This window comes from Hemiscyllium ocellatum, chromosome 4 (genome assembly GCF_020745735.1).
Source record: "Hemiscyllium ocellatum isolate sHemOce1 chromosome 4, sHemOce1.pat.X.cur, whole genome shotgun sequence".
NCBI lineage: Eukaryota > Metazoa > Chordata > Chondrichthyes > Orectolobiformes > Hemiscylliidae > Hemiscyllium > Hemiscyllium ocellatum.
In genome coordinates, this window is record NC_083404.1 from 55,569,828 (window position 1) to 55,813,620 (window position 243,793).

The 243,793-nt window shown below is 39.8% G+C and overlaps 1 protein-coding gene and 1 long non-coding RNA gene across 9 annotated transcripts; one reads left to right on the forward strand and one right to left on the reverse strand.

The window, feature by feature from the left end:
- Nucleotides 1-27,078: 27,078 nt before the first annotated feature.
- On the reverse strand, nt 27,079-215,587 carry LOC132813608 (CYFIP-related Rac1 interactor B). 7 transcript variants are annotated; one of them, XM_060823227.1, is made up of 13 exons: nt 215,566-215,587; nt 88,917-88,952; nt 70,144-70,256; nt 66,559-66,641; nt 56,320-56,441; nt 50,444-50,549; nt 39,044-39,180; nt 37,560-37,637; nt 34,882-34,998; nt 34,623-34,702; nt 32,875-33,001; nt 32,524-32,594; nt 27,079-27,835 (listed from the first exon to the last, which is right to left on the reverse strand). In XM_060823227.1, the coding sequence occupies exons 4-13, from the start codon at nt 66,629-66,631 to the stop codon at nt 27,772-27,774; spliced, it is 975 nt and encodes a 324-aa protein (XP_060679210.1). In that variant the 5' UTR covers nt 66,632-66,641; nt 70,144-70,256; nt 88,917-88,952; nt 215,566-215,587; the 3' UTR covers nt 27,079-27,771. The 7 variants fall into 7 exon arrangements, with proteins under 7 accessions (XP_060679210.1, XP_060679202.1, XP_060679197.1 ...); XM_060823219.1 differs by lacking the exons at nt 66,559-66,641; nt 215,566-215,587 and adding exons at nt 67,204-67,286; nt 215,354-215,427; XM_060823214.1 differs by lacking the exon at nt 215,566-215,587 and adding an exon at nt 215,354-215,420.
- On the forward strand, nt 215,496-236,497 carry LOC132813670 (uncharacterized). Of its 2 annotated transcripts, XR_009644135.1 has the most exons (4): nt 215,496-215,633; nt 222,470-222,571; nt 231,097-231,279; nt 233,091-236,497. It is a non-coding gene; the product is annotated as an uncharacterized LOC132813670 (long non-coding RNA). The 2 variants fall into 2 exon arrangements; XR_009644134.1 differs by lacking the exon at nt 233,091-236,497 and having other exon boundaries at nt 231,097-231,933.
- The last annotated feature ends 7,296 nt before the right edge of the window (nt 236,498-243,793 follow it).

The window sequence follows — 243,793 nt, forward strand, 5'->3', positions numbered from 1 at the left end:
AATATTCACTCCTTCCACCATGGATACATAGGAGTGTAGCGTTACAAGAGGGCAGCAGTATATACCATGTACAAAATGCACTGAGTAACTCACTGAGGGTCCTTCAACAGCACCTTCCTCACCCATGACATCCACCAGCTAGAAGATGAAGGGCAGTATATGGGTCAAAATCCTGGAACTCACTTCTGCACAGCCCTGTGGCTGCTCCTATCTGGTATGAACTACAATGGTTCCAGATGCAGTTCAACCATCACCTTTTCCAGGTATGGTAAGTAGAGATAGGTAATAAATGCTGCTCCAGCCAGTGACGCCTGCATTTCGTGAACAATATTTTGAAAGGCTATTGAGCTACAAGGCCATTCTTGAGTAGCACCAAGTGTAACCTCTAGATGTTCAGCTTTCCATTCTACACAAGTCATTGAGAGAATAATTGAAATAATTCTTAGATTGCTGATGTCACTGGTAAGGTTAATGCTTTGCCCAAGCAAGTTGTCTTTGAGAAGGTGTTGGTGAAGACCATACTTGAACCTCTGCGTTATGAGTGAGGAAGGCCCCCATAATATTTCTAGGCTATGGAGGTCCAGGATCTTGACCTAATGACTTAAGGAGGTGGTGGAATTTCCATGCACTTGCAACCGTTATGCTAGATGTTGCTAAAGAAGCCTTGATATATTGCTGGAGAAAGTAGAGACTGCAGATGCTGGAGATCAGAGCTGAAAATGTGCTGCTGGAAAAGCGCAGCAGGTCAGGCAGCATCCAAGGAGCAGGAGAATTGACGTTTCAGGCATGAGCCCTTCTTCAGGAATATTACTGCCAATAATAGTTTTGTTTATACAGGATACTAATCTTGGAAATATAATGAATTTTGAAAAGAGCAGAAAATTATAAACAGACATGGATTCATGGATAGAACATTAGCAGATATGGTGAACAGAAGATAATATGCACCTGTACCTGATCTATGGAATAAGGTCAGAGTTAAACATAGGGAATTAGGAATTGACAAATCAGTAAAAGTGACAAGTACAAAATGCAATCAGAAAGGCTAATGACATGCATGGTTTCATCAGAAAAGTTTGGAATATGAAATTAAGGAAGTATGATAATGCTTACAGAGAGTGATACCAGGCTCCATTTGGAATATGAAGACAAATCTTTCCAGGCTACGAACATGGTGGGCTACTGCAAGAAATCTGGGAGCATCACTGAAGAATGAATGAGTCAGAAACAGGAAGCTGTATTTTCCAACTAAATTCCAGACATTTTCGCTGGCCTGAGGCTGATTAACAGGATTATTGCTTATTTTCTCCTTATTATGTAATCACACCTCATTGATACATACATTCCTATTCTCCCACACACCAGTTAGAAACCAAACACCAAGAATTCCCAACATGACGGGCAGAGTGGGTACCTGGTGATTCCAGCTCATTTTCAACTCCAGACTGACAGTGCTTGACTGGTGCACAATGGCCTCCTAAAGATGGCACCAATGCCAAAATATCCAGGGAGATCCAGCAGAAATAAATATGTCAGACTATGGTGAGTGAGAAAATTGGGATAATATCAAATGATGTACCACGTGTAGGAGTTAATGAAGCGAATTTGAAATGGTGTACACAAAAAAACTCATTCAGCCTCGCAGAAAAAACCTTTCCAGTGACCTGTTCTCAAAGAGTCAGCCCATGGTGTTTAGTTTTGTGTGGCCCACATTTGAAAAAATACTGTAGCTCTGGAGAGAGTCCAGTGATTACTTACTAAAGTAATACCCAATAAGAAGGAAACAAGTTGTCAGAAAAAAACCTGAACAGACAAAGTTATATTCCCTAGAGGTGATGAGGTCAGGAGGTGATGTGATCAAGATATTTAAATAATGAAGGGGTTTGCATAACTATTTCCTTTAGTTCAGGAATTCAGAACACAGGTATATATCATTTAACTGAATTGGCGTTTAAATTAACCTCAGAATCTGATTCTTTGCACATGGATTTATGCAAATTTGTAACACAAGGCCACAGACACAAACTTAATCGAGGTGTTTTAAGGAGAGGTTGTTGCTTGCTTTTTTGGGAATGAAGAGAAAATAAGAAATGGAATGAAAAACATAACATTGCCATGCCTAACAAATTGCTAGAGCAAGCAATGAGCAAATTAGCCTATGCCCAGTATTAATTTGCTGCAAATGTGAAATACCAATATTCAAAATATGGCATCATTTGGTCCACTGAATATTTCCAAAATTAACAGGCTTTCCTGCGTGGCCGTAAAGAGTAAGGTCAAATCTTATTTATAAAGTATAATGAATTTCACAGCCAGCACTGTTTATGACTGTCTTCGCTTCCACCAGAGACAATTAAACAGTAGGGATATTACCAGAATCTTCTCCTTATACAGGAGGGGAATATATAACCTTCACACATCCATGTTCACCTTATGGACAGAATTTAATTTTTTACAATAGAAATATTGCTTTGTGCTTGATTTTAAGCAGTTTTGATTTTTTTTAATTCACAAGCCATGGATTTTTATTCAATAGTTAAGGAAATAGGTTGACATTTGGAATTTCAGAAACCAACCAGTTACATTGTTAAATCAGTCACCCACATCTAACCGCCCTCCAACCCCCAGTTCACAAAGTCAGGCTAACCCTCAAGGCCCTGTGGACAGACACAATGGGTGGAATTTAATGCCCCATCAGGAGCAAGCTAGGAGGCAGAAGGGACCACCATTAAATCCAGTGGGAAAATGTGCGTGAAGAGTCCTCTGGCCCCATCTTTTGCTGACTGGGTTCCACCTGAGGCACTTGTTGCTACTTTTCCCATCAGGCCTTCTGCAATTCTGCCAGTGACCACTGTTCCCAGTAGTGCTGCTGGTACTGAAAAGTTCCTGGCCTCAGCAGCATTTGGAGGAGGGGCATTCGTTTTGAAAACTCCAGGAAAGCCTGACGGCAGGCAGCAGGCTCCAGGGCTGCCAGAAACAGTAACTGTGAGATTGCTAGCAGTTTGTCAGCCAGTAGGTAGGCTCACCAACACAGCCATAAAACCCAACCCAATGAACCCAATTGACTCACTATTTTTTTACAGTCCCACTTGCAAAGGAATTCAGCATAGCATTCCTTTCCCTCTCACTAAAGTAACTAAATTGTTATTCACTTAATCCCCCAGTTCTTGTACACTTTACAACACCCCATCCCATGAAAATTGATGGCCATGGTTTTCCCTACACCACCCTACAACAAAATTTAACTTAATTTTCTCTACATCCCTTGTCTTTCTCTGTCTCCTTTCTGTAGCTCTGCGGCCTACTCTTGGCCTCTCCAATTCTACCAATTTCAATCTCTTGCATTCAGTTCCCCTTCTCTCTTATTCAATTGGCATCCATCTCCCATCTCTCAGTCTGACTGGTAACCAAATTCTCTGGGTTATTGCTGGAATTAATTCCAGTCATTGTCAGGTCTCTGTGTACTGTAGAGAGAAACTCTTGATCTCATGCCAATTTGTGCTTACATTGAAGGTCTCATTGCCAAATTCTAGCCTAACACTAGCAGAGACACAGAGTTTTGAAAAAGAGCTGGCTAGAGAGGATTGCAGGCAGGTTCAGTTGGAGGTGTCACTTGCAGTGGGGGTAAGCAGGCCCAATTTGCAATGACTTTAAGTTTAAACAAATTCAGATATTTGAAATACATACGTATAACTCAGAACAAAAGGAGGCTCAGGAAGAGAAATAATGGGGGTGAAATCATCTGACATGTAAAAGAAGCTTACAGGTTTTGAACAAATTGCCAAAATGTGCAAATGCTATGGCCCAGAGTGACTTCATACCCATGACATTTGCAGAATTTCAGCACTGGATACATTTACATTAGTCATCTAATTGCTTGGCTGATGGGGAGAAAGAGTAGAATTAGAATAATTGGTAAACACCTTGAGTGCTTTCCTCACTGGCCTCCTCTCATTCCTAGCCCTTCCACTTAATGTGGGAGCCTAGGGGCTGCCTTTTCTCTCAAAAGATCCCCAGCCATCCCGTCTTCACCAACCTCAAGTGATCTCTGCTCCCGCTGTCTCTCACCTGGCCTCCCAACCTCACCCACCTTCTTTCAGTGAGCCTGTCCAGGTAGTTTCCTCAGTCAGATCCATTAATTCTACTCCATCTGCCTTACTCCTTTATTCTCCCCCTAAAACATTTCACCTTGTCATTCTCTCTTTCTCCCTTCAAGTGTCATTTAAAAAATCATCTTTTCAATGGTGCATTCCCCAACTGATGTGGGATTTTGGTAGCCTTGGAATGTGATACCTGATATATGCAAATGATACCTGACCAGAACAGGTCTGATCCTTATGTTTTAATAACCAAGTTATCCCTTTGGACAGAATAGAATCCACTTTGGATCGGAAGCCAGGACACCGTTGAGGGAGAAAGCGTGATCTTTGGAGGAAGTCAGTTGTCATTTGAGATTACTAAAATTAGGTACAAATATAAATAAAAAGTGCAGAAACACATTATTATGAAACTCATCAGAGTGACAATGGACCTGTTAAAATCAACCATCAAAGAGGATCTTTCAAACAAGCTGTCAAGCTGTTGGAAACTTTCAAATTAAATGTCCATGCTTTAGATCTTTGACAAAAGTGTCTGCAGTAATGAAAAAAATGATTGTTTGCTATTTCACTCTGACTGCTGATTTCACAACCAGTACAGTGTCTCGCATTTGATATTTTGATTGACAGCTACAAGTGGTTATAGATTCTTTGATGTAAGACTATAAATGAATTCCAATGGCGAATTTGTAAAGCATTGTGCACTTGAATGAAACGTGTATTCTTGGCAAATGGATTATATAGCTGAAGGCTGCAATTGTAGTTAATGATGATATCAATTTAGTCTACAATAGACACTTAGAAATTTAGTTAATGGCATTTATTTTATCTCGTCTCTGCATAAGTCCTAAAAGTGTACCTGTGTTTGGTACTATGTTAACTAAATCGTATGTATAAGGTCAAAAGTGGTGTTTGGGAGACATGGGTTGAAATGAAATTGATTTGGAGACTGTAAAGGCCCATTGGAGGTAGGTAGAGGGACATAGGGTGGCATTGAGGGAATAAAGTGGAATGGGTTAGAATGGATGGGGCAGGCCTGTGGAGTATGTAAAGCATGAGGGCACTTGAGAGATGAGGGTTTTTTTTGTTTTTTTAAATTAACCTTCAATGCAGTGCTGGTACACCGAGAGCTCCCTGTCTCTGCACCCAATACCCTCTACTCAGATTGTGGTCACCTAATCCAATTCCATGGGAACCTTGTCACCCCAAATGAAAATTCAGTCTTCAGGTCATTTTTTTTTCCAAATCATATTTTCAAAATCATGTATTATCCTGATTCTATGCTCTCAAACTAGTGTGTCTCTCCAACTTGTAAAGTATTGTATGACATCTTCTTATATGTAGCTGTCTTTTACAATACAAGTAGTTCACAAAATCGTAATGAATTAGATAGCCTCAATGCTATATTCCGTGCTTTTACCACATCTGACTGTCACTGACCAGAGGGAATATTCATTCAACCTCAGTCAACTTCCTGGATGAAATGTAATGTTGAGTGAAGGGACAGGTGGATGAAAGAAAGGAAAACTTGTCAAAAATACTTATTCATTTCATCAGAGACCTTTCCCAACTCATCAGCCATGCTGATTTCTCTTCCAGATGAACCCTATCCAGTCTCACAAAAAGTGTTTAACTTGTTGATCAATACCAAGACCTTCTTACAAAGTCCACAATTAAGGCCAAAGCAGGTATGGTTTAAAGGGAGCAATACCTTTTAGTCAGTTCTACCTTCATAACCCATCAGCCTCAAGACCAGGATTTTGGTGAACCATGGAATTTTCCGGACCACAGGAGGTCCTTTGGTATAGTCAATATGTGTGTTTTGAAACACATTATGCTCTTCAACATAAAATGAGACAAAAAGCATTTATTTTACAGAATCTTGATGTCTTTACCTGTCTGCACCATTCCGGGAAAACAGAATCATTGCATGTTCTTCAGAAAGTCAGGGTTCTCACTGGCAGAATATTTTGGACCACACAGGTTGCCAGATCAGAAACTTCCAAATTAGGGAGTTCAAACCAGTCCAGACTTTGCAGACCGTGCCTTTGCATACACCATATATTCACAAATATGATAAACCTTTATGAAAAGTCTACCCTGGTTTATGGTGCTATTTCAGTAAACTATAAACTATAATATACTAATAATTGTGAAGTGTTCTACTGCCACCCACAGTTACAAAGCATAAACATCATCTGTCAAAATGACTGGTTACAACAATGTCATTACAATAATAGCATTAGGAGCTTGGCTCCTGTTAATTGTGAGAATGCGTTATGAATTCTTTTCATGTTCAATGACCATTAATTAATTTTTATTTGATTCAAAATTACATCTATTGCCAAGTATAAAAAGGTCAATCCAAGTAAACTCATAATTATTCATTATAATCCAATAGTCAGGGTGTCAGCCAGACTGAACAAAACCAAATCTAAAGTTACAAAGTAGCCAGTCCAGGAGAAACTGGATAAAGGGATTGACCGACATGATTTTCTCTATTATTTTTGACTTTTGTTTTGCTTTCTGATTTTCCCTTCTTGGACACTAACCCTTTGCTTTTCAGGAATCCGGAAAGTAGAGCTGCCAAGAGCTAAGGATTTTTACGCTGGAGCTTACAGGAGTGGGAGTGAAGCCATTACATCTCAGGAAAGCATGACTGACCCCTGACTATCAGGACACCAGCTCACTCTGGAATGGTGCATTGGCAGTGATCCATTTTGGACACAACAGCCAGCACTATGCTAGCGATTTGACAAACTATATCATATGTAATCGTATCAAAAAGATACAGGCCTCAATATTTTTATGATTTGGATGCCGGTGTTGGACTGGGGTGTACAAAATTAAAAATCACACAACACCAGTTATAGTCCAATAGGTTTAATTAGAAGCACACTAGCTTTCGGAGCGACGCTCCTTCATCAGTGGAGGGCTCAATCGTAACAGAATTTATAGCAAAAATTTACAGTATGATGTAACTGAAATTATACATTGAAAAAAAGATTGTCTGTTAAGCCTTTCATCTGTTAGAATACTTTCACTTCTTTCATGTGTAAATCACAAAACCTTTTTTTTAAAATTGCATTCTCGGGTTAGCTGTTAACAATGGTGATAGCTAAACAATGTGTTGAAGGTGTTGCCCCCCCCCCCCCCGCGTGTTCTCTGTCTATGCCATGATGTTTAGATTGATTCTAATCTAAAAAGTGAGATAACAGAGTTTTATATAAATTCATGCAGTTTTTGAGCTCAGAGTTCTACATGAATGTACACAGTTTTTGAGCAAAGTACAATGTAACTCTGCAAGTACAAATTCACCCCACAAAATATATGTGTGCATGTGGGTCTTTGTCTGTCTGTGTGTGTGTGTCTGTCTGTCTGAGGTGGGGGTTGTGAGTATGAGAAAGTTTGTGTGTGTGTGTGTAGTGAGTGCAGAGTGTCTGAAGTTGTGAGGGGGTGCATGTGAGAGTGTGGGAGTGTGTGTGTACATAAGGGAGTGTGTAGGTGTCTGTGTGCACGTCTGTGTGTACCTGTGTCCATGTGTATGTGAGAGTGTGTGTGTGTAATGCAATGGTGATCACCTGTAATGCGACATGAACCCAAGGTCCCAGTTGAGGCCCTCCTTATGGGTATCGAATTAGCTATCAGCCTCTGCCCGGCCACTTTTCTCTACTGCCTGTCCTGAAGTCCACCTTGGAGGATGGTCACCCGAAGGTCCGAGGCTGAATGTCCTGGACAACTGAAGTGTTCCCAACTGGGAGGGAACCCTCCTGTCTGTTGATTGTTGTGCGGTGCCCATTCATCCGTTGTCGTAGCCTTTGCTCGGTTTCCCCAATGTACCATGCCTCCAGGCATCCTTGCCTGCAACATATAAGGTAGACAACGTTGGCTGAGTCACATGCCATGTACAAAGTGGGAGGTGTTCCCACGCGTAATAATGGTATCTATGTCCACAATCTGACACGTCTTTCAGCGTCCACTGTGACAGGGTTGCATGGAGTTGTCCTGAGAGCCAGGCAGTTTGCTATGAACAATGATCTGTTTGAGGTTTGGCAGTTGTTTAAAGGCAAGTACTGGAGGTGTGGGGAAGGTCTTGGTGAGGTGCTCATCCTCATTGATAAGTGTTTTAGGTCATGAAGAACATGGCATAATTTTTCAGCTCCTGGGAAGTACTGAACAACGAAGGGTACCCTGTCAGTTGCAGCACATGTCTGTCTCCTGAGGAGGTCATTACGGTTCCTTGCTGTGGCATGTCAGAACTGGGGGTCGATGAATTGAGCATCGTACCCCGTTCTTGTCAGGGCATCCTTGAGTACTTCCAGTTGTCTGTCATGTTCCTGCTCATCTGAGCAGATTCGATGTATGCATAGGGCTTGTCCATAAGGAATGGCTGTTTTAATATGCTTTGGGTGGAAGCTGGAGAAGTGTAGCATTGTGAAGTTGTCTGTGGGTTTGCGGTAGAGTGTCGTGCTGAGGTGTCCATCCTTGATGGAGAAGCATGTGTCCAAGAATGAGACAGATAGTCGAGAGTAGTCCATGGCGAGTTTGATGGTGGGATGAAACTTGTTGATGTCACTGTGTAGTTTTATCAGTGACTCCTTATCAGTGTATCCTTATCAGTTTTATCACTGTACTGCCTTCCAAAGGTACACAAAGCCAACACACCGGGACATCCCATCGTGTCAGGCAATGGGACCCTATGTGAGAATCTCTCCGGCTATGTGGAAGGCATCTTGAAATCTACTGTACAGGGGATCTCCAGCTTCTGTTGTGACACTACGGATTTCATAGAGTAACTCAGCACCCACGGACCAGTTGAACCGGGAACATTCCTCATCACAATGGACGTTTCCGCAATCTACACCAGCGTCCCCCACAATGATGGCATCGCGGCAACAGCTCAGTACTCAACGCCAACAACTGCCAGTCTCCAAACACCATCCTACAACTCATCTGCTTTATCCTCAATCACAACGTCTTCACCTTTGACAACCAGTTCTTCATCCAGACACACGGAACAGCCATGGAGACCAAATTTGTACCCCAATACGCAAACATTTTTATGCACAGGTTCAAACAAGACTTCTTCTCTATGCAGGATCTCCAACCAACATTGTACACCATGTACATTGACGAATTTTCTTCCTCTGGGCACATGGTGAGGAGTCACTGATAAAACTATACAGTGACATCAACAAGTTTCATCCCACCATCAAACTCACCATGGATTACTTTCGACTATCTGTCTCATTCTTGGACACATGCGTCTCCATCAAGGATGGACACCTCAGCACCACACGCTACCGCAAACCACAGACAACCTCACAATGCTACACTTCTCCAGCTTCCACCCAAAACATATTAAAACAGCCATTCCCTATGGACATGACATATGCATACACTGGATCTGCTCAGATGAGGACGAACGTGACAGACACCTGGAAGTACTCAAGAATGCCCTCACAAGAACAGGGTATAATGCTCAACTCATCGATCACCAGTGCCGACGTGCCACAGCAAGGAACTGTAATGACCTTCTCAGGAGACAGCCATGTGTTGCAACTGACAGGGTACCCTTCATTGTTCAGTACTTCTCAGGAGCTGAAAATTACGCCATGTTCTTCGTGACCTGCACCACACTAACAATGATGATGAGCACCTCACTAAGACCTTCCCTACACCTCCACTACTTGCCTTTAAACAACCGCCAAACCTCAAACAGATCATTGTTCGTAGCAAACTGCCTGGCTCTCAGGACAACTCCATACAATCCTGTCACGATGGACGCTGAAAGACGTGTCAGAGTGTGGACATAGACACCATTATTATGCGTGGGAACACCTCCCACCTTGTACATGGCAGGTACTCATGTGACTCAGCCAACGTTGTCTATCTTATACGTTGCAAGCAAGGATGCCTGGAGGCATGGTACATTTGGGAAACCGAGCAAAGGCTATGACAAAGGATGAATGGGCACTGCACAACAATCAATAGACAGGAGGGTTCCCTCCCAGTTGGGGAACACTTCAGTTGTCCAGGACATTCAGCCTCGGACCTTCAGGTGATCATCCTCCAAGGTGGACTTCAGGACAGGCAGCAAAGAAATGTGGCCGAGCAGAGGCTGATAGCTAAGTTCGGTACCCATAGGGAGGGCCTCAACTGGGACCTTGGGTTCATGTCACATTACAGGTGATCACCATTGCACTACACACACACACACACACACAGATATTCCTACACACACACACTCTCACATACACATGGACACAGGTACACACAGACGTGCACACAGACACCCACACACTCCCTTATAGACACACACACTCCCACACTCACACATGCACCCCCTCACAGACTTAAGACACTCTGCACTCACTTCATACACACACAAACTTTCTCACATTCACAACCCCCACCTCAGACAGACACACACACACACAGACAGACAAAGACCCACATGCACACATTTATTTTGTGGGGTGAATTTGTACTTGCAGAGTTACATTGTACTTTGCTCAAAAACTGTGTACATTCATGTAGAACTCTGAGCTCAAAAACTGCATGAATTTATATAAAACTCTGTTATCTCACTTTTTAGATTAGAATCAATCTAAACATCATAGCATAGACAGAGAACACGGGGGCCAACACCTTCAACATATTGTCTAGCTATCGCCATTGTTAACAGCTAACCCGAGAATGCAACTTTAAAAAAAAGGTTTTGTGATTTACACATGAAAGAAGTGAAAGTATTCTAACAAATGAAAGGCTTAACAGACAATCAATTTCTCAATGTATAATTTCAGTTACATCACACTAAATTTTTGCTATAAATTCTGTGTTACGATCGAGCCCTCCACTATTACCTGATTAAAGAGCGTCGCTCCGAAAGCTAGTGTGCTTCCAATTAAACCTGTTGGACTATAACCTGGTGTTGTGTGATTTTTAACTTAACATTTTTATGCAGCTGCATTTTCCACAGATTACAACATTATTTTTCACTGCCCAAAATTACATTTAACATGAAGAGAGTTTGTGTTTCTGTAGGGCACAGGACTGAATGTCGTTTGCTGGTCTCAAAACAATTGTCTTGAGACCCCACCCCCACCAAATGCTTAACAACTAAGGGCACAGTTCCAGTTCATCTGACACTGAGTGATGAGATTAAGAGACCTGTGGGCTATGGTGTTAGCTGCCTAATTGGATAACAATTTCAAGGTGGGAAGAGGAGACAGTCAACTCTGTTGCTCCCAACCAGTGTCTGGTGACCCCTGCTGGAAGTTTAGCATCTGTGCCTGTCAGGTGTGGAAATAATTAGGGTGGCAGTGATGCCTGCTTGCTTGGTCAAACTGCATCTTAAACCTCCAGAGTAGAGGCAGACATTTGCGGACAGGTCCAGGGTGAGTAGGATTTGTGTCGGACAATATCATGGTTGTTTAACATTAAAGGAATTTCATTGCAATTCCTGCACTGAAATCAGTATAAAAGTACCAAAATATTTCATAAATAGTGATTATGTATTGCAGAAAATGTAACTTGCAGAAGATTCTGGAAAACAAATCAAAATCGTACCTTCAGTTTCAATGTTGCTGAAATAAGAGACATGTTATCAAAGTTTTCCACCTGCAGTCATCAGGACAAACAAAGGAATGCCAACAATTTATTCTGCAGAAGAAAAGGCAGCTGATTGGTTGGCAAGTTGACTGACATTAGTCGAGCATTGGCATGGAGACGAAACAGGGCTTCCAAGCTTCCAGGTAATTCAAAAATGAAGCCAAGCTGTGAATATATTCCTTTTCTTTTGCAGAGAGTATGATATTGCTTTGAATGTATTTGATTTCCAGCAAATTTAAAGAATCATGTTACAGCAAGATTGATTATCTTAGCACACTCATGGTGTGTCCAGCAAGTGCTTCCCAATCACAGAATCACATCTGAGAATAAACATTCAGTTTTAGGTTTTGTAAGTGTGGGCTAGTTGAGCATGGTCTGTACACTACATAGTATGAACAACCAAAGAACGTTTATTTGATTTAATCAGCCAATCATTGGCATATACATTCTAGCTGCCACTGCATGGCACTGCAAAAAAAAGGATTACCTACACGTTTTCAGAATTACTTAGAGCCTTTTGTTCCCAGTTGCTTTTTCTACGGAAATGCCTCAACCAATCAATCAATTTTCCAACCAAATAATATCCTGTTCTCCTGGCATATAATTTGTTGATCTTCTGAAATTTGGCATTCTTGTGTTTGTTCTGATGAGTGCAAACTGAAAAGCTTCGGCAGCATGTCTCCCTACTTCGCAATTTTCATGTTCGGTACTGCCAAGAACATATTTTCATTTAGATTGTTTTTAAATTGTTTGGGGTAATGATTTGAAAGAGCTTTGGAAAGGTGCTAAATCTTAGTGATAAACAGACAAATCTGCTAATGCTGGAAATCTATAATTAAAAGAGAAACTGACTGAAATATGTTGCTGAATATCAAGTTTTGATAGTTATATAATGGAGCTAATATTGTGTAAATATAACTGATTTCCCTAAGCCCAAAATAGAACTGGTTTGGAAACAGGAAAGGAGTATTAATTGTTTATCTGTGATTATGACCAAAAATCTAAAAATGTTGACAAGAGGAGACATCGATCAGAGTGCTCTTCCCTGTATTGCTGCAGGTAGCATCATAAAGGTCTTCTTTTTTAGGCTCAGCAACCTGTCCTGTTCCAACTGTCAAAGTGGGGAGGTGTGGCTCCTGGGCTTATCAAAAAGTGGTCATTAACAGGTCCAGACAATAGGCCTTGGAAGGCTTCATTGCGCCTGACTGTCGTGCTTAATTCTGCACCTTGGAGCCCACTGATGGAGGATATGCAGTGTTCACTGGCACAACAGTGGTCTTTAGAGACCAGTGGGCACCATAGGGGCTGAGGTAAAACACATGGACAATGTTACTTGGGTTTAATAAGGTCCCACTCATTTTTTTATGTGTCCATTTGTTACTTTCTTTTACATTGTGCCATCAAAGGCTGTCGAACCATTTCTTAATTTGACACATAAGAGAGTAAAATGCTCAGAATCACGAGTAGTCCACGTCTTTAATTTTATGACTGCTTCATCTTACACAATATTGAAACTTCTCAAAAAGTGTTCAGGTCTCCAAATGTTTAATTATTCAGTGGTTTTATTCTAAACAAAAAGTAGTCTTTTTCTTATTGTATTTGTCCCTAATAAACCTGAAATAAACTTGTGTTCTTTTAATCTATCGTAATATCTTCTGTGTTGGCTGGAATCTACAATGTATGTTAACTATGTCTATTAATATTGAAAGTGGATGAAAAGGAAAATTTAGTTCATGAGAAAAAAAAACATATTGTTTCATTTACTCCTTCTTTTCTTGACACCATGATTTAAGTATCTGATAATACCAAATTTCAGTAGGTCTGGATTTAGCAGCATACCTTTTCGGTGACTGAAATGGAGGAATGTGCAAAGCATTAGGTGAAAGTGCAAGGAAAAAGGCCAACTGTTCAGAATACTGAGGGAATCTGCAGTTTTTCTTTACGTATCATCAGCTGATCTCAGCAAGCCAGTCAGTAACGGGCAGTGGGCCATATTCTATCTCCCCAGTGTAAACGCTGAGGTCAAGGGATTAGACAGATGAAAGGAATGCCAGCCATCTTCCTGCCAGCTGTTTCAGTTAGTCAGCACAGACAGACAGAACAGCAGTGAGGAAATGAGAAAGACTGGAAAGAAAGGGAATTAATTGTTCTCAGGCTGAGAAAGGAAGTCTTTCACTGAGGTAATCGCAGGATATGGAAGGGAAAAAATGTAGAAAATCGAATCGGGATGAAATATACAGTCATGAGAATCAAAGTGGAACCACTTGGACATTAAAGGCCAGCATGTGTTGGAGTACAGAAGCATTTTTCCAACATAGTTTCTGGCCTCCCACCTCAGTATATTGTATTATGCTGAAAATTGGAATAGAACTATAATAGCATTAAACACAACACTTTTAAAGAATTGGATTTTGGGCTCCAGGGATTCTCATCCACTGTTGGCAACTGTAAATAATCAGCATTATTTTAGAAAGGAGAATCTTTAGATGCATTTGATATAGTGCTGAAAATAATAATTCCCTCCAAAAAAATCATAATACAGGTACAAACACTGAATAAAACTAAAAGGATACTGAATTAATCTCATCATGCATCGAAAGACTCAAAACTGACTCAAAACTCAAAATTTAGAATGTTTGTGGGATGCCATAATAGAAAAGTTGGAGCAGCACAAAAGCTAATACAAAAGTGTTAAAAGATCCTATCAACTTGTATTCACAGCTACAAATTTTAACATGCTAAAGCTAGAAAGGGTAATTTATTAAAAGTACAAAACATTGAATTGACTAGTTAAAGCTGCTATATCCCAATGCAATTGTACTTATACTTTCCCTAGAGAAGACTGTCACATGCAAAGCAACTCTCCCCTCCCTGCAATATATGTGATTCTCTGAGTCCACGCGTTATTTTAATCACTGGAGCCTAAATGAAGTTTTTTAAAGATATTATTATGTCATAGTTGATGTTGTGCAATTAGATTCCCTCAGATTTGACATCAGAATAAGTTATTGCAATGACTGGGGTAAGACATTAACTTTCGCCAACTGTATTTGTAGATAAAACTGATGCTATTTACATGAAAATCATGAGACATGGTCAAACAATTATATAAGTATCTCATTCATTTATATAATTTTGACAAGGATAGAGAAAAGCAAAGACTTAAAAGAAAGCAAAGATTTTTTGTTCTCTGCAACATAAGAATGTTCGAAAGATTGTGCACAAAATTCCTGGTGCTCAAGAATAAATGCAGAATTAAAACATATACTTTTCAGTTATTTATCAGTTTCATTCATTTATTTATTGCATTTTTATTGTGTTCAGGAGAATTAAAACATAATGTCAACAACAACAAAAATCTTTATATTCTAAACCAAGGCCACATTTCAAATATTGTGTTCAATTCTGGTCTCCATGCTATAGGAAGGACATTGTGAAACTTGAAAGGGTTCAGAAAAGCTTTACAAAGATGTTGGCAGATTTGGAAGGTTTGAGCTGTAGGGAGAGGCTGAATAGACTGGGGCTGTTTTCTCTGGGACGTCAGAGGTTGAGGGGTGACCTTATAGAGGTTTAGAAAATCATGAGGGGCATGAGGGGGAGTGGGAGGAGGAAGCCAGTGCAGGGACCCCCTGCGGTCATTCCCCTCAAGAACAAGTATACCGTTTTGGATACTTGTGGGGGGGATGACTTACCAGGGGCAAGCAACGAGGTTCAGGCCTCTGGCACGGAGCCTGGCCCCGTTGCTCAGAAGGGAAGGGTGGAGAAAGGTAGAGCGATAGTTCTTGGGGACTCGATAGTGAGGGGTACAGACAGACGGTTTTGTGGGGGCGACAGTAACTCATGTTTGGTATGTTGCCTCCCAGGTGCAAGGGTACGTGATGTCGCTGATCGTGTTTTCCGGGTCCTTAAGGGGGAGGGGGAGCAGCCCCAGATCGTGGTCCACGTTGGCACCAACGATATAGGTAGGAAGAGGGGTGAGGATGTCAGACAGGCTTTCAGGGAGCTAGGTTGGAAGCTCAGAGTTAGAACAAACAGAGTTGTAGTCTCTGGTTTGTTACCCGTGCCACGTGATAGAGAGTCGAGGAATAGGGAGAGAGAGCAGTTAAATGCGTGGCTACAGGGATGGTGCAGGAGGGAGGGATTCCGGTTTCTGGACAACTGGGGTTCTTTCTGGGGAAAGTGGGACCTCTATAAAAAGGATGGTCTACACCTGAACCTGAGGGGCACCAGTATCCTTGGGGGGAGGTTTGCTAGTGCTCTTTGGGAGGGTTTAAACTAACTCCGTCGGGGCATGGGAACCTGGACTGTAGCTTTAGGGTACAGGACCTTGAGTGTAGGGAGGTTATGAATAATGCAGCGACCTCGAAGGAGGGTGCCTGTAAACAGAAGGGTGGATTGAAGTGTGTATACTTCAATGCCAGAAGTATAAGAAATAAGGTAGGTGAACTTGCAGCGTGGGTTGGTACCTGGGACTTCGATGTTGTGGCCATTACAGAGACGTGGGTAGAACAGGGACAAGAATGGCTGTTGCAGGTTCCAGGGTTTAAATGTTTTAGTAGGATCAGACATGGGGGTAAAAAAGGGGGAGGTGTGGCATTACTTGTCAAAGATAGTATTACAGCAGTGGAATGGACGATGGAAGAGGACTTGCCATCTGAGGTAGTTTGGGCTGAGGTTAGAAATAGGAAAGGTGAGGTCACCCTGTTAGGTGTTTTCTACAGGCCTCCTAATAGTCCTAGAGAAGTAAAGGATAATATTGCGAGGATGATTCAGGAAAAGAGTGAAGGTAGCAGGGTGGTTGTTATGGGGGACTTTAACTTCCCAGATATTGACTGGGAGAGCTATAGCTCGAGTTCATTAGATGGGTCGGTGTTTATCCAATGTGTGCAGGAGGGTTTCCTGACACAATATGTAGACAGGCCAACAAGAGGTGAGGCTATACTGGATTTGGTTCTAGGTAATGAACCAGGCCAGGTGTTAGACTTGGAGGTAGGTGAGCACTTCGGGGACAGTGACCACAACTCGGTGACTTTTACTTTAGTGATGGAGAGGGATAAGTGTGCGCCGCAGGGGAAGAGTTATAGCTGGGGGCAGGGAAATTATGATGCAGTGAGGCATGACTTAGGATGTGTGGATTGGAAAAACAGGCTTCAAGCGAAGAACACTAATGAGATGTGGGGATTATTCAAGGAGCAGCTACTACTTGTCCTCGATAAGTATGTACCAGTCAGGCATGGTGCAAAGGGCCTTGTGAGACAGCCGTGGTTTAGTAAGGAATTGGAATCCCTTGTGAAAGGGAAGAAGGCGGCATATGTAAAGATGAGGCGTGAAGGTTCAGTTGGGGCGATAGAGAGTTATAAGGTAGCCAGGAAGGATCTAAAGAGAGAGCTAAGAGAAGCGAGAAGGGGACATGAAAAGTCTTTAGCTGGTAGGATTAGGGAAAACCCAAAGGCTCTCTATAGGTATGTCAGGAATAAAAGGATGACTAGGGTAGGTATCGGTCCAGTCAAGGATAGTAGTGGGAAGTTGTGTGTGGAGGCGGAGGAGATTGGAGATACACTAAATCAATACTTTTCATCAGTATTCACTCAGGAACAGGACACTGTTGCTGATGTGAATATGGAGTCACAAATGATTAGAATGGATGGCCTGGAAATATGCAGGGAAGAGGTTCTGGGAATATTGGAAAGGATGAAAACAGATAAGTCTCCTGGGCCTGATGGCATTTACCCTAGGATCCTATGGGAAGCTAGGGAGGAGATAGCAGAGCCATTGGCCTGGATTTTTATGTTGTCATTGTCAACGGGAATAGTACCAGAAGACTGGAGGATAGCGAATGTGGTCCCCTTGTTCAAGAAAGGGAGTAGGGATAGCCCTAGTAACTATAGGCCAGTGAGTCTGACTTCAGTGGTGGGCAAAGTCTTAGAGAGAATGGTAAGGGATAAGATTTATGAACATCTGGATAGGAATAACGTGATCAAGGATAGCCAGCATGGTTTTGTGAAGGCCAGGTCGTGCCTCACAAACCTTATTGAGTTCTTTGAGAAGGTGACTAAGGAAGTGGACGAGGGTAAAGCAGTAGATGTTGTGTATATGGATTTTAGTAAGGCGTTCGATAAGGTTCCCCATGGTAGGCTAATGCTAAAACTACGGAGGTATGGCATTGAGGATACATTAGAGGTTAGGATTAGGAATTGGCTGGCTGGAAGGAGACAGAGGGTAGTAGTTGATGGACTATGTTCATCTTGGAGTGCAGTTACTAGCGGTGTACCACAAGGATCTGTTTTGGGACCATTGCTTTTTGTTATCTTTATAAATGATCTAGAGGAAGGGCTTGAAAGCTGGGTAAGCAAGTTTGCGGATGACACAAAAGTCGGTGGAGTTGTGGATAGTGAGGAAGGAAGTGGTAGGTTACAGCGGGATATACATAAGTTGCAGAGCTGGGCAGAAATGTGGCAAATGGAATTCAATGTAGCTAAGTGTGAAGTCATTCACTTTGGTAGGAGTAACAAGAAGATGGATTACTGGGCTAATGGTAGGCTACTTGGTAGTGTGGATGAGCAGAGGGATCTTGGTGTCCATGTACACAGATCTCTGAAAGTTGCCACCCAGGTAAATAGTGCTGTGAGGAAGGCATATGGTGTACTGGGCTTTATTGGTAGAGGAATTGAGTTCCGGAGTCCTGAGGTCATGTTGCAACTGTATAAGACTCTGGTGTGGCCTCATCTGGAGTATTGTGTACAGTTTTGGTCGCCATACTATAGGAAGGATGTGGAGGCATTGGAACGAGTGCAGAGGAGGTTTACCAGGATGTTGCCTGGAATGGTAGGAAAATCTTATGAGGAAAGGCTGAGGCACTTGGGGCTGTTCTCATTGGAGAAGAGAAGGTTTAGGGGAGATTTGATAGAGGTGTATAAGATGATTAGGGGTTTAGATAGGGTCGACACTGAGAACCTTTTACCGCTAATGGAGTCAGGTGTTACTAGGGGACACAGCTTTAAATTAAGGGGTGGTAGGTATAGGACAGATGTTAGGGGTAGATTCTTTACACAGTGGGTTGTGAGTTCATGGAATGCCCTGCCAGTAGCAGTGGTGAACTCTCCTTCTTTATGGTCATTTAAGCGGGCATTGGATAGGCATTTGGAAGTTATTGGGCTAGTGTAGGTTAGGTAGGATTCGGTCGGCGCAACATCGAGGGCCGAAGGGCCTGTACTGCGCTGTATCTTTCTATGTTCTATGTTCTATGAGTAGGGTAAATAGACAAAGTCGTTTCCCTAGAGTAGCAGAGTCCAAAATTAGAAGACATAGGTTTAAGGTGAGCGGGAAATATTTAAAAGGGACCCAAGAAGCAAATTATTCACACAGAGGGTGTATGGAATGAACTCCCAGAGGAAATGGTGTAGGCTGGTACAATTACAACATTTAAAAGGCATATGGATGGTACATGAATATGAAGGGTTTAGAGGGATATGAGCCATATGCTGGCAAATGAGACTAGATTATTTTAGGATATCTGTTCAGCATGGATGAGTTGGATCGAAGGGTCTGTTTCCATGCTGTACATCTCTATGACCCTGTGACTCGATAAGATGAATCAACAAAAAGTCACATCATTTATAGGTAATGAATGCATTTTAGTGGTTGTTTGGAACTAAGTTTAAATAGATTAACAAATGGATACAGTTAAATTGATGTGTGTTCTGTTTATACTTATTTTCATGCAGCCCTGAAGTTGTTAGTTAGGAGAGATCAGAGTGAAAAATCACTTTTTTGGGAAAGTTTAAACTGCAATTAGCCCCTGATTCATCATGTCCCAGAGGTTTTGTTCTGTGAAATATTGCCTATCCCCAGATTAACAGAACTAGAGCAGTTCACAGTAGAAAACTGCCACCTGCTGGATTAAAGTAGCAGTCCAATGAATATTCTCTTCAGAGAGAATATGATCAACAAATTAATCAATTTTAATATATTTATCCATACATTTTAACATAATCTGTCAATAATAGTTAAGTTACTCTTCAGAATATCATCTTATGGGTCTATCTAACTGACTTGCCCACTCAAACCTAACTTTTGACCTGAATTAATCAAATGTCTTACTGACTACTAAATAGACCTGGTACAAAAACTCATAATTTCCTTGAACACAAAAATAAATTTTGTGTTTTTTTTTCAAAACTCATTAAGAATATCATTCATTACATTTATTGAAATCAATGTAGCCAGCAACTTACACTGGCAGCAATGAGATAAGGGGAAATAGAACAAGACCACATTTCACCAGCTTCCTCTTGGTCTTGCATTGCATTGGAGTTTCCTGCCTGTCTTTTCATTACCAATTTTGTCCTCTAATCTTACAGTTCTTACATCACCAAATGTAACATGATGCATCCTTGTCTCAATACCTACCTATGTATTCTTCTCTGCATGTATTTAGCTCAAATAAAATGTCTATTGAAGGCCAGAAATAATTCCTTAAAGCTGAACTACTAAAAGTTTTATTGCTGCATCCAAAGTCATAAAACTGGATCTAATAATTGATGATGTGATTGAGGTGTTCACAATCGTCAAGGTTGTAGTCAGCTTAGATCGAAAGACACCCTTCAGAAGAAAGACTGAGATCTCAAAGATACAGGTTTAAGATGACTGGCAGAAAAACTAACAGCAGAATCAGGAAAGAATTTTTTTTATGCAGCAAGTGGTTGGAATCTGAAATGCTCTACATTAGAATATGCTGGAGTGATAATCAACCGCTGTTCATAAAAGAAAATTGGTTAAGAACCTTAAGAATAAATGTTTGCAGATTTACACAAAGGACAGGAAAATGGGATAAGCTGGACTGAATTTTTATCCCAAAGTGAGGCAGATTTGGAGGCAAGTTCATTGACATTTTAATTACCAGCTTTTAATCGCCAGCACATGCCCATTCCAACCCATTTCACTTTTCAGGGAGACAGGCTCTGGACTGGGGCTAAGGGCTGATGATGACTACTGAGGTGAGCAATTAAAGTTCCAATTGAAAGTGCTCTTCAGATGCTGTCTGGAATTTCCAGATGGTGGTAGGTTTTTCCCATCTTCCCATATCCCATCACAATGTAACTGGAGCCTATAGATTGGGATTGTTTGTGACAGTCCAGTGGCAAGACCTGGAGGGGTTGCTGGAGGAACGTTTTTGCAAAACAATCCAGGGAGATGCTGAGCTACAAGGGACAGAGCATCTTGTGAAGGGGGAACCACCTCTGCATTGATTACATGGCAGCTGTGCACACAGGCATAATTATAAGTTGAAAGGCAGGAGGTTTAGAGGAGACTTCAGGAAAACTTGTTTATCTTGAAGGTTGAGGTTCTGAACTGCACTGCGTAATTGAGGCAAATAAGCCTCATAACTTTTAAAATGTACTTGGATGAACACTTGAAATGTCTGAGTATTGAAGGCTATGGGTTTAGTGCAGGGAAGTGGGACTAATGTCACCAACTAGCCACGAAACGACACGACCAGCTATCCTTAGTAGCCACACACGCAGATGACAAGCAACATGAATTCGACTGGGACAACACTACTATTATAGGACAAGCCAAACAGAGAACAGCCAGGGAATTCCTAGAGGCATGGCACTCATCCACAGATTCAATCAATAAGCACATCGACCCGGACCCAATATATCGACCACTGCAGCAGACAGCTGGAACTGACAACCAGAAGCAGCAGATTCAAACCACTACAATGGCCGGAGGAAAGATCACAGAAATGCTTCAAAGGAGGTTCCCAAGCACTGAGGATGTCACCTAGACAGGGGACAAAACGTCTGCAACACAAATTCCCAGCTCGGCAAACAGAACCACAACATTTCCCCCTCTGTTGACTTGACCTAGTCTGCATTCTCACCTTTTATAAAGACAGATGCGAAGTATTCACTTAACACCTCTGTCATTGGCCCCACCTCCATTTTAGGTCCCAAATCACCCATAATCCTCCTTTAAACACACTTTGCCAATAGAAGACTTTAGGATTCTCCTTTACATTAGCTGCTCACCTTTTCCCATAATTCATCTTTGCTTCTTTTATTTGTTCTTTGACTTCCCTCTTGGTATTTCTCCTGGTTTTCCATTGGATTTTCTGCCTTAAAGCTGTATAAGCAAACATTTTTACATGAGATCAATTTCTACTTCTTATGTCATTCGGGGAACTCTGGATTTGTTTGTCCTACTTTCCCATTTGAAGATAGCCCATTATTCAGTTACTGTTTGTTACTACAACCTTTTGTTCCAGTCAATCCTGCCCAGTTCTGTTCTTGCCCCATTTAAGTTAGATTTCTTCCATTGATTTTTCTCACTCTGGATGTCATTCTCTACAATCACCCTGAACATTTTAGAACAATCAAGTGATACTTGATCCATTTGGCCTAGCTTATTTCCATGGATTAGGTCCAACAATGCACCCTTTTTTATTGGACTGGACATATAATGTTAAGGGAAAGTCTCCCAAACACTTCCTGGGAACATCATTCTCACTGTTAGGAGCAATAAAAACATTAAGTCGTGTTTAAATCAGGAATAACTAAGTTTTAAAAAATGCTGTACATAGCTATACTTACCACGCCGCAAACGCTGTGGCCCTGGAAACCTAATTTTACAAGTATGCAATATCACTTCCACTGGGATAGTGCAGAAGATTGGTGATTCTAAACTTAAGTGAAAATATATTTATTGTTAATTTAATTGAAGATAAATAGAAGAAGAAATTGTTTCAACTAAATGGAACAAAACATTCAATGAGCCAAATGGCTTCTTTCTGCACCGTTGGGATTCGTTGATTCAGTTCTGGTGCCTCGTCAACTTTATATACCAGTCTATTCAAGAGGCAACTTCTTTATAACTAAAAATTCAACTAAACGTGGAAAATATAGAATGTAGGGAAATAGATGGTGACATCTTGAAAAATGTCCATATTACAGAGGAGGAAGTACTGGATGTCTTGAAACACAAAGGTATATAAATCCCCAGGACCTAATCAGGTATACCTTGAACTCTGAGGGAAGGTAGGGAACTATAGACCAATGAGCCTGATGTCAGTGGTGGGCAAGTTGTTGGAGAGAATCCTGAGGCACAGAATGTACATGTATTTGGAAAGGCACAGACTAATTAAAGATAGTCAACATGGCTTTGTGCATGGGAAATCATGTCTAATAAACTTGATTGAGTTTTTTGAAGAAGTAACAAAGAAGATTGATGAGGGCAGAATGGTGGACGTGATCTATACGTAAGGCATTCAGATTCCCCTTGGAAGACTGGTTAGCAAGGTTAGATCTCATGGAATACAGGGAGAACTAGCCATTTGGATACAGAACTGGCTCAAAGGTAGAAGACAGAGGGGGGTTAGTGGAGGGCTTTTCTTCAGACTGGAGGCCTGTGACCAATACTGGGTCCACTACATTTCATCATTTACATAAATGATTTGGATGTGAGAGTAAGAGGTACAGTTTGTAAGTTTGTAGATGACACCAAAATTGGAGGTGTAGTGGACAGTGAAGAAGGTTACCTCAGATTACAACAGGATCTTGATCAGATGGGCCAATGGGCTGAGAAGTGGCAGATGGAGTTTAATTTAGATAAATGCGAGGTGCTGCATTTTGGGAAAGCAAATCTTAGCAGGACTTAGACACTTAATGGTAAGGTCCTAAGCAATGTTGCTGAACAAAGAGACCTTGGATTGCAGGTTCATAGCTCATTGAAAGCAGAGTCGCAGGTAGATAGAATAGTGAAGAAAGTGTTTAGTATGTTTTCCTTTATTGGTCAGAACACTGAGTATTGGAGTCGGGAAGTCATGTTGCAGTTGTACAGGACATTGGTTTGGCCACTTTTGGAATATTGCGTGCAATTCTGGCCTCCTTCCTATCAGATGGATGTTGTGAAACTTGAAAGGGTTCAAAAAAGATTTACAAGGATGTTGCTAGGGTTAGAGGATTTGAGCTATAGGGAGAAGTTGAATAGGCTGGGACTATTTTCCCTGGAGTGTTAGAGGCTGAGGGGTGATCTCAAAGGTTAATAAAATCATGAGGGACATGGATAGGGTAAATATACAAAGTCTCTTCTTTGGGGCGGGGGAGTCCAAAACTAGACAGCATAGATTTAGGGTGAGAGAGGAAAGATGTAAAAGACATCTAAGGGGCAACTTTTTCACGCAGAGGGTGGTGTGTGTGTGGAATGAGCTGCATGAGAAAGTGGTGGATACTAGTAAAATTGCAGCATTTAAAAGGCATCTGGATGGGTATACGAATAGGAACGGTTTGGAGGAATACGAGTTGGGTGCTGGCAGGTGGGACTAGATTAGGTTGGGTTGGTCAGCATGGACGAGTTGGACTGACGGGTCTTTATCCATGCTGTACATCTCTATGACTCTAAAATAGGTTATGGAGGATCAGGAAATCTCATTATCTTGCGTGGCTATGAACAATTTAGATAGTAAGAATTTTATTTTATCGCTAGAGCGTAGTGGAAATGGGAAACAGATTGCTGCTTCCTACAGAAAATAGTGATTATTTTTTCTATTCCTTCAAGTGAACCTCTTTCTAACTCAGAAGGCAATCATTTCTTAAAAGGGGATAACTATATGCCATTAATCAGGACCAGTGTGGCTTTCTGAATTAGTTCCCCTAAGGCCCTAAAAAGATCAGAGAATCAGAGAAACTTGCCAAATCTTTTGGACTCTAATTGCACAGGATTTACCTGATTTTTCATGTCTTCCAAATGATTACATAACTTTCAGGCGTAAGTTGGGGAACAGCAAATTTACTGTATCATGTCTGTGCTGACAAAAAAAAGTCAGTCCAGTCTGCTTTACAATTCTTAGTCCAGAATCTAATAGTTTACAGCATTGCATATCCAAATATCTTCCTTAAATTATCATGAGGGCTTCTGCTTCTTTTTCAGATGGTTGATTTTCAGATAACCAAAAAGCCATGGGTGAAAATAACTCTCCTACCCTTATTTTTACCCTTGTCAATTACTTATACTCTACAGCCCTGATTATTAACAACTTCATTACGGTATATCACTCCATCCTATTCACACTATTCCGGTCCATTAATTTTACACATCTCCATTAAATTTTCCCACATCTTCCTTTGTTCCTAATCCCAACCTATTCAAACATTCTACATGGCTCAAAATCTCTATTCACGGCAACCTCCCCATCAATCTTCTTTGTACTTTCCCTAGTGTGGAAATAGAAGGAATTGCATCATTATTTTAGCTATTCAGATCTAAAGATCTTTGCAAATTAGGCAAAAACGCAAATCATGCCACCATCTTTTGTTGCCTGCTTACTACATGAAAATCACACCTTTGAATTACACTTCATAATTAAGCCATGTATATAAATTCTTATAACACATTTGTATTAGTCCAAACACTATAATTAAGACTCTGAGTGAACCTTTGTAGCCCTGGCTTATAAACTTGCTTCTAACTGCATGAAACTATATTAGACTATTCAGATCTATTATATATTGGTAAGGCATTAGGATGTTGAGAACTCTCTTCCTTAAGAACAAGAAAGATTTAAAGCCAACACAGTTGCCAATAGTTTGTAAAAGAGGGGACGACTTAACTGTTAGGGTACGAAAAAGGTGGTCACAACCCTGTTTGCAGTAGCAGTGAGAAAAGAGATCAAAAAGAAGGAATTGCCTCGTCAGGATCCAAAGAAGCCTGAATATGCTTTTGAGGTCCAAAGAGGCAAGTGCTTAAGATAAAGTCAGAATAGGAAGACCTGTTATGCTGTTAATTACTGCCTAGCTTACTTTATGCTTAATAAATATTTGCACTTTGCTACATTCGGAATTAAGTGCCGCCTAGTTAGCTATCCTGTGACAAATAAAATATATTCCTTATAATTGATATTGCCCACAGCAGGCTGAATGAATGGAGTCCTTAACACAAATTCAATATGACCATTGCAGGAATGGACTTAGTGAATTTCCCTTATTCCATATTATGTGTCTGTTGGTTCTTTATCTATCATAGAGTTATCAGGTCAGAACAATGGATCAACATGTATGACAATAGTATACAATCCAGTTATACACTAAAACTACTCTGCTAGAATTTTGTACCATTTGTTTTTAACTAAGCAGTAAACTCTGAAATTAATTGAATTGCCAGGTTGCCCATGGTCGGCGACAGTCAAGTAAACTAATTTTCGTTATCCGATTGTAGACTTTGCTAAATATATTACAACATATTGCTATGGGTCTGGTATCACATGTAGGCCAGACAATTGCAGATTTCACTGAATATGTTACAACACATTTTTATAAGGATCTTGTTATAAGCAAATACAGTGACAAAAATTGCTTTCAGATTTTTTGTTTTAAAATGGAAAATACACGGTGACTCAGTGGTTAGCATAGCTGCCTCACAGCACCAGGGTCCCAGGTTCAATTCCAGCCTCGGGCGACTGTCTGTGTGGAGTTTGCACATTCTCCCCGTGTCTGCATGGATTTCCCCCTGGTACTCCGGTTTCCTCCCACAGTCCAAAGATGTGTAGGTTAGGTGAATTAGCCATGCTAAGTTGCCCATAGTGTTAGGTGCATTAGTCAGAGGGAAATGGGTCTGGGTGGGCTACTCTTCAGAGGGTTGGTGTGGACTGGTTGGGCCTGTTTCCACACTGTAGGGAATCTAGTCTAAATGAATGATTTTTTAATAACTTTTGTTGAATGACGTAATATTTGTGATGGCTGTTTTTTTATTCATTCACAGAACATTGCTGTCACTGGCTACAAGGATTAGGTTTATTGTCACATGTATTCACGTGAGTACAGTGAAAACCTTACAAGTTGCCATCTTAGTACCAAGGTACCTCGGTACAAACACTTAAGTACAAATTCTTCAAGAAAAAAAATCAGAAAAATAAAGAAATAAAAAGCCCAACAATAAATTAGAAAAACAGAAAAATAAGAGTTCAGAATAATTTGCCCATCCCTAGCTACGTGAATGAGTCAACTACATTGTTGGGGGTTTGGTGTCACATGTAGGCCACACTGGATAAGAGTGGCAGATTTCCTTTCCTAAAAGACTTTACTGAATCAGATGGGTTTTTTTCACAACGGTTTTGTGGTTATCATTAGACTTTTAATTCTAGACTTGTCTTTTTATTGAATTCAAAATTCACCTTCTGCCTTGGTAGGATTCAACGCTGGGTCCCGGAATATTACCTGGGTCTTTGGATTAATAGTCTAATGATAATACCATTAGGCCGTATATAGGACAGGTATTGAATTCAAAAGAGTAGATCTACAGTCATTTAGTGAACAAAATACACAGTGATGGTCAGAAATAAACATAAATATTCTAAATCTCAAAAGGCCTGTTTTAGAAAAACAAAAGCTCATTTTATTTGATAATAGCTGTCCATTTTACATGTACATGCATCCGCATCTGTTATGCACACATCACAGTTTAAAGTTAGTTTAATGAATGTTAAACTTACATACACTCGTACAAAATGAGTCAATGCAAACTTAAGTATTAACAAAACAGACTTGTACTATAATTCGTAGTCTGCTGTGCTAGGTACCTTTTTGTACAATAAAACATATATAGTTAATTTAACATCTCTTCCATTTTTAATGGCTGCACATAATGAAGCTGCGATAGAAAATGACCATTCTTGATGTTTTACATAGCATGAAAAGACCTTGTCATGCAGAAGCTGTATTAAATATTAATCAGTAGAAACAGAACAGAGATTTTCTTTGTCATTTTGGCCAAGTTACTGAATTTCCTTACACATACAAAGACACCCAACTTGGAATAGTAGCTGCCAATGTGCTCCATGACCACCCATTCAATCAAACGCAAAACAAAGTAAACACTTCTTGCACTGTTTATGTCTTTTTAGAGAATTTGGCACAGAAAATAACTTTAGCAATTTTTAAAGAGCAGGAACACATTTTAAAAAACAAAGAGAAAAAGCAGTTGCATTCTTTAAACATTAAAAACATATCTGTGCATCTCAATCATTGCAGAATACTGTTCTCTGTAGCCAGTTTGTTGCTAAGCTTTACTGCAACATTGTCTTAATTTGCTTGGAGGTAGTCTCATCATTCAAATGTTTGGTGGTGTACCTGGAAAGGAGAACATCATACCTTTTAAAGAATGCATCAGATTATTAAATGAATTAATTTCAGTCATAAGAATATATTATTTGATACGCAACTATTACAACAATCCAAATGGACAAAATAAACATTGTTTAATAAAATCCTATCATTTTCACTTCATGCAATGGATCAGTGCTCTTTGAAAAAAATGTTAAATTAAGTACAGATTGGATAGGGTAGACATTGAAAAACTGAACTTCCTCAGCGAGTAAAAGCAAACTAGGTGCCAGAAATGTAATAAATCCAAGAATTTAGAAGGAACTTCTTTGCCAAAAGACTAATTTGAAGTGGAACTTATGATAACAATGCAGAATTGAGATGAATGATAAGTCGCCTTTAAGGGAAAGCATGTGAGAAAGGAATAAGAAAATATGTAGATAGGGTTAGATAAAGTAAGATGGGAGGTGGCAAGTTGGGAATATAAACACTAGAACAGAACAATTGGGCAAATAGCCTGTTTCTGCAAATTTTATGTTGTTACACCAAATCACTTCTCAGGACCAAATCAGAAAAGTTAGAAGACTTGATCAAAGTATTGCCATCATGCCATAAAACAAAATCCTGCCTGGCATTTTGGAGATGGCAAACTACCACTCTATCTCCAGCCTCTCTTCAAGAACTTCCAAAAGTTCTCCCACAGCTGTGCTCATCTACATATTTAAACCTGTCCAATCATGATTCAACTCCTGCCTCTCTGTAGAGATGGTGTATTAGTTGCTTCAGTCACTTCTCTAATAATCAGCTCACTTAGCCTGCTCTTGTTTGGTTATATGCTTGGTGATCAAATTGTAGCTATAGCATTGCCAGTAATAACCTTTCTTCCAACCTGTCCACTATTACTCCAAAGTCTCCCAAGGATTTACGTTTGACCTCACTGACATTCAACTCCATCAGTCCACCATGTTTCTTGATCATTCTACTTCTTGTGGGCTGCCACGCATCCACCTTCAGCAAGAAGTACTGAGTGAATGATCCAGCTAGGTCTCCTCCGGAGGTCTCCAGAATCACAGATGCCAGTCTTTATTCAATTCAATTCACTCCACTTGATGTCAAGAAATAGGTGAAGGCACGGGGCAGGGTTTGGGGGTGGAGTGGGGGCAGATAGGGTGGGGTGGACAGGGTTTGGGGATGGGGTGGAGGTGGACACGCATGGGGTTGGGGACGGGGTAGGGGTGGACAGGGTTTGGGGACAGGCTCGGAGCGGAGTGTGGTCGGATGGGGTTGGAGGCAGTGTGGAGGCGGATGGGGTTTGGGGGGTGGGATTTGGGAGGCAGACTGGTTGGGGGTGGGCAGGTTCGGGGCCGAGCGTGAAGTTGGGGCTGGACAGAGTTTGTGTGTGTGTGTCTCTGTGTGTGTGTATGGTGGCGAGGTGAGGTGGGGCTGGACATGGTTGGGGGGCGAGGTGGGACAGGGGCACGCATGTAGGGTGCTGCTGCCTAGTCTCCTGAATGGGGAGCAGACTTCACAGAGAACTCCATGCCCCAGAGGAAGTCAATTAATCAAATGATCAATTATCTGAACGAAAGAGTGTTCGCCCATCTCGTTCGGACAATCGAGGTTCCTCTGTACTGTGGCGATAAAAACAGGTTATAGGCTAGGAATGCTGTGACAAATAAGTCCAATCCATGTCCAACATATACAAGGTTCAGGTCAGACGTGTGACAGAATACTCTTCACTTATTGAATGAAACAGCTCCAACAACAGTCAAGAAGTTCTCATTACCCTTGGAAAAAGCAGTCTAATTGATTGGTATCATATCCACCATCTTTAACATTCACTCCCTTCACCAAAGACATGCAGTGATGGCAGCATGTACAGTCTACAGGATGCACCATAACAACTTACTGAGGTTTCTCCAACAGCACCTTCTAAAATCCATGTCCTCTGCCACCTAAAAGGACAAGGGCAGCAAATGGATAGGCAAACCACAACCGCAAGGTCCCTTGAAGCGACACACCATTCCAACTTGGAAACATTTTGCTATTCCTTCATTGTTGCTAGTTCAGAATGTTGGTACTGCCTTTCAAACATAATGTGGATGTCCCCACATCCTAAGGACTGAAGCCAGTGATGTCTACGTCTCATGAATGAACAGTTTAACAAAAACAACTGAGCCGATAGCGACTTGGATGACTACAACTTGCTGAGGTTAAATACTGGCAGGACCAAAGCCATCACCTTTGCACTTGCAATTGATTTCATCTTACTATCCAGCAAGAGTCTGAGGCTAAACCAGACTATTCACACCCTACTGCATTACAAGTTGATCTCTTAAGATCATATTCTTTCCATCACAAAGATCACCATAACATCACCTGATTCCATCATTATCGCAGCCAATCAGCTGTGGAAACCCAAGTCACCAACAAATCTCTGACATGGATCTCTTACAGGAAATGTGAGCTGGAAAGATTTAGTTAATTAATTCAGATTTCAGCATCTAGACAATTGAAGGTACAATTGTCAATGGTGGGTAGAATCAAGTTGTGACGCACAAGGCCAGATCTGAAAGGATTTGAACACGGATGTCATTTATAAATTTAAGGTGTTGGTAAAGCAGAGATCATTGTCAGTCAATGGACACAAGTTAACAGGAGAATGAGACTTACCACTAGTTTGGATATATCAGAATATTGGAAGCGCTCAAGTTTATGAGAGTGCAGAATGGGAGGTTAGCAGGAAAGCATCAATGTAGTTAAGTTTGGAGGGAACAAAGATATGAGAAGGGTTTAAGGAATGAAGATGGACAACTTTTAAATTAAAGTAAATGAGCTGAGGTAACAGAGAAGACATGATTAGATTAGATTACTTAGTGTGAAAACAGGCCCTTCAGCCCAACAAGTCCACCCAGACCCATTCCCCTGTAGTTACCTCTTCACCTAACACTACAGGCAATTTAGCATGGCCAATTCACCTAACCTGCACATCTTTGGACTGGAGGAAACCCACACAGACACGAGGAGAATGTGCAAATTCCACACAGACTGTTGCCTGAAGCGGAAATTGAACCTGGGTCTCTGGCGCTGTGACACAGCAGTGCTAACCACTGTGCCACCGTGCTTGCCCACGGTGGCACACATCCAGATCAGAAATTCAGCTTGAAGTCAATTAAAATGCCAGCAACCTAGGTCAAAGGGAGGCAGTGGCCAGGGTAGGAGTAAAATAAAGATTCCAAAAACTGAGTTAGGCTGAGTCATTCAATAATGGCAATAGAAGGATTTTGATTGTGGGCGGATAGGAGATTTGACTGGATGCAAATTGCTGAAAGACCAGTGTGGGGGGAAAATGGGTTTCGGTTTCAATTAAGCATTGGCACCAGTACGGGGAAAAGTGGGATCTGTATAGATGAGATGGCCTCTCCTGAATTGTGCTTAAGCTCTTACCAACCGCATTAACAGGGAAGTAGAGAAGGTTTGAATCTGGATAGTGGGGTAATGTGATCAAATTTAGGAAGGTGTGGTATATCAAATGCTGATTCAAGGCCAAACACAGAGGTATTAATACAAAAAAATGATAAATAGACCAAAAAAAGTAGAGAATATGAATCTAAGAGTTAACAAACACATCGAACTGGAATTTATATAAAAAAAAGTAAAGGAATAAACTAAAGGATCTGTACCCAAATGAACACAATAATCAAAACAAAACAGATAAACAGAGTGCAAATGGAAATGAATAGGTGCAATCTGATAATCATTATTGAGACATGGCTGCAGGATGGTATGGACTGGGACCTGCATCTTGAAGCATATAGGACATCTAGAAATAACAGGAAAGTAACAAACGTAGAAGAGTGAATTCATCAGTTAATAACTGTATTAGTGCAGTGCAGAAGGGTGACCCAAGTTTAGGAAATCAAATGTGGTAATAGATGAGTCAAAACGAAAAATGACAAAAGGTAGTAACTCACTTGTGGGAGTAGTGTACAAGCCCCCTAACTGCAGCCACACAATCGGGTGAGTATAAAGGAAGAAATAACGAAAGCTTATTAGAAAAGCATAGCAACAATATGGGAGATATCAACTGGAAAATACAGACAAAAAAGCCTAGATGAAGAGTTCGTAGAACATTTTAAGGACAATTTCTTAACCACCTCCACTGTATTTACATCCTGAAGTGTCTTGACAGGGTGAATGTGAAGAGGGTGTTTCCTAGAATGGGAGAATCTAGTACTTGGGGTCAGTTTTTATAAATCAGAAGCCACCCATTTAAAAAAAATTGGGTGAAAATATTTTCCGGGTTCATAAACAAAAACAAGGAGCTGCGAGAGGGGATATGGTTGAAGAATGACAAAGTGATTAGAGATGGCCTTATTGTGTGAGATTGATATGATGTGAGTAATGTGGCTGACATGAATATGAAATGTAAGATGTTTAAGCACTTGTAAAACTGTTCTAAACTGTAAATGATCAGTTTTCCTCTGCAATTATACATGCACACTTTCTTAATACATAATATTATCTGTAAACATCATTAGTACCAAAAATATATTCTATATTATCTTCCAACATGGGTATATTGTACGTGATTGCCAAAGTATCATTTTAATTAGTAGATGGTCAAACCTTTTAATAAGTGAGTCAGTCTGCAGTTGACATCTTTCATTTACAAACATGAAAGTTTCAACAGGTGTCACAATTGTTTTAGTTACCTGAGAGCATTCAGAAGGCCTTCTACACTATTTGGAGGCTGATCTTTTAGGACTTTTATGCATCCTTTCATCTATAGGAACAATGGAATTTAGTACACTATTATTTCCATAGATGCACAATTATATAAATGCAGCTTTATATAAATTTACACACATGTACTTCCACATATTTAAGTTGCAAGTTCTTTGGAATGTATCGTTTATTAGTGGAAAATATGAATAGCAAGAAATAATTTGCATGCAAATTTATCATTCACATCACAGATAATACAAATACTTTATTATTGCTTGAAAACAACAGCTTCAAAATATGATAGCAGCACAGTTAGATTCAATGAAGAATAAACTCACGTCAATTTTAGATGTTTTGGCAAATGCCCCAACTGGATGCACGTGGTCATAAAGAATGATGACACCCACCATCACCCTCAGACAAAATGATACTGTTTCTTCACTTGCAAATCTGCTTCTGTATTCCCTGTACATGAAAAATAAATAAATTGGATATTAATTACACTTTTCAAAAAATTTGTTTTTTGTTTAAACAGTTAGTAGAGTAACCAAAAATCAATTTATCAGAAATTCTGGAAATGATTTCACTTGATTAACTTACATAACAATTTATCTCATCTCAAAGATTTGGGCTAACCAGAGATGCTTCAGGCTGGCCAGTGTACAAAATCAAACACCAATAGGTATTTCAGAATTGAAGCAGTCAAATTTTTATTATGTAAATGTTGAGTAAAGTTGAATTGCAATAAAATTTTGCTTAAATTTATTCACTAAATGTTCTAAGCATACCAAAAGGGGTGCTCAAAGGTAAAATGGTTGAAAAAAAAAGTTTAAAAAAATTAAACAGTTTAATTTGCTGATCAGAAATTAAATCACTGTTAGAAATTAAAACTGGTAAGGGAATCAATTTTCTAGCTACAGGCCTTTTGGATTCATCACTGATGAACATGCTTCTATCAAAGTTCCTCTCCATTCCAAATAACAACTTTAATATTTAAAGGATTTCTGCAATCATATTGTGGTATGGTGCTTACCCAAAATGAGAAATAATGTCAGCAGAGCGACAAGCAACCCACCAGTGAATTAATACCTGGATATTAAAACCCCCTTAACTAAGAAAAAAATCTTCATGTACTCTAGCCCTGCATACCTTGATGTCATGCCTTCTATGTTATATTTTTAAGTTTGGATCTCCACATGCATGAAATTAGTCTCCAAAAATTTATGTGCGCTATATTTGCATAGGTGTATTTCAGACTTCTGGAAGTCCAAAACACTTTAAAGCTAATTAAGTACATTTGATGTGTAATGCATGGATACCTCACACCATTGTAGTTTCCTCGATTTAGATTCAGGATCCTTGGCTCAGAATCAACTATGTCACTTTCTATTTTGATAAGCAAATCTATCATATTATAGTCACTCAGCTCCAAAAGGTCCAGCATGACTAGATTGCCAATTATTCCTTTCTCATTACACAATATCCAGTCCAGGATGGCCTGTTCTCTAGTTGGCTCCGCCATGTATTGATCCAGAGACTGTCCGGAATATATTCCAGGATGTCCTCCTCTATGGCACTGTTACTAATTTGATCTGTACAATCAATATGCAGATTAAATTCACCCATGATTACAGACGTTCCATTACTGCACGTGTCTCTAATTTCCTGTTTATTCCCAACATTGCCCCTATTATTTGGGGCTTTTATACATCCCCGCTATTGTTTTATATCCTCCTCTCTAGTGTTTCTCAGCTCTCTCCGTACAGATTCCATATCAGAGCTAATATCCTTTCTCACTATTATATTAATTCCTCTTTCAATCAGGATTGGAACTCCACACCTTTTCTTTTCGGTCTATCCTGGAATGTTCAATTCCTTGCTCACCCTGCAGTCATGTCTCCTTAATTCTGATTATGTCACGTGTGTTTTCATCTTATCATCACGATTGAAACTTTTAAAGCACATTGGAGGGGAATGGTGCGGGAAACATCTCGCAGCTGCCCTACTCCAGCAAAATTTATCCATATTATCTTCAAATCATTACTCCACTGAAACCACTGCCATTAAGTCATTTTGCCCTACTCACGGTGTCTCCAGCATAACTCTGCATACACTCGCCATAGTGCTTAAGCAGTCAGTGGTGTTCTCTATGGGTAGAGACTTGTTCTACAAAAGAAATAAAGATAGGAGTGGCATTAGAGGTCATCTGAATCAATACTTTACTATATTAAATAAGTCTCATATTCATTAATGAGTTACAGTCTTTTAGCCAGTGAACTAAATATGGAACTGAAAGTTTTAATCTCGACTTGGACTATGACCAAATCAGGGTATGTTATACTTACATCCGAAACAAACTTAGTTGTGGCATCACTCAAGGTTTTCAGCATTGGAGTTGCTTCAGCATAAAACAGGGACATTCTATTGGCCAATTCATTATTTACTTCATTTTCTCCTTCTGCCTAATTAAAAAGAACAAGAATCAAATATCAACATGTTAGCAATATTAATTTTAAGCTCATTACCCTGTAGACTGAGCTTTGTGATAAAGTACCAATGAAACTATTACTTGCAAAGTTTTGTTCTAAAAAACAATAATGACAAAACTAGTTACAACATTTATTATTCTTCAAACCACCTCCATTTATAGAATTTATACAATGTTTTGTACCTGACTCCAAACTGATGAGGTCAGTCTTTAAGGCAATGTTCTTTGGGGTTACTTGAATAATTCAACTTAGAAATAAATTCTGAAATGTGGTTTTAAATGGCACATCTCTTTAAAAATGCTAAGACTAATCAATTCAAAAAGATTATATCAAAAAAATTAAATATACCCATTTTCCAAATCAAACGTGTTCTAAAATTGTTACCAAGGGCAATGTAATGAAAATAAGGCAGCATTGTCAGTCAACCATTAAGCAAATGGAATTTTTCTTTCCAAGTGTTAGCTGCTCTTTTATTCAAAACTTTGATATGTAATCACTTATTTGAAATGTTTCAACATTGTTCCAGCTAGATGTTTACAAAAGAATGGGGTTATAGATTGGTGCCTGTGCGAGGGATAAAAACAGCAGTGTGTCAAGTTTAACAAATAATTTAGAGCAAATTGGTACTTGAACTGTACTGATCATAACCACAATTCTGATTTTTCACTGCTTGCTTCCAAACTTCATTTCATTTGTTAGCATACATGGAGACATTATATTCTATTCAGAGTTATCACAGCATTCACCATAAATGCGAAATAAAAAAACACTTTTCCTAAATGTAGTTTCTATAGCTGTGTTTTCTAAGTAGTCAGAAGCTGCAACCCAACAACACATACACCTCTGCTATAACATATGACAGTTGCAACCCTGGCTCTTCCTTCCTCTGAACAAGACAACATGCTACCCACAAAGCTGTGGTAATTCTACAGGCACATTGACTATCTTCTCTTGAAAAAGTCCATCTTTATCCAGATGCGTAATAGCATTTCCAACTAGATTTCAAAAATATGTAACATGGGAGATGGTGCTGCATAGATAATATCACTGAACTAACAACTCAGAGGTCCAGACTAGTGGCTGTATGGACACTGGATCAACTTCCCAAACAGCTGCTGGTGACACTTAAACTCAATTCATAAAACTGGAAATCTAGTCTTGAAATAGTTTCATTAGATTAGATTTGTGGGCGGCACGGTGGCACAGTGGTTAGCACTGCTGCCTCACAGCGCCAGAGACCCAGGTTCAATTCCCTCCTCAGGCGACTGACTGTGTGGAGTTTGCACATTCTCCCCGTGTATGCGTGAGTTTCCTCTGAGAGCTCCGGTTTCCTCCCACAGTCCAAAAATGTGCAGGTTAGGTGAATTGGCCATGCTAAATTGAAGGGGTAAATATAGGGGAATGGTTGTGCTTCAGCGGGTCGGTGTGGACTTGTTGGGCCAAAGGGCCTATTTCCACACTGTAAATATTCTAATCTAATCTAATTACTATGAAACTAGCACCAATCATCATAAAACCCAATATGGTTCACAACTAAGGCTATTCAACCCATTAAGTCTGCACTGACCCACCAAAAGTCATCACACTCAGGCCCACCCCATCAACCCCCATACACCTAATTTAGCCTAGCCAATCCACCTAATCTACACATCTTCGGTCTATGGGAGGAAACCCAGACTGACAAAGGGAGAATGTGCAAACTCCATACAGACAGTCACTCAATGCTGAAAGTGAACCCAGGACCCTTGCACTGTGAAGCAGCAGTGCTAAACACTGAGCCATCATGCCAACTATACCTGACTCCAGGCTTTCAGTAATGAGATTGACTCTTAACTGCCGTCTGAAGTCATGGAGCAAGTCAGTCAATTCAAGGGCAGTTAGGCGTAAATAATAAATGCTAACCTTGCCAGGGATGCCCACATTCCATGAAAGAATTAAAAGAACTTAAAATGCTTTTCCATTTTGGTTGAATTTGTATATGCCTTTGAAGTGCTTAACAAGTCTTAGAAAAATTAACAAAAAATATCATGAACAATGTACAGAGATATTAGAACATATGACAAAAAGATTGCTCAAAAACATAGTCTTCAAATAGCATCCTGAAAAGACCGAGAATAAGAGATTTAAGAGAATTATAGATTGTAGGAGCTAAACTCCTTGAAGAACATTTATCAGTGGAGATGTATTTCAAGTTGCCATGTTAGCATGACTTTTAAAACACAAGTTGCAATCTGATTTTTAAACAAAGTGACTAATTTAATTGTATATCAACTAATTTTAATTGTATATCAGTGAAAATAATGTCATGATTTTCAGGACTATCAAAGAATGCATACTTATGCCATAAAATAACACCTAGCCTTGCTGACACGCTAATGATGCTGTACAGTAAATTATAACTTGATAGTAAAAAGCAGAGTTCAATTATATATATAATATATATAAAAACCATACATAACTGTAGTATTCAAAATTAAATATTTTAAACAATTATGAAAAGCAGATCTTCAAAAGAAACAAAAAAACTGACTTACTGGGACATTATTAATCCTCATACGACTTAAAGTTCTCCTATAATAGCTGAAGTCATTCTGTATAGCAGGATTTGTCATCTGGAGAACAAACACATTGAGCTAAATAATTTTCTAATCAAATAAGGTTCAGATGTAACATAAGAGACTACACTGAATATCTCCAATGAAATGTGACCACTTCCATTAAGCTTAAGTAATGAATGGTCAAAGTTCTGATGCAAGGTTATCAACTTGAAATATTAATACTAATTCTGTCTTCACAGATATCAAGATCTGGTGAGTGTTCCCAGCAATTCGGTTTTAAATCTCGGACTCACAGGAGCTGCAGTATTGTTTACATTTTCAAAAAAAATTAGAAAATCTTGGTTGACATCACTAATGCTTCATAAAATACTGAGAAATTACGAAAGATAAATGCATTTTAAACTCAATTGTCCTATGAAATTGCATGAACTGAGTAACACTCAAAACACCTCTTGCTTTTTGACCCTCCCTTCATGTGGTTATGCTCCTCCAGCTTTGATGGAATGATATATACATGGAAACAGAGAGGATGACAAAAGAAAAAGTTGAATTCAACACTTTCTGGTTTGCACTGGACCTTGCTGCTCCATACAATTGCAAATAGAACACAGTAGTTGACCCTGAGTGTACTCAGCTGAATAGACTTCTGCAACCCACCAGAAAACATTTCAAAATAGTATCAACAAAAGTTGGGTTGCATAAATTTGGATTATTCAAAGAAAATACAATAAGATTATTTCTGATCCTTTAGTAGGAAATAATTAGCTTTCATATAGTAAGCAAACTAATTTTTAGACTGATGAAGCAGAGTCAAAGCAGACGTCAAAATTTAATGCTAATTTATGATGCTATGAAGTTGAGGAGTTTCACTCTTCAATTAAGGGCATGTACTTTGCTTTCCTTCACCAAATGCATTTTAGATTTTGTTGGTGGTGTCCTACACAGCAGTTGGGGAATTGATGTTTCCATGGCAACACACCCTCTTGCTTGCATAATGAAGTCTGGAGCTATGGATACTGACGGTGGAGACTTCAATGTTCTGTCTATCACATGACTGACAAGGCATTTCCCACAATCTTGTGGGCCATTGGACTGTGTTGGAAGGTTTTGCAGGTAACACTCATTTCTGCTTGGTTGTGTCATGAACACACTTCCTTTGTCACCAAACCTGAGGTGGGACTCAAATGCAGAGGTTTTGACTCAGAGCCGGGTGTTTCAAATATCTGTCAACAAGAGCCAAGTGTTTCCACTTACTTTGAGTGATTGCTTAGAGGTGATGGAAACTTGCTGCTTTCTCCATCTGCTCTGAATGGAGACACTGCAGCTTCTGTATAGTTACTGAGAATTATATAAACATGAGAACTGTAAATAGAAATTAAACATACACCCTCACACTTCATGGTTTGCTATTACTTCAGCATGTGATGCCAGCCCACCACTGCAAAAACACTTCTGCTTACCTTAAGTTCATCAAATCGTAGAGTGAAATGAAGGATCTCAGCAAACTGCTTGGCAAGAGCCTGCTCTCGCTCAAGGTGTTGTGTGGGACTATATGGCGTGCTCGTCAGTGCTCCCAACAAGCCATGCAAAGCTGCTTCTATTATGAAGAAAGTTTGGGTTATTTTCTGTGAATACAAGGATTACTTAAATTACATACATAACAAATGACATTCTAAAGGAGCAGAAGTTAATATAATGAACAAATGTCGACAGTTGAATTATAGTAGCAATTTTTAAACTAATTAAAGTACTCAAGTTAAGATTTCATTCTTTGATTGACACATTTGCTATTTAGTATTTTGTCCCATTATAATAGGATGTATGTATACTAAATTTATGTATTGAGTTTCAAATCCAAATTGGTATAACTTACAATTGAAAATCATGTTAAGTTTTGTTGCAGATAAAGAACAATGTCTTACTTTATTGTCACTGTGCAGCTTGGTTACAAGGATTTCCCAATATTTATAATGTGAAGAATCACCAAAACCATATCTGCTGTACTAATAAAGATCTAAGGGCATACTGTCTCTAACAAGGATTTTGTCAGCCATCTGGAGTGGGCGATTCTAGAGGATGTGTGTCAGGAATTTTCCTGATGTGGACAACAGAGTAACAGCTGCTTGAAGTTTTCATATTTCTAAAGGTGGGGGATGGGAGATTTCTTTCTTCCCAATCAATATATAAGTGCATGGAATCTTGATGCGAGCTAAAACCGATCAGCTTTCAAGACTTCAGCTGGAATACTAGCAGGTCCATACATTTTATTGTATTTCAAGCATTTGATTACTTGTTGCAGCTCGCCCATCAATGGTCTCCCATCTATGGATTCTACTGAGGGCACTGGTGTATAGACTGGAAAGCATCATAACTCCAGCAGGAATTCTTCACAGAGATTTATCAATTTATCCAAAGCTCTGTATTATTTGCAATCTACCTGATGTTGGTTATTCATTTAAAGATCAACTGCCCTCTGGTGAGAGTATTAAAAACCACCTAGATGGAAAACCCTTTAATCTCAGTTGGCCCTGTGCCAAAACTAAACTAACTACCACAGACATACATGATCTGCAGTACGTAGATGACGGCAGTGTCATTGCTAACTCTGCCCCAGATATGCAAGCTACTCTTGATTTCTTTAATTTTGTAAACAAGAGACCCAGGGTCGAGAGTGTGGTGCTGGAGGGCTTATGCCCGAAACACCTGCTCCTCAGATGCTGCCTGACCTGCTATGCTTTTCAAGCGTCACACTCTCGACTCTGATTGCCAGCATCTGCAGTCCTCACTTTTTCCTACACAAAAGACTCAATCTGACCTTCCATGCAAAATTTACGTATCAATCAAGACACGGTCATTCAAATATATCCACCACCTTTATATGATCTCCATCAATTCCTGGAATATATTAGCCCAATCTCACACCTTGGCAGCCACCTCTTCCAAATGGCCACCATTCACAAGAACACCCAATACTGGATCCGATGTGCAAGGTCAACGTTCTACAAACTATGACAGCAAGCATTTGGTAATAAAGACCTCTAAGTTAACAAAAATCCTAATTAACATAGCAGCTGTTACCACCACACTTTATATTATGTTGAGCTCCTGAAAAATTGACCACGATGAACTATATCAAGATGAGTGAAAAGCATCTCCCATTCCAGGTCCTGTTACCTCAACTCTTGAAAGATCAGCATTCCATGGGAACACAAAGATTGTGATAAAAACACTCAGAAACTCTCCTTACAACATCGCAGCGTTGACATTAATGACTGGGAGAAGCTTGTTCACAAGTAGGAACAACTTGTTGCATCATGATTTGAGTCCAAAAATGTTAACGTCAGGCAGAATGGTAGCACAAAGGAAGCAAATTCTGCACCATTGGACCTCACTACTTCACGAGATGCCTGATGCTCCCTGGGTTTACAGGTTAAAAATCAATCTGTTCAGTCACATAAGACACATGGCAGGAGGTACATGCTTGAAATGAGGGTTTCCCCTCTTTAAACCCACTATTGCCCCTCTCCTCAAAACAAAAACAAAAATCAAGTCAGCATTTTTACAAACATATTGTCTCAATTACCTTTCCTCGCCACTAAATCCAAGCTCATTTTTCCTGGGATTTACATGTACCTCCAAACAGGTTTTTTCCTCCACTACAGTACTCAAGTGGTTCTCATTAATTGCAAATGATACACATAGCCTATGTGACTGTGACAAAGGTAAACTGTCCCTCATATTCTTTCTAACCTGCTTGCAGCTTTTGATACAGTTCAACACATCAGGTGGGCAGTATCGCATTTGCCTGGCTCCATTCCTGTCCAATATAGCCAGGCTACAATTTGCAATGATTTCTCTTCCATACAGTTAGCCGTAGTGTTCCCAAAGAGTTAACCTAGGGACCCTATATCTCATCTAATGTTAGTGACATCTGCATTAATTGCTAAATACATACGACAATACCCAGCTCTACCTCACCATCACCCTTTGATTCCTTGCTATTACTAAATTATCAAAGTCTATATCCGTCACCAACTGCTGGATAATCAGAAATTTCCATCATCTTCTATTCCCTGCCCAAACTCTGCTCACCAGCTACAACTCCATTTCTTCCCCAGCAACTGTCTGAAGAATGTGTGAAACCTTGAACTGACATATAACACTCAGATGAGTTCCAACCATATACCCATGCCACCACTGAGTAGTATCTCATTCCAGCTAGGCTCTTGCTGAAATCTCATTCATGTTTTTATTAACTTAAGACTTCATTACTCCAATGCACATCTGGTTGCCTATGTCCTTACTTGCACTAAGTCCCATTCATCTTGCACCATATTTGCTGGTCAACATCAGCTTTCTAACAAGTAACACCTGGATTTAAAAACCTACATTCCTAAACACTTCCCTCCCTAAATTTACTACGAGTAACGAGTGATGTGGATAAAATGCAGCCTGTGAAATATTGTACTTGGATTTCTAGGACTTTGTGGATAGAACACCATATCAGTTACTGCAGAAAATAAAACACTCATGGTATCGAATATAACATATTTGCATGGGAAGAAAACTGGTAGATTAGCAGAAAGCAGAACGTACACATCGGCCTTTGCCTGAATGGCAAGACGTGGCAAAGTGCATCCAGCAGAGGTCTCAACATTTTACAATTTACATCGATTACATTGATGAGGATAGCGAAGGGTTAATAGCCAAGCTTGCAGACAAGACAAAAACAGATAGGAAATAATGCTTATAAGAAAGAAATAAGGAGGTTATGCAAAAGCAAAGTACCACGGATACTGGAAATCTGAAATAAACATAGAAAAATCTGGAGAAATTCAGTAGGTCTGACAGCATCAGTAATGACAGAAACTTTGAGTAGCATTCCCTCTAATTTCTTTTCCATCGAGGTTTGTGCGAAACAATAACTTCTGGAACCAGAAGTCAATGCATGATCGGTGTTGGCAGACCAATTGCAGAACCTTTGTGTGGCTGCGTCCTAACACAGATTAGAAGCAGTGGTTGAGTCTGTTATGACTTCTTCAGAACTGAAATTTGTCACAATCAGTTTTGAAGAGTCATATCGGATTTGAGATGGAAACTTTGTTTTTCTCTCTCTACAGATACTTCCAGACATGCTGCACTTGTCCAGCATTTTCTGTTTTTGCATAAGGAGGTTACACACTGATATGTACAAATTGATTCAGTGGGTAAGATATGGCAGATTGATTACAAAGTGTGATAACTGTGTAGCTGTCCACTCTGGGGGGAGGAATGAAAAAGTAGAATACTAATTAAACAGTGAATGACTGCAGAATGCCAAGATGCAGAGAGATCCAGATGTTCTGGTGGAAGAGTCAAAAAGTTAGCATGCAGGTGGAGCAGGTAATCAAGGTGACTCATGGGATCCTATCCTTTGTCATGAGACTGATTGAACACCAACATAAGGATATTATGATTCAAGTCATTGAGGCATTGGTGAGACAACAGCACAAATATCATGCAGTTTTATAATCCTTATTTAAGGAAATATGTAAATTCATTGGAGACAGTTTGGAGGTTTACTATACAGATCCCTGGAATGAGGGTGACCTAATAAGAGTAGGATAGACAGGCTGGCCTTGTTTCCATTGGAGTTTATGAGATTGAGGTGATGCTTGATTGAAATGGGTAAGATCCTGAATATCTTGACAAGGTGGATGTGGAAGGTAGATTTCATCTTGTGGACATGTCCAGAGAAAGGCAGCACTGTTTTAAAGCTAAGGATCACTCTGAGGAAATGAGAACTGTTTTCTCCCAATGGGTTGAAAGAGTTTGGGACACTCTGCCTCATAAGGCATTAAGCATTTTTAAGGCAAAGGTAAATAGATTCTTGTTAGGTAGGGTCATCAAATATTTTTATGGTGAAGGTGGACCAATTTAAAATGGGGGCAGATGGAAATGTGGAATTCGAAACACAAACAGATCAGCCATGATCTTATCGAACGGCAGACCAAGCTCAAGAGGCTGAATAGTTTACTTCGGCTCATAATTTGCATGTTCTTCTCCACCATCACAACCCTTAAACATCTGTGGCCAGCAGAGAAAAAGCAGAATGGTGTGTTGTTTCTCTGGTGCCAGGATCAAGGATGTCTCAGAGAGGTGCAGAATGTTCTCACGGGGGAAAAGGGCCAGCAGGATGTCATTGTCCCCATTGGAACCAACGACACTGGAAGGGAAAATGTTGAGACTCTGAAGGGAGATTACAGAGAGTTAGGTAGAAATTTAAAAAGGAGGTCCTCAAGGGTAGTAATATCTGGATTATTCCCAGTGCTACGAGCTAGTGAGGGCAGGAATAGGAGGACAGAGCAGATGAATGCATGGCTAAGGAGCTGGTGTATGGGAGAAGGATTCACATTTTTGGATCATTGGAATCTCTTTTGGGGTAGAAGTGACTTGTACAAGAAGGACAGATTGCAAGGGGACTAATATACTGGCAGGGAAATTTGCTAGAACTGCTTGGGAGGATTTAAACTAGTAAGGTGGGGGGGTGGGACCCAGGGAGATAGTGAGGAAGGAGATCAATCTGAGACGGGTACAGCTGAGAACAGACGTGAGTCAAACAGTCAAGGGAGGCAGGGACAAGGTAGGACTAATAAATTAAACTGCATTTATTTCAATGCAAGGGGCCTAACAGGGCACGCAGATGAACTCAGGGCATGGTTAGGAACATGGGACTGGGATATCATAGCAATTACGGAAACATAACTCAGGGATGGGCAGGGCTGGCAGCTGAATGTTCCAGAATACAAATGCCACAGGAAGGATAGAAAGGGAGGCAAAAGAGGAGGGGGAGTGGCATTTTTGATAAGGGATAGTGTTACAGCTGTGCTGAGGGAAGATATTCCCGGAAATACATCCAGGGAAGTTATTTGGGTGGAATTGAGAATAAGAAAGGGATGATCACCTTATTGGGATTGTATTATAGACCCCCCCCAATAGCCAGAGGGAAATTGAGAAACAAACTTGTAAGGAGATCTCAGCTATCTGTAAGAATAATAAGGGTGGTTATGGTAGGGGATTATAACTTTCCAAACATTGACTGGGACTGCCATAGTGTTAAAGGTTTAGATGGAGAGGAATTTCTTAAGTGTGTACAAGACAATTTTCTGATTCAGTATGTGGATGTACCTACTAGAGAAGGTGCAAAACTTGACCTACTCTTGGGAAATAAGGCAGGGCAGGTGACTGAGGTGTTGTGGGGGAGCACTTTGGGGCCAACGACCATAATTCTATTCGTTTTAAAATAGAGATGGAAAAGGATAGACCAGATCTAAAAGTTGAAGTTCTAAATTGGACAAAGGCCAATTTTGACAGTATTAGGCAAGAACTTTCAAAAGATGATTGGAGGCAGATGTTTGCAGGTAAAGGGACGGCTGGAAAATGGGAAGCCTTCAGAAATGAGATAGCAAGAATCCAGAGAAAGTATATTCCTGTCAGGGTGAAAAGGAAGGCTGGTAGGTATAGGGAATGCTGGATGACTAAAGAAATTGAGGGATTGGTTAAGAAAAAGAAGGAAGCAGATGTCAGGTACAGACAGGATAGATCGAGTGAATCCTTAGAAGAGTATAAAGAAAGTAGGAATATACTTGAGAGGGAAATCAGGAGGGCAAAACGAGGACATGAGATAGCTTTGGCAAATAGAATTAAGGAAAATCCAAAGGGTTTTTACAAATATATTAAGGACAAAAGGGTAACGAGGGAGAGAAAAGGGCCCCTCAAAGATCAGCAAGGTGGCTTTTGTGTGGAGCCACAGAAAATGAGGGAGATATTAAATGAATATTTTGCATCAGTATTTACTGTGGAAAGGGATATGGAAGATATAGACTGTAGGGAAATAGATGGTGACATCTTGCAAAATGTCCAGATTACAGAGGAGGAAGTGCTGGATGTCTTGAAACAGTTAAAGGTGGATGAATGCCCAGGACCTGATCAGGTGTACCCGAGAACTCTGTGGGAAGCAAGAGAAGTGATTGCTGGGCCTCTTGCTGAGATATTTGTATCATCGATAGTCACAGGTGAGGTGCCAGAAGACTGGAGGTTGGCCAACGTGGTGCCACTGTTTAAGAAGGGTGGTAAGGACAATCCAGGGAACTATAGACCAGTGAGCCTGACCTCAGTGGTGGGCAAGTTGTTGGAGGGAATCCTGAGGGACAGGAGCAAGGTTAGATCTCATGGAATACAGGGAGAACTAGCCACTTGGATACAGAACTGGCTCAAAGGTAGAAGACAGAGGTTGGTGGTGGAGGGTTGTTTTTCAGACTGGAGGCCTGTGACCAGTGGAGTGCCACAAGGATTGGTCTGGATCCTCTACTTTTTGTCATTTACATAAATGATTTGGATGCGAGCATAATAAGTACAGTTAGTAAGTTTGCAGATGTCACCAAATTTGGAGGTGTAGTGGACAGCGAAGAGGGTTACCTCAGATTACAACAGGATCTGGACCAGATGGGCCAATGGGCTGAGAAGTGGCAAATGGAGTTTAATTCAGATAAATGCGAGGTGCTGCATTTTGGGAAAGCAAATCTTAGCAAGACGTATACACTTAATGGTAAGGTCCTAGGGAGTGTTACTGAACAAAGAGACCTTGGAGTGCAGGTTCATAGCTCCTTGAAAGTGGAGTCGCAGGTAGATAGGATAGTGAAGAAGGCGTTTGGTATGCTTTCCTTTATTGGTCAAAGTACTGAGTACAGGAGTTGGGAGGTCATGTTGCGGCTGTACAGGATATTGGTTAGGCCACTGTTGGAATATTGCGTGCAATTCTGGTGTCCTTCCTATCAGAAAGGTGTTGTGAAACTTGAAAGGGTTCAGAAAAGATGTACAAGGATGTTGCCAGGGTTGGAGGATCTGAGCTACAGGGAGAGGCTGAACAGGCTGGGGCTGTTTTCCCTGGAGCTTCGAGGCTGAGGGGTGACCTTATAGAGGTTTACAAAATTATGAGGGGCATGGATACGATTAAATAGGCAAAGTCTTTTCCCTGGGGTTGGGGAGTCCAGAACTAGAGGGCATAGGTTTAGGATGAGAGGGGAAAGATATAAAAGAGACCTAAGGGGTAACTTTTTCACGCAGAGGGTGGTACGTGTATGGAATGACCTGCCAGAGCATGTGGTGGAGGCTGGTACAATTGCAACATTTAAGAGGCATTTGGATGGGTATATGAAAAGGAAGGGTTTGGAGGGATATGGGCCGGGTGCTGGCAGGTGGGACTAGATTGGGTTGGGATATCTGGTCAGCATGGACGGGTTGGACTGAAGGGTCTGTTTCCATGCTGTACATCTCTATGACTATATATCTGTGCAATCAAAGTTTGGCCTCCTCAGCTTCCTGTATTTTAGTTACTCCGTTATTAATGATCGAGCATTCAGCTGCATAGGCCATAAGCTGTAGAATTCCCTTTACAATCTCCAATTCTTCTTTCCGCCTTTAACCCCCTATCCTTGAGCATGCTTAGGCCATATATCCTAATCTTGGCTTATGTAGCTCAATGTCCAATAATGGTAACATCCCCTTGCAGCAGCTTAGGAGCACCAATGGAGCTATATAGATATAAGTTGTAGTTATTGTGCAACACTTATATTCAATTAGATCGATATAACATAATTTTATTTTTATAATTTGACAAGTCAAAATTTATTCTTTGAGATTGTTTAATTAGAGAGAGAAATTTAATAACACATCTTGCTTTCTTTCGAAAAGCTATGATCATAACAGATTCTTTACAGCGCTATAAAAAGCTGAAAACACATTGCAATTCCAATAAAAAAAACTCGATAAAAGCAAATTACTGCTGATGCTGGAATCTGAAAACAAAAGAGAAAATGCTGGAAAATCTCAGCAGGTCTGGGAGCATCTGTAAGGAGAGACATGAGCTGACGTTTCGATCTAACTGACCTTTTGTCAGAGCTAAAAAAAGGGAGAAATAGGGAGGTATTTATACTAGGCTGAGAGAAGGTTTCAGAAGCAAAGGTAGCTTTGACAACAGGTCAGTTAGACTCGAAACGTCAGCTCTTTTCTCTCCTTACAGGTGCTGCCAGACCTGCTGAGATTTTCCAGCATTTTCTCTTTTGGTTGCAATTCCTATAGTTCCATGCTCTAGAAGGTTGATTTCTTCAGCAACCTCATTAATTGGAACCAAGCCACTTACTCATGTGTAAGCTTGATGCTGAAGTAGGCCGTATCAAAGCCCTTCTGCATGATAATGGCTACCGTGATCAGGCCATTTCTTGTTATATATTATACAAACTCATGAAAGGCCCCCAAAGGCAATCATTTTTTTCATTAAAAAGTGCCCAATCTACCTTAGATTAACCTGGGAGGATAAGTTATCTCAAAAATTTGAGCAACTGGCAAAGCCGTTTCATGCTGCTGTTACGTACAAGCAAAATGAATAGTGCTCACCGTTAACAGGACGCTCCTATAAACTAAAGACATTGGGCTTATCATGCAAATGAATAATGTAATATATAAATTTCAGTGCTGTGTGTTGTCCGGTAAATAAACCATTGTTTCCCAAGACTGGCAAATCATATCAAAAGCTAATTCCTTTAGCTGTACATAACAAGCACGCCAACTAGCCCTCACTTGCCAAAAATGCAACACAGAATTAGATTAGATTACTTACAGTATGGAAACAGGCCCTTCGGCCCAACAAGTCCACACCGACCCGCTGAAGCGCAACCCACCCATACCCCTACATTTACCCCTTACTACGGGCAATTTAGCATGGCCAATTCACCTGACCTGCACATCTTTGTGACTGTGGGAGGAAACCGGAGCACCCGGAGGAAACCCACGCAGACACGGGGAGAACGTGCAAACTCCACACAGTCAGTCGCCTGAGTCGGGAATTGAACCCGGGTCTCAGGCGCTGTGAGGCAGCAGTGCTAACCACTGTGCCACCGTGCCGCCCACTAATCCAACATTCAATGTGATTCTGCAATTTGACGACATTTATAGATGACCTTAAGTATGCAAAGAATTATGTTGATAACCAAATTAGGACGGGAGAAACTGAGGACTGCAGATGCTGGAGATCAGAGTCGAGAGTGTGTTGTTGGAAAAGTACAGCAGGTCAGGCAGCATCCAAGGAGCAGGAGAATCGACGTTTCAGGCATAAGCCCTACATCAGAAATGAGGCTTGTGGGCCAAGGCTGAGAGATAAATGGGAGGGGGTGAGGTTTGGGTGGGAGGGGTAGCTGAGAAAGCAAAAGGTGAGGGAGAAGGTAATAGGTCAGAGGAGGGAGTGACAGACAGGTCCGGAGGGTGGTGCCGAGTTGGAGGCTTGGGACTGAGATAATGTTGGGGGAGGGAAAATGTGGAAGCTGTTGAAATTCACATTAGGATGTCAATTAGACTCTCAATTAAATTTTTCTATTGACTTTACTACATTAAATACAGAGGCAACTGAATTTGAAAAATAAACAAATTGATTAATTAATTTCTTTACGGTAATGCAAAAATCACATAATTGTCCTTTATGCTACATTTATTGCTCATTCTTATAGTCTCAAAGGCAATGCTGAATCCTGAACTTGAAGCTTAAAGAGTTATGTGAACACAGTTTCATAGCTTGTTTGGTAGTAATTAGTAAACCAGATTCAGTTTTTAATCATGGAATGATGCAACAGATTAGGATACCACTGCAGCGCCATAATTAAAATGTATCTATGTCAAGACATATAAGTTAAGTCATTTCTTTCAAAGCTTCTTGAGTTTAGAATGCAGGAAACACTGACAAGCATCAGACTACCAAATCTGACTCTCTTACTTTTGCAGCAGAATCATTTTGCCGCTTAGATATGGGAGCTCAATTTAGCAATGTAAACTGAAGATGCTGGCTAGTGAGGGACAGTCTCTCAGAATCAGACCTAAACTTAAACTAAAACTTATTCAGAGGTTTGAAAATTCTCAAACAAACAAGAAAACTTCTAAATCACAGGCTTATTCAACAGGAGGCATAGTAGGTAAGTTACAAATCATTTTTGCATTCAGAAATTACAGTACAATTAATGCGACAAAATCAAAAAAATACAGAAGGTTGAGCAAAATAAAAATTACTACAACATGTTGGCATGGGATTGAAAATGGATATAAGCAAGCAATTAAATCATTGACAAATTGAGGATCACTCAATTAACAGTTGATTCATTCAAGTTCTTCTAACAAAGGCCTAAACCATTTTTTTTAGTATAATGATCATTTTCTGAAAACTGTTTAATAAGCTCAATTGCAATATTTCTCCACCAACAGACCATCACCACATGTTGAAATCCTAAACCACCACCAATTTTATTCAGTTGTAACGATTGATGAATAATAAATGTGTAACGATTGGCATATTGTGATGCACAAATTTTTACATTTCTTAACAAATAAGAATAAAAATTCTATGTCTTATACTTGAGAAAAATTAGGTTTAACTGATTACACCAATGCAATCAATTTTGAGATCCATTATTTTTCAACACATCTGCATGGTCTGGATAAATCTCAAAGTAGAGTAAATCTTTTTTTAAGATCAAAATGTGTAAAACGTTCCTAGTCAAAGAGTTCAATGCAATTTCTTTGCATGAGAAAAAAGTACCAAACTCATGCAATGGCTTAAAACCTAAATACTTTCGGCAAACTTAATAAATAATATTGCCTACACATCAACTTTGTACATCAACAATACCAGCTTTTGGTTCATAACATTGATTTCTAACTATTATCTTTAATGAATTACAATTAACTTCCATTTGATAAGAAAGAAATTTAAACATTGAAAGAAAAACAACCAGAAGTCACAGTATATATCATTTAAGACCAAAAGGAAAAATATGTACCTAATCTCTGGGAGAACTCATAGAACTTCTTTAGTTTTCCTACTAGTGGACACACTGCACTCCATGCTTTTTCTTGTAAATTTTCATCACTTGGATGTTGTATTGCCTTAAAAATAAAAAAGTCATTAATTTTAGACTCAAGAAACATCACGTCACCTCAAATCAGCACACAACCATTTAAGTGAGACAGATACAGGTGAAAGCAAATCCAAATATATGGGCCATTTTAAAAAGAGATTTATTCTTGAACCTCCATACTTCTGAAAAATGACCTTGTTACATTGGATTTTATGAAGGCATCGTGCTCGAACAGAGTTTCCAGACTGAAAATTCTATCTCCTTGTTCTTCTGCCAGATGGCAGCAAATTAAATAATGTTTGGAATGTTTAGCTTGTTTGCCAATGCACTTTATCAATGGTAATTTGTATTTACAAATTGTGTAAATGTTGTAAAAATACTCAATCTAAGATTCATATTGACATTAATTTTTAACTGGACCGGATTGACTCCCAAGCTACGTGTGTGATATTGGTTCACATTTGGAGACAGCCTCTGGGAATTCTTCCAGGATTGCTATGAATGCTTGGTAATCGAATCTCATTATTTAATATAAAAGAGAATGTTTTTGGGTGACTACTGTGCTGGCATGCAGACTGCAAGGAAAGCTAAAGGCTCAAACATTACATTTATTATATTTATGCTTGCTGGAACTCTTCAGAGGATAGGTAGTGTCTGTACTTCACCAGAAAATTGGCCCAAGTAAAGTTCCAATCCCGGGGAAGCATCAATGTCCAAATATCATGACACTGAATTTACTGAGAACACTTATCAGATTAAATATGGTATATGCAAAGCCATAACTTTACCACATACAATTCTTAGTTCTCACTAACCAACCATCAGCTTTAGGATACATGCGAGAACTGGGAACTGTAGATCTCTACCATTGAATCACATCAGATAAACTATTCTCAAAGTCAAGACACGGGAAAAAGATTTCACTCTCCAAAGTACCAAGCTTTTGCTACAAACAACCATGAGAGGTTCACACTCATATGCAGAAATATATTTTTAAATGCTTTAAATGTCAGCACCTCCAAAAATATTCAGTTATACTTCTGAATCTGACATTAGTACACAGAAATACTCTAAAGCTTATGTATTCATCAATGAACATCAACTATCTTTTACCAACAGCACCAAAAAGGTCATTCATTTCATTGCTATTGGTGGGATCTTGCTTTTCAAAGTGTCACACTTTCCTATAAAACAATGGCTAGACTCAAAACTTATTCATTGTGTATGGAGTTCCTTGTGATTTTCAGAAGATATGAATTATACAATGTAAATGTATGTTCTTTCAAAATGAATGCATTAGCTGGTGAATAAGTTGTACAAGTATACCATGGATTACTTGCCCATGGCCTTTTTCTCCCTTTATATGTTGTTACGATCCCAGTTGACATAATTACTGAAGAGGTCAGATCCCAGCCTGAAATCAAGCTTGATAGATCATTCTTTTCTAGTTTTAATGAAATAGTGTCACACTGAAACATTAGTACACAATAATGCAGATTTAGTTTTAGCAATAAAACAAACCAAACCACTTCTCTAACACAGTTTAAAGATTTTGAAAGACAGTGAAAATATAAAAAACATTAATTCTAAAAGTACCGCTTTACAGTATTTACACTAGAGAGAATTCATTTCTCCTCACCTCTTTGGAGCTTAATTTAATTTAACTGTAGCTTGAACTCCTAATCTCAAGAGTCAGATTGCCTCTTCCTGGAACAGTCATTCAACTAAACTTACTTCATCATCTTGAAACAGCCCCTTCAGACTTTTAACTAAACACGTCTCATCTGGAACGTTTTTTTATTAACTTCTAACATGGAGGTTTTTTTTAAACAATTCTAACTAACTCCCTTTCTCAGGAGCACATCCAGCTTCAGCCAAAGTACTAAGGAACTGTCCAAACTGAAATTTAAAAATATGCTTTTCCAAACTACGAATGTTCCCCATCATCAGAAGAAATAAAACAATCCTTGACCTTCTAAATTGGAACCTAATTACACCTGCTTACTCTGTCTGCTGGTAAAATTCTTCCAATGGAAACAAAAGCACATTTATTCTCCAGAAAGTAATTTTCTCATGATGTGTTTTAAAAGAAATTCCTACAATTACAGCAATACTTAAGTGAAAAAAAATCTATGGATGCTAGAAATCAAAAAAAATAGAAATTACTGGGTAAACTCAGCAGGTCTGGTAACATCTGTGGAGAGAAAGCAGAGTTAACATTTCAGGTCTAATTCTGAAAAAGGGTCACTGGACCCAAAACATCAACTCTGCTTTCTCTCCACAGATGCTGCTGAGCCTCCTGAGTTTTCCCAATAGTTTCTGCTTTTGGTTCTAAATACTTAAGTATTTAACTTAATAGTAGGTTAACAATTAAAATGTCATACACATGCAGAAAATATATATGCCACTAGCTTAAATTCAAACATCCAGACACAAAAATAAATAATATCAAAATATATAAGACACACACCTTACATCATATCACCACCCAAAAGATACATTTTCATTCTTTTTAAGAGGTATTTCATTACTCAAAAATCTTGCTTTGACGTCACATAAACAGTAGTAACGTGTTGACATTAAACATAGAGAGGTATATACCAACAATATTTTACACAAGTTCATGGGCGTCACATCAATACACTTCAAATGTTCTCTTAATAAAGCATCTGCTATGAAATTTTATTTTCCAGGTACATGAATGGGTTTCATATTGTAAAGTTAGAGAACTAAGCTCCATTTAAATAATCACAAGTTCTTGTCTCAAACCTTTTGAAGAAAATCAATGAATCATGGTCCATTTAAATACTTTTCTTCCACATTGTTGATGCTGATGTTCATCTAAAGATTATGTAGAACCAACAAGACTTGATATCTCTTACTCCACTGTGGAATATTCTTGTTGATATACGTCCAATTTCTTTGAAAAATAACTGACAGACCATTTGATCCGCATTTTTATCTTACAGTAAAATAAAACCACGTTGATGTCACTGGCATCTCAGCAAGTTTGAATAGCCTCTGCTAAATAGGTGCAGCTAAGATCCATGCAGCTTTTGTGCTTTGACACTCCTGCATCCATTCAAATTTCTGCCTTTTTTCAACAAGTCAGTTAAAAATGCAAAGGCAGTGCTGAGAATTGAAACAGTGTTGAGGTTTGGAACAAATTTGTGATCAAAAATCCATTCATGCTAATATATTGCAAAATTTCACATTTCATCCTGGGCATGGGAAAATCCAAAGTAGTACATATTGTCACCTCTCTAGGTGCTACTTGATTTTGTCCCAAAATATGACCCAAATAAGTTACCTTTACCTTGACAAATTCACTCTTAACCAACTTTATAACCAAATTAGCTCTTTATTGCTGATCAATTGACATAGTTACTTAGTCCTTCATTACTCTATTAATTGATCATTCAAATGTTGCTGATTCATTTTTCATTCCAATGACATGATTTTGCATTGAAGGCATCCATATGGTTTTAGACAAGTCAATATTTCTTTAGCTCCATCAGTGAATGGAATTTGCCAATATCCGCTTAGCAAGGTGATTTTCACGTCAAATCATTGGTGTCTAATTTGTCCATTAGAATCCTTCAGTCCCAGAATAGAATACCAGTCCACTTCACTAATATATTGACTTTACAATGATAAATATAGAAGCTTTTTGATCCATCTGGTGTTGAGTCACGATAGGGGAGTTCCAGCAAATTTGACATTTTCCAGAGCCATCTCTCCCTTCATAATACATTCCAAGAAAACATGTTCTTCCTGTACTACTGCTACAGTTTTAAGTGCCAACTTGATTTTCTGATGCACTCTTTTCTGAAGATTCCTTAGATATTCCTACAATCAGTCTCACAACTAACTTGAAACAATTTAATAACATTCAGTGTTATTGCACTGGAAGCATATTAACTTCTTCAAATCAAATTTGGTTCCAGCCTTTCTTCTTTACTACTTTGGTATCTTCCTCATCTCTAAAACTCTACATTCAGCAGATTTCTATTCCTCCAATTTCTGTTTCATATTTTATCTCGTAATTTGCTGAACTTAATGCCCCTTTCCTTCTGTTTTTTTTTCTCACTCAAGTATTTTCATTTCTAATTGAAATTATATATCAATTTCAGCTGTGACATGCCAATTTCAGGTTTTCTTGCTTCAATCGAAATGTTGGACAATCTCATCCTTTTGGATCCTACTTTTACTTCTATGTTCAATTTACAGGGGGCCCCTGATTTACAAACACCTGATATATGAACATTCATTCTTACAAATGCGATTCCATACAAGGCTGCATTTATATTAATTTTAAGAGATCCAACACATGAACGCATCCTTGTCCTTGTGGTTGGCAATTTTATATTGTTCTGCACTGCATTCTGATTTGCATACAATTCAACTTGCATACTGACTCAAGAATGGAACTTGCTCACAACCCAGGAACTGCCTGCATACACTAACTCTCTCAGTTCAGCTTTAAAAAATTATTTTAAATAATCCACAGTTGAAGCTTCCATTTCCAGAAAAATGTAAGCAATATTCAAAGTGATCTTCAAATACTGTGCAATAAACTTCACTCCTAGCAGCTGCTTTATTTCCAGAACCACGACATATCTATTACTTTGAAATGAAAGATTCAGGTCCCTCTTAAATTCAGTGAATCCAAAGTCCCAGTAAGCTCTCATTTGCCATGATGTCAGCTAAAGATATTACTGGATATGTCAGATCATAGACTGAAATATGGCTTGATCAATCATATTTCGTTTTCTTTTTAGATTTAAAAAGGTGGACTTTCAATGGAAGCATACTCATGTAATGTCGCATATTTAGTTTTAACAACAAAACTGAAGTCTATTACACAAAAGAAATGATGATAAAATTGAACAAACCAAATTGTTTACATATAAAATGTTCAATACCTTGAAATACACTGCAAAAGTATAATTACATTAAAATCCTAAAAGTACAGTGCTTATACTGGTGAAAATTTCCTTCACTATCACCTCTTAATTTAAGAGCTTAATTGAACTGTGGCTTCAGTTCCCAATTTTGAGAAACTTATTGCCTCTTTCTGGAGTCTTCATACAACTTAGCTTACTTCCTCAGCTTCAAATAACCTCTTCAGGGCTTTAATCAAATATTTCTGCTCTGAAACTTTTATTAAATGCCTTACACTGAGGTAATCTATTTACCTAATATCAGGAACAACTGTTTTATACATCCATTTCTAACAAAACCTTGCGAAACTTTTCAAATGGAAACCAAAAAGAAAATTATTTTTCTTTCCCCAAGTTATGGATATTGCCTCTAACCAAAAAGTGGAAAGAAAAATCAATCCCTGACCTTCCAACTGGACTCTAATGAAGAACTATTTACCTTGTTTCATAGAATTTTACATGCAATGTAAACACTAACCCATTATCTATTAGGAACTTTTCTCACAAATGTGCTTTAAAAGAAACCATGTTTGCCGAAATATTATGTTAATCATTAGTTAAGTACTTCAAACACATAGCAAGCCCATATGCCGCTAGTTCAAATTCAAAATTAAATATGAAAACATATATAAATCACATGTCAAATATCAATAATATGGAAATGCCTGCCCTCTGGCTCAGCTTGTTACCCAAATGGCCTTCTGAGAAGGGAAGCATTATCACCCATTCATAATTAGAACATTTTTCTCCACAGATTTTGTTTAATAGATCCTTTATGTTCCTCCACAAAAACTAATTGCTTTTATTCCATAATTCATTATTAAAAAGATTAATTTAAAATATTAAAAACTATACCTCTCTTATTTCATGTCCTGCCCCTCTGTACGATTGTAGATCATTCAGGATTCCTTCTGCATCCTTTAACACTACATTCACCTGATTAAATATTTCTCTTTCAGCTTCTGTGGGCTGTGCATCTGAACAGTAGTGCAGAAATATTCAGTTCAAACAAAATCAACATAGTAATTTAATAAACAAAGCTAATTAAAAAACTATAGACAGGCATGCATAATTTGTTAATGTAGAAACTAAGGTCACATAAAAAATTTTGCATTTCACTTTTGAGCTCTGTAAGGTTTTCTTTCTCAGCTGGAAGTTTGTTAAATTTCAAAACTAGCACTTTTAAAAAAAAATTGCAAAATCTAGTCCTATGACCACAAACATTTAGGGGTTTGATTTTCTATGGTATTTTAAAACCTTAATTCTAGTTCAGCTTATCAAGAAATTATCCCACATTGTTCTCCATTTCATAGGTTTAACTTTAAATAAAAATGAGTGAGTTTTGAGAAGATTTGTAGCTCAGGTTGAGGCTCTGGATGTAGATTTGCTCGCTGAACTGGAAGGTTTACTTTCAGACGTGAAACAAAACATATAAATAAAAAGCAGATCAGACCACTAGCGCTTCATCTGGAGGCTCACTGATGATGTTCAGATGATGACAAAATGTCTGAAAACGAAACTTCCAGCTCAGCGAGCAAACCTACATTTAATTAAGAATTACAGACATAGCATTATATGAAAATTGTCAGCAGAAAACAACAAGATAGAAAAGGTTAATTTACACCATTTCGAACTATATTTTTGCTTATAATCGTAAAAACGTAATTAAATAGAACATTTAACATAGAAAAACACACACTGCACACACATGAACATGACACAAACAAAATTTGACACTGAGCAACAGAAGAGGATATTAAAGCTATCAACCAAAATCACGGTCAAAAAGGTATATTTTAAGGAATGCTTTAAAGGAGGAAAGCGAGGTGGAAAGGTGGAAAGGCAGAAAGGTCTAGCAAACTGAAGGCTAAGTTGCCCATGGTGCAATGATTACAATCAGGGGTGCACAAAGTCCAGAACTGGAGTAACATTGATCTCAAAGAGTTGATGAACTGAAGTAACACAGATAGGGACAGATTTGAAAACGGGAATAAAAATTGCTTAACCAGGCGTCAATGTTTGTCAGCAAATAACACTAGAATAATCAACTCTAGAGGTGATAACAATATAAATAAAAATATCAGCAATAGCCGAGTTAAGTCAGGCAGTGTTATGGTATTAGAACAGGGATCTTAATGATGGAGTAGATATATGGTTGGAAGTTTACCTTGAGGTCAAATTCCAAACAAATTTTGCAGTCTGATTTAGATTCAGTTGCCAGGAATACTAATGGACTCAATGCCCAGGAACAGCTTTTCTCACAAGAATCTAAGACAATGACTTCAATCTTCCTCATTTTCTTTGGAGGAAATTTGTAGTGATCACTCACTGAATCTCAGTGAATTTATCAAAAAGGGGGATGGTGATGAGGTAAAGATGATTCAATGTACCTGTGAAAATGGTGACACTGTTTTCATGTGATGAGTGATGATACTGCTTGGCAACACATGGAATAACACATGGAGGGAACCAAGGATAAATCCTTGGGGGAGCATTTGCGTTAATAGTGTGCGAGTGAAAAGGACACCCAGGTGGTTCTCCAGCTACAATTGAACAAATAAGAATGTAACCGAGTGAGTGGGGGGCAATGTAGCTGGCTGACAGTGGAGATGATGGATTAACTATGTCAAAGGCTGCAAATAGATGATGACGTGCAAGGAGTAATTGTTTCAAAACGTCACACTAGATGTCATTTGTCACAAGAGCTGTTTTAGTATTGTGGCACTTAATTGATTGGATTTAAATATGGACACCTAGGTAAGATGAGAAGAGATTTGGAAGGCAAAAGCATATTCAAAGACTTTGTAGCAGAAGGAAAATTTGGATACAGGGATATAGGTTGCAAGGCAGAGAGAAGCACATGTTTATATTAGTTTGAGAAGTGAGATAATGACAGGTTTGAAGGAGAGAGAGGACAGTACCAGATTGGAGAGAGAACTATCACCAGAATGAACTAATATGGGAGCCAGTAAGGAAAAGTTAAGTTGTCAGTGTTTCAGTGGGATCTGTGCCTCATAGACAATAAATCACAGCATAAATTACAGGATTACTTAAAGTAAATTTAGTCAGCAAACATAAAAAATGCTATCTTCATCTTCCTCAACTTGTGTGCAAGCATGTTCAATTTGATCCAAGGTAAATGAAAATGAAAATATCTTTGTGTCAGCAAAGATTGCAAAAGGGCAGTTTGTGTAACAGATTCACATTGGATTTTTTAGCCTTCAAGGCGTATTTAAACCCAGTTCAAACAGATACAGAGACTCAGATGAAATATACATGGGCAGCCTCTATCTAACTTCTCAGGATGGAACACAAATCTACTCATAATAAAATAAGATGAGCAGCTTCATTCACAAAGGAAAGCCTGAGAGTGAAAATGGAACAGAAGGATAAGGTTTTGAGACAAAATCGCCTTTGTAAACAGGGCAAACAGATGTGCTTAATCAGAGTTGGAAGAATCTGATACCAGCAATGATTGCACCATCAGGAAGTGTTCTGTTTCCAAGCTCTGACTTCACACACAAAAATTAAGGCTCAGAAACAGTGGGCTAGAATTTCTACCCTCTGTGCTGAGCAAATCCACATCAGCAGCCCAAACCGGAGGTATGGGAGCCTGTAAATTTGCAGTTACCAGGCCATTCATGATAAACATCAGTTTTTCCAGGACGCAGAAGGATTGCAAGTCATGATCCAATGCTCACAAGAAGCCACACTGGGATCACTATTTAAAGCCTGTTGCAAATGGAAAATTTCCATGTCACTGGTATTTTCATCAAGATGGGTCAGTTCCTAATAGCATTGCGAACCTTGCCAGGGAAATCAATTCACAAATCTTACCTTGCCTGCTAAAAAGTGGGAAGTCTACTTTGTGGATAAACTGCTGTTATACATTTAACAGTATTAAGACCCCGATTTAACTTTAAGCTTTACATCTTTTAAAAAACTGGATAGATTCCAGGGAAAGGAGATGGGATGAGGATCAGGGAATTGTACAATTGTGATAGATGTTGTAGCAGACAGGTGCATGCTTTGTAACCTGCTAGCCTTGCCATTTGCCTCCCAATGTGTTTACCTCAGCCCTGTTTCTGGAGGTGGTAGCCACAACTGCAGCTTGCCCAATTCTGGAAACTGAAAATTCCATGGGAACAGGCTGATTTCCAGGAGTCAGGAATATAATGTCAGGAAGTGGCAGGACTTAGACTTTCCTATTAGAAATGGAGAATCTGACCTATATTTCAAAATTTCCATAGTTTTTAATCTATTAGATACTATTTTACTTGAAGAAACAATGATTCAAACAGCTGCTGAAATAAGCTATAGTGGTAATTTAAGGACAAGGAGCAAAGCCAAGTTGAAAGTAGCTTCTGTCAGACACTTTTAGAAATACTAGGAAATTGCTACATTTCATTTCCTTATTAATTACTGAGAACTAAATTAAAAACAAATGATTGGTTGCATGTACATTAATTTTGTTATCCCACTTTGGTATTATCTGTGATATGCCCTAGGTAAAACAAGTTGAAAGGTGAGGAATTATATTTTAGTCATTTATGGCCAAATATCTAGAAAACTGAAACCAGACAACTCGCTATGTGGAAGAAAGACACACACAGAAGGATTGAGAGAAACAATAGTGTCTTGAATCCAAGACAAGAAGCATGGCACTTAAGTTCACAATAAGTTCACAATATGCCCTGTTTGGCAATGGGAGCTGAGATCTTGAAAGTTTAACATGGGCTGAGAGAGTACATTTGATGCCTTAAAATGTTCAAGTGATAACAAAGGAATGATGGGTTAAAGCAAAATCCAAATATTTTACTGTAAAGGTATAATAAGGGACTCCACCAACACAGTGATTTGTAGATGTTTTACATATTGCACTGACAAATGTAGCCATATCTGGGTCACACCAGCGAGAATTTATATGGCAATTGTGTCTATCTCGAAAGTAATTGTAATGTTGTTGCACTTTGATGCTACTGCTCAGACATTAGCTTCTGTCAAGTTTTATTTATACCCTGAATAGAATTTAACCACTGTCACTAATAAGGGCTATTGCTTCAAAAAGGGGATAAACAATTAATTGATAGCCTGAATTCCAAGGCAGGTAGGGAAGGTACTACATTTGAGGAAAATAAAGTATCACTACATGCATAGAAGCATTTATTGCAAAAGCATTCTATTTTCCATTTTCATTAAGACCTAACAAGCTCCAAGGTCAAAACATAAAATGCTCACACTAACCACAATGTCCAGTAGTTAACTTGCTAATGGTTCAAAAAGTTTATTATTCTTAACAAAAGTCTTAATTAACAAAAAAGGCCGGTTTAAAAAAAAGTTGTTTATATACAAATCTTGTTTTATAATTGCATCAGTTGCAGTAATTTTTATGTAACTTTAAAATTATTGTACTAGATCATACATGTCTGATACATCTGGAACTTATTAGGTTTCACAAATTGATTATCTTTCTCTATCCTAAAGTAGATTTAATAAACAAAGAGAAATGTTTTAAATCAGAAGAAATGCTTGATTTTTTAAAAAATTCATTCCTCCCAAAATCTGATCCTTTTTTTGTTTCCTGTTGCACTAGATGGTCCAATAGGAATGCTACAGGGTTCACATCACTTGAGCTGCCAAACTACAAAATTGTTTTGCACTGAGCAAGTTTCTTTTTCTTTCTGGGGGAGGTAGAAAGGAAAATTAACATTTGTTGCCTCATTTTAAAGTAGAAAGACAGTTGACTAATGCAATGCGCAAATGTGTTGCCACAAGAATTTCTGTATTGTCAATGGAAAGAACCATTTTTAGGAGTTAGAAAAGTGCACACACCTGAAGAGCTGTAACCTGCAAGGCTACGAGCCAGGTGCTTGAAAGTTGGATTATAACGGATGTCAGTTTAGTCAGTGCAGACACAATGGGCTGAATTGCCTCTATTCCATTAACTGTATGTGGGTTCTTTGATTTTTGGAGGTGGTTTTGTTTTATCCTGATTCCCAGCCTACAATACAATTGAAAATTTATTCAAACTCTGAGCAATTCTTCAGCATAAGAGGATCACACACAAGTGGGTCCTATTTTGTAGAATCTTTCCAGTAATTGATTATCTCCAGGAGAATTGTTTGTTTATAGCATGCACATAAAATGTCTCCTCATGACAACTCTGTTGGTAAGTAAAATTCCTAGTAGCCTTCTCCTGTATTTCTGTATCCTAAATCTCTCGGACCTATACCATAGCAGTTCATTTTCTTCAAATTCACAATGGATAATCGTTTTAGATTTTTCACATTTTTTTCCCAACAATCCCAAATAATCAGCTTTTGGGAATCAAGATTCAGCAATTTGCTTCTATTAGTGTCACAGAGTCATAGAGATGTACAGCATGGAAACAGACCCTTCGGTCCAACCCATCCATGCCGACCAGATATCCCAACCCAATCTAGTCCCACCTGCCAGTACCCGGCCCATATCCTCCAAACCCTTACTATTCATATACCCAGCCAAATGCCTCTTAAATGTTGCAATTGTACCAGCCTCCACCACTTACTCTGGCAGCTCATTCATTACACGTACCACCCTCTGCGTGAAAAAGTTACCCCTTAAGTCTTTTTTATATCTTTCACCTCTCACCCTAAACCTATGTCCTCTAGTTCTGGGCTCCCCGACCGCAGGGAAAAGACTTTGTCTATTTATCCTATCCATGCCCCTCATAATTTTGTAAACCTCTATAAGGTCACCCCTCAGCCTCCGAAGCTCCTAATATGATAAATCTGCCAATTTTAGCTAGCAAATATTGTGAGACAAAACTATATCAATTATCTTATTTTCTAGGTTTCCATGTTCCTACCAATCTAGCTGAAGTAAAATAACCAGTACATCTAAAATTAAACCTGCTGTTTATTTCAATACCATCACTTTTCCTCTTACAAACTGTTTAAAAAAAACTTTTCACAATATAAAATTAAGTTTTTAAAATATGTTTCTAGACAAATGAAGGTGTTGTTGGACCGAGTGAACTTAATAAGTTATTAACTGTAAATATTTTTTAATTAAATTTGGCGAGGTATGAAAACAAACCTCTTAGATACTACCTACGAAATCAGTCTTACTTTCAAGAATTCTACTGGACCATTAGTAGCTAATATCAACTTAAAGTAAAAAGTGAGGTCAGCAGATGCTGGAGATCAGAGCTGAAAATGTGTTGCTGGTTAAAGCGCAGCAGGTCAGGCAGCATCCAAGATTCCTGATGAAGGGCTTATGCCCGAAACGTCGAATTTCCTGTTCCTTGGATGCTGCCTGACCTGCTGCGCTTTAACCAGCAACACAATATCAACTTAAATACCAATCTATCAAAGCAAATTATTTTTTCTCCTTCAGAGAGAACCTATATTATCACTGACAGTGCTACAAAACAAATATCCTTGAGGTATTCCAATCACTTATGTAAAACCACCTCCAAAATCAAACATTTATTAGAGATCAATAATATATTCTTGTAAGTAGTTTATACATATTGCAAACATTCTGAACAAATGTAGAAAACAAATGGATTAAGGATCAGTTAAAATCCACAGTTAATGAGAGATGCAAGTACATTCACATTTAATTGAAAAAAGGTTGCAGACGGAAAAGAACACAAGTAACATGAATGACAAAACATGGACACTCAAAGGCTGTTGGTCAAGATTAGAAACAAGTAGCCTAGCAATTTGGGGAAAACGTTAGCTTCACTGGAACAGTAGGCTTCATGTTTTTCAGTGCTCTGAAAACGTATGCTAAAATGTTTTGGCTTTGTGAACCCAAAGTACACATGCATAATCAACAGTCTTAGGCATTAATTGAAAATGTCTGATACTGCAGAAGACTGTAGAATAGATGCACACAGAACACTGTATAGCAGTAAATAATAACCCATATAATTTTGACAAAAACAGAGCAACCATGTAAACTGTTTGGATTTATTGCATAAAATGTAGATATGAATGGTTTTGGATTGTTGCAAGCCAGAACAAACATTGCAAAAAGCATCTAAAACATACATTTAGCATGCAAAAGGTCTATAAGCACTTGCAACTGCAATAACAGTGAAGCTTCAAAGTGCAAAGTAACTAGAACTCTTCATCTCCATTGAACAAGGGTATAAAAGGTCAGATTACTGAATGTCACCTAATCTTCCTTATTCACTGGTAGACATGGAATAACTTATTTAAACAAAGTAAATTTTGATAGATTAATAAGTCAGTCCTCTCAATTGAAGAGCAACAAATAGCAAAGCAAACAAAAAAAATTGAAAGCATTTGTTTACACATACCAAAAGCAAATGTATACCCACATACATACACATTACAAATGTGTACATATGTATTATATAATGCATCTTAGGGATGAGATTAATCTCCAAAACTGCAATTTCAAGTAGTGCTTAATCTTACATCAACTACATTTTTCTATTTTTGATATATAGACAGAATTGATTACTCATTATAAAGTCAGAATTTTAAATAAGTATTAATGGGAATAAACAAATAATTAGTTTTCAAACCAGTTCATGTACAAGTAATAATTTTGTCTCCCAGAGCTGTATTTCATCTCTCACATGCATCAAGTTAACGTTTTAAAGTGGTCCAGGTAAATCTCAAATTGATAGCATCATTGACATCACATAATCTAAGAAGTCAGTTGCTGCTTAACCTGCCAATAACAGTTAAGCGCTTCATCTTTCAGCATACGAGCTGACAGTCTTTCCATAGCAGCACTGCTTTAAGACAAGCAAGAGCAAGCACTTCTTTGCATCATGGTGAAGCAATTTGGACACTGCCCTGGCAGTATTATCTGCACATTTTCTGGCCAAAGGCATCCAGAGCAGCCTGTCCACAGAAGACATCACTGCAATTTTCAAAATGCAGGCTTTTATGAAACTTCTCCAGCCACTATGGGCTATCTGAAGTATAGACTTTAGAAACATTAGTTAAGAATTGTATTTATGAACAATTAGACACTGATTATTTCTATTATGACCATATAATCTGCCCTATAGGATAGTGGAGTGGATTTCACAGTGTTTCATTGCCTCTATCTGAAGTTTTTATGTAATATAAAAACAATATATAAATTTTACTTGTTATCATCAAGATGGTCAGGGAAGGAGGAAGAGACCAATGATAACACAGAAGAGGTAAACCTGACTAGCTTTATAACAGCCACATTATAAACTTTATATTATGGCAGGTGTCCTTATAACATATTCAGTTAGAGACTGTTCCTCAGTTAACATCAGCTGCATGTCTCAATGGAAATTAATTGCAAATATGATTCTGAGGGAAGGAGATGGAAAGAAGTGAATGAAGTGTCACTAATTCTTCTGGATTTCCACACAATGCACTAAGTAGCTAGTGAAGCAATATAAGTTCCTCTGACAAATAATGCTTGGTAGGTGTTGACGAGAGGAACAAACCAGAGAACATGAATTTCTTTTTGTTTTAGATGGGAAGAGTAAAAACACAGCTCAATATGATGCCAATTAGTACACAATTATTTTCATAACTTTTAAGCACTGATAAACTTAATTTTCTTTCATCCCAATCCTAAACACAGCAACAAATAAAGATGATATATACAAATCCAAAGGCATGCAATATTTTGGTCACAATTCACCAGGTTACTGTATAACCTTTAGAAAATCACAGAGGCTAAAATAAAATGAAGCACAAGCACCATGTAGTGAAAGATTTGGGTAATAGTGTCCCATGTTGGTCTTTTGCAAATTACTATTTTTCATCACTAATTAAAGAGCAAAATGGTACATCATTTTAGCTGATGCTTAAAAACAAACTTCACCTACACACATACTGGATGTTAAAATGTTCCAAAAATATGTTATTCCAGTGCTTCAGTTATTATATATATTCTGGAAAATAACCTGAAAATAATCCTCGCCACAAATGTTTTATTTGGCCACATGTATAAACTGCAGGAACAGATGTACATACCAGCTAAATTGACAATCTAGACTTTAAGGTGTTTAAGTACACCTACAACATTAAACTTGATTCCCCAGCATGAGCATTGGCACTGAATGTTTTTTACGTAACTTCAGCTCTTAGCACAGGTAGTTTTTACAGAAGCTGCTCATTGACAGATTTGGGAATGTGGAAGAATTGTTGAGTGAAGTCAAAGTGCACTTAGAACTAACTGTATAAAGTGTGCTACATGGTGCTTGTACTGAAGTGATGCACTGCAATAGATTTAATAGCGATAATCCAGCCTAGCTGCAAACAGCATGCAGATATAGTCACAAATTTACATTCTATGCTCAAAATTCATATTCAGAAACAGCAGCATCCAGCAGGAAGAGGAAGTTCGAAGTTCCAAAGCTACTTTTTAAATTGTTATATTTCATAAGTATGTACAACATGCTTTGTACATTTCTGCAAGCCAAGCAACTGCAGTAATAAAAAATGGCAGCCGAACAAATTCAAATTGAAATGAACAGATAAGACTGACTGGATAATACGTTAAAAATATTCCTAAATACCCCAAAAACAATTCCCAATTCCCACATGGACACTGAACATATAAAGGAGTACATACAAAAGATTTCCACATTCCTTCACGAAGCAGAAATCTAGCATTTAACTGTCTACAAAATACCCAAATATTGAAAGTGCTTCACAATATTAGTGCCAAATAATAAATTTAACACATTAAATATTTTAAAAAGTTAAGTAAAATAAATGTAAACAACAAATCTTCAAGAATAAAATACTTCCAGATACAATACTTTGGTGGAATGGAATGTTAACTGCGTACAGATGCATACAGAACAAAACTTCTTTAAAACTGAAGAAAAAATTTTACCATTCTATATTTACCAGTCAGTCACATCTAAGTTCACACCTATTTTCCAATGTATTTCAGTATTCACTAGAATTTAGTGATCAAGTCAGATTAGAAATAAAAAATGAAAAACAGTGCTGAACACTCCAGCTTTACCATGCAAAGCAATTTAAAACATGCAACAAACATAAGTGCAATGTAAAAAGGACGCAGTCTACTGCAGGCAGAAAAGGAATATAAAATGAAGAGCATTCTCACTTTCAAAGTCAAGGAAAAAATTTGGCCCCTGCTCAAGATCTGTGCATGTCAAAACTTTAAGAAGATTCCCCATGTTAAGGTACCTGCCAAGACAAGAAGGAAGAAAAAAGTTTTTTTTTCCCCTTAAATGTAGAATAGCCAAAAGTGAGGAGTAACTCAAAAAAAACTTTTAAAAGACAAGGCATGTGATAGAAATTCACTATTAGCTCATATGACTTCTATCATCTACAGGTAAAGCATTTTACCAGCTGTGCCAACTGCTTAAACTAGAAATGCTGCGTGGTTTTCTTGGTTACACTGTAAGCAGCGACATGTGCCAGATGTCACTAACGTTTATCCCCATCCCCAGAGACAGAGGTGCTGAAGTAGATAAAGCTGCTTGCAGGCATAACGGCCATCTTGACAAAAAGGACCTGAGAATCAGTGAATGAAAATTAAAAAGCTTTTTAAAATAAATTTTTTAAAAAGTATTAAACAGACAATTAAATTATGGGATGAACTTTGCAGCCACAATGGAGAGGTCATGCAACCATTGTTAAGTGATAGCATCCTGCTGTTGCGTGCATTTCTAATACCTGTACTGGCCTTCACTCTGGTGAAACAGAACAAATTTTGTGTACACCAGCTGTGAAGGATCAAACTTACTTTCAAAATCCAAGAAAAAATGTGAAGCATTGTGGTCTATGTCCCTGGTTAGCACCTTAATCAGATTACCCATGTCAGCAAACCTAAAAATAAAATGGTAAATCATTTAGTTCCAACAATTTCCAATAGGGTCCTGGGTTGCAAACGCTGGCCTCTTTGGGGTTCCGCCCATTGCATGTGGTTTGGCAGAGATGTGCTGTAGTTGAGGTACAGTTCCGAGAAACAAAGTCTCAGTTTAATCTCTATTCTTTGTAAAATGTTGCTGTTGAGCATCACTGGAGAGATGAAAAGCATGTTTTTCTGAAGCTCCATTAAACAAATTACTGATATAGAATTGACTTTAGCTATTATACAACTGCATAGCACAGGTTTACTAACCAGATTCAAGGAAAAGGGTTTTAACAGTTTCACATCAAATAGAATGCAGCTGTTGCTGAAATGTAACTTCTACCATAGCAGTTCAGAGGAATTTTCTCCAACCAAATTCAGGATTGTTTACTTGTCACATTTTTAAATGAATATGAGCAATGAATCGGTTGACAGTATTTTAATTAAATTAGTTTTAAAAACACACAAATGTGTAACATTATCCAAATGGTCTTCCAACGTAATGTTAGGGTCCTCTTGTGGTGCAGTGGTAGTATACCAGCCCCTGAATCAAGAGACCCAGGTTCAAGTACCACTTGCTCCAGAAGTGTGTAATAACATCACTAAATGGATTGATTAGGAAAATAGTCCAACATAATGGTCCAGAGAGTTAACATGCACACTTTCATGCTATTTGCCACTTGGCAATTTCTCAATGGCAAGCTTTAGCTCATCCACAAAGAGAAGGATTAAATGCACAAACATGAAAACATTTAACTATTCTTGAAAGTCTTTGATATTTTGTTTTTAAAAAAGCAGTTTTGGCGAAGATTGAAGAATTGCTCACCTTCTCTTCTCAGTTTAAGAATTACTTTTCCATTTCAGGAATGACAAAACATGCTTTAAAAAAAAAAGTCAACTACATATATCCAAATTAAATTATTCTGTGAAAATGTGCAGCATTTAAAATGTGGAAGTTAATTTATACTAAATATGCATTTTAATGTAGTCAATGCTGAAAATAGAAATACAACTATAATACAAAAATAAATTGAACAAATATCAATAAGAACACATTCCCAAAGCTAATTTCCAATTTAAATAATATATCAGTATGTTCCCATACCACTCTAACATTGAAGTATCATGATAGTCAGGACTTTGGATAGTCCATGTTCCACACAAAATAAAACTGCTCAGGAGGGTTTAAGTTGTTTACATTTATACAGTCGGTGTTTTAAACATCTTAAATAAATCATCCACATAGTTTACAAATTCTGGCGCATAAAACAAATCAGAATTTTAAATGCTTAAACATTAGAAAACATACCAGAAATTTTGTATTCCCCTGTTTCTTCCCCTACACCCTTTGCCCCAGTTTTGTTCTTTCAAGGATAAAATTCACTCTGGAATACAATTCCACAAACACTAAGTGTTATAAGCCTTCATTCAGACTTCAGTCAAATCATGAATGTTGACTTTTATCCCTTATTAGGCCAATGACACTGAAACTAACTGTGGTTCCTAATAATACTAAGTTGCAATTACCAATTAAGGCCTGTACTTGGAGCAGTTCTTATTCATGTCATGTGATACCAACCTGCGCTTGCATTTAAGATTTTTAAAAAAATATCCAATTTAATTTTGATAATTCCCCTAATATCTCATCATTATTTAAGAATAATGCATATAAATTGCATATTTAAAAGCACATGAATTTGAAAATAATGCCTAATTGCCTTTTAAATGATCTCATGTGCACATAGACTCTGGCTGCACAGATAACAAACAACTGACTTTAAAATAGTCTTAGCATGCATTTTTAAACCTTCACACTGATTTTAAATTAACCTAGTGGCAAATAAAATCTACAAGAAGAACTGTTAAGTTGGACACAAAATACATAGTGAAGATTCAAGAGCATTGGTATTTGGTTACAAGCACCTGAATGTATACCTTCCCATGAGCAGCTATCGATTGCCATGTGGAATGATGATTACCCATGTTAAAGGCATTTTTTATTGAGACAGTTCAGAAAAGGTTCACTAAGATGATCCTTGGTATGAAGGGATTGTCTTACAGTCAAAGGTTGAACAATGTTGCAGCTATACAGGACATTAGTTAGGCCACTTTTGGAATAACATTATCTAGAACTACTGATAGCACATACTCGCAACTCCAGAAGCAGCGTAGCTTACCATAAAGGCAAGACTACATTGTCAAATTCCTCCTGACTACAGCATGCACTAATTATCATAATGAATAGCTGTTAGTTGAAGATACAAAGCTTCCATAACATCAATAAAGTGTAGATCCTCATAACTCATTTCATATAAACTTTTCATAACTACAGAAAGAACTATAATGAGTTATTCCAACAGGCCAGCTATCTTGAAGTAATCTTATTAAAAATACCAAATGCAATGCCATGCAATGAATTAACTGCAACCAACGGCACAATTCAAATCTTCCCAACAAATAAAGAGGCATATCTAGCATGAAGAAAGAAAACAAGAATTCAAAGTGTCCCAAAGAAAAGTAAGGCAGGGCATTGGGGGTGGTGATGGTGAGGGAGAGTACAGCTGTATAACATACCCTGCATTCATGCAGCAGGACTGTTGACAGTACAATGATTATAAATTGTTGTGACAACCAAATTTAGGCAAGCAGTGCAAAATAATTCAAGACAATAGCCTCATGATACTCATGTTCCACAGTTTGTGACATAATTGCAAATCAAAGTAGTAGAAAAATACTTCAGCAATTAAACTTCATAAGAGTACTTCCAAAACACCTGAATAGCACAACAGATAGCTTATATACTAGTAACTCAATATTTCATAATTTTCTTACCAAGAGGGAAGAGTACAGTTATGAGTGGGTTGCAAATAATGTCAACTGCATCCAGTCACAACTTGCCTACTTCAGCAAGGTACCAGAACGCTGCCCCAAGTATGAACTGCCATCTAAGATAATGAAGAAGAGAAACATTAGAAAAACTGGGGCAATAGAAAGAATATTTTCACAGATAATGTCAATATATGTAACCCAATATGATTAACCCTTCCATCTTCAAGTTGTTTAAAGAGCTAACAGTTTCTTTTTGTTCATTTCTATGATGTGGAGGTGCCGGTATTGGTCAGCTGTGAACAGAGTTAAAAACCACACAATACCAGGTTATACTCAAACCTGTTGGACTATAACCTGGTGTTGAATGATTTTTAACTTTATTCAATTCTAGTTCTTTCATTTTACTTTTATGCTGAAGGGTGAGATTCATATTGAGGTATGTTGCCAGTGGGTCTCAACATCATGAAAAATTTATCTGGTGCCATTTTACTGGTCTTCATAGTAACACACTGTCGACAATTTGACTCCAGGATGAATCAGTCAAGCAAGACACAAGACTTTAAGTCAAAAATCCAAACTTATAGTCACATAAACTTTTAGGAGTGGAAACAATGGGTGATTTTCTTTCCTCTCCTCAGTTGTATGGAACAAAGTCAACCCGGCACAAAACAAGGAACTTTGCTAGCCCAGATAACTCCACTTACTCACTGATTCATGAGGAAAACTCATTGTATTTCTGTGCTGTATACAATAAGTATAAATGCAATCCAATGTTTAAATATCAAAATTGCGCATCAACATTTTGAGACCACTAGAAAAATATGATTAGAAAGCAGCCTATTACAAATGGGTTACATTGTCAAGTGCATTCATATGTCAATTTGTACACAAGTTGGAACACCATACCAATATAAAATAGCTATTTGTAAAATGAGGAAACATTTGCATGTCAGATCTTTAAAATTAATGTCAATACACCATTGGATAGTACCTCGTTTGTATGTCAGATGTTCACACATTGATCACTGCCTATATTCATCTTACTCAGATACTACATTGCAAAACAACATCATCTGTACTAATTTCTAAGATTGGATTTTTACTGTGTTGTTGCTGTAATTTTTAAAATGAGTTCCTAGGAAAGACCAGTGATAGAACAGGTCAAAAGGAAGCCAGAGTCATGGCTGTGCAATGGGATCAGCTCAGTAATCTCACCTGTGGATGTGTGATGATGCGACGAATTGAGAGATAGCTGCAATAAGTAATAATGTGTCATACATATATGCAGCCCTCAAGTAAAAGAGAAGATGACAGAAAAAGAATAATAGCCAAGTAATGCCATATCTGTTTGACCATTTGGCTAGAATTTTGTTCATACTTGCCTGAACTCACATTTGCTAAATTTGCAACGGATTCGCTCAACATTCTTACATCATTCCAATATTAGCTCACTCCTTAATGTGTTCTTCTATCATGTTAGGAAGATATTGACAATTTGATCCACGCAAAACTTCACTACGCCATTAGATTCACATACCATAATTTTTTCTTCAGCCACAACATTGTACAAAGCCTCTCCAACTTTCAAGTCATTTAATATTTTGACCTTGATTGCAAACGTTGTACCTATTCTGCTTCTTAAACTGTTGGTGTGTTTCCTCCTTTGACTCCTAGCTCTGCTGCCCTGAATTTTACACCCCCTGCCCAATGATGTTCATCACATCTGATTCCAGTTCCAGTTTACCACACATCATTTCTGAAACAATTCGCCGCTCAGCAAATATCTGCCAAAAGATTCTGTGGTGTACTCTGTCGTGCACACAGTCATTCTGAAGTTGCCCCTGCTTGGTTAAGGACATTTCCAGAAAATGTCAGAAGAGCAAAAGAAGGTACTACAATTTCCCAACAGGGACCTGAAGGCTTAGTCAAGGGGGTGGTGCAGGAGTGAATCCTTCTAGAGTAATGGCAGAGGAGGCTATGCCACAAGGCCCTAGCAGCATAGTCAGAATCTAGCTGCAGAACCAGGGAGTACAAAAAGGCATACTGGGAGAGGAAGAAACTTTTTAAAAAACACATATTCAAAACAGTTTGGTGGCACAGTTGACAATGCCCTGTATGTTATCTGACACATCTTTTTAATAAATATTGTCCTTGCATTTGGTTGCTTGTATGTCTGAGTAGCCCCAAATGTACCTGCTCCAGCAGACAGCAAAACACCATGGTTACACAGGATGTACCATGGATTAACATCTGTGGCAAGAGCTTGTTGCAGCATCTGGAGGCAGGAGGAACAAAGCACATCGAGATCCTGCTGACATCTTTATCCTTCCCCGCTCTGTGCCCAAAAGTGTTGCTGCAGAGGAGTTGGTCAACGATGTTGCAAGGAAGTGCACAGCAACTGAAGAGCAAGGCATTAGGATGACTTGGGATTAGGGACCCTGCAGGCCCACTTCCTGTACAGTGCGTACAGTGTTAGTGTAATGTTCCTCCCTTTAAAAGCTCTCACATTGGTGGATTTTGTAGCTCCTTCCCTGACAAGTTGAGGCACTTAAACTTGCCTACTCCTGGGACCATTGTTTTTTTCTTGCCAATGTTCACTGATATACCAGAGAAACCTACAATTCCTGCCATAATCTCCAATTCATACCTATTCAACCTGTATTTCTGACAACTGAGGTTTAACAATCTTGTTCATAACCTTGGTGTCATCTGTTGCCAAGACTGTTTATCTTATAACTTTACTCAACTGTACCTTTTCCTCCACTCACTGCTGCAGACGATTTTCTAACTACTCCTCGCCAGCATCCGATATACTAGGTTCCCCAAACTTGGTCACCCAGGACACTACTGCCCATGTCCTTATGCATATTAAGCGCCTTTCAATCATCGAGCTTGTATTTGCTAATCTACATTGTCTTCTGGTCTAACAATTCTAATCTTGCAATTCTAATCCATGTTTTCAAACCCCTCCATGGCCTCTATCTTCTCCATATCTTTAATCTCCATGAGCCCATTAATGGACTCCACTAATGTGGGCTTACTGAGCATCCTGATATCCTCATCATTGTTAGTGACTCTGCCTTTAGCTGCCTGGGCCCTAAACTCTGGAATTCTCTCTCTTATTCCTCACAGCTTTCTACAAACCTCTGGTTCTTTCTACATGCAAATCAAAACTTTTCACTATATCTAGGTACATGTGACAATAATAATCAAATTCTTTGAGATGCTCCTTAAAATCTACTACTTTGACTAAGCTTTTGGCCATCTGACCCAATATTTCTCTACAAAGTGAGCACTTCGGGGACAGTGACCACAACTCGGTGACTTTTACTTTAGTGATGGAGAGGGATAATCGTGTGCCGCAGGGCAAGAGCTATAGCTGGGGGCAGGGAAATTATGATGCAGTGAGGCATGACTTAGGATGTGTGGATTGGAAAAACAGGCTTCAAGAGAAGAACACTAATGAGATGTGGGGAGTGTTCAAGGAGCAGCTACTGCGTGTCCTCGATAGGTATGTACCAGTCAGGCATGGTGTAAAGGGCCTTGTGAGGCAGCCGTGGTTTAGTAAGGAATTGGAGTCCCTTGTGAAAGGGAAGAAGGCGGCATATGTAAAGATGAGGCGTGAAGGTTCAGTAGAGGCGATTGAGAGTTATAAGGTAGCCAGGAAGGAGCTAAAGAGGGAGCTAAGAGAAGCGAGAAGGGGACATGAAAAGTCTTTAGCTGGTAGGATTAGGGAAAACCCAAAGGCTTTCTATAGGTATGTCAAGAATAAAAGGATGACTAGGGTAGGTATCGGTCCAGTCAAGGATAGTAGTGGGAAGTTGTGTGTGGAGGCGGAGGAGATTGGAGAGACATTAAATCAGTACTTTTCATCAGTATTCACTCAGGAACAGGACACTGTTGCTGATGTGAATATGGAAATAATAGCTTTAAATTAAGGGGTGGTAGGTATAGGACCGATGTTAGGGGTAGATTCTTCACACAGCGGGTTGTGAGTTCATGGAATGCCCTGCCCGTATCAGTGGTGAACTCTCCTTCTTTATGGTCATTTAAGCGGGCATTGGATAGGCATTTGGAAGTTATTGGGCTAGTATAGGTTAGGTAGGATTCGGTCGGCGCAACATCGAGGGCCGAAGGGCCTGTACTGCGCTGTATCCTTCTATGTTCTATGTTCTAAAGTGTAATGTCAAATTTTGCTTGAAATTTTAAAATGTACTTGTTCATCACATTTTCAAGTCTTCCTTTTTTCAGAACCTCAACATTATGTACTATTTAATTCTCCCCTCTGGAGTAGAGGCTTTTAAACCTCTAGCTTGGATACCACCTAATTTTCCTTGTTACTTCACTCACATTTTTCAACCTTGGTGCCTTCTACAAGCAATATCTCCACGCTAGATTTTCCCAAAAAAAAAGTCATTTAATTAGGTAAATTTGCAACTAATTCTCTCAGTGTTCTTACATCATTCCAATATTAGCTCACTTCTTAATGTGTTATTCATGCATGTTAGGAAGATATTGACAATTAGGTAAATTTTCCCCATGCATAAATGGTGAAATTTGCTTTGCCTATTATTGTAGATCTCGATTAGACACTTGGACATGAGCGCCAACCACAAAAATCATCAGCACTGTTCATAATTGCTAACAATCCAGCAGAGAAAACTTTGTTTGAATTTGAATAAAATTAAAATAAATCATGGAATACTGGTGCTTTGCAGCATTTATCAACAACATTGCCTGGCTTTGCTAAACTCTGGTCAGTATTATTCAGGGCAGTAATTATTTCAAAAATATGTTTTAAATATACCTAGAACAGTTAGAAATAAACATGCAACTAAATCTTTAAACAGTATTTTGGTACGAACGTTAAAAATAATTAGACCTAACACAAGTCAGGAAACTGAGATTTAGCGCCACCCTGTGACAATGTATGAAAAAACACAAATATTGGTTCGAATTATAAAGGAGTAAATATTTTTAGCTGAAAATGTGTTGCTGGTTAAAGCACAGCAGGTTAGGCAGCATCCAAGGAACAGGAAATTCGATCCGAAACGTCGAATTTCCTGTTCCTTGGACCCGAAACGTCAAATTTCCTGTCCTTGGATGCTGCCTAACCTGCTGTGCTTTAACCAGCAACACATTTTCAGCTCTGATCTCCAGCATCTGCAGACCTCACTTTTTACTCAGTAAATATTTTTACCCTACTTTTCTAATTAATCTGTTCAGAAATGTTAATACACCTCCAGAGTTACTGAGAGTTGAATCTGGGCCCCCTGGTCCAGGGGTAGGGACAATACCATTATGCTAAAGAGAATATATGACTGACTTGGCTAGATTCATATAAAATTGCACCACTCCTATAGTACTCCATATGACATGCATTAGCAAGGCAACCTCCAAGAAAATTTTAATTACATCAACATTTCAGATATTAGAAATAGCATTATAAAATCATTGAAACTTTATTTAAAAGCAATGTGCTCCATGAATATTAACCTTGAAACATCTGGATAATTGCAAATTGTACAAACAGAAAATATATTATCCAAAAGTAAGTTCCAATAGTATAAAACTTAAATGTCTAATACAAGTTTTGAGGCAAATAAAATTCTAAAGTGAGATTTAAGAGGGGTTACTAGATACTGCACTGACAGTCACACCAAAAACATGTACGAATATTTGAGACTGATTCCTCATTTGTTTTCACGAGCCCACTCAGCAATCCACTCACTTATACACCAATCCGCCCACACCCACTCACACACACCAATCCACCCACATCCACTCACCCCCACCAATACATTCACACCCGCCAACTCAAACCCACCAATCCGCTCACACCTGCTCACTCAAACCCACCAATCTGCTCACTTACACCCACTCACTCCCACCAATCTGCTGACATCTGCTCACTCGAACCCACCAATCCGCTCACATCTGCTACTCAAACCCACCAGTCTGCTCACACCCACTCACTCACACACACTGATCCACTCACTCACACACACTGATCCCACCCACACTCAACTTGCTCACGCTCAGCAATCCACCCACACCTGCTCACACTCACACACAATCAACTCATACCAATCCGGCCACACCCACTCACTCAAACATCAATCTGCTCTTACTCACTCAACTAACTCACACAAATCCACCCATTACCTGCTCCCGCACTCGCACCATCCGCCCACACCTCCTTGCTCATTCACACATCAATCCGCTCACATCTGCTTGTTCACACAGGCCAATCCTACATATGCTCACTTACTCTCACATATCATTCCGCCCACGCCTACTCTCTCTCACATACCATCCCATCCACACCTACTCTCCCTTTCACATACCATCCCATCCACACCCACTCTCTCTCACACATACCATCCCGTCCACACCCATTCTCTCTCACTTACCATCCCGTCCACACCCACTCTCCCTCTACCATCCTGTCCACACCCAATCTCTCTCACAGAACAACCCGTTCACACCCACTCTCCCTCTCAGATACCATCCCGTCCACATCCACTCTCCCTCTCACATACCATCCCGTCCACACCCACTCTCCCTCTCACGTCCCATCCCGTCCACACACACTCACTCAGAAACCACTCTGTCAACACCCACTCTCACATATACATTCCCTCCATATCCACTCTCCTTCTCACATACCATCCCATCCACACCTGCTCTCTCTCTCACAAACCATCCCGCCCACACCCACTCTCTCTCTCATACCATCCTGCCCACCTTTGGGCGGCACGGTGGCAGTGGTTAGCACTGCTGCCTCGCAGCGCCAGAGACCCGGGTTCAATTCCCGCCTCAGGCGACTCTCTATGTGGAGTTTGCGCGTTCTCCCTGTGTCTGCGTGGGTTTCCTCCGGGTGCTCCGGTTTCCTCCCACAATCCAAAAATGTGCAGGTCAGGTGAATTGGCCATGCTAAATTGCCCGTAGTGTTAGGTGAAGGGGTAAAATGTAGGAGTATGGGTCTGAGTGGTATATGCTTCGGTGGGTCGGTGTGGACTTGTTGGGCCGAAGGGCCTGTTTCCACACTAAGTAATCTAATCTAAACACCCACTCTCTCACATACCATCCCATCCACACTCCCTCTCTCTCACCTACCATCCCGCCCACACCGCTCTCTTACATACCATCCCGCCCACACCTGCTCTCACTCACATACTATCGCGCCCACACTCGTTCTTTCTCACATGCCATCCCGCCCACACCACGCTCTCAGAAACCATCCCACCCACACCCTCTCCCTCACACAACATCCCATCCCCACCCGCTCTCCCTCTCCATACAACATCCCTTCCACACCTGCTCACGCTCTCTCATATACCATCCTATCCACATCTGCTCTGTTACATAACATCTTGTCCACACCCACTCTCTCACATACCATCGCGCCCATACCTGCTCTCTCACATGCCATCCCATCCACACCCGCTCTCTCTCACATGCCATCCCACCTACACCTGCTTTCTCACATACCACCCTGTCCACACTGCTCTCCCTCGCACACAACATCCCGCCCACACCCGCTCTCTCACATACCATCCTGTTCACACCCACTCTCTCTCACACATACCATCCCGCCCAAACCCGCACTCTCTCTCACATACCATCCCGTCCACACTCACCCTCTCTCAATACCATCTCGCCCACACCCGCTCTCCCTCCCACACACCATCCCGTTCATACCTGTGCTCCCTCTCACACACCGGTGGATGCAGACTTTTAAAATATTTTTAAGTCAGAAGTATACAGATTCTTGGTTAATAAGTGGATAAAAGGTGATCAGGTATATGCAGCAGGAAGCTACAGTTGGGGTTAAAATCAAATCAGTCATTAGCTACCAATTGGTGAAGCAGAATCGTAGGGTCAAGTAGCCTATTCTTGTTCATTAGAGTAGCACGGGATGATTGTGAAGGTTCCAACACACATGATCTAAAACATTACTTGTGTTAGCCTGTGCTGTTGCTGTAAGCATTTCTCCTTATGATCTCCTTTCTTTATCTCTCAAAGCCCCAACTCTCATTTCCCTTCCTCTGGCTCCAGTCTCATGCTCCTGCCTATCAATCTGCCAGCCAGACAGTGGCGCAACTCTAATCTCCATCCACCGGTTGCTGACAAGCCTTTCATTCCTTTTCACCAAGCTTCCTATCTGTATCTTCCTATTACCCTCCCAATCCCAATAATGCAAATTCACCACTGAGACTCCAAGCCTCAGATTCAGTGAAAACAAGTTAAACTTGAATCATCTTCTCAATTCCAGTGAATATAAACCTAGTTTGTGTGATCTCTCCTCATAATGTTAAGCCTTGAAGTTGAGGTATCACTCTGATGAATCTATCCTGCATTCTCTCCCCAGCCTACTTTATCATTTCTAAGGTTTTTTTTTCAGAATTGCATACAATATTTATTGCATTTGGAAATGACAAACCTCAAACAAAATTGAATTCACAATCAAATTCCCCAAATTTAACTTTGCGCGTTTAAAATAGCTGTACTGTTCGTTGTCTCTTGGCGGCACTCCTGAGCTTCTAATCAAATATTCTAAGCAGAATTAATATTTACTCACTGTTTTTGTAACCATATTCCTATTCCAAAGCACTTCTATCTAATTTTATAGCCTCTCTCTCTTCAACAAAGCACAACAACTATGTCTACATTATGGAAATGAGACGGAGTTGGAATAAGAGAGGTCAATACCACAGTGGTTTTACCACAGCAGAGGGCAGCGGTGATCCAAATAAATGGGGGAAGGCAGTGGCATTGAGGTAATTTCACTGAATTTGTAATCCAGAGGCCCAGGCTAATGCTGTGGGGACAAGGGAACAAATCCCACTTAAACTTGCTTAAATTAAATCTGCTTAATAAATCAGGAACAAAAAAGCTAGCCTCAATAACACATTGACTATTGTAAAAACCCACCTGATTCAGTTATGTCCTTTAGGGGCATTCACTTGGTCTGGCTTAGATGCAACTTCGGACCTACGGCAATGTATTTAACTGAAGTGGCCCAGTATTTCAATTAAGGATGAGCAACAAAAACCAATGATGCCCACATCCCATGAAAGAAGAAGAAAAATTCAATCCATTAAGTAAATTGTCTCATTGTCAGTATAGAGAATCTGTGACCAAAGGATTTCTAATCAGAAAGGAATGCTGATTACAAATCCACTTGAATCAAACTTGCACCATAGCAAAGCATTGGAGCTGCTGGAAATTTGAAATCAAATTGTAAAGTGCAGGAGAAACTCCACATCTGACATCTGTGGAGAGAGGAACAGTTAATACTTTTAGGACCAATATGACTCTTCTTTGGAACTGTAGTAGGGTGGAAAAGTGAACGGTGACAGTTTTATATTGTAGTAAAAGGAGTGTAGAAGAACATGGAACAGAAGGGAAGTTCAGGGAAAGGCTAGAGGGCAAGAGAGATTAGAGATCACAGATGTTGCAGATCAAAAGGCGAAGGGAGTGGTCATGGTGGGACAGGAGGGAGATAGGTTCAGAGCAGAGTGTTAATAGCAGGCATCAATGGCAGAGTATGGCTCAGCTCTGCTTCCAACAAGTTCCATTCTTAATATTTCAGATTCACCCAGGATTACAGCTATCTCCAAGAAAGCAAGTCTGTTCAGACTATTGTTCTCACCACACTTTTTTATTCATTCACAACATTAGGACACCAGCATCATTAATTGTTCAGAGGATAGTTAATTGCCTTGGATCTAAAATCACATGTAGGCCAGACCAGGTAAGGATGGTAATTTCCTTCACATTGAAGAACATTAGTGATTCAGGTGGGTTTTTCAGAGAGTCTACAATGGTTTCACGGTCATCATTAGACTTTAAATCCAGATTTTGAATTTAAATTTCATCAGCTGCCATGGCACGATTTGAACCCAGGGCCCCAGAATATTACAGGGGTCTATGGATTAACAGTCCAGCCATCACTTCCCTAATCCTGATTTCCACAACACCGCCATGTATTGCTACATGTACACATGAAAACTCCCTCTCCATCAGCACTAACTCACTCTATTACAAAGTTATTTCGGTCTGTTGCTCCATTTTATTCTTCATCTCAACGAAAGCCTTAATAAGAAACCTTTCCTCTTCCAGGTTTAATGGAAAGAAAGTTCCGACAAAATATGGGTATATACAACCTTCTGGATCCTTCCTGTCTTGCCACACTCTCTGGCCCCATCTCTGCTTAGAATTCCACCTCTTCTTATGCATCCTTCATACTGCATAATCTTCCTTCACCATCATTGAACAATCTATGCTCAGCCATAGGCTCAGGTTTCATAGAATTATAGAATCCCTCTAGTGTGGGAGCAGGCCATTCGGCCCATCGAGTCCACAATCACCCTCCAAAGAGCATCACACCCAGGCCCACCCTAAACCTGTTCCTGCAACCCAACATTTCCCACTGCTAATCCATCTAGCTTGCACATCCCTGGACACTATAAGCAATTTAGCATGGCCAAGTCACCTAACCTGCACATCTTTGGACTGGAGGAAACCTACACAAACATGGGGAGAATGTGCAAACTCCACAGAGACAGCCACCCGAAGTTTTATCCCCTTATGCCAATAAATTTATGGTGCAGTGCAACATTGAATTCTTCTGTCATAGCCTTCATTTCTTTGCCCACTTCTTTAGGCAACAGGCCCTTTCACACATCTCCAGCATTCTCATGCCTCCCCTCCCTCTGGTCTCTTATGCTTGATCTTTTAAGAACCGTGTGATATTGGCCACATTAACTTCTCTGTTCCCCTCACCCACTTTGACCTGTCTTTATCTGAACTAGCTGTACTTATTCTATCTGGTCTAACCTTAACTTTGTTATCAAAACTGCCACAAGAATTGTGCTGTTATTATCTGGCATACTGACCTCTACATTTTTGGGGACTGAGCACCAACTACTGGACACATTTTTCCTCCTGGATTATCATCTCACCGCTGACTGTCCACTGTTGTTTCCAAGACTGTCACTGATCTCATCTCCTCTGGAGATTTTCCTTGCAGTTTCCTGTTCCCAAATCCCATCCTTTTGTACTTTCTTTTTAAAACCCAACAAAAGGACTGTCATGACACGCATCATTTCAGCCTGTTACTGCCCTAAACTTTATTTCTTCCTATCTTGACTATTTTTTTCTCCACTTGTCCAGCATTTTTTCACATCATTTGTGATTCTTCTGATGCCCTACAATACTTCAATTTTCAGTTTCCCGTCCCTAGCTGCCACCTCTTCATTATGGAAGTCCAGGTTGCTCTGAGAACTCTCACATCTTCCTTTAGAGGCCCAAACACTCACCTTCCACCTGACTGAACATGCTCTCTCACAGAACATTTTTTCCTTTAAACATGTCTCACTTTCTCCAAAAGGTGTAGCCATGAGTAACTGCAGGTCATAGACATGCCTGACCTTTTGTGAGGTTTGTGGAAAATTCGTCTTCAGTCCCACTCAGACCCATACCCATATCCTCAACTCTTTTTCCAAAACGATGATGCCTGTATCCATAACCTCCCATTCTCCATTTCTCATTACTGGCTATCTGCTAATATTTATCACAGACTCAACAACTCCCACAGTTACACTTTCTAATCTCCTCTTCCTGTAAGAACTCCATTCCATTTTCCCAGCTTCTCAGTCTCTGTCACATCTGTCCAAAGATACTAGCTTCCATAAAGGTGCTTCCAAAATGCCTTCCTTTTCACTCAACTGAGGATCACAGCAGACCTCTCAACTGTGGCCAAGCCATTTCCTGCAATTCTGCCCTTACCCCTTCCCCATCCTTGAAATTTGGCAATAGGGTTCTCCTTGTCCTCACTTTACATCCTAACCACCTCAGTATTCAAAACATCATCTTTTGCCATTTCTTCCCTTGCAGTATGATGCCACCACCCAAACACACATTTCCCCTTTCCTCTCATCAGCATTCCGAAAGGGATGTTCCATCATGACATGCTGGTCCATTCCTCTATCACCCCCAACACTTCATATCCGCCAATCCCCCACCCCCAACCTCCCTCCGCCCCCCCCCCCCCCCCCCCCCCCCCGCCGCTTCCTGGCACCTTCTCATCTAGTTACAGGAAATGGAACAATTGCTCTGCTACACTCAGAAGCTTAGTTCTTAACCCATGCTCTAGCTGGCAACACTCTGACTTGCGGTTTCTCTTGCTCCATGAGACCAAGACTCTTCCAGATGAAGAAACATTTTATACGTACATCCTTCAAACCAGTCGACTGGATGCGCTGTTTACCATGCAGGTTCCTTCTACATTCAGGAGATTGGGTCAACACATTGCAGGATTGCTCTGCTCAATCCACAAGCATGACCCTGACCAACCGCTTGCCAGTTTAATATACCATCTTGCTCTCATTCTCAGATTTTGGCCCTTGGTTTATACAGTGTTCCAGTGAACCCCAACTTAAGCAAAAGGAACAGAACCTAATTTTCCACTTAGGCACTTCAGTCTTCTGGAATCAATAATGAGTTAAAAAATAACTTCACACCATGAACTCTGTCCTTTGTCCTCAAACTACCCTGTCCCACCAGTGTGCGTTTTTCTTAGCTTTGCTTTTGGTAGAGCTAACCTACTACTTGCTCAAAATTATGACTCAAGATATATCTCAAATTGTTTTTTTTAAAAGCAAGCGTTAACAAGCCTTTTATTTGATGATATTTGTGATCTCTAATCTCCCTCAACCTCTAACAGTCCTGACTTTCACTTCTGTTCGACACACACATCCCACCTCCTCCTCTCGCCCTTTCCCCTACAATATAAAACCCAGCACTTCTCCACCTCTCCCCTCAGTTCAAAGGAGTAGTCATATTGGGCTCAAAACATTCTCCCCAAATGCTCTTAGATCTGCTGAGTTTCTCCAGCATTTTGTTTTTAATTTATGTTGTTACTCAAGAGAACATTGCCACCTGCAAATCATTATCGCTTGCCTCTCACCTTTAGGGACTTGCTTACAGCCAGGGTTCAGGACAGAGAAGTGATTGGTAAGAAAATTTGAGACCAGATGATTTGACAAGAGGGTGAATCAGGGAATGAGACAGACAGTAAGTCCAATGTTGCCAGCAAGAAGGTGACTTAAAAATCTGGAAAGCCCTAAAGTTAAAAGGTCAACCACAAAAGGAAGGCTCAGAGTGAGTGAGCTACAAATCAGAGGTAGGGCAGTAATAAATTTGGTTAGGCAAAGGAAGAGGCCCACAAATTGGAGGCCCACCATCAAAAGGGACCACAAATCAGGGAGCACTAGCGATAGGATGGTTTGGGAGCAGCAGAGACCTCAAGTCAGAGGGTCAACAGCAGGAAGAGTGTGAAGCAATCTGGGATCTAATGTTTTCTTAAAAATGATATGTGATGATCACAATCAGTGGTGAGCAGGAAGTACTGATGAGTGAAGTTCTACAAAACTTTTACATGGTTTTACTGGGAAACAGAGTTCACAAACTTGTTTCATTTAAAAATGTGATCTTCAGGAACACTACCACAACTTTAAGAAAACATGTCGATGCTGAAGATCTGAAAAACAAAAATGGAGATTGCTTGAGGAAGTCAGTGGGTCCTGCAGCGTCTATTGAGAATAACTGGAGCTAACATTTTCAGTTTAGTGATCCTTCTTCGGGGTTCCTCTCCATCTCTCTGATCAATTCTTTACCCTCCCACCCCACGTCATCAGCATAAATACGACCTTTTCTAGAACTGGGGGAGGGGGTTATAGGCTGAGAATTGGGACCAGACCATTCAGGAGAAATGGAAGAAGCACTTCTACACACAAACAGCAGTCACTGCAGAATCAGTTGCTCGTTTTAAATCGGAGATAGATACATTTTGTTAAAAGATATGGGCCAAATGCAAGCATATGGAGTTCAGCCATAGATCAACCATGATCTCATTGAATAGTGAAACAATTCTGAAGGGCTGCATGGCCTAATCCTGTTCTTATGTCCTTATGTTTTCCTAGCTACTATCAGTTATGAAAGATCACTGGACTCATAACATTAACTCTGCCTTCACTGTACAGATGCTGCCAGACCTGCTGAGCTTCCCTATTTCTGCTTTTGTCCATAGCACAACTTTGAGTGTGAGCTTACTGCACAAACCAAACTAATTTTAATATCCATGAAGCTTATTGCAGTAATGGTCCCAATCCTCATCTTTAACATGTGAAAGATCTGAAGCTGGGATCCTCAGGTGGAGGTGAGCTCCAGGCTTTGGGAACAAAGCAAAAACAGGGGGAAACCCAGCTTAGGTTGACTGGACTGCAGGTTACTGAAGATGGATGGTGCTGCCCGCCCCGACTCCCCCCCCGACCTCCCCACCCCACACACACAAAGAAAGACTGGAAAGAGATGAACAAAAAGAGTTGTTCCTACTGAAATCAAATACATAGAATTTATGAGCATGGTCTTTGAAAGTGAACAGTCTGTCTCCATTAAAACCAGTAAAGTCTCATTTCAAAGTTGGAAACTAGAGGGCCTGGTACTACAACTCCTTACAGCTAGGAAAACTCAAAGATCAACTGATTTTAGGGCTACTGCTAACCCTAGTGGAATCTTTAACAGTTGATTCTGCAGGTAACAGAAGAATTTTGTCTGAGAATTCGGGAGCTTCAGAAATTCAGTTTAATAAAAAGCACATTTCTGCCAATAAAAAAGGAATCTACTTTCAAGAAGTTATTAACTGCTGTGTCAGGACATCGAAATGCATCTTTAAAAGTTCCCAAACTCTGGGGAGCTACCCTTTAGCTACCACTGGGAGCTTATCTCAATACATCTGCTCCACTACTAACTGAGAACCTCATTCTCTCCAAGTGCTTCGCACTTCTATTGTTGCTACTGAACACAAAAACTTTCATATTTCAATAAGTCAGTTAATCTCTATACATTTACTCCCTCAAGAACAAATCTTGAAAACCATTTGATACACCAAAGTTTGAAGAAAAATCAAGACTACACTGGATTTTTAAAAATTGTAATGCTACTCTTCAGTATTTTTAAAATCCAACTGCAGATGTACCATTGTGCTTATTTTTATATGTCAGCAAATTTGAAACAAATGCATGGAAAAAGTTAAACTGCACTAGCCCATTTACAACAAATGCATCTTGAACAGCCATGAAATGTTATGCTACCTAGAATGATTTTCAACTCTAACTATTCCAAGACAAAATGAAGAGAATAGCCAAACCATATAGAGCAGAAAAGGAATAGTTGATCTCAGCTACAACCAGGGATAGAAAGTCTCCCTGTGGACATTAGGGGAAGAGAAGGTCGGCAATGAGTATGCTACTAACTTACACAGTCTAGAATTATAGACACGTAGAGACGTACATCACAGAAACAAACCCTTCGGTCTAACTCATCCATGCTGGCCAGATATCCCAACCCAATCTAGTCCCACCTGCCAGTATCCGGCCCATGTCCCTCCAAACCCTTCCTATTCATATACCCATTCAGATGCCTTTTAAATGTTGCAATTGTACCAGCTTCCACCACTTGCTCTGGCAGCTCATTCCATACACACACCACCTTGCATGAAAAGTTGCCCCTTACGTCTTTTTTACATCTTTCTCTTCTCACCTTAAACCTATGCCCTCTAGTTCTGGATTCCCCCACCCCACCCTCCTATCCATGCTCCTCATCATTTTATAAACCTCAATAAGGTCACCCCTCAGCCTCTGAAGCTCTAGGGAAAACACCCCTATCCTATTCAACTTCTCCTTTTAGCTCAAATCCTCCAATCCTGGCAACATCCTTGTAAATCTTTTCTGAACCCTTTCAAGTTTCACAACATCTTTCCGATGAAGGGCTTTTGCTCGAAACGTCGATTTCCCTGCTCCTCGGATGCTGCCTGACCTGCCGTGCTTTTCCAGCACCACTCTGATCTAAACTCTGGTTTCCAGCATCTGCATTCCTCACTTTTGAATATCATTGGATACCCAAATACTCTGCTAGTTACATTCTGAAAGAACTTGAATAAATTTGTCAAAAATGGGTCCTCTTCTACAAAATTATGTTGGCTCTGCCTGAATGTATGATGATTTTCTAAATATCCTGCCACTACCTCCTTTATAATGGATTCTATCATTTCCTAATGACAGATAGTAGACAAACCTGTTTCGCTTATTTCCCATCTTCTAGTCCCTTTTCAGAATCCAGGTCATTTTGGAAGATAACAACCAACACATGCGCTATCTCTGTAGCTATTTCCTTTAGGAACTTAGGATACAGGCCTTCCATGAAAGAGACTTGATAATGTTTAATCCAATTTGATTTCCCAGTATCCTTTTATCTAATGATTGCAAACATTTTAATTTCTTCTCTGACGTTTAGCTTTCTGTCTTTCTACTATTGCTGGGGGTTTTTTGTGTCTTTTACAATGAAGACATGTACAAAATATTGTTCAAAGTATCCATGTGCCTCAATTCCCACCCCAAAGGTCCAGTGTTAATGTTAGCAAATTAATGACTGAATGGTTCTGTAGATAAATGGGTGTGCAAATGAAGAGGTTGGTAACTGAGATGGATGGTGGTTGGGAGGGGAGTCAGTTCAGGTCAGGAGGAGTAATCAGGTCACTGAGATCGGTATAATCATTATGTCAGTGGTCTGGGATTGGGGGTTAGTGTAACACCTGGGTAACTACACAACTAAGTTTTAATTTGTAACATTTGCTCAGTAACAACTGTGGAACTGTCTGAAATCAGCCATATCTTTGCTTCCAATTATTACTTCCCCAGTCTCATCTTCTAAGGGACCAATTTGACTATTGCTATTTCTTTCCTTATTAAATACTTTAAGAAGTTTTCACGACAGCTTTTTAGAATTCTTGCCAGATTCTTCTTACAATTCAATTTCTCGCTATTTTTGTTTATCCTTGGCTGTTTTCTCAAAAATGTCCTGACCTTTTAGCCTCTGACTAAACTTTGCAGCATGGATTTTCTTTTTCCCAATTTGGTACCATCCTTAAGATGGTGGGGTTTGAAAGCCCACAAACAGTTTGGTACTACTGAGTAATATTAAAGTTTGATATACAATCCAAGGGCAGCACTAGCTTCTTAAAGCTGGCTGTCAGCAAAAAGTTGGATTTATCTCCATAAATTCCAAGATTTCAGGGGAGTATCATCCCACTCATTGAGACAATCATTGAAGGAGTGGTTCTTGAGGGAGTTCTGAAGTTATGTCTTTGAAACAGAAGAAATTGGAATACCTGGAAAAGTTTTAATGAGATTTGATGACCCTCAGTTTCACTGACATTTGGAGTGCAGATAATGAGTATGTAAGACCTGCCTTGACTGCAGTTGCTATCTGATGATCTCGGTGTGGTGTTTGAGCACAGCTTGTCTTTTACTCATTTATTTCAGGTTAATTCTGGATGTAGGAACAAAAGTTGCATTTATGCATGTATATATCAAACCAAAGTTAGAACTGCAATGTTATCTTGCTGTTTGGTGAAACATACAGCTTCATTCTCTTACAAAGTTCTTGGATCATACTTAATTGACATTAAAAATAAAAAGTTAATGGTTCCTGGTCAGGTTGTAATATAAATTTGGCACCCTGGTCCAAGATCTCAATAAATTACTATAAAAAAGCAGAGAGATCAGCCTATTTTCATGAATTACTGGAAAGCCAGTGAAGTTTTCCAATGGTTCACATCCATAGTCTTTTGATTGTACAAGTGTGGAACTCTGTTAAATAAGTCATCTCACTATTTAAACTTCAGACAGGAGTAATTCAAAAGTGGTACCCTCAAGACAATTATAATGACATTCTCAATTTTACTGAGTTCACTTTATTATTTCTCACGAATTTGGGCTACTCAAGAAATGCCATTTTTATTTTCCCTCCCCAGTTGTCAAAAGATGGTGAAATGTCTTTTTGAACAATGCACACATTGTGGTGATAGTCCATAAATTGTCTTGTTAAGAATTCCATGATTTTGAACCAGTCAGGGAGTGCATGACTCTAATGGTTATTCATAATTATACTGGGTGAGACTGAACACAGGCTTTTTAAAAAATTAACAACATCATTTGCTCAATTTTTAATTTCATTCACTATTTCAAATTTCAGAAATATAGTTTTGAGGTTCCAAAAAGTTTTTTCAATAACACCGAAAACAAGTTATCTGGTATATTTTTATGTTTGATAATCATAAAAGCTTTCTTAATAAATAGAAATGAAATTTGATCCCTTTTTGCAAGGCATTATCAAATTGAATAATTTGTTAGTCTGAACGTTCCATTTTTTCTCTCACTACATGCAACCCAAAGTCACCAACATTTTTGGTGTTGCAATTAGCTTTCGAAGGACAATTGCCAAATTTAGTTGTTCTTAAATTGGAAATCGGGAGGGGTCAAGAAAGGAAAGAGACAAATAGCCCTTCCAATCAAGATTTTAGAGAATTGTTGATTCAAAGGCAAGAATTAAACAAATTTAAATTCCGAGATTCAAACATGAAAAGATGCATCATAATCCTGTAACGTTCCACTTCCAGGTTGGCACTGATGTTTTTAAACCAGTCTGGTTACAAATACTCTTGTTTACTTGAAAAGGTATTTTCCATTTCTTTAGTAAAGTCTAAGAATTACACTTTATATGATGACAAATGGTTTGCATGAACTTTAAGGACAGATTATAATTACTATATATACAGTTTTACATTAGTAAGATAAGCAGCTTCAGCCTTTAATTTAGTACGGATTATATACAATTTACAGTTTTTGAAATAAAACACCAGCACTTACCTACAACCTTTGCTTCTTTATTTGTTGACTCCAAGTCTGGAATAATGAAAAAAAATTCTTTAGTCTGCATTTCTATGTCTGCAATTTTGCAAGTCAAATAATTTATGTTTTTCACAATTCAAATATTTGCTGGTCCAAAATTAAAAATCACAATGTTTTTTTAATTTGGGTTAGGAGCATGTTAAATCAGTGTTTGCGTATTTCTGTCCACTCTTCAATTCAAATGACCTTTTATTCTTTGAAAAGTGTTATCTCACACCATACGCCTCTGATTCTGACATGTCACATGTTCTTCATCTCTTTCCTTTGCCTCAACACAAACGCTGATACCTTCAGCCATCAAGATCCCATGCTCTGGAATTCCATCCTTAAAGGCTCATTTTTTAAAACAAAACTATTTAACCAAGCCTTCCAATGCTTCTCTTAACATGTAATTTATGCCCTGTGTCTTTGTAGTACATTTTGCTTATTTGTCTGCATTGAAGAAGCAATTGTTGAACCTCAATGGAGTACAACTTATGCACTAATTCCCTTTTCCATTACATTTCATCCTGATTACCTATGTATATTTAATCTTGTGTTAGTTTTAGACTTCTAATCTTTGGCGTCTTTTTGTATGGCATTCTGTGGTCAAGTTATGAAGTGTAGCAATTTAATTAAAGCTTTAGATTTGCCTATCATACATGCACACTATATTAATTGCATTTCAGATATCCTGCAATTTAAAGTTTAGTAATGTTCTGCAGAACAGAATCTCAGAACAGCTGAAGGCTCCATTCAGTTAAATTGGTTACCCTCCAATTACTTTGCTGTTAGGTGCATTTCCTCTGCCTACCATTACCATGAACAACATCATATTACCAAATTAGCTTCCAGGAAGAAATATCCTTGGTCATTCTGAGAATGCGCCTGCTGTACTCTTGTGTTCTCTGTATCTCTGTATCAGTCTAAATATCCCCACACTCACCCTACATCTTAATTATTCCCAGTTCCACTCCCTCATCACTACCCCCACTCCCTCTTGCAAAACAGCACTTTAAAGTTAACATGAAACAGGGGAATGGAGCAAAAAGTAATCAGCACCTATTGAAAGAAGTAGGACAGACTTGCTCAGAAATTCTTTCAGTGACACAGGCGCAAATTACGGAGACATAATAGATTAAAGAGTATGCTTTCTTGAAAGACAAATCTATGTTAGCAATATACCATATTGACTATCTAGAGTTATATCTGTCCCTTTATCTAACTTCAGTCTCAGCTTGAGTACAGCTGTCCTTCACTACTCTTCACAATTGTGTATGTGAACGTTTCAGAATCAAATGAGTGTAGTAGGCTTCAATCATAAAATAGCCTTCTAATTACTGAGAGCTGATAAGATCTGACTGAACTGGTCCTCACCCTGAAACTGACTGAACTGGTCCTCACCCTGAACAACTTCTCTTTCCAATCCTCCCACTTCCTCCAAACTAAAGGAGTTGCCATGGGCACCCGCATGGGCCCCAGCTATGCCTGTCTCTTCATAGGATATGTGAAACAGTCCATCTTCCGCAACTACACTGGCACCACCCCCCACCTTTTCCTCCGCTACATCGATGACTGTATCGGCGCTGCCTCGTGCTCCAACGAGGAGGTTGAACAGTTCATCAACTTTACCAACACCTTCCATCCCGACCTCAAATTCACCTGGACTGTCTCAGACTCCTCCCTCCCCTTCCTAGACCTTTCCATTTCTATCTCAGGCGACCGAATCAACACAGACATCTACTATAAACCGACTGACTCCCACAGCTACCTGGACTACACCTCCTCCCACCCTGCCCCCTGTAAAAACGCCATCCCATATTCCCAATTCCTTCGTCTCCGCCGCATCTGCTCCCAGGAGGACCAGTTCCAATACCGTACAGCCCAGATGGCCTCCTTCTTCATAGACCGCAGATTCCCCCCAGACGTGATCGACGATGCCCTCCACCGCATCTCCTCCACTTCCCGCTCCTCCGCCCTTGAGCCCCGCCCCTCCAACCTCCACCAGGACAGAACCCCACTGGTTCTCACCTACCACCCCACCAACCTCCGTATACAGCGTATCATCCGCCGTCATTTCCGCCAACTCCAAACGGACCCCACCACCAGGGATATATTTCCCTCCCCTCCCCTATCAGCGTTCCGGTCCACACCCCCCACCAACCCAACCTCCACTCCCGACACCTTCCCCTGCAACCGCAGGAAATGCAAAACTTGCGCCCACACCTCCTCCCTTACCTCTCTCCAAGGCCCCAAGGGATCCTTCCATATCCGCCACAAATTCACATGCACCCCCACACACATCATCTATTGCATCCGCTGCACCCGATGTGGCCTCCTCTATATTGGGGAGACGGGCCGCCTACTTGCGGAACGCTTCAGGGAACACCTCTGGGACACCCAGACCAATCAACCCAACCACCCCGTGGCTCAACACTTTAACTTTCCCTCCCACTCCACCAAGGACATGCAGGTCCTTGGACTCCTCCATCGCCAGAACATAACAACACGACGGTTGGAGGAAGAGCGCCTCATCTTCCGCCTGGGAACCCTCCAACCACAAGGGATTAACTCAGATTTCTCCAGTTTCCTCATTTCCCCTCTCCCTACCTTGTCTCAGTCGATTCCCTCGAACTCAGCACCTCCCTCCTAACCTGCAATTTTCTTCCTGACCTCTCCGCCCCCACCCCACTCTGGCCTATCACTCTCACCTTGACCTCCTTCCACCTATCACATCTCCATCGCCCCTCCCCCAAGTCCCTCCTCCCTACCTTTTATCTTAGCCTGCTGGACACACTTTCCTCATTCCTGATGAAGGGCTTGTGCCCGAAACGTCAAATTTCCTTGGATGCTGCCTGACCTGCTGCGCTTTAACCAGCAACACATTTTCAGCTGATAAGATCAAGCAATCAACTGCAAGCTAAATCAAGAAATGCATGGGACAATAGAAAGTGAAAAATATCACAAACCCAATGAAGGTGTCAGACTCCAAAGCTAAATAGGTTAAGCAAGCTGGATTTCAGTATTCAGAAGAATTGGATGGATGGCTGGCAGATGAAATGTAATGCAGAGAAATTTAAAATGTTTCATGAGAACATAACAAGGTAAGGAATATGAGCAGAAGTAGACCATCTGGCCCATCAAGTCTATCCCACCATTCAATAAAACCAGGCTGATCTTTTTTGTGGACTCAGTTCCACTTACCCACCTAAACACTGTAACCCCTAATTCCTTAATTGTTCAAAGACCTACCTTTGCTTTAAAAATATTCAACAAAATAGCCTCAACTGCTTCACTGTGCAGGCCAATTCCACAGATTCACAACCCTTTGGATGAAGAGGTTCCTCCTTAATTCAGTTGTAAATCTACTCCCACTTATTTGGAAGCTACGCCCCCTAGTTCTAGTTTCATCTGCCAGTGGAAACAATGTTCTTACTTCTATCTTACCTATTCCCTTCATTATTTTATATGTTTCTATAAGATGCCCCCCCCTCTAATTCTTCTAAATTCCAAAGAGTATAGCCCCAATCTACTTAATCTCTCCTCATAAACCAAGCTTCTCCTGAATCAATCTAGTGAACCTCTTCTCTACCCTCTCCAGTGCCAGTATATTCTCTCTCAAGGAGACTAAAACTGTATACAGTACTCCAGATGTGACCTCACCAGCACCCTATACATCTGCAGCATAACCTTCTGGTTTTAAATTCCATTCCTCTAGCAATGAAGGACAATATTCTATTTCCCTTCTTAATTACTTGCTGCACCTTTCATGTGGGGGCTTAATTAAAATAACTAGGAAGGGGATAAAATTTAAATAGAGAAAAAAATTATATGGAAAATGTTGCACATGTCACATATGGGTCAGGTGAAAGTGCCCTCAATGCAGAATCAGAAAGTTTCTAAAGATGTGAGCCCATTGTCTAAGATGAGATCCTTGTAATCGACTTATGGAATGTCAAACTATTATGTTGTTAATTTACTGATGAGGTATTAAATAAAGACTCCATTTGCCCCCTTAAGTGAATCGACAAGATCCAAAATACTATTCAAAGAGCAAATCAATATTTAATCCTAAACCACTATCTCAGAGAACTTGCTTGGTCTTTGTTGTATTGTTACAAGTGGAGACCTCTTGTAAGACACTTGACTTCCACATTTCCCACATTACAATATTTACATATTTGTCTGTGAAATAGCTACTTATTTGGCTTCAGGACACCTGGAGGTTGAGAAAGGTGCAATTTTTATGCAAGTCTTTTTCCTTTCAATAACCTGAAGCAGTGTGCCAACTATTAATGAGCAAAGCAAGCCAGACATTAAAACCTAAATACCGAACTAAAGCTGTGAGATCATCCAGTTACTTTACAAATCGTTGGAATGGTTGCATGTAAAATACCACATGCACTGCTGATTGCTCCAGGCCAAAAAGGATATTGCTGCTATTCAATGCATACAGAACAAGGCAACTAAGAGTATTGGGGGGTGAGAAGGATTAATCATGAGGAATGATTATGTCATTTGGACATAGACTCTCTCAACCTGCTCTGTTCCAGTGAAGATATATTATTCAGCATTCTGAAAGGGAATAGATAATGAAGACCATGACTCTGTGCAAAAAATCAGAGGGCACAGTCTGCATGAAAGATAAAATGCAATCTGTGGAAGCAATGGTACGAGCAAGACTTCAGTCCTCTTGTGGTGCAGTGGTAGGCCCAAATTTGAGTCCATCTTTCTCCAGAGGTGTGTAATAGCATCTCTGAACAAGTTGATGAGAGAAACAGGCTAACATTTTTCAAAAATATCAACCTTTGCAACAGGCTGTTGAGAGAGGAGCTAGAAGCAATAGAAATTATTCAAATATATTGGGCATATTTTTAAAAAAAGTTGTTGCAATACAGTACGAGTATTTCAAGAGAGGACATGGAGCACGTATAGATAACCTGGAAAGAAGAAGTGACTTTGAATCTCTGGTCCACTGCAATTTATTTACGCTACATTTGTCTCTCATATAGACTAACAGACCTAGATTGCAATCGGTTATTCAACAGTTCCAATGTCATTATATAATACAGCTGTTAGAATGGTAGAAGACAAACTGGAAGGACAATCCATCAATTTCTTTGCAAAAACATTTTTTTCCTCAAATTGATTTTCAGGGTTCAAACGCAGGCTACACAAGAACATACAATATATCCCAACTAGAAGAAACTGTTATATTAAACCATGTTTTAACACGAATGTTTAAACTAATTCATATCTCAGTAACTTACAATGACAATATGAAAGTGATTCTCCCCAGTTCCATTGTTTTGCGATTTCAATTTGAGCAGATATTATTTTTTAAATTAAGATTTCAGGGAGAAACAGTCATATAATGCTCCAAGTCATTGTGTCATAGAGATGTACAGCACAGAAACAGACCCTTCTGTCCAATTCATCCATGCCAACCAGAAATCCTAACTTAATCCAGTCCCATTTGCCAGCACTTGGCCCATATCCCTCTAAACCCTTCCTATTCATATACCCATCCAGATGCCTTAGTCAACTTTACTTCTCACATAGCCTTCATATTCTACAGTGCAATATAAGCAAACTCATGAGCCCACTGCACTAATGATCAAAACAGAAAATGCTAATTCTTTTAGCATTAGCATTTGTCACAAGGCAAAATCATGATCTGAGCAATAGTCAGCCAATACCTCAAAGGCATAGCATAACAAAGTGAAGGGAATCCTCAGTACAGTGCATGCCTTCACAACTCAAGTGCCAAACCATGTTACATTTCTCCTGGAATATCACTAAACTCAACTGTATGCAGTCTTTGGCCTCAGTAGGCAGCACATTACCTCTGAGTCAGAAGCTCTAAGTTCAAATCCCCTTCAATAACTTGTTTGCCACAGGAGTATTTGTTTTTTTCTGGTTCAATCAGGTTGATAAACAGCCTGCTAATCCTTCCAACATTTCCACTACTCCTGAAGGCTGTGATTCATATAAATGCCATCTGTAAGTGGCACAAAGAGTGTGCAGCTGAAAATGTGTTGCTGGAAAAGCGCAGCAGGTCAGGCAGCATCCAAGGAACAGGAGATTCGACGTTTCGGGCATAAGAAACGTCGAATCTCCTGTTCCTTGGATGCTGCCTGACCTGCTGCGCCTTTCCAGCAACACATTTTCAGCTCTGATCTCCAGCATCTGCAGACCTCACTTTCTCCAGAAAGAGTGTGCATGCATAATGTGAATGCCAACATCATTGATAAGTGAGGGAAAACAACAGTCAGTCTCAAAAATGGCCCTGCAGAAAGAGAAGTTCTTCAGATATTTGGATTTTTTTTGATCTTAAAAAAACACACAAAATGCACAAACAACAGCTGGCTCCCTATCTCTCCCGCTCCTGTGCGACCTCACCCGCCTTCAATCCTGGTGCAGACATGCATCCCTGCTCTGACTGGGGCCCCAGCCTCCAACTCACCTGTGTGTTTTCCTGGTCAGTGACGTGTGCGCTGGTAATAGAATCACAGAATTCCTACAGAAGTCATTCAGTTCAGTATCTGCACAGACCCTCTGAAGAACATCCAACCCAGATCCGGCCCTCAACCCTATCACTGCAACCGCACATTTTACCACAGCTAATCCACCTAGCCTGCACATCTCTGGATGTGACAGACAATTTAATAAGTCCAATTCATTTAACGTGCACATTTTTGGACTGAGGGAGTCAATGGCGCACCCAGTGTAAATCCATGCTGACTCAGGGAGATCATGCAAACTCTAAACAGTCACCTAAAGTTAGAATTGAACGTGGGTCTCTGGCACTGTGAGGTACCAGTGCTAACCACTGAGCCACCCAAGGAACACAGAGACATCACACATACATGCGTAGATGCTTGCTGTCGCCTGTTCTCTCACAGGCTGCATCTACACATGAGTTATAGGGAGAGGCTGAATAGGCTCGGGCTATTTTCCCTGGAGCAACGGAGGCGGAGGGGTGACCTTATAGAGGTTTATAAAATCATGAGGAGCATGGATTGGGTAAATAGATAAGATCGTTTCCCGGAGTTGGGGGAAACCAGAACTAGAAAGCATCGGTTTAGGGTGAGGGGGAAAAGATATAAAAGGAACCTAAGGACAACTTTCTCATGCAGAGGGTGGAACGTGTATGAAATGAGCTGCCGGAGGAAGTTGTGGAGGCTGGTACAACATTTAAAAGGCTTCTGGATAGATTTGGAGGGATATGGGCCAAGTGCTGGCAAATGGGACTTGATTACTTTAGGATATCTGGTCGGCATAGACAGGTTGGATCGAAGGGTCTACTTCCGTGCTGTACATCTCCACAACTCTATGTAGAGTGGCTATTTGGCATTATGGATAATTACTCTAAATCCCTGAAGCAAAAAAAAAGTACGTGAAAATTCAAAATAAACAAAACAGAACTCAAACAGATGCAGAAGATTCCAAAGCACTATGGGGAGAAAGGGGATTTTCTTTTGGTGTTGTGTCAACATTTTTCCTTTAACTAGCTCCAAAAACAAATTACCCAGACACACTATCAGCTGTTTGTTTGTTGCCTGTGAGCCTGTATGGAAATTGGGCACTTCTTCTGCTACATAACAATTACTATTTAATGGCTTTAAAATATTTCTAACATTCTGAAGATGCCATCAAGTCCTGTGCAAATGCAATCTTTATTTTGGATTAAATACAAACATTCAAAAAAAATTTAAATGAAATTGACTTAATATATGCACTACCAAAAAATACTTGGTCTAACGTTAAATCTTACACAAAAATTCTTTAAAGTTAAACTTCTACAATCATCATTAGCATCATAACATCATTTATAATTCTGCTTTTCAGTAGTGAAAAAATGCTCTCCAATGTTTTTCTTTTCCTTATGGTAAATTTCAATAAGCAACAATTTATTTTTAAACTACACCTCATGTCAACTGTGTAAGTCAGCAATTTACGTAATGAAACTTGTATAAAATACTTAATTTTTTGAATAAGTAGATCAAGGACCCCTGGATGTATCCTCAAGTTGTGTGGGTTTGAGGGTATGCCCTTAGGCTGTTACAATGGAGTTATAATACCAGCATCCACCTAACAATGTTGAAGTTGCCCACATATAACTTGTCTGTAAAAAGCAGAACAAATCCAACCCAGCCAATTACTGCCCAATCAGTCTACGGTGGATCATCACCAAAATGATGGAAAGATCACTGACAGAGCTAACAAATGGCACTTGCAAAGAAATAACCTACCCATTGATGCTGAGTTTAGTTTCCTTCAGCTCCTGATCTCAGGCCAGTCATTGATGATTGCACAAAGTTTAGCACTTCTCAGATACTGAAGTAGTATATTTGGATATGCACAGAACTGGGAACTTAATATTTTTGGTGTATGATTTTGTACAGTACTAAGTATTAACAAGAGATTCTAAGTTATCACTAGCATTGAAACAATTTTTTGTTTGCATTACAGCAATAAAAAAACCTTATGTGGACAAAAGTTTCAAATAATAAGGATGGTGCAATTCATTACAGGCTAGCACACAGTGAGAAACAGGAAGCAATTCACAGACAGTTGAAGGAAATACAAAAGAAAACAATGGGTCAAATATTCCAGTCTCCAGATCACTAAAGACTGGATGTGTGACAGAAAACGTAAATCAAAACCCTGTTAAAGACCTGACATGAGGCCCAAGTGCTTAAATATCGCAACTCAGTGAAAATCCAGACCAATAAATAATACAAGATCAGCAAAGTTATTAGCAAGTCATGACCAAAATACTGTCCAAAGTTTAATATGACAACTAGGAGAAAGTGAGGACAGCAGAAGATGGAGACCAGAGCTGAAAAATGTGGTGCTGGAAAAACACAGCAGGCCAGGCAGCATCCGAGGAGCAGGAGAATCGACGTTTTGGGCATAAGCTCTTCATTCCTGAAGAAGGGCTTATGTCCGAAATGTTGATTCTCCTGCTCCTCGGAACCTTTAATATGACAACACCAACTACCAAAACAAGAGCCACTTCAAGGTTAAATGAAGTGTCAAAGATACTGATGTTGGACCAAAATATGGCAAAATTTATTAAGGCAAGTTGGAAGTACCAAGCTAACTAGGCAGAAAACTTATCAAACACGACAACTATTTATCAGACTGATTCATCAAATAGGAAATGTAAAAGGAAAAAAGGAGTACAATACCACACTTGTGTAACATGATGATGCCCAAATTTTAAAATGACATTTAATTACCAGGTCATGCTAAAATATAAGCAATTGATCTAAAGATAAAAATAATACAATGATTCAAAATCAGAAGGATAAAGTCAGCTTAAAACAATGTATTAAACCACAAACTGCATTTCTTGATATTGCTCTGATTGTGGACAGCACAGTGGCACAGTGGTTAGCACTGCTGCCTCACAGCGCCAGAGACCCAGGTTCAATTCCCACTCAGGCAACTGTCTGTGTGGAGTTTGCACGTTCTCCCCATGTCTGCGTGGGTTTCCTCCGGGTGCTCCGGTTTCCTCCCACAGTCCAAAAATGTGCAGGTTAGGTGAATTGGCCATACTAAATTGCCCATAGTGTTAGGTGAAGGGGTAAATGTAGGGTAATGGGTCTGGGTAGGTTCTCTTCGGAGGATCGGTGTGGACTTGTTGGGCTGAAGGTCCTGTTTCCACACTGTAGGGAATCTAATCTAATTTAAAAACTTCTGTTCCACTGTGTAAACACAGACAAAATTTGCTGTTGAGAAAAGCAATGTCTGACATTTGTTATCTCCTGCACCAAGACCATTTTTACTGGAATGGTTCCAGCACCAGCTCTTGCACAAACATACATTCCTAGGCTTTCAAATGAAAACTTTTAGTAAGTTTAGCCAAGTCAGCAGGAAGATGGAATTTATAACAATGCAAGGTGGCAGTTAAGTCATTCTGAAAGAGTAAAAGATGCTTAACCACACATTCTGCTTCTAATTTATATTCTAAAGTGAAGGAATAAGCTCTGAACAAAGAAAAATAGTCAAGAATCTTTGACCCATTTTTGCAAGTGCAACAGTAAAATTATAACAGTCTTCTCACAAAACTTCAAGAATTTTTTTTTCTATGTATTTCTCTATGTGATACATCTTTCTATGTAAGAGAAAAACTGCAGAATCTCCCAGACCTTCAAACATTCCACTCCATGGAGCTCATTTACAGCACAAAGGAAAATTATAGGCCCTCATTCCTCCAAAACGAATTGACCAATCAATTAGGTTTTGCCCTGGTACAGCTACAAAACTGGCATCTACTAATAATGTAGAAAACTGCCCAGCTGTGTCCTGTAGACAAAAATGCAGGATAATTCCAACCTGGCCTACTATCAGCCCATCAGCCTACTCTTCATCATCAGAAAAGTAATGGGAGGTATTATCACTATTAGAGTAGCCTTTGCTTAGCAAGAATCTGCTCACTAATGCAGAGTTTAAGTGTCACAAGTGTCACTCAGCTCCTGATACCCATTAGTTCAAACATGAAACAAACAGCTGAATTCTAGAGGTGAGGTGAGAGTGACTGCCTTTGACATCAAAGCTGCATTATATCAAGTGTTGCATCAAGGAGCTCTGGCAAACTCAACTCAAAGGGTTTAAGGTGAAAACTCTCTGCTTGTTGGAATCACACCTAGCACACAGGAAAATGATTGTTAGAGGTCAGACATCTCTGCAGGAATAGAGTTAGAACTCTACCTGCAGAGATGTCCTCGAGCTGAGAAGATTGACCTCCAAAAACCATCTTCCTCTGAGCTAAGTTTGATTCAGTTGTGTCCTTCATCCACTATTCTTCAGCTTCAATGACCTGCCCTCCATTGTAAGGTCAGAAGTGAGGATGTTTGCTGGTTACTGCAAAATCATCAGTGCCATTCATGACTCCTCAGATAGAGAAATAGCCCATATCCAAATGCAACAAGACCTCAACAAGATCCGAGCTTGGACTGAAAGTTCCAAGTCATGATCATCTGGGCCGAGTCCCAGAGTGGGCAGCAGAGCCAGCACAGGCCAAGTCCTGGAGCAGGAAGCAGAGGCAGCGTGGGTTGAGTCCTGTAGCAGGGAGCAGAGACTGCACAGCCAAGTCCTGGAGCAGGGAGCAGAGCCAGCACGGGTTGACTCCTGGAGTGGGGAGCAGAGCCAGCGTGGTCTGGCTGGGGTGGACCAAGTCCTGGAGGTGAGTTCAGGACAGAGGGGAGGTCTCGTGTTCTGAAACCTGGGTGGCATGGACTCAGTACAAAAGGACCATAACTTGAGTACTTTAAAAGACACTTTTTATTCTCATTCTGGACTTTTAAACTCTGTTTTCCCTTGCCAGTCTATTTTTAATCTACAATTTCAATTCTGTGACAACACGAAGTATTTGTACAGAGGGATCCTGTACCTAAGGTGACACCGAGTGGTGACATTACAAACTTTTCACTGCAATCATTTGAGTGCATGTGTCAAAAAAGTGTATTCCGTTCTGTTCTGTTCTGAAATTCGACTCCATCCAAGACAAAGCAGCTGACTTGAATTGGCACCACATCTACAATCGTTTATTCCCGCCACCAACCTTCAGTAGCAGCAGTGCCCATCATCTACAGGATGCACAATAGAAACTCACTTAAGAAAGGCTCCTTCAAAACCACAGCCACTACCATCTGGATGGACACGGGCAGCAGATATATGGGAACCTGTAAGCTCCCCTCCAAGCCACTCACCACCCTAATTTGGAAATTTTCAAAAATGGCTCTAGAATTGCCTTCTTAACAGCAATGTAGGTCTTCCTACAGCAAACAAACGATTCAAGAAGCAGCTCACCACCATCTTTGCAATAAATGCTGGCTCAAACAGCACTGCCGACAACCTACGAATAAGAATAAAAAGATTGCTCTCTACTATAGTTCCATTTAGTTATCTTTTAAGTTCCATTTATTGCCTTTAGTCCACATGTATTAAACATTTACATAAAAAAGAAATTTATGTATTTCACTCTTGAAAATCACAACTGATCCAGCATCTACTAGCTATTGTGGCAAAAACTAAGTTCTAGGTTCTCTGTGAAAAATTGCTTTCCAATTTCACTACAAAATTACCTGGTTTTAATTTTTGTGGATTCATTAGTGTGGATTCCCCAAATAGGAAATAGTTTCTCACTATCCACCATATCATTTTCTTTATTATTCACTCATGGGACGTGAGTGCCACTGGTTGGGATAGTATTTACGGCCCATCCCTAGTTACCCTTGAGAAGGCCAGCTGCCCCCACTGCAGCCCACATGCAAAGTATTTTCCTTCCTTCCCTGTTGAGGTATCATATTCTCTCCAATTCACACATTTATATAGTTTCTGTGATTATAGTAAAGCATTTAAGGTAATCCACATGAACATGATCTGATCAAATTTACTTAAGAGCCGCAAAGACCAAAAGCTTTCTCAAAGGAGAGGTTTTCAGGACAGTCTTCAAGGAGGACAGCACAGAGGATGGGCTTAGGTAATTAAAGGACAACCATCAATTGTGGAATAATAAAAATTGGAGGTGCATAGGATGTCTGCATTGGAGAAATATAGAAGATTCTAAGTTTGGAGGACGTTACAGAAACAAGGAAGGCCAATGTCATGGAGTGATTTGAAGTCAAGGATATGAACATTTTAGATAAAAGGATATTGCTGGAGTGAAAGTGAGAGTCTGAGAGTAGCGAAAGCATGAATGAATGAAAGTTTCAGTAGCAAAGAGATGGAGACAAAGATGGGTGACAATATCACAGAGGGTGAATTTGGCAAGATAGGTGATAGTGAGGATATATGTAAGCAGCTCAACTCTAGAAAGACAATATAGTTGCAAAATACTGTACCAGGTTCAGCTCCAGGTACTAATCAGGAAAGAGAACAGAATCTGTGGCTAGGCAAGTTAGTGTGTAGCAGTAGCTACAAGTGACAGAAGAGGTGGGCCACCAATGGTGGAACACTTACAGAGAGTAAAAGATGGGAGGTTGGCCAGGAAAATATAAACAATATTGTTGGTTATTCCAAAGGTATGACAGTTTCAACAGGTCGAGTTGAGACAAGGGTAGAGATGGTTGGAAATTGGCCATCTCTGACACTTGTCCTAATACTTCAGAAGGCCTGCTGCAAAGTTTTGATTAATAATGCTCCTATAACACACCTTGCCATGCTTCGATAGAATCATTGAAACCCTATAAGCATTGAAGCAAGCCATTCAGTCCATCAAGATCATGCTGACCCCCCAAAGAGCATCCCTCGCAGACCCAACCCCTGTAACTGTGTATTTCCCATGGCCAATCCTAGCTTGCACATCTTTGCATTGTGGGAGGAAACCCAGAGGGAACTCACGCAATACAGGGAGAATGTGCAAACTCCTGACAGACAGTCACCCGAGGGTGGAATAGAACCTGGCACTATGAGGCAGCAATGCTAACCACTGAGCCACCATACAAGCCCTTGTAATGTTGTAATAGCTCTATAAACACATATTGATCAGGATTCACTGGTAGGTCGAGGCACAGCACACCTTAAAAGGAGTATGGATTTTCTTCCATTACAAGTGTGTAGAGGTTTTCATTAGTGCAATCATTGCAATACCAGTGTCTTTTATTTTTTCTCTGTTGAGGGCCTTTCAAAAAGATTTCATTGTGCTCTGGTATCTGATCAATCTCAGACTTGTCACAAGCTCTGAAAAATTAGGATCTGTGCACTGCTTACAAATAGTCCACAGCTGAGACTCTGTCTTAACTCCCCTCTTGGCTGTACTACTTTATTTAATTTTAATGTATTAGGTTTGAATAAATCGTGATCTGTTTACTTCCTGTCTTTTGAAGCTTCCATTCTCAGATTTTCTCTATTTCAGATATTTCTACCTCAACATGATTGGCCTGTGGAGAACAACCTTCTGTGCAGTATTATACTGGGCTCACTATATATTCTATTTATCACCAATGTGATCCCGTGGCTCAGAAGAAAATCAGAGCACAAGAGCAGGTAAGCTGTCTGTAGTGAGGTCATCAAGTATCCTTAAAGTTCAGGAGTTCAAGTGACCCATTGGGGTCATGCCACGTCTCTGTAGAGCAATTCAGTCAGTCATATTTCCCTGCTCCATGACCAAATATTCCGCAAGTTTATCTCCGTTAAGCACCTAACCAAGTCTCCTGTGAAATCATTGAATTTCTCGGTTTCCTCAGTAACAGTGAATTCCAGGTGATTACCACTCACTGCATTAAAACGTTTGCCCCCATATGTCTGTTTCCATTAAATCTGTGTCCTTTAGTCTTGCTACCATCAATTCACGGCAATAATTTTCCTGTGTCCAACTCATTAAACATTCATATTTACCTCTAACAGATCTCCATTCATTCTCCAACTTTACTCCAAACAAAACAATCTCCCTCCTCCAATTTTACCCTGTAGCTAAATTCCCCCAACTCTGGGAGAATTCTGGTAGATCTCCTCTCACTTCTCAAATACTTTAAAATCTTTCCTCAAGTATGGAGACCAGAATTGGACATATTCCTCCTCTACATGCAGTCTGACCTGAGTTATATTAAAAGGTTCAAAATAATGCTTTATGTTTTTCAATTCAATTCCTCTGTATATGAAGCTCATGCTTTAATTAATACTGTTTCAACATATCCTGCCACTAGTAAAAATGAATATACATAAACACCTCAGATCCTGCTATATCCTCTGTTTAAAATTGTACCTCTAAGTATACATTTCCCCTTGTCATCCTTTCTGACAAGACGCTTCACCTCACCCTTCTCGATAATTACGGACAAAAATAAAAGAACAGCAGGCAAACATGTTTCAAATAACTCATCCCCTATCCCCAAAGTCTATCCACCATCTACAAGACATGAGTCAACAGTGTGGTAGAGTTCTCCACTTTTACCTGAATGAGCGCAGCTCCAACAACACTCAAGAAGCTTGACACTATCCAGGACAAACAGCCCTCTTGAATGTTTGTGGGTGTGGTGACATTCACTTCCTCCGCTACTGACACTCATGGCAGCAGTCTCTGGCATTTATCAACACTCCTCAGACAGTACGTTCCAAATCCATGGGTAATATAAACTTGAAGGACAAATACAGCAGATACATGGAGACTCCACTTGCAAGTCTCTCTTCATCGCTGAAAACTCAACCTCTTGTGCCTCCCTCTAATGCAATGACATCCTTCCTATAGTTTAGTAATCAGAAAGACACACATTACTCCAGCTATGGCCCAACCAAAATTTTGTACAGCTCTAACATGACCCCCTTACTCTTATAAACTTTGCCACAACTGAAACAAGAAAGCATCTCAACTGCCTTCTTAAACTGCTTTATTAACCTGTCTTGCCATCTTCAGGGATCTGTGGACAAGTACCCCAAGGTTTCTGCTCCTCTGAGCTTCCTAGTATCCTACCATTCAATGAACACTCCCTTGCTTTATTTCTCCTTCCAAAGTGCATCACCTCACATCCATCCCTGATACCCTAACATAGGATTAAATTCCATCTGCCAACTGATCTGGCCATATGACCAATCTATTTATTTTCTTCTATAACGTTGCATCTTTTCTCCTCTTCACCAACCACCTGGCCAATTTTTGTGTTACTGTAGACTTATATAGCATCCCCACAACATTCTCATCTACGTTTTGAAGTTCCATTATTTGTAGTATCTAGTCTCGTTTATATTTCTATCAAACCCGGTTATAGTGCTAATACTTTAATTGTGCCTTCTTAGCTCTGACAGAAAATTCCACTTCCAACTTACTTGCTAATTCAATTAATCTCGCAAGTTCAATGAAGACATCTCTTCCACCTGTAGAAAGTTTTTAGCAACTTCTAGTGCCATCTTATTTTTTAAAGCAAAAAAAAAGGCTGCTGTCTTTTTATACTTTATTCCATACACTAACTCCAGATCCAATCTTACACTGTCCTTGTTCCAAAAGAACCCCAACAAGCTGCAAAACTTTGTCACACAAAAATGGAGTAGTGTGCTAGAAATCAAGCCCCACCATTCCAGCAGTGTCAGAAATGTGCAGATTTGATGAAACAATCAATATTCCACACTTGCCTCTGATTTACAGTTCTTTGGGATAAAAACAAGAGATACCTGGCTCCTGCAATAACAATAAAAAATAACCATATATTATAACATTCTTAACTTTAACAAGAACAGGAAAGCAACACAATTTCTAATTTATCTATCTTCAACATTATCCCTTTTAAAACTCTCCAACATACAGGCACACAAAGAAATCAACAAACTGAATGCATATTATGAATGGAGGGGAAAATTAAACAGAAGGCCACAGTTCTGTATTATCGGTCAACTGGATGAGTTAATTTCACAATCTTTTAATTCTTCAATAATACCTCAATGTTATCTGCAACTGACGATCAGGCTATAATTTCTTGGTTGGGCGTAGGGTCTTTCGGATTGTCTTTAGGTTTAGAATTATTTTTCAGCATCTCTGAATATAATTTTCTGCTTTTTCAACAGACAGTTAGACACAGCAACTTTATAAAGAAAAAGGAGGGGGAAATATCATTGCAGTTCACTTCTGGGAGACTGCTTGCTTCTCTCGGTTTCACTCACTGCAGAAACTAAGCTCTAACATGATCAGAGGCTTGTTGCTATGTTGTTCTGAAATTTCCTGAACCAGAACAGGATTTTATGTCCCCAAATAGGAATATTGTCACATCAGTTAGTTTCTCTTGACATTTTAAAGTTGTAAATAACTCCTTATATACATTCTGCCTATTTAAAGCAGAGTCTATATATCACATTTTTCATCCAAAGCCCAAAAAGGAAAAAGTGGTCTCTTACAATTCTGAGACTCCTAGACAACCTTCTCAATAAATCCTACTTTGAATTTAACCCATGCCACTGCTTTTGTTGATATTTTGGCAGCACCTCCTCAGTAAACACCCATACAATGTACACAAAGTAACTTAACTCTGTCCTGTGCCTCTAACATCATATCATCCTCTTTGTTCCTAATAAGCTCGAAGCCACGCCTAACTACCCACTTACTATTTAAATGCCAATGCAAGGTCCTTGAATTCTCTCTTATAACAGCAATTCTATTGTCATATTGTCTCTGCCACTCTTACTTTCATCCCAAACTTATTGTATTTGACCTGATTCATACTTGAAGAATTCACCTTCAAACATCTTATACTCTTTGTTTTGTTTGATGATCTTCCCTACTTCTCATGTCATCAAAACAGATCCTGGCTTTGATTCCTCTACCTTTTGCCCTTGTTGGAATGTACTTTGTTGGATTCTCTCTCACCTATATGTGAAACATCTCTTCTACAAGGCTAAACATTGTTCCATGACAGTTTTTCACGTCACAACATAATTCCCTGTAATCCTGGCTAGACTCCTTCTCATCCTATTGAAGTTAGCCCTCTTCCAATTGGGTCAGGTCCAGTTATTCCCTATCTATCATTCTGTGTAGTTGGCAGAAAGGGGTTGAGGAAAAAATGGAGCTTTTTGTTGGTGAAAGGAAACAAACTGGCCAGTTGAGAATTTTAGTGGTTATTCCTCTTGTGCCTGTTCTGCCCTAGTTGCGTATCAATTGCATCCAGGGTTCTCAGCTGTACCTGCCATGAGGCACTATGTACATGGAAATCAGGGTCCAAAATCATCCACTACTCAGTGGAGAGTGTACCAAGCACACTCTTCCCATTTAACCCATGGCTTTACTAGCCCTTTAAGATATTGCAGGAGGAAAAACATACTCACTATGGATCAGTTAGCCTATTCCTGTTGTTATTATCCCAGATATGGTACTACAGGACAGGTCACATCTCAGAAAGAAAGTTGGCTTGATAGAACTATTTTTAATTTCACTTGAAGTTGTGTCAAACACTGACAAGTCAGATGTGGAGGTAGAGTTTCTTTAAAGACAGAAGAAAAGTCCAAATTATACTATTTAAACAAATTTGAAAGTTCCTAAAGTACACAGTAAAATGAACTCCCATCTGATTTACTGACATTATCTATTGCAGAGACGTAAATCTGGATAAATTTGCCCAATAAATCAAACCTTCAGGTCAACTTAATTGATTCTCTCCAGTTCTGTCCTATGAACTGTGAAGTTTTCTTACAGGAATACTCTCAAAACTCACAGTTTATACTTTCTCAGTCTCTGCAGATTTACAACCAAACACATCTGGTCTGAACTTTAATACTGTCCTATGTTCCTTTCTCGGAGAGAATCCATACTTTTTTCATCTTCATTCTGTCCCTTCCAAACTACCTGAATGCAATCAGTCTCCAAGTTTTCAAAGCTAAAACTGAACTTTAATTATTCTAAGCGAAGGTGGGTACTGCAGATGCTGGAGTTTAGAGTCAAGAGTGTGGTGCTGGAAAAGCACAGCACATCAGGCAGCATCGAAGAGCAGGAAAATCAATGTTTCGGGCAAAAGTCCTTCATCAGAAATGATTCCTGATGAAGGGCTTTTTGCCCGAAACATTGATTTTCCTGCTCTTCCGTTGCTGCCTGACCTGCTATGCTTTTCCAGCACCACATCTGAGCCAAAAGTAATCAATTGGCCTTCAATGTTTATTCTCCCTGACATACAGTCATAGAATCATACAGATGTACAGTATAGAAACAGACCATTCAGTCCAACCTGTCCATGCCAACCAGATATCCCAACCCAATCTATTCCTCCTGCCAGCACCTGCCCATATCCCTCCAAACCCTTCCTATTCATATACCCATCCAAATGTCTCTTACATGCTACAATTGTACTAGCCTCCAACACTGCCTCTGGCAGCTCATTCCATACATGTACCACACTGTGTGAAAAGGTTGCCCCTTAGGTCTCTTTTATATCTTTCCCCTCTCACCCTAAACCTATGCCCTCTAGCTCTGAACTCTCCCACCCAGGGAAAAGACTGTACCCTATCCATGCCCCTCATGATTTTATAAACCCCCTCAGCCTCTGATGCTCCAGGGAAAACAGCCCCAGCCTATTCAATCTCTCTCTCTAACTCAAATCCTCCAATTCTGGCAGCATCCTTGTAAATCTTTTCTGAACTCTTTCAAGTTTCACAACATCTTTCTGATAGGAAGGAGACCGGAATTGCACACAATATTCCAAAAGTGGCCGAACCAACATCCTATACAGCTGCAACATGACCTCCCAATTCCTATACTCAATACTCTGACCAATAACGGAAAGCATACCAAACACCTTCTTCACTATCTTATCTACCTGCGATTCCACTGTCAAGGAGCAATGAACCTGTACTCCAAGGTCTCTTTGTTTAGCAACACTCCCTAGGGCTTTACCATTAAGTGCATAAGTCCTGCTAAGATTTGCTTTCCCAAAATGCATCACCTCACATTTATCTGAATTAAACTCCACCTGCCACTCCTCAGCCCACTGACCCATCTGATCAAGATCCCACTGTAGTCTGAGGTAATCTTCTTCACTGTCCACTACACCTCCAATTTTGGTGTCACTTGCAAACTTACTAACTATAGCCCCGTGTTCACGTCCAAATCCTTTACATAAAAAACAAAAAGTAGTGGACCCAGCATCAACCCTTGTGGCACTCCAGTCTGAAAAATAACTCTCCACCACCACCCTCTGTCTTCTACCTCTGAGCGAGACCTGTATCCAAATTGCTAGTTCTCCCTGTATTCCATGAGATCTAACCTTGCTAACCAGTCTCCCATGGGGAACCTTGTCGAACAACTTACTGAAGTATGTATCATAACATGTCTGAATAGGCTGATTAAAGATAATTAAGGCAAGACCAAGAGAAACTAGTTTCAGTCTGACAAATTAGATTAGATTAGATTATTTACAGTGTGGAAACAGACCCTTCGGCCCAACAAGTCCACACCGACCCACCGAAGCACAACCCACCCATGCCCCTATATTTACCCCTTACCTAACACTAAGGGCAAATTAGCATGGCCAATTCACCTGACCCACACATCTTTGGACTGTGGGAGGAAACCTGAGCACCCAGAGGAAACCCACGCAGACACGGGGAGAACGTGCAAACTCCACACAGTCAGTCGCCTGAGGCGGGAACTGAACCCGGGTCTCTGGCGCTGTGAGGCAGCAGTGCTAACCACTGTGCCACTGTGCCGCCCGTAAATATAGTTTATTATCTAAAAGACAGAACAAAGTTTAAAGAATGGAAAGGACTGGGCAAGGCTTTGGCAAAGATTGGAAAATAATAATCATAAACTAACACTAGGAAGAATAAAAATAACTAATACTAGTGAGAATAAACATTGAAGGCCAATAGTTTCCTTCTGACTGAGAATAATTAGTGTTTTTGTTTTAGCTTTGAAAACTCAGAGACTGATTGCATTCAGGCGATTAAAAGCAACATATAGGTACACAATCCTTTAATCAAAATGGTTTTCATGGAGTGTGGAGCATCATTTTGGCGTGCAAACAGGTGACCCAACTCTACACCCACTTGAACAATGTCACTCAGATGTGATGTGGCGATGTGGCCCAGCATTGACAGGCGTCAATTGTGTCTCAGCACTCCTATTATTCACACATGCATCTGCTGTTAGGTAATATTTGTTTCATTTGTTGGATAAAGGATTGTGTACCTCTACAAGGTCTTGCTTCCATTAGATATATAATGAGAACAGTTAACAAACATTTAGAATCACAGAACCTTACTACAGGGAAGAGGCCATTGGTCCATCAAGTTGCTCTAATAAAAATCACTCTAAATCAACTCTATCTACTCTAGTCACACTTCGCAGCACTTGGCCCATATCCTTGAAGGTTATAGTACTTTTTAAAAAGGTTGTGAGATTTTCCACCTCTGCTATCCTCCCAGGCAGGGCATTCCAGATGCCCAGATGCTCTGGGTAAAAATGTTCTTTCCACAAATCCCCACTAACCCTCCTTCCTTCCACCTTAAAATTATGCCCTCTTGTTATTGACCCTTCAACTAGAGGGAATAGCTGCTTTGTGTCCACCAGGCTCCTCAATCTTACACATGTCAAGTAGGTCCCATCACAGTCTTTTTATTCCAAAGAAAACAACTAGCCTCTCTTCATAGCCAACTTACACAAGCCCAGGCAACATCCTGGTGAATCTCCTTTTCATTCCCTCCAGCTTATTCACATCCTTTCTCTTGTGTGGTGACCAGAACTGCACACAGTATTGCAGCTGTGGCCTAACCAAAGTTCTGTACATCTGCAACATAACCTCTTTGCTCTTGTTATCTTTGCCACAACTGATAAAGACAAGTGCCCCAAATGCTCTACACTGAGTACCCCCTTGTCTTATTGCTTCTTACAAAGGGAATCACCTCACTTTGGTGTGTTAAATTCCATCTGCCACTGATCTGCAATTCTGACCAATCCATCTATGTCCTCTTTAATCCAAAACCTTCTTCCTTGCTATTAACTACCCAGCCAACATTCATATCTTTCGTAAACCTACTTTTCATATCCCCTACATTCTCATCTATATCATTTATACAGACCATGAACAATGAGGAACCCAGCATTGATCCCGGTGATATGCCACTGGACATCAGCCTCCAGTCACACAAACAGATTTTTACCACCACCCTCTGTCTCCTACCACTGAACTAATTTTGGATCCAACTTGTCAGGAGTTGGATCCCATGTGTTTTTATCTTCTTTATCAATTTCTCCCATTTGGGGCCTTGTGGAAGGCTTTGCTGAAATCCATATAAACCACAGCAACTGTACTAACTTCATATACATATCTGGTCACCAACTTAAAAAATTCAATCAAACTTGTTAGGCATGACCTCCATCTGACAAAGCCATGCTGACGATCTTTGGTTAAACCTTGTCTCTCTAAATGGAGATCAATTCTCTCTATTAAATTTTGGGTCAGAGCCCCTGAAATTTCCTCCTTTGTCTTCCACAGCACACGTGTGTATTTATCTACACTTAAGCCCACAAAGACCTCTAATACCTCCTCACTCCCGAGGTCAAACTGTTCAAGAACCTCATAGTTTCTCTTCCTGAATTCTGAACCTACAGATATTTTCTAATCCACCTATTCAGAGATGTCTTTCTACACATTTGGGGCAAGACAACCTAGAAGCCAGGTTTTCTGGTTCAGGAACAGGGAGACCACTATTGTACCTACATACAGTAGTCCCTCCATACCCACGGGGGATACATTCCAGGATCTCCCGCAAAAGGCCGAGACCGTGGATAGCAGTGAACCCATTCATTTAAATGAGAAACATATCTCCACGGCAGCCTTCAGGTCCCTGGTTCCCTTTTATATGTTTGGGCCATGGGAAACCAGAGGGAACTGAACCCACAGAAAATGATTCTGTGGATAAAGGGGTCACCCTGTACTCTTTTTCCAAAGTGAAGACACTTAAATACATGTATAACACCTCTGGTTTTAGGCACAGATTGCCTCTTTCTCTGGTTTTCCTCTTCTCCTTGATATACTTACAGAATATCTTGCAATTGTTCCTCATCTTACCCACCACTTTTCTTTCTCGTGCTCTCCTAATTGCTTTCTAAAGTTCCCTCCTGCACTTTCTATCCTCGACTAATGCCTCCTTTGATTTGGTCCCTTTGTAAATGTTAAATGACGCTCTCTTCTTTCTTGTCCAGTCAGTGTTCTTACAGGTCACCATAAAGGGATACTGGGCCAGTACTCTCATCAATTCCATTTTGATTGCTCCCCCAATATTACAGATTTACCTAGAATTAGCTGCTTCCAATCTACTTTGGTCAGATCCTGCCTTATTTTAATAAAATCTGCCTTCCCAATCCAAAAATGTTTTTTTTTGCAGATCATCCTTTTCCTTTTCCATTACAAATTTAAAACATACATTATTGTGATCACTATCACTAAAAATGGCCTCCCACTGCCACCGTGAACACTATCTAGCTTCATTCCTCAGAACTGGGTCCAGTACTGCACTGTCCCTTGTTGGAGCTTCTACATGTTCATACAAAAAGCTCTCCTGAATACATTAAGAAATCAGCCCCCCCTGAACACTTTAGATCATGACTTTCCCAATTAGTGTCCCAGAAGCTGAAATCCCCTGACATAATTACCCTATTATTGTTTATACACACCTCAGTGAATTGTCTATACAGCTGCTCCTCTATTGTCAACTGCCCGTTTGGGGATCAATAATACACTCGCAGCAGTGTAACTCCCCCCCTTGTTTTTCTAAGCTCAACTCACAAAGCCTCATTTGAAGACATTATCCAAGATATTATATCCCACTTAGTGCAATAATTGATTCCTTAATAAGGCAACATGACCTAATTTCTTTTTACACCATGTCCATGTTACTGAAGTTTCTGCAGTTGGGAATACTTGCTACACTAGTGGTCATTTGGAACACCAGTAGGACCCATGACTTTCCACATATGACAAGTCACACATTCCATTTGCCATAACTTAGTCTTACTTTCTAACTTTTCTAATCAACAAGTCCTGAAGGTACTTAGTTTAAGTTTAATCTCCTTCCCTTGTTTTTTGACTTTTACTTAGCCCTGGTGTTCCACAGTTAATCCCTTAATAATCTCCTGGACATTGGTCTGTTCTTGCTCCCACTGACCTGTGATAGTTGTTCAGAAAACAAGACAGCAGATAAAATAAAATCTCTCTCCCTCCCCACTTCACCTAACCCCAACACTTACCAAACTACCACACTCCACTCTCTGCAGGATGCACTTTGAACATAAATTATTCATAACAAAGGAGAACCGGAAATAAAAATTGCCACAGTGACAGACAAAATTATGGGCAATTTATTAGCATATACCTTCTTTGGTAGTGTACAGATGGGGCAAAGAAAGCATTGCGTTAAAAACAGTAAGCAAAGGCCAACGAGTGTATTTCTTAACATTTTAGCAAACAAACTAATAAAGCCAGTGCAATGGGTGCAGTAAAGTCTGTAATGCTCTGTGCTGGTTTGCACTTTGTCAGTTTTCTGACACTTAGATCAGTTGTGCAAATGTGGTTCATTATAAAGAGTGACCAAAGAAAAACGTACAGGAAGCAGGAAAATAACCAAAGACCACTTGCACAGCTAACAGAAGCTTTTCTGCTGAAGCAATATAAATAGTTACACAGCACAAACGATCCAGAAATGATCTTCAATCAACTGAAAAAAAAAGATTTTAAGCACTTATATATTGACTCAGTTCCAAATATGGAGCACATGATTTAATGGAATCCCTATAGCATGGAAGCAGGCCATTGGGCCCATCACATTCACACCAACCCTCCGAACAGCATCCCACCCAGAACCAATCCCCTACCCTATTCCCTGTAACTTTGCATTTCCCATAATTAATCCACCTAGCCTGCATATCCCTGGAAACTATGGGACAATTTAGCACAGCCAATTCACCTAACCTGCATATCTTTGGACTGTGGGAGGAAACCGGAATGCCTGGAAGAAACCCACGCAGACACAGGGAGAATGTGCAAACTCCACAGACAGTTGCCCAAGACTGGAAGTGAACCCAGATCCCTGGCGCGTGAAGCAGCAGTGCTGATCACTGCTCATGTTCCCTACCTACTTTTCCCTGGAATGTAGATTGAGGGCAAATAAGAAAGCTGATGGTAGCTTGAAGATAAATGCAAAATAATTTTTCCTCATTCTTCATTGTACAATATGACTTCACAGCTCCTCAGCTGACTTTTAAAGTTTACATCATAGAATTATAGAGATGGACAGCACGGAAACAGACCCTTCAGTCCAACTCGTCCATGCCAATCAGATATCCTGAATTAATATAGTCCCATTTGGCAGCACTTAGCACAAATCCCTCTAAACCTTTCCTATTCATATACTCATCCAGATGCCTCTTAAATCTTTTAATTGTACCAGCCTTTACCATGTCCTCTGGCAGCTCATCCTATACACGCACCTCCCTCTGCATGTAAAAGTTGCCTCTTAAGTCCTTTTTTAAATCTATCCCCTCTCACTCTAAACCTATGCCCTTTAGTTCTGGACTCTCCCACCCGAGGGAAAAGACCTTGTCTATTTACCCAATCCATGCCTCTCATGATTTTACTAACCTCCACATGGTCATACCTCAGTCTCTGACACTCCAGGGAAAACCGCCCCAGCCTATTCAGCCTCTCCCTAATAGCTCAAACCCTCCAACCCTGGCAACATCCTTAAAAATCTTTTCTGAACCTTTTCAAGTTTCATAACATCCTTCCGATAGGAGAGAGACCAGAATTGAACACAATATTCCAAAAGTGGCCTAACCAATGTCTTGTACGACCAACTCTTATACTTAATGGTACAACCAATAAAGAAAATGTCTTCTTCACTATCCTATCTACCTGTGACTCCACTTTCAAGGAACTACGAACCTGCACTCCAAGGTCTCTTTGTTCAGCAACACTCCCCCCGGACCTCACCATTAAGAGTATATGTCATGAATATAGATGTCAAATTAAATTAACACACGGATTTCCACTTTCTTTAAACCTTTGGAGCACGATTTGAATCCTGCTCAGCTTCTCAGTGGGTCAGCTGGAAAACCTTAATGAGGAAAGCATAGTTAATCACAGTCTAATTTCTCCACATTGGAAAATTTAGTGATCTTACGGTTAAATGGTAGTCATGTGATAAAACGAAGGGTTAATAAGTTGTAAGAAAAATGTCCTGGATGACATCACCCTACGCCACTGAAAGTCTTAAATGTACAGAATTATTATTATTCTTTTAACATTGGGAGGGCACCTCTAAGTTCTGCTCAGAATTAAACATCACGTTTGAGATAGAAATAACATTTAACATCAAATTAAGTTCTAAAGTAGTATGAAATGAGAAACTGTGTACAACAACAGCAGCACCTAGAAATATGTTTAATATTCATTCTACTCACATATTTGATGAAAATGTTAAATAAAACAGGGAAGAACTTAATACATATTTAAAGGTTTACTTTTGATCTACAGTCAATAACGTTAGTAAATCTTCAATTTTAGATTTTTTGCAACAAAAAGTGTTCGTATTCAAAATTCATTACTGAATTAAGGAATTTATCTTGAACTTCATTGTCATTTTTCCTACTTTATAATATTAAACAACAGAATTTGATTCAATCCATTAATGCTGAAAGGCTGTAGTTACATACACGCACTAAGAGCTCAAAAAGAAAGGCACCAACATGGCAGCAATGCTCTGAATGGAATACTGCATAGATCAGGTGAGATGCTGTTGTCCACAAGAGATCACTCTAGAAAATTGAAATGTTATGAGCATGCAAATTTGGGCAAAGAGGCACTTAATAATGACATGCCACACCTGCTTAAGTTAGCTTCAACTCTGCGTTTCAGGGCCTTTTTTTTAAGCTAGAGCCTAGAAGCCCAACATTCTTGTCATCTGGATCACTCAAATAGAAACAATATGAAGAAACAAAATCGGCAACTATTATGCAAACACAAGTCAAAGAAGAAGAGATATTGTTACGATTGCCATATGAAAACTCCATTTCGGAAAACCACAATAATGGAGACTAAAGTGATTTAAGGCTAAATCAACATTAAAACATTTTAAATACAAAATAAATCAGTAATCCAAATCATGGTATCTTTTTACTCTCCACAAACTGCAGCCTTTAAAATCAAGAAGTTGCCATGAAAGTTACATTAATTTGAAGCAGGAAGTAACAGACAGAACAGGATGTGGTAAGCTGTGGAAATGAAAACATAATTTGTTTCACTTGTTTCAGATTCTAAATGCCTTATTTCAATAATTTAAGTACTTAAATCTTTATAGATTTAAGATCTATTGTATTACACTCAGGTTTATCCACTACTGTACAAAACAGTTATATTTTCAGCACTAGAACTGCTGTCCACCATATGCTTATAAAATTCACAATACTAAGTTTATTATTCAAGTAAGACATAATGATCAACATTGAGCCAAAGTCCAATTTATACATTGGGGTTATTCTGTACATAGCAATTCAAATGTCAGACTAAGTACATTCTTAAGATGCTAGAAATCTCATCATGAGGAAATCTTATTTATTAAGCAAGAGGCTGTGCAAATTAGAAGCTATTTAAAGGTAAAGATGCTTATGTCGTACTGACAAAAACCTAATCTTGACAAATTGAGAGGATATTCCTCATATTCATAGTCTACCATACCGCTAACTTTGGTTATTAACTTCTGAATGAAAAATTTAGTCTAGACAATTCATTCCTTAGCTTTTACATAAAAAATGGAGCATACACTTTCAAATACTTACAACCGCTGTATCCATTAGCATTAAAAGACGAACATTGACTTTCAAATGAAACGCAACTGATCTTGTACTCCGAGCTACCATCTATGTCCTTATTTGGACAGGTCTATCAACAAAGCTTCAGTGCCCAAAGAATCGCGCCACACTTCCTCCCAAAGTGTTGTGTCATGCACCACCACGCCTGCGTGCGGGTGATATTTCCGGATGGTTTGTTCAAGTTCTCCTTGCTAGTCTAATTATTAAATGTGAATGGAAACTGATTTTAAATAGCAACTTAGTTATATTCTGATGGTGAGTATTTTTACATTAGCATTGTTCAACTTAGAAGCAAAATGTAGAAATAAGCTTAATCTTGCATCACCATGAAATCTAAGCCTTGTTGGACCACAAAGTTTTTACTTAAATCTACAGCAGATCCAACTGTCAGTACTTATAAAATGCAAACAAACTTTCAACCCATTTGTAATCAAGCCACTTTTTTCTTCCTTCCCTGCTTACTGAATCCCTTTCTCACTTTACTATTATATATGTTAAACTTTCATTATTTCCCAGTCATTATGAAAATCTTCCTCAACAGTTTCAATTTTCTCAACATTCTATCAGAAATGGTTTTTGAAAGAGTTCAGAAAAGGTTCACAAGGCTGTTGTCAGAATTGAAGGGTCTGAGCTATAGGCTGAATCAGCTAGGGCTCTTTTCCTCGAGTGTCAGAAGATGAGGGGTGACCTTATAGAAGTTTACGAAAGCATGAGGGGCATGGATAGGGTGAATAGCAGGTTAGGGGACTCCAAAACTAGACAGCATAGATTTAAATTGAGAGGGGTAAGATTTAAAACAGACCTAAGGGGCAATGTTTTCACACAGAAGGTGATGCATGTATGGAATCAGCTCCTCGAGGAGTGGTGGAGGCTGGTACAATTATAACATTTAAAAGGTATCTGGATGGGTATGTGAGTAGGAAGGGTTTAGTGTCTCTATAACCCTACGGAATGGTCTCCAATCTCAATCTAGCAGAAACTGAGGACAACAGGTGCTGGAGGTCAGAGTCAAAAAATGTGGTACTGGAAAAGCACAGCAGGTCAGGCAGCATCCAAGGTGCATAAGAATCGCTGTTTTGGGCATTAGTCCTTCATCAGTAATATGGGCAGTGGGGGGGGTGAAAGATAAATCAGAGCGAGGAGAAGGTAGCTGGGAAAGTGATAGGTAGATGCAGGGGAGTAATGATGTTTGAAGATCGAAGCAGAGGGTGGACAAGACAGGTATGCCATTTGCCACGCCAACTCACAAATGGAACTCTCAGCCTGCCTGTATCTCTATGAGCAGAGATAGGTGGATCTGAGCAAGCGAGCCACCTTCACCCCCAAAGCCAAATCTTATCAAAGAAGCAGATCCAACAGCAAAAGATGAGAGAATTATGGCTGATAGATGGTATGGACTCCGGGGAGCAAAGGAAAACTCCCCTCACTGTTTGTGTGCATGCCCTCTGACTCAAGAGGCTTGTAAAGCCAGGGTGAGGTAGCAATGGGATTTGGGAAAGAAACTCCTTTTTAAAATCAAATAGGGAGTTCTTTATCACCATCTGTAGTAGCCAAGAAGTTCCTCTCCCTCTGAGATACAGCAATGAGAGTAAGCAATCTGACAAACTAAGTGATCTTTCTGTAGCCATGCAACGTTGGGTACAGACTTTACCATTCCACAAAAGCAGTTCATTCCATAAAATGTGCTGAGCTCACAAGAAATGACAAGCCCAAGAGAATTTAGAAGCAGAAACAAATGAGCTGCATGGGGTGTGTCAGGGATTCCAAATAGGCAAAAATTGCAGAAACAGCAGCTTCAGAAACAGGCTGCACCCCATGTTTAAAATTGCAAAAAGTCTTCCAGAATTGGCTGACCACAATTCCCAAGTTCAGAGTGCCCACTGTATTCGATTTTCCCCGATGTGGGGCACAGACGGCAAAGCAGCATTTGTTACCAACTCTTAAGTGGCCTCCAGAAGGTGATAGTGAGCCACATGTTTCAACAGCTGCAGTTCAACTGATGCCGGCACTTTCACAATCCTTCCAGAGTCAGAGAGTCATAGATTTATACAGTGTGGAAAGAGATCCTTCGGTCCAGCTCGTCCATGCCAACCAGATACCCAATATTAATCTAGTCCCATTTAACAGCATTTGGCCCATATCCCTCCAAACCCTTACTATTCAAATACCCATCCAGATGCTATTTAAATGTTGTAATTGTACCAGTCTCCACCACTTCCTCTAGCAGCTCATTCCATACACGCACCACCCTCTGCATGAAAATGTTGCCTCTTAGATCTCTTTTAAATCTTTCCCCTCTCACCTTAAACCTATGCCTTCCAGTTTTGGACTCTCCCACCTCAGGAAAAAAAAACCTTGTCTATTTACCCTATCCATGCCCCTCATGATTTTATGGACTTCTACAAGATCACCCTCAGCCTCCAAAGCTCCAGGGAAAATAGCCCCAGTCTAACTAGCCTCTCCCTCACACCCTGGCAACATCTTTCTAAGTCTTTTCTGAACCCTTTCAAGCTTCACAACATCCTTCCAATAGGAAAGGGACCAGAATTGCACGCAATATTCCTTAACCCTATTTGCCAAAGCTATCTCATGTCCCCTTTTACCCTCCTGATTTCCATCTTAAGTATACACCTACTGCCTTTATACTCTAAAGATTCACTCAATCTCTCTTGCCTATACCTAACATATGCTTCCTTTTTTTGCTTAACCAAACCCACAATTTCTCTAGTCATCCAGCATCCCCAACACCAACTAGCCTTTCCTTTCAACCAAACAGGAACACAGTATACTGTCTCTGGACTCTTTTTATCTCATTTCTGAAGGCGTCTCATTTTCCAACCATCCCTTTTCCTGCAAACATCTGCCCCCAATCAGTTTTTGAAAGTTCTTGCGTAATACCGTCAAAATTAGCCTCCCTCCAATTTAGAACTTCAATTGTTGGATCTGGTCCATCCCTTTCCATCACTATTTCAAAACTAATAGAATTATGGCCCTAAAGTGCTCCCACACTGACACCTAAGTCACCTCCCTAACTTATTTCCCAAGAGGAGGTCAAGTTTTGCACCTTCTCTGGTAGGTATAGCCACATACTGAATCAGAAAATTTTCTTGAACACACTTAACAAATTCCTCCCCATCTAAACCTTTAACACTATGGCAGTGCCAGTCTATGTTTGGAAAGTTAAAATCCCCTACCATAACCACCCTGTAATTCTTACAGATAACTGAAATCTCCTTAGAGATTTGTTTCTCAATTTCCCTCTGACTATTAGGTGGTCTATAATACAATCCCAATAAAGTGATCATCCCTTTCTTATTTCTCAGCTCCACCCAAATAACTTCCCTGGAGGTATTTCCGAGAATATCCTAAGGGATAGCATTACAGCTGTACTTATCAAAAATGCCAATCCACCTCCTCACTTGTCTCCATTTCTATCCTTCCAATAGCATTTGTATCCTGGAAGATTAAGCTGCCAGTCCTGTCCATCCCTGAGCCACGTTTATGTAATTTTCATAGCACTGGTAGTAATCCAGATATTACTACCCTCGAAGACCTCCTTTTTAAATTCCTGCCTAACTTCCTATATTCTCCCTTCAGAATCTCATCCTTTTCGCTTCCTATGTCTTGGTACCAAGGTATACAATGACCTTCTGCTGGTCTCTTTCCCCTTTGAGAACATTTTGCACCCTCTCGGAGGCATTTTTTAATCCTGGCACTAGGGAAGCAATACACGATTCTGATTTTTCACTGCTGGCCACAGAAATGCCTATCTGTACCTCTGACTAGGCAAGCCCCAAACACAATTAATTGCTTGGAACGCAGTGTACCCCTCATTACATTAGAGCCAATCTTGATACCAGAAACTTGGCTGTCCGTGCTGCGTTCCCATCAAAGTACACCACCCCCTACATATTCCAAAATAGCACACTTATTTGAAATGGGGATAGCCAAAGAAGACTCCTGAACTACCCGGCTACTTCTCCTACCTTTCTTGGAGTTAACCCATCTACCTGACTGTATCTGCAGTTTTTCTCCCTTCCTATAAGTGCCATCCATACACCTTAGCTCTTGGAAATTCCTCACTGCCTCTATCTGTCGCTCCGACCGATCCATTCGATTTGACAGGATTTGCAACCAATGACATTTATTGTAGATAGAATCCTTAGTAACCCAGAAACTCTCCTAAAACTCCCACATCTGACAAAGAGCATATCACTCTACTAAAGGGCATTTTCCTCCTTCCAATCTACACACCCAGAAAATAGTACCATCTTATTGCTCTACAAAACCCTGTACCAAGCTAACTTATGGCTAATATTTTTAAAATTTAATCGAGAGACAGATCCCAATAAAAACATATAATCAAGAAACCTACTCTGCTTACTATTGTAGATTTACAGCAAGGCTATACTTAAAACTATTTACTTACCCATTTCTGTGCTGTGACCTCTCCCAAACGAATTCCTCCAAGATCAGTTGTGAATTTTGCTGTTTGTTAAGCTTTCCTAGACACACTCCTATGTTCAGCGATACATGAATTCAAACAGCACAGACAGTAATTGCGCATAATCACTGCTGTGTCAGTTAGCAGTGTGGGTTTCTTTCTCTCTCCTCCCTTACAGATTATGTTCTCCGTTTATTCCATGTAACCTCACCTTGCTAACCAGTCTACCAGGAGGAACCTTGTCAAATGCCTCACTGAAGTTCATATAGATCACGTCCACTGCTCTGCCCTAATCAATCCTCTTTGTTACTTCTACTAAAAACTCAATCAAGTTCATGAGATATGATTTCCCATGCACAAAACCATGTTGACTATCCCAAATCAGTCCTTGCTTTTCCAAATACATGCAAGTCCGGTCCCACAGGATTCCTTCCAACAACTTGCCCACCACCGACGTCAGGCTCAGCACTACATAGTTCCCTGGCTGTTCCTTACCACCTTTCTTAAATAGTGGCACCATGTTAGCCAACCTCCAGTCTTCCGGCACTTTGCCTGTGACTATCAATGATACACATTTCTCAGTAAGGGGTCCAGCAATCACTTCTCTAGCATCCCACAGAGTTCTAGGGTACACCTGATCAGGTCCTGGGAATTTATCCATCTTTGTGCTTTTTAAGACATCGAGCACCTCCGTAATATGGACATTTTGCAAGATGTCGCTTTTATTTCCCCACATTCTCTACTTTCCATATCCTTCTCTACAGTAAATACTGATGCAAAATACTCACTTAGTATCTCCCCCGTCTCCTGCGGTTCCGTACACAGGTTGCCTTGTTGATCTTTCAGGGGCCCTATTCTCTCCCCAGTTACCCTTTTATCCTTAATACATTTGTAGAATCCCTTTGTATTCTCCTTAACCCTATTTGCCAAACCTATCTCATGTCCCCGTTTTACCCTCCTGATTTCCCTCTTAAGTATACTTCTGCTGCTTTTATATTCTTCGAAAGATTCACTCGATCTCTGATGTCTATACCTGCCATATGCTTCCTTCTTTTTCTTGACCAAAACTTCAATTTCTCTAGTCATCCAGCATTCCCTACACCCACCAGCCTTGCCCTTCATCCTAACTGGAACATAATGTCTCTGGATTCTCATTATCTCATTTTTGAAGGCTTTCCATTTCCAGCCATCCTTTTACCTGCGAACATCCACCCCCAATCAACTTTTGAAAGTTTTTGCCTAATACATCAAACTGGCCTTCCTCCAATTTAGAACTTTAACTGTTAGATCTGGTCTATCCTTTTCCATCATTATTTTAAAACTAATACAATTATGATCTCAAATTGCTCCCCAACTGACACCTCAGTCACCTGCCCTGCCTTATTTTCCAAGAGTAGGTCAAGTTTTGCACGTTCTCTGGTAGGTACATCCACATACTGAATCAGAAAATCTTCTTGTACACACTTAACAAATTCCTCTCCATCCAAGTCCTTAACACTATGGCAGTCCCAGCCTATGTTTGGAAAGTTAACATCCACTACCACAACTAACCTATTATTCTTACAGATAACTGTGATCTCCTTACAAGTTTGTTTCTCAATTTCCCACTGAATATTGGCATAATAAGGTGATTAACTCCTTCCTATTTCTGAGTTCCACTCAGATAACATTGCTGAACCCTAGAACTCTGTGGGATGCTAGGGTGATATCCTTCCTATTTAGTGCCGGCATGTTTTTCCTAATCAAAAAGACCACTCTTCCTCCTCTCTTGCCCTCCTTCAGTATCTATACCCTCGAACATTAAGAAACTGCAGGGTTTTGATTAAACCACGTGAAGAGCGACCAACAAAGTTTCACATCAGGATGATGTAGAGCTTGAGGGGAACTTTCAGGTGGTGGCCTTCCCACAGATTAGCTGCCCTTGTCCTTCTAGGTGGCAAAAGTCATAGGTTTGGACAGTCCTGTGAAAGGAGCTTTGGTTAATTTGTGCAGTGCACCCTTGTTGATAAATGGTATACTGCTGCCACTGTGCATCAGTGCTGAGAGTACTTTTAAAATGGCAGATAGGGTGCTGATCAAGCAGACTGCCTCGTGAGAATACCTATTGTATGATTCATCATTCAGATTATTTCAGTTGCTTTTCACCTGTGTCCAGATTTTGGTCATGCCTGTTTATAAAGGTTTCACTGTTGTACATTCTGGAATGGAGATGATTTTACAAACTTTATCAAAATTGCCACAGGAGGCAGCATGAAGAAATCCACACTCCAGCTGGAAATGCACAAGGAGCTCCATTAATTTAAAAAATAACCTTGGAAGAAACCACATCTTTGACTAGTGCACTAACATGATATTGCAGAAAAATAAAACTAAATGCATGGAGGTACAATCTCATTTCTACTTCCAGTTCCAAAGAGGAGTCATACTGGACTCAAAACATTAACTCTACTTCTGTCTCCACAGATGCAGCCAAACTTGCTTCTTCAACATTTTTGTTTTTATTTCTAATCTTCACACTTGCTCAAACTATTTCTGATTAATTACTTAGCAATTTCAATTCCACAAAAAGTTGCTTTAATTTAACTACATGATTCAAACTAATTTTCAGTCCCAAAATTACTGATTTAACTGCAAACTTGTTCATAAAGTAACTAAATTCATTTGAAATAGAGTTGAAACATTCTGGTAATGAGGTGACCAAGTCACATTATTCTAAAAATATTAACAAAATTAAAAAAACAACTAAGAACAAAGAAAAAGAGAAATACCTGAGTTAACTCAAATACTAAGTCGGAAATCAAATTCTCAAAGCAGCTAGAAAAATTACCAATAAGAGTAATTAAAAATATTTAAGAAATAGGTGCATGTAAATACTGGAATCACAAGAATTATACATAAAAATAACATAAGCCAATCTGTCTTCTGATCCCTTCAGACAAGAGAAAAAACCCAATTAGTTGAATGAAGGCAATACTGAAGCTGGACTGAAACTACACTGTCAAAGCTAATAAAATATTTGATTTTAAAGCACATATAAAAAGCAAATAAATTAACAATGGCATTTAAGAAAGTTAAAAGAAATTAATTATCTGCCATTAAGTGGATGCTATTGGGAGTGTTACTTTGAGAAATTTTCAAACATTTTGAAGTATTTAAATGCAAGTACACAAGTCAGACTGACAGTATGCAATAATGACAATTTTTGACTATCATCTGACTGTATTACCTAGGACTTTCATGGACTGAAAGGATTGCAAAACAGAAAAACATTGACTCAAAAATGGTTACAGTACAGCCACCATGGTCATTGGTTGAGCCAAACTTTGTGAAACGATCAATTAGCAAAAGCAGATGTGAACTTAAACGTCAAATTAAATTGAAACCAGTCAATTAGAACTGTACCTCCTGTTTGATTTACACCTTTGTGAGAAGTTCATATGCTGAAGTTAGAAGACATCAATTATCCAGCTGAAAACAAAAAACTGAGATATTGCAAAATGCAGACAAAAAGGAACTCGGTCTCTCCCAACCCCACAAATGACAAAACACCTTGACGAACTGGTGAAAATCATTCAAACACAGAAGATGCAAAGTTATCTGCAATCTTCACAGCTGCCATTGATCCAGGGCATCCTTAACCAACTAGGATCACAGCTTAAAGCCAAACATCAAGATCAATGCCTGGACTTCAAACTCCACATTCTTTCATCTCCCTTTTTGTACTGGACATTATCCCTTCTTAACCTTGTATGTGTGTGTATTTTGATGCTAGGCCTGCAGTATTTTTCTCAGGGCTATTAAGAAATGGGTTATTTTGCCTTTCACTCAACAAAACCTTGTAATAGGCTCCTTATTTGTTTCTGGAGAACCTAATTAACTACATTTTAAATCAGCATGAGGTATTGTTGCATGCTAAGAATATTAAATCTTTGTTGCAGTCAACTGAAGAGATTGAAAAGAAGGAAGCCAATTCATCCCTCCTCATTGAATCATAACAGTATTTGCAGCACTTCTTGCAAATTTGGCCAGTCAATTAGAAGGACCCTGAAGCCACAGAAACATTCGACAATGAGTCACTTCAATTATAACAGGATAGGCAGTAATACAGTGATGAAGGAAGACTTGAAAATTTAGGATTATTTGCCACTACCATGAAATGATCAAAATTATGAAATGATTTGAAAGAGAGTAAAAGTTATCTTTCCATTGGTAGGTGAACTGAAGATAAGTTCCTAAAAATCTTAGCAACACAAAGATGAATGAAGACTTCCACATGAACAGTTGGTAAAAACATTATCATAAATTATATCTGAACCCATTATAACCACTTACTGTCAAAAATAGCTCAAGTTAAATAAGGACTTGAAGAAAATTACAGGTGGCTTTAAGAAAATCGCAGAAAAATCATAAATACAGCAGAAAGCTCTGATGAAAGCTCGCACTGACACAGGAAGCTAAAATGGTGTACTAACACTATTAAACTTAAATGATTTCACCATTTGTATTGCTAAAGAGTGTAATGCTCAACATATTAATAGACAAGGCAAAGGTGAGGACTGTAAATGTTGGAAGATTAGAGTCGGAGGATCCGAGAAGGAGAATCAACATTTCAGGCAAAAGACCTTCATCAGAAATGGTAAATGATGAAGGGCTTTTGCCCAAAATGTCAAATCTCTTGCTCTTGGATGCTGCCTGACATGCTGTACTTTTCCAGCACCACACTCTTGACATTAATAGACAAGTTGTAAGTACTGTGTCTGGATGCTTAGCACACTAAATCACTTAATTGCTAACTTTTTTAATTTCAAAAATACACTTTATTTGTAAAATAATCATAAAATAATTTGATGGACTATACATTAGTTAATGCCATACATATGTCAACATTTACATACACAGCTCAGAATTATCATTATTATATACAGGTCTGTGCATTTCTCGCTCATATGCCCATATATTTAGCTGAGGCATCAGCAGAGCCCAAATGACTACATGGGCCCCCTGTTCTTCTTTAGACAGGCAGTTGTTAAACAGTGGTCTTTCCCGACCGCGCCTTGGCGGCAGCTGCCCCAAGCTTCAGTGCGTCCCTCAACACGTAGTCCTGGACCTTGAAATGTGCCAGTCTGCAACACTCAGTTGGGGTCAGCTCCTTCAGCTGGAAGATCAACAGGTTTCGGACCACCCAGAGAGCGTCTTTCATCGAGTTGATGATCCTCCAGGCACAGTTGATGTTCGTCTCGGTGTGCGTCCCCGGGAACAGGCCGTAGAGTACGGAGTCCCGCGTCACGGCGCTGCTCAGGACGAACCTCGACAAATACCACTGCATTCCTCTCCAGACTTCCTCTGCATAGGCACATTCCAGAAGGTGGTGTGTGACAGTCTCGTCCCCCCCGCAGCCGCTTCGAGGGCAGCGTGCAGTGCGGCTGAGAGCCCGGGCGTGCATAAAGGATCTCACAGGCAGAGCCCTTCTCACCACCAGCCAAGCCATGTCTTGGTGCTTGTTGGACAGTTCTGGCGATGAGGCATTCTGCCAAATGGCTTTGACAGTCTGCTCAGGGAACCACTCAACAGGATTCGCCCTCTCCTTTTCCCGAAGGGTCTCAAGGACGCTACGTGCTGACCACTTCCTGATGGACTTGTGGTCAAAGGTGTTTTTCTTCAAAGATTTCTCCACGAAGGACAGGTGGTACGGAACAGTCCAACTACTCGGAGCGTTCCACGGCAGTGAGGCCAGGCCCATCCTTCGCAACACCGGGGACAGGTAGAACCTCAGTACGTAGTGACACTTGGTGTTTGCGTACCAGGGATCCACGCACAGCTTGATGCGGCCACACACAAAAGGTGGCCATCAAGGTGAGGGTGGTATTGGGTGTATTTTTCCCCCCGTTGCCCAGATCTTTGTATAGCGAGTCCCTTCGGACCCGGTCCATCTTTGAACTCCATATAAACTGGAAGATGCCTGGGTGACTGCAGCGGCGCAGGTTCTGGGAATAGGCCAGACCTGTGCCATGTACAACAGCAATGACAGTGCCTCACACCTGATGACCAGGTTTTTTCCCGTAATGGAGAGCGACCGTAGCTTCCATCTGCCCAGTTTCTGTCTCACTTTACTGATACGCTCCTCCCAAGACTTGGCGCACGCCCCAGCTCCCCCCGAACCAAATACCCAGCACCTTCAGGTGGTCGGTCCTGACGGTGAAGGGGATCGAGGATTGGTCGGCCCAGTTCCCGAAGAGCATGGCCTCGCTCTTGCCTCGGTTTACCTTGGCCCCCGAGGCCCGTTCGAACTGGTCACAAATGCACATGAGTCTGCGCACAGACAGCGGATCCGAGCAGAAAACGGCGACGTCATCCATGTACAGGGAGGCCTAAACCTGCAGGCCCCCGCTGCTAGGAATAGTCACCCCTCTCAGGCTCGCATCCTTCCTGATAGACTCGGCAAATGGCTCTATGCAGCACACAAACAAGGCAGGAGAAAGAGGGCAGCCCTGCCTGACTCCAGATCTGACTGGGAAGCTATCTGATTCCCACCCATTGATTGAGACTGCACTGACGATGTTGGTGTAGAGCAGTCTGATCCAATTGCAGATTCCCTCCCCAAAGCCCATTTTGGAGAGAACATCTCTCATATACCTGTGTGATATCCTGTCAAAGGCTTTCTCCTGGTCCAGGCTGATCAGGCAGGCGTCCAACCCTCTGTCCTGCACGTAGGGGATCGTATCCCTGAGGAGTGCGAGACTCTCAGCGATCTTCCTGCCCGGCACAGCACAGGTTTGGTCAGGGTGAATCACCGACCCCAGAGCAGACCTGACCTGGTTGGCGATTACCTTTGACAGGATTTTGTAATCTGCATTCAACAGTGTGATTGGTCTCCAATTTTTGAGTTCCTCCCTCTCCCCCTTCCGCTTGTAGATGAGGGTGATGATGCCTTTCCTCATGGATTCGCTCATGGTACCTACCCGAAGCATACTGACATACACCTCCAGCAGGTCCTGGCCAATCAAGTCCCACAGAGCGGAATAGAGCTCGACCGGTAAGCCGTCGCTTCCGGGAGTTTTATTCTTTTCGAAGGACTCGAGGGCCTTGGTCAGCTCGTACAGAGATAGCGGCTGGTCCAGCCTCTCACGTATTCTGTCGTCTAAGACCTCCGTGATAGACGACAGGAACGACTGGGAGGCCGCGCTGTCGATCGGCTTTGCGTCATACAGACTGGCATAGAAGGATTTACTGATCCTCATGACGTCAGCCTGAGATGACGTTATCGAGCTGTCTTCATCCTTCAGGCTGCTGAGCACAGAGCTCTCTTTGTGCACCTTCTGGAAGAAGGAACGCGAGCACGTCTCGTCCTGCTCCACCGAGCGGACCCTGGACCGGAAGATTATCTTGGAAGCCTCCGAGGAAAAGAGCGAGGCTTGCTGGCCCTTCACCTCCTTGAGGTCCTCCGTGACATCGACCCCCATCGTCTGCAGCAGAAGCAGGTTCTGCATACTTTCCTGGAGATGGGACAGTTTTCCCCGCCTCTCTCTCGCTTCCTGAACACCTTTGAGGATGAAAAACCTCTTGATGTTCCCTCTTACTGTTTCCCACAAGTCCGCTGGAGACTCAAAGAGGGGCTTCACGGTTCTCCAACCTGCGTAGTCCCTCTTGAGCTCGTCAACGTTTCCTGGGGTCAACAGTTTAGTGTTCAGCTTCCATGTTCCCTTACCTGCCCGCTGCTCGTCCTGTAGGTGACAGTCGGCCAGCAGGAGGCAGTGGTCAGAGAAGAACACTGGCTTGACGTCAGTGGATCTGACCGAGAGCGTTCGGGACACAAACAGGTAATCTATCCTTGAGCAGATAGACCCGTCTGCCCGTGACCAGGTGTATCTATGCTGCGCTCCGTCTGCAGGGGTGCTGAAGACGTCGTGCAGCTTGGCGTCTTTTACCATGTCCATCAGGGCTCTGGACGTGGCGTCCAGTTTACTGTCCCCTCTGCCGGATCATATATCTGCATCAATGATACAGTTGAAGTCTCCGGCCAGAATGACCGGCCTGGACGTAGCCAGCAACAGTGGAAGCTGCTGCAGGACGGCCAACCGTTCACTCTTACCCACTGGGGGGTGCACATTAATCAGTCTCAAGGGAGCATTCTTGTACATAACATCGGCGACGAGGAGGCGCCCGCCCATCACCTCCTTAACCTCGGAGATGGTGAAGTTGCTTCCTCGCAACAGGATACCCAGGCCGGAGGCGCGGCTATCGTTGCCCCCCGACCAAACTGACTGCCCATGGGCCCACAAGCTCGACCATCTCCTGTAGCTGCTGAGGTGCGCTATCCCACACTCCTGCAGAAACAGGAGGTCGGCTTTAACGCTGGCCAGGAAGGCCATCGTTGAAAAACATCGTGTAGCCGATTTGATGCTACGCACATTGATGCTGGCAATTTTAAACCCCATTTTAACAGTTTACAAGGTTAACAGTGTCCATTTGTTGCGGGAATTGCTCCTCTGGGGTAGCTGTGTGCATCCCCGTGGTGACAGCAAACTGCTGGACCATCCCAGGGCTGAGGTAGCTGTCCGGCTCCACGCTGGAGCCATTTCCCCACTCTGGTGTCTTTGTGTTGAGTTCTCCATCTGACAGCGGGGCTGTCACAGGACCGCTGCTCCCAGTTACCTGGAGCTGTGGGCTGGTTGGTAACTCTTGGTTCACACCGGGTAGGGGGAGGCCTTTACCCATCCCCTCAGAGGGATCGTCTTTCCCTTCCTGGGTGGTGCTGCCCTCCTTTCTCACCATGGCGCTCTGTCTCTTCCTCTGATGACAACCCTTCTTGCACCCATCCTCACCATCGGAAGAGCTGCCTGCATCTTCGATTTGTAGGTGTCGCTTCCCCCTTTGCTGGGTGGCTTTGGGGCCTCCGAGAGGTTTCCTCTTCCTGTTTTTGACTGTGATCCAATCCTCTGCCTCCTTTGATTCCTCCTCTTCCATTTCCTCCATCTGCCTTGAAGGAACTTGGATCGGCTGCTGCACCTCCCTGCTGTCTGCCGTCTGCTCCACTACCACCTGCTCTTCCTTCTGGGTGCCTCCAGGCACCGTTTCCGTGCTATTTTGTGGTGCCTTGCTGGTCTTTGTTGGTCCACGGCTCGTGTTGCCACCTCCGGCCATCTGTGCGTAGGTGGCGGCTCCTCGTCTTGGGCAGGCCTTGTACATGTCTGCTAACACCCTGCTCTCTATAAAGATCACACAACACCAGGTTATAGTCCAACAGCTTTATTTGGAAGCACTAGCTTTCAGAGTGCCGCTTCTTTATCAGATGGTTGAGGAGGTTAACATCATACTCACAGAATTTATACCAAAGGAGTCTGGTGTCATGGAGATGTGATACAGTCAACAATCTTAGATTAAAACACTCATCTTTTACAATGGAATATGCTGGTTTCTGTTCTTTGATATGTAAATTCCAGAACTTCTTTTAAATTACATTCTCAAGATAGCTCAGCTTTTTAAACAATAGGTGTGAAGTCTGTATCCCAATGCTATGTCAGTAAATGCTATAAATAAAATGTAATTACATTTATGTCTATGGACGTAATTACATTTTACTTTGCTCAAAAACTGCATGAATCCATGTAAAACCAGATAGAGGGTTTGTCAGTCTGACATAGCCTTGTAGACATTAAGGATGTGAAAGGAGCTGTAAGACTGAGTAGTTAATAAACTCTAAAAGAAAAGATGCCACCAAATGGCTTGGATCCAAATTGACACCAGTTAGCTGAGTATTTCTTGATTGATGGGTATAAACTGCACTCTCTCTCCCCTGCAGTCTCCTTCTTCCCCTCAGCCCCTTCTTGCAGCTTCTCGCTCCCTTCATCCCCTTCTTGAATGTTCCTTCAGTGCCACTTCCTGAATCTCAATACAGTTTCCATCAATAGGGACAATGGACATGATTTACAGTGTGCAACAAATCCAAGGAACGTGCAGGGAACATCACCAGCTTATGTATATGACCTTCTTTGATGTCTCTTACTTTGCCTTCAATTCTGTCAACTGTGAGGGATTGTGGAATATCTTCACAAATTCACTCTCAGGGGAGTAGATCTCTGGGTGCTTGGACCATATTGGGCAAAGGAAGTATAGAATGTTGCAAAAACGAAGTTATGAGCATGAAAATTGGGAGGATCCCAGAACACTAAAGCAAGTGGCATGAGAAGTAGTGGGTGCATTGGTGGTCTACAGACTCTGGAACAGTTCTTGTGGATTGGAGAGTAGCTAATGTAACTCTACTATTTTAAAAAGGGAGGGAGGAAAAAAAAAGGGAATTATAAGCCAGTTAAGCCAGACATCAGCAGCGGTGAAATGTCTGGAGTCCATAATAAAAGGTTGAATAGCAGAACACTTGGTAAACAGTGACAGGATAAGACAGTCAGCACATATTTACAAAAGGGAACTCATAATTGAAAAATCCACTGGAATTTTTAGGATGTAACTGGTAGAGTTGATAAGGGGGAGCTAGAGAATGAGGTTGACTTGGTGATTGAGATGGCATTCAATAAGATTCCACAAAGATAAGCTAGTAACATTAAAGGGATTTGAGGTGGTATAATGACAACGTATAGAGAGCTGTCTGGCAGACAGGAAACAGTTTCAGTCTGTGAGAAGTTTGCACATTCTCCCCGTGTCTGCATGGGTTTCCTCTAGGTGCTCCAGTTTCCCCCCACAGTCCAAAAATGTGCAGGATAGGTGAATTGGCCATGCTAAATTGCCCGTAGTGTTAGGTGATGGGGTAAATATAGAGGAATGGGTCTGGATGGGTTGTTCTACGGAGGGTCGGTGTGGACTTGTTTGGCAAAAGGGCCTGTTTCCTCACTGTAAGTAATCTAATGAGGAATTAATGGGTCTTTTCTGATTGGCAGGCATTGACCAGTGGGGTACCGTAGGAATCAGTGCTTAGACCCCAGATATTCACAGCTGAAAATGTGTTGCTGGAAAAGCACAACAGGTCAGGCAACATCTAAGGAGCAGGAAACGTCGATCTTCCTGCTCTTCGGATGCTGCCTGACCTGCTGAGCTTTTCCAGGATCACTCTAATCTTGACTCTAATCTCCAACATCTGCACTACCCACTTCCACCTCAAAACAAAGCTACCTAAATCTCTGAATACAAATCAGAAGAATGGCTGGAATATTAATATATATCTTGTAACATACTTTTGGGAAATCATGCATAAATATTACACACATACACGCGGAAAACACAACACGTTTGATATATGTGTAAAAGAATTTGACAGTTTTGACTAGTTTACAAAGCAACTGCTTCTATGGCAGAAAACTGAAATTACATTAAGCATATTCCACGGACTAGTTTCTGCTGACTGATTAACACGGTAATACTTGTATTGAAACCATCAGCACTCTCACAAAGAAATTTAATCAATGGATTTTTAAAGCAGACCCCTGAACATACCAGGAATATACCACCTGACCTTAATCCAAATACTGGACCAGAAACTCTCCTTCACACCTTTTCAAATTTCAAACTTCTTAGAGTGAACACACACACACACACACACACACACACACAGTCAGACTATCAAGAACACTCCATTAAACAAAGTTAAAAATCACACAACACCAAGTTATAGTCCAACAGGTTTAATTGGAAGCGCACTAGCTTTCGGAGCGACGCTCCTTCATCAGGTGATAGTGGAGGGCTCAATCGTAACACAGAATTTATAGCAAAAATTTGCAATGTGATGTAACTGAAATTATACATTGAAAAATTGATTATCTGTTAAGTCTTTCATCTGTTAGAATACAGTGATAGTTTCACTTCTTTCATGTGTAAATCACAAAACCTTTTTTTAACAGTTGCATTCTCAGGTTAGCTGTTAACAATGGTGATAGCTAGACAATATATTGAAGATGTTAGATTCTGGATTTGTGGTGCTGGAAGAGCACAGCAGTTCAGACAGCATCCAAAGTGCAGCGAAATCGACGTTTTGGGCAAAAGCCCTTCATCATGTTCTCTGTCTATGACCTGATGTTTAGATTGATTCTAACCTAAAAAGTGAGATAACAGAGCATTACATAAATTCATGCAGTTTTTGAGCTCAGAGTTCTACATGAATGTATGCAGTTTTTGAGCAAAACTCCGTTATCTCACTTTTTAGATTAGAATCAATCTAAACATCAGGTTATAGACAGAGAACACAGGGGGCTAACACCTTCAACATATTGTCTAGCTATCACCATTGTTAACAGCTAACCTAAGAACGCAACTTTTTAAAAAAAAGGTTTTGTGATTTACACATGAAAGAAGTAAAACTATCACTGTATTCTAACAGATGAAAGGCTTAACAGATAATCAATTTTTCAATGTATAATTTCAGTTACATCACACTGCAAATTTTTGCTATAAATTCTCTGTTACGATCGAGCCCTCCACTATCACCTGATGAAGGAGCGTCGCTCCGAAAGCTAGTGTGCTTCCAATTAAACCTGTTGGACTATAACCTGGTGTTGTGTGATTTTTAACTTTGTACACCCCAGTCCAACACCAGCATCTCCAAAACGTGTCCATTAAACAAGGCAGTTCAAGTTCAAGCAAGAAAAGACCTAAGCAATGTAAACATGGTCTTGCTTGACTGAAGCTCAAACTATAGCTACCAGTGTTTTAGCTACAGTTTAAATGCACCCCAAGGAAAATACTTTGAATAGATTGCATTATAAATCATCAACAGCAGAGAATGAATTCTATGACCGAGACTTACACATTGACTAAACCACAGAGGCAATATTGTGAACACATTGAAAGAGCCTACTTTGATAAATTTAAAACAAATGAGTCATTCCTGTATATCTGGCCCCTCAGGGGTTCAATTAAGAAGATTTAAGAGACTGCAGAGATCATAGATGGTATAGTATTACCTGATCAATTCAGGGAATTTGATCAGCTTGATATTGGCCTGGCAGAGTGAAATGTGAACCACGGAACTGAAAAAGCGGAAGAAAAACACAACACTGGCTGTACACGGTTATAAAGACACTCTAAAGAAAAGCAGAGTGAAGTACGCAGAGCAATACCAGGTCGCCAGTATGAATGTTAAAAGGAATTACGTACAAATGTTGCTTTGCTGAAACTGGATACATTGTCCAGCAGAATATAAAAGAGCTTTCAGTCTGTACTTACAGATGCTACTTACGGGGTGAGGAGCCAAATGTAAACCCAGCTGCTATCAGGAAAAAGAAAGAGGATCTTTCCCATAGGCCACCTTCACCACACTGGCGTGCAGTGTCAGCTCTCTAGACAATTCAAATTTTAAACCCCCCCCAAAGAAATGAACAGCTGAAAATGCTCATGTTCACACTATAGAGACTATGGAAAACAGCACTTTCTACACTAAGTTTGATCATAAACTATGAATAAAAAATGCATAATTTTCAATGAGAAAAACGTAAAAATTGTAGGAGGGAAGAAGGCATTTTTAAAATTACAGGTGTTCTCATGAAAGGACCAAGAATAGTATATAGTAATTAAAAGTTAATAACTTCCATTCCCACAGAATGTCTGAGTCAGTTAAAATAAACTTTACACAAGAACCTAGCTATACTTGCCAGAGTAATAACTTGATGCAGGCTGTGGCTTTCACTCAAGATGATAAAACATTGAAGGGAGAAAGCCTAAAGTAATGGAGAATATTTCAATATAAATAAATAATTTAAATATTATTCCCTCTTTTCTTTTTCTCTCCAGGAGAGATCATTAGAATCCAACTCCGCAATAATTTGGATGCCCTTTATACAGCATAAAGATCATTTTTCTTTCTTTATTCAACGGTAGTGGATAAGACCAGCTATGCCATTCTTTACCCATCCTCAACTGCTTTCGAGAAAGTGATGGCGTGCCTCCTTCTTAAACTGCTTCTGTCCTTGCAGTGTCGTGCAAGCACAGTTGCTTGAGATAGGGAGGTCCAGGATTTTAGACCAAACGACGCTGAAGGAATATGACATAGCTCCAAGTCAAGATGGCCTGGAAGAAACCTTAGAGGTGGTATGCCCATATATCTTCCCTCAACCTTGTAGGTGGTTACTGAAGTGCATCTTGTTGATGGTACCCATTGGTGAAGGGAGTGAATGATGGCAATGGTGGTGGTGGTTAGGATGTCACCCAAGCTGGATGCTCTGCCCCATCGAGCTTCAAGCTGTACTTTTCCAGGCAAATGGAACATTATCTCACACAATTCGGACTTGTGCTTTGTAGATGTTGGACAAGCACTGGACAAATAGGAGGCAAGTTTCTCACCTCAGAATTCCCATCTTTGACTTGCTATTGACATGGTTGATCCAGTTCAGTTTTGGATTAATGAAAATCCCAAGATGTTGATAATTGGGGAATCAGCAACAGTAATGCCAGACTGTCAAGGAGAAATAATCAGACACTCTTTTGTTGGACATAGTCCATTGCCTGTCATATGTGTAACACAAATCTTACTTACCACTCATCAGCCCAAACCTGGATGTTGTCAGGTCCTTCTGCATATGGACATGAGCTATTTAAAATATCAAAGAGGTCATGGATGGTGCTGACCCTTCAGCAATTATCAGCAAACATGTTTTATCATTTTGCTCCATACAGGAGGCATGCAATAGAAGGACCAGGTATAACCAAGAATGAAATATCAATCTGGTGAAGCTATCAAATAGAAATACTTGCATGTCAAACATCGTAAGTAGCAAGTGATAATCAAAGCTAAGCGATCGCACAACTAACTGTTCAGATCCTGCCACATCCAGTTGTGAATATTGGTGGACAATTAAACTCACTGGAAGAGAAGGCTCCACAAACATCTCCATTCTCAATGAAAGAAGAGCCCAGATCATCAGTACAAACATAAGACTGAAGTGTACACAGTAATCTTCAGCCAGAAGTGCCAAAGGGATGATCCATTGCGGCCTTATCTGGTGTTCCCCAGCATCACAGATACCAATCATCAGCCAGATCAATTCACTCAATGCAAAATCAAGAAATGGTTGGAGGCACTAGATATTACAAGGGCTATGGGCCCTGATGACATTTTGGCAGAAGTACTGAAGACTTGTGCTCCAGAATTTGCCACTCCCCTAGCCAAGATCTTTCAATAAATTACAACATTACAAGACCTAGTGCTCATCAGCAGGGAAAGCATCCAACAGACCATCTGGAGGGCACTGGTGAGAAGCAACCAAGGAGGATTCTGAGAGAAGTTGGCTCAGTCACAATGACTAAGAAGGGGATCGCAAACATAAGCTTGGTTGCTCAGGAACCAGGTTTGAAGACTGAGTGAGCAGTGCATGGAAAGAGACAAGATGTTTATTTTTTGAAAGTTCCAACAAGCACCAAGACATCACTTGGCTGGTGGTGAGAAGGGCACTTACCTGTGAGAAAATTCACGTATCCCTGACACACTGCACCACTGCACATCGCCTTCAAAGTGGCAGCGGGGTGGGGTAGAGACTGTCACATGTCACATGGAATGTGCCCTTGCAAAGCAAGTCTGGAGAATGATGCAGTGATTTTTGTCAACTTTTGTCCCGAGCAGCTTCACGACTCAGGGACACAGGTAAAACAGACTGCTCTACAGTCTGTTTTCCAGATGCATATCGAGACCATATATCTGTGGAATTCTTTACTGCAGACAGCAGTTGAGGCTGAGTTATTAAGCATATTCATGGCTGAGAGGCAGAGTTTTAATCAGTAACGGAATCAAGAGTGATGGAGGAAAGATAAAAAAGTGGAGTTCAGGATTATCAGATCAATCATGATCTCATTGAATGGCAGAGCAGACTCAGTAGGCCAAATTCTGGATCAGTGGTGCTGGAAGAGCACAGTAGTTCAGGCAGCATCCAAAGAGCAGCGAAATCGATGTTTCGGGCAAAAGCCCTTCATCAGGAATAAAGGCAGTGAGCCTGAAGCGTGGAGAGATAAGCTAGGGAGGGTGGGGGTGGGGAGAGAGTAGCATAGAGTACAATGGGTGTTGTTTCATGACATGGTTGAAGAGCTTCAGGGCAGAGGAAATGACCTGGGAGTTGCAGTGGGAGAGGGACTCCCTGAGATTCTTGTAGAGAGAGGAGGAAAACTTCTTCAAGGCAGGCAACCTTGCAAGAGGATTCGCAGTAGGGTTAAAATCAACGAGGTAAAAACAATGACTGCAGATGCTGGAAACCAGATTCTGGATCAGTGGTGCTGGAAGTTTTCCTCCTCTCTCTACAAGAATCTCAGGGAGTCCCTCTCCCACTGCAACTCCCAGGTCATTTCCTCTGCCCTGAAGCTCTTCAACCATGTCGTGAAACAACACCCATTGTACTCTATGCTACTCTCTCCCCACCCCCACCCTCTCCTAGCTTATCTCTCCACGCTTCAGGCTCACTGCCTTTATTCCTGATGAAGGGCTTTTGCCCGAAACATCGATTTCGCTGCTCGTTGGATGCTGCCTGAACTGCTGTGCTCTTCCAGCACCACTGATCCAGAATCTGGTTTCCAGCATCTGCAGTCATTGTTTTTACCTCAGTAGACCAAATGGCTTACTTCTGCTCCAACGTTTTTTGATCTTATATCTCTTCCTTTTGCTTAATGCTGATCTTTCCCTGATGTCTCTTAACCTATTTCAACCGTCAACTTATATAAAATGAAAGTGGCTGTTGCTGTTGAAAGCCCTGCTACAACTAGTGCTAAGCAATTCCAGATCCAGATGAATTATTAAAAGTGAATACATTTGAACATATCTGCAAATTCTCTTTTGCCAAATATTTTATATCAAATGTGTTCTTCTGAATCAGCATTGACTTTTCAATGAAATTAATTTTCACATTCCTTCTTTATTCGAGCACTGACTTTTCAATGTCAGTGCTAGAATAAAGAAGGAATATGAAAATTAATTTCAAAAGACACTTCAATAATTTGTACTGAGGACAGAAAACTGGTCTGAATTCATGGAAAGAAACTCTTACTTTAATACTTCTCTACCTTTCCAAGTCCAGTTCATGAGTCACAAGCTCATTCACATTTACTAGAAATGATACTATATAATATATCAGCAGAAGTCACAACACATGTAAAGCAGATCAGCAGATAAGTGCACTCTATGATTACAAGTCAGCACAACAATCAGCTGGCTTTACTCTGCAACTACAATCTTTTTATTTTTAATTATTACGTAATATATTTTTGAATATTACCTCAGACATATTCATCAAAGAAATTTTATAAAAGCAATATTTTCAAGTATTTTTATTACCATTATGTTTACTATAAAGGGAAGGACATTCAACAGAAGCTCCAAACTCGAACCGATTATGTGGCATCAGGGTTAGTCAAAGTAACATGCAGAATGACACTTACATGTAGGGAAAAAATTTTTAAAAACTGACAACGCATGGACTTGAGCCTGGGTAGGTAAGATTCTTGTGTCATTGATGTAGGCACCTTGTTGGGGCGACTTATAAAACTTCACTGTATTTTTCATGTAAAAATACACGTAAATTTCTATTCTATTCCAACTGGTCAAAACAACATGGCACATTAAGACTCATAGGCGTATATCTAAGGCCAAAGCTAACTTCAAGCTGACTTTCAACAGATTCAGAGTAATGCCCTATCTGTATGAGTCAAATGCATTATAATGCATTAAGAGGATGGATAGCATGTCAACAGTAGATCAGTTAATTACTCAGCACTCCTCATGTTTCTTTTTCATTTTAAACACAGGAGCAACACAACACTCATGAAATTAGCTGCTCCTCAAGACTGAAAGCAGAGAGTAATTTAACTGTTTTGTTTTGTGTTTGCTGCCAACAGACTGGTGAACTCAATTGACTGGATAGACAGCCTGCACTAGTTCAATTCCTACACTAGCTGAGGTTACCGTGAAGTATTCTCATTCTCAACCTCTCCCCTCAGGTTAAGACACCACTGATCATTTCTCTCTAATGCAAGAGCAGCCCTCTGGTCTGGTAAGTCTATGGTGAATATTTATCTTTGTGTGGCTGAGTGGTTTCAGTGATGGACTTGAAATCTATTGGGGTCATCGTGCATAGATTTGAATCCAGACAAGGACTTTTCTTGGGGATCGGACAGTCCAGTTGGCAGGATACCTAGTTGCAATGCAAAATAATGCCAACAGCATGGGTTCAATTCTTGCACTGGCTAAGGTTACCATGAAGGACTCTCCTTCTCAACCTCTCCCCTCACCTGACCCTCAGGTTAAACCACCACCAGTCATCTCTTTCTTATGCAAACAGCAGTCCTGTGATCTAGTATGCAACTTTACCTTTATAGCACTTGTTCACGACAAATCGAGACAGGAGGAAAGCAAAGTGATCAAAAAAATAGTTTTTTCTTTTAGAGGCATGCCTAACCACAAAACACAGATCTAAATGTTTACTGAAACGTGAAATAGTGTTAAAATATTATAAAGCCGTAATAAAAATATTTTAACTTATCCGAACACTATCTTGTGCATTTCCACTCCCAAAGTAACATCCAATAGTGGTAAGTTCACAAGTTTCATGAGTCTGTTCAAACAATTTCCAAAGAACTGGAAATTTCCAAACAATAATTCTCCAGTGTGGAGAGATTATAGTGTATTAACAGATGCTGATGACCCAATATATGCTATTTGTCAGTATGTAACTGACTGCAGTCAGCTAAAAATAACCAAGTTGAAGTCTTCTATATCATCCAGCTTGGTACTTCTTTAGGTTATGTTTTCAGAATCATTCTAAAAAAATAACATAATAGCATAGTGAGCCAGAAGGCCTGGATTCAAGTCCCACCTGCACCAGAGGTGTGTAATAACACCTCAGAACAGGCTAGTTAGAAAACATAGAGTCATAGAGTTATACAGCATGGAAAAAGACCCCTCGGTTCAATTAGTCTATGCCGACCATGTTCCCAAACCAAATTAGTCTCATTTGCCTGCGTTTGGCCCATATCTCTCCAAACCTTTCCTATTCATGTACTTATCTAAAAGGTCTGTTAAATGTTCTAAGTGTACCTCTATCCACTACTTCCTCTGAAAGTTCATTCCACACACTAAACACTATGTAATAAAAAAGGTTACTCCTCATGTCCTTTTTAGACTTTTTTTCCTGTCACCTTAAAAACACATCCCTAGTTTTGAACCCCTACCTCCAAACCCAGGGAAAAGACCCTTGTTATTCACCTTATCCATGCCCCTGATGATTTTATAAACCTCTATAACGTCACCCATCAAACCTCTGCGCTCCAATGAAAGAAGTCCTAGCCTATCCTTATAACTCAAATCTTCTATTCCTGGCAACATCCTGGTAAATATCTACAGAAATAAAGTTTTAAAAAGTCTGTAATGCTGTACACTTTTTTTATATATACACGCAAAAGACACCTTTCCTGGCATTCTCCAGAAGCAGCAATCACTGCATCCTGACAAAACCAGAAACCCAGGTGCCTTATCCTCCTCTCTCAATCTCCTCTAACAGTGTGCCTGAAGGAGGATATCATCAAACATCTATCCTTGCTCCACCCAAGTAACTTCTTGGACTTGGCCAGTGGATCAAAAGCAGGTCCTTTTTCAACTCATTCCGAAGTGTTGATTTCCTAGCAAATACAATCCTTGTCGTCTATTAGGTTACTGTGGATGACTGTTCAACCAGTTTTTGATTAAACCCTTACCAAGTTTTCCACCTGGTCATACTATCCAAAATACACACATATCCTAAGAGGGTTTTCATCAATAAACTAAATTAGTCTCTTCCCTGCTCTGGCAACTTTTCAGGACCTAATCTTGTTCAAACCTTCAAAAAAAATTTCCCTATGCCACACCCCAGTTTTCTCACCCACATACATGACTTTGAAAACACAAAGCCTTGATTCCTCTCTGTCCTTGCAAGTTCAGCCTATCTTGAAACCTGTTTTTTTTCCCGCAAAGTCCTTGAACGTGTCACTTTAAAAACATCTCCTGTCTAAATTTTTCCAATCAGTTTCCTCTTATTCTACAGATCAAGAGACTGTATACTTCCTCTTTCAAAGCACCATCTGACACCAATGTTGTCTCGGGCCATCCGCTACTAAAATCCACAGTCATACTTTGCTACTTTCAGACTAGAATACACTCTTCACTACCCTTCAAGAGGCCACACTCCATAAACATTAGCTCATCCAAAGCACCGCCGCCCATGGTCACCACCTACAAAGTTCTGTTCATCCATCATTTGCATCCCTACTGGTCTACACTAAGGTTTTGCCATGTCAGGAAAACAAAGTTTAAAATTGTCAGTCATGTGTTTAAAAACCTTCACCACCTTTTTTCTTCCAAATAGTTATAACCTTGTTCAACTTTATTTATTCTCCACAATACCTGTTCTTCTGACACCCTGAACCCTTATTGGGCTTATGCTCTCCACTCCATAAGCAGTGCCCTCCCTAAACTTATCCAGCTCCTTAAAATCAAGCCATTTCATCAAGATTTTGACACCACAAATATTTCTTTCATTGGCATCCATTTTCATTTATTGGGCCAAAGAAGTCAGCCTGAGGATATTTTTAAGATGTTATTTATGCTTTTTAAATGCAAGTTATTGTTGAAAATATGCAGAGTTCACTTTCAGCAAACCATTTCACTTATTTACCCACTGGGACACAAAGCAGGAAAAAAACTATTAAAATGTTATTATATTTACTGTTTTTAGGAATCCATATACGTAAAACATGATTTGCCTAGCATTTACCACCATGCATATGATCCCAATTATTATCCATTAGTACAATGTGGATTTTGTCAACAAGTACAGCACAAAAGCAAATTTAAATTAACATTTCCTCTCACTTACATTAACGTTTAAAAGCTGGAATATGGTTTCAGCTATCCTTACGTGTTGTATTGAAGTAATACATTACGTATATAAGATCTTAAAAAAAATTTCAGCCAATTGAATCATGGTGGGGAACAAAGTAATAGCAGAAAATTTGTCATCACATGGTAGCCCACCCCTGCTCTCTTAAGCATCGACATGCATAACATATCACTGAGATATTTCTGATCCTAACCGAGCAACTCAGTGGATAAAGACTTTCAAATATTTAAGAAAGTGTCTTTTCATAACTGATATTAGAAACTTTCAGGAGAGATAGTCAACTGTTCTTTTAAAAATTCCATCAAACATAGTTCAGAAAAGGAAGCAAAGTTTTGCGCATACTTGCAACTGAAGCTAGTGCTGACACGCAGTATGATTTCACAGATCAGTAATGAAAAACTGCCCCCAGCTTCAAAATTAAATGGAACAGAATTTTGCACAGTTATTATATAAATGCACTGAGAGGCCAATATTCAACCTTGACAAAAACATCTTAGGAATTTTAATACAATTGAACACAGGCATTTAACGATACTGGACACAGATGTCTGTGATATTTTATCATGAAGCATACATTATTAGCCTTATCATCATTTCTCCAATTGTTAAAAAAAGGAAGAAATGTTTAAGACATATGAAATAAGCCAGTTCTTACTGTTTATTCAAATGTTCAGCAAACGGCACACTCTTTGTGACATCCCCTTGGAGGGCTATAAGTTACTTGTAGTAAATGACTTGATGCAAACAATGTAGCACCAAATGTCTACTTTTACTAATGCATGTAAGAAATCAGATGCCATTGAAAAGCAAAGTCTAAGAGTGGCATGAATCGCAATAAATCATTTTTGATTACCACTACCTTTCTATGTTAGTTTTAATATTAAGTTTCCATACAGAAATGTAATTAACAGTTCCCAAAGTATTAGAGTATAATCAACAAATACTGCCCAAATGACTTTAAAGAAATTTAACGTAGCTAATGACGAGACAGTAATTCTCACTGACATTATATCAGAATATTTGTAACATTTATTACTGACCTTCCAAGATAGATGACAGAAATTCAGTGCTTGCAAAACGTTTAAATTATCAGTTATTCTTTTAACTAAAATCATAAAGACACAATTCTGATGTGTTCTTAGTGTGGGCTAGATACTGCCTTGTAACTCTCCTCAACTTCCTTATTTCAGTAAAAATGACCTCATTACAAGCCTGTCTCACACAAAAAAGGAAGCTTACCAAGTGTCAGAAGAGGAAGCAAGAAAAACCCAAAAGAAAATGCAGCACTTCTATTTTAGATATGCAGTGCTAAAAACAAAAGCTGGTTAATCCAGCAGCTTGTCTTTGTTAAAGAACTTTGTACCTTCAATTACAGATATATGAACTGACATACGTTCATGTTCAAATTTTTATGTCTCAGTAGGCTATCAAAAATACCTATAACCTCTAACAAACGAGATATGAGGTACAGAGATAGGAAGTAGATACAAATGTCATACATTGTTGAACTGTAATAGAAACGGAGCAAAGTTTGTGTAACCAGTTGGGAATTTGCCTTCTGAGGGCTACTACTTAAGGGAAGCCATAATTTAGCTCTCAGGAATTTGAAGTCCAGAACAACAATTTGAATGAGTCGGTGGCATTGCAATGAAGCATGCCATGGCATTGTTTCACAAATGGCTCAATCATTCAGGTTTCAGAGTCACCAATACTTCTGAAGGAAAGTATTGAGCCAAATCCAGCTCTTTTTCCAAAGGAAAGTGGGCGAAAGAATAAAAGTTTCTTCTCAAAGGTGACCACCTAACAATCAGCATTCAGCAAAAATAGTGGAAGTTTGGAGAGTTACCCACACAGCTGCTGGGAAAAAAAAGAGAAATAGGCAATTAAATTTAGGAACTTTCAATACTGTGCACAGGAGCATGTCCAAACGGTCAAGTCCAAAGATCATCATCAAACTGGCGCTGCCAAAGCCTCCATTCTAGCCCTGACTCACAAGCAAGTAGATTAGGAACTTTAAGGTGTTAAGTAGGCATGGTGAGGGTTGAAAGTTTGGAAAGAGATCAGAGGTCAAGCACAGGAATATCAAATTGTACCATGTACTTTTTTTTTTAAGGACTTGAACAATGTATTGCTTTGGGAAATTCAGTGTTACTGACAATAGGCCCCTTGTTTGCATATGAAAATGATTCATGCCTGCTTCAACACCCCTAGTCTTTTACCAATATGGAGGGCATTGCTGGTCTAATCCAACTCTCATCAAGTTTCATTTTTGCAAAAAAAGGAATCCCAAAAACACGAGTTTAAATTGTGAAATTAACAAATGTATCAATAAAAACATTACCTCTTAACAATGTACTTATTTATTTAAAAAGTCATCTTTTTAATGAGCAACAGTAGTCGCATCTATTCATATATCATGCTCATTTATATATTTTCAGTCGAATCTAAAATTATTTCAGAGTTAATCAGATTCAGAGGTATACAACATCAAAAAATAGACTCTTCAGCCAATCGCACATGTACTGGTCAAAAACAACCACAAGTATTCTAATCCCATTTTCTTGGTATATACCCTTGTATGCCTTGGCATCTCAAATCCTACTGAAAGAAATCTATTTGTTTTGGATACACACTGTAAGTAAAGTTAAATTATTGGGCCATAAGTTCACTTGCAAATAAAACATATTAAGAGTCTACAGGCTTTTATGGGATATGTTCATTTTCACTTACCCAGTATAAGACAAACTTGGAATCATACAAGAGTCATGATTGTTGGAGGCTATGGGAGAAAATAGTGAAGGAGAAAATTTAGACTGTCAAGGTTTGATCACGGATAGTCAGCATGACTTTTCCAAAGGAAGGTCATGCCTAACAAATAGGTGGAATTTTGCAAGGAGGCAAGTAAGTGTTCAGATGAGGGTGGAACAGTTAACGTCAGTCATATGGATTTCAGCAATACCTCTAACAAGTCCAACATGAGAAACTGATAAAGAAGTTACAAGCACATGAGACCCAGGGTAACTTGACAAGTTGGTTTCAAAATTGGTTTAGTGACAGGAGACAGGGAGTGGTGGTAGAAGGCTGTTTATGTGACTGGAGCCCAGTGTGTAGGATCCTTTATTATTTGTGATATTCATAAATAATGTTGATAGCAATGTGGGAAGGATTATTAACAAGTTTACAGATGATACAAAGATTTTCTGGATGGTTGACAGTAAGGTGAAAGATGTTAGATGTTTTCGAAAGATATAAACAGATTGGTCAGATGGGGCAGATCAGTGGCAGATAGTATTTAACTCCGATCAATTTGAGAGGGTGCATTTTGGAAGATGTAACAAGACAATGAGGTATTCAAGAAATGGCAAGATACTAAGTAGTTCAGAGGGGCAGAGGGGTCCTGACATGCTTGTCCACAGATTCTCAAAGGTGGCCAAAAAGATTAGTAGGGTAGTTAAGATCACATACGGATGCTTGCATTAATCAGTTGTGACATAGATTATAAGAGCAGGAGGTCTTGTTGGAGCTGTACAAAACACTGGTTAGGCCACAACTGGAATACTATGTGCAGTTCTGGTCACCACACTAGTAGAAAGGATGTAACTGTACTGGAGAGAGTGCAAGGGAGATTCACCAAGATGTTGCCTGGAATGGAGCATTTCAGCTATGAAAAGAGGCTGGATAAACTCCAGTTGTTTTCTTTAGAGCAAAGAAGGTTGAGGGTGACCTGGCAGAGGAGTTTAAGATTATGAGGGGCATGGACAGAGCTGCTATTCCCCTTAAAAGGTCAATAACAAGGGGACATAACTTTGAAGTGAAGGGCAGGAGGTTTAGACAGAACTTGAGGAAAAGTATTTGCACGCATTGAAGGTCTGGAATGGTAGTTGAAGCAGGAAATCTCACAATCTTTAAAAAAATACTTGGATGAGCACTTGACATGTCATAACATTCAAGGCTATGGGCCTAGTGCAGGGAAGTGGGACTAGTGTAAGTAGAAAAGTCTATTTTTGGTTGGACAGACTTAGAGTCATAGAGATATATAGCATGGAAACAGACCCTTCGGTCCAACTCGAACAGGCTGATCAGCTATCCTAAATTAATCTAGTCCCATTTACCAGCATTTGACCCATATATCCCTCTAAACCCTTCCTGCTCATATACCCATCCAGATGTCTTTTAAATATTGTAATTTGATAGCTTACCGAAGAGGCTCTTGAATCTATGATTCAATGACTGTTATAGATTAAAACTATTCAAACCATCTTCAAAATAGTCATCCTTTTCAGCATTCAAATTCTCCTTGAAATATTACAAAGTTCCTACTTCATGAAACTCTGTTCCATGTGTTTCTCACTTTGCAAAGAAGAATTTCCTGATTACAGTCTTCAAGTCCAAAGAAGTGTCAAACTGGACTTGAAATGTTAGGCCTTTCTTCTCCACTGACGCACTCACAGATCCATTCAGTTTCTCAACACAGAATTTTTATTTCAAATTTGTCTTACAATTATCTACCTTTCTATCGTTACTACTTTTCACATTTGCATGTTGTGAAAACTCATGCCATAATCTCGGAGCTGTCCCTCCTTGCAATAAGTTCTCACTTAAAATTGTAGCTGTGTTCCCAAAAATTGCAACTAATATTGAACATATTGGAATAGATAACTAAAAATCTTGATTAAACAATGTAGAAATTATTTTTAATGTTGCATTTCAAAAGCAGGAAAGCAAAGTAGTGAAGTTAGAGAAGTGTGGGGAGGGAAGTTCATAGCTTTGCGATCTTTGAATCCGAAGGCACCATCATCATCAGTGATAGAACATAGAACAGTACAGCACAGAACAGGCCCTTCAGCCCACAATGTTGTGCCGACCACTGATCCTCATGTATGCACCCTCAAATTTCTGTGACAATTAATGTTGAGGATACTCAAGAAATAAGAATTGGAGGACTGCAGATATCTGAGAAAAAGTGGGGCTGAAGATGATTACAGAGTTAGAGATGGCAGGGCCATGGACGAAATGAAAATAAGGAAGAAGTTTTTTTTAAAATTGATACTTTACTGAACCGACAGCAGTAAGGTCAGCAAGCACAGGGGAAATGGTGAAAGGGACTTAGTGCAAGGAAGGAAATAGGTTGCAGAGTTTTCAGTGACCTAGAATTTGTGCAGAGTAGAACATGGAGATCAGCAAAGAGCATATTGGAATAGTCAGTTCTGGAGGCAACCAAGGCACTGATAAACAGTTTCAGCAGATGAGCTGATGCAGGTGGCGGCATCAGGCATCATCAAAAAAATTGGAGAAGGCAAAAAGTGCTGGAAGCTCATCTCAGGGGCAAATACAAGGCAATACCTGCTGACACCCATAATACATGTTAACAAAAAGAACAATAAAGCAAAAATGAAATAAAACATATATTGGTAAATGTAGAATGTGTCAAGCAAAGTAGATTTTAAAAAGAAATGTTGGGACATCATGTTACAGCTGCACAAGACATTGGTAAGGCCACATTTGAAGTATTGCATACAATTCTGGTCACCCTGCTATAGGAAGGATGTTATTAAACTGGAAGGGGTACAAAAATGATGAACAAGGCTGTTAACAAGATTGGAGGGTTTGAGTTTTAAGGAGAGGTTAGATAGGACAAGACATTTTCATTGAAATGTAGGAGGCTGAGGGGTGACTTTTATAGAGGTTTATAAAATCATGAGGCACATAGATAAGTGAATAACCAAGGTCTTTTCCCCAGGTTAGGGGAGTACAAAACTAGAGGGCATAAGTTTAAGGTTAGACAGGGAAGATGTAAAAGACTTAAAAGATTCCCGGAGAAGCAACCTTCTCACGCAGAGGATGATGCGTATATGGAACGAGCTGCTTGAGGGAGTGGTGGAGGTGGGTACGACATTTAAATTATACTTGGACAGGTACGTGGATAGGAAAGATGGATTTGGGCCAAACACAGGAAAACAGAACTAGTTCAGTTTAGGCAACCTGGTTGACATGGACGAGTTGGGCCAAAGGACCTGTTTCTGTGCTGCATGACTCTATGACTCTAACTGTGGTTGCTAAAAATCGAAGACAAACAGAAATTGCTGGAGAAACTCAGCAAATCTGGCAGCATCTGTGAATAGAGAGCAGAATGTTTCAGGTCCAGTAACCGTTCTTTTGATTTTCAAACTATTTCTTATTAGATTAGATTATATTCCCTACAGTGTGGAAACAGGCCCTTTAGCCCAACAAGTCCACTCTTACCCTCTGAAGAGTAACCTACCTGGATTCATTTCCCTCTGACTAATGCACCTAACACTATGGGCAATTTAGCATGACCAATTCACCTGACCTGCACATCTTTGGACTGTGGGAGAAAACCGCAGCACCTGGAGGAAACCCACGGGATTTGTCTTTTTTTAAACATTGTGTATGCACAGAATAATAAAAATCAGAGATGAGCATGTGCAGTGGGTGATTATCTGAGGATTTCTGGTGTCATCTCACCACACAAATATAACAAAAAATTTGCAGTGTGATTCAATGTCAGACCGGTGTTAGTTGCAACATAATAAAGGACATATGATCAGGTGGAGGGTGTGAGATGGTGGGAGGGAGAGAGAGAGAGACAGAGAGAGATAGAGAAAGAGGTGGGTGAAGGAGGAGGAGGAAGAGGAGGAGGAGAAGGAGAGGTTTGCCTCAAGGATCAGTGCTGGATGCGCTGCTTTTTGTCATTTATACAAATGTTTTGGATGTGCACATAGGAGGCATAGTTGGTAAGTTTGCGGAGGACACCAAAATTGGAGGTGCAGTGGACAGTGAAGAAGGCTACCTCAGAGTACAACAGGATCTTGATCAGATAGACAAAAGAGCAAAGAAATGGCAGGTGAAGTTTAATTTAGATAAATGTGAGATGTTGCATTTTGGAGGCCAGACTTACACACTTAATGGCAAGGTCCTGGGGAGTGCTGCCAAACAAAAAGACCTTGGGGTGCAGGTTCATAGTTCTTGAAAGTGAAATCGCAAGTGGTCAGTGCTTTGAGTATGGGACTTGGGAGGTCATGTTGTGGTTGTACAGAACACTGGTTATGCCACTTTTGGAATAATATGTGCAATTGTAATTTCCCTCCTATAGGAAGGATATTGTGAAACCTGAAAGGGTTCAGAAAAGATTGACAAGGATATTGCCAGGGTTGAAGGATTTGAACTACAGGAAGAGGCTGAATAGGCTAGGACTATTTTCCCTGGAGCCTCAGAGGATGAGGTTTATAGAAGTTTATAAAATCATGAGACGCATGGATAAGGTGAATAGTCAAGGCCTTTTCCACAGGATAGGGGAATCTAAACAAAAGGTCATAGGTTTAAAGTTGAGAGTGGAAAGATTTAAAAGGGATCTGAGGGGCAACTTTTTCATACAGAGGGTGGTGTGTGTATGGAATAAACTGCCAGAGGACGTGGTGGAGGCTAGTAAAATTACAACATGTAAAAGGCATCTGGGTAGGTATACAAATAGGAAAGGCTGAGAGGTATATGGGGCCAAATGCTGGCAAATGGAACTAAATTAATTTAGAATATCTGGTCGTCATGGACGAGTTGCATTGAAGGGTCTGTTTCCATGCTGTACCTCTAATGACTTTATAAGAGAGAGACGATAAGTTTAGCCTTTCCAAGACTTGAATGGAGAAAATATAAGCTTCTCTAATGCTGGATCGCAGATGGGCAATCTCAAAACTTGGAGCCATAGGAGGAATCAAGAGGGATTGTGGTGAAGAAGGGCTGGATACCATCGACATGCATGTGGAAAACGATGCTATATTTTTTGATGATGTTAGAAATAGGAAGAGCCAAAAGGATGGATGGACAACAGGAAGATAAGCCATCGTATATGATTGGCTAAACTATTGGAAAAATAAGATATGATACCAGTTGAAAGCAGTCAATCACTTCAGATTTTAAAACTTTTAACAGTCAAATAATAAACACAGCACAAATAATAAACACTTGAAAAGTTTCCTTAAATTGCACAAATCTAAGGCTTTAAACATCAATTGCAGCTAGCAAAGTTAGCCAATATAGTAAATCTTGCTTGCAGGTAAAACTACCTTTACTGTCTGGAAAATATTTATAGGTATCAGATTTTATAATGACATTATTAGTAACAAGAACACTCTCAATATTTAATATGGAAAAAGGAACTAATTAGCATAGAAAAAAAGGAAATACTTGGTTAAAACAGGGAAATAGTCAAAGCTGGAAGAGAGAAACTGAAAAAAAGTTCTGCAGTACCATAAGTCCACAGCCTTATTTACTTCAGCATCTGCAACTTCTCCATTTCAGACCGAATACGCTAACAAGATGTTCCTTTGACATTTTGTTTTAAATCCCTGCTTAGCATAACATTTCAAATGCTTACATGACAGATGTAACAAAACATGAATTAACAGCACTTCAAATTTCTCACAGGAAAAAGGCATCCAAATTACAGGTCATTTTTGAGGTGAACTTGGCTTTGCAATGCCTGGGCATCATTAATATCATATGCTTATTAAAAACTAAAGTTGAAAGCTCAAATCTCTTACCTGGAATACGTACTACTTTAAATGTCAATGTGATTCAAGCATGGCCAGCATGAAATGAATCAGTCAATCTGATTTAAAAGTATAAAAGGTACCAATGCAGATTAATGTGATTTTGTCAATGACATTTTGGAATATTTATTCAATTAACTTGCCTAATTACTGTCATAACCATTATATGGTTTATAAAGAAGAATGCAATGGTGTGTTGAGAATACAACAATATGTTCTGTCAGCGCAAAAGGTCTCTAGTTAATGCAACATTAAAATTCATATTAATTTTACAAAAGCAATACCTATGAAGGACAACATTCCCAATTTTTAATTAAATTTTATTCAATAATTAAGATGTGTTTATTATAAAAGTGGCCCTTCTATACGAGCTTCATCAAATCCCATTTACCCAACATTGCTATATTTACAATCCACTCCAGCACCTGATTCAGTAACTGCGCATTTTAACAAGCTCCCTTCCTTGTTTTTAAATTCCTCCATCGCAAGAATCCAAAATCTTTATTTGTTTTACTGTTTTATATTCTTTTTAAACATCTTATTCTCAGTTTTGCTTTCTCTGAATGCCTTGGTGTACAAAAACCAATCAAGTAAAATTGGCACATACATTGGCTTGACAGTTTTCAGAAGAGCCAAAAAAAAAGGTAACCGTCAAATCTGAGCATATTGACCTACACAGCTTAAAAATGTGTTGCTGGAAAAGCGCAGCAGGTCAGGCAGCATCAAAGGAGCAGGAGAATCGACATTTCGGCATAAGCCCTTCTTCAGGATTGTTTCTTGAAGGGCTTATGCCCAAAACGTCGATTCTCCTGCTCCTTTGATGTTGCCTGATCTGTTGCGCTTTTCCAGCAGCACATTTTTAAGCTCTGATCTCCAGCATCTGCATTCCTCGCTTTCTCCATGTTGACCTACACAGTAAGGTACTGGCACTGAATGTTTTGACTGCTAATGGAAACAAACTTCCAAGTAGTCTTAAGTGTTACAAAAATGCTCAAGCTAGAACAGAGAAAAAAGTATTGCCCCAATGTGACAAATGCCTCTTCCAAGATCTTTTTAGGTAGCAAGAATCTTGATATACTTTGAAAAAAATGACAATTCACTTGTGAACAAGTTCCAACGAAGTTGAATAGAATCACTTTAATAGGGAAACCACACAAATCATGTGAAGTAGCAAGCAAACCTTCATTTTTTTAGGGTTTTTTCCCCATTTGTCTACCTATTCCATTTGAGGTGAACATCAGCATCAATATTCGTCTCTCTAGTATAGCTCCAATATGGTATTATTTCTTCATAGGCACCTCTTGATCTCATCAGTTACATGGAATGTGAACAGGTCCCACACTATTAAGTTGCTTTCTTTAACCCCTGTATCACATATTCCACACATTATTGATCTGTAACTTCACTCCAACCTCAAGAATCTGACTACAGTCATGGACAGGCACAAGCATCTAGTGAACTTCATGTTCAGCATAGTTTTAAGTTTGAAAATTCTTGTTGAAATAAAACAAAAGCCACTCAGTCATGCAGGCTGTGCAACTATGAATCTTATCTTCTCATATCCTGTCATTTTGACTAAAAAAACATTTGAACTTTGGTACACCACAGTTAAGCTACTGGGTATATCAAATTAAGTAGGTATATCATTCGTGTTGTTGATATGACTTGATGGGTAGCTTTTTGCTACTGTTGTAGTGAGAAACTGTTGAAAATCAGTAAATTTCTGCAGTAAAAATCAAGGGAAAACAATGGCCTAGGTGATATTATAGCTGGACTGTTAATCCAGAGACCCAGGTAATGTTCTGGGAACCTGGGCTCAAGTTCTTGCCATAGCAGGTAGTGAAATTTGAATTCAACAAGAAAATCTGGAATTAAGAGATGATGATTATGAAGTGATTGTGAAGAAAAATGTCATCTAGTTCGGGAGGGAAACTGCCATCCATTTCTGGTCTGGCCTACATGTAACTCAAGACCTACAGCAGTGTAATTGACTCTTTACTGCCTTATGAGCAGTTAGGGTTGCGTAACAAATGCTCATGAATGATTGTTTTTAAATTGCCACCAACATCTTTTGGCAGACTAAGTAATCTTAGTCATTGCAACAAGGAGAAAGTGAGGACTGCAGATGCTGGAGATCAGAATCGAAACACACAGCAGGTCAGGCAGCATCGGAGTAGCAGGAGAATCGATGTTTCGGGCATAAGCCTTTCATCAGGATGAAGGCTTGTGGGTTAGGGCTGAGAGATAAATGGGAGGGGGTGAGGTTTGGGGAAAAGTAGCCGAGAAAGCGATAGCTGGATGAAGGTGAGGAAGAAGGTGATAGGTCAGAGGGGCTCCGGACAGCGATGCTGAGTTGGAGGCTTGGGATCGGGATAATATGGGGGGGGGGGGGGGGGGGGGGGGGGGGAGGGAAAAAATGAGGAAGCTGTTGAAATCCACATTTATCCCGTGTGGTTGCAGGGTCCCAACGTGGAATATGAGGCGTTCCTCCTCCAGCTGTCAGGTGGTAACGATTTGGCAGTGGAGAAGGCCCAGGATCTGCATGTCCTTGATGGAGGGGGAGGGGGAGTTCAAGTGTTCAGCAGGTAAATATCTTACTGATGTGGAAATATCCCTTGGGGCCTTGGACGGAAGTGAGGGGAGTGGTGTGGGCACCGGTTTTGCACTTCCTGCAGTGGCAGGGAAAAGGTGTCAGGAGTGGGGTGTGGGCTGGTTTTGGTGGGGGGGGGGTCAATATATTTCCCTCCCCACACCTGTCAGCGTTCTGAAAAGACCATTCCTTCTGCGACTCCCACGTCGGGTTCACACCCCCACCAGCCCACATCCCAATCCTGGCACCTTTCCCTGCCACCACAGGCAGTGCAAACCTGCGTGCGCACCAATCCCCCACCTCCATCCAAGGCCCCGAGGGATCCTTCCACATCCATCAGAAATCTACCTACACTTCTATCAATGTCATCTACTGCATCCGTTGTATGCAGTGCAGTCTCCTCTATATCAGCGACGCCATCTTGCGGATTGTTTCAGAGAACATCTCTGGTACACCAGCACCCACCAACCCCACCACTCCGTGGTTGAACACTTCAACTCCCCCTCCCACTCCACCAAGGACATGCAGGTCCTGGGCCTCCTCCACTGCCAAACCATTACCATCTGACGCCTGGAGGAGGAATGCCTCATATTCCGCCTTGGGACCCTGCAACCACACGGGATAAATGTGGATTTCAACAGCTTCCTCATTTTCCCTCCCCCTACATTATCCCAGGCCAAGCCTCCAACTTGAAACCCCGCCGGACCTATCACCTTCTCCCTCACCTTCATCCACCTATCGCTTTCTCAGTTACTTTTCCCCAAACCCCACCTCATCCCATTTATCTCTCAGCCCTGACCCACAAGCATCATTCTGATGAAGGGCTTATGCCCGAAACGTCCCCTCTCCTGCTCCTTGGATGCTGCCTGACCTGCTGCGCTTTTCCAGCATTACACTCTCGACATTGTAACAACGTGTTTTGTTCTAGAAAGCGGTTACAGAAACTAGCTACTATTCTGTGACTTTTCCTAGACACGAGCTTTTCATTTGGCTCAATTTAGTTTTTAGATACACAAGGCATTTTCTCAGTGACAATGTAATCATTCCAACAATTTTCAAAAGTCTATTCCACTATGTGGTTCAAGATCGGACCAGTGGCAGATCCACGTTCAGATTACACGTTTGATCTTGGGCACCTTCTTCCATTCTCATCCCAATTTTTCAATAACAGCAAATGCCCATGTAATGGTAGTTATTTTACATGGAGAAAGTGAGGACTGCAGATGCTAGAGATCAGAGTTGAAAAAGTGCGGTACTGGAAAAGCACAGCCAGTCAGTCAGGCATATCCAAGGAGCAGGAGAATCGACATTTAGAGCATAAGCCCTTCATCAGGAATGAAGCTTGTGGACCAAGCGGGGTAAGAGATAAATGGGAGGGAGGATGGGGCTGGGTAGGTAGACGAAGGTGGGGGTGAAATTGATAGGTCAGTGAGGGGGGAACCAATAGGTGGGAACAAAGATGGATAGGTAGGACAGGTCAAGGATTGGTGTTGAGTTGGAAAGTTGGTACTGTGATAAGATGGGGGGAAAAGGGAAATGAGGAAACTTGTGAAATCCACACTGATCCTATGCGATTTGAGGGTCCCAAGGTGGAAGATGAGATGTTCTTCCTCCAGGCATCAGGTGGCGAGGGTTTGGCGGTGGAGAAGGCACAGGACCTGCATGTCCTTGGCCGAGTGGGAGGGGGAGTTAAAGTATTCCGCCACTGGGCAGTGGGGTTGGTTAATGCAGGTGCCCCAGAGATGTCCTTTGAGATGATCCGCAGATTGGCGCCCTGTCTCCCCAGTGTAGAGGAGACCACATCGGGTGCAGTGGATAGAGTAGATGACATGTTTGGAAGTACAGATAAATTTTCTGTTGGATGTGGAAGGGTCCTTTGGGCAGAGGTGAGGGGGGAAGTGTGGATGCAGGTTTTGTGCTTCTTACAGTGGCTGGGGAAGGTGCCAGGAGTGGAGGGTGGGTTGGTGGACGTCGTAGACCTGACAATGGAGTCGCAGAGGGAATGGTCTCTTCGAAACACAAATGGGGTGGGGAGGCAAATACCTCTCTGGTGTTTGGGTCTGTTTGTAGGTGGCAGAAATAGCAGAGGATGATGTGTTGTATTCAGAGGTTGGAGGGGTGGAAGGTAAGGACCGGGGGATTCTGTCGTGGAAATAGAAGTGATGGGGCTAAAGGGGAGAGGTGCGGGATGCACTGGAGGGCATCGTCAACCACGTTTGAGAGGAAACTATGGTCTTTAAAGGAGGAGGCCATCTGGGATGTTCTGTGGTGGAACTGGTCCTCCTGAGAGTAGGTGCGGCAGAGCCGGAGGAATTGGGAGTAGGGGATGCAGTTCAGGTAGCTGTTGGAGGCAATGGGTTTGTAGATGATATCCGTGTTGAGTCGGTCACCAGAGAACTCAGGAAGGGGAGGGAGGAGTCCCAGATGGTCCAGGTGGAAGGTGTTAGTGAAGCTGATGAACAGTTCAACCTCCTTGTGGGAGCACAAAGTGGCACCGATAAAGTAATCAATGTAGCGGAGGAAAAGGTGGGAAATGGTGCCAGTGGACAGTTCTATGTATATGAAAGAGGCAGGCGTTGCTGGGGCCCATGCGGGCGCCCACAGCTACTCCTTTGGTCTGGAGGAAGTGTGAGGATTCAAAGGAGAATTTATTTAACAGTTAGCAAACTTTAGAAATTTTAAGTTTGAAAGTAGCTTCATACTTCATGCATTTTACAGGAGGGATCATTTCTGTTCATCGCTAACTTGTAGTCTGCTCTGTGCAGGTGTCTCTTAAACTCCCACAAATCATTTTCAAAATACAACCTGTATCACTTGCCTGATCCCATGTTCCTCACAATCTAATGTCAGTGACACATGCCACTTCTAGGATGAAAAATTGAGTCCAAGTATGAATCAGACTATAGCAAACCTGATTTACAAATCAGGTTTATGCAAAGATATTATTTCTGCCTCCTCATAAATGGAGTTGTCTTATGTACCAGGTTGGATTATGTGTCATAATCAACCTATCAGAAATACTGAAAGACAGATACAGTTAAATCATTTTTTAAAAAATATACCCTATTTTTCTAATCAACCTGTTAAGAGATACTATTACACACTCTGAAGCAGGTGGGTCTTGAACACAGGACTCCTGGTCCAGGAGCAGGGATACTACCATTGCATCACAAGAGGCCTTATGGAGTATCTGTTAATTCTATTTTTTTTACACCCATTTTTCCCCCCAAAATCATCCGCAGTTAATTTCTTATTAATGTTATTGCGAGATAGAAAATGAAGACAGCTTTGTGAATAGAGTTTAAAATCTATATTTTTTTCCACCATCAGGAAAACACCCTTGTGGCCAATTTAATATTTGCAAGCCTGTTAAGGACAATGCTAACATCTCAGAGTGAGTTGTGGTTAGGTAGAAAGGGAGGTGCGTAAACTGTTTTATTATCAGTGTAATCAATGTACCCTTTAACAAACAAATCAAAGAGGATGCTAACTTAAATTACTTGATTAAATATTAATGACTGATCACATTTTCATGTTTTTACTGACATTATCGCTTGACAAAACTTGAAGAATAGCAAATGTGAAATGAGTAAAACAACAGAACTGAATTCAAATCCTCCAAAATAAATAATTGGGGATCAAACTTGGGAAGATGTGATAAATCGAAGAGTAAATCAGCAGATAAGACAAGAGTTTACAAAAATGACAGAAAGGCCAAAAAAAACTGAAGGCTCTGTGTGACGACATGCAGCATTCAGAACAAAACAAATGAACTCAGAGTGCAAGTAGAGATGAATAACAACAATCTGATAGCCATAACTCTATGTAATGGCTATAGGATGACATAAATTAGGACCCAAATCCTGAATGATACAGAAAACGCCTAGGAAGGTCAGGGTAGGCAGCTCTGGTAATAATGACATTAGCATGATTGGGTGAGTTGATAAGTTCAGGAAAACTAAATATATATATATAGAAATGATTTGGGTAGAGATGCTAATGGTAAGTAGTAGTGTACAGGCCCCCTAACAGCAACAGAACTGTCAATATCAAAAAATGTAATGGAAAATAAATATATGAAATAGAAAAATTAAAAAGAATGGAACCTGTAGGAAAGGCATGGTGATTATCATTTTATTGTTGTCACATTTACCTAAGTACAGTGTAAAGTTTTGTTTTGCGTGCAGTACAGACAGATAACATACAAGGACAAATCAATAATAGGACGTTCAGACAGAGTGAGGTATACAAGGTTACAGCTGCAAAGAAAGTGCACAAAAGCAAGAACAATATTAGATCTGAAATTAGAGATGCCCATTCAGCAGTGTAATAACAGCGGGAAAGAAGCGGTTCTTGAACCTGTTGATACTTGTGTTTAAGCTTCTGTATCTTCTACCTGACAGAAGTGGTTGGAAGACTATAACCAGGGTGGGAAGAGTCTTTGGTGATGTAGGCTGCCTTTCCATGGAAATCAGAAGTGTAGACGGAGTCCATGAACAGGAGATTGGCTTGTATGATTCTACGGGCTGTGTTCACAACTTTCTGTAATTTCTTACGGTCCTGGGCAGAGCAGTTGCCATACCAAGCCGTGATGCACCCAGATGGAATGCTTTCTATGGTGTGTATCTGTAGAAGTTGGTGAGGGCCGTTATGGACATGCCGAAATTCCTGAGTCTCCTGAGGAAGAAGAGGCATTGTTTTGCCTTCTTGACCATTGCATCTATGTGGGAGGACCAGGACAAATTGCTAGTTATCGTCATTCCTAGGAACTGGATACTCTCAACACTCTCGACCTTAGCTTCATTGGTGTAGAGAGGATTGTGTTCTCCTCCTTTCTTCCTGAGGTTGATTATTAATTCTTTAGTTTTGTTGACATTGAGAAAGAGATTATCTTTGCACCACAAAACTAAGCATTCTACCTCTTTCCTGTATTCTGACTAATCATTATTTGATATCCGGTCTACCACAGTGGTGTCATTTTAATCTACAATTAAGCTAGAAAAATCAATGGGATCAAAGATAACCAAGGAGTTCACAGCATGTTTTTGAGCTAGCTTCTTCAAACATAAAGTAGGTTCTATTAGACACAGTGTCACACAATGAGAAAAGATTAATTGATGATCCCAGTGAAAGTACCCACCTAGCAGTAACTATATAATGAATGAATTTTACATTCAGATTGAAAGAGAGACAGCAAGAGAGAGGAATGGGTCCAAGACTAGTAATTTAAACGAAAAGAAGAACAACTGTGGCATGAAAGCAGAGCCAGTTAAAGAGAACTGGCAAATTAGTTTAAGAGACAAGTGATAGACACTTAAGAGGGTACTTCAGAGTTCACAGAATAAATAAATTACAATGAGAAAAAAAATCTAGAGAACGACCCACCATCGATGGTTAATGAAAAAAAAATTAAAGATAGCATCAAACTTAAAGAAAGAGCAATTAATTGCACAAATATGGGTCACATGTCAGGGGACTGGACATAATACAGAAACAAAAATTAATTGACAAAAGATGGGAAAATTAAAGTCCAGATAAAGCTAGATAGAAATATTTTTTAAAAAGTTACATATTCTTTATATTCCCAATTTAAATATCAAAAGTGAATGATGATTCTACAGAAAAGTGAGTATGGGAAACTAATACTGGAAAATAAGATGGCAGATGATCTGAATGGCTATTTTGCATTTATTTTCATGATGAACAGAAGTAGCATCTCAGAAATAGCTACGAATCAGGGAATCAAAGAGAGGGAGAATGCAGCAAAATTACAATCAGGGAAATGGTACTAAGCAACTTATTGGAGTTGCAAGCTAAAGTTGCAGAGCTTTGAATGAGCATCACTTTCCACTGTTGTAAATAACCACCGAAATTGCAGTAAAAGCAGGAAATATTGGCCTGTTAGCTCAATATCTGGGGAAATACTAGAAGTTATTAAAGATGTATAGCAGGGCACTTTAAATTTCAAGATATTAAGTCAGAATCAACATGAGAAAGAGCAAATATATTTACCCAATTTACCTTAGGTCTTTGGAGATATATCAAGTGCTGTAGATAAAAAGGAACCAGTGGATATACTGTACTAACATTTCCATAAGGTATTCAATAAGATTCTATATCAAAAAGAGCAGAAGATTGGAGCTCATGGTGTAGGGGTAAAATATTAGCTGAATAGAAGATTGGCAAATAGCTTGGCAAAAAACTTCGAGTCAGTAAACATCTTCCTCCACAGCTATAGCTGCAATATTTCTCCGACTATTACAACTAAGATGTGCTAGTATTGGACTGGGGTGAACAAAGTTAAAAATCACACAACACCAGGTTATAGTCCAACAGTTGTATATGGAAGTAATAAGCTTTCGGTGCACTACTCCTTCATCAGGGATCTGATGAAAGAGCAGCACTCTGAAAGCTTGTACTTCCAAATACAGAACAACTTCAATTATCTGAATATCAATTATCCAAACTTCAGATTATCTGAAGAAAATCTCAAGGTCCCGTTAGAAACATTACATCAAAGAGGTGTTTCAACGCGATTGCGTCTTTTGTTTACAATAATTAAAAGTGAATTCATCTCCTGAAATGCTGCTGAGAATAGTCCTGGACATCAATGGGAGCCCAGGCACCGTCTCCAAATGACTGACTGCCCATGCCCTCTCTCTCTCTCCCCACATTTTCCCTGGAGTTCTACACAGGGATGTACCCTAAACCCCCCTTCCCAAGACAATCTCTCCAACATTGTCCTGTATAGGCCATAGGTGGGACCTGTCAAAACATTACAGTAAAAAGGTGTGCATGCTATTTTGAGACTCACCCCCCTCAAAAGGCAGCAACAGTCTTACTGTTGGCATCAAGTCTGGCTGCCCTGGAGTTGGGGGTGGACGGGAGGGGGGACGCAATGTTGGATGGGGGAGCAGGGTGGGGGCTCATGTGCAGACTGCTGCAGCCTAGTATCCTGAAAGGGGAGCAGACTTAGCAAGTGGTTGGTGTGTCAATCCCATTGAACTGATTTGGTGGGGGGGGGGGGGGGGGGTGGACCGGAGCTTCAGCAATACTGCAGGTCCCTTACACACAAATGTTGACTGCTCAGAAACAAACCCTGAGACAGAGAAAGGGAGCAAGGCAGGCAGTGCGAGGAAAAAGGAAACTTCAGAAAACTCCAAGCCTGAGAGGAGAGTCATTGAATCAATTAACCGAATAATCAATTATCCGAATGAAATACTGCCCGCCCATCTTGTTAAGATAATCAAGGTTCCTCTGTAAACCTGTTGGACTATAACTTGACGTTGTACTGCAACTAAAGTACGTCACTTATTCCAAATTCGAGAAAGGACTGAAGATTGAAATAAATGTCAGGTTGCCTTGAACAAAGCTTACAGGGCCTAATTGCTCGTTTCAAAATCCTTTGTGAAAAAGAAATCTCTCAAGAAAATCACTAGACAATAGTTAACATCCGGATGCATAGATTATATGCTAGAAAGTTCTGTTGTATACGGTCAGACCAGACAGAGGGGTTTTAAAGTTCTCTCAATGGAGCTTTTAAGGAAGACCAAACTTGCAGGACAATGATGAGCTTGCCCGCAGTCACGTAGGAAATGGGTCTGAGCGAGTAGAAGTCAAGATTGATGTGGAATGGAAGTTACCAAGTAGCAATAAGCCTAAAAATGTTCAGATAGGCTACCAAAAAGGGCAAGATCTGGTAGTCACAAAGGAAAAGACAAATTCCATAGTTAGACGTAGAAAGGTAATAGGGCAAATGGTAAAGATGCATACAGTTTGATATGTTTTCAAGTTAACTGAAGCATTGATTTTTGGGTCATACATGGCTCATAGACACGAAAACATTAGCATCAACACTCTTGGGTAAGAATTCACTAAATAGCCAATGTAGAACTGCTTGGTATTTTTAAAACATTAAATTGAAATTATTCAAAAGTAATATCAAATCAAAACTGAAGCAAAATAGAATTGAGAGTAAGTTGTACATTTCATTGGTATACAGGAAATTCAACAACTTTGTAAATGGAGTGACTTAAAAGCCACATTTTGTTCAGTGTAAACCATATTTCACCAATAAGCAAATGGTAACATTATACCAGCAGACCAGTACAGCTTTTGGACTATTACAAAGAGTGTATTACAATCATGTACCTTTGTTCTGGATGCTGCCAGAGGAAATAGCTTGTACCATATAAAATCTTTTACGATATTCAACATCTCAAATGGATTATTTTTCAATCCCCTAAACTTCAGATAATAGACAAAATCAATTATGCTAAATTTATAGTAGAATGAAGCTATTTGGTTCAACTGATCCATGATGTGTACTGTTCCATACAAGTCTTCTCCCATCCAAATTTCTCTCATACAAAATTCAGACCCCTCAATAAATTTTCCCAAGACTAGTACCCAAAACTGATTACTTTAGGTCTTGTCTAACTAAGCTCTGTAGAACTGCAGCATAACTTCCTAAATGATGAGTTCCAAAACTTTTTTAAAAGGCCTTATTGTTTACATTTTATACCTATTTAGTAACTTTGTGATTATTGGCAAATATATCTAAATCCCTTTGTTTTCACTATGAAGATGTTCATGTTTGTCTCTTTTTAATTCAACATAGAAAATAATATCACACCACCCTACACTGAACTCTATCAACCAGTTTTTCTAATCTTCCATTCCACACAACCTTCTCTGTCATTTGCGGCACAGCAAATGGATAGGTATGCAATTATTTCACTGAAGTGATTACCACATTTGGACTGACAAGTGGGAGGATTTAAAAAGTATGATAATAAGAGTTCAGAGGCATTATGTGTCTGTCCCGGAATGGCGGGACTATCTTACGTTGAAAGATTGGAGCAACTGGGCTTGTATACCCTTGAGTTTAGAAGGCTGAGAGGGGATCTGATTGAGACGTACAAGATTATTAAAGGATTGGACACTCTGGAGGCAGGAAGCATGTTTCCGCTGATGGGTGAGTCCCAAACCAGAGGACACAGTTTAAAAATAAGGGGTTGGCCATTCACCAGAGAGTGGTGGGTGTGTGGAATGCTCTGATCCAGAAGTCTGTGGAGGCCAAGTCTCTGGATACTTTCAAGAAAGTCTTGGATAGAGCCCTTAAGAATAGTGAAATCAAGGAGTATGGGGATAAAGCAGGAACAGGATACTGATTGAGAACGATCAGCCATGATCATAATGAATGGTGGTGCTGCCTTGAAGGACAGAATGGCCTACTCCTGCACCTATTGTCTATTGTTAGAGTGAAAAGTACAGCTGGTAAGACTAGGGAACACTGGATGAATAAAGATATTGAGGTTCTAGTCAAGAATAAAAAAGATTCATGTATTAGGTATCAACAACTGGGATCAAATTAATCTCCTGATGAGTATAGAGTATAGAGGCATTCTTAAGGTTATCAGGAAGGCAAAGTGGAGATGTGAGATAACCTTGGTAAATAAAGTTAAGGATAATCCAATTTGTGTTGAACCTCCAGAGATGGGAAAGATATTAAGTGAATATTTCATGTCAGTTTTTACAGTGGAGAAAGAAATGGAGGCTAGAGAACTCAGGGAAATAAATATTGATATTTGGAAACAATTCACATTACAAAAGTAATGGTGCTGGAGGTTTTTTTTAGAAAACAGAAAAGTGGATAAATCACCAGGACCTGATCAAGTATGTCCCAGAACATTGTGGGAAGTTAGGGAGGAAATAGCAGGAGCCCTAGCAAAAATATTTGTATCATCTTTAACCTAGGGTGAGATGCCGGAGGAGGACAGGATGGCTAATGTCGTGCCTTCACTTTAAAAAGGCTGTAAAGAGAAGCCTGGAAAGTACAGACCAGTGAGACTGACATCAGTGGTGGGTAAGTTGTTGGAGGTGATTCTGAAAGATAGGATTTATATACATTTGGAAAGACAAGGAATGATTCGGGATAGTCAGCATGGTTTTGTGTGAGGGAAGTCGTGTCTCACAAACTTGGTTGAGTTTTTTGAGGAAGTAAATCAAAAAGATTGATGAGGGCAGAACCGTAGACATTATTTGATAAAGTTCTGCATGGTAGACTAATTAGTTAAGTTAGACCACATGGGAATCAAGGTGAGCTTGCCAATTGGATACAAAATTGGTTTTATGGTAGGAGACACAGCGTGATAGTGGAGGATTGTTTTTCGGACTGGAGGCCTGTGACCCAGTGGTGTTCCACAGGGAATTGTTATCGGTCCACTTTTGTTTATTATTTATAAAAATACTTAGATGAGAATATAAGAGAGGTGGATAGTAAACTTTCAGATGACACCAAAATTGGTAACACTGTGGACAGTGAAAAATATTATTTAAGATTACAAAGAGATCATGATCAATTGGGTCAATGGGATGACGAATGGCAGATTTAATTTGAATAAATGGGAGGCGTTACATTTTGGTAAAACAAACAAGGGCAGGACTTGTACATTTAATCATTAAGCCCTAAGTAGCATTGTAGAATAGAGAGACCTAGGGGTTCAGAAACATAATTCTTTGAAATTTGCATCACAGATAGACAGGGTGATTAAGACAGCATTTAACCCACTCACCTTCATTGCTCAGACTTCTGAGTTAGGAGTTGGGATAGCATGTTGAGGTTATACAAGACCTTGGTGAAGCCTCTTCTGGAGTACTGTGTGCAATTCTGGTAATTAAACTGGAGAAGATTCAGAAACCGTTTACCAGGTTGTTTCCAGAAATGGAGGGGTTGAGCTATAAAAATAGGCTGGATAGGCTAGGACCTTTTTCCACTGGAGTATCGAGATTGAGGGGTTATCGTATAGAGATTTATAAAATCATGAGGGGCATAGATATGGTGAACAGCAAAGATCTATTTCATAAGGTGGGAGAGTTCAACCCTAGGTGCATATTTTTTAAGGTGAGTGGAGAAAGATTTAAGAAGGAAAATGTTGGCAACTTTTTTTTTACACAAAGTGGTTAGTGTTTTGAATGAACTGCCAAAGGAATTGGTGGATGAAGGTATAGTTTAAAAGTCATTACGTTAAGTACATGAATAAGCAAAGTTTGGAGGAATATTGGACAAATGCAAGTAGATTGGCCTAGTTTAGCTTGGGAACATGGTCTGCGTGGAATAAAGATCTAATTCCATATTGTATGACTCTATGGTATCAAGGTGAAGCCCCAGTATAAATCGCTTGGAAGCACAGTGCATCACATCCCATCAATTAGAAAACTTTCACAAATCTTTTTTCTCTTTCTCACTCCATTTTACTTCCCTACCAATTACCAACTCATATTTCAGGCCAACTGCAATCTGATGTACGTTTTTTTAAAAAAAAACAATATTTACAACTTAGAACATACATTCTAGAAGGTCAGAAAGACAACATCCATAGGCATTTCCATAACATCAAAAACCTTCACCAGATTAATTATACATTACTTTCAAAAACCCAAGCGAACTCATTTTGAAATCGCTTTTTCCTGTCCTAACACTTAGCTACTCTGATCCCTCATAAGTGCCATTAACCTGAAGAGGTCGATACTTAACCATTTTCTCTTTTCACCTCTGGAAGTAGCAAAGTGACTTTATCAATTATCTAATCCAAACAGTGCAATTCCCAATTTAGAATGCTTTGGAAAATTATGACTGGCTCAGGTGTACAATTCTTTTAATTCCATGATGGATACCATCAAGGATGCGGATTTGTCCATCTTAAGTGCTATCATTTTCTTTATTATATCTTTTTTAAAAAATGTTAAAACACTACCAGCTCCTCCCATTGACCCATCTCTAGTGTACTAGTATCAGTAATATTTTGTCCCCCTTCTACAGTGCAAAATTAGAAAACAAAACTACATAGTAAACAAGACCAATATTTCTTCATTATATCAGTTTTAGTCTCACTTGTATTTGTCTTATGGACCCACATCTCCTCTCACCTCAAAAACCTTCTGCTGTTTCTCACAGCTGTTCCAACTTGGTTGATCTCCACTGTTTTTTTTCCCCCCGTGTTTGAGCCTTTTATTTAATAAAGTATTGCATCAAATTTATTCACCATGGTTGTTTAATGACAAGTGGATATTATGGCTTCAGGGCATATACTGGTCTCCACATCAAGTATTTGTGTGAAATACTTGCTTAGATTTCGTAGTTGTAATGACAGCATATTCAGAGTTTATTTCCATTACCTTGTGAAACCAACATATAAACATTGGAAATAGGAACAGCTATCGGCCATTTGGTCCTTCGAACCTATGCCACCATTTGATATGATCACAGCTGATCGTTCAACTCTGTATCTTGTTCCCACTTTCTCACCATACCCTTTGACCCAAGGAATATATTTAACTAATTCTTTAAAACATTCAATATTTTGTCCTCAACCACTTTCTATGGCAGAAAATTCTACAGGGTCATTACTCTCTAGGTGAAAAAATTTATCCTCACCCCCGTCCTAAATGGCCTATGCTGTATCCTTGAATTGCAACCTCTGGTTCTGGACTCCTGGTCAGTCATCGGACAAATCCTTCATGCATTTACCCTATCCAGTTCTCTTAGACTGCTGTCAGCAACTCCAGGCATCCAGCCATGTACGATGCATGCAGTAACCCAGAAATTGCTATTGGTGATTCTCCGTTCCTCTACAGCATGCATTGAACTCCTTGCATAGGGAATCAATTAAAAGTTACTAAATTCACATGAAGTTTCATTTGTATGCCATTATTATTGCTGTAAAAACCCTTGAATAAGTTAATGCTTTTAGATTAGCTGTCTTCTTGGATAAGTCACAGCATCAAGGATGACTTGATTTCACTTCAATTTGATAGGTTCTCACAAGTCCAATGCACACCCTGCAGACTCTGCTTTACTCAGGGAAAACTGTACTTGAAAGAATTAGTAGATGGTTTGCTTTAAAGTTTGGTCACTCCCTATAATGCCTAAACATTGCCTGTTCACATTAACAAAATCACTCCTTTTTTTAATCCCCCCTTTATTCTTTCACGAGTTTGTGGAAATCACAAGGCTAGTTTTTATTGCCAATTCCTAACTACTCCTGAACAAAGTAGCTTGTTCAGCAGTATCAGCAAGCAGAGTTCATCACATTGGTGCAGATTTGAAGTCATGAATAGGCCACAGCAGTTTAAGAATGACAGATTTCCTTCCTTATAAAGGACATTGTGAATCAGATTTTTTTTCTAGAAATCAATGATAGTTTCATGGTCAACATTAGGGACTAGCTTTCAAGACAAGACTTTATTAATTGAATTTAAATTCCACTAGTTGTGGTGGGATTTGAATCCATGTTCCCACACAAATACCCTGGCCTGTTGGTTACTAGCCCTGTGACATTACAACTGCACTACCACTTTCAGCTGTTCAGTGCCTTCCCAAATGAGCCTTCTCCATTTTGGTCAGTCAAAAGTTCCCATTAGTCACCAGATATATTTGACATCAGAGATACTTTGAATATCAGTGTTTCCGCTGTCCCTCTGGGAGTCTCCTGCTGCGGCTGAGCTCAGAGTTGAGCAGATGCTTAGAGAGACTGATCATCAAGTAAGTCAATGATATATCCCACCCTAAAATAAAATGGAAATACCAAGATAGAGGAAACGGAAAGAAAAAAATAGAAAATTCCTCAGGGCAGTGTCCTAAGTCCAATCATTTTCAATTGCTTCAATAATTTTCCCACCATAAGGTCAGAAGTGGGGCTGTTTGCTGAATATTTAGCATCATTTGCAACTCCTTTGACTAAAGCAGTTCATATCCATATCCATCAGAACATCAAGACTTGGATTGATCAATGGCAAGTAACATAGACACCACACAAACGTGAGGCAATGACCATCTCCAAAAAGAGAGAATCTAATCATTGCCCCTTCAACATCGTTAATATCACTGAAGTCCCATTATCAAATCCTGGGTTTACAATCAACCTGAACTGAACCAGCCATAAATACTAAGGTTACAATAGCAGATCAGAAGCTAGAAATTATATGGGAAGTAGCTTACCTCCTGTTTCCCTAATCCACTTACTACAAACCACAAGTCAGAGAGAGGTGTGATAGAATACTTTCCATTTACCAGGATGGGAGCAGCTCTAACAGCACTCAAGAAGCTTGATACCATTCAGGACAAAATACCCTGCTTGTTTGGCACAACATCCACATACATTCATTCCCTCCATTACCAAAGCACAGTAGCAGCGGTGTACTGTCTCCAAATGTATCGCAGAAATCCGCTAAGGTTCCTTAACCAGCACCTTCCAAACCCACAAAGTTTACCACCGAGAAGGGTAAGGACAGCATATCCAGCTGCAAGATCCCCTCCAAGCAACACATCATCGTGACTTGGAACTATGTCCTGATTCCTTCACTATCAGAGTCAAAATCCTGAAACTGTGGATGCCCCTGCACTCTAATGGTTGTTGCAGTTCAAGAAGATGGCTCCTTTCTACAAAGCAATGAAGGACTGGCAATAAATGCTGGCCTAGCCATATTCCACGAACAAAACAAAAATAGGAAAAACATCATATTGGACTTGAAATGATTTTTTAGCATTTTGTTTTTATATTACACTCTCACCAACTGAACCCTAGGGTCAAGAAGGCTCTCTTACTCCTGATAGAGCTTATGCTCAAAACATATAGACGTCTTTGCTCCCGGATGCTGTGCTTTTCCAGCACCACTTTTTGTCTCTTATTACACCAATCCTCTTCTCAACTTTCCTAATAGCAATACAGCACCTCACCATCAGAAAATTATTTATCAGTGAGTAATCTACAGACACTGGAGAACTGTTCAAGCTACACTGCCTTCAAACCAAAAATGTTCCAACCTCCATCATAGAATTTCAACATGCAGATGACACAAATGTGGCCCATTTTCCATATCTCGGCAGCCTCTTCTTGATTAGGTCAGTGAGAGATGATGAAATTCATCATTACTTTCCAACTTGACTTGAGACGGATTGATTTATCGCTATCACATGCATCAAAGTACAGTGAAGAATGTTGTTTTGCATACTATACAGGTAGATTGTACCACACAAAAATGTATCAGGGTAGCAGAACAGAGTGCAGAATACAGTATTACAGCCACAGAGGAGAGATGGAGAGGGGGAGAGGGGAATTAGAATTAACATTTCAGAGGACCATTCAAAAGTCTGATAACAGTGGGGAAGAAGCTCTTCTTGAATCTATTTGTTCATGTACTGACACTTTATATCTTCTGTCTGGCAGAAGAGGGTGAGACTATAACCAGGGTGGAAGGATCTTTGCTTATGTATTCCTGAGGCAGCACAAGAGGCAGCAAAGACGAAAGCTGGAAAGCTGGTTTGCATAATGGATTGGGCGATGTTCACAACTCTCTGTAGTTTTTTGCAGTCTTAGGAATAGTAGTTGTCAAACCACACTGTGATGCATCGAGATAGGATGCTTTCTGTGGTGCATCTGTAAAAATTGGTAAGAGTCCTTGTGGACTTGCCAAATTTCATTAGCCTCCTGAGGAAGCAGAGACTTTGTTGTGCTTTCTTGACAATCAGGTCAATGTGGGTGGATCAGGCCAGATTGCTGGTGATCACTCCCAGGAACGTAATGTTCTCGACCATGTCCACCTCAGCACCATTGTGGAGAATAGGGATGTGCCCTCCACTCCACTTCCTGAAATCAAAGACCAGCTCCTTCATTTTGCTGACATTGCTGGAGAGATTGCTGCCTGCAAACCATTCTGCTAAGCACTGAATTTGCACCCAAGAACTCAACTGATTTGAGGAAAACAAGTATTTCAGAATCAAGATCACAAACCTAAGCTTTAGTTTACTGGACAGCAATGATCGCCACATGTCAATGCACTTTGGACACCTGGATACCCTACAGCAAGCACCTAAAGTAGTATCAGTGATATATTTCTAAGATTTTATTGGCTAATTAAGCCATTTATTGCTGAACATCATCTTTAGTCATAAAAAAACAATTTTATATTTATGGAAAGTCTAATAAATTCATGTATTTCACAATATTAAAAAAATTTCAAATAATTTTTAACTTATGATATTGTGGTTCTGCTCGCCGAGCTGGAAGTTTTTGCTGCAAACGTTTCGTTCCCTGGCTAGGGAACATCATCAGTGCTGTTGGAGCCTCGTGTGAAGCGCTGCTTTGATGTTTCTTCCGGTATTTATATTGGTTTGTTCTTGCCGCTTCCGGGTGTCAGTTTCAGCTGCAGTGATTTGTATGTGGGGTCCAGGTCGATGTGTCTGTTGAGGGATGTCCTTGCCGTTTCCGGGTGTCAGTTTCAGCTGTAGTGGTTTGTATATGGTGTCCAGGTCAATGTGTCTGTTGATGGAGTTTGGGGATGAATGCCATGCTTCTAGGAATTCTCTGGCTGTTCTCTGTCTGGCTTGTCCTATGATAGTGGTGTTTTCCCAGTCAAATTCATGTTGCTGGTTGTCTGAGTGTATGGCTACTAGAGATAGCTGGTCGTGTTGTTTTGTGGCTAGCTGATGTTCATGAATGCGGATTGTTAGCTGTCTTCCTGTTTGTCCTATATAGTGTTTTGTGCAGTCCTTGCATGGTATTTTGTAAACTACGTTAGTTTGGCTCATGCTGGGTATTGGGTCCTTTGTTCTAGTGAGTTGTTGTCTGAGCGTGGATGTTGGCTTGTGTGCTGTTATGAGTCCTAAGGGTCGCAGTAGTCTGCCTGTCAGTTCTGAGACGCTCCTGATGTATGGTAGAGTGGCTAGTCCTTTTGGTTGTGGCATGTCCTCGTTCCTCGGTCTATCTCTTAGGCATCTGGTGATAAAGTTGCGTGGGTATCCGTTTTTGGCGAATATCTTGTATAGATGTTCCTCTTCCTCTTTTCGCAGTTCTGGTGTACTGCAGTGTGTTGTGGCCCTTTTGAATAGTGACCTGATGCAGCTTCGTCAGGACACTATTCAAAAGGGCCACAACACACTGCAGTACACCAGAACTGCGAAAAGAGGAAGAGGAACATCCATACAAGGTATTCGCCAAAAACGGATACCCACACAACTTTATCACCAGATGCCTAAGAGATAGACCGAGGAACGAGGACATGCCACAACCAAAAGGACTAGCCACTCTACCATACATCAGGAGCGTCTCAGAACTGACAGCCAGACTACTGCGACCCTTAGGACTCATAACAGCACACAAGCCAACATCCACGCTCAGACAACAACTCACTAGAACAAAGGACCCAATACCCAGCATGAGCCAAACTAACGTAGTTTACAAAATACCATGCAAGGACTGCACAAAACACTATATAGGACAAACAGGAAGACAGCTAACAATCCGCATCCATGAACATCAGCTAGCCACAAAACAACACGACCAGCTATCTCTAGTAGCCATACACTCAGACAACCAGCAACATGAATTTGACTGGGAAAACACCACTATCATAGGACAAGCCAGACAGAGAACAGCCAGAGAATTCCTAGAAGCATGGCATTCATCCCCAAACTCCATCAACAGACACATTGACCTGGACACCATATACAAACCACTACAGCTGAAACTGACACCCGGAAACGGCAAGGACATCCCTCAACAGACACATCGACCTGGACCCCACATACAAATCACTGCAGCTGAAACTGACACCCGGAAGCGGCAAGAACAAACCAATATAAATACCGGAAGAAACATCAAAGCAGCGCTTCACACGAGGCTCCAACAGCACTGATAATGTTCCCTAGCCAGGGAACGAAACGTTTGCAGCAAAAACTTCCAGCTCGGCGAGCAGAACCACAACAACGGATACCCGAGCTACAAATCTTCAATCAGATTTTAAACTTATGATATTTCAGTTTCTATCTTAATTCCCTACATATACTTCTCTTCCAGTTTTTTTTAAAATCAATAGTAAAACCTACTTCTTACTGCCTGTGAGAAGTTTTCAACGTGCCTGCCTGCTTTGTATGCTGGACTACAACGTTTGCCAAAAACTAGAGATCTCCTGTAGCTGGTTCCAGAATATAGTTAGCATTAGGAAGAATGAAATCCATCCAAGAGAGTTTGCCAGATTTTTACAGGCAACTCTCTTTGAGATCAGTGACAAGCATGATCACTTCTTTTCGGATGGTAAAATGTAGATACTTATTCTGGAAAAATTATCTTAATCATTCTAAACATTTATTGAATCAACTTCTTCCGGTTATTTAGATTCTGCAAGATAATACAGTCTGAAATGTTAAGCTTGGAATATTTAGTCCCCTGTCTTTTCTAGACTGAAGCCAAGTGTCCATAATACTATCTATACTATACTTGCTATTAAATTGCTATTCCTTTTTTTTTGCACTGTGTGCATTTGAATTCAGAACCTGTCAACATATCATCTAGGTCTTTTTCTCACTTTTTGGTTCAACTGCAGGTATTACACAGTCCAAATTAAAAAGAAGGCCTCATGCCCGAAACGTCAATTCTCCTGCTGCCTGACCTGCTGCGCTTTTCCAACAACACATTTTCAGCAAATTAAAAAGAACCCCAGCTTCACGACAAATACAAATTGAAGAAAAGTAGAACTGGATTCCCAAAAATCAAGTACTAAATTTAAAGAGAAATGCAATTACATTACATACATACTCAATCCAACACTTTAATGTGGCTTAGTAAGTCTCTGAATATTTAAGACAGTTAATCATCAAGTATTCATAGAGTAGGGGAAAATGGATACACCTAGAATGCAACAGAATGAAAATTTTAAATTCTTCCTGTACATGGAAGCTGTCTGACCAGAGTAATTCCAGTACTTCCTGCTTTTATTTCAGATGTCCAACATTTGCAATACTTTGCTTTCCCATCCATATGCAAAAATTCATGCGCAAGAATTTTTGTAAAATCCTTATGAGCAATAGGTAAATAGATATCTGAAAAGAGATCAACACTTTTTACTAGACTATATTCAAGAGGCTTCTAGGTAAGGCAATGAGCTATACATATTGTGAGTAACAGAAGAACTCAAGTTTAAACGCACTGAGCAGTGAATATGCAACTCATGAGGACAAAAGTACTTGCCCTAAAACCAAGTTTTATTTAAATAAATTGCCAGTAAAGCATGTACAAACAAACATTAAGTAAATTAGCCCAGCCCTTCTCATTGCTAAAGGCAATGGTTTCAGTGTCTATACTTCAAGTCCGATTGATATTTTGCCCAGACATAAAGAGCCGTAACTGTTAGAAGTTAATAATGTGGTAGCCCTGAAGCTACATACCCCACAAAAAAAACTGTTTTCTCTGGAAATTCCAAAGACAATGCCTGCTCCAAAGACAAAGTAAACAAGTTAAAACTTACAACGGAAATATACAATTAAATGTATTGGTGATCAATTTACATAAACTGTGCATTATAGTCTGTACATATAGCCTCAACAATTGGATTGATGCAGCAATATTGGAGCAGAGACCAAACTTGGGGAGAGCAGAGTTTTCAAAGAGCTGGATGTATGTTTGCTCACTGAGCAAGAAGGTTCATTTTCAGATGTTTCATCATCACATGAGGTATCATTAGTGAGCCTCAGGATGAAGCACTAGTAGCACAGCCCACCTTGTGTGGAGGTTTCCTTGGGTTTGTGACATCATTTCCTGTTCTTTTTCTCAGGGGGTGGTAAATGGGATCCAAGTCAATGCGTCTGTTGATAGGGTTCTGGTTGGAATGCCATGCGTCTAGGAATTCTCGTGTGTGTCTCGGTTTGGCTTGTCCTAGGATGGATGTGTTGTCCCAGTCGAAGTGGTATCCTTCCTCATCTTTATTTAAAGATACTAGTGAGAGTGGGTCATGTCATTTTGTGACTAGTGATGTCCATGCATCCTGGTGGCTAGTTTTCTGCCTGTTTGTCCAATGTAGTGCTTGTTATAGTTCTTGCAAGGTATTTTGTAATGACATTAGTTTTGCTTATTGGACAATAAGCAGACAAAACACATCCAGAAACCCTAGCCACTTCCCCCTAGTCAAAGACACCTCGGAAATGACTGCCAGACTACTGAGACCTCTTGGCATCATGGTAGCCCACAAACCCACCAACACACCAAAACAGCAGCTAACGAACTTGAAAGATCCTATACAGACAACAAGCTAAACTTGTCATTTACAAAATATCTTGCAAGGACTGTAACAAACACTACATTGGACAAACAGGCAGAAGACTAGCCACCAAGATACATGAACATCAACTAGCCACAAAAAGACATCACCCATTCTCACCAGTATCCATATGTACAGATGAGGAAGGACACCACTTCGACTGGGTCAACACATCCGTCCTAGGACAAGCCAAACAGAGACACGCACGAGAATTGCTAGAAGCATGACATTCCAACCAGAATTCTATCAACAAACACTGTGACTTGGATCCCATTTATCACTCCCTAAGAAAAAGAACAGGAAATGACAAACACCGGAAATGACATCACCAACCCAAAGAAATCTAAACACACAAACAGAAAGCAGGCCATGCCACCAGTACTTCATCCGGAGGTTCACTGATCATATTACCTAGTCTGGTGGTGAAACATCTGAAAACAAGCCTTCCAGCACAGCAAGCAAACCTATATCCAGAACCTCAAACTGAGCCAGAAATCTTTTCAAAACTCACTTCTCAAAGAGCTTTAGGGCTGGAGAAGATTGCAGACAGAAAAGTAGAAGGCCACAGCAGATTTGTTAGCAAAAATGAAAATTTTATAACTAATATATTGTCACAATGTAACATATACACTGTTACGGATGAACAGGACAAGTTACAAGATGGAAGCAATGAGGAATTGAAACAAGCTCAACAGTCAACATACAGAGGAGGTCTACAAGGGGAGCCTAAAATTGATTCATGTCAGAACTTCAGAGTTCTTGGTTTTCAAGCACGAAGAGAAGCCAATGCCAGAGATTGGAAATTGGTGAAGGGAGTCCAACCTGGCTAGATAACTGAATGGTTGGAATAAGATAACGTGTCCAACTGTGTCAAAGGCTGCAAACTAGTTAAGAAGGATGAGGAATTATAGTCACACTCACACAGGATATCACTATGATCGAAAGAGTTCGAACACAAGTTGCGAGAAAGATAGGTGCAGACTTAGCAGGCAGCAACATATTCAAGATGTAGATAATGCTTGAGTTAAACTGTCAAGAAGAATCAAAGTTGGATTTTTGGAATATGAAAATGGCGACACATTTCATGTAAGCAACTTTAGTCCTTAAGCAGAAAGCATTGATATCATGAGCTAACAGAGGAACCAGGTGAGAATAGGGTCCAAAGAAGTGGACAAGATAAACTCAAAGGGGAAATTGGAAACAAATGGAGAAAAGTCAAGATATAGTTGCCACAGTCTTACTAGACCATAGGGTTGCTATCTCACTAGAGACAGATGACTGGTGGTGATTTAACCAGAGGGTCATCATGCAAGGGAAAAGATTGAGAAGGAGAATACTTTGTGGTAACCTCAGCTGGTGCTGAACCTAATTTGATATCTCTCTGTGTTGCAAACCAGCCATCCTGACAACTGAAGAGGATTGATGAGGGCAGAGCAGGAGATGTGAGCTATATGGACTTCAGTAAGGCATTCGACAAGATTCCCCATGGGAGATTGGTTAGCAACATTAGATCTCATGGAATACAGGGAGATCTCGCCATTTGGATACAGAACTGGCTCAAAGGTAGAAGACAGAGGGTGGTGATGGAGGGTGGTTTTTTCAGACCAAAAGCCTGTGACCAGTGGAGTGCCACAAGGATCGGTGCTGGGTCCTCTACTTTTTGTCAGTTATATAAATGATTTGGATGTGAGCATAAGAGGTATAGTTAGTAAGTTTGCAGGATGACACCAAAATTGGAGGTGTAATGGACAGCTAAGAAGGTTACCTTAGATTACAACAGGATCTTGATCAGATGGGCCAACGGGCTGAGGAGTGGCAGATGGAGTTTAATTCAGATAAATGCGAGAGGCTGCATTTTGGGAAAGCAAATCTTAGCTGGACTTATACACTTAATGGTAAGGTCTAGAGAGTGTTGCTGAACAAAGAGACCTTGGCGTGCAAGTTCATAGCTCTTGAAAGTGGAGTCACAGGTAGATAGGATAGTGAAGGCGGCGTTTGGTATGCTTTCCTTTATTGGTCAGAGTATTGAGTACAGGGTTGGGAGGTCATCTTGCAGCTGTACAGAACATTGGTGAGGCCACTATTGGAATATTGCGTGCAATTCTGGTCTTCTTCCTATCATAAAGATGTTGTGAAATTTGAAAGGGTTCAGAAAAGATTTACAAGGATGTTGCCAGGGTTGGAGAATTTGAGCTATGGGGAGAGGCTGAACAGCCGGGGGCTGTTTTCCTTGGAGCGTTGGAGGCGGAGGAGTGACCTTAGAGGTTTACAAAATTATGAGGAGCATGGATAAGTTAAATAGACAAAGTCTTTTCCTTGGGGTCGGGGAGTCCAGAACTAGAGGGCATAGGTTTAGGGTGAGAGGGGAAAGATATAAAAGAGACCTAAGGGGCAACTTTTTCATGCAGAGGGTGTTAAGTGTATGGAATGAGCTGTCAGAGGATGTGGTGGAGGCTGGTACAATTGCAACATTTAAAAGGCATTTGGATGGGTATATGAATAGGAAGGATTTGGAAGGGTGTGGGCCATGTGCTGGCAGGTGAGACTAGATTGTGTTGGGATATCTTGTCGGCATGGGCAGGTTGGACCGAAGGATCTGTTTCCATGCTGTACTTCTCTATGACCCCTTGGAAAAATGATATCATTGCTAAGACAAGGACGACGCATCAGAAGAAATTTGGCTCGGTATGCTAACAGAAACAGTAAATGTGGCTGAACACTCATGGTTTCAAGGAAGTCAAAACCATTAGAGCGGAGGGTGGAAGGTCCAAAAGGTTTGTCATGGAGAAGGCAGGAGGTTATTTTTGCATTCCAAAATCATTCTATAGTGAACAGATTTGTATGGTCCAGTTTGATGGTGAACAGCTAAATCCCTACCTATCAATTATTCCTTACCCTCTCCTTCATCTTATCTTCTGCATATAAACCAACATTCTCCTAGCTACCAATTCTGAGGAAGGGTCGCCAGACCAGAAATGTTAATTTTGATTTCTCTTCACAGATGCTGCCAAACCTGCTTAGATTTTCCATCAACCTCTGTTTTTGTTTCGGATTCTGATTCTGCACCCGCAGTTCTTTCGGTTTTTAAATCACATTCAAACCCGAGTTCTTAGAATTCAACAATGTGTAAGAGGAGAACTGTACCAGTTGAAACAAATGGTGGAAGGGGTTTACTGAAGAGAACATAAAAGTTGAAGCATGGTTTGTTTAAAGTTGCAGAGGTATCATGATGAATGAAGAACAAAATTGTGATTTTGTGGGTGGGAATAACCACAAATGCAGTAGATGGAAAAGGTATTTCTCTTTGTCTTGCCAAACACAACTTTACCACTGGTAATTATTTCTCTATCACACCACTGTCTAGGCCCATTTCTCTCTGTTCCTTAAAGGACAGAATCCCCCACTTCACTCCCTTCACAATGGATAAGTTTGCCCTATCCCCATAACATCTCTCTCTTGCCCTATGTCTCTTCCCAAGAACAACCAGGTCTTTGTTTTCCACTGACCCACCCTTTCACATACACTGGGCAGGTTCCTCACTTAAACTCCACCACAAACATCAACCCGTATTCTTCTCAATCTCCACAGAAAGGGTCCCCCTCTCCCCACATCCCTCCTCTCCTTTGCATTCGCAAAATCTACGTCTGCTATTTTTCATCCCCTGTCGCAGTTTGTTCCTCTTTCTTCTCTACTGCCCTTCCAAAAGCATGATGCTTCCTTTTCAACTATGAGCAATCCAGGTGTCCCCTCTACACCCCACGACAAATGAATACAAGTTTCACTTCCCTTTATCCCACACCACTCATATCTCCTCTCCCTGCTGGGTAGGTTTTTTTTTAGCTCTCCCCTAACCTTTCCTCCTACACCATTCTTTGGGCACTCTTGCCTTTCTTGACATCCTTGAGGCAAGAACTCTTAACTTTTCCCTACCCCTTCCACTAGGGCAGATCCTTAACACTCCTTAAACCCATTTCCTCCCCATACCAGGAGAGGCTTCCAATCTCTTCTCCAATCCATCCCATGGCCATACCCATTTGCCGCCAGGAAGGGTTCCTCTTCCTTCCACACACTGGCCCTCCTTTAGCGCAAAGCAAGGCGAAATACATCCCTCCTGAAACATCCCTATTTGCCACCAGACCAAAAACCTCTTTCCTTTCTCTCCCTTATCTCTGCCTCCTTCTCCACAGCTCCCCAGAGCCCCTCCCTTTAATCTTGCCCATTGCCAGGGACTCTCACCCCGAGACAGGGTCCCTCTCTTTCCCACAAACGGCACAGTGCCCTCGCACTCCGCCTATCTTCTCCCTACGCTTCTTCCAGTCCGACTCTTCTCCAGCTTCCTCCCTCGGCCCCGCACACAAACCCCCTGCCAAGGAATGAGCGGATAGAAAAAACATAGCTACCGCTGCTGCGGCCGTCGCTGCCCCGGGTGTGGGGGTGCCGATAAGCACAGGAAGTGTTTCACCATTGCAGCCGATTGGTGTTTGCGAGTCACCTTGCGTCCGACATCCCCGGCGGGCAGTGACAGACAGGGACAAAAACAGAGATTGCAGGCGAAACTAAGCAGGTCTGGCTTAACGTTTCGAGTTTCGGGGACTCATCGTCAGAACAGGGAGAGAGCGTGGCCATGTGTTGCTTAAGCCCGCCAACGTGAGGCCGGGCCTCTGTCCGGTCGGTTGGACCCTGCACCCGCCCGCGCCCCCCGCAAGCGCCTCGTCCGCTCGTGAGCAACCCGGCGCCCGGGCGCACCAACGGTCCCAGCTCGAGCGGATGGGCCGTTTAAAAAGCACCCTCGCCTTGCCTCGCGCTCCGAACCAACGGCTTTCTCTGCACGCCCCCGCGGGGTATGGCCGCACCCTTCAGGTACAGCGCTCGACCGTGCCGACATTCTCCCCGTCAACCAGAAGCCCACTTGCCTATCGCTCGCCGTGCCGAAGTGTTGTTTGGGGGGTGGGAGAGTCCTTCAGCTCGCTTGCGCCGATTACCTACGGGAGATGAGTCGGACGTGGGTACCTCACCTGCCATCTGCCTGCTGCACACTGTCCTAGCGCCAGGTCCGCCTGACTGCTCCTCTTTGCCTGTTCTCAGTTGTTGCTGTTCGCACTTGACCCACCTCTCGATCCTGCTGTACTCACTACCTACGCCTCACGCCATTTCACAACCGATGGGCAGCAGCTACCGTCGCCACACAACCAACTTAAACATTTCACTTCAATTATGCACAATCTCTTAACTTTGTGCTTTATAGAAGAATTTCAGGAACACAAGATTTACAGCACATGGCATAGAGCTTCGATCCAACTGATCAATGGAAGCTTCACAGGGTGCGCTTTGCCCACACACCTTTATCTAACCCCATCAACACCATCATACCATTCCTTTATCCCTCATATGTCTAGCTTACTTTCACATCCATCTCTATGATTTACCTCCGCGTTGTAACTACTATCTGTGGAATAACTTATTCATATATTGCCTCAAAATAACCATATCATTTTATTAGTACAATGAAAGTTCCGTGAAATCACAATCACACTTTTGCCCCATGTCCTTTTATATTTATGATAACCAAGGCTATTATTCTGATATTTGAAGTTAGCAATTGACTGAGCAACAACTGTCATTCACAGAACAGTGTTCCAAAACTACACCGCTCCTTGCAAGTAGTCATAGAGATGTACAGCATAAAACCCAATCTAGCCCCACCTGCCAGCAGCTAGCCCATATCCCTCCAAAACCTTCCTATTCATATACCCATCCAAATGCCTCCACCACATCTTCTGGCAGCCCATTCCATACACACGCCACCCTCTGCGTGAAAAAGTTGCCCCTTAGGTCTTTTTTATATCTTTTCCCTCTCACCCTAAACCTATGCCCTCTAGTTCTGGACTCCCCAATCACAGGGAAAAGACTGTCTCTTTATCGTATCTATGCCCCTCATAATTTTGTAAACCTCTATAAGGTCACCCCTCAGCCTCCGATGCTCGAGGGAAAACAGCACCAGCCTGTTCACTTTTTCTCTTGAAAGGACTGTCATTAAATTGTAGGCCATGTCCTCCCATCCTGAATTTTTCAATCAGCCGCAGTAGTTCCTACGGCCAGAATTTCCTCTACTTTTTCTTACTGTAGGACAAGCATGTTATACGGGTGGGAGATGAGCATGGGTGAATTTCTCACCCTCACAGCTAGTGACACAAGTCACTTAGATACTGCCATTTAAAAATAGCAACTTTTGGGTCAAAAAGTATGCCTGAAGTGACCTACTTTTCTGAAGATCTAGCAGTGAGAAGTTTTTTTTTCTCCTCACAGGGTCTGGTCGCAGAGAGGTGGGGTCTCAAGGCTTAGAAGCAAAGGCAAATGTTGGATTTCAGAGACCATCCCCTTGACTATTGTTACCCCAAAATTGCTTTCCCAGTTGGGAAACTTTGTAATGTACTGGGGAGGCAGGTAATTGGGGAAATGGTGAGGTTAGGCCCATATGTGGCCACTAATTGAGGGCAGAGTTTTAAGGCAAAAGGGGAAAGGTTTAAAAAGGATCTGAGGGGCAACATTTTCCACACAGACTATGTTGAGTATATGGAACAAGCTGCCAGAGGAATTGGTAGAGACTGGTACAGTTACAACATTTAAAACACATTTGGACAGATAAGTGGATAGGGAAAGTTTAGAGGCCAAATGCAGACAAATGGGACTGGTTCATTTTAAGAAACTTGGTCATCATGGACAAGTTGGGCCAAAGGGCCTGTTTCTGCACTGTATACCTCTGTGACTTAAGGGCCTTAAAATGCTGATGAGTAGAGAAAATCATCCATGGATCTTCTTGCCTTGACTCCACTTGCTGAGGTGGTGCAGAAAGTTTTCTTCTCACCACCATTCTATCCACCTCCATAAAAGGAGATAATGATTTCCCCCTAATATTGTAAATTTCAGGGAATACAGCCTGTTTGTGTAATCATTTTTCACATATAATCCTTGGGAGTCCAGGTATCAGATTATTCGAGTCCAATCTATCTAACTTAATATGGGAACCAGATCACCTCGTGTTTGGAATATTCAATTTTTTTTTCTCACTTAATTAACTTCCTTGATCTGTGTGTGTTCTTATGAAAAACATTTGCTGACTAGGTCCAACATTTACCCTCACCTGTTCTGGTAAAATTATGCTGCTCGCAGACCCCTACTCCTCATGCCACACAGGGAACTTCCAGTGGTCCTGGATCTTGTCACATTCCACAGATCTCCCATTTGGCAAAACATTCCCTACATTCTCAGCTGCCATGACCTCTCCCATAGCTCCACACTCGGTGCTGCCATAACCTAGTACTACCTAGCTCATCCTGACAGACTAATAGTGCATTGCATGATAAAAGGGACAACATCTTAAAGCATCTGTTTGAAAGCATTGACAGGAATGATCAGCAACTCAACAAAAACAAGAAAATCTAAGCAGCAGCTAAAGCAGCAACAGGAAAAAGTGACAGAGACTTGGTAAAGAAGAAGTACATCAAGAAATTCAAGATAAGTGCTTAATTTGTCATTTAACAAAAGAATAATATCCTTCGAGTAAACAAATACATCTGTCATGGCCAGTGAAGGCATATCCTATTCACAACTTTGAACATGAACATTGACATATATCCTTTTCAGAACTTTTTTTAAACTAAATCAACTGACATTAAGAGATGGGAGAAATGGTGTGGATTGTGTGTGCAAGCAGGACTCTTTTTACCCAATATTTAAGTCTAATAAGAATCATTACAGAATATATTCACGGAAAGTGAGCTAGACTAAATCAGTGATAATCAATCACAGGGTAACATCCAAGTATTAGCGATCGTAATACAATATGTTTTAAGATAATGAATGTCTTACTTATGCCTTCCTCAAAAGACCAAAAAAAAAGACTTGGTAAAACTTTTCTTGTGGTGAGAATGGGGTGAGGGAACATAAACGAAAATATACTGGCATGGTGCTAATGAGGGTGGGGAGAAAAGGATAGAACAGTAGTGGGAATTCATTTTTTTTAAACAGCGCATTATTTTAGGAGAAAAAAAAATCCGTGAAACAAGAACTTTCCAATAATTAAGGACTAAGAATCAATAAGCCTACCACTGCCATACTGTGTAAACTGTACTAAAATCACAGAGCTCTTCATTGAATTTTTTCCATCTGATTGATGTCTTATAACTACAAAAATTTGAAAAAATAAATCTTTATAAAGAGTTTACATTTTAGTCAGGAGGCTTCAGGCAAATCCACATTTAACAACTTGTTCCGAGAACATTATTCACATTGTCAGCTGCGACAAATTCCACAACAATTGAGATAATCCAGAACATTCTAAAACAATAAATCAACAATACTCAAAAGAAGTCAACTTGTCTCTCCATGTGGACAAAACGAAAGAGGTGGTTGTTGACTTCAAGACGGCATGGAGCAACCACTCCGCTGGACATCGACGGTCCCCCCATGGAGATCGTGAAGAGCACCATATTTCTTGGCATCCACCTGGCGGAGAATCTCACCTGTTCCCTCAACACCAACTCCATAGCCAAGAAAGCCCAGCAGCAGCTCTACTTTCTGCATAGACTGAGGAAAGCCCACTTTCCATCTTCCATCCTCCATCCTCACCATATTTTACAGAGGGTTCATTGAGAGTACCCTGAGCTGCTGCATCACTGCTTGGTTCAGGAATTGCACCATCTCTGATCGGAAGACCCTACAACAGATAGGGAGGTCAGCTGAGAAGATGATCGGGGTCTATGACTCCCTCCTCTCCATTATAGACATTTACACCATACTCTGCATCCAAAAGGCTAACAGCATTGTGGAAGACCCCACACACCTCTCATTCAAACTCGTCTCCCTCCTGCCATCTGGCAGAAGATAACGGAGCATTCGGTGTCTCACGGCCAGACTGTGCAACTGTCCAAGCCATCAGGCACCTTAACACAATGGTCAGACTCTTTTACATCTGAAATTCTTTGCACAACTTCAAATTGCTGTTAGAACAATGCCTATTAATTATCATTCTTTCATTATGCTATAATTTGCATGTTTTGCACATCCATGCACTTTATGCTGCTCTTTGTATGATCGTGTAGTTTGTGCTGTTCATGTAGCACCTTGGTCCTGGAGGAACGTGGTCTTGTTTACTCAGTTGTATATGGTAGAAATGACAAATAAAAATCTACTCTATCTCCCATTGTTAATGGATTTTTAAAAAAGCTACAGGTTCACACTCCCAAAAACTAATATTCTTTCTTGGACTATTTGAACCAGCTTTTTTGTTTGAAGTCTATTTCTTAGTTCTGAGATATATTGTTTACACACAGCATAAGAAGGTTTTTTTTAGATCTCATGAAATACAGGGAGAACTAGCCATTTGGATACAGAACTGGCTCAAAGGTAGTTGGTGGTGTGGAGGGTTGTTTTTCAGACTGGAGGCCTGTGACGAGTGGAGTGCGACAAGGATTGGTATTGGGTCCACTACTTTTAGTCATTTATATAAATGATTTGGATGTGAACATAAGAGGTGTAGTTAGTAAGTTTGCAGATGACACTAAAATTGGAGGTGTAGTGGACAGCAAAGAAGGTTACCTCAGATTGCAACAGATCTTGATCAGATAGGCCAATGGGCTGAGGAGTGGCAGATGGAATTTAATTCAGATAAATGCGAGGTGTCGCATTGTGGGAAAGCAAATTTTATCAGGACTTAAACACTTAATGGTAAGGTCCGAGGGAGTGTTGCTGAACAAAGAGAGCTTGGAGTGCAAGTTCATAGCTCTTTGTAAGTAGAGTCACAGGTAGATAGGACAGTGAAGTGGTATTTGGTATGTTTCCTTTATTGATTAGAGCATTGAGTATTAGAGTTGGGAGGTCATGTTGCAGCTGTACAGGATGTTGGTTAGACCACTTTTGGAATACCATGTGCAATTCTGGTCTCCTTCCTTTCGGGAGGATGCTGTAAAACTTGAAAGGGTTCAGAAAAGATTTACAAGGATGTTGCCACGGTTGGTGGATTTGAGCTTAAGGGAGAGGTTGAAAGAGCTAGGGCTGTTTTCCCTGGAGTGTTGGAGGCTGAGGGGGTGACCTTATAGAGGTTTATAATATAATGAAGGGTATGGATAAGGTAAATAGACAGGATCTTTTCCCGGGGTGAGGTAGTCCAGAACTGGACAGCATAGATTTAGGATGAGGAGGAAAGATATAAGACACCTAAAGGACAACGTTTTCATGCATATGATGATGCATATATGGAATGAGCTGCCAGAGGAAGTGGTGGAGGCTGGTACAATTGCAACATTTAAAAGGCATCTGGATGGGTATATGAACAGGATGAGTTTGTAGAGATATGGGCCGGTGCTGGCAAGTGGGACTAGATTAGGTTGGGGTATCTGATCGGCATGAACGAGTTGGACTGAAGGGTCTGTTTCTGTGCTGTACATCCCTATGACTCTAAGAAGCAGAGCTGAAGGCACTACCTTCCTTCAGTGTCACTAGCAGAGACAGTAAGGGCAAAACTGAAAATCAGGAAAAGTCATACACTAACTATTTTGACTGAAAAGAGCATGATGAGGGAATAAAGGGTTCGGAAAGAAGAAGTCAAAAGTAGACACCCAATCAAATTATCAGGACACATAAGGAGAAATGAAATGTAAAGTCACCTGAAAACCAAAACAATTCAAGACTGAGAAAGGTGACAAGAGATATACTGTATGTAAAAATTCAAGTGATAACAGTGAAATAGCACAAATATTGAATAATTAATTTATTGATACAGTTGATGTAAATCAGAAGATTTTTAAAAAATACATTTACTATAGAAAGAAGTGATCAGGGCTCTTCTGGCACACTGGTAGTGTCCCTCCCTCTGGGTGAGAGGACCCAGGTTCAAGTCCCATAAGATTGAGGTGTGTCATAACACATGTGACAGATTAACTGAAAATCTGCAGAAAGAAGTCATATAAGTTAGAACTTGCTCAAATGTAGAGAGAATGACAATCCTGATCATTCACACAATGAAAGCAGCTACAGCAGAAAACATAGACCCAAATCATTTGGTCCCTGGAAATTGAGCTAGGATAGACGGGGGAAGAGGCAATCCTGAGGTGTGGACATACGTTGGAATTATCCAGTAAGTTTAAGCTTTTGATGAGTAATTCCTGGCAATCCTGAACCCTGCACAAAGGTCTCCAACCCTGAATTCAAAGATTTGGGCTAGAGAAGCACACCTTTGATGGTTAGCTAAGAAATGTTAAAGAATTTAAAACCTTGTTCATAATATCTGGGTAACTCCACAGCTGAAGTGTAATCACCCCTCCAACCACTTTGCTAGTTACAAGTAAGGTTGGCCAATTTAGTAGATGAAATATACTTGAATTTTCAAAAGCCTTTGATGAAAGGACAAGTAGTAAAATGGATTGAAAACTGGCTTCAAACTAGACAGTAGGTTTTAAAAGTAAGCGGGCAAAAATGAGGACTGCAAATGCTGGAGATTAGAGATCGGAGTGTGGTGCTGGAAAAGCACAGCAGGTCAGGCAGCATCTGAGGAGCAGGAAAATAATGTTTCGGGCAAAAGCCCTTCATCAGGATTCCTGGGTGTACAGCTTTTGCCCAAAATGATGACTCTCCTGCTCTTGGATACTGCTTGACCTGCTGTACTTTTCCAACACCACACTCTAGACTTTAAAGGTAAGTGGTCAGACTGGTGGAAGATGAATAGAAGCATTAAATGATGCAGCACAAGAAGAAGCCATTCTGCTCAATGCGCTGATATTGATCTTTTAAACAGCTATTAATCCATTCTCCTACCCTTTTTCCATAGGCTTGTAAATTTATAAGACCATAAGACATAGGAGCAGAAATTAGGCCATTCAGCCCATTAGTCTGTTCCACCATTCAACTATGGCTAATAGATTTCTCAACACCATTTTCCCCGTAACCCTTAATCCACTTGACAATCAAGAACCTATCTCCATCTTAATATACTCAATGACCTGGCAGTAAATTCCATAGATTCAGCAATCTCTGGCTAAAGAAGTTTCTCCTTACCTCAGTTCTAAAAGGTCTTCCCTTTTCTCTGAGGCTGTGCCCTCAGGTCCTAGTCTCCTACCAATGGAAGCATCTGGGTCCACTGCTGTTTGTCATTTTTATAAATGACCTGGATGAGGGTATAGAAGGATGGGTTAGTAAATTTGCAGATGATACTAAGGTCAGTAGAGTTTTGGATTGTGACGATGGATGGTTTAAATTACAGAGGGACATAGATAAACTGCAGAGTTGGGCTGAGAAGTGGCAAATGGTGTTTAATGCAGAAAAATGTGAGGTGATTCTCTTTGGAAGAAGTAACAGGAATGCAGAGTACTGGGTTAATGGTAAGATTTGTGGTAATGTAGATGAGCAGAGATCTCGGTGTCCACATACATAGATCTCTGAAAGCTGCCACCCAGGTTGGTAGAATAATAAGAAGGCATATGGTGTGTTAGCTTATACTGGTAGACTGATTGAGTTTCGGAAGCACAAGGTCATGCTGCAGCTGTACAAACTCTGGTGCGCTCCCACTTTGAGTATTGCATACAGTTCTGGTCACCACATTATAGAAAGGATGTGGAAGCTTTGGAAAGGGTTCAGAGGAGATTTACTAGGATGTTGCCTGGTATGGAGGGAAGGCTGAAGGACTTGAGGCTGTTTTCATTAGAGAGAAGGTTGACAGTTGACTTAATTGAGACATAAAATAATCAGAGGGTTAGATAGGTTGCACAGTGAGAGACGTTTTCCTCGGATGGAGATGGCTAGCATGAAGAGATATAACTTTAAATTGAGTGGTGACAGATATAGGACAGATGTCAGAGGTAGTTTCTTTACTCAGTAGTAGGGGCATGGAACGCACTGCCTGCAACAGTAGACAGTAGTGGACTCGCCAACTTTAAAGGCATTTAAATGGTTATTGCATAGGCATATGATCAAGAATAGAATAGTGTAGGTTAGATGGGCTTCAGATTGGTTTCACAGGCCGGCGCAATATCAAGAGCTGAAGGGCCTCTACTGCACTATAACATTCTACGTTCTATCCACTCTGTCCAGGCCTTGCACTATTCGCTAAGTTTCAATTAGATCCCCACTCATCCTTCTAAACTCCATCGAATAAAGACCTAGAGTCCTCAGACATTCCTCATATATTAAGCTTTTCATTTCTGGACCATTCCCGTGAACCTCCTCTGAACAAGCTCCAGGGCCAGTACATCCTTCATGAGATATGGGGTCCAAAACTCCATACAGTACTCCAAATATGGTCTGACCTCCAATCCCCCTTTGAAACTTCTTTTTGAATTTGCTTCCATCAATCAGTGGTGTTCCATGGAGATTACTGCTTGGGCCACCATTGTTCACTTATTACAGAAACATTGTGGACTTGAGAATTGGAAGTGTAATTTCAAAGTTGGTAGAAGTCACCAACTTGGAGTAGACTGCAAAGAAATACAGGAAAACTTTAATAAATTGGCAGAATAGAAGTACAACTGGCAAATTAAGTGTGATGGTATATTTTGGTGGAAAAAATAATAATCTAAATAGAATAGAAAAACAAAAGGGACTTAGTGCAATTTTTCAAATCATTTACAGTAGCAACACTAGTGAACAAGCCCATAAAATTGTCTGGGTTACATTTCTGGAAACTAGGCAGAGAAGTAGTCTGATAATCTTGAATAGAACTTTGTTTAAAACATGATGAGAGTATTGTGCACAGTTCTTATATACGCATCACAAAAAAAAGAGGTACTGGAAAAGGTGAAATAAATATTTATCAGTATCTTTTGAGATTTAAGAAGTTATAACCATCAGGAAAGATTCAGAAGACTGGACTCTCTTCTGTAAAGAAGGCTGAATAGTAGTCTTATAGAAGGTTTTAAAATGATGAAAGGGTACAGTGGTTACTATGTAAAGGTAAAATGGAAAGACATTTCTGATCACAGAGGTGGTGAGCTTTGAAGCATGCTTAAATAGGCAGGGTGACAGTATAACTAAATCTTCCACCTTCCTCTTTCCACCAGTATGAAATTCTGGGTGGAAAGCCCCATAGTTGACCTTCCTGCAGTTCTGCCAATTAAGAACCATTTAAAGGCATCATCCCATCATTGCTGGGAATAACACTGCTGAGCCCAATACTGTGCAGCATACTTGACAGGTCAAACTTCAGGATGTTGACACCTTGGGTTGGGTCGAGTGGGAAATTGTCCCTGATCAAGGCAATCAGAGGCTTCAGGAAAAAGAGTACCCTCTGAAAGCCAACCTCTTGCCCTTGCTTCCAAATCCCTTTTCCACTCATCCCAACCCAGGATACTCCCTTCCCTACATCATGCATATTGGTCCTTGGTCCTGCTGTTGATGGAATTTCAGGAGTGCTTTCCCAGCAACAACCCTGGCCTACCTTCAGTGCCCTGCTGAACACAAGAAATACCAGCTTCTGATTGGCCAGCAGCTCTTGCTAAATGAACTTTGCCTTTGAGGTTTTTACTATAGGTGAAGACTCATTGATGGGCTCCCCATTGCCTGATTGGTATGTGGTTAATTGGGTCTTTCTTGGAAACAATACAACTCTCTTACCAGTTGTCCAGCTGGTTGCTGAGACTCCTGATGCCTGAATAAGATTCTGCACAATGTTACCGCTACTGGAAAGGGAGAGGGGAGGAGTCTAAAACCGGGATACCTAAATAAGAGCTGTCATTAATGAATCCAAGTAATGAATTCAAAATTTCATGACACAAATAATCTTTAGAATATGAAATCTGCCATGACGTTCGGCAAATAGCGTATAAGCACATAAGAGAAATCTAGGTATCTATGTGATTAGTAACAGAACAGAAAAACATGCTGATAATATTAAAGTAGGATGGGAGGAAACTTCTATGGAGAATAATTGCTTTTTTTTAACCCTTGTGCTTATATTGGATGTAAAATGTCTTCTGATTTTTCCATACCATCATTATCGCCAAAAGATGAAATAACATTCTCAATATGACATGGAGAATACATTTTAACATGCATTATAATTGTTTATGTAAATATCACCTTAGTCAAATTCTTAAAACAGAAACATTTAAAATGTGGTCAACATAAATTGTCAAGGAAGCAATATTTTTTTAAAAATTAACGATGAAATTACTAAAAGAACATTGATCCTTTTGACTGAAATAATTGGAAGCCTTAAATGATGGGAAATGACAAATATGCCACTTATTAAGAACAAATCAAAGTCATTCAAAATGGCTTGTCATACATCTTACACTTGCTATTTTTCTTCTCAGACTGAAAAGATTTATTGTAAAATAAAAATGTTTTGAGAATACAATTTAGCATATCTATAAAATAGTATTCGAATACCTAACATTTTTCCTTGGAGGACCTAATCTCTCTCAAAAGCCTAATTTGCATTAAATATTTTCTCAGAGTTACCTGCCAGCTGAAGGGCATATGCAAGTACCACATATATTACAATTCTCACAACATAATTCCCAGCATAAGCAACACAGGATTTCAGAATTCTAAGTTATTAATTAATTAATTTTCAGTTGCGAGAAATCCTGCCTCAGAACAAAAGGGTATGACTATATTATGCAGCATCTTCATTAACACCATATTGAACATAATGGTTAATTTACAAAAGAGGAAGTGCAAGTGACCTTCTGATAGCATCTATGTTTGCTTGATCGTAAAAGTCATTTGAAACAATCCGAACAGAAGAATTCAAGAAGCCTTTTCGATTAATAGGTTCTGATGAAAATGATCAATGTCTTTAAGATATTGAGACACAGGAGAGAACTAAAATATTTGTGATTTGTTTATACTGGGAAATTAAAGTTAGGTTTTCTACAGACAAAAAGAGATAACTGAGCTTAATTATATATTGTGACGGCTGTGTACAATAGATTACTATTTCTGGAATTTGAATTTTATTAAAAAAGGGAAACAGATTTGGTTTAGTTTTGTGATTTCTTTTTAGAAAAAGGTCAAAAAGTCATTCTGGAATAGTTACTTAAATGAGCCGGTTCTAAGGCTTGAGGTTACCCTTGGTGTGTTAAATGAGTAAGATGTTGATACTTTTGAGTTTATGACAGGCAATGTAAACCACAATAAGTCATTAGTTTTGTTTTCTGTTCAGAAAACACAAGTGTGTTAGTTGAGAAGAATCAAGGGTTGACTTCAGAAGGAAGTTTTTCATTTCTCTCCTCACAGGTTTTAGTTCACAGGAAACCAGTCATTGTGCAGCAATATTTATCTGCCTAGATTTGTAAAGTTTCCAAGCCAGGGGTATTTGGGACAGAAAACTTCAGGTTGATAGAATTGAAAAGGTTCAGTAATTAGATTGAGAGGAATCATAAAATTATGTCTAAAGGTCATGAGAGAGAAACTGGAAGGAGTTTTTAGTATACAATTAAAGAATTGAGATAGGAGGAGTATAATTTCTCTGGACTCGAGTCTGTGTAGTGTACAGTGTTGGGAAACAAGTTAAAACTTTGTTTAATGTGTGTTAAGATGTTTCAAACTGGAATATATTTCTTGGTTTGCTTTTTTGGGTAAGTAACATGTACAGGACATCTTCAGCTTGCCGTTTCAGTGACTAACTACCATGATAACGAACTGTACGAGAAAAGCTGTCAATCCAGGTTTCATTCTGTTTCTGGAATCTCTTCATTCTGGTACTTGGCTTGTCCAATACCATCAGTTATTAGACTGCAGTGGATGGAGGAAACATATTCAAGAACTAATTAAAAAAAAGTGGTTCATTATCACTAAACTGAAGTCTTGGAAACCTTTTTCAGCTTTCACTGAAGTTGTACACTGTGCATGCACTTACACTTCATATCCCATAATACTGTTCTAATAGTTTACTCACTGCAAGGTCCACATTTATGAATAATTGGTTAAAGTAACAGATACGATCTGGCCATCATAATTCTGTTATTTGTATCTTTCTCAGAAATATTCAAAATCTTTTTCTTGTACAATTTACAAAATGCTTCACTCATTAAAATTTCTTTCATGCATTTCCAACAGAATGTAACTGATTCATATTTACATTTATTAATTTGCATGGAGCCGCAAGCCACCAGGACAGAACAACAGCAATGAGAATCAAGATTACTAATAAACTTTCTCTTGTAATGTTTGGAGAACTGCAATTATGTCTTTAGTGTACCAGCTGACTTGCCACACTCATTTGACCTCTACCTTTTCTGCAAATACTTTTGGGTGCAGAATATAAGAAGCATGAAAACTTCATGTTTTGAAATATGAGGTGAGTGGTGCAGCTGGAAATGTGTAGAATATCAAAGCTATAAGACAACCAGCCACTAAATGAATCATAAAGAAATTTTAAAAAGACAACAGTCTGCATCTGTGAATTATTGTATAAAATGGGTCCATATCAGGGCAGCATAATGGCTCAGCAGTTAACACTGCTGCCTCACAGCGCCAGTGACCTGGGTTCAATTCCCCCCTCAGGCAATGTCTGTGTGGAGTTTGCACATTCTCCCTGTGTTTGTGTGGGTTTCCTTTGGGTGCCCTGGTTTCCTCCCACAATCTAAAGGTGTGCAGGTCAAGTAAATTGGTCATGCGAAATTGCCCATACTGTTAGGTGCATTAGTCGGGGTAAGTATAGAGTAGGGGAATGGGTCTAGGTGTGTTACTCTTCGGAGAGTCAGTGTGGACTTGAGGCCAAATGACCTGTTTCCATACTGTAGGGAATCTAATCTAATCTAATCACATTTTCTACTAAATAGCAACAGAATTAGTTCAAAACCCTGAGCAAATAAGATTTGTAACCTTACTACAAATGCTGGGGAGAGTGCTACAAGTCGTAGATCTCATGAAGGAGTTCATGCAGGCTTTGTATTTGTGCACTTTGAACCCAATATTAATATTACTTCTGAATTTATTCAACAGAATTCAAGGGAAGAATGAGATGATTAATCAGTATGTGACACACTGACACATCTAACTGGATTCTGACAGTCTGGACAAATGAAGGATAATGACATCACATCAACGGTCTTTGGTGTAACAGCACATTTGCTGACAAGAGTAACGTACGCATAAAAATGCTACCAATGTGTGCAGAAGCTCCCAGCACATCAACTGTTACAATAGTGGTAAAGATGAATGTTCAAATTTTGATTTCCCTCATTGATTGTCATACCCGAGTTCTTTCATAGACTAAAACGGTTTCAAAACAAATGAAGAAATTCAGAAAAAAAATACAGCTATAGAAGGCATGAAAAGTTGTCTACTCCAAAGACTCGTGTCACACTGCAGCCAAGCTACTCTTCCAATAGCAAAATTACAACTGAAGCCAAAAATAATTATAAATGTGTGAGTGACAAAATCAAAGTAAAATGACAGAATACCCATAACTACGAAGTCATTGCCAAAATGTAGTAATTGAAATCAGTCTGAATTCAAAACACTCAACAAAAGTCTTCCAAATGGCAACTTGAAACCTGTATTGTCCAGCATGCTGAACATGAATGACCAGGTATATTATCACAACTGCAAATATCTATGTTCAACAAGAGAAATTGCACCTTCAATGCAGACAATGGTCAAGACAAAACGATCTCACGATCTGCACAGAGTACAGAACAACAATCAATCAATCAGTCTCATGGGTCAACTGTTCCCCGACATCAGAAATGGAACGGCAACAGTTACTATGACAATGACATTTGCAACAGGAATGATACTTGCCAAAGGAGAGAGACCACTCTGGAAACAAAAGATACCAGAGGAACAGCCAATGGTAACATGCATACATACCATTAGGAGACCTACATGATTTAAAGACTCTATATACAATGCATCTGCAAAGACTGATGAACGTGGAATGGACTAAAGTTGTTGTACTGTTTGTTACTAGATGATACATTTCTTTATGATCATTTACATTGGATAATTTGGATAATCTTTAATTTTTTTTGTGTACACAGGGATACTTGAAATCATTGTGTTATCATTTGACCTGTACCTCTGCTGTAAGAGTCTTTGTTGTGATCTATAGGAGATGTTAAAACACATAATTTGAAACACTACCATAGTTCATTCCTCAGTTAAAGCCAAAGCTGTTCATGAATAGATGGTCATTTACTTAAGATGTCAAACATGCTAGATCTTTGCTAGGTCCTATTCCTGCTCTGATTGCCACATTTGCCAATGTTTTAAATATTTACCCACTTTCATCATTGCATCTTTTTAAGGTCAATGACTCAACCAGCTGTATCAAGGTACTCCATGTTCAAATAATTTTTGTAGAAAATATTTTCCATGCTCACTCTCAGCAATGATCACAAATTTATGAGCCTTCATCAATGACTCTAATCAAATAAAATAATCTTTGCTCATTCATTCAGTTAAGGATATTTATAATGTTAGGCAAAAGTGAGGATTGCAGATACTGGGGATGAGAGTCAAAAGTGTGGTGCTGGAAAAGCACAGCAGATCAGGCAGAATCAGAGGAGCAGGTGAATCAGCGCTTTGGGCAAAAGCCCTTCATCAGGAATGACGAATAATGTTGACAACTTTGATTAAATCTCCTCTGCCCCAGTAAAAATGATTCCAATAGATCAAGCCCTTCCTTATAAAACAGTTTCTTCTCCCTGGAATCATCTCTGTGAATAGGTTTAGTTTTCTTCTGTAATGGAGACTTCCAAACAATGGACAATTCTAACCTGACCAAATTTTTGTTAAAAATTTATTTGCTCTTCTTCTCCTTGATTCTTGTATTTATAAACTGATAACTCTTTTTGTGTCTTTATTCATTTGCACTTCCAAGGGATTATGGATTTGAACACCTAAATTGTTCCATTCACAGCCATCAGTGTCTACTGATATATATTCCTTTCTTTTACTCTCAGAATATGTTCCTTCATGCTGTTAAGCATTAATTTGCATGTGCTACCCATCCACCCATTTCATTTTATGTACACTGCTAATTTCATTACGTAGTATGCTCTCTGTGCCCAAGGCAAAACTCATAAATATCACTTTCAGCTTTGAAGAACACCCTTGCCTAAATTCTATTTTTATCTTTCATATATAACTTTATTTTCAAGATACTTTACTTGTATATTTGTGTATGTGTACTTTATTATTTACTTGCCACCTCAACCCTTTTCATTCAATTCTGAAGTCCTGATTCTGTTCACTGTCAGACTTGGCTTTTGGGGATGACATTTACACATTATCTTTTCATTCCAAAAGGCTCAACTCATTTCTAAGTTACACCCCTGCTAACTTCCACTTGCTGTTACTGACTCCTCACACGTAAGTCAGACACCTCTAAATTTCATCCCTAACACTTCACTCCTCTTCCACAACCTGACTTCCAACTTGACTGCAACCCCAACAAGTACACTTCTTTGCTGCTTTCACTACAAGACCCATTATCTACCTATTTTACAGACCATCAACTATTTCCACTATCATAGCTCACATCCTAATCTCCAAGTAACCTGACTAAAGAAATATCACCATCTTTATTTCCACCCTTCACTTCAGTCTCAGCGCAGCACATCTGCAGATTCCAGCATAACACCCATTACCAAATATGAAATAGATGACCGGGAATTTGTTTTCAGTATTGTTAGTTGACAAATGAATATTGACGACAATACCATAAGAACTCTTCTATCCTTCTTTGAGTAATGCAATGGAATCTATTACATCCACTTTAAAGAATAGAGGTTTGATCTGATTTTTTATTTGAAAGACAGCACTCCAATGTTATGCTGAAATGTCAGCCAGGATTATGTGCTCGATCATAGAGTCATACAGCACTGAAATAGACCCTTTGGTCCAATCTGTCCATGCCGCCCAAGTTTCCCAAAGTAAACTAGCCCCACTTGCTTGCATTTGGCCCATATGCCTCTTAGCCTTTCCTATTCATGCACCTGTCCAAGTGTCTTTTAAATGTTGTAACTGTACTTTCATCTACAACTTTCTCAAGCAGTTCATTCCACATATAAACTATTCTATGTACTCTTTAAATCTTTCTCCTCTCACCTTAAAAATAAGCCCCCTAATTTTGGACTCCTGACTCTAGGGAAAAGACCTTTGCTATTCACCTTATCTCTGCCCTCATGATTTCATAAACTTCTGAAGTCACCCCTCAACCTCCTATGCTCCATTGTAAAAAGTCCCAGCCTATCCAGTTTCACCTTGTAATTCAAATCCTCCAAGCCCAGCAACATTCTAGTATTTTTTTTTCTGAACCTTCTCCACTTTAATATTCTTCAAAAAGCAGGGCAACCAGAACTGTACACTGTACAGGTCATTCTTCTATAATACGATGGTTACGTTCTTGTGCAACCCCGCATTATAGAAATATCCCGTTTTAGAAACAGCGCTTAAAAGGGTTGGCAATGTAATCTTGTTACAGCCAACACATGTTTTAAAAGTTTGCACTTTAGAAACAGTGTCACCAATTCCTCAATCATTTTACAGCACATTCACATTAACGAAACTCATGTTATAGCAGTACTCCAACAGTGGCCCCACCAACATCTTGTACAACCTCAAGATGACATCTCAACTCCTATACTCAATGCTGTGAGCAATGAAGGCAAGTGTGCTAAATGCCTTCTTACCCACCCTATTTACTTGTGATGAAATTTCCAAAGAACAAGGTACCTGAACCTCTAGCTCTCTGCTTGACAACAGTACCCAAGGCTCTGCCAATATCTGTACAAGTCCTGCCCTTGTTCATTTTACCAAACAGCAATACCTCGCATTTAACCAAATTAAATTCCAACTACCACTCCTCAACTCATTGGTCCAATTGATCAAGATCCCTTTGTAATCTTAGATAACATTCTTCACTGTCTGCTATACACCAATTTTGGTGTCAAATGGAAAAATTACCAACCACACCTCTTAAACTCTCATAAAATTGTTTATCTAAATGACAAACAACTGTGGACAGTCCTAACCCCACAATACACCACAGGGATTCTGGAGAGTAAATTAAAACCGCAGATTTTGATTTAAAAAGAGAACAGTGGTACCACTTCACCAAGAATGTAACAATCTAGACAGTCCTACACAGGATTTAGTTCAGCAATTGCCTTGAAGAGATGGGCTTTTAATGAAGATAGCTCACCACCACCACCTCAAGGAAAACTAGGGACAGGCAATAACATGCTGATCAACCAGTGACACCTACATCCCATGAATGAATAAGAAAAAATCGTAATCAAATCAGATATCAGCATCAGCAATTAAATGAGAATTGTGTTCTGGAATCCCAACTTACATGAATAAGTGGTAATTTACTAATCTGGTAGCACTATCAAGAGATATAAGAGTTTACTAAAATCATCACTAAAATCTATTGTCACCAATGCAACCATACAATCATGTGAATTATCATTTTCCAAAAGTACAAGGAGCAAGTTAGAGAAAAAAAAATCAGTGGCTCATATATTCTCCATTTGGCAATGGGAGCTTTCTCACTTTGTCAGCCATGATTCAGCAATATTATTTTCATCTCAGATTGAGAAGGTTGGTATTTCAAGTTGGGCTCAAGCACATTATCCATACTTATGCACCCAGCAGTGTCAATGTTTTTAGATGAAACATAAAATGGAGGTCTCCTCTTCCTCCTCAAGCAGAACCAATGGCACCATCCAAAGAAGAACATACGCTTTCTCCAAGTGTGCTGGCCAACATTTTGTCCCTCAAACAACCAATATCACTACAACAGTGTAATTATCACTTATCTCATTATACATTGTGATAAGATGCTACGCATAAATTAGATCCCTAACTCTCTATGATACAACAATAATAGGATTTCAAAATTAGCAGTGAAGCCCTGAGGCTATGAAAGGTACAACATGCATGCAAGTTTTATTTTCTGGTATGAGATAGTTAAATAAAGATTTCTCAGCAAATCTCCAAACCATCTGCCAGTCCAAAAGGGCTATGCTACAAAGAAAATTCAAACAAAAGAAAAAATAAGGTTAATCCCTATCTGTTTGGAATGGCAAGATTTAACTATATTCAAAACTAACATCATCAAATAAATGTTTATTTTCTAAAACCACATAAGCTATATCCGAAATTCTGAATGAGGCAGATATTTGGTTTACACCGCTCAACTCTAAACTTTAAGTGCTGCCTCTGCCTCACATTTAAAAATAAATTCATCATCCATATTTGATTCACATCTACAAGTTGCTATGCAACAAATATACTTGTCACATGAAATGCAAGTTTAAGGAACTTAGTATTTGAATCTTGTGTCTCACATCATCAGATGCAAACCTGAGATGTCAGGAGACTTGAGAATTTTTTTTTCTCAGCTAGTTATTTTTGTAATCAACTTTCAGTATACAAATAAAAAAGCCCGAAAATGAGAATTAGTGTCAACATCATTAATTACAAATCATTACTGTACTTACTTAATATGTTCATAAGACATACCTTGCCATTATTATTTTATAATAGGTGAAATTAGTAACACCAGTAGTTGTCAATGTCAGTCTCCACCTGCACAGGTGACTTCTCAGATCCTGCTCAAACCACCACAAACAATTCCTATATCTCAAAATTCTAACTGTAAACCAAAACCAAACAAACTACTACCTCCTGCCAGGCCTTCAAAACCACAGCTCAAGCCTCACGGTCAATAGTGCAACGCAGGATGACTGCTGAATTGGTCTTCACCGCACCTTGTTAAATTTTTATCTAAATTCATTATCTTAGTGTTCTGAATTAAACATTTTTGAAATTTAAAAAAAAATCCACTATGTGGTCAACCAGCCCATTAGCCAGCTTCCAATAAATCAACTTTCATTCTACTTGAAAAATCCCTGGATATTAAACTAACCTAACCTGCCCTTAGTTTTCACTTCCATTAACATGAGGTTAATCCTGCACCCACAGAAGAAAGGATTTCCAGAAAAATCTTCAACTGTTCCAGATTCTGGCAGTGTCACCAACAACTGATTTGTAAAGCAAGCAAACAAACACATTGCTAATAATCCTGTACCTGCAGATCTATTGGAACTCAATAGCTGTTATGCAGCCTTCATAGCTTAGGCTGGGCCAAGAACCCCAGCAGCCTTCAGAGTCCAGTGGCTGCCCACCTTTCAGTCTGCAATCTACTTAGTATGAGAACGTCCCAAATTACATTTCACAGCTTACAGGCCATGTTGTGTAAAAGCCTTCTGTTAGAATACAATTTACATTATATGTACCTAACATGGCCTGAAGAATACTTGAGATCCAATGGAATGACAACACAGGTGATGGCAGTTTAATTAAGGGTTACTTGGCTGAACAAATATGAGAAACAGGTAATCAGTGGATGTGAACTTAATGGAATGTGACTAACTGAAATTAAGCTCTCACTGGAAGTGTGGACTTAAACTCTGTTTAGTTAACTTCTGGTGTTTAACATTGGCAGCAGACATTGGCAGAGTTGAAATGTAAAGCTTTGGGGTATATGTATATACTTAAAATGTACTTTACAATCAATGAAAGAATAAAGTTACAATGTGGACCTGGGTTATCTCTTTACCAAAGAGGAAACAAAGTACAGCCTCAGTACATTTATTGTCATACAGAAACTGGGATAAGAAGCAAAGCTCCTTCAGAATTAGAGTCTGGTGATTTGAACTCGGATGAAGGTTTGAACAAATTATTGACTTTCATGGATTAAGGTTACCAAAAGGATAATTTATTGACTTCTTATGAGATATAGTCGGATGTTGACAAATATGGAGGAACGTGTCATGGAAAAGTACATAACAGAATTCAATAGGTTGCAAGACAACAGAAATTTCATTTGAAAATTCCCAAATCTCTGCTGGCATTTAGGTTCTCGGACTGTATTAAAGTACCAGGTATAGACGTACTTGTAGTTTTGACAGGATTAAATGTGTGGATAAACTACACTGGTAGAACAAATGTTGGAAGTACTAAAACAAATTCAGAGGAAAGCATTTCTTTCCTGCAGTATTCATCATACAAAGGTTGCAATTGGTGATCCAACAGAAAATGGAGGACACAATTTTAACAAATTGGCAATACTATCTAGAGACAGGTCATAGGTTACAGTATGAAAGGAAACAAATAGAAATGACAAATACTAATCAATAATTTTAAGCAAAGAGAATTTGGAATTTATAGTAAGATAATGAACTGCAGAAATGCTCAGGACATAGTTAATCAATGTTTCAGGTGCAATGCAAAGTACCAATATACTATGACTATTGTGAATTGTACAATAGAGTATTCAAAACTAATCAAAGTAGAAAATTCTGAGAAAGAAGATGGAAATATGGATCAAAGTGAGGGCATTGTACTGGTCACCATGAATGTCACCCCGACATGAATGTTTTGGTGGCGGAGTCTTTCACTTGATCATTTAGACAGGAAATGCAGATCTGCAATGTGAACAGATTGGCTAAAATGCTTGCTACACTGTCTTAGTAATAAAGATCAGAACAAGAGGAAGAAATTTAAGATTTCCATAAGATTCAGGGATTCTTTGAAAAGGTGACAAATTCCGTTTCAAATGCTGTATCATATTGTATAATTTTATTAGCACAAATGCAGTGATTAGTGAAATGCAATTGTCATTAAGTAGTCCATTGATGAAGAAAGCACAAATTAAGCTCAATATGAAAAACAATAAAACTATTATCTTTGGAAAATTGAATATTTTGCAATTTACACATTTAGAACTCTTTCATGAAACATAACCTCGACTAAAGAAGTGTTATTAACATCATCTGGTAAAAATGTGGAAGACAAAATGGCAGTTGTTAAATTTGCATAGGTAATTTGCTCAATTAAAATGTTAAAAATTTTGTAAAGGGTGCAGTAATAAGGGATGGGAGTACAACGGACTTAAATGATAGATGTGAGATTAAAGAGAAACATAGAAGGACACCATTATGGCCTATAATAAGTATGCCCTTAGCAAGAGATTTCAGTGAGCAGAGGCTATGGATTTACAGGTAAAGGATAGAAGAAAAACAATTTTTCATTTGATATTTTTCCATTTGAAAACCAGATTTTGTCAGCCAACCATAACACATAGTAAAAATTCGAGAATAATTGTGGATAAGGTATTGAAAAGTATACAGAAAATGGACTTGAACCACAAAACTTCTCACTGATAATGGGGGGACATTTGCTAATGATAAATTTAGAAATAGGTGTACAAATATGAATGTAATAATTATGAATATGGCAGCAGAAATCCTTTTTAGCAAAGAGTCTGTGAAAGGAACCATTCAGTAACATTCAAAATGGTTCACTAAATTTTGGGCAGATTAGTCAAACCCTAAGTTTGTGTACTAGTGTGGGCTGTCTATGCTTAGAATTAACTGCAGATGGTTGGAGGATATAATCATTATCAGTTTTTGGCAGGAATCTTAAAGTTTCATCAGTAATACAAAAACAATTTCTAGCCATGGAAGGTGACACAACTAACTTACCTTTTTCATTAGGAAAGCCTGCATGTAAGTAGAAAGGTTTTCTTCAGAGCCAAAGTCTCAAAGAATTCCATGAGCCTTCAGATAGAAAGTAAGGCCTTCAGAAACCAATTTCAATCAGGGAGATATGGTTTATTAGGCTAGGGAAGGACTTTAAAGTTGGGAAAGGCTTCTCCCTCTCACAATAAATCAATAAGGATTAATTGAATATGTATTGGTTGCATTTATACAAGGAGCAAATAATCAGTGAAGTAGGACTGTGGCAAACTGAGATAAGCTCTTGGACTCTTAAAAATGCATTATGCTTTATGTATCCAATACTGCACAATGCTAAGGGATTGTCAGTTTATAGAAGATACCATTTTCCAAATGAGATCTTAAAGAAAATACTGTCTCCTCATTTCAATGTATGTAAAAGATCAATGACCCAATTCCAATAGTGAAAGAGTTCTATTATTTCATTTTTTTTTCTTTTTATTGCATTATTCTGGAAGGATTGGTATTCTGAACTTTTTTCTAATTTATTACAATATTTTATACTTTTGGAGGTCTGTAATGCTGGACATTTTATTTTGCTTTTTCTCATTTGTTTGCCGAAGAATTTGTACTCAAGAATCTGTACCTCACTATCTTTCTACGTTTATTTTGTGAAATTTCTTGACATCTTTCCTGGAGTGATGTTCCATGGTCTCTCTTGAGACTAATTTATATCCACACAGAAATTTTCCAGAAATACACTGAGTTACATTTCTAGCCATCTTGGCTTATATGTTATTTGTTTAAAGGAAAAGACCTGTTTTAGTTAAAAGTTCAATGTGTCCATAAGTAATTTTGGGTAGCATGGTGGTTCAGTGGTTAGCACTGCTGCCTCACAATACCAGGGACCTGAGTTTCATTCCAGCCTTGGGCGACTATCTGTGTCTGCGTGGGTTTCCTGCAGGTGCCCCGGTTTCCTCAATCATGCAGGTTATGTGAATTGGCCATGCTAAATTGCCCATAGTGTTCAGAGATCTGTAGGTTAGGTGCCTTAGTCAGGGGTAAATATAGGGGAGGGTAATGGTTTGGTTGGGTTGCTGTTCAAAGGGTCGTTGTAGACTTGTTAGGCCAAATGGCCTGTTTCCACACTGTAGGGATTCGATGATTGGTTGTCATAGCAACTGCTAGGGCAGCTTTCTATCTAATACTTCAAAAGTTCTTTGCCTCATATCATTTGCAACAACATGTAGCCCAGCCAAAGAAAGGTGTATTAATTTCATAAGCACTCACTAACAAATGCAATTATGAATGATGACAATAAAACCAATGAAGACTTGGCAGCTCCAAAAGGTCACCATATCAGCTCAACCCCTCTTGAACATTTCCTGGTCAATTATTGCGCCAGTGTAAAGGCCCCACCAGATCTCCCATGTGTCATAATGACATGGTCCTCAGCATATTCCGATCAGCTCATTCGTTAATAACAACATCAGTCATTCAAAATCATGTCCAAGTTGATGGAAAAAAAATCCAAGCATTGCCCTCATCACATACACCATGTCACGAAAATCACTATTTACCAATTCAAAATGCAATTTCACAGCTAAGAGCAGAAAAGAAAAGCATCATGTAATCTGCACTGTATACCAATATGATTTAAATATTAGCCACAGATGAAAAAAAGTCAATCAGCACACCTTATCAGAAACTCACAAATTCAGCACTTAATGCATTTACTTAATCAATGAGGTCCCTGTTTAAATTGCCCTTGTTACTTCAAAAGGTTAGACTAACAAATTGATGTCTATTATGGTATGAGACAATACCAGTTTTATAGAAGTACGAATTACAGAGTAAAATTTGATTTTAAAATATCTACAGCAACTCCTCTATGACAACAAGTGGCATACAGAAAAACAAAGAAAAAGCATTGAGTGAAAACATTCAAATGCCACTTTATGTCCTAGAGCATTTAAATCACAATAAACTATCCGTTTTCGTCTTTGGCAACAGATGCCTCAAACAGGGTGTTTCCTCTTGATTTTGAGACATTCCAATTTTAAGAAGGTGATCAAGCATTTACTGTTGCATTTCTGTGGTAATAATCCACAATCCTCAGAAGTAATTAGAGTCGTAGAGTCATAGAGATGTACAGCATGGAAATAGACCCTTCAGTCCAATTTATCCATGCTGACAAGATATCCCAACACAAGCTACTCCCACCTGCCAGCACCCGGCCCATATCCCTCCAAACCCTTCCTATTCATAAACCAATCCAAATGCCTGTTAAATGTTGCAATTGTATCAGCCTCCACCACCTCCTCTGGCAGCTCATTCCATATACACACCACCCTCTGTGAAGACGTTGTCCTTTACATGTCTTTTATATCTTCCACTCTCACCCTAAACTTATGCCCGCTAGTTATGGACTCCCCCACCCCAAGGAAAAGACTTCGTCTTTTATCCTATCCATGCCCCTCATGATTATAAGGTCACTTCTCAGCCTCCGACGCTCCAGGGAAAACAGTCCAAGCCTATTCATCCTCTCCCTATAGCTCAAATCCTCCAAACCTGGCAACATCCTTGTAAACCTTTTCTGAACCCTTTCAAATTTCTTGTCACAATTCAATTGCAGCAGAAATAATTATCCATGCACAATGCCTTCGAGAAATGGTCCATCCTTTCAACAGACAATGTTATTTTAATTACAGAAATTACAACTGTGTTTACTAAAAACTAAAAGGCAAAGAAACTATTTGCAGCTGTTTTGCTCATTATTTTCCACAATATGACATACACATCAAACACTTAGATATTGATGCAGAAACCATAATTCTGAAGATATATGCTCACTTTAGCATTTCTACAAACAGTTAAGGAAGTTCTGTAAGTCTGCTGAAGGAATATAATTTATTGAAGCATATTGTTACAAAGTTTTTTTTTCTACTGTCAGCTATCAACAAATGGCTGAAATGTTGGAAACCTGTGACAAGTAACTTTCAGGAGTATAACTCAGGAGGTTTATCCCAAAATACAATAGAAATGCTTCATGGAACTGCCAATAAAGTGGCTGAACTACAATTTTTTAGCAATGGTCAAACTCTGCAGGAATTGCATTGAAGCTTTAGAGGCCAAGTCATTCTGTGTTCTCTTAGTGTATGCTCTGATGAGTGACAGGAATTGGAACTTGGAGAGAAGATTTGGGGCAAGTTTTTAAGAGATTACAATGAATGGCAGGTTCAGGCAATTAACACTAGACATTTCAGGAAAATATGCAAGAAACTTGAAACTTGCTACCAAAGAGTCAATACAATTTTGTGTTACAAACTGTGATTTGTCTGAAAACTGATCCAAATCAGCCCTTACAATTGATCTGTGCTTTGAAAAATCTTATGAAGGCATTCAAATATGCAGTCTTACAGCGAATGACAAGAGTGCACTATATGAAAAATCAACACTTTGTTTCGTTTGAAGAGAGGAGATAACTCTTTCCATTGCCAGGCCAATGTGCAATGTTCTTATTTCAGCAAAAGTTCAGGAAAACAAATTAATGAGCATGAAAAGAATCAGTTTCAGTTTCAATAATTCTCTTTACTATGCAGCAAAACTCAGAGAATGAGTTTTCTTCATTGCTATACTTCTTACAGGGATTAATAATTTATAAAAGAATTTTGTACTTCCTATGAGAATGACTGCACAATCATTTTTTATTATTAAGGAATTAAAAGCAAGATTCGCGAAATACTGTCTGCAAATAAATTATACTTTAAACTAAAGAAAAAATGTTAATTTAAATTTATACATGTGACTATCTCACAGTTCGACTGTATTTTACACAGTCTCTTAATTGGACACTTGATTCCCAAGGACCCAATCCAACCTACTGCCACTTAGCTCCTGAGGGCCTATTTCCTTTCCCCCCCCCTTCCAATTGAATACATTTTATCACTAAACTGACTTTCACTGTGAGGATAAGTCTGGAGATTCGCATGCCCAATAATGTCTGGCTGCATCTATCTCTCTGTTCTGTGTTACATTCTTGCAGACTGAACATGTGACTGATGTACAAGGTGTAGTTTAGGAAAATCTTCAATGCAATCTTACAATGTCTTGCTATGGTGTGTCGCTTATCGAAGCTCATATTTGTGGCAACATGAACCACATGTGCTGTGTATCCAAGTGGAAATATTTATATAAAGTTTTTGTTTCTGCATACTCAAACTTGGAATTAACTAGACAATTTAAAGTATGACATTCGTTTAACCACGCACAAACCTTGCTATTCCTACACCTCCCTGAGAGACCTGGAGTCTAACAGATGCCCTTACCATAGTTTCAGGTGTGAATATTTTGTATATTGTCCCACTGTAACAATCTGGGCCCTCTGTTTTACTTTCAACAACCAAACCAGCTGTCACACAGGTTAAAGAACAGGATACATCACTCCATTTATTCCTCCATTTTACCCTAAATTACAGAAACTGTCTTAAAATATTCCCTTATAAACTTGATATTTGTAACTCCATGATGACCATTATTTGGAGAAATGAGAGGAACAGGCTGAAAGTGAGCAATGAAAAAGTAGGCATCCAGATCTATATCAATTTTTCAAAACAATTCAAAGGTTCCTGAATTCTTGCACAGCAGATCATATATGAATGCCATTAGAAATGGATAGTATAAACAGTAGTCATCAACTCTAAATTAGTGGTATTATTAGTTATGTAATTCTGTATATCAGACATTAGTACAGTTGTTATTGATCCCACAGTCCATGCCAAGCAGATATCCTAACCTATTCTAGTCCCATTTGCCAACATTTGGCCCATATCCATCTAAACCATCCCTATTCAAATACACATTCAGATGTCTTTTAAATGCTGCAACTGTACCAGCCTCCGCCACATCCTCTGGCAGCTCATTCCATACACTCACCACCCTCTGTGTGAAATAGTTGCCCCTTAGATCCCTTTTCTCTTTCCTCTCTCACCCTAAACCTATGCCCTCTAGAGTCATAGAGATGTACAGCTTGGAATCAGACCCTTCGGTCCAACCTGTCCATGCCGACCAGATATCCCAACCCAATCTAGTCCCACCTGCCAGCACCTGGCCCATATCCCTCCAAACCTTTCCTATTCATATACCGATCCAAATGCCTCTTACACGTTGCAATTGTACCAGCCTCCACCACATCTTCTGGCAGCTCATTCCATAGACATACCACCCTCTGCGTGAAAACGTTGCCGCTTAGGTCTCTTTTGTATCTTTCCCCTCTCACCCTAAACCTATGCCCTCTAGTTCTGGACACCCTGACCTCAGGGAAAACACTTTGTCTATTTATCCTATCCATGCCCCTCATAATTTTGTAAACCTCTATAAGGTCAACCTTCAGCCTCCGGCGCTCCAGGGAAGACAGCCCCAGCCTATTCAGCCTCTCCCTATAGCTCAAATCCTCCAAGCCTGGCAACGTCCTTGTAAATCTTTTCTGAACCTTTTCAAGTTTCACAACATCCTTCCTTTAGGTAGGAGGCCAGAATTACTTGCAATATTCCAAAAGTGGCCTAACCAATGTTCTGTACAATTGCAACATGACCTCCCAACAGCTATACTCAATGCTCTGACCAATAAAAGGAAAGCATACCAAACCTCTCCTTCACTATCCTATCTACCTGAAACTCTACTTTGAAGGAACTATGAACCTGCACTCCAAGGTCTCTTTGTTCAGGAACACTCCCCAGTGCTATACCATCAAGTGTATAAGTCCTGCTCTGATTTGCTTTTCAAAAATGCAGCACCTCGCAATTATCTAAATTAAACTCCATCTGCCACTCCTCAGCCCATTGGCCCATCTGATCAAGATCCCGCTGTAATCTGAGTTAACCTTCTTCACTGTCCACTACATCTCAAAGTTTAGTGTCACCTGCAAACTTGCTAACTCTACCTCCTATGTTCACATCCCAACCATTTGTATAAATGGCAAAAAGTAGTAGACCCAACACCGATTCTTGTGGCACTACAGTGGTCACAAGCCTCCAGTCTGAAAATTGGCCCTGCATCGCAACCTTCTGTCTTTATCTCTATATCTTTATCTTTGAGCTAGTTCTGTATCCAAATGGCTAGTTCTCCCTATATTCCATGAGATCCAATATTTCTAAGCAGACTCCCATGAGGAACCTTGTCAAATGCCTTTCTGAAGTCTATATAGTTTGCATCCATTGCTCTGCCCTCATCCATCCTCTTTGTTACTTCTTCAAAAAACTCAATCAAGTGATGATGGAAGAAATGATCCTCAGGTGGCGATGCCACAGCTCAAAGTCTTGTTTCAGAAAATATTACTTCCTTTTCTTTCTCTCCATGTCATATTTTAATCACTTAGAACAGAGAACAATACAGCACAGTAACAGGTCCTCCAGCTCACGATGTTGTGCAGAGTATGATGCCAAACTTAACTAATCCCTTCTGCATGCCCATGGTCCATATCCCTCCATTCCTTGCATATTCATTTGCTTATCTAAAAGTCTCTTCAACACCCCATTGTATTTGCCTTCACCACCAACCTTGACAGTGTATTCCAGACGCCTACCATTCTGTGTAAAAATAAATCTTGCCCCTCACATCTCCTTTCAATTTTCCCCTTCTCACCTTAAATGCATGCTCCACAGATTTAGATATTTAATGCATGCCCTCTAGTTTTAGATATTTTAGATCATAAAATCAGAGAATGAAAAATGGAACTAGACCATTTGCTCCATCACTGTTGGATTTGTACTTTTAGCAACCCAAAATACTTGCACTCTAAAATACTTGTGACTTCCAAATTATTTTAAGTGCATTATAAAATAATTGTTAATGTAGTTTGTTTACTATTCAAGACGTACAACTTATGATGGCACAGACTGATTTACAAAATGAAGCAAAAGACACATTAAAAGGTTAGGAATAGTGGTAAGGCGAGTGGAAACCAACAGAAGATGACCAAGAAATTAATATGGGGCTGAATTTTCCTAGCCCTTGAATGATGTTCCCAATGGCGGGTCATTTTGGGAAAGTATGGCATGACTAGACATATTAGATTAGGCAAAAGTGAGGACTGCAGATGCAGGAAACCAGAGTTTAGATCAGAGTGGTGCTGGAAAAGCACAGCAGGTCAGGCAGCATCTGAGAAGCAGGCTGTGGAAGTGTTAGATTGTTGACATTGAGTTGAAGACTAGAACTCTTTCTCAATGTTCAAAAGGCGAGATAAGAATGTCACTAATGAGCACAGAGACACCTTTTTTATGCATTTATACCTTTAGTGCCTAATCTCTCTTCATTTACATGCAATTTCCTATCTTTCTATTTGGTGAAGAGAAACTAGACATCAACAATTTTCAACATGGAAGACAGAGCAAGGACCTGACACTTCAGAGTCAGTTGCTCCTCCAAGCCTTTTTTTTTGGTCAACACATCCTAACATCTCAGGATATCTCTCCACAGACATTTGCATATGACAGACACCAGCTTCACCATATGCATGTCTCTGACTCACTTAGAATGCAATTCTCCACTTTTATTGAATGGCAAAGCAGTCTCGAAGGGGTGAATGGACTACTCCTGATCCTACTTTCTGTTACCATGTTTCTATGTCATGCTGTTCTTTGGAGCACACAAGCACCTTTCACTATAATGCTGTTTTGCACACAGGAACAGGGACCTAGCTCAGGCCCACAGCGGGGTGTACTTCATGGGTCTTTGCACTCACGCACTTTATGCCTAAATGGATGCTCACAGTTTCTTTGCCTTGCCATTTTGCACTTTTTCAGCACATTCAAAACTTATAGGCCTACAAATTTCTTGCCTTACAGTTTAGTGCAGACGGGAAACCAAGCAACTTGTCATGGGCATCAACAGTGAACAGTCAAGGGTGTGGGCATATTGCTGTACTGCACAATGCTACATCAATATCACACCCACAGCATGTGACAAAGGCTGAAAGACAAGAGGGTAATGTTAGGAGATTGAGATTTAAATTAAAGGATTGGTTGGGCCTGTTCTGAAGGTCAGAATTGTTGGGGTTGACATGGAGTGCAAAGAAGAAATGAACATGAAGATTTGATTAAGTCCTTGGATCACCAGGTTGAGCTTGTAACTTGCTTGGCCAAGTGCAATCTGTGAAACCTTCTATTCCTCATCAGAAATGCAAATTCAGAGTGGAAATGGAAAATGGATTTCTGCACACCCGGAGTGATCAGATCTGTTTTTTGCTGTTTGGCCTCAATGGCTCTTTTTGAGAGATGAGAAGCCCCTCAAAAGGTATTAATCAAGGACATATACCATAAAGGTTGAAGACATCTTTAATCATAAAAAACCTGTATGCGAAGCACAACAATATCTAACTATGTGGGATACTAATTCTAGACACAAGTAATTTTGATCAGGTCAATCCAAGATCTCATCAATCGCACAAGGACAAGGAGTTGACTTCCTCTTACCTTGAACTCTAAGTATTCACCAATATACACTGATATGCAGTGCTACCTTTTTGGGGTAATGTTGGGGTGGGAGTAAGATTTCAGTAGTACTAACAGCTTTACAATCTCCTAAACTGGAATAAGATCAACACAGATTTTTGCTGCTCAAAAAGCAAGCTAGTTGTTTGTTTTATCTTTGTTTTTGCTGTTGTTCAATAAAAATGCTTTTATCCATTTGAAGGCTTTCCAAAATGCGATGCTGTCAAATTTATAATGTTAAGATATTGTGCTATAGGCATTAGGGAAAGAGTAACACTCCCTTTAAACAAGGTTCTAATATGGTATACAACCAAGGATGGGTAGTTTATGTAGCTCAATGATTGTAGCTGCAGTTACAATGACAATAAATCAGACAAGTTTTAATGTTAAATAGCAAGCTTGGATTTCCAATGAAGTGCCACCATACCACCTATGTACTTTACTTTTTCATTTCCATCCCACTACATGCACAGTGAAGGACGATTCGTGCTGGCAGCATTTTACCTGGCACTCAGCTGGACTTGAAAAATGGCAATGGTGATTCCACCATTGCTGACTGCATGGTAATGGGGCCATTGAACATGGTGCATACATAATGAGATGAGAAGAGCAAAACTGCATGAGAAAACTCAGTGAGTCACAGAAGCTCTCTGAAATTGACACTTAGCTACTTTTGGTAAAATTCAGCTCATAGAGGTTTAAAGAGGAGAATATAAAGAATCTGATTATCCTGTAAAGGATAACAACTGCAAATATTTATGTCCTTGAAAACAAAAAAAAAGGTGAATCAGAATTACATATGGCAATAATAGAGGATAACGACATAATGGAACAGCTATTATAATACCGAGGTTTGAAAAATAAAAACATAATAAATATGAGGTGTTTGGGGAATTCAAGCCATTGGGGTGAATTTTTAGAAGCCATTTCAGATGGGGAGGAATGTAGAGACATGAATCAGGACAGAAAAAAATAGATAAATTAATGGAAGCTAGGCTCCTATTCATATCCAGTTTAGTTTTTAAAATTCAGCATTAAAAATTGATGGAATGAGAAATTTTTATTTCAAAATGCCTTTTCTTCTGAGAAAGCTATTGGAGAATTAAATAATAGGAAATGCAGCGCAAATATTCAAAGGAGGAAGAGATAAATTAATTAGTACACAGACCATTGAGTCAAATGGAAAAATTGTGAAAATCCATACAGATGTGAGAACTCAGGGCTAGATTTTCATGGAGACTCCAATTTCTAATAAGCCCCCATTTCCAACACATCTTGTTTTCACTAACAGGGGAAAGGGACAAGGCATGATGTACACATCAAGGAAACTTTGCATAACCATTAAATAGACCCCGTTTTCCCTGTTGCAAAGACTTTTACCTATAGTATGCAAGGTACTTTTTTTTTAGTTAATCTAATTGGTCTTGTAGGGCAAATATGATTTGTCAACTTGTTGCCATGTTGTTATTTAATCCCTAGCTCTTTAAAATTGAAAGAAAAAACAGGCTACATGTACCAGAGTTGGAAAAAAAAACTGATCTAGCAGGTATAATTGCATTTGTTGACATCTTCTGAAGGAAACTGTCATTATGGATGCTTGGCTGCTTTCCACATGCTCTATTCGTTTGTTAGGACAATAATAATGGAACAAGAGGGAAGGGAAGAACTTGAGAGCTCAAAATTTAAACAACGAGGATAAAATCCCAAAGAGCAAGGCAGGCCTTTCAACCAGCAATGCAGTCCACTATAGGTTCATAACCCCTCCAAAATGCCTACACCCCACCATAGCTGAAACCTAGGTCTCACAGAATGAACATGGGAGTCATGCAGATCTGTTTACAAGGAACAACAGCAGAGCAGTGAGAGAGATGGGTTATAATCAGAGTGATGTTAAAGAGAAATGAAACTTTAAGCAAGGACTTCCTTCTTTAACTTTAAGGGTCTCTGATAGGGGCATTCATGAGAATATTTAAAAAGCATTTAATAAGGTTATGTTAGAATATTGCGTGCAATTCTGGTCTCCATCCTATCGGAAAGATGTTGTGAAACTTGAAAGGGTTCAGAAAAGATTTACAAGGATTTTGCAAGGGTTGGAGGATTTTTAGCTTTCAGAGAGGCTGAACACGCTGGGACTGTTTTCCCTGGAGCGCGGAGGCTGAGGGGTGACCTGAGTGGTTTACAAAATTATGAGGGGCATGGATAAGGTAAATAGGCAAAGTCTTTTCCCTGGGATCAGGGAATCCAGAACTACAGGACATAGGTTTCTTTTATACCTTTCCCCTCTTACCCTAAACCTACGGGGCAACGTTTTCACACAGAGGGTGATACGTGTATGGAATGAGCTGCCAGAGGAAGTGGTGGAGCTGGTACAATTGCAACATTTAAGAGGCATTTGGATGGGTATATGAATAGGAAGGGTTTGGAGGGATATGGGCTGAGTGCTAGCAGGTGAGACTAGATTGGGTTGGGATATCTGGTTGGCATAGACAGGTTCGACCGAAGGGTCTTTTTCCATGCTGTACATCTCTATGACTCTATAAGATAGATTACTTGTTAAAAATAATGCACTCAGAATTGGTGACAACATTGAATGGGATTTGTTGGAAGATAGGAAGCAACATTTTGGACAAAGTGCATGTTTTTATATTAATTAAAGAGGCTCAGCAAAATATCGGTACAATGAATCTTGGATATGATGGCAACCTCAAGGCATAACTAACTTTCAAAATAGCAGCACGTTATAAATAGGTCAATCAATATATTAGACAATTTGCCGATATGGTTTAATATAGCAAAACATTGGGACAATCAAAACAACAGTATTTAATTCCTATTAGAAATTCTTCACCCTCATTAATGATTTCACCTACAGCACAGGTTGAACCAGACTTCAAAACCATTAAATCCATCAAGTATTTAATGTGACCCTGAGCTGAGCTTCGACACCGTACTTCTGATGATTCATATCTGTTGTGCAACTTCACCTCCCTTTACAACATTCGTGACCAAGCCTTCATTCAACTTAGCTTCAGACAAATTTCCTGCAGGAAAAACTTCCATCTCTGTTTCTTTAATTCCCTCCTTAAAACTAATTGTGACCAAAATTTTGATAATTTTTCTGAATGCATCTTTAGCTCAGCAATTTATTTACTTTTATTCTGTGATTGTGAATATTTTGGAGTTTATTTTTAACCTTAAAGACATTATGTAAGTGAAAATGGTTATGGCTATGAAATGAGGCAGTACGCTTGTGATAATGTCATTGTAAGGTGAATGGCAGGAGGTTTACAGGGAATTTGAGGAAACGATTGTTCACCAAGAGGGTGGTGGGAATCGAATGCATTGCCTGGGAGGACAGCAGAGGCAGGAAACCTCACAACCTTTGGAAAGAACATGGATGAGCACTTAAAATGTCATAACATTTGAGGCTATGGGCCATGTGCTAGAAAGTGGGATTAAAGTAGATAGTTCAATGCAGACTTGATGATATGAAGGGCCAGTTCAGTGCTGTGGAACAAATGCAGTTTAGAGCATTGTTTAACTTGAAGCATTGAGGATTCAGTGAATAAAACTATTTAAAAACAAATTCACAGGTACAAAAAGGAAATGTGCTATTAGAATTAAATGAATATAGAATATGTACACAAAGTACTTCTGCACACTACACCCATTGGAATGTTGTATTTCATTCTGGGTGCCCACTTTAGAGAGGATAGATTACTTTGATGAAAATCCTTGACAGTTTACCATGAGGTGGACACTGGAGGGACTTGTGACATCAGAAAATCTTAGATCATATTTTCTAACCATTATTAACCGTTATTTGATTAAGATGTTTAAAAATAATGGGGTAGAGAGGAAAATAAACTTTTCTTTAGTATGGGAAGTCAGTTTAAAACTTAACCTAGAAAAAACACAATCTTTACTAAAAGGATATGATAACTTAGGGTTCACTGTCCCAAACACCCATAGTTACAAAATCATGTTGGAAATATTTAAGAGATTAGATTCCCTACAGTGTGAAAACAGGCCCTTTAGCCCAACCAGTCCACAGCGACCCTCCGAAGAGTAACCCATCCAGACCCATTTCCCTCTGACTCATGCACCTAACATTATGGGTAATTTAGCGTGGCCAATTCACCTGACCTGCACATCTTTGTTCTGTGGGAGGAAACCCACAGCACCCCGGGGAAACCTACAGAGACATGGGGAGAATGTAGGTAAAAACAATGACTGGAGATGCTAGAAACCAGATTCTGGATTAGAGTGGTACTGGAAAAGCACAGTTCAGGCAGCATCTGAGGAGCAGGAAAATCGACGTTACGGGCAAAAGCCCTTCATCAGGAATACAGGCAGAGTGCCTGAAGGGTGGAGAGATAAATGAGAGGAGGATGGGGTTGGGGAGAAAGTCTAATAGAGTACAATAGATCAGTGGGGGTGGGGATGAAGGTGATAGGTTAGGGAGGAGGGTGGGGGAAGGTAGCAAAGAGTACAATGGGTGGATGGGGGTGGGATGAAGGTGATAGGTCAGAGAGGAAGGTGGAGTGGATAGGTGGAAAAGAAGATAGGCAGATAGGACAAGTCATGGGGACAGTGCTGAGCTGGAAGTTTGGAACTGGGATGAGTTGGGGAAAGGGGAAATGAGGAAACTGGTGAAGTCCACATTGATGCCCTGGGGTTGAAATGTTCCGAGGCAGAAGATGAGGTGTTCTTCCTCCAGGCATCGGGTGGTGAGGGAGCGGCGGTGAAGGAGGCCCAGGACCTCCATGTCCTCAGCAGAGTGGGAGGGGGAGTTGAAATGTTGAGCCATTTGGCGGTGTGGTTGATTGTTGTGGGTGTCCTAGTGGTGTTTCCTAAAGCGCTCTGCTAGGAGGCGTCCAGTCTCCCCAATATAGAGGAGACTGCATTTGGAGCAACGGATACAATAAATGATATTGGTGGATGTGCAGGTAAAACTTTGATGGATGTGGAAGGCTCCTTTAGGGCCTTGGATGGAGAAGGTGTGGGCGCAGGTTTTACAACATGCAAACTCCACACGGACAGTCACCCAAGGCTGGAATCGAACCTGGGACCCTGGTGCTGTGAGGCAGCAGTGCTAACCACTGAGCCACTGTGCAAGGGAGATAAATATCTAAGAAATTAGAGTAACTCAGGAATTTGGAGAATGGGTTTGAAAATATAATAAATTGCCATGGAAAAATTAACGTTTTTGGTGTTGGTGAACAGCCGAGGACTTATACATCTACATAAACATAATATTGTAACTGATCCAATCACATTTATTCATAAGGGTGTAAAGCAACAGGTCAACTTAAATAAAATTCTCTTTCATCAGCAAAATAATATGTTGTGCATTGCAAAATATAGTACTCCTGTCTTCATAAACCAATTTTAAGAGTGCATGTAGCAAGAGGAAAGGAAGAAGCAAAGGTTCAATAGGTCATTTATTTAGAGTATAAGATCTGGTATATTGAGCATCTGGGGACTGTAGCAAGGGAAACAGATAGTAGGAAAATGAAGGGTTTATCAATGTTATGGACTTGAAGTAGTGAAGTGAACATGACTGGTGAGGACCACATTCAACCTAAAAACCCACTGCAAATACGAACAAAGGGCCTTCTTAAGGCACAGCATCCCTAATCCTGGACCAGGAGACCCGGATTCAAGTCCTATCTCCTCCAGAGATGAATTTTTTTTTAAACCTTACCTTCCCTTTAAGAGAAAAAAGGGCAGAACTAAAAAATTCCCAGAAAAGCTGAGAAAGACAGACTAAAGTAAGTGAGAATGAAAGTATCAGCAAAACAAACTCTCTGACTTGCTGAGTGATGGCCACAGAAGATCAACTGGTAATGTATTAAAGGTCTTGTAAATATCAATAGTATTTCTTGTCAGTGTCAGACTTAAACTATTACATTTCAGACACATATTTGACTGCATTCCAATCCAAAGATGTGCAGGTTAGGTAAACTGTCTGTGCTAAATTGCCCATAGTGTTCAGGTATATGAGCGTTAGGTGCTTAGTCACGGTAAATATAGGATAATAGGTTAGGGGAGTGCGTCTGGGTGGGTTTTATTTCGGAGGGTCGATGTGGACTTGTTGGGACGAAGGGCCTGTTTACACACTGTAAGGATTCCATGATTCTAGGATTCTATCATTCTCTGAGTGAGAAATGTCACAGATGATAAATACTTCATACAGTACACGAATTTAATTTAGATATCCTAATATCATACACAAGTGACCTCCATAGAAGTTTATTAAATCGAGGGGTAAGGATAGCATAAATGGACAAGGTCTTTTGCCTGGGGCTGGGGAGTCCAGAACTAGAGGGCATAGATTTAGGGGTGAGAGGGGAAAGATATAAAAGCAACCTAAAGGGCAACTTTTGACTCAGAGATTGTTGTGTGTGTGGAATGGGCTGCTGGAGGAAGTGGTGGAGGCTAGTACAATTGCAACATTTAAAAGGCATCTGGATGGGTATATGAATAGGAAGGGTTTGGAGGGATATGGGCTGGTTTCTGGTAGGTGGGACTAGATTGGGGTGGGATATCTGTTGGCATGGACAAGTTGGACCGAAGGGTCTGTTTCTGTGCTGTATATCTCTAACAAGATCACTGCTGGTGCTGAATTCTGGGGTCTCTTCCAAATTTGCATTTGAACTGACCATGCAGATTCTAAAAAGTGCAGTTGAGATTGGCTTGTTGATTATTTACTTAATGCCTTCATTTCTAGAGAAAAGTGACACTTTGCTCCTCTTGATTAATCAGTCAAGATCATTCATCATGTATGACCAGATTTGACATTGTACCCAATCAAAAACATATTTCTAATTTTATAACCTCTGTTTTGACACCAGCAGAAATAAAGGAATAATTCCAAAATCTAACAATTTGTCTAGAAGCAATAGCAACAATTCAGATTTGCACGTAGTCATAATTCACACACCACGGTTCATTTCATGTTGATCAATGAATAAATACCTATAAAAAGTATCAGAGTTAAATAGATCCAAAGTATTGTTTTTTTCTATTTGCCAAAATTAAAGAACAATAATGCATGGCATTTATAAAACCAAAGTAAAACTTGAAAGTGAACATTAAAATCAATTCCCACTGCACAATGTAATAGCACGAAAAGCCTGCACATGATCAATATTAAACTTCTTTTTCTAATCTTGCAAAGCAGGCCTGAACTACAAAAACAGTAACAAGCAAACATGGGAATTTATGTTAAAAGGCGGGCTTTTGGACCTAGAGGAAATGTCACCCTCTACAGCTGCACTATCCTCCTTCAACCTTTAGGCTATGAATGTTTCTCATTCAGTGAGATATGAGCAGTAAGAAAGGAATACATTTGAAAAATCAGGGCGATGCGGTAACATATTTATATCTACATTTGAACAATTCAAAATAAATCATTTCTTACACTATTGAGAAGACTACAAGAAAAATCTGTCTCCCTCACTATCCTTTGCACAATTCTAATTTAATTTCCTCTCCAGGTGCGAGGAAATCCATCTCATCGAATCCAACTAAGCATCACATTCTAATAAGCACATTCATTAAAGAGAAAATAATTTACATGTCCGGTTTTCATTAATGGAAAATAAAAAGATCGCACTGTACCTTTCCGAGAGGAGGAGAGAAAAAGCGTAGTTTGTTAAAACGGGAAGTAATCTTCAATAAAAGGCAGTTTCAGGCTGAAAGTGCAAGAACTGTTACTTCCGGGTTGGTCAACTGTACGTCATTTGGTTCAGGTTTGTAACACCATCTAGGTCACAACATGACTAAAAATGGAATCAATTGCTAAAAGGGAGGGTTTTGCTTCTTATACTTACCGTTCATATATGTATAAAGTAATGGCATATATGATAAATAGGAGGGTTCACTGTGCTGTGGAAGAAAGGTGGGTAAAAAAAACTTGTCGGATCAACGGGAGATAATTTGGATAAGCTTTCACAATCACGCAGCTCTCTGGCTGGTGAGCAAGGGAAGCATGATTTAGCGAAATAACGAGCTTACATTGCCAGACATCGGAGCAGTTCCTACTCTGAGGATCTGATTAATTGTAAAATCAATCTATGTCCGTCTTTTTCTAAGAAAAAAGGGGAAGTGCCTGCAATGACTGGAAACGAGGATTGTAAAATTAAGATTCTGCTCATCGCCGGGACTAAACTGGGTTCTTTCAAAAGATTCTTCAAAGGGCGTTGTCGGTGCATGGATAATTGTGGGTGGGGGGCGAGGTGGCAGTCTTAGTTCCTGTAATAGAATCCAAGGGCTGAAAAAAAGCATTGCGCCATGTCGGGTGTGAAAACACTGGGTAAATGCTATTTCTGCCGCAGCACAACATTTTGCAATGCTGTTTCCTGTTCATTTTTTAAACCTGCAATTAGTTATTATTTTTTCCTCACCAGTAGACATGATACGTTTCCACAATGAATGTCATATTATTGGTTATTGCACTGATTATAAACCTGGCAAAGTATCCCGCACAAGGGTTTAAAACAACAGCAGTGTCCCTTTAAATGTGTGTTGTCACCTTCAATGTCTGGCCTTGACATTGAGGCTCCCCTCCCTTTGATACTATCATTAAATTTCGCTACCAAAATGTGATGTTGAGTACCTTACCACAATGCAATTTAGGGGTGTGTAAAAAAGATACGACTAGGTAAAGGGAGATCAAGTTTAGAATGCACTACAGTATAGAGCTGTATATATTTCAAAATTTGTAGGATTGGGATTTTCAGGGGTTTTTTTTAATAAAATCGATTGGTTACAACACAGGAGGCCATTTAGCCTAGCCTATGTATGCCAGTTCTCTCAGAACAATGCTCAGTCCAAGTCCCTGCTTCTTCTGTCGTTTCAGCACTTTTTTAATCTGAATACATAATACAGGGTATTCTGTTTTCAAGTGCGTTCCTAAAACCACTCAACCTGGGTGTTTTTTTTAAAAGGGGATTTTTTTCATGTTGTCATTTGTTCTGTAACTATCCATCTTTTATTGGTTTCATCTGCTTCTGGATCATTTGAAGAATGGAAACAGTTTCTCTCTGTGTAATCTGTCCAGACGTATTTCTTCTTTTTTGCCTTCTGCACAGATATAAGGCTCATGCATGCAGTGACTTCCAAAACTGAAAGTTAATGTGGGTGTAGGTTTGCTCGCTGAGCTGGAAGGTTCATTTTCAGTCAATTCATCACCATAACTAGGTAACATCTTCAGTGAGTCTCCGGCCGAAGCACTGCTGATGATTCCTGCTTTCTACTTATATGTTTGTGTTTCTTTAGGTTGGTGATGTCATTTCCTTTGTTTTGTCAGGGGGTGGTAAATGGGCTTCAAGTCAATGTGTTTATTGATAGAGCACATGAATATCAACTAGCCACAAAACCACATGACCCCCTCTCACTAGTATTCTTACATACAGATCAGGAAGGGCACCACTTCGACTGGGACAAAACATCCATCCTAGGACAAGCCAACAAGAGACGTGTATGAGAATTTCTAGAAGCATGGCATTCCAACTGGAATTCTATCAACAAACACATTGACTTGAACCCCATTTACCATCCCCTGAGAAAACAAACTGGAAATGATATCATGATAGGAAGTGACATCACCACAGGAAATGACATCACTAATCTAAAGAAACCCAAGCATATAAATAGAAAGCAGGAATCATCAGCAGTACTTCATCCGGAAGCTCACTGAAGATGTTACCTAGTAGGTGATGAAACATCTGAAAGTGAACCTTCCACCTCAGCAAGCAAAGCTACATCTAAAACCTCAACCTGAGCTACAAATGTTCTCAAAATTTGGTGAAAGTTAATGTATCAGCACATGAGTTGGCATGCATGGACCCTCAAAGTGGCTATGCAACTACGCACCTCAGAAGGAACATTGTCACAGTGGTCTATACTGTTCTGTTCTCTATCTTCTCTCAGGAAAACAGTATCATCTTCACAAATCTTATCCACACAACTGAAATCCTTTATCCCTTTATCTATTATTATAAAACTTTTCTACACTCTCTAAAGCCTTATCCTTACGAAAATGTATCTCCCAGACTTGCAAGTAACACTCCGACTGGGCAAAGCCAGTGTTAAAACTATAAGCCATTGGAGTAGAAATTAGGTCATTCAACCCATCAGGTCTTCTTTGCCATTCATTCATGGCTGATAAGTTTCTCAACCCCTATTCTCCTGCTTTCACCCTGTAACCCTTGACAATCAAGAACCTATCTATCTCAGTCTTAAATATACTCAATGACGTGGTCTTCACTGCCTTCTGTAGTAGTGAATTCCATAGATTCATCACTCTCTAACTGAAGACATTTCTCCCTATCTTCATCCTAAAGGGTCTTCCCTTTACTCTAAGGCTACATCCTTGGGTCCTGGTCTCTCCTACCAATGGAAACATCTTCCCAACATCCACTCTTTCCAAGCCATTCAGTATTCTGTTTCCATTAGATCCCCCTCCTCCTTTTAAACTCTATCAAGTGTAGACCTGAGATCCTCAAATGTTCCCCATATGTTAAGCTTTTCATTCCTGCGGCCATTCTCAATAAGTTCCTCTGGACCCACTTCAGAGCAACTACATCCTTCCTGAGATAGGGAACCAAAAACTGCACACAATACTCCAAATGTGGTCTGACCAGAGCGTAATAGAGCCTCCGAAGTACATCCCTGCTTTTATATTCAAGTTCTCTCAAAATAAATGCTAACATTGCATTTGCCTTCCTAACTACTGACTCAACCTGCAAGTTTACCTTGACAGAATCCTGGGCTAGAACCCCCAAATCTCTTTGCACTTCAGACTTTTGCATTTTCTCTCCCTTTAGAAAATATTCTATGCTTCTATTCTTCTTACCAAAGTGCATCACCTCACACTTTCCCACGTTGTACTCCATCTGCCACTTTGCACACTCTCCTAACCTGTCAAATCCTTCTGCAGCCTCCCCAATACTACCTGTTTCATACCTATCTTTGTATCATCTGCAAACTTAACCAGAATGGCCTCAGTTCCTTCATCAAGATCATTAATATGTAAAGTGAAAAGTTGTGCTCCCAACACTGACCCTTGCAGAACACCACTTGTCACTGGCTGCCATCCTAAGAAAGACCCTTTTATCCCCACTGTCCGCTTTCAGACAGCCAGTCTTCTATCCATGCAAGCACCTTGCCTCAAACACCATGGGTGCTTAATCAGCAGTTGAAAAATGTGGTGCTGGAAAAACACAGCAGGCCAGGCAGCATCCGAGGAGCAGGAGAATCGGGAAGAAGGGCTTATGCCCGAAAGGTCAATTCTCCTGCTCCTCGGATGCTGCCTGGCCTGCTGTGTTTTTCCAGCACCACATTTTTCAACTTTGGTCTCCAGCATCTGCAGTCCTCACTTTCTACCGCTTACTCAGCAGCCTCCTATACGGCACCTTGAAGTCCATATAGATAGCATCCATTGGCTCTCCTTGGGTCTAACCTGCTCGTTACCTCCTCAAAGAATTTTATCAGATTTGTCAGTCATGACCTCCCCTTGATGAAACCATGTTGACTTTGTCCTACTTTACCATACATTACCAAATATTCAGAAAACTCATCCTTTGCAATGGATTCCAAAATCTTACCCACTACTGAGGTTAGGCTTATTGGCCTGTAATTTTCCATCTTTTGCCTTACTTCCTTTTTGAACAGGGGTGTCATGTTACCAATTTTCCAGTCTTCTGGGACCCTCCTAACCCTAATGATTACTGAAAGATCACCACTAACACCTCCACTACCTCTTCAGCTATCTCATTTAGAGTTCAAGGATGTAGTCCATCTGGTCCAAGTGATTTATCCAATTTCAGATTTTCTAGCACCTTTTCCTTGGTGATGGCCACCATACTCAGCTCTGCCCTCTCACTCTCTTTAATTTTTGGGATATTACTCGTGTCTTCCACCATAAAGACTGATGCAAAATAATTATTCAGTTGCTCAGCCATTTCCTTGTTACTACTATCTCCCCATCATTTTCCGGCAGGCCAATGTCCACTATGGTCTCTCTTTTGCCCTTTTATATATCTAAAGAAACTCTTACAGTCTTCCTTTTTCATTACTGACTAGCTTACCCTCACATTCAATCTTTTCCATCCTTTATTTATTTGTTGCCTTCTGTTGGTCTTTGTAAACTTCCCAATCCTCTGGTTTCCCACTGCCACATTATATGCTTTCTATTTTTTTTATGTTATCCCTCACTTCCCTAGTCAACCATGGTTGCCTCATCCTCCCTGTACCATGCTTCTTTTTCCTAGGGATGAATTTTTGCTGTGTGTCCTGAATTACTGTGAGAAACTCCTGCCATTGCTGTACCACTGTCTTTCCTGCTAGGCTCCTCTCCCAGTCAATTCTACCCAGCTCCTCCCTCATTCCTCTGCAGTTGCCTTTATTCAGCTGTAATAACATTACCTCTGATTTTACTCTCCCTCTCTCCCTCTCAAAGGGTTCCTTCAGCTTAAGCTCCCTTATCAAGTCTGTCTCATTGCACAATACGAAATCCAGTCTTGGCTATTCTAGTGGAGTCTAGTCGGCTCCACAACAAGCTGCTCCAAAAAGCCATTTCGTAGACATTCCCCAAATTCCTTTTCTTGCAATACACTACCAACCTGATTTTCCCAGTCCACTTGCATATTGAAATTCCCCATGATCACTGTAACTTTTTCTTTCTTACACCAGAAGATGGAGAGGGTGTGTATCTTACGTCCCAGCTCCTGACGACTACTGTTCAGAGGTTTATAAATAACTCCAAATTTTTTACCTTTGCAGTTCCCTAATCCTACCGACAGATTCTACACCATCTGACCCAACTGCATTTCTTATTATTAATTTCATTTCTTACTATAAAGGCTCAATCTAATTTCCTTGCTGATGTATGCCACAGCTCAGTTTATAAAGTCTGAGATTCCTATTGTTGTTGATCAATTACCTCGAGTCAATTGCATAACCAAAATTGTATTCTTTTGCAACTCCTCACAATAACAATGATTTGTTTTACTTAATTTATGTTTGCTTATCTGATACTGTTGAGTATTGAACTAATAAATCTAGGATAATATTGCTAATGACCTATAGGGAGACAATAGTGTAGTGGTAATCTCACTGCACTAATAACCCAGATGCCAGGCAAGCATTCCAGAGTGATAGGTTAAATCACACCACAGCACAGCAGCCAGTGTAATTTAAATTTGATTTAAATTACATCATTGATTGTTGTAAGAAAAACTGGAATTCACTTCAGGGGAGGAAATTTGTTGTTCTCATCCAGTCTGCCCTGTATACTGACCCACAGCAATGTGACTGATTCTTAACTTCCCTCTGAAACAGTCCAGCAAGTCAATTCAAAGGGTTTGCTGGCAATGACCAATACCCATAAAGAATTAATTGAAGAAATACTTGTTCTTTCTTTTCAGCCTGGATATTTCCCTGTTCCATCAGATATTGTTGAGATTTTATAATTTTAAAAATTCTAATAATCAGAGTTAATAGAGGAAAAAGCCATTGTCGACCAATCAGCAGTTTGTAGACCTGCAGTGTGCTGTGCATATGTTTGTGCCGGAAATAGATTTAGAAATCATATTCCCGTCTTCTGTTATACAGCTACATTTTATTGAAAAATGTTTTACATTGCTAGAACCTGAAAAATACTCCAAAATTCCCCCTTTCCAATAGATTAAAAAGTATTAAAGCAATTTGTAATGCACATAAAATTCAGACTGGCAGTATTACATGGGGAAAAGTTTAATTATCCAAGATATACAGGAAAAATTCTGAAAATAAAAATTAAATTTGACTCTAACCACCATCAATATGTTTAGTCATAGTCATAGAGATGTACAGCATGGAAACAGACCCTTTGGTCCAACTCGTCCATGCTGACCAGATATCCCAACCAATCCAGTCCCATCTGCCAGCACCCGGCCCATATCCCTCCAAACCCTTCCTGTTCATATACCCATCCAAATGCTTCTTAAATGTTGCAATTGTACCAGCCTCTACCACATCCTCTGGCAGCTCATTCCATACACGTACCACCCTCTGCGTGAAAAAGTTGTCCCTTAGGTCTCATTTATATCTTTCCCCTCTCACCCTAAACCTATGCCCTCTAGTTCTGGACTCCCCTACCCCAGGGAAAAAACTTTGCCTATTTATCCTATCCATGCCCCTCATAATTTTGTAAACCTCTATAAGGTCACCCCTCAGCCTCCGACATTCCAGGAAAACACTTGTCACTTAACGAGAACAACACTAAAAGGTCATTAAAAAATAGGAGCATAAATAGGCCATTCAGCCCATTGTGTTTTAGGCAATTCAACAAGATCATGGCTGATCTGATAATTCTCGATTTCACTTTCCTGAATTTTCCCCCAACCCTTGATTTCCTTAGTGATTAAAAATCCATCCCTTCAGCCTGAATATACTTAATGACCCAGCTTCAATAGCACTCTGTGGGTGATATTAAAAAAAATTCCAGAGATTCAGCACCCTCAGTGGAAATTCATTCTCACCTCTATTAAATGTGTGATCCCTTAATCTGAGATAATGCCCACGGATCTGAGCCTTTCCCAAGGAGCCATCACCAAGTTGGACATTAGGTGAGTAACCTGCTCTTGACAAGCTAGCAAGTCACTTAAGCATATTATCATTCGGTAGTACAGAACTTGGATATTACTGAAAATATTAACATTTTGTCAAAACTTTTCATCTTGTACTTATCAGGACAATGTGCAAGAGATACCAGTGTAGAGGGAGAAGAAAATAATTTACACCATGTGAGAAGAGAGTGATGTCTGGTTGACAAATACACTCCAATTGGTACAGGTAATGCCAAAGAGACCTCATCAGTTATGAAATGACTGATGGTTAACTGTCAGCATCTTTCAATTTAAACCGTGTAAATTGCCTCTGATTAGTCAAATGTTGCCCTGAGAAATTAACAGAGAATGGCTGTCGCCTGTTTTATTGAGTTGAAACAGATGCAATTTGTGTACATGTTCTTTCTGTCGGCAAAGAACAAAGCCCTGGGTTTAATATATGCAGCTTTCGTTACATGCATCACAAGCCCCCCTCAATTACAAAATGTAATTGGTTGTCAGCTTAATTTGTAACACAAATCAGTATTATTTAGCAAATGTTTTCCTATTGCAAAATCACAGTGTTTTTGAGTTTTGCCTGTTTGTCTATAACAAACACCCAAAGGGATATGCAATTTGATACAATTCACCATCTTTTGCTTGAACACCAATCTGGGGGAAAAACACAGAAATGCTCCCAGAAATGTCAATGACATTGTTTTTTTCAATGCAAAACAAGTCTCCCAATGCAATTGGGCAATTGTAATCCTGCAATTGTAATAACCATCTGAAATGGGAGCCAATCAATGTAACTTGCTTTGACTTGTGGGAATCACATATAACACTGTTTTGTTTTCGTACACTATTGCTATTGTAGTTTAATCTCCATTGCACATTTTAAAGATCAAGTTGAGAGGGCTACATTACTGTGAGCTTTCAGAGAGGCCTTTTTTTTTGTTAGAGCATGGATCATTATAGCAAAGTACAGGCTATTTGGCCCTCGATATTGTGCTAACCTCTGGAACGAATATGAAGCCGATCCATCCTACAGTATGCCATATGTTTATCTAATGACCATTTAAATGCCCTTAAAGTTGTCAAGTCTATTGCTGTTGCAGGCAGTGCATTCCACCCTCCCTACTACTCTGAGTGAAGAAACTACCTTTGACATCTGTCCTATATCTATCCCCCCTCAATTTAAAGCTATGTCCTCTCGTGCGAGCCATCACCATCCGAGGAAAAGGGTCACACTATCCACTCTATCTAACTCTCTGATAATCTTATGTCTCAATTAAGTCACCTCTCAAACTGCTCTCTAACGAAAACAACCTCAAGTCCCTCATCCTTTCCTCATAAGACCTTTCCTCCATACCAGGCAGCATCCTAATAAATCTCCTCAGCTTCCACATCTTTCCTATAATGCAGTGACCAAAACTATACGCAATACGCCAAGTGTGGCTGCACCAGAGTTTTGAACAGCTGCAGCATGACCTCGTGACTCCAAAACTCAATCCCTCTACCAATGAAAGCTAACATACCATATGCCTTCTTAACAGCCCTATCAACCTGGATTAAAAAGTGAGGTCTGCAGATGCTGGAGATCAGAGCTGAAAATGTGTTGCTGGTTAAAGCGCAGCAGGTTAGGCAGCATCCAAGGAACAGGAAATTCGACGTTTTGGGCCAGAGCCTGATGAAGGGCTGTGGCCCGAAACGTCGAATTTCCTGTTCCTTGGATGCTGCCTAACCTGCTGTGCTTTAACCAGCAACACATTTTCAGCTATCAACCTGGATGGCAGCTTTCAGGGATCTATATACATGCACATCAAGATCTCTTTGCTCATCTACACTACCAAGAATTTTACCATTAGCCCAATACTCTTTATTCTTGTTTCACCTTCCAAAGTGAATCACCTCACACTTTTCTGCATTAAACTCCATTTGCCACCTTTTAGCCCAGCTCTGCAGCTTATCCATGTCCCTCTGTAACCTGCAACATCCTTCAGCACTATCCACAACTTCTCTAACCTTAGTATCATCCGCAAATTTATTAACCCATTCTTCTATGCTCTCCTCTAGGTCACTTATAAAAATGACAAACAGCAGTGGCCCCAAAACAAATTCTTCAGGTACTGAACTCCAGGATGAACATTTCCCATCAGCCACCACCCTCTGTCTTCTTTTAGCTAGCTGATTCCTGATCCAAATCACTAAATCACCCTCAATCCCATAACTCTGTATTTGTGCAATAGCCTACAGTGGGAACCTTATCAAATGCCTTACTGAAATCCATATACATCACATCAACTGCTTTACCTTCATCCAGCTGTTTGGACACCATCTCAAATAACTCTAAGGTTTGTGAGGCACGATCTCCCCTTCACCAAACCATGTTGGCTATCCCTAATCAATGTATTCCTCTCTGGATGATTACAAATCCTATCTCTTATAATCTTTTCTCATACTTTGTCCACATGGAAGCAAGACTCACTGGTCTATAATTATCAGAGTTGTCTCTACTCCCCTTCTTGAATAATGGGACAACATTTGCTATTCTCCAGTCTTCTGGCACTATTCCTATAGACAATGGCAACATAAAGATCAAAGCCAAAGGCACTAAATCTCATCCCTGGCTTCCCAGAGAATCCCAGGATAAATCCCATCTGGCCCAGGGTACTTACTTATTTCCAGAATTGCTAACACCTCCTTGTGAACCTCAATCCCATCTAGTCTAGTAGCCTACGTCTCCGTATTCTCCTCAACAACATTGTCTTTTTTTCCAGTGTGAATACTGACAAAAGTATATTCATTTAGTGCTTCCCCTATCTCCTCAGACTCCATGCACAACTTTCCACTACTATCCTTGATTGGCCCTAACCTTTCCTTAGTCATTCTTTTATTCCTGATATACCTATAGAAAGCTTTACGGTTTTCCTTGATCCTATCTGCCAATGACTTCTCATGTCCCCTCCTGACTCTTCCTAGCTCTCTCTTTTTAGGTCTTTCCTGGCTAACTTGTAACTCTCAAGCGCCATTTTTACATTAGCCTCCTTCTTCCTCTTGACAAAAGATTCAACTTCTTTAGTAAACCTCACATGATCACTTCCTGCCTGACAGGTACATACTAGTCGAGGACACGCAGTAGCTGTTCCTTGAACAAGCTCCACATTTCAATTGTGTCCATCCCCTGCAGTCTCGTTCCCCATCCTGTGCATCCTAAATCTTGCCTAATCGCATCATCATTGCCTTTCCCCAGCAATAACTCTTGCCCTGCAGTATATACCTATCCCTTTCCATCGCTAAAGTAAGCATAACCAAATTATAGTCACTATCAACAAAGTGCTCACCTACCTCCAAAATTTAGCTCCTGGCCAGGTTCATTACCCTGTACTAAATCTAATGTGGCCTCAACCTTTGTTGGCTTGTTTACATACTGTGTCAGGAAACCATCTTGCACACACTGAACAAAAATGGACCGATCTAATGTACTTGAACCATAATATTTCCAGTCAATATTTGGAAAGTTAGCTTTTTATTAAACCGATATGCTTGATCCAACCCAGAAATTGAATTCTGTCCTAACACAGTTAAATTACTTCTAGTTCATTGATGGATTTAGATATGCTGGCAATATCAGGATTCATGATCCTCTTATAGCTGCCCTTGAAATGGTGATGATGATGTGCCTCTTTGAAGCACTGCAAAGTATTCTCGCAAAATGTTGTGTCGGGAGTTATTAAAGTTTTATTCTAAAAGCTTTGATGTAACTGTATGGGTCATTTCTGAGGGCTGTTAAAAGTCACCTTAATTCCTGTGAATCTGGAGTGACTTATGAGCTCAACTGGGCAAAGTTTTCTGATTTCCTTCCTGAAAATACATTAATGAACCTGATGGGGTTTTTTTTAACCCAGACATATTTATCACAAAATGAGACTATCATTGTATACCCATTGCTTCTTGAAACAAAATTGCTTCTTAAAGAAAGCTAATTTGATTTGAACCAAAGACAAGTGCCAAGAACAAAAGCTGCTATAACTCACCTGACAATACGATCACAAGGTCACAGACCTGTAAGGACTGCTGTAATACCAGGAGTTTGCAGAAAGAAAAGATGATCGTGTAAGAATTCTAGTTTTGGAGAGTAACTGTGATGGTGAGGAAGAACTTCAATGGGACCAAGTGTTCATGAATTCCTTTGCTTTGTGGAACCCTTGGTTCCTGAAATGAATCTACCACTCTGTTGAGCTTCTGAACTTTTTTTTTAAAACCTAGCTAGGAACAGCAATTGTACAGAATTCCAAGAAAAAGTATTTGAAAACCACCTTCAGGAGAGTTTTGATTTAGGGGATGGAAACTAAGAAGTATGAAGAAATCAAATGCTATTCATTTGAAGGAAGTGTGGGCAGTGTGAAAGTGTTGAAGAACAAGGAACTTTGTCACTTCTCAATGCCTGCCCACCATCTACAAGGCACAAGAAAGGAGTATAATGGAATACTCTCCATTTGCCTGGATGAGTGCAACTCCAACAATACTCAAAACTCAATACCATCCAAGATATAACAGCCTCTTTGAGAGTCATCTCTTCTAAAACAAAACCTTCAACATTTCTTTCCTTTAACACCGATGTTCAGTCACAACAGTGTTTCATTGATAAGGTGCACTATAACAATTCACCAAGGCTGTTCAGCCAGCATCTTCTAAACATGCAACCTGTCCTACCTGAAAGGACAAGGGCAGCAGATACATGAGAGCATCAACTGACAAATTCATCTCCAAGTCAAACACTACCCTGACTTGGAACCATGTCACCATTCCTTCATTGTTTCTAGATCAAAATTCTGGAATTCCTCCTCAGTAGCATGTGTTTGTGTATGTGCATATATTTACCAGATAGACTGCAGCAGTGCAAAAAGGCAACTCATCACCACTCTCTGAAGGACAATTATGGAATGGCAACAAGTGGTGCTTTTATCAGTGATAATCACATTCTGTGAATGAACTAAAAAAATGCAACATGTCACTTTCAGATCTAACGTGAAATATAATTTATGATCAATATTTATCAGTGAATCTTCCACTATATGATTACTAATTAACACTGTTTCATGATGCAGTACTAACACCAAGATAGCTTCATCCCCAGTTAGTTCCACAACATATTTCTCCAAAGAACTGCCACAAAAACATTCAATAAATTAAGCTTCTAGATCATCCTTGCCAATTTGTTGGTCCCTGCCTCTATGAAGTCCTTCACAATTATGACATAGCCTTTGTTATAAGCACTAATAATTTATTATTTAATACTCTTTTGCTAATGGTATGACTACTGTTAGAGGACCATAAACTACTCTTGCTGTGTTTTTTGATTTTTGCAATTCCTAATTTCCACCCATACTGATTTTACTTCATGATCCTCTGAGGCCAGATCCTCTCTCACTAATATCCATTGATCATTCTTTATGATAAAGTCTGTCTATCCTCCTTTGACAATCTCTCTATTTTTGCCAAATATTGTTACTTTGGCATGTTTATTTTCCAACTTTGATAATCTGTAACCATATTTTTGTGTAACTATGTTTTGGCAATGGCAATTATCTATGTTAGTTCTGTTTGTGCCTTTACTTCATCTATCTTATTGCAAATGTTTTGTGTATTCGGTAAAGAATCTATAAGTTAATTGCTTTACTTCTATTCTCTGCAATGACCTTATTTACTTATTCAATTTTTGTTAAAATCCCTGTCCCTTCCTATCCAATTCTGATTGGTTTCATCAACAATGCTATACTATTGCAATGCCTTGACTTTCTCTTTGGATTTCTAAATCTCCTTTTCACATGAACATTTTCCCTCATTTTCTTCTTTAAAATTCTGTCCATAATCCCAGCTATACAAGTGGCCAGAGCAGAGGACCAGCCCAGTTTAGAGCCCTGCCCAATAGAATTGCTCATTCTTCTCTGAATACCAATTACAGTGCCCAAAAAATGGAAACCTATTTTTCTCACACCACTCCTTCTGCTATGCATTTAATTCACTAATCACGTCCATACTGGGACAGTTGGCTCAAATAACTCAGAAATGAATGCTTAACTTTGATGTTCTGTCTCTTAATTTGGACCCTAACTCCTCAGATTCTCTCTACTAATGCCATTGGTTTCCATGAGGACCACAAGAATAGACCTTCTTCTTTCCTTTCTAAGCTCTTTTCCAATCTTGTGGAGGTGTCCTTAATGTTGGCATCAGGCAAGCAATGCAACTTTAGAGCTTCTGGTTCCAGCTACAGACAGCAGTATCTGTCTCCAAATACAATCTGTTCTATCAATACCATTGTCTTTTTTTCATTCTTCAAACTTGAATCATGACCCTCAACTTAGTGCATTTGTCTGTTCACCTTCTCCTTCTCAACCACAGAGGTAGCAAGCACCTCATATCTGTTAAACAAAGTTGCTACATGCTGATGTTTTTTTTCCCCCCATACCTGCCTTATAACCCTGATGATTGACCATCTGTAAAGTTCTGCTAACAGAAGGGTTTGAACACCTCTTGGACAAAGTGTCCAGGTTGTTTTTCCCCACCCTGATGTGTCACAGTATCTATAACCTGGCCTCCAATCTCAATTATTCTGAGCTGTAGCTCTCAAGCCACATATACTTAGAGTCATAGAGATGTACAGCTTGGAAACAGGCCCTTCAGTCCAACCTGTCCATGCCGACCAGATACCCCAGCCCAATCTAGTCCCACCTGCCAGTACCCAGCCTATATCCCTCCAAACCCTTCCGATTCATATACCCATCCAGATGCCTTTTAAATGTTGCAATTGTACCAGCCTCCACCACTTCCTCTGGCAGCTCATTCCATCCTCTACCTCCCTCTGCGTGAAAAAGTTGCCCCTTAGGTCTCTTTTATATCTTTTCCCTCTCACCCTGAACCTATGCCCTCTAGTTCTGGACTCCCCCACCTCAGGGAAAATACTTTGCCTATTTATCCTATCCATGCCCCTCATGATTTTCTAAACCTCTATAAGGTCACCCCTCCGCTCCAGGGAAAACAGCCCCAGCCTATGCAGCCTCTCCCCATAGCTCAAATCCTCCAACCCTGGCAACATCCTTGTAAATCTTTTCTGAATCCTTTCAATTTTTACAATATCTTTCTGATAGGAAGGAGACCAGAATTGCACACAATATTCCAACAGTGGCCTAACCAATGTCCTGTACAGCCGTAATATGACCTCCCAACTCCTGTACTCAATATTTTGACCAATAAAGGAAAGCCTACCAAATGCCGCCTTCACTATCCTATCTACCTACAACTTCACTTTCTAGGAGCTATGAACCTGCACTCCAAGGTCTCTTTGTCCTTAGAATCTTCCTATTAAGTGTATAAGTCCTGCTAAAATTTGCTTTCCCAAAATGCAGCACCTCACATTTATCTAGATTAAACTCCATCTGCCACTTCTCAGCCCATTGGCCCATCTGATCAAGATCCCATTGTAATCTAAGGTAGCCTTCTTCACTGTCCACTACATGTCCGATTTTAGTGTCATCAGCAAGCTTACTAACTGTACCTTTTATGCTCACATCCGAATCATTTATATAAATGATGAAAAGTAGTGGATCCAGCACCGATCCTTGTGGCACTCCACTGGTCACACGCCTCTAATTTGAAAAACAACCCTCTGTCTTCTACCTTTGAGCCAATTCTGAATCCAAATGGCGAGTTCTCCCTGTATTCCATGAGCCCTGACCTTGCTCACCAGTCTCCCATGGGGAACCTTGTCAGATGTCTTACTGAAGTCCATCTGGATCACATCTACCATTCTGCCCTCATCAATCCTCTTTGTAACTTCTTCAGAAAACTCAATCAAGTTTGAGAGATACGATTTCCCACGCACAAAGCCATGTTGACTATCCCCAATCAGTCCTTGCCTTTCCAAATACACGTACATCCTTTCCCTCAGGATTTCCTCCAACAACTTGCCCACCACCAACATCAGGCTCACTGGTCTATAGTTCCTTGGCTTGTCCTTACCACCTTTCTTAAACAGTGGCAACACATTAGCCAACCTCCAGTCTTCTGGCACCTCACCTGTGGCTATCGATGATCCAAATATCTCAGTAAGAGGCCCAGCCAATCACTTACCACAAGATGTGTTTGCCCTGGATCATATTACTGTTTAGGACGATTTATCTTCTTCAGTCACATGCTATGAGTGGACAAGAGGCAGAAATATTTAGGAAAGGGATTCCAGAGCTTTGGGCCTATGCAGCTGAAGATACTTTCACCAGTAGTAAAATTATTAAAATCAGGGATGTTCAGCTGGAGGAGCACAGAGATTTCAAGGGGTTAGTCGATCATAAAAAGAATTATAGTGCCCAGTTCCAAATATTCATAATCAGCATAAGCAAAAATATGAAATGCATAAAAGTCACTAATCAGCACAGAGAGCTTGTTCATTTGGCTTAATCTGTTTTGCACAACTTGGTCAATCAAGATTATGATGTAAAAGAATTAAACTGCTTGCAAAAAGTGAAGGTATTCCATTCTGCTTAAATTATGAAGCTGTTTATACAGACAAGCATAAGAAAACAGAAGTTTACTGGATTCTGCAGGATATCTGCTCATTTGTAACAAATTGATCATTTATTCACTTCTGATTTCCAACTCAAAATATATTTAGAGCTGCGGAGAATGAGAGCAAGCCTTATTTGACATTTCACTTTTCAAGTTCATTTGTTTGCTGTGATTATAGCCATTCTTGTTTTCCTTTTTCATATGCAGATCCATTTAATGTAGGAATAAGACACCAGCAACGTTAGTGTTTTGTGGAAAGAAAAGGAGAACATAAAGATGCATAACGTTTTGTCACATCATCTGCTTCAAGGGAAGAGGTAATAAGTGTAGGAGGACTTCCACCATCAGGTTTTGAAACTGGCTACAAACTCTCCTCTGAAATACAATAAAGTGAGGCCTTCTTCTATTTGTCGAGCAAATTCGTTTTGAAATTCATAATGGCTGCTTCTAATCAATTTTTTTCATCACGATGCTTAATAATTAATTTTTCATTACAGATTCAAAAATGTTTCCTTCAATCATGTTGAATAACTAATCTGTAGTTATGATGTTTGAGATGCCTCCCTTTTTGAAAATGGCTATAACACAACTTGCACTCTCCAATCCACTAGCTACATCCAGTCAATAGCACAATGCTCAACTATAATTTCTAAGATCCATGATAATCATTACCCTGTTTCTCTAAGGATCCCCATGTATATCCTATTAAGTCCTGGTACTTCATCTTCCTTTAGCCTAATTAATGCTTCTACCACTGCTTTATTATTATGATTCATTTTGTATTTGAACAATTTAGGATTTACCTCCTCCCCAAAATAATTCTCCTTGTTCAAACAGTGAAGTGGAGTCATTAAATACCTCTGTGTTAATTTTCACTCAACCTCACCAAAGTAGCCTCTTCTGTGAGGTGTTCCTAACTTTTGTAAACAAATCTGTTTTTACTGATTATATTTGTGAAACACTTCAATGTGCCTTCAAATTATTTTGGAAATTCTCTCCTTAAAATTATTCCAAATGTTATTGTGTTCCTCCCTCAGTTTGATTGTATATGTAAACCTCAGAAAAAGTCAATTTTAACTTGATTGTCAGCTCTTTAGTTAGCCATGGAAGTTCAAGGCTTGATGTTATCTTTCTTCAAAATTTATATGATACATTCTAATATGCAGCAAGGTATAATAATCCAACTCTTTTGAATGGCTGACACAGTAGCTCAGTGGCCATTGTGTTACCTGACAGTGCCAGGGATTCGGGTTCAATTCCAGTCTTGGATGACTGTCAGTAAGGAATTTGTACATTCGCCCCATGTCAGTTTGCATTTCTGCAAATGCTCCAGTTTCCTCCCACAGTCCAAAGATGTGCAGGTTAGGTGGATTGGCTATGCTAAGTTGCCACAGAGTGTCCAGGGATGTACAAGCTAGGTGAATTGGCTATAGTAAAAATTGAGTAATGGAGATAGCCTGGAGACCAGGGTCTGAGTGGAATGTATCAGTGCAGACTCGATGGGCGAATGGCATCTTATCCACACCATAGGGATTCTATGATCTGAGTGCCAGTCAAAGAGAAATAGAACAAGAAGAACTCTTATTTTTTGCTCTGACTGTTGCAAACCATCGACTGTCGAAACAAACTTTACAATTAACCGCAAGTAAATAATTCTGAAATCAACATTCCGCCATCTCCTCTTCATGATTCACCGGAAAGACTTATTTATATTTATTTTAAACTTTTTACTTCTTTTTGGATTTACTTATTATTCCTAATCTGCATCTAGGTGTGTTGTGTTACTAATTCTTTTCACGTTTCGTAACTAATAAACTCACTCTTTTGTTCACTGTTGAAGTCCTGGTTAAATTCATTCTTTTAAAAAAAGATAAATTTGTTTGGTCTGAGATCAAGACATGCACAAGGGAGGGATGCTTTTTAACTAACCTTTATTATAACCAGCCAAGGGGTCAGGTGAATAAAGAAGGGAGCCAGTTTAATCCCTCCCAACCCAAGAGTCTAAGGATTTGGTCTGTCCTTCTGAAATTATATTAACTTGGAGAACCTCGCCCAGGTTTCTTTGTATCAATTTGGGGATTTGTGCTACAATTTTAACCACAGACAAAATGAAAAAAAAAGGTTCAATTGTCACTTTGAAACAAATTTTAACAATGAAAAACTGCAACAGGCTTACTTGTGTTTGCATTGCTGTATTACAGAAATGTCGACATTTGATGGCAATGTGTTCCTAGCAGAACTGGAGGAGGGAGAAGTTTGAAGACTTAAAAGTTCTACCCCTTCAACAGTTAAAAGATATATGTGGCTTTTGGTATTAGAATTTCTCCCAAAAGCCAGAAATCCTGAAATTTCATAAGGAGTGGCAAACTGTTTACAGGTAGAAATTGAGGACAATGAAACAGATAGAGTACCAATAGAGAGATTAAGATTGAAGCAGCAGAAATTAGAATTTCAAGGAAAAGGGAAAGTAAGCTGGGAAGAGAATTTCAGAAAAACGGCAGGTTCAGGAATTTGAACTAAGACAGCTGAGGAGTTGGAACTGTACACAATGTTCCATGGAGATAACACTGGCTCAGAATTATGGGCGGAGGCAACTCAGTTTATTGATTTAATTCCTAAGATTGAAGAAGTGGGGGTAGAAACTTTGTCCCTTTCAAGCAAATAACATAGCAGTTAGTGGTCAATCTAGCATTGGGTCTTAATGCTGCAGAGTAAGTTTTTGAGGACCGTGCACATAGTATATTGTCACTTGCCTGAGTAAAGTGCCACTGATTACAAAGCGGTAAAAAAAATGCTGTCTTAAGTGTGTACCGGTTAGTGCAGTGACATACTGTCAAACATTCCATACGGAAGGGAAATTCCTGTCATATCTCAAGTATGAAAGACAAATCAGCTTGCTTTTGACTGGTGGGTTCGGGATTAACATTGCAGCTACTTACAAAAAATCTCTGAACACTTCTCCTGGAGAGATTCAAAAATTCCATACCCTGCTCACTTAAATATGCACCTTGAAGAACAAAGATTGAGTGGATTTAAGCAAGGCAATACAGTTGGTGATGATTGAGTTGATCCACAAACCCATGTTCCAGAAGAAATTGTTCCCAAGCTACCCCCAACCAATTGGAGAGGATTCAGGTGGGGCGAATGAGCACCCATTGGAGAGAATGAACTGCTGCAACCCCTCCTTAAGATGCAAACTGTGGTGCTGAGATGAAAGATGACATGAAGAAACCTGTGTTTTAACAGCTGAAAAGTAAAACATCTGGGCCAACAGCTAGAAGCATTTTAGAAAAATCTAGTGTGATTTAACCAGGACACGTACAACCCATGTGGAGAATGGGAGTCTGTCAAAGAACATAGCATATCATGCCATTGCTTGGATTGCAGCTGTGAATCCCTGTAAAGATACTCCAGAGTGCACAGATGAAGTTAAACTGAGAATTACTAATTAATTATGCAACCTGGCTCTTCAGTGCCCATTTCATGCAATTGCACAGTAAAGGAAGTGGAAGTGCTTGACACTACTCAAACCTTCAGCATTCACACCATTGACACCATATTTAAAAACCAGCTGCAAAGATTTCAAACACTGCAAGCCAGGAACTGCCCTTCACACTATGGTGTTGGATTATACTGATGCAGAAAGGAAAGCACAGATGCTGTTTTGCAGAATGAATGATGGTGGAGAGAAGGAATAACCTTTTCCACCTGAGCTCTATAGGACAAAGCCAGCTTAAACCCAGACAGTAACCTAGGTCAGTGTAGTTTCTGGCATGAAGTGGGGTACCCAGCAGTTCAGAAAAAAAGTCAATGGCTGTCTGTGTTCCACGAGGATAAATGCCAATGTTTTCCTTCTGCTGCCTCAGACTCCCAGGAGCACCACTCAACTTATATCATGCTTTTTCTATTGTTCTCAACCTTGATATCAGAGGCTAAAGCAGAGTATTATTTTCAGTTTAAAATAAGCTATGCCAGCAAGTTGTTTAACTTATTGTTTGCAATTTTTCATTCCAGTTATTAGCATTATTTTTAAGGTCATGCTAAAATCAATATTCACTTGTCACAATCTTGTCTCAACCACATAAAACATATAGAATGATCAGTACAGACATTTTCTTGGAGCAAATTGCATTTTTTTCTAGTTTGGAGACACATCCATGAATTTACCAAGCAAAAACAATAGGAATAACAGAGTTTAAATTATCGAATACCTTTTAAATAGTGAACAGTAAGTAGCTATGCAGAGTTAAAAGTAGTAGATAAAAAGGGTAAGGTTGCGTGCTGGAAATTAGAAACAAAACAGGAATGTATGGCAAATCAATCAGTATCTGAAAGAGAAAAATATATCAACATTTTAGCTCAGATCCTTTAAATCCCAATATTTTCTCCCTTTCACCTTGCAGATTTCAGTTATCAAAGAGACCAGTGCCTCATCATTGTATTGCTAAAAACTGTGAAGTGGCAATCTTATTTGGTAATCTTTTGTCCAACTCCATGACCAATTCAAAGCACCGATTAGTGTCTGCCTGCTTTACCAAACAGAACTGCAAGAATTACATTGTTTACCTAAAAAAGTTATCTAGATTCTGTGGCTGCCATGCAACTAACAACATCTGCTCATATTTAGAATTCACGCTGCACACTTTAGCTCAACTTATCTTTGCCTACTGCGTTGCTGAACATGTTTGAAAACAGCACAGTGACAACAAACATTAGGACATGTCAGATTCGAGTAAGGAAGTGTAAAATAGAGTAGGTGAATTCAATGTCAAGTCACGGAGTGAAAGGGAAATAAAGACAAGGAAAAGAAGATTGGATTAAGAGAGAGAGAAAAGAATTTTGCAGACAGAATTTAAAAATAATGCAAAGTTTACACTTTGAAACTCTTGAATAATTAATACATGAAGGAGTGAGGATCCATCCTTAAATAGTTCATTTTCAGCCTTGGAGATTGATTAGTGCTAATTAATAATTATCGCAATGTGAAAAGGATTTTATGCTAAAAATGACAAGGTTTAAGCTTCCTTGGCAAGTTTAGCTTACACCTACTGCACAAATATACATCAACTTCATGCCTTTTTTTTATTGGGAGGCAGAAAGCAGAATGTTAAGAGCGGTGCACCAAATTTAGAGTATTTACATTTATCACATCATGATATTGCAGGATGCTCATTCCAGTTAAACAATTTATACACCACAACAGTATTCTAAACTACATAATCCTTAGATAATGCCCTCAGTGACTCCAGAAGTTACAACTGAGATTACACAGCAGGCCATTTCACCCCAAAATGAAAATAGATGAATGTGGTGCTGGATCTGAGACAACTGAAAAATTATATTTCACTTTCATAGGTTAACACTAGTATTTAACATGTTATCCAGTTATTTTGGATCATTAACAGAGTAGCTGAGAATCAAGTTTCCAAATTTCTACCCCATCTCCACCCCTCACAATTCTGTATGCTTAATATCAATGTATTTGCATCTTATTGGCCTTACCAATTCCCACATTTTATTGTTTTTCATGCCTCTCATTTGTCTGATAATCACTGTGCAGGCTATCACAATCTTATTACCATTTGTTTTAATTAACCAATGATCTGTTTACTGTGCTGTTTCTGTAATGATCATCTAAAATAAACTTTATGGATAGAGTTGAATAAGTCAATGACCATAAAATTACATATTATAATTTTGTAGATTGTTTTATGGTACTACACAATACAGTCAGTTCTCCTATAATGCGATGGTTGCATTCCTGCATAACCCAGCATTATAAGGAAATTGTGCAATAGAATCAGCTTTTAAAGTGTTGGTGATGTTACGTTATTTTTAAAAGTTCACACTTTAGAAATAATTCCGTCAAGCGGATTACAGTGAATTTGTATTGATGGAAACATGTTATAGCAGAACCACCTGCATTCAATTCAACAGCAAACTGGATTGGCATTTCCATACTAATATTGAGGCAGATGTTTATACTTTTTATCGTGCAAGTAGTAAGATCAATATGTTTGTCAAAAGGAGCAAGGAAAGTTCAGCAAAAGATTACATTATACAATTACTATATTACAGCAAAATACTCCTTTCCCCATGCATTTCTCAATGTTTGGTAGTATCACCTTTACCAACTTCAGGGCTTCTATTTATTGGGCTCCACATTATAAAAGGCTTTAGAAAGGGGATAATAATTTAATGGAATCTTGTCTGTTATGAATTAATACTAAAGAAAGACTTAAATGCTTAGTACAGATTATGGAATGATATCACAACACTATACCATATTATGAAAGGATAGAATAGATGTAGATTATTTAGAGTAATTGAGGGATCAAGAAAAGTGGATCCTGAATGCAAGATTGTATGTAATATAGACGTAGAATAGGTAATGCAAAATAGGCCATTGAGGTCAACTACACCATGTCAGTGCCCATACTCAACAGAAGCCTCCCTCGCCCTCTTCCATATATCATCATTACTTTCTCTCCCATCTTTTCATGTAGCTTCATCTGAAATGCATAGATCCACTAGGGCATGGGAAACCTATTTGTATGGAGAATTTTCAGAAATCCTGCTCAAAACAAAAATAGTATCAACATTCAAGATCAGAATGTTTAAAAGAATAAAAGAAATGATGAAAAAGTGGTATGAAATGAAAGTGAATGCATGTGATTGCTACTATTTGTTTGGAACAGAGGGAAATACTTCATCTGGACTAGTTGGTTCAAATGACTTGATTCCATATCCTTGCAAGGTCAATGAATTTCCAATTAAAATAAGGCTATCCGTTGTTTTGTGTGAGTTAAAAACATGGCTTAGAATATGTCACCAGTAGTATTCTATTCTTTTAAATGGGATTTTTAAAGCTTCTTGGTTCAGTTTAGTGAGATTCTTACTTGGCACACAACAGATAAGTTTACTTGATACCAAAAGAACACAATTATGTTATTGTCAATGAATAACCAGAACTTTTGATATCCTATTGGAGAAGTGTTTGTCCTTTTAAAAATATCAGCTTACAAATAAAGACATTATACTTCACCTTCACCACTCATATCATTTCCATAATAGAATTTCCATTTAATAGAAAGTATTTTGCTAAAAGCTTCTTGCATTCTAAAGACAAATGTACGGACACCAAATTTCAAACACACAGTCACAACAATTTAGATGATCAGAGAGAAAGAGTGTTGACTAATTGGCAAGTCAAATTTTGGTTAGTTGAGGTATTGCCGTGGAGAAAGCAAAAAGCAACTATTAGCTCTCTATGCTTTGAAGTAATTCAAGAAATTTTGCAAGACTTAAACGTTTAATTTTATTTGTAGGAAATAGGCCTCTGTGTAGGAATATTTTCACTTCTAGCAAATCTAAAGGTTATAAACTTGATTGATTATGTTTAATATTGCTGCACAAATAAAAATTTAAGTCCTCTACTACCAAGCAACTGTGTGTAAAACTCAGACACAAAGAAGAAATCAAAAAAATTAAACTGTGTTACAGAGTTTAGTATATGCACTTGACCTGGTCACCTGACCATGCAAATTGCCGCAGAAGGAATCAGAATCTTGGGAACAATTAAACAGAAGCAGGCCATTGGCCTACCATACGTTCATGCCAAATGACAGCAATTAAGCATAACTTTCCAGGTTAGCTCTATAGCCTTGTAAAATTAGAAGACTTAAAAATTTCACTTTTAAAAACTTCTAAAAGACTCTTAAAAATACAACCACCTGATGAAGGAGCAGCACTCCGAAAGCTTCCAAATAAACTTGTTGGACTATAACCTGGTGTTATGTGATTTTTAACGTTAAAAATTTCAATCTCAGAGTCTGGGCATTGCTGACAAGACTGGCAATGAGTTCCTTTCTCAAGTTGCACTGACATGGTAGGGATGGCCTCCTGCTGAGTTGTTTGTTAAGCTATTAATTAAGAATCAATTACATTGGTATGTGATTGGAGTCACGTATCAGCAAGGCCAGAGAAGAATGGAAGCCAAAGAAGGACAATTAGTGAGCCAGTTGGATTTTTATGACAACAGAGAACAGAGTATCTTAATATCTTTAAGGCAGAGTAGATTCTTAATAACTCATAGGATGAAAGATTATCAAGCATAATGGAGAATGCTGAGTTGAGATTGGAATCAGATCAGCCATGATCTGATTTAATACCAGAGCTGAATGACCACCTGCTCCTAATTCATAAGAATGGTGTAATAGCTCCCTGGTAAGTTTTACTGGTAGTAAGTAACTAAAATTTTATAAAATCAATTCCACTTTCAATCCAATTATGAAATTTAAATGTCTGATCTCAAAATTATTAGCTGAGATCTCTGGACTATTAAACCAGTAACATAATCACCACACAATGTTTTAGGAGAGAGTATTGTTTTCATTGCCAATCCAGTGCAATGTTGTTTTTGTTTGCATGGTTTATGTGTTATTGTGTTGTAGGTTATCAAATACACACTCTAAAATGGTACATTGGATTCACATTATACACAATTTGAGCATCAGTGCTGGTTCAGTTTTCATTTTGAGTTGACTCATCAATTGTTTACATGAAATTACTCTAGGGCCTAAGTACCTTCACACATTGTATTTTGGAAGTCAAGGTTAGTTTTCTTGGCACTAGCAAAAGCCAATTTAGATGTCTTATTTCACGTGTGCAGATATTCACTTCATTCCATTTTTATGGATTTAATACCCAAAGAAATTCAGTGGATCCACCATAAAACCATTGAAAAATGAAAATTCAACAAGCAGATCTTGTAGTGTGCATCTTGTTCTTCACAATTAAATGCAAATTGTAAAAGAACTATCATGACCATATGTATTGGTAATAACATTATAATATTAACTTACTGAAACATATCACTGAACAGAAAGTAAGAACAAGGCTAATAATCCTTACCTATAATTACAACATCATCAGATAGGAACAGCAAGATGCATGGACAACATGACCAGCTGGAGAATCTGAGAAAATAAAATTCCTAATATTTATGGACAAATAGGGAACATGTTTAAACAAAGGTAAGCTTTTTAGAAAACATAAGCTACATTTTATCAGGTCAACCCAGAATGGACAGGAACTATTTGAAGCTGTTTAACTAACTAAACTAGTTGTGACTGGACTTGGACTAGTTAATGCTGAATGTAGATTCCTCAGAACAAAAAGTCTGAGTAAAGTTGCTAATTAATAAGCCTCAATTGGATTAAACTACAGGGATAAGTGTAACAGCAAGGAAGTTTTCAAGTCTTGAGAAACCAACTCCTTAAAATGCTTCTGTGATAATCCTGCACATAATACGAAAATGTTAAAGTCAAATGCAGAAATATGCAAACAGTAAAATTCCTGTCGGAAGAATGGTGTGAAATTTGAAATGGTTCAGAAAAGGTTTACCAAGGTTGTTGCCAGGGTTGGAGGATTTGAGCTTTTGGGAGAGGCTGAATAGGCTGGGTCTGTTTTCCCTGGAGTGTCGGAGGTTGAGGGGTGACCTTATAGAGATTTATAAAATCATAAGGGGCATGGATAGGATATTTGGGTGGGGTGGGGAGTCCAGAACTAGAGGACTTAGGTTTAGGGTGAGAGGAGAAAGATATACAAGAGACCTAAGGGGCAGCTGTTTCATGCAGAGGGTGGTGTGTGTATGGAATGAGCTGCCAGAGGAAGTGGTGGAGGCTGGTACAATTGCAGCATTTAAAAGGCATCTGGATGAGTATATGAATCTGAAGAGTTTATAGGATGTCTGGGCCAAGTGCTGGCAAATGGGACTAGATTAGTTTATGATATCTGATTGGCATGGAACAGTTGAACTGAAGGATCTGTTTCTCTGCTGTACATCTCTATGACTCTAAGAGCTTGTTGAGGAGCGGTTGAGAACTCTAGGTCCATACTCGATAAAGTTTGGGAGAATGAGGGAGGTATTTTATTGACATTTATAGAATATTGAGAGGCCTAGAGAGAGTGGATGTGGATAAAATGTTTCCACTAGTAAGAGAGACTAGGACTGAGGACACCACCTCAGAGTGAAGAGGCGACCTCTTAGAACTGAGATGAGGAGGAATTTCTTCAGCCAGAGGGTGGTGAACCTATGGAACTCATTGCTACAGAGAGCTGTGGAAGCCAAGTCATTAAGTGTATCTAAGACAGAGATAGATAGGCTCTTGATTAGTAAAGGGGTCAAGTGTCACGGGAAGAATAAGGTTAAGAAACATAGCAGCCATGATGTAATGGCAGAGCAAACTCAAAGGGTTGAATGGCCTAATTCTGCTCCCCAATCTTATGGTCTTAAATCCAAGGCAACTAGAACAACCCAGTCATCCCAATTTCTCTGCTCTATGCCTGGAACCTTGGAAATTTATTTCCAAGTGCCTGTCCATGACTTTATTTACAGGCAATGTCACCACTAAGTAGAACAACCAACACTCATTCATAGAAGCACAATGTTTAAGTGTGGAACATCTCTGAAAATGGGTGGAAGTATTGTAATCATTGAACTTAATTTACTTTTGCAGCAGATCTCCAATTGTCCTGTTGAAATGTTTTAGGGAGCAGTAGAGTTACCTGATTTATGTGACTGCAAATTATGCAGAAAAGAATGGGGAGGAAGAAATTGTCTTTTTTTAATGAATACCTCAGACTGAGATTTTTTGAATTCATTTAATAAATGAAGTATTCAAATATTTGAAGGCCAATGTATATAACAGTATAACAACAGTTGTGTTGCGAGTGCATGTGCAGGTAAATCATAGTGGCCATTTTGATAGAGGCAATCAAATATCTTCATTAGGTACAGACATGCTGTTTTTTTAAATAATTCATCTTCATTTCCAACACTCTCACAGCCAATGAATCTCGAGTCTTTACCGCTAAACGCATAAAATGTTCTTCTTTAGACCCTCCTTGTATCTTCTAACCAAAACCTCAAATCTGTGAAAAACAAAGATTTAGTTTTTCATAACCACCAAACATCCCAAAGATCTTTCCATTTAATTAAGTACTTTTTGAAATGTAATCACTGTTGAAATATAGGAAATGTGGCACAAACTCTCTCAAACAGCAATGTGATGATGACCATAATATCTTCTTTATTGTGATGTTGGTAGAAGGATAAATATCAAACAGATGTAACTCCACTGATCCTCTTTGAAAATAGCTCCGTGGGGATTCTCACAACCATTCACCTAGTAGATGATACCTCCTTTTAAACATCTCATCTAAAAGGCAAAACTTACAATAATACAGTGCTCCTTTATTATTGCACCAGTAGATCAACCTTGACTTTTGTGCTCAAGATCACATGGGACTTGAATCTAAAAACTCATAATTCAGACATGAATTTGCTACCACTGAGCCACAAGTGACTGCATAGCTTAGTCCTTGTACCATCAGTGAATGGAAAATAGCTTATCTTTTTCTATCGTATCTAAATAAGTCATAATCTTGTAACAAAAACAGAAATTGCTGGAGAAACTCAGCAGGTCTGGCAACATCTGTGGGAAGAAAGCAGAGTTAACAATTTGAGTCAGAACTGTCCGTAGCTAGGAAAAATGGTATTTATACTAAATCTCTTTGTTTACTCACCTCTTTCATGTGTCTCTGTGTCTTTCTCTGGGCTCGATCTCCACCAAACCGCTCACCTCACCTCACCAAAACTTCAGCTACTAACAGTTCTGTTGGCGAGTCACCAGACACAAAATGTTAACTCTGCTTTCTTCCACAGATGTTGCCAGACCTGCTGAGTTTCTCCAGCAATTTCTGTTTTTGTTACAAGATTATGACTTATATAGATATGATAGAAAAGGATAAGCTATTTTCAGATCTCCAGCATCTGCAGTTCTTTATTTTACCACAATCTTGTCAACTCAATTCAAAATCCCCTCAACTTACTTTGGTCCAAGAAGAACAACAATAGATTTTCAACACAGCCCTTTAGCTAAGTTACCTCATCATAACCCTGTACCTAAGTTACCTCATCTTGGAACCATTTTGATAAATTTTTACTACATCCTTTTATGTGCTTTCACCACTGTCCGAAAGAACATTGACTAGAGCTGGACACAGTACGATAGTAGTGGCCTATTCAGAGCTTTATACTCAATTTCTTTTTTTCAAAATCACTAATTGTTTCTCCATTTGCAATCCCAGTGGATAATTAGTCACAGATTATTATCACTTGTACAAAAGAAAGGTCTTTCTAATATTTCCCCTCCAAAACTTGTATAAAACATAAATCCGTGTCCCCTAATCCTTGTAATATCAGCTAAAGAAAAGAGATTTTCCTTCCCTGCCTTATTTACTCTTGTGATAAGCTTTTGGCTGTATTTATTGCCAACGCTACACTTGACTGGTGAGCTCAAAAAAAACTGAAACCGGCAAGTTACAAGATGACAGAAGAAAACATTGCACAGATGAAGGAATGGGTAAAGGTCAGCCTGAGAGAATCATAGCTGCTAATGAGGACTATTAGTGGCTGACAATGGATTGTTTGTGAAGTAACCCACATGATGACAAGGCCTGGTGTATGAGGGTTGGGGTAAGGATATGGCAGAAGGTGCTTGAGCATCTTGAGATTCTTCCTATTCATATACATCACTTTTTATTCATACCCCCTCTTTCCTCTCCTAATTGCTTTCTTAAGTTCCCACCACATTTTCTATACTCTACTGGGGCCTCTGTTGATTTGCTCCCTTCACACCTGCTTAAAGCATCTCTTTTCTTCTTATCCAGTCAGGAGGACTCTCTGGGCTTGAAGCTTCTACATTTCACTCTAAAAAGAACATACCAATCCTGAACTCTCCCAAATTCCTTTTTGAATATCCCAACTGTTCTGCTGTAGATTTCCCCACAAATAGCCTTTCTCAGTCCACTTTTTGGTCTTATTTTAATCAAATCTGCC

Bases quoted from the DNA above. Each gene is read 5' to 3' on its own strand.
- LOC132813608 (XM_060823227.1), bottom strand. From the start codon at position 66,631: ATGGGGAATCTTCTTAAAGTTTTGACATGCACAGATCTTGAGCAGGGG. The intron at 34,703-34,881 runs GTAAGTATAACA...TTTCTTTTGTAG, and splicing joins CAACTAAGTTTGTTTCGGAT to AACAAGTCTCTACCCATAGA. The intron at 27,836-32,523 runs GTAACTAAAACA...TCTCCTTTCCAG, and splicing joins GGCCTTCTGAATGCTCTCAG to GTACACCACCAAACATTTGA.